Source organism: Pinus tabuliformis, chromosome 6 (assembly GCF_031772625.1).
Source record: "Pinus tabuliformis cultivar Carrire ecotype Pingquan chromosome 6, CPIR1, whole genome shotgun sequence".
Taxonomy (NCBI): Eukaryota; Viridiplantae; Streptophyta; class Pinopsida; order Pinales; family Pinaceae; genus Pinus; species Pinus tabuliformis.
In genome coordinates this window covers 844,363,331-844,651,688 of record NC_142292.1, presented here as the reverse complement: position 1 = coordinate 844,651,688, position 288,358 = coordinate 844,363,331, and the positions used below count along the sequence as shown (strand labels likewise).

Here is a 288,358-nt window from a genome sequence, read left to right as displayed (position 1 = left end):
CTGGTCACTTCAGAAATTGTTTATATCTTGAAATGTATTCCTTTTTATATCCCAAACAAATACTAGTTTTGCAAATCCAGCCTGGACAGTATCCCTTTTTGCAAGGTAAATAACCATGTGAATGGTTTGGTACTGAAGTTTGTTTCGAGTTCATTAAATGACAACAGATGGAATGCCTAGGTTAGTGGGTGCTTTTCCCCTTTTGCTGAAAATACTATTATGTTTTTTTAGTCTAGATATTGCTGGAGTGGATGAACTCTTGGTAGTGTGTTGCCAGGATGGTCTAGATATTGCTGGGTTGGATGGACCCTTAGTAAGGCGTTGCCGGGATATTAATCAATTGTGGGTTCAAGGTTCTTTTAGTTTTACTATTTTTTTTTGGGTGTCAATAATGGGGATTGGGAACTCATTGCCGAGATATGAAGCAACTGTCGGTTCAATGTTCTTGTAGGTTTTTTTTGAAATTTTTTGTGAAGGTTCTTTTAGGTTTTTTTTTCAATCATTTCAATGAGTTTTTTGTTTTGTTTTGTTTTGTTTTTTTTAATTTCCAAGGTTTTTTGATTTTTTTTTTCAATCATGGGAATTGGGAACTCGAAAAATCAGGTTTAGGATTAAATCCATCAATTATCATGATAATTTAAATATATATCAGACAACCACTTTCAAAATACAAATTGTCTATGAAACTTTTGCAAAGTTTGCAATCATAGCCTCTTGTTTTTATGGGTTTCTCATCATAGACACTTGTTTTTATGGGTTTTTGTCAATCATCTTGTATCAAAACAAACGCTATACAACGCAATGTTGTACTACTTGTACTCGTATAAGACTTGTCTGAACTTGAAAGATCAGGTTTAGGATTAAATGTATCAATTATCATGATAAATATATATACGGCAACCACTTTCAAATTACAAATTGTCATGTTAATTCAAAAGTATATCCAATTAATTTGTAAATTGGTGCATTGAATTTCTAGGAAACTTCACTTTTGGCAAAGTTTGCAATCATAGCCTCTTGTTTTTATGGGTTTCTCATCATAGACACTTGTTTTTATGGGTTTCTGTCAATCATATTGTATCAAAACAAACACTCTACAACGCAATGTTGCACTATTTGTATTCGTATAAGAATCGTCTGGCTATTGACTCAGCGATCCATATAAGACTCGGGAACAACCCTTCCCCGTGTAAGACTTGTCTCACTACTGACTCAATGATCCATATAAGATTCGAGAACAACCCGTATAAGACGGCAAAATACAAAAGAAAACATAGTAAGTTTTAAGTACATAAAGAAAAAAAATCGAATTTTGAGGGTCTCCACAGGGCTTATGCGGGTCATATGTGGGTCATATGCAGTTCTTCACGGGTTCAATGTAAGTAGCTAAGTTTTATGCAGGTACGGGTAGAAACTGCGGGGTCTATGTGAGTGACATGTCTCGCTATAAAAGTTGTCAAGACTCGCAGGGACTCGTGGGCTTATAATAGTTGTGCTACATTGCAACAACTAAGCACTACTACAACTAAGTATAGGGGAGATGTTTAGGTGTAATTTAAAAAAGAAAACATTTTTAAATATTGTTCAATTTGTAAGCATTTACATGTAGGCTCAATTAAAATAATAATAAAATGTTAAAAGTAATATAGAGCCATAATGATTCTGTAACCATATTTAAATTTAATTAATAACATAAAAACTTTAGTACTTACAATAAGCTTACAATACCATTAACTTGTAAATAGGATTTGCTACAATACTATTGCCCATCAAAACCCCCTATTTGATCAGAAAATGATCTAGGACTTCAATGGTAGTCAAGAACCAAGGTTAAAGACCAAAGGTAAAAGGAAAAAGGGTTAAAAATGTTCATTTGACCTTAAAGCGCAAAACCTTTGTTAAGCGCTAAAGCTTTGATAAAGCGCAAAACCTTTTATAAAGTGTTTTTTCATTAAATCCAAATAAAGCACGTGGGCTGTATTGGCCAAAGCGGTAAATGGTATATCGCGCGGGTGAAACATTGGGAGTAGTGTTTGATCCAAGGCACGCGATTCCATTCAGTAGGTGGCACGTAGTAGAGCAAAACTGCTCTTATCGCGTGCCCTCGGTCAGATATTGTTCGTGCAGGAAATCTGCATGATATGAGTGATGTCCGTTGTATTGAGTAGGGTCACATCAATGGCAGAGATTCTCCGGGCAAGTTGGCCATCGGACGACGCGATAGCGGTTAGATGATTGGGACAGATCGATGGTCCAAGATGAACCCGACCGCAAAAGCTCAATGGCTGAATGTCCCTAACTGCCGGGGTTATATCACACGTGCGCCCAATAGTGGTGGTAATGTTAAACGACTACCTCTGACAGTCAGCGTGGCAGAATGGCTAGAGTTTAGCGAATGTGCTAAGTTTAGTGGAAGTCAGGTGCGATAGCTAAATTTGGTTAAAGATATCAAATAAAAGCAGAGATAAAGTAGTTTACAAGGGATTCAAGATTCCAAAGGGAAACAGGGGATTACAAAGGAGTTTTGCAGAGAGTCCAGAGAGACAGAAGCAGAGCCCGAGAGTGAACCAAGAGGTTTGCTAGACTAAATAGAGCATTCTGAAGCTAATGGAATAATCCATAGAAGCTGAAGAGGTCATCTTCATGGAGAATTCCATCCAAGAAGATTGATTCTGGAGTTCAGAAGCCACCAGAGGTTGGAGGCAGTTGCAGGAGCTACCAGAGCTCATTCTCAGTGATCCAATAGTCAATTCTAACTGTAAAGGACCTTCTGAATCCATTGGAGGGGTTTTTAGAAGCATCTAAAAACTTCTAAGGGCCAAGATGCTACAGTGAAGTTTCAAAACAACAAAAGATCAAATGATCAAGTTTGTTGCGGGTGTCTGATGTTTGCTGAACACAGAAGGAGGAGTTCCAGAGAGTTGCAGAATTTTGAGGGAATTAGTGCCATCTAGAAGCTCAAGTCAGCTCAATGTACTAATTGAAGGAATCTAGTCCAGAGAAACCTAGATTTGTCTGCAGAGTAAGGACAACCAGGGATAAGATGGTATTCTAGGCCCATTGGTTCAGTTGTAAACCTTTGGAGTTGAGTGTGGAACTTGTAAAATAAGTTTTACCATAATCCCAAAGAGCCTAGTCAAGTTGACTAGAGCTCAAGGAGATGTAGCCCATGATATCAGGGTGAACTCCTATATTATATCGCTGTTATGTGTGATTGTCTATTTTGTCTTTAATATCAGCATAAGAAAATAAGCACTTAAACAGTATAAATAAGGACATACACCTAATTCAAGTCCTTAATTCCACATTTGTCAATCTAAGCTAGATCATAATTTTGTTAAGCTTTGGAGTGGGAGGTTCTTGTAAGTATGACAAGAAGTTAGACCCCCATTTTAGATTAGGTGGTATCAGAGCTAGATGCTTGATTGACAGAAGCATAGTTGCTTGATAGACAGAGCAATAAATTGCTTGTTTGACTTGAAAGGTGTTAAATAGTACAAGGGATTTGACTGTTTGATTGTTGTAAACTAACTATTGTTTGAGTTTGCAAAGGTGAAGGGAAAGCTACTGATAGCTAAGTCCAGGGGAGGACAAGAAGGAAGAAGGGCTGAAGGCATTCTCCTTACCCCAAGGACCTCAAGGCAATCCTTGAAGCACAAGAGGTTTGTTTGCTAAAGGTTGCTTGAATAAGCTCTTTGATTTTGTTGAAGTTCTTTTGTTCATTGTTATAATGACAACTTCTACAAGTGAGTTCTCAAAATCCTCCTCCTTCACAAGATTCTTTGATGAAGACTTGAAGCAAGACATGTTCATCACGGTGAGAGAAATGTATGAGGATGGAAGGAAGAGCATCATACTTCGAGAGCAGTTGAATTCCATGAAGGAAGAGAAGCAGTTGCTTTCTAACAGATTGCAGGAAGTGGAAAGCCAACTTCATATTGCAAATATGAACCTGGAAAGGATGCATGAGTTGGAGACATAACTCCTTATTGCCAAAGAAACCTTAGACAAGTATCAACTCGCAGAAGAGGTAAACAATTCCAGTATTTCTTCAATTTCCTCTGAGAATGTAAATGTTGGTTCATTTGAGAAACATACAAGAGGCATAGGGTCCCAGTTGATGTCACAGATGGGCTATGAAGGAAAAGGATTGGGCAAACATGCACAAGGCATTGTTGAGCCAATAAAGATTGAGGAAAGGCCTAAGAATTTGGGTCCTGGTTATGAACAAGCTTATGGAGAAAGTTCCAAAGCAGCCATGAAGGCAAATGAAATAGTGCCTGGAAGGAGTTTCATGTCAAGTCTTCTACCTCAAGAGTGTAAAGATTGTATTCTTGGGAAATGCAATAGCTTGAAACACACTTTGCAGGAAGGTGGTGTTCATAAGCAGGTACTTGAACCAGAGAGTTGTAAAAGCTCTGAAAGCATTGGAGAGATTGATGGTGTTCCAAAGGAAGCCAATTCTTCGTTTGATTCACCTCCTCATGAAGGTAATAAAGGTGAAAAAGAAAGGTATAAAGCTGATCTTAATCATATTCCTTTTGACTATGTAAAGCATGAAAAATTTCCAACTAAGCATGTGAAAAGAATTGCATGTTCCTTTTGTGGTTTGTATAACCATAGTGTTTCTAGATGTTGGAAGAGAATGGTCACATACAGGAAACTACTGAAGGAAAGGAGGCAAGAAGCCAAAGGTCCACTGGACAAGGCAAATCATGCTGTCAAAAAGATGCACATGCGTTGCACTTACTGCCATAAGCAAGGACACATTGCTGAAAGGTGTTGGACTCTGAATCCAACAATGCTTCCACAAAATCTGAAGAAGGTGGAAGGACAGAATGGCAAGAATGGAAAGGAAGTTTCCATAATTGATGTGCTGTAAGATGATTCACATGTTGATGTCATGTGTAGACAAAGGAAGCACCTTTGAAATGGATTGGTAAGAAATGGTTAGAGTTCTTATCCAATTAAGGTTGCATGTTTCTTTTGATTTAATGCATTTCTTTGCTAATGAGATGCAAGTTGCAGGGTTTACCAATAAGGTGACTGGAAAGGTTGAGTATGTAGACTCACTTTATTACTGCAAACATTATTTTCATTTCAGCTTTAGAAGTACAGTGTGTTTAAGAGAAAGTTGAAGGATGAAGAGCATGCATGAGAAAGATATGCATGAACATAGGGATGTTGATGATTTCCTTGTACCTGAACATGTATGTGTAATTAACTTGAAGGGTTGATTGCTTTGTTTTTAAACATGCATGTAATGTAATATTGACTTGGGAAAAGTTGATTTGGTCTCCAAGCTTGTAAAAGGGAGATAATGATGAAGTGTTTCATATTTGAAAAAGAATCCTTAAGTTATTTTTACATGCTTGACTTGAAGGGTCAATTGTTGTAAAGGCATGTTTTTGTTGACTTGTTATCTAGTCAATCATTTGTACAAAGATGTGAAGACATGATGGTGATTCACAAGAATGTGAAATCTGTTTCTGTTGAGAAGCAAGAATCTAGGCCATCCAGTTGTTTTCTGTATTTCTGTTGTTTTTGACAATATGTCAGAAAAACATACTGTAACTGGTACAAATGTACATTTCTGTTAAGAAGATGTAATCTTACAGTTGTTTGAAACACCTTGGATCAATGATCAAGGCAGAGAGGTTCAAACTACCTTTTGTAACCTTCTCAGCAGGAGTTCTGCATGAATTCAGGAAGGAAAACCATTTTTAACAGGAGGATAGTTCTTAACAGGAGAACAAGCGCATCCAGGAAGGAAAGCTTCAAAGTTTTGGTTCAGAGGCACTAGCCATGCAGGGCAAGTGTATGGAGGCTGAAAGAAGAGGGTGTTGTACTCTCATCTACTGTTCAGATCAGTGTATCAGTGTTTTGGGGTCCAAAAGATTCTCAATGGGGAGGAGTGATCAGAAAATGATCCAGGACTTCAACCGTAGTCAAGAACCAAGGTTAAAGACCAAAGGTAAAAGGTAAAAGGGTTAAAAAGGTTCATTTGACCTTAAAGCGCAAAACCTTGTTAAGCGCTAAAGCTTTGATAAAGTGCAAAACCTTTTATAAAGTGCCTTTTCATTAAATCCAAATAAAGCATGTGGCCTGTATTGGCCAAAGCGGTAAATGGTATATCGCGCGGGTGAAAGGTTGGAAACAATGTTCGACCCAAGGCACGCGATTCCATTCAGCAAGCGACACGTAGCAGAGAAAAACTGCTCTTATCGCGTGCCCTCGGTCAGATATTGTTCGTGCAGGAAATCTGCACGATATGAGCAATGTTCGTTGGATCGAGCAGGGTCACATCAATGACGGAGATTCCCGGGCAAGTTGGCCATCAGATGACGCGACAATTGTTAGATGAACGAGACAAATCAACGGTCCAGGATGAACCCGACCGCAAAAGCTCAATGGCTGAATGTCCCTAACCGTCGGGGTTATATCGCACATATGTGCGCCCAACAGTTGTGGTAATGCTAAACGACTACCTCTGACGGTCAGCCTGGCGGAATGGCTAGAGTTTAGCGAATGTGCTAAGTTTAGTGGAAGTCAGGTGCGATAGCTAAATTTGGTTAAAGATATCAAATAAAAGCAGAGACATAGTAGTTTACAAGGGATTCAAGCTTCCAAAGGGAAACAGGGGATTACAGAGAAGTTTTGTAGAAAGTCTAGAGAGACAGATGTAGAGTCTGAGAGTGAACCAAGAGGTTCGCTAAACTAAATAGAGCATTTTGAAGCTAATGGAATAATCCATAGAAGCTAAAGAGGTCATCTTCATGGAGAATTGCATCCAAGAAGATTGATTTTGGAGTTCATAAGCCACCAAAAGTTGGAGGCAGTTGTAGGAGCTACCAGAGCTCATTCTCAATGATCCAATAGTCAATTTTGACTGTAAAGGACCTTCTGAATCCATTGGAGGGATTTTTAGAAGCATCTGAAGACTTCTAAGGGCCAAGATGCTACAATGAAGTTTCAGAACAACAAAAGATCAAATGATCAAGTTTGTTGTTGGTGTCTGATGTGTGCTGAAGACAGAAGGAGTTCTAGAGACAGTTGCAGAATTCTGAGGGAGTTAGTGCCATCCAGAAGCTCAAGTTAGCTCAGTGTACTAATTGAAGGAATCTAGTCCAAAGAAGCCTAGATCTGTCTGCAGAGTAAGGACAACCAGGGATAAGATGGTATTCTAAGCCCATTGGTTCAGTTGTAAACCTTTGGAGTTGAGTGTGGAACTTGTAAAAGAAGTTTTACCATAATCCCAAAGAGCCTAGTCAAGTTGACTAGAGCTCAAGGAGACGTAGCCCATGATATCAGGGTGAACTCCTATATTATATTGTTGTTATGTGTGATTGTCTATTTGCTGCATTTTACTATTATTTGTCTTTAATATCAGCATAAGCAAATAAGCACTTAAACAATATAAACAAGGACATACACCTAATTCAAGTCCTTAATTCCGCATTTGTCAATCTAAGCTAGATCATAAATTTGTTAAGCTTTGGAGTGGGAGGTTCTTGTAAGTATGACAAGAAGTTAGACCCCCATTTCAGATCACTATCACATAAAAATATATAAGATATTAGTAACCATAAATTCTATTTTACCATATAAATTAAAATAATAATTTTGTAATCATATTTAAATTTCATTAATAAGGACATAGAAAGTTAATACTTACGATATAACAATATTTTTAACCATGAATATTCACTCCACTTTACCATAGATATTATTAAGTTGTGAATAAGCTTTGTTACAATACCATGGACCAATACCATGACTTATCAATACTACATGCCCAAAAACCATCTTTCATTACACAATCAAAAAGTTTTGTATACTAATTTTTTTTAATTACATTTTTGCATTGAGCACTCTCTAGCTCAAAATAGAAGAGCTGTTGTAATGTCATATTATGTAATGTTATCTAAATGTTATCTTTGTGCAAATCTTTCCTCAAGTTTTGCACTCAAAAAAAAGGTTTGCACTTTGAGAGATTTGATTTCTCTCAACAATTGTTGATCCAGAGTTAATATGGGTCTACATCGGTCATAACCATAGCTACTGTTGATTGGTTTTCTAAGTCTTCATAAACCATCTTGTTACTACACTTGTGTCGTTTCTCTAAAGGGAAACAACTTGAAGATTGATCTCAATCTCATTGTATTAGTTAACCACTGAAGCTATCAATTAAAACAAATCACAACTCCACATACATGTAACTCATTCCTATAATGCTCGAGGCTAATCAACTACAACTATAAAGATCTATACCAGTACTTAATTTCTATATATATATATATATATATTTATAATTATAAGAATCAATATTAATTCTATCTCTATTTTATTTTTATGCTTTTGAACAAATATTAGTTTTGTTCCATTTCCTTATTATACAATTTTGGGATATATATATATATATATATATATAATTCTTTTAAAACACCACCAAAGTGAAAAGTCATTATAATATTATTTGTTATTATATGATTTATGAAAATTAAATTTGGGTGGAGAGAATAAAAAATATTCCAACTATCACTTAAGATAAGATAAATTAATAACATTAATTTTAATTTATATATATTTTATTTTTGTTTTCATCCATTTAAATGCTTATTTTTAAATTTTATATTTGAAATGTTTAAAATTATATATATATATATAAAGAATGGGTAAGGGTTTTCATATTAATAAAAGCTGGATTATGGGTCAAAACCCTTACACAAAGCTTTTGATTTTTGATGAATGAGGAGATCATCATTCCATACAAAATGATTGCTAACTTTGAAGCTCTGAATCCTTCTTAATCCACACACACACACACACACATATATATATATAAGGAACATGTAAGGGTTTTCATATTAATAAAAGTTGGATTATGGATCAAAACCCTTACACAAAGCTTTTGATTTTTGATAAATGAGATCATCATTCCATATAAAATGATTGCCAACTTTAAAGTTGTGAATCCTTCCTATACTGAATATATATCTACTATAGACATGACAAAAGTACCTAAGCATTAATAGGAATTTACATGGTAGCATAGAGAATCATGGTTTTTTAAACCACAACAGACACCAAACAGGAACTCGGTCACCAACAATGACCACGACTAATGGCATCAAACCCCCATGAGCACCAAGGTCTTTTCCTTTCCGAAGTAGCACTGAAACTAGCTCCCCCCAAGTCAAGCTATCTTCCACTAGTCTTGGAGATCTCCAAGGAGAAACCTGGGCACTAAGAGAATTAACCTCCTCACACAGACAAACTCCATTTTGAAACGATGGTCAAGTTGGCCTCCAGAAAGAGTTGAAAGGATTTCCTTTGGCTTTCAACTATATCCTCCAACTGCTGGGTAGAAAGCAAGAGCGCTTTGTCCGCTTCTAATAACCTATCAAACAACATGTTAACATTGACATTCTCTAAATCGAACGTCTGTAGCCAACAAACTAAATCACAAATAAATATCTCCACGCTCCTAAACCAACATGACTTAATGACACTTGGATAGATTGGGAGGCCGAATGGTTCATTATATAAATAGAGCTTAAGCCCTGCCATAAGCCAAATTGCAACATGATTTTCAAAGCCATATCAGAGTCCTCATGAATACAGAGAATAGACAGATAATGAATGCCATGGAATGGCATGATTAAAGCCATACCACTGCTCAATGAGTGAATTTCCAAGGCGAAGGAATTATACAAGTCCCACCAGAAATGTATTAAATAGACTAGATGTCTAGTACTAGAGAGGATAATGAAACATGCCACATGTAAATGACAATATGACACTGGGAAGGAGCCTCGAAGATTTGTGGCTGGAAAAGGAAAGGTCGTTGGATCTCGAGGCTCTTCCTTTTTTGGAGTCAAGCCAAGGGACAGACTAAGTGGGAGGCAAATTAACCACCAACCAATTCGAAATAATTTTTCAACAATGACAAAATTAATAAGGCAATAATTGCATCTTGGAATTCCAATCACAGTTAAGGGACGAGGAAATTGGTAAAACTATGATCCATTTCCAGTCTTCCTTGACCCAAAGCAGATACTTTTTTGGCCAGAGCGCCTATCACCAAATTCAAATGCCTAGACACATGGAAGAGATCCAACTGCTTAAACTGAGAGGAAGTTACATTAATCTTTTGTAGCAAGGGAAAAATTCAGAGCATGTCGCCTTCTTAGGCTTGTTCATTTGACGAATAACAAGCATTGCATCACTGAAAACCATTAGGTTAGGTATTTTCTTTGCAATATCTATTTCCAGACCTTCCCATATTACACTGGGAAGGATCATTGAAGATTCGTGGCCGGAATTCCTTTTCTGGAGTCAAGCCAAGGGATGGACTAAGTGGGAGGCAAATTAACCACCAACCAATTCGAAATATTTTTTCAACAATGACAAAATTAATAAGGCAATAATTGCATCTTGGAATTCCAATCACAGTTAAGGGACGAGGAAATTGGTAAAAATATGATCCATTTCCAGTGTTCCTTGACCCAAAGCAGATACTTTTTTGGCCAGATCACCTGTCACCAAATTCAAATGCCTATACACATGGAAGAGATCCAACTGCTTAAACTGAGAGGAAGTTACATTAATCTTTTGTAGCAAGGGAAAAATTAAGAGCATGTCGCCTTCTTAGCCTTGTTCATTTGACGAATAACAAGCATTGAATCATTGAAAACCATTAGGTTAGGTATTTTCTTTGCAATATCTATTTCTAGACCTTCCCATAGGGAGAGATACTCAACTTGGTTGTTGGTTGCTAGGCCAAGTCCCCAAGCATATTGCAATACAATTTTTTCGTTGGGGCTAAATAAAGCTCATTGTGCCCTTACCTCCCCCTATATAATTATATATTACCATAAAAAATACCATTTAAAATTTTGTTAAGGATTTTTGCATTTCATTTTAACATTATTAACCTTTTTCTTAGATGTCTTAGCATTTATTTGAATCTCACGTGTTTATGTTGATTATAAACACTAAACTATAATTAAAGTTGACTCGATTTCAACTGCTACTACTATTAATCTTAGGCAAGCTACATACTCCCCTACACATGGTTCACGCGCTAATTAGGAGGATTTGAACCTTGGATCACATGATGTATATAATACTTTATAATGAACGTTATAACACGACCATCACCAATTTAGCTATACACTTGGGGGCTTTTTCAGATCGACCCGATCAACGAACCCCACCTGCTTCACCTTCACGACTTACCTTTGTACCAAACAGCCTTGTCCAGCGGCTTCCAATAGCAATCAAGAGATGGAAGAAAGAATACCTTTACCAACCCATTCATTCTGCCTTAACAAGGAAAGGGCTTGAGATAAGGGCTTTCATTATGAAAGGGCTTTCATGATGACATGCTAAAGGTGTTGTTTTTTTCAAAGGATTTTTAAACATATTTTTTTTGTGAATTAATTTTGTATTACCTCAAAATATCAATACAACTACTTAGATATCCATGGTTTAACTGAGTAGGCCATAAGCAATTTCAACCCACTGCAAGGGAAACCAGATATATTGACCACCTACGGGTGATAAATTCTAAGCAAAATATAACAACTGCAGGAAATAAAAAAGCCTATCTACTATTCATCTGTAGAAATAACTCGAAGTCTGCAGTTGCTAATGAATTTAGATTTAAATCAATAGACACAAATTTCTTCTACTAAATTCCGCATAAGGGAAAATTGACATTAGAAACACATGCAATCATTCAATCCAATGAACACCATTTGTTTTACTGGGGAACCCAATTGGTAAAAACCCCTCCTCTGTTCGTATTATATTAGATGAGAATAATGATCTATTACAATGATTGTTTCAATGCTTGAAACTTAATCTGATATGAAATATTGATCTCCTCCTGACTCTTCTCTGACCAATACTTAACCAAAATAGACCTCCTTCTTTCTCCAATTTCCTTGCGCAATTCCTGATCCTAAAGAATAGGAAAGCTCCTATTTCCTTGCGCAATTCCTAAGGAAATTAGCTCACCTGCTACATGCAAACACTGTACAGTCACTAGTATACAATAATGATTACATTATGCCTTTTCTCTCCAACTTCACTAGGAAATTCGAATTGCATGCGTGACTAGGGCCATTTTTAGTAAATTGACTAGTTAACTGAGAGTTAGTTGAGTTTACAATAGTTACAACTACCCATTTGAACTCATACTGACTCTATTCTAGACTAGAGCTCAGATAACCAACTTTCACTAAAGATAACACCTCTAGATAACTAGATCTTAGCCACCAACTTGCACACAACTCTACTTCTATCCCATAAACTCGAATTGGCTAACTTAACTGAGTGTATTGGCCATGTCACTCTTGCTAACTGCCTGCCAACTCATCTTGCTAAAGTGGAAATTAAAATTTCCTCATTCGACTAAGGCACAAGTCAAATGAAGCATTTTCTTGCTACACTTTGACATGATTTGCATATATAATTACTACTATAATACATAACATAAATCATGAATCTGAAGAAGTCACAAGGGTAGGATCTTTGGCACTGGAACCTGGAGGAGCTGGTGGTTTTTCATCACATTGAAGGTGACTCTCCAAGTGAGTTATCCTGGCATCTAAGCTCTCCAAGAACGAATGCTAATACCTCTAGACACACTTGATATCATTTAGGGAAACAAAGATGTTATATTGCTGCCCCTATTTAAATTATTTAAAACCCTCCCTAGGGGGGTTTTTAACTACCAATGAAGAGTGTGATAGAGTTGAGGTATTGTTTCCATCTTCCCCTGGTGTGACCAAGGTCAAGAACCTATTGAGAAACCTCATCAAGGATATCATAATAAGAAAATGCTTTTTGATATGCAACGGATAAGGACTCAAGGTGGTGGATTTCTGCATGAATGCCTAAGGGGTTTGCCAAATTTTATATGGACAAAACCTCCTCTTCCTGGGTTTGGGCACGAGTTTTTCCTTGAGGTCCATGGCAAACCCCTCCTCGACTATTGCAAATGTGTTGTTGAGGCATGCTGCTCATGAGAATATAGAAGCATATACATGGGACTAAAAAATGATTGCCAAAGAGGGATGAATTGTGATAACAAAGACTCAATAGCAGACTAGCCCAAGCTTTGGAGGGAGGCTTGAATAGAGAATGCCAATATAAAGAAGAAATGATAAGAGATAAGGAAGTAACAAGAGGCCCTCAAGCTTGTAGAAATTTTAGGTTTTGGCTTAGGGTCCATAGGTTATGAATCTAGGCACTAGATAGAGCTGCCACTCGACTAGGATTGCATCCATTGCAATTGAAACACAAAAGGTCAAAATTCACACAAGGAGTCTCAAAATTTACCCTAGAGAATGCATCCCAAGCTATCCAATGCTACAAAATTTGCCATCATGAAGGCAGAGAGGCATCCATTGCTAGTTTGAAGTCTAGGTCTGGAGGGAAATGTAGCATCCACTGTATCACACTGTCAAAATAAGCACCCAATTTTGTAATATGCTATCTCACTCTACCCCTAATCCCCTGACCATCTAGACACCATACACCATAACAACATGATCATATAACCAAAATTCCTCAACACCAAGATCAGAGGCTTATAAGTGCAATGTTGAAAGGATCAAAAGAAAGGTCCCCAAATTATAAGCAAGATTTCCATACGCAGAATCCTCGATGCAATAAGGCCCAAGAACTACCACTTGAGGTGGGGGCGGGGTAGAATAACAACATAAAAATCGCCGTTGAGCCGCTTTAGAAACATAGATGAATCTATACTGTGAACTTGCCATATTCATAAGTCCGCAATTGAAATTTCACATGCTTCTGCATGTGGGGGGATGGCATGGCCATGCCACCCCCCTCTTAAATGTTTTATGAGGTGGTGGGGTTGCAGGCTCACATCCTGAACGCATGATTTCCTTAGTTTCTCATCCCATCAGAGATGGATCTTAAACTTTTGAAATCATATATGTGTGTGTGTGTGAACTTGCCATATTCATAATTCCACAATTGAAATTTCACATTCTTCGACATGTGGGGGGATGGCCTCGCCACGCCACCCGCCTCTTAAATTTTTTATGAGGTGGTGGGGTGGCAGACTCACCCCATGAACACATGATTTCCTTAGTTCTCATCCCATCAGAGATGGATTTTAAACTTTTGAAATCATATATATATACTTTTTGAACCCAATAATGCTAATATATATAACAATTTTTAAAAAATGTAATAAAAAAATTAACACATTTTATCAAAGAATTTGGAATTCTTACAATCACATGTAGTAGCACAACATTATGTCTCAACCTCACACAAATGAGTGTTGAGTGCCTACACATATGTCAGCATGCATTGCTTAATAAAAGGTGTCAATTGATGGGCAATTTGGGGGTGAGGCGACGAACCCTAGCTGCCCTCACCCCTATTTTCGTGCCTCCCCTTTCCCTCTTGTTGCGACATATTTTTGCAAGTGACTTAGTGGTTCATTTTTTTGGTTCTTTCAATGATGGATGGTGTGTTTTTGGACGTCGAGGTTTTCTCTTTAGCTGGTCTATTTGGGGTTAGTCGTTGCCTAGTTCTCCCTATTGTCATTTGTACAGTCCCACTTGTTGGTGCTTCTAGTGTCAGTGGTGAAGAGGTGGTCATGGTTTTTCCTTGTGCCCAATGACCCTATTTTGATTGGTGGTTTCCTACTTTGCAGTTGTGGGTGTTGTTCTTGCCAGTCGATGCTTTAGGGATGATGTCGTTCTTTGTGGGCTGTGCGGCCGTCGGGGCCACTCCCCTACTATGTCGAGGGTTTCACCTTATAGTTTGTCCTTTCAGGGTTTCGATGGCAGGCCTTTGGGCCTTTTTCTTTATGCTTCTCAACTAGGGTTTTTTTAACTCACATTGTAATGTATGTTACCTATTATGGGCTTCGCCTGATGCCCCTTTTCCAGGTTTACATTCGGCAGGCCTGCGTGTCCATGTTTTTTTTTTAACAAATATCTAGCCTAGGGTTTTCAGCCTCTAAGGTTTCAGATTGATTGCATTTTTAATGATGTTTCTTTAGGGGTTTTTTTGCAAGCCTACGTGCCTAGTTTTTTTTCAAGCCTGTTCGAGCATCTCTAGGATTTTCTTGTCGGTCAGAGTATCTTCTGACGTTAATATGTTCTTGCTGGTTAGAGTATCTTCTAGAGTTGTTTATCTTGTCGGTCAGAGTATCTTTCGATGTGTGTTATCTTGTTGGTAAGAATATCTTCTGACATTGCTAGAATGGTGAATGGCTGCCCATTGTTGGGCTATATCTGGTGCTCCTTACAAAGTTTCTTTGAGGGGTCTGTGTGCCCTACATCTTGATATCAATCATGTGTAATATGGAGATAATACTAGCATATATGCTATATGTAAACATCTTTTTATTTAATAGAAAATTACTGGTTTTTTCTTTCCTGAAAAAATGTAATACACAACATTAACTTATTTCTCTATTTTATAATCATTAACTTGTTTTAGCACAAATACTTTAACATATCATTTATAAATAAATAATGATAAAATAATATTATGTGCAAATTAAATCTAATCACATGAAATACTTTGTAAGTGGTCTATAATAAGGTAGAGCTTCATTTTTGTCAAATGTTTTTGGGGTTTTCTAATGTCCAAGAGATTTAATTTAATTAGAATAAGAATTTTAAGTCACGCTTTAAAACCAAAAAACAATTTAAATTAAAATTGCATTTAGAAGTATTCCATAGGGTTCATCATTAAAGCTACTTTTGGTGGGATCATGCACTTCTAAGTAATATCTTGCCTTAAACCTATACATAAAATCAACCATAGCACTTATTCTCATTTAAAGTGATGTCAAAGATTTATATTAACATATTTTTAATAATTGTTTTTTTAATGTAACATTTTTGTTGTTGTTAATGTATCCTTTTAAAGGTGTTTTTATTTTAGAAATAAATTAAATGCATTTTAAAAATATAAAATATAATTTTTTAAAAATTAATTTAAATGGCATATATTTAATTTAATTTAAAATATATTATTTTTTTTAGAATAATTTTTAAATTGTATTTTAATGCTTTTAACAATAAGAGTGATATATACTGAAGCATGTAAATGGTTCTAGTCATGCAAATCTCTCTCTCTCTCTCTCTCTCTCTCTCTCTCTCTATATATATATATATATATATATATATATATATATATATATATAGTTTTATGGCTAGAACCATTTATATGCTTCAGTGATTTCTACTACGAGGCAAATCATCGACATCAAACTAAATATCGAATTCCATTTAAATCATGTCCTCGATCTTATCCATATGTCAAGACTACAATTACTAAGAAACATAGAGGGAAACATGGAGTATGCTTCAGTTCCATGCAAAAAAGGTCCGATGTTGTCTGTGACAAATGTTGGGGGCATCGAGTTCCATGTAACACTTACAATTCCTCTATTAACCAAGTTTCTCCTGCGAGTCAATGGGTGATCGAGATGATCTGCCTTTTCAAAATTAAACATTTGGAATTGAATCATGGAATTGGGTAAAAATTCCCTTGACCATAATTTAAATCTAGCATCCCTTGTCCAAGCTCAGACCCATGATTGGAAAGTTTGTTTGTCGCCGTTGATTTTACCACTTATGGAAATGATTTTGATGAAGCCCTCGATAATCTAGAGAAAAAATTAATAAGGTGTAAGGAAAATAATGTTTCCCTCAATAATGAAAATTCTAAGATAATGTTAACTGACAAATTTGTATTAGGACATCTTATATCAGCTAAATGCATCTGACAAAGATTAAAGCAATACTTAACCTTCCCATTCCACGATCACAAATAAAAGTATGAGGTTTCCTAGATCATGTTGGTTACTATCATCACTTTATTAAATATTTCTCATAAATATCTAATCCATTATTTTCTTTACTTAACAAAAGTGTTGAGTTTTTGTGGACAAGTAGCTTCCAACATGCATTTGAGGAACTAAACTCTATTTTGAGAGGGCCCAATTGGTCCCTCCCATTACACATATCTAATGGTGCATTAGATACTTCCATTGGAGATGTCCTAGGGAAAAATGAAGAGAACAATATGTATGCAATATACTTCATTAGAAAAAACCTCTTGCATGAATAAACCTCTTGCATGAATAATTGAACTACATAGTAACTTAAAAGAATTTCTTGCCATTATTCATGCCATATAATAATAATAATTTACATGAGATCCAACTTTTGGATAAGACATGTGTCTTCAAATTTATGGAATTAAAAATTAACCATTTTGCATGCAAAAAACAAGTGTCACACATCCTCACCTCAAAATCTATGTAAAGGGAATACATTCTTATGAAGGAGGGGAGCTTCTTTTGGTTTTCATATCTCTAATGTTGGATAGGTGTTATAATGACATTCATGTATTCTTGTAATAACTTATTATATTGTAACTTTTAATTGTGAAATTATGATGTTTAGTACTTGTTATGTAGTGCAGTGGACAAGAATTTATTGATTTGGGGAGATTAGGGTTGTGGCCCAATTTCTAATAGCTAGTATTGGTCTCTTCTCCTTTCTACAACTCACTGTAGCTCAAGGGGCTAGAGGGAAGAAGAGTACCTTGGAATTGGTAGGGTGGAAAATTGAGTTGGTCATCAACTTCAATCTAATGCACTAGGATTTGTGAAAGAATTGGTCATTGGAGCTACTTCAAGCTAGGAATGAGGATCATGACCAACCTACATTGAAGATTCTACACTCATTAGGGTGAACACTGCTTTAAAATAATTTGAATAGGTTACACTTGATACTGTCTTCGATGGGAATATTTTAAAATTTTGATGTTCATGTATAAATTCATAACATTATTATACATTATTTATGTTATAAATTCTTGGTCATATGTAAATGGATGGAAGATGATATATTAGAATTTGTTTACTATAAATTTATATTATTTTCAATGCTAGTCTATAATTTCTTGATTACATGTAATGAATGAATAGTGGTATATTGGAATTTGTTTACATAAAACAATTTAATATATTAAAAAAAATGTGGGATGGGGGTGAAAACTTGGGGCAAAAATTTACGAATGTTACACAAAGTTAGAGGCATGACATTGATTGGCATGTTGAGAATATAGATTCATTTGCAAATGCATTGTCATTTGGTTTCTTGTGTGTAGGTTACCTAGATGAAGGATCTATATAATAAATCCTAAGTAGAGGTTACATAAAAAACATAATCCTTGAAATTCATTCATGTATAGAGAACAAAGTTTAGAATTTATTTTTCACATGGTATCTGTGTTGGTGAAGCAAGTGGGCTATATGTACCTTGTTTATAGATCATATGCTCTTATCCCAATCTACCATAACTACAATGAGGGAGTTATGGTGTTCAAAAATTGATTCTTTAACAATGGTACCTAATGACTCTTTATGTGTCCTCATGTCCATGGATAAAATACCCTTTAAATGAACAAATAGGGAGATTTGGGTTAATGATAAGGCAAAAGGGCATGACCTTTCAATTCCCAACCCTCAAAATTTCCCTCCTATTATTATTTTCCCCTTTCATTTATTTCTTTTCATTATTTCCTCTCTTACATCTTATTTACTTTTACATTTACATTGTCTTCCATAGTTTATATAGCATCCATTAATCACAAAATTACTCTGGCAGGTACTAAATCTTACAACCATTCATTTTTTCTAATCCATCCTAGAGAAATTCCAAACATGTGTTGAGTATGTGTCCTAGTGTGTCATGTGCTGAACACATAGGATACAAACATAGGGATCTTAAAGGACATGCCATATTACTTAGTGCTTTTCCATATAGATAATACTTGGAAAATGTTGCAAAAAGTAACTTGTGAGTTCAATTTTTAGAAGAAGCAAGACCATTAGACAAAATAAAATTGAATACTAGTCTAAGTTTCTCCATAAAGTTAAAAATAAGGTTTCATGCATCTCCATATATCTTTTTGAATCTAATAGGTTATCTTGTTATGCTTGTGTCTACTTTGTCCCATGTTTTAACATTGAATTGTTCCATTGTTTTTGTGTTCATGGTTTGAAGATATTAATTAATATATTTTATAAATTTTGTAGCCCCAAAATAAGATAAGAGTATACAAACCAATGGTCTAGATGATATTTTATATTCCAAAATAAACTAAATGCCTAATGGTCACATACCCTATGTGGCTCTAAGCAGAAAATAAGGCAAGCCAATTCTAGGATATGTTTAGTTCCCTTGAAGAAGAACGACTACAAGAGAATCACTCCAGAGCCTCATGATGATGGCTTACTGAAGGCGATCCAAAGATGTTTCTTTAAGCTAAGTGAGAATTATAATGAACCATTTTTTTCAAAATTATATGAAGAGACACTTCTGCAAATCCTATGGACCATAGGAAATATCTAGAACACTAAGGAGATATTGAAGAACGATAGCATAATAGAAGTTGTTAAGAAACCAACTCACAAAAAGATAGAAAAGGTTGATCACCACCTTAGAAATAAGCCTCTTCGAGGGGGAAACCTCCTTTACATTACACAAATGAACAATTCTTGTATGATACAAATGAAAATACCTCCTTTCTATATATAGGAGTCTAAGGGGTCATAATATAATCAAAGCCGACATAACAATAATAGTGTAAGGGCAAAACAATAACAATAGTGGGCTTCTATGGGGCAGAGTAATAACAATTTGGAGACTACATGGGCACAACAATATAATAAAGGGGTTGCACTAATAACAATAGGGGTTACACTAGTAGTATAGGGACCTAACATGCCCCTTTCCTTAAAAAAGTGTTGTCCTCAACACTTGAGTAGTTATGGATGATTCTGTATAAAATTATCATCCACCCATGTGGAATCTTCAGCAGGTAAGTTCTTCCACTTGATGAGATACTCTGAAATTGATCTATTTTGTATTTGTTGACTTCTCGGTTCTATGATTGCTTCAGATTCCAATATGATTTTTCCTTCCTTGTCAAGTTCTGGAAATATTGTTTTAACTGGGATCTTTTGCAACTTTTGAATGATTTCCCACCCTGCTTCGTCATTCTTCCATTCATCCCTTGCTTTGTTTATCGAATTTGGTTGGATAATTATACCAACCTCTAGCATTTCTGCAACCATACGTTCAATTTCACTCCTTTGAGCATATGGATATCTGTAAGGCCTGATTTTTGGAGGAACACTTCCTGGAATCAAATCAATAGCATGTTCATGATCATGAATAGGTGGGAGGCCTTTGGGAGTCTCAAATACCTTGGAATGAGTGTCCAAGACTTTTTGGATATTTGGAGAAATAGATGATTTCACTGTGGGAACCTATAGCGAACATAATTGTGCCATTATGCCTCTTCGTTATTTCTTTAGAAGCTTTGTCATTCTGTTAGAGATGATTATCTTTCCCGGTTTCCCGGTGATAGCCCTTAATTCAACTTCCTTTCCTTTCGAAGAAAATTTCATGAAAAGTTCTTGAAAATTAAAAGATATTGTACCCAAGGATTGTAGCCATTACACTCCTAGTACAACATCAGCACCACCCATTGGAATGGAAAGCATTGGGCTATTCAATACATATTCTCCCATGGATAGCTTGATATTATGGCACTTTCCAGAGCAATTTATGGTTCCTCCACTTGCAACCATCACTTGACACTATGGTGCTAGATATAGGAAGCAATTCAATTCCTTGGCTATCTTACAATGAATAAAATTATGGGTACTGCCTTAATCAATCAACACTATTACCTTTTTCTTTTTGATATGTCATTATATCTTGATAGTTTGAGGAGTGGTAATTCCGGCCAATGCATTACAAGATATGGTCAGATTCATTTCTTCTTTCTCTAGGGTTTGTTCTTGGTGTATATCCTCTTCTTTTGACGTTTCTTGTTCATTTTCTTCCTCCTCTTCACAATCTATGTAAATTAATTTCTTCTCAACACACTTATGACCTTTAGTGTATTTTCTATCACAACTGTAACAAATCCCTTTTTCTCTTTTTCTTCCAATTGTTGTGGTGTCAACCTTGTAGGTTGTGGAAGGCTAGGGGCAACAACACTTCCATCTTTATAGTTGTGAGTGGTAGGCTTCTTTGTTGCCATAATTTTGCTTTCCATTTTTCTTGCCAACCTGAATGCCTTCTCCAATGAATCAGGTTCCCAAAGGCGAACCTCATGTTGGATGTTATCATTTAAAGTCCCTATGAACACTATGCTCCTCTTGAATATATTTTACCCTTATATTCAATTTTTGGAAGTCCTCAATGTGCTCCATCATTGAACCCTTTTGTTTGAGGTTTATCAATTGGCTAAAAAAAGTGTTGCTTTTTGTATCCTCATAATGTGCTATCATTTCTTCCGTAAAAATTTCCCAAGTGACAATTTGTTTATAAGAGCAAAGCCATTGATACCATACAAATGGATTTGGTTCCAAATATAAAGTTGCAATGTGTACCTTTTGTGTGTTTTGCACATTATGGAGATCGAAATATTGCTCCATCTGTAGTATCCATGTTACGGGATCCTTGCCATCAAAATTCCTCATATTGATCTTTGGAACATGGTGGGTCTTTGTTCCAATGTTAGAGTCTATGAAATCATGATTAACATTTCTTTTGTTCTCATCATGAGTTTCCTCTACTACCTTTTCGCCATTAAGAAGCATTTCTTGTAGCAACTTTGTCAAACCTTCCTTAAAAACTTCCATGTATTTATTCAAATATTCAATGTTGTCTTCGAATCATGATTAACATTTCTTTTGTTCTCATTATGAGTTTCCTCTACTACCTTTTCGCCATTAGGAAGCCTTTCTTGTAGCAACTTTGTCAAACCTTTCTTCAAATCTTCCATCTTAGCGTCCATGCCATTCATCTTAGCTTCCATGCCATCCATCTTAGCTTCCAAGCCATCCATCTTAACTTGTATTCCATTCATATTAGCTTTGACGCTCATCTTAGCTTCTGTTACCTTTTGTGAGAGTGAAATTTGTTGCATTTGGTCTCGTAATTTTGATATATCATGTTGCATTTCTTCCTCTTCTTCATGAGTCATGCTAGAGATTTTAGGTTGCTTACTAGGTGTTTCCATTTTATTTCTTCGGGGCATCAATTAATGATAATTATGCTTCACTATGCCCTTTGAACTTCAACCTAATTTTTCAACCCAAACTTATGCAAAATTTTAAAAAGACTACACACTTTTTTTTTTTGCTTTGTGGAAGCCCGATATTGAATTTGTTATATCCCTATAAATGTGGATCTACAAGGTCTGAAATTGCTTCCTTCAATAGCCCTCTAAGTCCTCTTTCCAATGCCACTAGTCTGATCAAAATTGGATTCTCCAAGAAAGAGTTATGCCCAATCTCCCAAGATGACCTAATTATATAGTTTTTCATTAGAGCGAAATTGTATGACGTGCCACGTGTCACTGTTTCAACCTTCGGATCTGAAAAAGATACACAGAAAACTGCAGTCTGTCCTCTTTCTATAAATTCTTACGAAATTTCAATCTGATGCTCAGAGAGAAAGTTATGATGCATTTCCCAAGGTCACTTGTTGGAATGTAATTCGGGAGTATGAAAAAACCCTAACTTCCGCAGATCATATCTCTGAATATATAGCGAGCCAAGATTTGAAATTAGGACCCGAGGTTCAAAATGATTTTGGCTCAAATGGGTTTTTGTTTTAGCTTCTTAAACGTCGCAAAAAAAAAGTTATAGCAAAAATTCCATGATGACCTGTTTGGAGCAACGAAACCCTAGAATCCAAAGCTATGATACCAAATGTTAAGAAACTCACAAAAAGATAGAAAAGATAGATCAACGCCTTAGAAATAAATCTCTTTGAGGAGGAAAATTCTTTTACATTACACAAATGAACAATTGTTGGGTGATACAAATAAAAATACCTCCTTTCTATATATAGGAGTCTAAGGGGTCATAATATAATCAGAGCCGACATAAAAATAATAATGTAAGGGCACAACAATAACAATAGTGGGTTTCCATGGGGCACAATAATAACAATATGGAGAATACATGGGCACAACAATATAATAAGGGGGTTTCACTAATAACAATAGGGGCTACACTAGTAGTATAGGGACCTAACATAAGTGCAAGGCTAATTCAACCTGAAGGAATCTAATTGGTGTGATACAAGGGAATTTCATGGATTACAAAGATAACCCATAACATATATATTGTCTATTATGAATCATTTATCTTCCAACAAGAGTTCAAGCAAGTTCTATTCTTAAAAGATGGAACACAATTTACCTTGACTAAAGGACTTAGGGCAAAGGAGAGATAAAGTTCACAACAAAAGGAATTTTATCCAGATCTCCATAAGGATATGTATACTATGCTTAGAAGACGGAATTTTTTTTTTCTAGATTCAAGGACTTGGGTTGAAGAAAAGACAAAGTTCACATAAAAAATAATTTTATCTAGATCTCCATGAGGATGTTTAGATTGAACAATTGAATTTTTATGTTTAGTGGAAAACCTGTAGTGAAGTTACAACCTACCAAATGAAAAAATACATTCTCACCAACAAATTAGTATACAACCACTTTTCAAACTAGATATAATTAGATGGAATAATTGGGGACCCTTCCTATTCCTAGTTTGTGGAACAATGAAGAATGAATTAGGTCACAACTTCTAGAATTTTCATTACAGAAATTCCAATTCATCTTCTCTCTTAGAGGATGATTTGGACATAGGAATAGATACAATTATATGGAATTATTAGGGGCCCTTCCTATGCCTAGTTTAGGCAACAATAAAGGATGACTTTGATCACAAATTCTAGAATTATCATTTGGAAAATTCCATTTCATCTTCTTTCTCAAAGGATGGTTTGGACACAGTAATGGTATATCTAAATAATAGAAGAATCTAAATAAGGAATTTTTAATTGAAAATATAAAATAATTCAAAATCTAATTTGAAATCAATGCCTAGATGTACTAATTTTTACTATTTATGGTTAAATCACTAGTTTTTATAAATTGGAAAGTAAGGAACACTTTATTTCTAGTACTTTTATCAAATCTCTTAGGATGAGAAAAAAATAGGAGGGAATGTAGCAGGGGTAATTAATTTGAAAAGAAAACCTATATATTTACTCATTGATTCTCTAAAACTTTCCCAATAAGATGCCTCCCAAACATAGCCTTGCCAGAATTAGTGGCAATTATCCAAGTAAGGACACCCCATTTAATTAGGAATGCTCCTAGTCAATGATATACTAGCTTGAGGCCACATTTGAAGGTACATAAGGGGAGAAATACAACTACATTCCTTAGTTGGGCCACCTTCAATAGTAGTAAATTTTAAAGACATCAATTGTGTTTCATCATTGTCAAATTATATTCAAATATTAATATGAAGGTTAGGTAAGGATTATATTTAATTATATAACTTAGCCTTATCTAGTCTTCTTCACATTAATAAGTAATGCTAAAAATTGGTACCCTTTAGCGTTTTCCCTCGAGAGAAGCAAGATGCTTTATACCCCAAGTGGGAAAGATTTCAATGGAAACTAATAAAATAAAATGAAAAAAATGACATTTGATGTTTCTTATTAAAAACTAAGGAACCAAAAACAAAAATAATTAAAAATTAAACTATCACAAATCCATCTTAACACTAGATCTTTAAAGCACTAAGAAGTATGCACATGGTTTTTTTTCAAATCCCTCTCAATTCTTATTGGACTTAGGGCTAATATGGATATATTTTGATGCCTTTTGGCAATGAAGACAAGATGTTCATTTTTCATTGAAATCCAAAGGAGTATGTGAGAAATTATCATTAAGCAAAGAGGGACACAAATCTCTAGTATAACTGTCTATAAGCTTAATGGTGGTGATTATCAAAGAAGAGGTTTGAGATGTGCTTAGACTACACTCAAAGCTCCCAACCCTCCTTTATTACATCACCAAGATGGAAATAAGGATCAAAATTTCCCTTTTCTTCAAAGTTCAAAGTTCTTGGAAAATCATTGGAAGATTACATAGCAAATGGTTGCATTGAGCCAACTACATATACATCACTTGACCCAATATGGGAATTAAGAAGCAAGTTCATTGCATAGGATTAGACAGTACACAATGGAAGATAAGATGACTAATGAAGGACTTAGGAATAATGGAGTTCTAACTCACAAAAGATTACATTGTGCTCAAGTGTAGGTATCATACACTTATCATTCTATTTGATTAATTCTAGGACCTATGAAATAGAATCAAATCCTAACGGAATTATACGAAGAGAGAGTAAAAACCCTTAACAACAAAGATGAAGACATTCATAAGATCATTACTTGTTAACAATATGTAAGATTTAATTTTCACTTTGAATATATGTTAGCTCTTGAAATTGTCCATAGTGATATAGTGAAGGATAAAAAAGGAAAACCTTAGATGAAAAAATTAGAAGGCCAATCCACTGTCACCTTAGTTGGACTTCTTGTGTCATGTTAGTGCATGCTAGTGTTCAGTATATGCTATATATTTTGCATGGTTATCATCATGTGTGACACATATGCATCAAGTGAGTGGGGGGATGGTGGTGATCACAATGGGGGCGAAAAACCCCACTATTTTCAAGGGTTTTAAGGGGGTCAATAGGCCCCCTTTACCTGGGTATTTGGAGGTGAATCCCCTAAAAAAATGGGTGATTTCTTGTGTTATTTTTTCATAGTTTTCAACACATGGTTTTGTGGCCCATGGTATTCTAATTCTACTTAAGGAATTAAGGTTTTAATCTTAAATGGGTCAATGAATTAGGGTTTTGGATGCCACTTGAACCTATACATTGTATTGTAAATGGTGAAGTTAATATAATGAGAGTTAGAGTTGTGGCTCTAAACATTTGTTGGTTTTCCCGATAAAGGGTTTCCAAGGTAAATATCTCGCTATTACATGTAATTGTTATTTTTTTACCTTTTTTTTATATATAAAGAATGTGTGTGTGCATTACTTTACTAAAAAGGTCTAAAGGTTACATTTGGTATTAGAGTGGTTATTGGCTTCAGGAAGATGCATTTGTTGCTAAAGGTTTTTTTTTTTTAATCTTGGCTCTATGATAAACCAAGTTTCAATGGGAGCTATGCAATGGTGATTCTTGTGCTTGAAGAGAATGGTGGGCACTTTGAAAATTGAGATAGATAAATTTAATGGGAAAATATTTTAGCTATGAAAACTCAAAATGGAAGGCCTTTTGGTAGAAAAAGAATTGTGGGTTGTAGTGGATCCTAGTATTGTTCCTATGGATATGTCAATAGAATATTGGACAAAATTGGATAGGAAGGAAAAGAGTACAATATGGTTGTAACTTTTAAATTCATTGTTACTCGATGTTTTTAGAGAAATTGTAGCCAAGGAATTATGATATAAGTTAGGGGCACTATATTTGTCTAAGTCCCTGGTAAATAAACTTTTCCTTTGAAATAAGTTGTGCCTATTAAGGATGAATGTTGGAGACTCAATGATAGAGCATATAAATTACTTCAATACTATGTTAATGCAATTTTTATTTATTAATACTAATTTTTTTGATGAAGATAAGTGCTTTAGTCTTTTGTGTTCATTGTTATATTCATGATATAATTGTAGATATTGGTAGTAAAGCAACCACATTAAAGTTTGATGATGTGGTTTCATCCTTATTATCATAAGAATTAAGGAGAAAAAATATGGATAGTTAGATTATGGATGCCTTATCCATAAGAGGGTGTTCCCTGAATAGTAATAAAACTATTTTCTCAAGTGGAAGATCTAAATCTAGTTGTGGATCTAAATCTCTAGGAAAATCCTTATGTAAATGCAATAAAGTTGCGCATTACAAGAAAGAATTTAGATAAAAAAGTGTTGATAAAAAAATGGACCTAATGATGCTCCTTCCATCGAAGGGAAAACCTCCTCAAGAGAAGGAGGGTGTGTGTAGTTGGATTATTCAAGCACACATGTATACCATGATGTATGGTTGATACGCTTAAATGATTATTTTCATGTGACTCCCCATACAAAGCAGTTTTGTGAATATGAAATGCATGATGGAGGTCATGTTTTCTTAGGATATTAATTGACAATCAAAACCATAGGATGTGGAAAATTCAAGTTGTTACTCAAATATGGAAGGATTATAATACTCCATGGGGTATTGCACATTCTAAATCTAGCTAGAATCTTGATATCCGTAAGGAAGATGAGATGATTTAGGTGTAAATACTATGCTTGAAAGGAAAAGGTGTAAATACTATGCTTGAAAGGAAAACGTGTAGGATGGTTTGAGGACTACCAATGTTGTTGAGGGGATTTCAAAATCGAACTCTTTACAATTTGTTATGAAGCACCATCAAAAATGGATTGAATAAGTATGTTATTCTCGAGGGTGGAAATGAAGAAGATATATCCCCTATTGTCTCTGGAGAAAATAAAATCAAATGGGGTCAAATATTAGGACATATTGAAGATAAATCATTACATGGTATATATATAGCATAAGGTATGTCTAATTTCACACTAGATTTTGATTTATATGAACAAATTGCATATATGGTAAACATAATCGGATAATATTATCATTTGGTGTTATAATAGAAAAGGGAATCTTAGAGTTAGTACCCATTATGTGTTTGGACCTATGATTATTACATCATTAGGTACATATGTGTACTATGTTTCATTTATAAATGATCTCTCTAGGAACACATGGATTTATTTTCTCCAAAATAAATTTGATACCTTTGTTAAACTTCAAGACTTTCAATCTCTTGTGGAGAATAAAATGGAGAAGAACATTAAGGTGATGAGGACATATAATGATGGAGAGTTATGTGGGAATGAATTTGAGTAATTCTAGAAGAAGTGAAATATATTAAGGAAAAATACTATTCCATACACACCTCAATAGGATGGGGTTGTAGAAAGGATGAACCACATGTTGTTGGAAAAATCAAGGAGCATGCTAAATGGTGTTAGGTTAGGACATGAATTATGGGTAGAGGCACTGGGTACTTCATGTTACTTGGTAAAGTGGTCATCCTCATGAACATTGGTTACTTTGCATGAGACATGGGCTAGTAAAAATCCCTCTCCTAAATGTGTAATTGTTTTTGGTTGTGACGCTTAAAAGGAGTAAGCTAGATAATAACTTTGAAAAGTGTATCTTTATTAGTTATAAGGATGGTCTGAAATGTTATAAAATTTGGAACTTGAAAACTAGAAAGTTTTTTATAGTTGAGATGTTTTTCTTAAAAGGGTTATAGATATTTCCAAATAGGAAGTGCTACCAATGGAAAAAGAACTAGATAAAATGGAGTTTAAGTTGAAGGATCACGAATTTGACTCACCATAATAATAGGAATAAAAAGAAGAATAACATCATACTCCAATATTGAAGATATTAGTACATGAAAGAAGGAAACGAGAAATGTATACTTGTGACCTGACTTTTTTTCTAGTTTTCCTTTCTCTGTAGCTAATAATGTCCCATAACTATTAGGGATGTAGTGGATTCAAAGGATGGTAAATTTTGGAAGAAGGACATGGTTGAAGAAATGGTAGCCTTGGATAGGTTGAGGCTTGGGATCCAGTTGAATTTTCAACTAGAAGAAAGCTTGTTGGTAGAAAATGGGTGTTTAAGAAGTTGAATGCAAGAATTAAAGTAGGGAAGTACAAATCTCAGTTAGTAGTGGAGAGATATTCCTAGGTAGAGGGAATTTATTTTGGTGAATTTTTTTCTCCTATTGTTAAATTAATTAATTAGAATTTTTTTGATTTTTGACGTTACTTATGATCTCGAAGTAGAGAAGATCGATGTAAAGACAACATTCCTACATGGGATATCAAAGAAGAAATATACATGAAATAGTCATAAGGTTTTGTGATGAAGGGAAAGAAATAAATGGTTGCAAGCTAAAAATGTCCATATATGGGTTAAAACAATCTCTCAGGACATGGAATCAAAAGTTTCAAACTTATATATTTGGACTTCATTTCACAAGGAGTAAAGTCGATCATAATACATATTGTAAATTAGTTGGTGATAATTTTATTTATATGGTATTATATGTGGATGATATTTTGTTGATTGGAAACAATAAGGAAATCATCAACGATGTCAAAAATAATTTTTCCACTAAATTTGACATGAAATATATTGGTGTTGCAAATTTTATTTTGGTCATGGAAATTAAGGAGACCACATAAATAAGAAACTCTAGTTGAATCAAAAGAAATATGTTGAGACAATATTATGGAGATTTAATATGTAGGAATGTAACCTAGTGAAGGTCCCTATTCTTGTAGGCGTAACGTTATCTACAAATTAGTGTTCAAAGACATAGGAAGAGGAAGAGGACATGTCCCATGTTCCCTACGCTAATATTGTTGGAAATTTTATGTTTTTAATGGTCTATAATAGACCATACATTACACATTCAATGGGAGTTTTGAGCAAGCATATTTCAAAATGAGGGAAAGAACATTGGCTAATTGTAATAAGGTTTTTTAGGTTTTTGTAAGGCATTGCAAATTATGGAATCTAATACCAAGTAAGATCTAGACTAAACAAATTGTTGGACATGCATCGATATTTTGATGAGTAGGCTATAGATATGGATCGCAAAAAATCTAAAAATGATTGTGTTTAACCTATTTAAGGAGCAATCAGTTGTTTGAGTAAGAGACAACTTGTAATTGTACTATCAACTATAAAATTTGAATACATGGAAACGACTCATGCAAATAATGAAGCTATATGTTTACAGATATTATGCTAACATATTTGGCTTGGACAAGAAGCTATAGGGTTAAATTGTTACAGTTGTATTGCAACAGATCTGACAAAGAACCTAACTTATCATTCAAAGCCAAAGCATATTGATGTTCAATATTATTTTGCGTGACACATGATTAAAAACAAGAAGGGTGTTGTTGGTGAAGGTGGACACTTTGAATAATGTTGTATATTCTTTGACAAAGTCTATTAACGGTATGAATTTTTCTTAGTGTGGAGAAATAGTGCACATTGCTACCTTGGATTGTTGAACATGCAATTTTGGGGTCCCTTCTGTATAATGAAATCAAGTAGGATAATGTAGGGTATGTGTTATATTATTTTCCCATGGATGAAGCATATGTATCGAGCAAAGTGGGGGTGGGTGGAGGGGGCTGAAGGGAGCGATAACCCTCCTGTCCAAAAATAAATAAAATGTTAGAAAATTATATATTACAGAGCAATGGAAAACATAAAATATATTTCAAAAATATAAACACATAAAACACATAAAACACATAAAACAAGAGAGGCACATATATATGTGGTTCACCCAGTTTGGGCTACGTCCATGGAGAAATAACCAGTCCTTCATTTTATATTATCCAACAAACTGAAGAGATACAACCTACAACATATCCTATGTAATTCCCTCTTCTCTCTCGCTCAATCTCCTCTCTCTTTCTCACACAGAATACATATCTACATAGACACAATACAATTCCCTCATATATAGCGAGGGGTTACCTTCTAGGGAAAAAAACCCTAAATTGAACATAACTTCTACCATCAGATCTCCGCTTAATGAATGACCCAGATTGACTACGAAATTACAACATTTTACAAGGCAATTTTACATCTATTTTTAGTTTCGGGGGCGTTGCCCCCGATCCCCCATCGAGGGGGGGATCCCAAAGATCGTAGCCACACCCCCTTGGACCCCCCCCTTGCAGCGTAAATATTATGGGCGGTGTTTCCACCACATTATGAACTAGGGTCCAATGCAGTGATACCTTTGAATAAAGAAGATAATCAGGCTCCACACCCAACAATCTCCAACTTGGAGACTGTTTATAGAAACTCCACCGCTGCTTCATTTGCTAGACAATGACTCCACTTTGGACCTGGTTGTTTCTCATCTTCTTCATCATACTTGAAGACCAATTGAAACCGAGAAAAATCTCAGTTTCTCCCTGGTTACAAATTTTATTAACATATCTGCAGGATTCTGACTAGTGTGTATCTTTTCCAGCTTCAACTATCCATCTTCCAACACTGACCGTATGAAATGATACTTGAGATGTATATGTGTTGTCTTGGAATGAAATGTAGAGTTCTTTTCAAGATGTATGACACTCTAGCTGTCACTGAATAACATTCCCAACTCCTGCTTCTTACCCAATTCATCCAGAAACCTTTGTAACCAAATCATTTCTTTACTAGCCTCTATAGCAGCAACATACTTTGCTTCCGTTGTTAAGATTGCAAAAACACTTTGCAGTTTTGAAACCCAACTGACAGTTGTTCCACCTACAGTAAACACATACCCTGTGGTTCTCCTCCTGTTATCTCTATCGCCCGCCATATCTGCATCAACATATCCCTGTAGATCAATGTTTGAACCACCAAAGCATAATGCTTGATTTGTGGTACCTCTCAAATACCTGAGAATCCACTTCACCACCATCCAATGTTCTTTTCCTGGATTGTTCATGTACCTACTTACAACTCCAACTGTGCAATATCAGGCCTTGTATAAACCATTGCATACATTAAGCTTCCAATTGCTAATGCATATGGAACTTTAGACATATAACCCATTTCTTCCTGAGTCTTGGGACACACCTCCTTACTTAGTTTGAAATGGCTAGCCAAAGGTATACTAATTTGTTTTGCATTCTTCATATTAAATCTTTTCAACACATTTTCTATGTACTCACTTTGAGACAATGTTAATTTTCGATTCTTCCTGTCTCTAGTTATTCTCATACCAAGGATTTTTTTTGCAGCACCCAAATCCTTCATTGAGTTTGCCAATTTTTTTTGAGCACATTTATTTATTGGATGTTAGAACATGCAACAAGCATGTCATCTACAAACAATAACAATATAATATAGCTTCCATCATTTTTCCTTTTGAGATAAACACAATGATCAGAGTGACATATAGTATAACCTTGTTCAGACATAAACCTGTCAAATTTTAGATACCTCTGCCTTGAAGCCTGTTTTAAGACATACAAGTCTTCTTCAACCTGCACACTAGTTTCTCCTTCCCTTTTACCTCATATCCTTGTGGCTGCTGCATATATATCTCTTCCTCCAAATCCCCATGGAGAAAGGTTGTCTTTACATCTAACTTCTGAAGATGCAAATCTTCAGCTGTTACTAGACTTAAAATAGTTCTGATTGAAGTCGTTTTAACAAGAGGAGAAAATATCTCATCAAAGTCTATACCCTTTTTCTATGCAAACCCCTTCACCACAAGTCTAGATTTATACCTTTTTCTACCTCCATCTTCTTCCTTCAACTTGTAAACACATTTATTCTACAATGTTGTTTTACCTGCAGGCAACCTGACCAAGTCCCAAGTCTGGTTATGTGCTAAGGAGTCCATTTCTTCTTTCATGGCTTGCTCCCACTTCTTCCTGGTTTCTACCTGCACTGCTTCTTCGTAACATTCTGGTTCACCAGAACTAGTCAGCAATACATAATATAATGAAGGAGAGTATCGTTCAGGGGGTCTACTTATCTTGGTAGATATTATAATACCACTTTCAGGTGTTTAAGGTGCTTGTTGCTATTGTGGTTGTTGTTGTTGTTCTGACTATTGATCATTATGATTTTCAGGTACCTTCACTTTTTCTGTGATGTCATCAAGAACTGTGTATTTTGTGTTTTCTTTTTCCTATTTCTTTTCTTGCCTCTGATCCTTATACAAAACCTTTTCATTGAATATGAAATCTCTGCTCCTAATTATATTGTGTTTTTCATAATCATAAAAGCGATAACCAAAATCATTAACACCATATCCAATAAAGGTACATTTCTTTGATTTTGCCTTAATATTTGTTCTATTTTATTTATTAATGTGGACAAAGGCTTCACAACTAAAAGTCTTTAAAAATGGGTAGTTTACCTTTTTACCTATCCATGCCTCCTCTGGAATACCACCATCCAAGGAACTTGAAAGCCCTCTGTTTATTAGATAAACATCAGTATCTACAACATCTGCCCAAAATTGTAAAGGCAATCTTGCATGTAATCTCATGCACCTTGCACGCTCCATGATTGTCCTGTTCATCCTTTCTGACACACCATTTTCTTGTGGTGTTCCTGGAACTGTCTTCTCTCTGTGAATTCCATTCTCTGAATAGTACCTATCAAACTCTTTGCTGCAATATTCACCACCATTTTCTAATATCAGACACTTCAACCTTTTTCCTGTCTCATTTTCAACCAAAGCTTTCCATTTATTGGAAGTATCAAATACATCAGATTTACTTCAAATACAATAAATCCAGGTTTTTCTAGTTGCATAATCAATAAAAGTAACATAATAACAAGAGATACCGAGAGATGATACCTGAGTAGGTCCCCATACATCTGTATGCACAAGCTCTAATTTTTCGCTCTTCTTTTCTTTCTTGACTCTGAGGAATCTGACTCTCTTCTGTTTTCCATAAACACAATTCTCATAGAATTTTAAATCAACATGCTTCAAACCTGGCAAAAAATTTCTTGAGTGAAGAATTTGCATCCCATTCTCACTCATGTGCCCGAGCCTATGATGCCACAATGTCATATCTTCTCCTGTATAGGTTGAATTAACAAAATTAGAAATACCATTGCATAAATACAATGTACCAACCTTTTCTCCTTTTTCTATTACCAGGGCTCCTTTAGTGACCTTCCAGGTTTTATCTGTGAAAGTAGTTACACAACCTTCACCTCCCAACTGCCCTGTTGAAATTTGATTTTTATTTAGATCTAGAACATGCCTTACCTCCTTCAATAGCCACTGATTTCCATTCTGTTGTTTTATGAAAACTATACCAATTCCAATGATTTTATAGGGTTTATCATCACCCAATTGAACCTGTCTAAAATCTCCTTGAACATAATCATGAAAATGTTTCCTATCAGGTGTGGCATGGAATGAGGCCCCTGAATCTACCACCCAGGCATCAATAATATTTTCTAACGAAAGAATCAAAGCATATTGCAACACATCACCTATCACATTCACTTCATCATTGTTTTCTTGCTGTGCGTCTCCTTCTTTTCCCTTCCGATCCTTGCAGTCTTTCTTTACGTGTCCTTTATTCCTGCATTTCCAACACACTATCCCTAATCTGGACTTGGATCTGCCTTTCCTTGACTTGCTGCGATATCCTGGGCTCTTTCCTCTTTCCATTTTTCTTCCCCTAGTCTCTACAGTCAAAGCATTACCTGATGTCTCACCGGAGCTTTTTCGTCGCATTTCCTCACTAAGGATTGCACTGACAACGTCATCAAACTTTAAAGTACTAGATCTAGAGACAGAGTTACTAATGGCCATAACTAAACTATTCCAACTTTCTGGCAATGAGCACAGAAATAACAGAGCCCTAAATTCATCATCAAAATTTACCCCTACAGAACTTAACTGACTAGTAACTGTATTAAATTCATTTAAATGATCAGCAACAGATCCACCTTCTGACATTTTCATATTAAATAAACGCTTCATAAGAAATACCTTATTTGTGGCCGAGGGTTTTTCATATAGTTTTCCCAATGCTGACATTAAACCCTTTGTTTTAGTTTCCTTTGAAATATTAAACGCTACCGACGCCATTAGGCACAACGTATTGTTCCAAGTGCCTTTCTATTGAGAATATCCCATTCCGTGTCTATCATACTCGTCGGCTTCTTTGCCTTTCTGCTCAATGGTTGGTACAGATCTTTCTGGTACAAATAATCTTCCATCTGTATCTTCCATAGCTGGTAGTTTTGGCCATTAAATTTTTCAACCCTAAACCTACCATCTTCCGCCATTGCTCCCACTTGAATCAGGAACCCTTCTCTCCTACGAGTTTATTAGCCAAATAGACCTTCGGCTCTGATACTAATTATTAGAAAATTATATATTATAGAGCAATGGAACACATAAGATATATTGTATAAATATAAACACATAAAACAAGAGAGACACAGATATACATGGTTCACCCAATTTGGGTTACGTCCACAGAGAAACAGCTAGTCCTTCCTTTTATATTATTCAACAAACTGAAGATATACAACCTACAATAGATTCGTTGTTATTCCCTCTTCTCTCTCACTCAATCTCCTCTCTCTTTCTCACTCAGAATACAGATCTACATAGATGCAATACAATTCCCTCATATATAGCAAGGGGTTGCCTTCTAGGGAAAAAAAAATCTAAATTAAACATAACTTCTCCCGTCAGATCTCCGCCTATTGAACGGCCCAGATTGACTACGAAATTACAACATTTTACAAGGCAATTTTACATCTATTTTTAGCTTCAGGGGTGCTGCCCTCGATCCCTCGTTGGGGGGGATCCCAAAGATCGCAGTCGCCCCCCTAGACCCCCTTTGCAACACAAATATTATGGGCTGCGTTGCCACCACATTACGAACTATGGTCCAATGCGGTGATACCTCTGAATAAAGAAGATAATCAGGCTCCACACCCAACAAAAAAAAATGGTTGATTTTTTGTGTCCATTTTTTGTAGTTTTCGACATGTGATTTTACAACCCATGGTTTATTAACTATAGTTAAGGAATTAACATTTAAATATAATCTAATTTAACGGATTAAGGTTTTGGATGCCATGGGATCATATATATTGTGTTGTAAATGCTTATTCAAGTTAATATAATGAAATTTAGAGGTATGGATTTAAACATTTTATTATTTTCTTGGTTAAGCATTTCAATCCTAAATATATGAGTATTATGTGTGATTGATATTGTTTAACTTTTATTTATAATTAATATGTATGTGCATTACTGTAATATAAAGGATTAAAAATTACAACTAGACACAATAGGTGTCCATAGAAATGCATCAAACAAAGTATAATAAAATAAAATAAATTTGATTGATGCCTTGATCTTTTGGGTGAATGGAGGAGAAAAATAAAATATTTGCAAGATAGTTTAGTTAAATCTTAATCCCAAAAAATAAGAAGATTATTGCAATGAAATTCAACAACTAGAAACCATTAGAGTGAAAAAAGTTTTGCATAAAAGAGTATTTAAATAGCCAAAAGAAGGATTTTTCCACCATCACTTGAAATTAATACAAATATTCTTCAATGTCACTACAAATGCATCATAATGAAAAGAATATAGGAAGGGGAGGAAGAAAGACAGAGGAGATGGGATAGGCCCAAGACCAATGATCAAATAAACTCTCCACCTACTCTAATAGAACAAGGAAAGAGGTTAAAATGCAAGTTCCTAAAGATGAAATGACGAAAGAAGGATATAAATAGACTAGGTGTCATGTACCTAACCTTCCTAGTTCACATTCGACAAGATGGGGTACCCCTCATATTTTTCTCTTAACTAATTATTACAATTAATTCCCTTCAAAGGAAACATACACATGCTATACATATATAAATACATTAGCCCGATTTAGATATTGGCCATTAAATCATCTTCAAAAAAAGTCCTCAATGGCAAAGGGAATGCCATCAATCCATTCAAAAGTATAACTCAATATTCATCACGACACTTTTGAAGATACAAATTAATCTCATTATGCCTATTCCAAAGAATTTGCATGATATTCGTCATGTATCTTTTGAATATATGGCTTGATTTCATTTATCCATTTTGAAATATATGGAACAATTTTAGGTCTCTTTCAAATATATGGCCCAATATTCATCAGGCCAATTTTGAAGAAATATTTTGAAAAGGAAAACTTAAGGTTATCGTTCTACTTCAAAGAAAATTTCAAAACCAAAAGAAAATGGTTTCAATGTCACCCTTTTGAAGAAGCATCTTGATAGTTGAAAATAGTTCATCAAGCTCATTCAAAAAACTGACCCAATCAAACATTAGGTCTCATTGAATTATCACCCTAGCTTCGCCCATTGAGAAAACTTTGAAGAACATATAAAGAAAATGCCATCAAAGAAAAATACAAGATGTCCCATTAGATATATTTCAAAGAATTACTTCTAAATTCATGAAGGGGATATGGCCTCACTTGAGGATAGACATCAACTTAACATAAGAAAAATTGTATTTTCCCACTTCAAAAATAACACCTTGAAGGAAAACAAAAGGCTAAAATCAATAGAAGAAGGTCCACAGGCCTTGAATAGGTTTCGAACTTAGGATATTATAATATTATTTGAAGGATATTGTTCCACATTGGTTTTTGGCCTACAACCATGCCAATATGCATAAAAAATTCAATTTTTTCTTATCCTCAACAATGTGAATTCAAAATAGGTCATAAATTCAAACTTAAAAAATACTGAGGAAATTCAAATCCATTTAAGCAGTTATGGAATGCAACACACCTAACATGAAATTTCATGTAATCATGAATTCCATTCTAGTATGTTCCTTAGCAAAACTTACTCAACTTTAAATTTAAAATAGGAGTTAAAATCAAGGATGGCACATTTATATTTTGAACAAGATGGTCTAAGGAAATTGGATACTTGAAAGAACTTTTCCACACCATAGTAGGCATTTATTTCACATGCCACCCCCAAGCTAGACTATGAGGACACCAGGGTGGAGGAAACTAATCAAGGACTATCAGTTCACTCAACCCAACCCAATTTTTCTCAAGCTCACATAATTATTCATCATAAAACTTTATAGGAAATCCTTTTGACTTTCCCAACCAGGGAAATGTATTCCACTACCCCACACCACACAAGGAACATTTTTCCCTTTACTAAAAAATCCCTTAGGAATATTATTCCGTCCAATGTTCTTGAATGTGTGTAGAAGGAGTCCAATCCATTTTATGGATTTAGGAGAAACTCAACAAATTTACATCTTGGATCTTGAAATGGATAGTAATCTATAAGGAAATATGAAATGGACAAAGTTTATTATCTAAAAACATCCAACATAAGATTGAAAACATGTTAATATCTATATAGGACAAGTACACCATAATTGAATAATGAATATATGAGAGATTGATATGTTGATATGATGTCATGTGACCATGTGTTGGACACCTAATTTGTGAGGGTTGAGTGTTGGCGTGGAAGAATTACAACAACCATAGAAGTCTAAGAGGCATATTGGAAGATGAAAACCAAGGGACAATGAAATTCATTAATTTGTATACTTTGTTAATGAAATGCATCTCATGTTTCATCTAATTGCTCCCATTTTCGTGAGTGAGTTTAACATGGTATCATAGTAGGTTCCTTCCTTGCCTATTCAATTGTGTGAGAGCCACAAGTTTTGACCATTTTTGGATCTCCTCAATTATGGCCTTCCCTCAACCCTTTTTCCCCATTCTCTATCGACCATCTCTACTGATTTTCTACACTCTCACCATGAGCAGATCTATACCCTATCTATTCTCTGTTTGAAATAAGTGTTGTTATTTACCCATCCAACTCAATTCCCACTCAAATATTTGTCATTTTTGCCTATCCCATCCACATAGTAGGTATTTCACCTAAACCTGTCACATTGGCAGTTATCTACCATCTTTGGAATGCCAAAAAACATTCCTTCCATGTGAGAATGCATCCCTGCAGGAGACACTATGTGCCTAGACAACCCTCTGATGCATGTCACAATTTAGGATCTTTTTGTTGTGCTGGCTACTTGTCTACGCTAATTGTTGTAGCCACTACCTAAGCCAAATTCTATGTTAGACTAATTATCACACTGAGAGGGGGGCTAAATTAGTGTAGCAACCAATTATACAAATTTAAATAATTTAACAATTTGTTCATAACTAAAAACATAACATAGCATCATTAAAAATCATCATCACATCAACACATGAAAATACCATATGTACGTGGAAACACTTGCAGGAGAAAACCATAAATATTTTTATCATTTTTATCTTTGGTTACACTAGTTTACAATCACCAACCTGTAGGAGGTGCCAACCCCCAAAATAGATTTGCAGGCACCGACGTGTTGGAGTCACCAACCCCCAAATATGAGCAAGCTCACACTTTTTGTAGGCTACAACATGATTTTGGCACCAACCTCGAAAATATGCAAGCACCGACTTGTTGTAGGCAATGACTTGATTGAGGCACCAACCTCTTAAATATGTAGGATCCAAATTGATAGAGGAATCAACCTCTGAAATATGTAGGCTCCAACTTTATTGAGGCACCCAAATCCTTCAACTGATTATAGTGGACCATATTTACAATATTTCATACTAGATCCACAAGCTCAAAACACAACAAATCCCACTAACAAATTTGATTATATCATTACAACTTCAACATGTTTTTCAATCATCAATCCGCAACCTCTTCTTCATACCAAGAAAAAAACTACTCATGAAATAAAAAACATAACAACAAGAAAAATATAGCTTCTTGACATCAAATTTTTTTCGCCATGACTCTTCATGTCATGTTGTTAGATCACAGAAAAATTCTTCCCATTTTTTAGAATCAATTTTGGCTTCAAAATCACCCAAAAAGCATAATGAACCTTAGTAAAAATTAAACAGTTGACAAAATTCCCTTTTCAAGGCGCATGCAATAGATTGTACTTTCTGGGCTCATTGAACTACACTTTCATTGTTCGACAAAATGGAATTTTCTAGTATGCTAATATCCCCACATAAAAAATTTCAGTGAGTCTGGCAAGAATCGACCTCGTGACCTCCATGATGCAAACAAAACTCAACACCAACTTGATTGTGTTATTATTTATTTATGCCAATAACATCAATGATATATCACTTGAACCATAAGCCAAATAATTGTGCGAACAATATCAACCACCGAAACCATACATCGAAATGATATCAACCAATGAAACCATACACCGAAATGATATCCACTAATGAATTCATACACCAAAACCATACAAAAAAACAATATCAATGAACGAAACCATACACTTTAACCATACACCAAAATGATATCAACCAATGAAACCATATGCCAAAATGATATCAACCAATGAAACCATATGCCGAAATGATATCAACCAATGAACCCATACACCAAAACCATATGCCGAAATGATATCAACCAATGAAACCATACACCAAAACAAAAATGTGCCAATGATATCAACCCATTGAAACCATACCACATGTCTAAACTTGACCATGAAACCACTGAACTAAGACCTCCATACTTAACCACTGTGCCACACACAATGCTTGTTGTATATCATGATGAGTGTTATATATGTTCTATTTCCATTCGATAATTCTCATATATATACATGTTGGTGTGGACCATTCTCTAGATGAGGCCGATATGAAATCAATTTGGGGCCAATTTTAAATGAATTTGGGGGCCAACGTAACTCTCCATATGACTGACTTTTGTGCCTAGCCATGACCTTGGGCTAGCCCTTATTTATCCATGTGACCTCATCATATGACCCGCTCCTTAGGCTTAATGATCACTCGCGAGAGAACATCAACATGACGTCATATGTTCCACATGGTGCCATCTGAGCAGTGCCACATGTCACCCAAATTTGGCCTGATTGGCCACCAAAAAGTGATTATTTTGCATGCTAGGCGATGCTCTGTGGTGTTTCCATGTCATCATTGTACTACCACGCCATTAATGATGTTTTATTCTATGTCATCACCATTAAGGAAATCTCATGTTTCCACGTATGATCGTGCTATCACATATCCATTCTGGCATCACCACTTGTGCATCCACGTCACAGGGCCACATCATTGATCACCTACGTTGAGGGGATCCACTTATCATCATGTTCAAATTCCATCTAACACTTTCCACATCATTTTTCATAGGACACATTAACTACCACATGTCATCTTGTCATTGTTCCACCTTCTAGCTAACATCATCGTCAGATCACCTGGTAGCTAACGCGACACACCTTCATTTGGACACCTATCAACTGACATGTCATCAGATCCACTTGGTTAGCTGACATGTCAATATTTCATTGGCTAGAGGATACCCACATGGAAAAATTATGGGGGTGCAACCTATGTTAAACTTTGTGCAAGTCTACACCTTATCCACTGTTCATCAATCTCAATATGCTTATAATTCTTGGATCCGCTTGGATTTGTGTGGACATTAACTCATTAACCTTCATGCAAGTCTGGGGGCACCAACTATCACATATTCTTATGGAAACAAAAATCTACTCTAGAATCTGCTTGATCTTTAACAATTTTGGGGTTTGTCTCGATTGCACCCATTTTCACCAATGTATATCTTAAAAATGGCATAAATTCTTATTTCAGAGGTGTTTTTCCAAGTTTAGCATAATGTTGGAAATCTCTTTGCGAGCCTTATCCAACAAGACCATCCTCATACTCATTTGATCATCATGGCTCCAAAAAATATTCAAAATTTTTCAATACAACAAGATTTCTTTGATACTAATGATAACACTATACTCAAAAAATTTCTTCCTTTGACATACCCTTTGACGTCAATGACACTATTTTTCTTCAATGTTAACACTATGTCCAACATTCTAGTCATAGTGGACCAAAGGAGGAGAGGTGCCCTCCTTCTGTTGTATCACCCTTGAAGCTACGAGGGTGGAGTAGGCCACAAAATAAGCAACATATTTCATGTTGTTCCTATCCAATTTGTTGTCCTCCATGAAGGCATAGGTATGAAGAATAGTGCAATCATTCTCATATGCCACAATCTGGTTAGCCAACAAATTGGTGTAGGATGCCACATGTGGATTGAAGAGGTGGTCCAAAGAGGTAGGTAATTAGGAAAATTCAAGTTGTTTCTACCTAGGAAAGAAAATTTACAACTTTTTGTTCAATTCTTAAAACAAATAAGTGCTCTTGAGGATTCTGAATAGCCTCTTAGAGGAATTAATTGACCAGGGTTTTACTTTTAAGGTTTCTTCCTTATTAGGTTCTAAAATTTAAGTGGTTTCTTCCTTGTGAAACTCTCAGAGCACCTTTCACATCCATCATGTTGTACATATCATTTTGGGTAAATAACTCTCAACAAAAAATGTATGTCAACATAGCCAAATACAACAAAACAATTTCTAAAGTCTACATTCTGAGTGGAAAGCTACAACGAGTCAAGATGGAACAATGTGGAAGGAATGGAAGGAGAATACAAAATGCTAGAGAATTATAATGTTAGAGGGTATAGTGGCGATTGATGTAATTATGCAGATTGACAAGGGAGTTCCATTGGCTTAACTCATATCCCCTATCAACAACTTCAACATCTAGGATCTCCATTCTGCCATAATGCCCAAAAATCATTACTTCAATTTCGGTGAATAGGAAGGGAATAACTCACTAGATATCGCTAGAAATTCTTGCAAAAAATTCTGTGCAGAGGCTAAATCATTTGACGATGGGTTCTTCAAACCTAAACATTGAAATTTGATTCGACCTAGTTAGCAGAGTTGTGCTTTGCTTGTACCTCCTCCTTGTACCTCAACTATGTGTTACTTAGTAGGGTGTTCCTAGCACATATAGTGAGGATGTTTTTGCTAAAGCCTATACAAATTGCAAAATGGTTCCTTATGAATAATTTGAAATTTCTTTTGAGGTTGTGGAATTTTTTTTAGTTTATAGGGAAATTTAGCTAATCGATAATTCACTAGGAGGAAGTATACATCAGAACTATATCTCGTTACTCTGGCATAAAATACATATTGTTGGAGAAGTGAGATTTATCATGCATCACTTCTTGTTAGGGTTTCGAGGGGTGAAAGAGGAGGAGATTCAATGAGTTCTCATCCATCCATAGACCCTTGCTTAGTGTGATCATAAATTATCAAATTTAGGTTTTATTAGGGAAGTTTTTGATGATATTACAGGTGCAACACAATTCGTTGATCTAAACAAACTCCACGATATAGGAGCTATAGCTAGTGCTAGACCTATAGAGATATATGACTTATAAATCCTTGCAAATGATATATAGAATGAGTGCAACAAAGTTTTTTTTTTTTTTTTTTTTTTTTTTTTTTTTTTTTTTAATGCAGGAACTCATAGTACCTAGAGTGGACATGCCTTTAAAGACAAGTATAGTTTTCACATTCGAATAGGGACCTGGGTTTTATTTAAAGGCACTTGTTGTATTTTCCATGTGAGATATCAAGCTCACTAAGAGATTTTATCATTATTAGATCAATCAATTCCAATAAGCTAGGGATGTTATAGTAGTGGGTTTATCTAGTGAATCCTATCTATTTTAACATTCCATTTGATTATTGAAAAAAAGAAATCTATTCCAAAAAAAAGAGAGGAGGAAATCTAGGAAGGTTGTGACCCTTGCTTCGATCCCATAGTGGAGATTTTTGTTGTCGGGTTCCTGAATTTTTACACCCGTCTCTTTCTTAGTAGTCTTGTCATCAACATTAGTTGGTACTTCCATAGGAGTTTTTAGAGGCACTACATATACAACCAATGCTAGAAAAGTTTATCGGATGCCACACTACCTTCACTACCCATGTAAATGGCCGCAGGCTTGATAGGGAATTGGTGTTATAGTTAGAGGGACCCTATGTTGGAATGTTGAGAAACATGGCCATTGATAAAATTGTTTCTTATATCTTTATTTGAGTGTTTTATATTCCCGTGGTTGTTGTAGTAACTGTACACATGAGTAGCTATAGTAGTTGGTAGTGTATGCTGACCTAAACATGTTTTCGTTTTTGAATTGTCCTTGGTATTTATTGCAAGGTAGTATAATAGGATTGATAACCCTTGCTCCTTGACTTTTATAATCTTGGTAAGAATCATCAATAGTGAAGCGTTTAAGTTCTTAAATCTCCTTCTTTCTCTGACTTGAGTTTTTTGATAAAATTGTCATAATTGATAATGTATTAGAGTTACTGAAAAATATGATACTCTCCATTATTTATGGTATGGTAAAAATAAACAAAGACTCTCTCACTGATATTCAAACTTTTTTATAAAATATAAAAGACAAGATTAAGTTTCTACAACTTGAACCTTATCTCCAGCGAGATGAACCACAACAAAGGAAGAAATCTTGATCTGGTTCTTGTTCAAAACAATTCTCTATTTGAGATTGATTCCCATCAACAGCTAGCACTTGATCATATCAGTGATGCCACTTCAAGAGAAAATTCACATGAAAATGTAGAGGTTCCACTTTCACTTGACAAGCTCATCATCAGACCTTGGGGAGATTATTAACAACAAGTACAAAACTAGTATCGAATATGAAAAGGAGGCGTTCCTTTCACATTTTGAACTACTCTAAAATAATCTAGTTTCAAAGTGTTGGGTTTATTCAGGATGATTCATCTTCACCTTCTCCAAAACCACTTTAGATTCGTAGATTCCAATATTGTGATTGGGTTAGCCACGTGAAAGATCAATGTTTTGATCTTCACCCTTTTGAGCATTGTGGAAAATAGTGACTCATCATTCAAATAAATATTCTAGACATAAGACTCCTATAAGAGAAAATATTCACCTCGTATGGATTTATTCTTAGCAATGGTATTCAACAAGAAGTAATATATATTTGTCACACCTAAAAGTTCATTATCAAGTATTTACTATTGACATGTCTTGCAGTGGAGATATCTTCATATTCTTACCTTGTATATTATAGGGGAGGAATTGATGGTAAACTACTAACTTCAAAGATATCTCAAGTGAGCCTGAGCCACAATCTAAAATTGAGCCATCTTCTAGAGCCTAGAACTAGAGTTAGTCAGTGCCAGAGTTAGAGTTGTATTCACAGAGAGACTCATGTTCCATGAGCATGATTTGGTTAATGTCTTGCCTTAAACCACCACCTATAGAAGGCTTCAAATTCTACTACCCATATCATCAGTTTTGGTCATCTTTAAACCATTATCAAGGAGCACTTTCACTTCACAAAAGACTTTAGATTCTATCTATATTTGGAATTGTTCTAGGCACTGCTTTGAGCCAGGCGCTAAAGTTGGTGGTCAGCCTTAAACCACCACTAGTAAAAGATTTTGGATTTTTTACCTCATTTGGTTTGTGGTCTTCCATAAACCACCAAATTCGAAATGTACATCCAACCATTGGTTGCAATACACTTTTGTATTTTAGCTCTCTTCTTGGACTCACATACACCCCTTCAGATTAGGGGGGTATTTTGGACACCTAATCCATTAGCATCGGTGTGGAGGAATTTCAACAGTCACAGAAGTCCAAAATACCTATTGGAAGATAAAAACCAAGGGTTAGTGAAATGTATTGATATGTATATTCTGTTAATGAAATGCGTCTCACATTTCATCTAATTGTTTCATCTTTTCATGAGTGATTTTAACACCATGTGCTTTTAGTATTGAATAATCATGATGGTTGATAGGCCATATATTATTTTTTATTATTGAAACTATAATTTTTATTATAAAAATATATGGTTGTATCACAACAAGTACATCAAATACACTTGTTCAAGTTGTTGGCTAACTAATATAAGAAACAAATAGTAACTTCCACCCAACAAGAGATTTCTTCCTACCAACTATAACTAACCTCTAAACTAAAATTTTAGAAATTTAACACTTTCCAATACACTCTTGAAAATTTTGAAACCTTATGCTCCATAAAGTTCAAATATAATAAGAGAGGATCAAATAATATTGGTAATTGCTCCATATCTGCTTCCTAGCCTATTTTCTAGCAAGTAACTTGATCTTTGCAAGGGACATTGGCATGTGACACAAACCAAATGTTATCAAATATGTTTGAAATAAAAAAATCATGAGTGCAGGTTATAGGATGGGGTAAAAAGTACCTTGTCCATTAATAACTATTTCTCCAAGTTTTAACAAGGTTACTTTATTGGCTATGGCATCTACATCTTGATTATTAGACCGAAGAATACAAATTTTTTTGAGTAGGAGAAATAGGCATGTAGACTTCTAATTCTCTTGATCACGTTGATTAGAATCAATATATTGGATGATAAAATCATAGTCTCCCAATACCAATATGGACACTATATGCGTTCTCATTAAGGAAAATATCTATAGGAGAGCATACACTTCTTCTAGATTATTAGACAACGAGCCTAGACCCTGCTACCCTATGGGAAAAAATAACCCCCTACCCTACTCCTGCCACTCCTAAGAGGCCATGTATTTTAGTTAGAATTTGTCACTTATTTTATTTGTTGTTATCATTATTATTATTATTTATTTTATGTATATATGTTTATCACATTTCCTATCCATTTAAAGATGCTTTATCCTCAAAGGATTCAATTGAAAAGGTTATGTATTTGTTTTGGCATATAATTCCTTCTCATCATTTTGTATTTTTAAATTTGCGATAGTTGATGGATTGAGATGATATGTATTACAAATAATTGGGGAAAATTCCATACTACAAAATGATCAAACCATCCCAATTCAATTTCTTGCAAATTGTGTAATGATAAAAATCCACATTTGAAATTCTCTTCAACATAATAGAATTTTCACATACCTTCTCATTTTGATTTTGTCTCTAGTTAATTTTTTGAATAATATAATGAATCTAATAATTAAGATGATGATAAGATTCCTTTATATCTTATATCTTTCCTTTGGAACATGTTGGGACGCATAATTGGCATTCTCTTTGTACCTATTTTCCCTATCTTTTCCTACCATTTTATCCTAATAAGCCATACCTTGTCACTTTAATAGTTATTGTTGGCCAAAGTACGTTTCCTTTGTATGCCACCTTTATTATTCATTTTTTTGTAATTTGATACAAAAGCTAACTACTTTAGGCTATTTTATTAAGTAATTGATGGATGCTTGTTTCAGGTGGTATGGAATGTTGAGATAGCTGAAAATGTAACTAGTGTCGGTCTTCATAATGTAATGCAAATGCATCATTACTGTATTTATTATATTCTTTATTGTATTTCATTTATTGGTAAAAGCATGTTCTTCATGCTTATTAGAGTAAAAAAGAGTCAAAAATAAATTATTTTGAGTCAAAGAAAATGTACTTCAGTCATGTCCCATTTGGACATTTGTAAGAAAAATAATTTGAATTTTATATTGAGTGAAAGTCCAACAAAATGGTCAAATTCATCCCTCCTTGGAACAAGTCGGCATGGGCCTCCAAAAGCCACCTATTCAACCCTAGAGGACAACTATATATGTGAGGAAGTTTGACTCATTTGGAAGATCATCTCATTGCACAACAATAAGCATATCTAAACCTAATGAAGGATAAGTGAAGGACGATTAAAAGGAAATTGAAATTCAAGGTACAAGACATGAATATCATTCTTTTTTATGACCAATTTTTTCGGTTGTGACATCTCACACATGTGAGGATGAAGTTCTGTAAAAAGGATGATTTTTTTTGTGCTATTACATGCCCCAAATTCCAGGGTCTTAAATTCCAGGGGTCTAAAATTTCATTGACTGAAATTTGAGGGAGTTGACAGTTAGACTTATGTTTACCTATGATTTTGGAGGTGACTTGGAGGAGAGATGAAGTTGGAGTTTTGGTGGCAATTTAGGTCTTGGTCTTAGTCTTAGATATCTCATTTTGATCTAATTCTATAAGAGAAGGATTGATGTTGGGTTTTTCCCTTGCCTGGAGCCTAATTTTTGGTGTCTCTTGTCTCTTTGTTTTGCCTGGTTGATTGAAAATTTATATAATTGCTTGATGAAGAAGACATAAAATATGATAAAATACTATATAAAATTCATAAGTAATTATCAAGAAGAAGAATCAAGTTCTTAATAGACACTATACTTGGTTTTCTCAACATGGTATCATAGTTATGGCGATGACAAGATCACTAATGAAAAAGCCCTAAGTAGGGCTAAATATGAAAGAAATAAGGAGAAAAAATATTGTATGCAAAGAGGTAAAATTCATTCTTATATCTTTGAACAAAAGGATCAATATATTCTAGGCAAACAAAGGTAGAAATAGAACACAATTCGATCACTTTGAGGGACATTCATTCATCATTCATCATATACATCTTCTGCACCCAATGAAGGAGACTCTTAGTTGACCGAAATACCTATGATACATAAGATATGAGGGCCAATTTTCCTCACTTTGTTGCATTGCAATTTTGATGAAGCATCTAATTTCAAATATTGGGAGAATTTTTTTATATGTACAATCTATTCTCCAATGTTTACAATGAAAAATAAAAGGAGTATACATGACAAATTTGAACTTGTGACAAACCTTTTGTGGTGGAATATGAACCTTCTATGGAACTATGATATATGAATTTTTTTGTGAAATGCGAGTTCTGTAATATCTTATCTCTATGACATGCAACATACTTCTACTTTTGAGGATCCAAGTTTTTGTGTGCGATTATATCTCTCTGGCATCTGAGATCTATGACAATTCTCTGAGGTTCATAACACAATTTACATATTTTAAGCACTCCATATTATATCCAAGATGAAGAAGGACTATTGAAGATTAAAAATATAAGTTACATTGATCTCTGCTAGCCCTCAAGAGGATAAGAAGACCAAAAATTTGCACTCAATATTCTCTGAAGTTAAATCGAATCTCCTATGGCACTATATGAGAAATCTCCTAGGCACTGTGGATTGTACTGTATCATATTCCCTTGAAAGAAGAACTATAATTCGAATTCTGTAGAAATTATAATCATATCAAGCCTTGTGAAATTCAAACTTAAAGAAAAAGATTCTAGTCTGAGCATGGAAGGAGACAAGCCTGCATATCTTTATGACAAATCAAAATTGACAAGGCTATATCTTAAGTCTATAATGACCAATTTACTGAAGTCTATGTGATATTTATCTGTAAAAAAAAAGAGTTGGATTACTGTTATACCTCATTGTGATAAGGACTACAATCCTAGACCGAAGATATGTGTAGTCTTTGGAAGATATAAGTTGTACCCTGATTATTTCTATGGGAACCTGTGCAAAGTAGTATGCGAATTCTATGACAATATCTTGGTCTATAACACATGCAAAGGACTAAATTTTGAAGACCTAAGAATATAGGGTGACTTTGTTACAATGATTTCCTAAGTTTATCTTGTTAAAAATAGAAGACATACATGTTATATTTTTGGCTCTCTAGAAAATCATTTAGTTGAACCTTAAGTTTGTGGTACAGTGGAAGGTACTAAGACTGTGTGATCATATTTGCAATTTTGTAAAAGAACTATGATTAAAAATGTGTATGAAGCTCTTCCCTGCGACACAAATATGAGAATAAACTATGCCACTGATATTTATACTTAAATGAAGGACAAATCACATCATCAAATTCTACCATTCTGATACAATATAGAAATGTGACAAGATATCTAAAGATTATGAAGAAACTAAAGCATTTTCCATAGAAGCAACCCGAAAGAACTATCTATGATTAACATCTTAGTTCAATGATAAAATATATAAGGTACATCCACTGAAGGAATTTGACACATGTCAACTAAAGAAACATGACCAGATCTCTGCAAGGATGGATAGGTAAGGTGGAAAAAGGTATGTATAAAAGTTGTTGATTTTCTATCAATAATAGTGCATATACTACTAAGATAATGATCCATTGAAAGATAGTAATGCACAATAAAAAGGGTCTATGTAGATATATTCTAGAGATAATTTACATGTTAACATTTGAAGTCTTTCCTTGCATACAAAAGACTAGGTTTAACATCAAGGAATGAAGTTTCATGTATGGTGCGCTTTGCCAATGACATTCTAGGGTTTGCAACGAAATAAATTATGTACTTGTAGAAATTGAAACTTCTAAATAAATACATACCTTGAAGATTTTGGAACTTGAAGCATATAGGGTTTGTAAACCCTAGAAAAAGTTTGAGTTAGAAAACCCTAGGAACAAAACCCTATCTAATCATTTCCGCTATAAAAGGAAAACCTAACTACTAAAAATGATAGGTATGACTTCTTGTTGGTGTGGAGACAAGGTTGATGAAAAGGTCTAATATTAAGAGGGAGTAGACTCTCCTCAAAGAGATAATTATTCTATACCTCCTTCCTTTGATTATTACTGTTGCTATATTGTCTATGCACTTTGCATTTTTGTTCTTTCATAGTATTCTAATAAAGGTTGCAGGTCAAGGCAAGATCTATCTAAGCTTGACTAAGAGATAGAAGAATTGGAAGAATGTAGCAAAGAATGAAGACAAGAATAAATTGTATTGAAGTACGCATCATAGAAGTCATATAGATGGTATCATAAAAGGGAAGAAGTTCCCTTACCTTAGCTAGATAGAGGGAGATGTAACATTTTGGATGGATACAATACTACATGAAGTTGATTGGTTCCCTGAACACATCGATTGGCTTGATGCTAGTAGAGATACTACTGATGATTGGGAGCTAAGATGATTTCTTGGAAGAGTGTGAAACAAAATTTTGTTACAATATAAAGAAAGAAGATGTGAAGGCTTGTGCTATAAACTATGAAGAAGTTTGGCTCCATAAGGTGTTTGATGAACTACTTGATGACATACTGGATTCAATTAATCAAAGTTGCGTGAAGATTGTCAGAGAACCAGGAAGGTTGAGGTGCTTTATGATTCAAGAGTATAATGAATATGGGAGTTGAAAAGATACTATGGATATCCATGGAAGAACATATAATTGATGTACTAATAAATTTTTTACCTAAAGGGAAAAGTTGAGTATTATGTAAAAAACTTAGGCTTGTGGATATCTCCTCTCAAATTGAGAGGGAGAGGGATTGATGATGGAAACTTTATTCTTCACGTGTCATGTACTATGGACAAGAATAAAAATTGTAAGCCTAGTAAATAACATTGGTAGGGAGAATGGTAGATTGGATAAAAATCAGGGACATACGTTCTTGAGTCATGTGACTAGGATTAACATTGTAAGTTGGATACATGGACTTGGTAAGAATGGCCTGGAGGACGAGATTTTCCTTGGGATGAGAAGGAAATGGTCCTATGAGGACATACCTTGGGAACACCTAAGTGGGGTATGTGCTTGAGAGGTGGTGGTGTCCATGCCTCCCAGAATTGTGCTTTGATATAATGGAGAGATAGAGCTTACTTGTCAAGGCCTTGGTATTTTGACAATGTTGGTTATGATGATGCAAATCATCATTGATGCTTATCAATCTAATCCTTTATTATATGAATATTTCAACTTGAGATTGTCCTGTCAAGACATTATCATTAATGTATTTATTGTATTCTTTATTATACTTTAATTATTGGTCAAAGCATGTTCTTCATGCTTATTAGAGTAAAAAAGAGTAAAAAAGAAATTATTTTGAGTCAAATAAAATTTTACTTGAGTCATGTACCATTTGGTTATTTGTAAGAAAAATATTTTGAATTTTATATTGAGTCAAAGTCCACCAAAATGGTCAAAGTCAACCCTCCTTGGAACAAGTCGACATGAGCCTCCAAAATCCACCTATTTGACCCTCCTGGACAACTATATACATGAGGCAGTTCGAATCATTTGGAAGATCATCTCATCACACGAAAAGAAGCATATTTGAACACAACGAAGGAGAAGTGAAGGATGAGTAAAAGGAAAGTGAAAATCAAGCTACAAGACAGGAAGATCATTCTTTTTTATGACCGACTTTTTTTAATGTGATAGCTTGAACATGTGATGACAAAGTTCTATAAAAGGGTTGATTTTTTTTGTGCTATTACAGGCCTGAAATTTTAGGGGTTCGAAATTTCAGAGAGTTGATAGTTTGACTTATGTTGACCTATGATTTTGGAGGTGACTTGGAGGAGAGATGAACTTGGAATTTTGGTGGCAGATTTGGTCTTGGATATCTCATTTTGATCTCATTATATAAGAGAAGGAGTGATGTTGCAGTTTCCTCCTTGTGGGGTTTTCCCTACCTTGGAGCCTAATTTTTTGTGTCTCTTGTCTCTTTGTTTTCCCTGTTTGATTGAACATTTGTATAATTGTTCGATAAGGAAGACATACATAATGAAAGGCTATCTAACATTCACAAGTAATTATCAAGAAGAGGAATAAAGTTCTTAGTCTACATTATACTTGGTTTTCTCAACAGAGATGTTGTTACAAGATGATATCTCCCCAATTTTGCTTTGATAAATATTGAATGAATACTTCATTGAAGCTGTTGCTACAACATCAAAGCCTATTTGGATACTCTATACTTCCACAAGTAGAAACAAATATCAACATGGAAAGAGACATGGTCAAAGTTAGTTTGATCTTTGATGTGAGACACTCATGGACAAAACATACAACTTAGTTGGAACAATTGAGATTTTCAAATGATAATCCATTGTAATTTAGAAATTTCTTACAACTCTGTTTCAATTAAGACAATTTGTTACAAGACAATTTTGTATAATCTTGATTTGAATCACATGAGAATCGAGAGATTATCATGATTATCCTACTTTTCAAAAAAGAATGTAATATGAAACTATAAGAGAGTGTACTCCCTACCCACAAGGCATGCATTGATAGAGATCACAGGGAGAGAATCATTATTGTAAACAATACTATATTGAAACTTTCATCAATGAAACCATTTACTATTTGCAGCTTCAAATCTCTTTCCTTATTAGCTTGTGTGTTATGTAAATCACTAGCCACTGCTAAGGAGGAAGGGCCCTCCTTCTTAGTAGGGATAGCTAGTTATAGAGGTATTGTAATCTCTATCATTGTGTGACAATGTAGGTCCTAGACTAATCCCTTTATTAGGTGTAATGGTTGTTTGATTATTGTTTCGGTTCTTTGGTATGTTTAACTAATTAAATGGGTGTTACAATTTTTATTTTATTGTTCAAGTGTTTAATGGTTTCCAGGAGTGTTGTTTCTTTCGAATAAAAGTGATTAAGTGACAGAGTGTGATTTATTTTGCAATGCATGTCTTTTATTTTTGAAGTGTGAGCAATATTTTGAGTGTAACAACAAATGTGTCTAGAGTGTTGAGAGTGATATTTATAATGATTCACTTTCAAATATTATCAGTGCTACTTGCCATTTTCTCTTGCATATATTTTCACAATAGCCTAAAAAAAGGCCTACCTATATTGACAATTTATGTGTGATTAGGATTGGTTGTTCTTAATTAAAAATAAAATTAATCCACCCAACATTTTGGCACCATTGTTGGGGAGGCTATTAAAGGTGCATATCTGTGAATAGCATTTTTTGCACGCATTGATTGAAAGTGTGTTAGATGTGAACCTGGCTCCGATATTTCAGGGTGGTAAGATAAGAGGTAAGAACCTGTGACACATAGGATTACATTGCATGAATAGTGAAGAAGAAAAATACGATGCCCCCAAAAAAACTAATTGTGAAGGTAGAAAAGGAAGTGGGAGAAAAAAGAGGAATCAATATTTGGGAAGAGTAACATACATACAAGATATCGTTCAAAAGTTGAAGTAGAAGCATTTGCTCGAGAAGAAACATATAAGAAGAAAGGATAAGGTAAAGCTGCTCTATAGAGGACAATAACTCATGATTTAGCTGTGTTGGGTGCACATATCAAGGAGGTGGAATTTTATGAACCCTTGATCTTAGAGATAATCCTAAGAGTCTCCAGTCCATCTATATCAGCAAAGGAAGGATATCAAGGATTGTTAGAAGGACAAGGGGACACAAATGAACATTATTTAGAACTAAGTTCATAAGAACAACCACTTGATCATTGCATCTTGGATTTAGGTAGTGATTTGAAACAACCTGTTGAGCACTATGTTGCAGAGGGTGTTGTAAAATCTTTAGGATCACCTACAAAAACTGGATATTTTGAACAACTTGAACAACTTGAATAGCCTTAGCAACCCTCACCATCAAAAAAGGAAAATCTCCTTCAATAGGGGGGACATATGTAATAGTTGTACAAAACCATCAATATTTTAGGCAAAACCAAATTGTAGGTAGCTTAGTTACTAAATTTGAGTTCCCCATTAGAAATATTTAGGGGCATGCCTCAATGAAAAACATCCCTTTGTATACACTTCCCACTTTTTAGGATACAATTACTATCTATATACATTTATCTTTTAATGTGATGTCTTCTACATGAGATATGATTACACTACCCATGAACATATATTAAAATTATACCTAGATACGTCAAAGGGAGCTGCACTAAGATGGTTTATGGGACCCAGTAGGGCATCCATTACTTCTGGGATGGGATGAATAATAACTTTTTAGAAATGTATCAGGACTAGTGTCATTCTAGAGATCAAAGGGAAGAACTATTTAGGATAAATTAGAAAGAAAATGAAAACTTGGAACAGCATGTTGAGCATCTTCAGTACAATCTGCAAAGGTCTCAACATAGTAATCTGCACAAGGAAATTGTTAAAACAATTATGATTAGAGGAATTCAAAATGACTACCTTGACATGCTAAATCTTTTGGGGAAAGGAGACATATCCAAGTAACCATATGATGAAATTGTTAAACTTTGTCTAAGAAGTTCTAAAGGATCAAAAAGAAACAACACTATGACACATTATGCTTCTACTGGGATCTTAAAATCAACAATATTGGGGCAACACGAGCATAAATTGGGAACCTGGTGGAGAATTTCAAAACTGAAATTATGAGCTCATAATCCTCTTATATTGATTTTTTGTAGGTGAAGCAGAAAAAAATTGAAGTAGAATTTTTTTTGGTTATATTCTACTCTTGGTGTAGGAAGAAACATCCTTTGAGAGAGTGCCCACTCAATAGCTGTAACATATGTGAGTGAGATCATTCTACATAATCATTACCATCATTGTACATATCAAAAGAAATTTATAAGGGAATAGGGGAAGACACTAAAGAAACATATTTCTTTGGCACCAAGAAGCCCTAACAACCTCACCCATCATGTATGGTGCAAGAACCCTTCTCTTATTTTAATTATTGGTCTATCATGTTTAGTCCTTAGCGAATTCCATAGAAAATGCAATACCCAATAGCCCCATGGAAACCTTCTAATCCCCCTCTGGTCCAATATCCCATGCCTTGGCCCTAATGGACTTCTCCCCCATGGCCTCAAACATGTTGAGGGATTATTCTCCCTAACCAAATTCATGTTTAGATTTCGATGCAAAAAAAACAATTACAAATTCCCTCCAATGTGCCTATAAGTGGTACTCCATTACATCCTCAGCTACTTGTACAACCTAACCCTAACCCCAATAATAAAGCAGTACAACAAGTTGAAACACTAATTCTCCATACTAAGTGTATCTCACCTGTAGAATGCAATGAAATACAATTATGATTAGGAAGGATAGTAAAGCCCAGTATTTCTCCTGTCATTATAGAAAATGAGGAAAATAATTTAGTAGAAGAATAAATTTAATTCAAGGGTTTGAGAGAAACAACAATTTGTAATAGGTGATGTTACTATTGGCGCTGGAACAATTGATGACACTCATGAAGCTGTAATAGTTGGTAATACTACTAATACCATTGTAATGACTAATGATATCTCTGTTGTCATTGTAATAGTTGATGTTACCATAACTGTGAGACCTGTAACAACTAATAGTAACGAGACTTATTTACATCCCCCTTATCTTAAAAGATGAATTGAAGTCAAAACTACTTAGCCTGAATCTAATTTCTAGAAGGACTTGAAAATTTTGCATGTATGAATTTCCTTATTTATGTGATACGAGATGTTCCAATTTATGCTAAAACAATTAGAGAATTATGTGTCAAAAATCCAGGTAGGAAACCCCGAGATCCACCTACTATACATGTAATTGGAAAATTATCAGAACTAATGTTAGGGGATAATACACCTACTAAATATGAAGATCTTGGGAACCCAACAATAGTTGTTCATATTGGAGGAACAACTCTTCCAAATACCCTAATTGATTTAGGAGCAACAATTAATATAATAACTAGGGAAACTGTTGAACTACTTGAACTTACTAACTTGATATGAACCCTTACTATTTTAGAATTGGAAGATAGGTCCAAGATTCAACCTAAAGGAATATTGGAGGATGTTATTATTTCAGTATATTCTTGGTAGTATCCAGTATATTTTGTAGTGTTGTAGTGTTATAGCCTAATACACACCTAGGGGGACACACTATGATTTTAGGTAGGTCATGGCTAGTCACTACAAATTCCTTTATTGGATGTAGATCTGGGTGTATGACCATATCTGATGGTAATACTACCAAGGATCTTGTTCTTTATCCTCCAGCTAAACTGAGTTTGGAATATGAGAATCCTTTATGGTTTGAGTTTGAACTAGAGGAAGTTGATACACGTCCACTGCTCACTATAGGAAAATATTTACATTTTAAAAATGAGACTGAGGACAATACTATCAATAAATTCATTAATGACCCTTCTGTTGTTACACGATCAACATCTCAACTATTAAGTTATATAATAGACAAATCCAGTGAGGAGGAGAATTTTGATGATCCTATCATAGAATAAATACCTACGACCCCTAGTCTTAAGGGTGTTTCAATGGAGATAGAGCCAAGAAATACCTTAAATATTAATCCTAATTTATCCCCTATGCAGAAATAAATGTTAGTGTATTCGTTAAGAAAGAATAAAGAAGCCTTTACATAGGATTATATGGAAAAAATGGTATCCATCCTACTTTGCGTACTCATCATATTTATTTAAAGGAGGGATCTCAACCTATTTGGCAACCTCAATGGAGAATGAACCCTACCTTGAAGAGTATGGTTAAGGAAGAACTTCAAAATCTCTTAAATGTAAACTTCACCTATCCAATTTTGGATAGTCAATGGGTATATTCACTTGTTGTTGTCCCCAAAAAGAATTGAAAGTGAATAGTCTATGTTCATTATAGAGAGATTAATAAAGTCTCTTAAAAGGACCATTTTCCACCGCCTTTCATTAATTAGGTCCTATATATTTTTTTTGGTATTTTTTTTCTCTTTTCTTGATGTACGTAGAGGGTATAATTAGATTTAGATCACTCCTGAGGACTAGGAAAACACTACCTTCACTTCCCTTGGGGTACATTTGCTTATAGAATCCTTCATTTTGAACTTTGTAATACGTGAAAAACCTTCCAAAAAGTAGTGTTAGGAATATTTTATATTCTAGTCAACGACTAGTTGGAAATATTTATGGATTACTTTACACACTATGGGTGTGATTTTGATGAAGCCTTGCACAACCTTGAAAAGGTACTTGAGCATTGTATACAAACCCACCTTTGTCTCAGTACTAAAAAATGTCATATGATGATGACTAAAGTATCATTTTAGAACATTATCTTTCTGCTGTAGGCATATAGGTTGATCCAACAAAGGTTGAGGTAATTCTAAGAATCCCCACTCCTAAGACATAGAAGGAGGTACGTAGATTTTTTGGCATGCTGTCTATTACAAAATATTTATAGAAAATTTTGCTAAGATTGCATTTCCATTGTTTTCCCTATTAATGAAAGATAAATATTTTATATGGATTGACAAGTGTAACAACACTTTTACAAAGCTAAAATATGTGTAACAACAACTCCCATTCTATGAGGACCAAACTGGAGTCTATCATTTCACATCTCCACTGATGCTTCTGATACAACCATCGGGGTTGTGCTGGGACAATAGGAGGAAAATAAACCTTATTCCATCTACTATATTAGCAAGAAATTTACCCCTGCAAAGGTAAATTATATGGTAATAGAAAAAGAGTTTATTTTTATTATTCACGACTATCAACAAATTTAGGAATTACCTTACTAGTTATCAAATGTTTGTGCAGACTGACGACTCTGCTATCTGATTTTTAATGAATAAATCAGTCACTATTTCCAGGGTTACTAAGTGGTTTCTTCTACTCCAAGAATTTGATATTACTATTGTAAATAAAATCGGGAAAGATTATGTTGTTGCATATTTTCTTTCTAGATTTACTAATGCTACTAATAATGTGCACATTGAGGACTCTTTCCTAGATGAATATCTCTTTGCAATATCTACTTATCCACCTTGGTATGCATACATTTCCAATTACCTTGTTATAGGAAATCTTCCCCATCACCTCTCTCCAAAAAAGAAAATAAAAAAATCAATAAGAAAATACTTGGTATTTTTGTTTGGGTGGATAACTCTTCCACACTGGTTTTGATCAGCGAGTTAGAAGGTGTGTGAGGGAGGACAACATCCATGATATTCTGAAAGCTTGTCATGATGAGCCATGTGGAGGAAATTTTACAGATAGGAGAATAGGTGCCTCAAATAGGCTATTTTTGGCCTAATGTATTTCAAGATGCAAGGAAATATGTATAGGGGTGTGACAACTGTCAGAGGATAGGCCAACAAACTCAATCAAATGAATTGTTGTTACAACCTCAACTGGTTATGGAGCCATTCATGAGATACGATTTAGATTATGTGGGGCCAATTAATCCCCCATCTCAGCATAAGGCTTATATTTTGGTATGCACATGCTATCTCACCAAGTGGGTCAAGGCAGGATCACTCATAAGGGATAATGATATTTCTATTTCAGACTTTTTATTTGAAGAATTTTTTCCTTTAGTTAGAGACGGAGGAGCACAAATTACTTCTCGACCGATACAGGCTCTTGTCAGGAAGTATAGGATTCATCATTGAGTCACTTCACCTTACCATCCATAGGAAAATGGGAAAGTGGAAAGTACCAATAAGGTGCTTGAAGTTATTCTCACGAAGACTATGGTAGGCCATTGAAGAGACTGGGTTGAGAGACTTCCAAAAGTGTTATGGGATTATAGAACTACTTGGAGGAATACTACAAGATTCTCTCCCTATGAGTTGGTATTTGGTAAGAGTCCTATCTTTCCCATTGAATTTGAGATAAAGACACTCTGAATTGCGTTGAAGGTAAATTTATATTTGAGTACAACTTAGAAACATCAATTGGAATAGCTAAACGAGTTAGATGAGAAGCACTTGGCTATTGTGCAATGAATAAATATTATTCAACAAAGGTATGCCAAGTGGCATGATAAATTTATTAAGAAGAAGGTGTTTCAAAAGGGTGATTGGGCTCTATTATATGACTCTAGATTTAAATATTTCAAAGGGAATTTGTGTACCAGGTGGCTAGGTATTAACAACCATTGATGGGTACCAAACATCCTTGATTTCCAATGGACACCATTTTTGGTTGTATCATAAGCCTAATTCTGAGGATTCATTTGTTTTACAAGTCATTTTTTTCGCATCCAATCAAATGGCCTTGAACTCAAATCACTCATCATTTATTCACGCTTTGCAATCATCCCCTACAGAGTCAAAAACATCTCCTTTCTAGAAGATTTGAGAATCCTGAATTACATTTGCTAAAAACCCTACTTTTGAGGATCAATGCACTTCCCTTTAGGGAAATATACAATGGCATAGTTTTCACACAAGCCAACTGTGTTGGCCAACGCAGGTTTCTTTCCCAAAAAGTGTGATGATAGCAAGAAATGAGTGAAAAATAAAAATTAATTTCGAAGTTTCTCTTTCTAGAAGCTTCATAAGTGGTTTAACCATTTACTATTGGATAAGATCTCGAACTCCTAATCTTGAGGCCTTATCTCTTATCCCCTAGAACTTACCTCCCCCTAATGTGGATCTAAGCCCTAGAATGGTAAATCCAAAACCACCTCATTTACCCTATGAATTCACTGCCTCCCATAGAGTCTGGGTTGGATTTTGGAGATTTTGATAATGCCTTTATGCTATCCATTTGGGACTATAGGTCCATAATCCATACATGTGTTTTAGGTATGATTTAAGGCTTACCATTGTGTCAAAGGAAGAACAAGATAACTGGGAGAGATCTACAAGGTCAAGGCCTATAAGGGTTGTAATTTTTTCCTACTTTTATTAATACAAAATATCCTTGTTTTCCTATACATTATGTCTCATTTATGCATATGTAGAACAATGAATCCTTGGATTCTTGTTTAGAGTTGTTTGTATATTTTATTTGTATGTTTTGGTTCTCTTGCTTGTTTTGGATGTTTTGCAGGTTCCACTTTTAGCAATTGGAGTTGGAGCTAAAGCTTGCAAGCAAGGAGAAGGAGGAAACTTGCATTGGATTCCAAGTAGGTATTCTTCCCATATTTCAAACTTCTCTAAGGAAAACATAACAATTTTGTCTTGGTTGTTTCTAGATCAAGCCACTAGGTCTAGGGAGATTGCTTTTGTCCATGAAAAGAATTTATCCACAAAATAATTTGTTAACATCATCTCAGATGAAAATTCAAACCTTAAAGTTGACATTTGGGCAAAGGAAATTTTTCCTATTCTTCCAACCACTTAGTTTTTTCCTATTATTAAAAGAAAGAGAATATAAAGAAAAAAATAATATATATATATATATATATATATATATATATAGATATATATATAGATATATATATATATGTCGACTAGTGAAAACCCCTTTGGGGTGTTATTGGAGAAATGTGATGGCCAACATATCTTTTTATTTCTATGTATTAGCATTTTGATATCTTTTTTTCTATGTTCGTAATTGGTTTATTGTTTAAATTTATTGTTGTTACAAGCTCAATACTTATCAATCATCACAAGCTACCACACTTATCATAGGCTTGATGCTATTGAGATATATTAAAGTATTCAAACAAGTTTTCCTAATACAACTCTGTAGAGTTCTTACTGATGCGGGTCTGTACACTTGCATGCCACTTTTATAGTTTTATATAGTTATCTTGATACGGATCATAGACACTTTCATTTTTTTACCACCACAAGCTAACACACTATGTGATCTTTCATTTTCATAGTTGGCATCTATAATTTTGTGCTGATACACTTAATTTTGCTAACAAATAAACTTGTCACTGCATTATTGTAGTGAAAGGCTTCACCAATAGACACATGCCATGAATCAATTGTTTCATAGTGTCGATCAAGTCAACATCACTTGTATATTTTCCTCATCAACATAATGATAAGTCAACGATTGGTATGTTTTTTTTCATTTACTTGCATTTGTTATTATGAGAAAATGACACACTCATTTGTACATAGTAGAAGACACTCAGATTTGATAAACAACATGTACATGGGTTACATTTTCAGTTGGGAACATCATGAAGAGAAAAAAGCAAAACATTTCCTAAAGGTTGAATTAAAAAATAAACGCTCGCGAGTGCACCAAAGTTCGAAATTCACTACATCATGGATTTTTCTTCAATATCCGTGAGGGTCGTGAGAAGTCCAGTTAGCACCTCGGGACACAAACTTACTTGAAAAACACTTCAATGTTGGGTGCAACCCAACTTGGCTAGATTTTGGACAAGACATCTGAGTTTTGTGGAGCACAGTAGAAAAGATGCCACAGAGTACGAAGTGGACCGAGCAGCAGAGCAACGGAGAGCAATGAAGACCACTCAACAATGTCACCACACAACATATGGGCTTCATGGTGAGGCCCCTCCCTTTTTGTAAAAAGCATAAAATATTGTAAAAGTTGATGGTTTTGGACCATAGTCCCTTGTATTTTGAAAACCATAGTATCGGGTCCATGGTAGTGTAGCGATGTAATCCATCATGTAATAGTATATGTAGGGATGCATAATAAAGAAGGAAGGCATCAAATTGATCCAGATCTGTGTTTTATGGTTGTATGTTCTTGATATGTACTGGGGAGAAAGGGGCAAGGCTCTATAACTGAGTGCACGGAGGCCTAGGTCTACAACTTAGTGTGCAGACCGTCTATAGCTTAGTGTATAGACAACCTACAGTTGTGTGCGTAGGGAAAGAACTGTTTGTTGTACCTAATTATCTATTATAAACAATAGTTCTTATGGACCTGTTTGTTGTACCTAATTATCTATTATAAACAATAGTTCTTGTGGACATAGTCCCACATTGGGATGAACCACAGTAAAATCGGTGTCTTCATGTGTTTTTCTTATTATCTGCAATTTATTTTAGTACTGTGAAGTTTATGGATGTTTATGATATGTTTAAGTGATGAATGTAATTTTGTGAAGTAATATATAAGTGCGAAGTAGTTCATAAATGTGAAGTAATTTATAAGTGTTAAAGCATAAAGAAAATACAAAAGTGCCACATCGCAACATTCCTCAAACTACAGAAACCTGGTTATGGAACCTCCCATAGTCACTTTGGGTGAAAATGCGACCTACTTGTAGGTCGTTGCTGAAAGGGCCATGATTGAGGGTTTTGTTGGTGTGCAGTAAAGTCTAAACCTGGGTTAGACCAACCTAACCCAACAAATGGTTCTGTTGTCGGGACCTGTTTGAGGGATGTTTATGTGGCATACGTCAAAGAAAGAAATTCAAGATTGGGTAGAATAGAAGGAATGAGAATTTGCAGAAAAATAAAATAGGAACTCTCGTCTGTCAATTAGGAGGTGGTTGGAGAAGTACATTTTCGAAGATCGATACGAAATCTTCTTCAACTCATTCCACGTGGAGCTATATGAATGGATATCAAGGTTGAATGAGAGAAAATATTGTTTTAAAGGAGATGAACCTAAGGAGTGGACTCCTGAACTGGTACATCTACTCAAGAACAATGACAACAAGATCTCAAGAGCTGTTGACTTTTGGATTGATAACATCTTGGGATGATTCATTACTGAGTTCGCAATACACTCGATTGTGTCCTATAATGAAGAATAACATAATTTTTTCAAAGGAATATGAGGTAAGTTCTTGAAATATCTAAAACTTTGGATTAATATGCTTTTGTGGTAAATGGAATTTTACGAATGTAGCCAGATTGTTAGTTACTTATGTTTGGGAGAAGATCCGAAGAAGAATATGGAACAACGCAAAGTGGAAAAAGATATAGAATAGACACTAGGAAGAGATCTCGTGGCCAATATTGGAAGAAATTTTTAGAAACTGACTATAGCCCTTTGTTAAGTGAGTCTGAAAGTGAAGAAAATTGCCCTGAGAACCCTGAAGGAAATCCACATTATTCACCCTTCCAGCCTGAAAGTTCACCGAAGCTAGAATCAAGTAGTAATCAGGGTGCTTTTGGTTTTCACCATTCTCCTACCCCCCATCCCCCTCCCCTTAAAAATCCCCCTCCCCCATCCCTTCCCCCTCCCCCTCCCCCTCCAAGAAAAATTATGGCCAATGATATTAAGCTACCTATCTTTAAAGGGACTGGATCAGAGGATCCAAAGCAGATATGGTTTTTATGTGAAGCAATATGGACACCGAAGCAGGTCCATGATGAAACTATAAAGAAAGCGCAGCTTGTCACAACATTTCGAGATAGAGCACTGACATGGTACATGAAGTATTCGAGCAATTAGATCAAATCATGTGTAGACATTAAAATAACACTGGTAAAAGAATTTAAGAAGTAAAGTTCTGAGTCAGAGTGCATCACAGAATTAAAAGAGATCAAACAAAATCCTACTGAGTCTATTTGGGAATTTGATCAAAGATTCAAGATATTATTGGATTAGGTGAGCTTTGAAATAACTCCAACAACATAAAGAATGGTTTATGGTTGTGCTATTGCCACATATAAGATTTCCTTTATCACAACAGAAGATAGAAACTCAAGCCAAAACTTTAGAACTTGCGATAAAATTAGAAGCTTCACCTATAGGGGATACCAATGCAGGTATGTAGCAGATCCATAATTAGCTAGAAAATTTGACTCTGCAGATACAAGATATGAAGAAAAGTAAGGAAGTTCACGAAGAAGTGTGGTGTACAAAGTCAAAATTAGAGGGCCACTCTAAGGAATAATTCACTCTCTTCAGAAACTGCATGGCTAGTGGAGCATCGAACCCTTTGAATGTCGGATCCAACTTATGGTGTGAGATATGTAAAACTAGAGGTGAACATTGCGCAGAAGATTGCTACCTATTGCAGAAGTATGTCCAGACTCCAAAAAAATTATATTGCAAATTCTGTTTATCAGTAGGACATGATGAGAACAATTGTCGAGCTTATGAATTGATGATAGAGCGCAGTATTGATGCCTATAGAATGCTAGATGAGGAACATGGGCAGGAAGGAATTGGACAACATGGTGGTTGAGGTGGCTATCAAGGAATAGGTTGAGGTGGTGGAGTTGGTCGAGGTCATGGAAAAATTATTTGTTACAATTGTGGCTAGGAAGATTACTTTGCAAGAGATTGCCAAAATCCTACTACAACATGTAAGTATTCCAAATCATTTGATCATGTAATTGAGGAGTGTCTGGTACTTATGGAAAAAATGCAAGAAAAGAAAAATCAACAGCCGACATAGAATATTCAGATGATGACTATGGAACCAAGGACCAATGAACCTCGCGTTAATATTGTAACAAGGAGTAGAGCTGCGACTGGAAATGATAAAGTAGACAGAAAAAAGGAAGTTGAAGCTACATGGTTTAGAAAGACTATTGAAAAATCCCTTGTGTTTGATATTTAAAAAGAAAAAGAAGTCTTTATGGAGGTGAAGTGAAGCTTTATGGATACAAGAGCTTTGAAAAATAACTACAATGTATCATCTTCAACACAAAGTCAAGGTCTGACAATACAGGAATAGGATGTGGCACATAAGGTAGATACTTTAAAAAAAATTCTTCAGACTTGTATGAAATTGTTGCGAGATCGAAGAGATGTAGAAGGACTTCAGGAATTGACAAATTTCTATGCATCTAAAGAAGTACTGCGGAGTGAGATGCGCGAAGTTATAGACAAAAGAGAACTGGAAAGGAAATATGGATTAGTGCACACATAGGATAATATGATATGGACCAAGTTATTTTAGATTTTTGATCTGAAGCTAATGTCGTGACAAAGAAAACATGGGAGTTAATGGGTAAATCAAAGTTGCAATGGTCACCTATTCAGCTAAGAATGGTGAATCAACAAAAGATTGTTCCTCTAGGAAGATTATCAGGCATTACAGTGGACATTGAAGGGGTGCACACTATTATTGATTTTGAATTAATAGAAATTGTGGATGATAGTAACCCCTATCCTGCATTACTTGGACTAGATTGGGCATTTTCCAACATGGCTATAATCAACTTAAAGAGTTGGGGTTTATTCTTATCGAGAGTGTACGAAAAGAAACCAATTAAGGTTGTGGATGAAAAAAAACCCTAACAGTAAAAATGGTTGTTAAACAGTGCAGATTTGCAACAAATGATAGAAAAAAAACCTTCCAAAGCCCTGATCTATGCAGCAGAACTAGTTAAACAACAAAATGGAATAAGCGCAAGTAACTCCAATAATCCAATGGAAACCAGATATATAAAGAATATATTTGATTAAACAACACCTATGAAGGGAAAAAATAATGTTACCCGCCCCCCTATATGGGATGGATTCTTGGCTATCCTCAATGTCTTCAGCTTTTATAGAGTCTCTCTCCTCTATAATGTGTAAAACCTAGCAAATAAAATGTTTAAGTTCAATGAGAACTCAAATGGAAAAGAAAATAGTGTGTGACAATGATAATAATCAGAGCTATAATAGCGAGTGAAACAATGAAAATGATCAAAAGTGAAGAATGAATGTAAAACCCTTCTATTTATAACAAAATATTAGGTTATTCTTGAATAATGGGAAATAATAAAATATTATTAACCAAATTCTAGAATTAACCATTTGGAATATTTTATTATATTTGGTTGGAGGGAAAAAGTATTTAAACTTTTATTTAGAAATAATAAATAAATAAATGATTTATTTATCATCTCAAGAAATATGGTTAAGGAATAATAAACAAATAATGATTTATTTAAGTATTCCTAGGGGATTTAGTCAAACTTGACAAGGAATAATAACTAATTAGTGATTAATTAATTATTCCTAGAGAAAAATAAGATAATTAATTATTTATCTATTTATTTCTCATAACTGGGTCAAATATGACAAGGAATATTAGTTAAACAATGGTTTAATTAATTATTCCTAGAAGATAATTAAATAAATAGTGATTTATTTAATTATTCTTCATGGGTTTAATTATAAATGACTTAACAAATGTGGTTTATTAAGTAATTTCTTATAATGAAAGCAATTTTACTATGGTAAAATTGGCCCTACATGGTGTACTTCGATCCATCTAGTAAATTATGGCTAGATGATCAATTTTTGGTGATAACAGATTGCCCCCCAACGTATGAGCGTTAGGAGAAAAATGTATGACCGAAGTATGTTGTAAGGACACAATCACTAGACAATGAAGTGGAGTCAGAGAGAGAGAGAGACCAATGGAGTTGAAGCGATAGAGTATAGTGACAGAGGGGGTGAGACCAATGTAAGTCTCCTTTTATGTTGTGGTACTGGATCTCAATGAGGCGGGGGAGGCATACCTATACCCACCGAGATAACTTAGTACAAAAATAATAATGCACCCAAGAAAATGAAGCTGAGCAATAAAGTACATGTTGAATGGTACATGACATGCTAGCATAAATGAGCCAGAAAATAATACAATGTGTCCCATATACATAATGCACCTGGAAAAACATGAGCCAGGACTGAATACAATAACATTTGAGTACATGATATATAATGGCCATTCCCTCAAAAAATGGGTGGGAGGGAGGGTATAACAACCAAAGAAACCTTGTTGAACAGGAAAGGGCTCTGCAAAACTGAATGGATCATCTAAAGGAGACATGCATGTCATGAGCATTAAATGTGGCAGGAACCTACCCATTAAATTTGTGGAACTGCATCTGAGGCTGTAGCATAATATGTAGGCATTCGGGCATGTGGGGGGCTACCTGAAGGGCCACCCCCTCATGAGGTCTGAAAAATTTCACACACACCCTGGAATCATTGGTACAATATGCTATATCACTAGACCATCATGTGTATGAATTAGGAGCATGAAACAACCAAGTCAAAGGGAAATGATGATTCCATTTGCTTGATCCGAGGCACTGAACAAGAGTGGAAGCTGGAACCAAGATACACCACCATATAGGCCATTCTTCTGGAATAGATGTGCTGATGTTGATAGAATAGGACCCACCATAGGTGAGGCAATGAGGATCCTCAACTAAGGCATAAGGGAAAATAGTAATGTGACTGATGGACTGACACCAGGGAAAATGGAGAAAATGGGACTGAGGGACAAACAGACGACTTCCCTTGTCAAAGAATAAAGTGCATGGTTGACTTGGCAGCAACTGCATTGACTCTGAAGGGGATGGTGGACAGTATGAATGAAGGCCAAAATGGGCAACACGGGATGAATGGTATGCAAATATGGATGGAATATTGTGACATGATATAATGGAACGCTAAACAAACTCCATGAATGCAAAGGTGACTCATCGCGGATGCTCTGAACAAGGGTGACTCGATGATGTTGCCACACATAATAGGCTTGGTGGTGACCATGAAAATATGAGATGATGCAACCTACCTAAATTCATGACAGAAATAAATACACGCAAGTCAATGGGATATGCTATGGGTAAAATTTCTTAAGGTAGAGTGCATTGCAAGGATTAGGAAGAAGTTAGCCTTCGAAATCATATAGAAGATATGACCCCATACCCAAGTCGTTACGAATGATGTAAGGTCCTAGCCATAATGATGAGTGAGACAATGACGAAGGATACAATCAACACCACGATGATAAAGATCATCATTGATGAGAAGGTAGTGAGGGGCTTGGCATCAGATAAGTCATCGATCATCACATGTAAGATGGGGGGAAAAATTATGGGTTCAAAAATATGTGATGAAGTATGCACGATGGTGCATATCATCCCAAGGGCGATCAGGGGTAATCATGGCTTCCATGATGTCCTCATTAGAATGGAACATGGGTGGATGGGAGGAAGATTGACTACATGATGTGGCAGTAGTACCTGGTGCATCATCTTGAGAAAGAAGGTTCACATACGCATCATCTGAAATGGTAGATGATGAGCTAGTAGATGGAAGATCTACTGATGTTGAGACCTGGATTTCCAACAAGGGAGGTTCGACAGAAGCACGCGCGGGAACCTCAGAGAGGTTTTCTTGCAAGGATCTCAAGGATGACGATAGGTAAAGGATATGGACCGTGGAGTTTGTCATCTCGACATCAGGGGGAGGGATCACGATGGTGGGACTAGAGTCCCCCTATTCTGGTGTACTAGTGGTACCAGAATCCATAGGTAGAGGAGTAGGTGATCCACTACGAGTGGCCTCGAAGTCACGAAGCACTTGGAGGCAATCATGAAATTCATCGAGATGAGGGAAACAATGGGAATAATGACCATAATGATTGCACAAGGCACAAGGGTGATTTGTGCGCAACATTTTAAGTCTTTTGGATGAATCTAGTAAGGTAACTTGGAGCTCAGGGATATTAGACTCAGGAAACGTTTCATGAACCAAAGGTTTGAGACGAGGAAGTTCAGGACAATTATTGGTGGCATGCCCAACAAACTCACACAAAGTGCATGGAGGTGTCAGATTTGGAGCTTTGGGGGCTGGAGGAGCTTGGGGAGCCTTGTCCTTAGGTTCTTTCCTCTTGGATTTACCCCCCTATCTAGATGCTTGCGTAATAGGAGTGGATTCTTGTTGAGGCTATGGTGGAATTGAAGCAATGACAGGGGTCGTAGGGACTGTTGAACCGGGGTCAAAGCATGATATGGTCTGAGTTGACCAGGCGAAGTGTTCGTTGGGGGATCAATGTACCAGACTGGGATCCCCAAAGTCATATTAGGGAGAGTCAATGAAGCCATGATAGGGACAAAAAATATTCCAAGAGGAGGAAACAAAAAAGGTATCTGTCCTATAGGGTAATGTCTCAGCAGAATAGCTCTTGGATGGTTAAGACCTAGAGGAATAGTTCCTGGTGGGAACAAAGGAGAGGCACCCACAAACGGAGGAGGTTCTGGGGGGGTGGATCCATATGGCTTGGATGAGATCATAATAGTAGGGTGCCGAGGAGCTAGCTATTGACCAGAGGTACCAGACTGATTTTGAGCATCTCGTGATGCTTGTAACATGCAAACACTTAAAGAGCTAGTCTAAGAGATGGGAGGGGGAGGACTAGGGAAAGAACCCAACAAGGTGGAATCTTTGTAGACTCAGGGTGAAACACTGGTGAGAGGTGTGGAAGATTGCTTGCCGGACATTGATGAGATAATGGACTCAGGGGAGGTTAAAGATGACGACTCATAATATGTCAACTGATCGATAGTGATGATCTTCCCTCATGGGGAAAGCACATCTTGTGAAAAACCATAGACGTGACAACTGACATGGCGTATGTGTAACTACGACCCAATAGAATATTGTAATCTAGAGGGGCATCAATAACCTCAATGTTTACATGAACAATCTTTCTCGCAAGAGTCACTGGAAAATTGCGATACATGTCGAGAGGCTAGGAGGAGTGACCATCCCAAGCATGCAAAGTGATGGTGGATGGGGAAAACTCAGGTGACTTGAGTTACTTCCAAATGGCAGCGGACATCACGCAGGTGGATGCACCTTTGTTAATAATACATCGGGAGATGATGGCATTACGGACTCAGACTGGTATCTGGAAAGCAACGGATGAAGGTAATGGAGGATGTTCTGACGCATCAATAGGAAAGACAATCAAACGATCGTCTGAAGGATCTATTGCGCCCAAAGAAGTTAGTAGAGATTTCTTTTGAGATGGGCATGACTGGAGCACCTCCAGCATTGACATGGCAACAGGTGATTGTGTCAAGTCATCTACTATACTATATGTATGGGAAGCTCAGTTAGAAGTCACGTTACGGCATAATGGTCCCTTGGGGATCTTAGGAATTGACTCAACTTTAGGTTGAGGGATCTGTAACAGACCATTTGGTGTCGTAAGAGGCTCAATAGATGCTTTGGTTTTGGTCTCAGTTGCGGATGAAGACGATGGCTTGTCATATTGACGCGACCAATTTTGAAAGTTGATATCAGAGGTATTGACCTCGTCAGAATTAATCATGAGGATCTGGTAGTCACCAGGACTAAAAGGTTGGGGAGGGTGGGTTACTTGACCTTTCTAAGGTTGAGTAGAAACAAATCCTTGCTGAGGGAAAGGATTTGTGATCACGACTGATTGATATGGCGCAAGATTCTGAGACGATTGCTGCATGGGCGATTGACCTCTAGAAGTTGCTTGGGCTTCCCACATTTGGCACATATGGGGTAAGAGGGGATACTCATGAGTATAATGTCCATGTACACCATAACATTCACAAGGCTTGTTCGTATAAATAGCCTTGTTCTTCTTGGGTTGGTTGCCCTGTTGATGGTTGTTGGTGTTAGGTTGGTTCCCCCGGGAGGCTTAACCCTGCCATGAAAGGTAGCATTGGAGCTGTCGGAATAGTTCCTGTAATGGTTCCACTAGATGTGACTATCGGGGTAGAACTAGATCCGACACTAGGTTGGTTTCTTGCACCTGTAGTGGGTCCTGACATGATGAAGGTATGCGGTGAAGGAGGCTCAGAATCGGATGAGGAATCAAATGAACCAAAAGAAGATTCGGTATGGGGAATTGGGGGACAATTAATTGGAACCCTGCGGGGAGGAGTAATACGTCCAAGCGGAAACTGGGGATGAAGACCTATGAGTCTTCGCGAAAAATGCCTTGGTTGCGCAATGGTTGTAGGACACAAGTGGCACGGAAATGATGAAGGGAGATAAATAAAATGTATTTGTCTATGTGTGGGGAGATAAAATTAATTAAGTTAAGTATTTTCTTGGGGGTGTAAACCAAGTTACCTTTGCTAAGGCATGCTTGTGTGTTTATTAATTAAGCCCAGATTGTGTTTGAAAAGAGAAAAAGATTGTTGAAATATACTGAAATTAAAAACAGAAAATGAACATCAAATCAACTATCTAAAACCCCACCCAAACTGGGTTTGCAAATACTCCGCTGGTTGGTGGCGAAATCGACTAAAAACACACCAAAAAAGCCAAGAGATCTAAGTGTCGGTGTGACTGGGATCAAATGACACTATGTTGCTGGAAAGTGGTGCGAAAACAACACAAAACCAGGGAGGAAAATCACTGCAAAAGATAGGGAGATGGGTGTGAAACCTAAGGAAAACAGTGGCACCCTAAGGCAAAGGACCAAACAAGGTTTAAGAGGGAACTTTGGAGGGAAACAACCTATATGCAAAGATCTTAAAATGGAAGGTAAAGATTTGGAAAATATGGTTGAAAGCTCTATAGAAACTCATACTTCTTACTCAGCTAAACTCCTCCTATAAAGGTGGAAGCGTACTAGAAGCCCTAAGGAGCTAAATTCCACTTCGGTGAGCAAAAAAGAGTAGATAAAGGCATAAGAGGGCTAAGATAGTGGTCAACCAACCCAACAGTCTGCTCTCGGAAAAACCATGAAAAAGATCAGAAAAATCCTAGAAACCCTAAAATCGCAGGTACTGACCCATTTAGGGGGACATCACACTTTTTGAGCCAGAAAGTGCACTCTAGACCTCCATATCATAGGTTTGGGGCAAAAAAGTGTGATTTTTTCTCCTCAGTTCTCGGGCGGCAAGTCTCAAAAAAATTTATCATCTTTGTCACGACTTGTTCCTGTGACCTGCGGAAATAACTAGAAAACTTGTGAAAGTTAGAAATTTGACTGATCTAGGGTTATAATGCTAGTAAAAAACATTAAGAGACTAAAAAACAAAAATCCTAAACTGAAAACTGAAGGTCACCCAGGTTTCTGAATCAAAATTAAAAACGCAATGGAGTCGCCAATTTGTTGGCGACAATCAGAAAATCCCTAGTGGAGTCGCCAATTTGTTGGGGTTTATTCTTATCGAGAGTGTACGAAAAGAAACCACTTAAGGTTGTGGATGAAAAACAACCCTAATAGTAAAAATGGCTATTAAACAGTGCGGATTTGCAACAAATGATAGAAACAAAACCTACCAAAGCCCTGATCTATGCAACAAAACTAGTTAAACAACAAAATGGAATAAGCGCAAATAACTCCAATAATCCAATGGAAACCAGATATATAAAGAATATATTTTATTAAACAACACCTGTGAAAGGAACAAATAATTTTACCAATCCCTCTCTATGGGATGGGTTCCTGGTTATCCTTGATGTCTTCAGCTTTTGTAGAGTCTCTCTCCTCTATAATGTGTAAAACCCAGCAAACAAAATGTTTGAGTTCAATGAGAACTCAAATAGAAAAGAAAATCGTGTGCGACAATGATAATAATAAGAGCTACAATAGTGAGTGCAATAATGAAAATGATTTAAAGTGAAAAATGAATGCAAAACCCTTCTATTTATAACAAAATATTAGGTTATTCTTGAATAATGGGAAAGAATAAAATATTATTAACCAAATTCTAGAATTAACCATTTAGAATATTTTGTTATATTTGGTTGGAGGGAAAAAATATTTAAACTTTTATTTAGAAATAATGAATAAATAAATGATTTATTTATCATCTCAATAAATATGGTTAAGGAATAATAAACAGATAATGATTTATTTAAGTATTCCTAGGGGATTTAGTCAAACTTGACAAGGAATAATAACTAATTGGTGATTAATTAATTATTCCTAGAGAAAAATAAGATAATTAATGATTTATCTATTTATTTCTCATAATTGGGTCAAATTTGATAATGAATATTAGTTCAACAATGGTTTAATTAATTATTCCTAGAAGATAATTAAATAAATAGTGATTTATTTAATTATTCTTCATTGGTTTAATTATAAATGACTTAACAAATGTGGTTTATTAAGTAATTTCTTACAATGAAAGAAATTTTACTATGGTAAAATTGGCCCTACATGGGGTACTTCGATCCATATAGTAAAGTATGGCTAGATGATCAATTTTTGGTGATAACATAAATAAGAGGCAAATGATATTTGAAAGCAACAATATGAGAGTGATCGTTCCCTTGGATCCAACAGAAGGAGCAAGGTATACCAAACTAGTTAAAGAGGAGTACATTGCAGTTGATATAGATAACATCTATTAGATGATAACAAAAGAACAAGACCGTGTTAACCCTACTGAAGGAAAGTTGAGTTGGGAGCATGATATTTTGTGTGCTTCAGATTCAGAAGAAGAATTGGAAAATTGGCAAAATAGGTTACATGAAGTGTCTACAAGGTGATGTGCAAGACTCACTAAAGAAGTTCATTATATGACAGTTGAGGTATGTGACTTACCTTTTTATGATGGTTTGGGTGATATAAATACTTTTCTTGAAGAATATGAAGAACAGGTACTAGAGTGTCAAATATTGTTAGCTCTGGATATAGCCCTAAGAGCTACTCTTGCTAGATGGTGGGGTACACATAAGAAGAATATAGGAACTTGGCAAGAATGTCGAAGGTTGATATGGATAAGGTTTGGTCAGGTAGAAACAGAGTTGGCAGATAAGTATGATGGTCAAACTGATCCTAGAGAGCACATCCATCTCTGCATGACAACATGGAGGGAGATTCCACGAGAAGAATGGGTGCATGGGTTCATCCATACATTAGAGACAATTCCTCAAAACTAGTACTTGGAAACATAACTTCGACATGGTACTGTGAACTAGGCATAGATGGTTGATGGGTTTATATTGAAATTTAACTTTGAAGATGATTTTCCATGTATAGATTCAGCCCTTCAGATAGTTAAAAAGAATATTTTTGAGAATGAAATTCCACTCACTTGGCAGCCTGATTGGGTTGCACAGCTACAGAATGTACTAGAATGCTACAACATCACTGCAGAAGAGGATGAAAACCCTCGCAATATTGACATAGAAAAATCTGAAGGCTACCACAAAGTGAATGGAACTGAGTTAGAGATGCCTGTATAACAAAGTCATTGAAGACAAAGAAGGTGAATATAGGATCAGAAGAGGAGTCGAAGTTTGCAACAATAGGAGATTATTGGGATGAAGAAACAATCAGCAAAGTGACAAATCTTCTGCATGAATACTAGGAGTTATTTCCCACTAATTTTTCAGATATGAAGGGCATAGTAGGAGATTTAGGAGTTATGAAGATTCCTCTAAAGCCTGATGCAAATCCAGTTAAGCAAAGGCCTTATAGACTGAATCCAAAGTACAAAGAAAAAGTGAAGAAAGAACTTGACAAAATGATAGTAGCTAGAATCATTGAACCTGTGGAAGAATCAGAGTGGGTAAGTCCTATGGTGGTACAAGAAAAGAAAACACAAGGAGAAATCAGGATTTGTGTTGATTTAAGGAAGTTAAATGATGCATGTCTACATGACCCATTCCCTACTCCTTTCACTGATGAAGTATTGGAAAATGTAGGAGGTCAGGAAGCCTATTCATTTACAGATGGATTTTTAGGATACCATTAGATTAGAATTGCACCAGAAGATCGACATAAGACCACCTTTGCTACAGAATGGGGTTCATATCAGTATACAGTGATTCCTTTTGGACTAAAGAATTCCCTTGCCATATTTTCAAGAGTGGTGGTTGCAAATTTCAAAGAATATATTCACAAGTTTCTAGAAGTATACTTCGATGATTGGATAATATTTGGGTTATTGAAGAAAATTGTTGTGAGCTTAAGATTGATGCTCGACACATGTAGGCAGTATCATATTTCTCTTAACATCAAAAAATGCATATTTTGTGTACCTTTTGGTATATTACTAGGACATATTGTTTGTAAGCAAGGATTGATGGTGGATCTTGCGAAGATTGCTATTATTGTGAATTTACCTCCACCAAAGACAGTAAGGCAACTTCACGCCACATTAGGACATATAGGTTATTACAGAAAATTTATCAAAGGATATGCGCAAATCACTACACCCATGGAAAAAAGGCTGAAGAAACATGTAACATTCCTATGGAATGAAGAATGTCAAAAGAGCCTCGACACACTAAAAGAAAAGATGGTAACTGCTCCTATACTTGTATTCCCAGATTGGGATAAGGAATTTCATGTTCATGTGGATGCTTCATGCATAGATTTAGGAGTGGTATTAGCACACCGTGGTGTAGGGGAAATCGATCACCCTAGAGCTTTTGCAAGCAAGAAGCTATCTAAGGCAGAGAAGAACTATACAACTATAGAGAGGGAAGGACCGGCTATGGTAAATGCTTTACAAAAGTTTAGACATTATTTGTTGGGATCACATTTCAAAATGTTGGCAGATCACTCTGCACTAAAGTGTTTCGTCAATAAGCCTATTTTAGGAGGAAATATTTGCAGATGGCTATTATTGTTTCAAGAGTATGACTTTGAAGTTGTTGTTATGCCAATAAGACTAAATGTTAGACCTGGTCATTTATCAAGGTTGGAAACAGGGGAAGAAACAACGAATATAAAGGATAATCTTCGTGATGCGTAGTTGTTTGCAATTAGGATTGCAAGTGATCACTTTGATGATATTATTCAGTTCTTAACCATAGGGATGGCTCCGTCAGAATACACTACGCAACAGAAAAAAGAATTGGTGGTTAAGGCAGCTGATTTTTTGTTGATTGCAGGACATTTGTATAAGATGGGATCATATGAAATACTGCGTAGGTATGTTATTGATCAAGAAAGACAGATAATTTTAACAGAAGATCATAGTGGCATAGCTAGTGGACATTACGCAGGAAAAGCCACTACCCAAATTTTTTTAAGAAAAAGATTGTGGTGGCCTATACTACTGTTGTAGTGGCTATAACCACCCTCCAAAATTTTTCCTTAGCCTATTTTGGAGCCTCCCTGCCAACCTTCACAACAGCTTTCCTTGCTTCGTCAAGTCCTCAAGCTTCAGTGTCTTTCTTGCTCAAAGGCAACCTATCGATCACATTTTGATCTTTTCCCTTCACGAGCTGCTCAACCGAACTTGGTTCAGCTACAGGTTGAGTAGCTTCCCAGTGAAATTTGCACATTTTTGGAGGGAAACTAGTGCTTCCCTCCAGGAATTGCGCAATTCCCTCTGACAGCTTGTTGGGCTCTAGGATTACGCAATCCTTCCTGCCAACCCTCCTAGCAGGAATTACACAAATTTTCCCATCAACAGGCAGTTCAGCCCAGGATTTGTGCAAATCTAGGCAACATTCAGCTGTTGGTCCCAAAAATTGTGCAATCCCCTTAGGTAGTCAACCCAACTTACAGTCAGAAATGCGCATTTTTCTCCAGCAGTCGCTTTCATGTGCAGCTGAGTTGACTGGTTCCCTCCGGGACCAAGCAAAAAAGACTTGCATGCATAGGTTATTTTTCCCAAGGCAACATGCAAAGGCATCCCTTGTTTTAGGGATTTATGTTTAGCAGTTGGAGGTTACATGCAAGGAGTAATTCCGAAACCTCCCTCCAAGTGTCGCTTCCTCCTAGATTTGTGGCATGAGTGTCATAACCTCGATGTTATAAAAAATCATCAACCGGACGTTGTAGAGCTCATTCCTCACATCAACCTTGTAGCTCTGACATCCCACATCACATCTAGGAGTAGTTGGCACGTTTAGCTCAACTGTTTTGGGGTAAGCTCGCTTCCCATGCCTTGTGTGGCATTTCTGTCGCTTTTTGTGTATTCGCTTGTGTGAGTGATGTTTACTTGATTTCTTTGAACACCTACTATCGTTTACATATATTCTACCTTTTCCTGGCTCTGTTTCAATTTTCGTTTCTATCTCACTGTTGTCGCATGCATGAAACTGTTTTGCACGGATGTTTTCCCAATCGGCGAATGGCCTCACCCACATGCATGCTGATTTGTTTGCTCAATCCTCCATTCATGTTTTTCATGCACTGTTTATCACTTCTGCTATCGCTTAGTGTTTCCATGCATTTCATCGAATTACTTGCTTTCAGTTTCCCATCGGCGAGTCGAGCCAACCTTGGCCCGGTCTCTGCCTTCACCAAGGCTACATTGCGTAATATGGAGAAGGAAGGCTCACCTTCATCTCCAGATTTGTGCAATCTAGCCCAGCACTGGCCTCTTGGACTGAATTGCACATTTCTGGAGGTTAGTGGCTGCTTGGCAAAAAAATTTGCGCAAATTTGTCCCTGGGCTAGCAGTCTTTCCGAGCTAGAAGATTGTGCATTTTGCAGTTACAACAGTTAGCTAGTCTCCCAGCATCCTGGACTGTGCCTTGTGCAGTCTTGGCAGTCGGTCTCCTGACCTCTCGGTTGAAATTGCGCAACCTTCATGATCATTCACCCAGGTATGTTGCAGGTCAGTTCTCATGTTCATTTTGGTTTTCAACTAATAGATTGCTTGTTATGAGTTTTTCCATGTCTCCAGGTACGACAGGTTTTCATCTACCTCTCAGCAGTACATGTACAATGGTTTCCAAGAGGGTAGAGACGAAGACACCATTCAGAGCACGCTTGGGGATGTAGTCAATCAAGTGTCCATGGGCTTACCTATTCATGAAGACATCAAGTTCTTCATGGACAAGGACATCAAGTAGCAGCATCACAGTGAGCAGCATCATGAACAATAGCTGAAGGTAGCATACCGAATGCAGTGAACCCAACGGATGCAAGAGGATGGTTGTTGAAAACATAGAGGTGGAGCAAAGTTGTAAGATCAAGTAGATCCACTGATAATGAAAGCAACTTTGGAGACTCAGGCTATGAAGTGATGATGTGACATGGAGATCGTGTGAAGGCAAAAGATAGAACAAAGAAGGATTTGCATGTGCCGAAGCAGCAACTCAGGAAGAACATGAAGCTGCAAAGATAGACCAATGAGTTGTAGTAGGAACAGGAATAGCAGTGGGCGCAACATGCACTCAAGGATATAACTGCACATACAAGTTAAGGATCCATCCTAGCAGTGGACACATAGCAAACATGGTTAGAAGTGTTGTTGATCGCATGCAAAGGATCTAGCAACATTCATGTCATTGAGCACACACATGAAATCCAGCCCATTCAACACACTCACCAAGGCGAAGACAAGAAACAAGTCCAACTGGGGCTGAACATGCACTTCAGCAAGTTGATGCGCATGACCACCAACACACACTTGAGGATCAACACAAAAACTATGCATCAGTGTGTTTCTGGTTCAATCGTCCCAAGAAGACCATGCACATGTTAGTAGACGAGTTGGATGTGTTATACTCCTATAGGAATAGGTGTCATATTTCATGATTGACTGATTGAGCTCTGTAATATGTTCATCCTTTCCTTGCTGCAAAGGTTTCCATATTATCAAAAAATCAAAAAATTAAAAAATGTAAAGAGGGTATACCCTAAAAGAAAAATCAAAGGGTAAAAAGAATAAAATGGTCAAAAGAAAAAATGAGAAGAAATGAACCCCAAATTAAAAAAAAGACCAAGAAAGTGTGCAAGTCCAAATGCCACTACTATTTCATTTTCTGTAAATAAATCATTGTGTGTAGCTTGTTGAACTTCATGCCACAATTGATGAATGGCCAAACATCTTAAACTTGGCCATTTCATGTTTGAATTTCCTGTTTTAGAGATAGAGAATAAAATCTGGCCAAACTGTTCAATCTTGGAAGATGAGTAGATAGGTAGAGAAGCAAAGGAGCTCGACTGCTTAATATGAGCCCTTGGAAGTAATAAGTGCAGACTTAGGTAGGCTTACAATGCAAAGAAAAGAAAAGTTGAAAAGGGTTTGCCAGTCTAAGTGCACCCAAGAAAGAAGAAAAAATGTTAGGCAAAGTAGGCTGGGTAGCTAGATGGTGTTGCAGAAGCATTCTTGTGATTGATTTTGTCTCTAAAAAATGTGTTAACTTACACTTCTATCACAAAGTGCTATGGCAAGCATATTTTGGAGCAGCTCAAGAGAGGTAGATTTCATAACTAATTTCCCTTCATGTCCTTTCCCTAAATCATTCACTAACTCCCCCCCAAAGGTATTAAGATCTGCTTAAATATGCTTGAACCACTCATTCCATTTCATAACATGTTTCCTGAGTAAAACTCTGTTGTACTTGGGAAAATGGCTATATTTCTCATTTAAACTCCTTTTTTCCCTTTAGCCTAAGTGTTTAGCCATATAACTTAGCACTTCCACTTCAAAGTCGTATTAACACTAATTTTTAATATGTAAATCCCTTATAAAAGCTCCCCTTCCTGTATTATGTTAATACATTAAAAATCCCCGCATTATTAGTATTCCCGCCCCGGTTAACTATAACCATATCACTGTTCTTTGGGAATTAATAAGTTTATCTGAAATCTATTAAGAACCCTTCCCGCGCCATTTGGGATTAATCACTATTTGGGTGGATTAATAACCAAACCCAGAAACAATACAGTTGCACCCGATACCATTTAAAAACACCGTATATTATATTGGGCCCACATACGTTACCCCACCACCATCTCCAGATTGTGCCCACCGTTCGATCACCACTCCACCATCCGACGGCTGATAATCAATATCGCGCCACCCTTTTGACCGATGTTTAAGTCACGGGGAACCGGTGGTATTGCCGCCCATACAAGTCCACGCGTCATGCTCTCGGCTTGCTCGCTCCATCCCCGCCCGAAACTGCCTAGCCCCAAAAGCGATGCAGGCAAAACAGCTGACCACCCTCCCGTTGACCCTTTGCTGACGTCATCTGCTGATGTCACCGTTCGCTGACGTCATCCAGCCACATCACCCTCTGCTGACAACACCACCATGTCACCTGCCACGACCTCCGCCATGTCGCCTGTCCCATACTCCTGCTGATGTCATGCTTACATCATCCTTCCTTCAAATCGGAAATTCCTGCCAAAATTCATTTTTGTTCAATAAAGAGGAAAAAAGGGTCATTTTGTTACGTTTTTTTGCATATAGCGCCACGCACGCTCCAAGCATAAGATCAACTGATGTTCATAGTTCCAGTTTTTCGACCGTCTCTAGAACCGAAATAGCTCCAGCAACAAGCTCGCAGCCTCTACCAAGTTGTCCTTTTACAATTTTCTTCCTTCAAACACAGTTGAAAGAAAACCGAGGGGCTTCCGAGCTTACAAAAGAAAGAAACAGAGATATACAGGGATATTTTGTTACCCTAGCCAGTCGACCTTCAAAAACATAAAAGGCCAAAGGAAAAGCGGTGAACAGGGGTCATCTCAGCATTTAAGTGTATCAGACGAGCATTGAAGATGTTAGAACAGAATTAAAGAAGGCAGATCAGAATTTAATGCACAGTAAAGACAAACAGTCGGCGCAGAGCTATATCAGAAGACAGCTGCAAGCCGAACCCTAAAGGCTTGCCTCCAGCGCAACATCAGTTATCTTTCTCGAGCCACTTCTATGTTGCTTGTAAATCACCTTAGGTTAAACTCTAGATATTATTTCACAGCTTTTATGAGATAGTTTGTACATATTTTGTTGTATAAATATACTCTTCATTAGAGTTTTGGAGAGGTGGGGTATGTGTAGATTTTCTAGACTCTACTGTAATGCTGAATATTTGGAATAAAAAGCTGTTGGAACCAACTGTTGTCTGGCCTACTGGATGAAGAATTGAAGCAGAGGACTTGTCACAGAATTCTTGAGTCAGACTCTGGATCAATAAGTCCCATATATCTTGTGTTTTACAATTTTCTGGTTTACTATATCATCTGTGTTTCATAATCTGAATGATAAAGCAAAAGGTTAATTCAGAATTTGCTTAACTGCACTTTGTTTTTAGTCTTTATTATTCTCTGTGTTTTCTTCAGAATTATTATAAACAGTGAATTCTTAATTGCTCCTGTTTCCTGATTCTTTCATGTTGTTTATTTGCTAAGGAATTCTTAACTGTTCCTTGTTAATAAACATTCATTTTCCCTCTTTCAATATGTTGAAGGATTCTTAACTGCCCTTCACCCATTTGAGCTCATTCCATCTGATTCCAGCCTTTATTTGTTCCCTGTTTGACTACCTTGCTCTGTGATGCCATCCTCTGTGAAGAAACCAAATTTAGAAAGCCTGTTTCTTTGACTCCATCATGCCCAATGGATTGAACTATTCTGTCTTACCTCACTGTTCTATTGAATCTCACCACCAAAACTCAAAACAAAACCCTTGAACTTCATAACTAGCCTAATACCTTCAACAACAAAGCTAAATCATAAAGAGAGAGCCCTCTCTAGATACATATTGGCTAGATTCTGTATATAAAAGATCGGTCTGTGGTTACCTCGGACGTATTCCCTTTCTTACAACTTTTTGGAACAACTTGAGTGATAACATCATTGGCGACTCCATTGGGGACCTGAATAATTGTTTGTTTCTACTGTTTTCTGTATAAGCTACAGATGGAGCCTAAATTTAGCCAGGTAGCCTTTGAAACTGTTGTTGCTTTGCAATTGCAGAAGTAAATAAATGCTACTTTAGTCTATCTTTGGTCTAGTTTATGTATTGAACATCTAGTTCCAAATACTTGATCAGTTCCTTCTTTAAAATAAATCTTCAGGAAAGTTTAAAACTCCCACATCTAAAACCTCCTAGAAAATACTGTTAAAGTTGTATTGCCAAACCTATTCCAAGAAAAACCAAAAACATACCTAGAAACTGGCTTCAGAAAAGATTCATTACACCAGATCAAATCCTGATCCTAATGCCCCACCTGTGTTTGAAAATCATAATCTGATTCCTAGGATTCTTAGCAGCCAAGAGAGTCAAGGAAATTCTGCTACTTTACAGCTTGACAAACATTTGCAGAACTGCATTAAGTCTGAGCTTAACTTTGAAAGAAAACCATAACTTTCTGTGATTACTACAGCTTCTCCAAGTTCACCATCAGCACCTCAAACCACCCTTTCCACTCCTCCATATACAACTCTCATTCCCATTGTTATCCATACTCCTCTAGTTGTCACATCTACTTCTGCAATCATGGAAAACCGATATACTCCTCTAAACTTACCTGCAAATCCAGGGGCTATGCCCCAAGATTATCAAAGTAAAATCGCCTATTTTGATGGTATTGGCACTTACATAGCTCAACAGCATACCAAGAAAATGACCGACTATTTTGAAAACTATGAGATTGATGACGATGATGTCAAAATGCAAGTATTTGTTCAAAGTATAACTGCAGATGTTAGAACCTAGTTTAGAGCCCTTCCTGCAAACAGTATTAATGACCCACAAGCTCTTTATCAAACCTTCTTGAACAGATGGGAAAAGAAAAAAGATCCTCTCCACATTTTATCAGAATATGAAAATCTAAGAAGAGGCACACAAGAAACTGTCCAAGATTACTGTACCAGATTCAATAATATCTACAATGCTATTCCTCAAAATCTCAGACCTCCTCCAGATTTGGCCTTGATCAAATTCCCTGATGCATTTGATTATGATATGGCATACAACCTTAGGGAAAGAGCTCCTCGAAACTTAGAAGAAATGCAGAGTATAGCTGTCAGTGTTGAGACCAACCTGATATCTAAACGATCTAGAGCCATAGCTGAAAGAAGGACACCTTTCAAAGAAGAACCTTCTGCCTTTGAACAGAAATTAGATGCCATTATTAAAGGAATGGACAGTCTTGGAGATAGAGTAGAAACGATCGAGAGAAAATCCCCTTGGGATGGTCAACCAAGAAATTCTGGGAGAAATCCAAATTTCAGGAAGAACCAAAATCCTAACATCGAAAAGACAGGGCTTGACCAAAATATTAGGCCCCCATTTCAAGAAAATTATGCTGAAGCCTCAACTTCTGATGAACCAACAGAAGACACTCAAATTAATCTGATGGGACTCAACAATGAACAACAAGTTTTCTTGACCCAAGAGGATCAAGAAGCTCACATTGTGAAACAATTCCAGACTCAGTCAGGTGAATCATTTGACTTTAGGAAGGGATACGACACAACCATTTATGAGGTCGACAAACAATACAATCTGAGGAGCAGAAGGATAGATGTCCCTGAAATAAGCAAACAGAAAGATACCAAGCAGCCCAACAAAGGTAAGGTCACTGCCCCCCTATACATATTCTTTCTAAAACAGATCCTAACCCTAACAACCCAATTGTTGAAGACATATCAGACAATTAGCCACCTAATAGAAAACCTTCCACTACTATTCCTACTAAAGGAAAAGAAGAAGAGCCTCTAGAACTTGATTTGGAAACAAACCCAGCCCTTAAATCCACTCCTGAAAAAGAGAAAAATACAGAAAATTCAGCTGTCCGAATTACAAAAACTTAGACCGAGAAACCTTTCAATTTTGAGACAGAAGTAGGCAAACTAAAGATAGTTGTTCCATTATCAGAATTAGCTAAACATGATGTCTACAAAAGTCAAATCAGCAGATCACTCAAAATTTATGTGAACGAAGATTCAGTAAATGTTTTAAATGACCAGCCTGAACTGATATTTGGCCCTGAAGTCAATGGAAAAACAACAGAAGGAGAAGTTCCTCCTTTCTATGTGGATTTCAACATACATGATAAAATACTCCATAATGCCATGTTTGACTTCGGTGCTTCTCATAACTTAATGCCTAAATCTGTAATGGAGAGACTTGACCTTGACATCACCAGACCATATAAAGACCTTTTCTTTTTTGATTCAAGTCAGGTCAAATGTTTGGGTTTAATCAAAGATTTATGTGTGTCACTAGTCCAATATCCTGCCAAAACCATCTTAATGGACATAGTAGTAGCTGATATTCCACCAAAGTATGGCATGTTATTATCTAGATCTTGGGGTGCAAAGCTTCAAGGATCTCTATAGTTGGACATGCCCTACGCTACTATTTCAGTGTTTGGTCAACCAAAGAGACTGTACAGAGAAACCTTAATGAAGTATGTAGTAAGTAGTCAAGAGAAACCTCAAAATTTCCCTATATACTCAGTACATTCAGATATGGATTATTTTATCCTTTACAATGCTGAAATTGATCCCCCACATGCAATAAAAGTTCTGGCAGTTGAAACAGAAAAAGTTGCAAACAAAAAGTCCAGTGTCTGAATCCAACAAATTTCTGAAAATCATGACACGTCAGATAAACCAGAAGGAACTGAAAAGCCAGATCTCCTTATTGAACAAATCCTTGACACTCCAGGTGCTAATTATAAACATGAAATACTTTGGTACTTAGAGTTTGATGGTTCTGTGAACAAATTAGGAGCAGGAGTAGGAGTTTGGGTGCACAATCTACAAAACAATCATGCTGAAGGCCATGCCTACAAGTTGAACTTTAGATGCACTAATAGTATGGTTGAATATGAAGCTCTGTTGCTAGGTCTTAAACTGGTCAAAAAATTGGGAGCAACTAGAGTGTCAGTCCTAGGAGATTCTGATCTGATCATTCAGCAGATAAAATGGAAGTTCTTGACAAATGATCCTAGATTGAGAGAGTACAGAGGGACAGCCATAGAGATCCTCAACACATTTTTGGAAACTCAGCTTGCCAAAATCCCAAGAAAACATAACTTGCAAGCTCATAGCCTAGCAATGTTTGCCAGCACCTGTAAATTGCCATTTGAACCAAATCATCAATTCACAGCAGAAATTAGACACAGGCCAGCCATACCTGATAATGTAAAGAACTGGCAAGTGTTTGACAGTGATAATTAGATCAACAGTTTTTTAACACTGGAAGAAGAATTTTTCAGCACTAACAAAGATGGAGATACAGTCAGCGACTTTGATCCAACAAATCAGATAGAAACAGAAATTTCAGCAGAAAATGCCATTCAAATGCTTCATCCAACAAAATTTACCAAAGAGGAAATACAAGATCTTAAAGAAACAGATGTTGATGAGATTATTGAAGGAGAATCTGAAATTATCAATTTAAAAGACAATCATTTGCCCAAAGGATTGACTCCTTTGGAAGATCTCTTTGATTTCAACGATATTCCAAAAAAACTCCAAATGAAACCTCCAAAAGTAGACATTGAAGACTACAACATAGGAAATGAACAGAACCCAAAAATAGTAAAATTGTCCAAATCTTTGCCCCCTGATCAAAAGCTTAAATATGTTGAACTGATCAAAGAATTCCAAGATGTTTTTGCCTGGAGCTATGAAGACCTAAAATTTTATGACACCTCTGTGATTCAGCATACAATACCCCTCAAGGAAAATCAAAACCATTTAAACAAAAGCTCAGAAGAATCAACCCTGTACTGCGTCCTTTAATTAAAAAAGAAATCAGACGAATGCATGATGCAAGGATAATTGCACCAATCATATTTTCAGAGTGGGTATCTAATTTAGTGCCTACAAGGAAGAAAACAGGAGAAATCAGATTATGTGTTGACTTAAGAAATTTAAACAAGGTATCTTTGAAGGACAACTACCCTTTACCCAAGATGGATCATATTTTACAAAGGGTAGTAGGTGCTTCTAGGATTTCACTTTTGGATGGGTTTTCAGGTTTTAATCAGATTCTAGTTCATCCTAATGATGAAGAAAAGACTGTGTTTACAACACCATGGGGTATATTCAAATATGTTAAAATGCCATTCGGACTTAAGAATGCAGGGGCAACCTTTCAACGAGCAATGGACATAGCTTTTGCAAAAGAGATTCATGATTTCTTGGTTGTATATCTAGATGACCTCACTGCATTTTCTAAATCAGACCAACAACATTTAGATCATTTGAGACAAGTGTTTTTAAAATGCAGAGAATATGGTATTTCATTAAATCCCAAAATTTTTTTGTTTGGTCTAGAAGAAGGCAAACTGTTAGGCCATATCATCTCCAAAGATGGCATCAGAATTGATCCTGCTAGAATAGAACCCATTCTGCAAATATCCCACCCCAGAAATGTCAAAGAACTTCAAGCTTTCTTAGGGAAGATTAACTTTTTGAGAAGATTCATATCTAATCTGGCTGAATTAATTAGATTGCTGAACAATATGTTAAAAAAGAATTCAAAGGTTAAATGGATAGAAGAAGCCAAACAAGCATTTGAAGAAATCAAAATGGCATTGACCAGAACCCTAGTCCTTACAAGTCCAAAGTTCGACAAAAACTTCATAATTTTCTCATTTGCATCAGAACACACTATAGCAGCAGTTTTACTGCAAAAAGATGATCAAGGATGTGAAAAACCCATAGCCTTTTTTAGTATAGCACTTAGAGATGCTCCTCTGAATTACAAAATCATGGAAAAACAAGCCTATGCACTTGTGAAAGCTATTCAAGACTTTAGAGTCTATATACTATACCCACATGTAATAGCTTATGTGCCAAATGTTGTTGTCAAAAACATCTTGACTGAGGATGGAATTGAAGGCAAACAAGGTAAATGGATTGCTAAAATATTGGAATATGACATTGAAATAAAACCTACAAAGCTCATAAAAGGATAGGGATTAGCTAAACTCATGACTGAAACAAACTTTCAAGCCCTAGACATCAATGAACTGGATAACGAACAGGAGATGGCGACTCCACAAATCAGCCATGCCTTCTTAGAATCACCTTGGTATACTGATATAATTCATGTATTATTAAACCTGCAGGCTCCTATAGGGTTATCCAAAACAAAGAAAATATTTTTAAAGATGAAAGCTTCAAAATTCTGTATTTTAGATGGTGTTATCTTTTGGAAAATCATGAATGTATTTTATTGAATTGTTTAATAAAGGAAGAAGTTGACAAAGTTCTCAAAGAATTTCATGCAGGGGACTGTGATGGACACCTTTACTAGAAATCAACTGCAGACAAAATCCTAAGGGCTGGATTTTACTGGCCAACCTTGTTTGCTGATGTAAAGAAGTTTGTCACTGCTTGCCACAAATGCCAAATTTTTGAAGGCAAAAGGAAACTATTACCCTTACCCTTGAGACCAATTTCCACTTAAAAACCTTTTCAACAATGGGGTTTGGACTTCATTAGAGAAATACATCCTTCCTCTTCTGTACAACATAAATGGATTCTTACTGCCACAGACTATTTCACCAAATGGATAGAAGCCATTCCCTCTAGACAAGCCAATGATACAGTGATTATAGGATTCTTAGAAACCAACATACTGTCTAGATTTGGCTGTCCTGAAAAGATCATAACCGACAATGCTGCTACTTTCAAGTACAAGAAAATGATGAATTTTTGTAACAAATACCATATCACTTTAGGCCATTCCAAAGCCTATTACCCTCAAGGTAATGGTATGGATGAGTCCTCCAATAAAATCCTAATCAATATTATTAAGAAATTGTTGGAAGCGAACAAGAAAAAATGGCACAATAAACTCACAAATGCACTATGGGCAGACAAACTTACTACAAAAAGATCTATTGGAACTAGCCCTTATGAGTTGGTTTATGGCATGGAGGTTGTGTTTCCCTCATCTCTAGGAATCCCTGTGATGAAATTACTTCAAGAAGCTCAGGTGGAACCAAATGACATTCAAAGAAAAATAAATCAGACCATCCATTTGCAGCAGACAAGAGAAGAAGTGCACCAAATATCTAAAGTGGTACAAGAAAAACTCAAGAAGATATTTGATAAAAGGACCAAAGCAGAAGATTTCTACATTGGAGACAAAGTTCTGAAGTGGGATTCCAAGAGAGAAGACAAAGGAAAGCATGGGAAGTTTGACTTCCTGTGGAAAAGGCCATTCATCATTCAGGCATTGCAAGGGAACAATACTTACTTTCTGAAGAGCCTGGATGGTACAGAAACAGAAGAAGGACCAGTAAATGGTCAAATGCTGAAACACTACTTTGATCCAATTTTTTGATATATTCTGACTCTAACATTTACATAAGAAAATTCAGGGTCAACAGCTCGAAAGAAGTAATCAGCTTTTTCATTGCAGCCATAAGAATGAGGAGGAAAGTGAAGAAAATTTTGAAATCATTTCTTGGCAGGCAGACTATCCAGAATAGATGTGCAGTTGTTTGAATTAGCTCAAGAATAGTGTATATATTTTACATAATCCTTTTTGTACAGTTTTTAGATTCAACAAAGGAAGATTTCAGAGCACAACAAAAATTACTTATAAGGCCATCTGACCTGTTGTTCTTGACTTTCCACCAGGGAAAGCCATCCCCAAGTGGAGCCATTATTATACTCCTATAGGAATAGGTGTCATATTTCATGATTGACTGATTGAGCTCTGTAATATGTTCATCCTTTCCTTGCTGCAAAGGTTTCCATAATATCAAAAAATCAAAAAATGTAAAGAGGGTATACCCTAAAATAAAAATCAAAGGGTAAAAAGAATAAAATGGTCAAAAGAAAAAATGAGAAAAAATGAACCCCAAATTAAAAAAAAAAAAGACCAAAAAAGTGTGCAAGTCCAAATGCCACTACTATTTCATTTTTTGTAAATAAAGCATTGTGTGCAGCTTGTTGAACTTCATGCCACAATTGATGAATGGCCAAACAGCTTAAACTTGGCCATTTCATGTTTGAATTTCCTGTTTTAGAGATAGAGAATAAAATCTGGCCAAACTGTTCAATCTTGGCAGATGAGTAGATAGGTAGAGAAGCAAAGGAGCTTGACTGCTTAATCTGAGCCCTTGGAAGTAATAAGTGCAAACTTAGGTAAGCTTACAATGCAAAGAAAAGAAAAGTTGAAAAGGGTTTGCCAGTCTAAGTGCACCCAAGAAAGAAGAAAAAATGTTAGGCAAAGTAGGCTGGGTAGCTAGATGGTGTTGCAGAAGCATTCTTGTGATTGATTTTGTCTCTAAAAAATGTGTTAACTTACACTTCTATCACAAAGTGTTATGGCACGCATATTTTGGAGGAGCTCAAGAGAGGCAGATTTCATAACTAATTTCCCTTCATGTCCTTTCCCCAAATCATTCACTAACTCCCCCCCAAAGGTATTAAGATCTGCTTAATATCCTTGAACCACTCATTCCATTTCATAACATGTTGCCTGAGTAAAACTCTGTTGTACTTGGGAAAATGGCTATATTTCTCATATAAACTCCTTTTTTCCCTTTAGCCTAAGTGTTTAGCTATATAACTTAGCGCTTCCACTTCAAAGTCATATTAACACTAATTTTTAATATGTAAATCCCTTATAAATGCTCCCCTTCCCGTATTATGTTAATACATTAAAAATCTCCGCATTATTAGTATTCCCGCCCGGTTAACTATAACCATATCACTGTTCTTTGGGAATTAATAAGTTTATCTGAAATCTATTAAGAACCCTTCCCGCGCCATTTGGGATTAATCACTATTTGGGTGGATTAATAACCAAACCCCGAAACAATATAGTTGCGCCCGATACCATTTAAAAACACCATATATTATATTGGGCCCGCATACGTTACTCCCCCGCCATCTCCAGATTGCACCCACCATTCGATCACTGCTCCACCATCTGACGGCCGATAATCAATATTGCGCCACCCTTTGGACCGATGTTTAAGTCATGGGGAACCAGCAATATTGCCGCCCGTACAAGTCCACGCGTCATGCTCTCGGCCTGCTCGCTCCCTCCCCGCCTGAAACCGCCCAGCCCCAAAAGCGGTGCGGGCAAAACAGCTGACCACCCTCCCGCTGACCCTTTGTTGACATCATCTGCTGACGTCATCCACTGACGTCACCCTCCACTGACGTCATCCAGCCACATCAACCTCTGCTGATGTCACCACCATGTCACCTACCATGACCTCCGCCACGTCACCTGTCCCGTACTCCCATTGACGTCATGCTTATGTCATCCGTCCTTCAAATTGGAAATTCCCGCCAAAATTCATTTTTGTTCAATAAAAAGGAAAAAAGGGTCATTTTGTTATGTTTTTTTGCATATAGCGCCACGCACGCTCCAAGCATAAGATCGACTGATATTCATAGTTCCAGTTTTTCGATCGCCTCCAGAACCGAAATAGCTCCAGCAATGAGCTCGTAGCCTCTACCAAGTTGTCCTTTTACAATTTTCTTCCTTCAAACACAGTTGAAAGCAAACCGAGGGGCTTTTGAGCTTACAGAAGAAAGAAACAGAGATATACTGGGATATTTTGTTACCCTAGCTAGCCGACTTTCAGAAACATAAAAGGCCAAAGGAAAAGCGGTGAACAGGGGTCATCTCAGCATTAAAGTGTATCAGACGAGCATTAAAGATGTCAGAACAGAATTAAAGAAGGCAGATTATAATTTAATGCACAGTAAAGACAAACAGTCGGCGTAGAGCTATATCGGAAGACAGCTACAAGCCGAACCCTAAAGGCCTGCCTCCAGCGCAGCATCAGTTATCTTTCTCGAGCCGCTTCTATGTTGCTTGTAAATCACCTTAGGTTAAACTCTAGATATTATATCACAGCTTTTATGAGATAGTTTGTACATATTTTGTTGTATAAATACCCTCTTCATTAGAGTTTTGGAGAGGTGGGGTATGTGTAGATTTTCTAGACTCTGCTGTAATGTTGAATATTTGGAATAAAAAGCTGTTGGAACCAACTGTTGTCTAGCCTACTAGATGAAGAATTGAAACAAAGGACTTGTCACAAAATTATTGAGTTAGACTTCGGATCAATAAGTCCCCTATATCTTGTGTTTTATAGTTTTCTGGTTTACTATATCATCTGTGTTTCATAATCTGAATGATAAAGCAAAAGATTAATTCAGAATTTGCTTAAATGCACTCTGTTTTCAGTGTTTATTATTCTCTGTGTTTTCTTTAGAATTATTATAAACAGTGAATTCTTAATTGTTCCCATTTCCTGATTTTTTCATGTTGTTTATTTGCTAAGGAATTCTTAACTGCTCCTTGTCAATAAACATTCATTTTCCCTCTTTCAATATGTTGAAGGATTCTTAACTGCCCTTCACCCATTTGAGCTCATTCCATCTGATTCCAGCCTTTATTTGTTCCCTGTTTGACTACCTTGCTCTGTGATTCCATCCTCTGTGAAGAAACCAAATTTAGAAAGCCTGTTTCTTTGACTCCATCATGCCCAATGGACTGAACTATTCTGTCTTACCTCACTGTTCTATTGAATCTCACCACCAAAACTCAAAACAAAACCCTTGAACTTCATAACTAGCCTAATACCTTCAACAACAAAGCTAAATCATAAAGAGAGAGCCCTCTCTGGATACAAATTGGCTATATTCTGTATCTAAAAGATCGGTCTATGGTTACCTCGGCCGTATTCCCTTTCTTACAACTTTTGGGAACAACCTGAGTGATAACGGGATAAAGGAGCCGAACCAATGCACTGGTTGCAATGGAGGTAAGAGTTCGCTTCAGCAAGATGTCACCATGAGGTGCATGCACACCATCACAGACGACCAAGCTTGGCATCAGCTCACTAGCTTCACCATCACAAGCATGTCAAAGAGTTGGTCTCACCACAACGGACTGAGTGTTAGTGATGTCTTGCAAGGCTTGCTCAAGCCATGTTGTCTCACATGAGTAAATGTGCATTTTAATGTTGACTCATGTCAAGTGTAAGTCAAGTGTCAATAGTTGGATGTAACAGTTATAGAGTAGGTGAAGAATCATGAGGGTAGTTGAACTAACACAAGGGGAATGTCAAGGGTCACCCCATCCTTTGCTATAAATAGTCCCTCATAACTCATTGTAGGGGCTTTTTCTCAGCCAACCTTCTACTAAGACTATCTTGAAGAAGGCTTGGATAGTATTGTAGCACGCCTTGGCTTCTCCACTACACGGAGCTAGTACATCTCTTTGGAGGACCAGGCGCATGTGGATGTAACATTCTACTGATAGGGCTAGCAGTTTTACATGGTGTATTGTATGATTGTGACTTACACTTCTTTATATAATAAAATCCATCACATTTTCATGCATATGTTGTTATTGTAGTTGGACTACTCCGGTTGCCTTAATGATATATGTTGTTTAACTTACGTACTTGTATATGAAATGATTCACATGCAATTATATGAATCTTGTTGTTAATGTGTTACATATGTTGTTAATGTTGTCACCGTCCATGTCGATTGCTCTGCCGGACATGAGATAGACCTTTCTCTGAACATTGTTTTGTCAACCGTCACACACATCTGGGACTGATCTGTGAGTTTTTTTCATGTTACCTTACCTTTTATGTTAGGACTGCCACATCCGTGTCGACTGCTCTACAAGAAGATATGCATGTCCTTTGTGTTGTGTGTTCCTAGACGAGTTGGGATTGATCCCTTTCAACCTGGAACTCTGTTGTGGGGAAAAATGCCTATGCAGGACGATCCTATCCACCTAAGGTGTGACAGTGCCTTAGCAACAAACAGAGACAGCTATTCTGGTTTCTCCCTTTATGAAATGGGAAAGAAGAGAGATCAATGGACTTACCGGTGTCTTCCGTTTGTCCCTCGATCTAGATCCTCTTCTCTTTGGGTGTTCACAGCTACTTGCCTCCTCGCAAAACCACAAGAGAACAGCTACTTGCCTTCCTGCAAGATCACAAGAGAACAGCTACTTGCGACAAGAGAACAGCTACTTGTGACAAGAGAAGAACACAACACAAAGGCAGATATTCATATTCATAAATGATTCAGGATTAGAAGTAAATCAAATACACTAATGCAATCATACATCAAAGATACATCAGTATATAGGAGAAAACCAAGATAGCTTTATTGATAAATAACAAGGTTCAGGAAGAGATACAACCCAGAGGGCTCCAATCCAACATCTCCTTCCCAGCAGAATGGAATTCCTATCTTCACCTCCCTTTAAAGCATCAAGCACCCAATGATTCCAGTCTCAAACCAACAGCAATTCTTTGCAATAACAAAATTCCAGCCTCTGGATCTCATGGAGGAGAGATCCATATATAGATGTTTGGAGAGAGGATGAGTCAGCTTGAGATCTGACTAGTGTCCTCTCCCTCTGTTAGTTCTTGAGTCCACTTGGAGGTTCTTGCTTCCACTTGGAGATTTGGAACCTCTTACTCATCACCAGTCGAATTCCCTGAGGCAAGTGTCATTCTGGAAGCTTCTTGGGCTCTGACACCTTGAGGAATGAGTCTGCCACATGTCCAAACTCGCTCAGCGTAGGTAGCTAGTGTTGGAGTTGACATTCAACGCAGGTAGACAGTGGAGCCACTGACATTCAGCGCAGATGGTCAGTGGAGCAGTTGACATGATCCTGAATTGACTTGTTTTTGAGCAGTTTCAGGTGGAGAACTTCTGTGAATTGCTGTGGTTTGTTAGCCTTGTTCCTCTAGGGGTAGGAACAACATGTTTAGGGACTTTGGATCCCTTAGATTATTGACATTTCATGCTTAGTGTTGCAAGGCACAAAAATGTCTATAACAGTTGCCCCCTAAAGTATGAGGCCGTTTATCGGGTGAAATGCTTTATCCAGGAGGGTCCGAAGTTCATCCATTTGCTGGGAGGAGACCTGTAATAAGATACAATACAATACATTATTTTTCATACTGCTTTCATGATCTAGCTGAGGCGGGCATCCCCATGCTCAGCTTTATAAATTCATTTTTTGTACATGGAACAGACGATCGTCTGATGGTAGACTGATAATTTTGGTGAAATTATCATCCTTTGAGTAGGATGATCATCTGCTGCAATGATGTACATGTCAAATGTCTTTATATTTCCTAAATATATATCGCAGCCCGGATGGATGAAACTAGATCCGGGGTCTTCAATCTCGTTCGATCTTCACTCTAAGTACAAGTCGATCCATGTGAGAATTGTTCTGAAGTCGAACATGGAAAGACATCGCTTGATTACCGGTCAATGATGTAAACCGTTAACAAGCGCGAGAGGAATCACCGATAATGATAATGACCCTCAAGGTACTGCAGTACAATTCACGTGGTGTGAATAAAGGACTTGGCGTCGAACACCACGCAAAATCTTCTGGTCGAAGGTCATTGATGTGTACCTGTCGCCAGAAGTGAGAAACTTGCCATTGAGGCATGCAAGCTTCAAAGTACTGAAGGGGTTGTTCCTAGATCAACTTCTTGGATAATGAGCTGATGTCGACAAGAAGCGATCCGTCAAAGGAGGGCCTTAATGAATCCCACATCAGTGACATGGAACGGAGCTAATGATTTTGATGGAGGTGAAAACGATCTGTGACATATGATTCAGGGTGGCGGTCATGAATGGATGAAGGATAATGTATGGCAGTGGATGGGACCCGGTTGACTCTTTCTGAACGACTTCTCTTGAACATATGGCGACACTGATGCGATGGATCGGTAGCATTACCCCAATTATGGATGGTATGGCGAGACCATGGATGTGACCGGTGAATGAAACAACCCAACCCGATTGTGGTACGGAGGAAAAGTGTCATGTTCAAGAGCGACTTGCTACCATCAAAGTTTTCTTTAGTTTCTCCCAATTTTTCCCCAGTCATTGCTGACCAGTACCTCTTTATTTTTGTCAAGCTTGAGGAGGATAACATATGCTTGTTTTATAACCTGCCCTTCGGGCAAGCCCATCGCTATGTTTTAACGAGCCTAGCGATAGTGAAACTCGTTCTCGTCTAAAGACAAGTTTGTCGCTATTTAATGATTTTAACGAGTCTAACGACAAAGACGACTCGGTCCCTTTTCATTTTTAGAGAGTCTGAAAAGGTACGTAAAGTTAACTCCAAAATTCCTTTTTCGTCATCTAATCCCTTAAGTCCGAAAAAGTATAAAACAATACAGAAGGGATGAGTTTTCGATTGTTTTAACGAGCCGAACAAAACAAGCGCTCGATCTTTTTGTGCAATAATCCCTCAGGTCCAAAAAGATTAAAATCTAGAGGAGGGATAGCACTTCCGGTCGCTTTAACGAGCTGGAAGGCCAAAACTCGACAATCTTTTCATATTTTACGAGTCAGTTGAAAAGAGCTTAAAGAAGACTCGTCTTTTGAGGAACGAGTGATAAGCAGGGTTGGCAGCTGATTCCAGGTACAGGTTGGAATTTTCCAATCACGGCAGTGTCACAAGGATGGCTAGGTGAAATCACTCTTCGCAGCTGTTCCTCAAAATGGGTAAACAATCATATGGAGGTGAATGATCGGCCAAATGAAAAGTGGAGGTGACGGTGCAAACACGACCAAGGCTTTAATGGCTGATGATATTACATTCACAGTAGTTATTTACCAGGTGGTGCTTATGTTTATTTTTTAACGAGCATGAATTCCGCGTTAAAACTGCTCAAACTTATGTTTATTTTTTAACGAGCATGAACTATGTGCTAAAACTGCTCAGATCTTGCGTTTATTTTTTAACGAGCATGAACTTTGTGCTAAAACTGCTCGAATCTTGCGTTTATTTTTTAACGAGCATGAACTTTATGCTAAAACTGCTCGTTTATACCAGTCATATGATAAGAGTGTCTCATTGAGATTCTATTTTTTATGGAGCTTCATCTCACGAAGTTTTGCCTCGGATCCTTTCGTTATGCAAGTTCGGAAACGACTAATCCTACGAGTTTAGAGGGTTAGAGGTCCTAAAAATTTAAAAAATAAATAGTCGCCCCTTGCTTGCACTCTAAAAGGTTTGCATGCCCCCAGGCATAAGACAGAGTTTCAAGGTTACCTCTACTTCTTTTCCGTCAAAACATTTGTTTTAACGAGAGAGGCTTACCTCTTTCAGGTTACCCAAAGATTGTCTCGTTCGCGGCTACAAACAAAACACTTCTTCGGCGATGTCTACCAACGGTGAGCGACGACGACCGCCGACTCACATAACTTTGACAAAAGAATCTTATTCTAGAAAAACCCCTCTTCCTCTACGGACGGGGTATGGACTAGTCATATTCTCCCGCGGAAACCTACCCTATACCCAAATTTCTCTGCCGAAGCAGACCAGGACGCATGCTCCCTGGGTTCTAGTCATATCCTCCCGGATTACTCGCACTCATCAGGAGGATGGACCGTGGGTTGAGACACTTCTTGCGTGAATAGACCATTTAGGGATGGTTCATGACTATTTGCGATGCGTGATCCGGGGAATGAAAGTTGGTCCATGAGCTTGACCATTCTTCCTTCATGCAGAAAACACATTACTCTAAAGAGTGATGAGACGATGGCTCCCATGCAATATATATAGTCTCGCCCAAGGAGTAGGTTATAATCCAAGGGTCCTTGAACGACCATCACGTTCATTTGAACGGTCTTCCCTTTCAATGTTATGGGCACATTGGGGAGGATCCTTAAAGGTCGACTGGTTCCTTTATCAAAGCCTGATAGATTTCTCATTTCAGGCAAAAGCGCTGGCGAACCAAGCGCTTTCCAAGTAATAGAGGAAAGGATACTCACAGATGCCCCCTCATCAATAATTGTGCCAACCATTACCATTCTGTATATTTGAACGATAATTCTGAATGGTATGCTAGCTGGCAAGCGGGGTCTGCCTAGTTGGTTCCAGTCGAACGAGACAACTAGGTTGCTTGGTGGTGGGACCGAATAGACGGCCGGATATCGCTCTGACGAACTTCCTTCCTGCGATAAAGGAATGGTGGCATTGCCCCCTTGATCATCAGAGTCAGTGTTGATGAAGAGAATTTGGACGGTGTCGTCTTTATTCTCCTCTGTGATGGTGTCATTCGAAGATAGAGCCTCTGAAGGCAAAACCGGGTCAACTGCCGTTTCAACCTTTAGACTTTCGTCAGGTATGGATTCAGACGGTTCATCTTCAATGACTGGCGCTTCGGCTGACCACTTGAGCGGGCCAGCCGGGTTCTCAACTAGCGAAGGACTTGGCAGGAGTTTTTGATATCCAGGAGGAAGTTGCGCTCGTAAAATCGGGCGATCTTCCAGAACTCTTTTTGCCTCGTCTAAGAAGGGACAACGGTGGATGGCGTGATCGCCTTCACACAGTTTGCAGGGAAATCTAGCGTTCCCTCTTTGTCCTGTGGCTTCACTTCCACTAGTTGACGGTGAGCAGTCAACATGGCTATCAGAGGTCGACGCTACCGAATTGTGCAAACGGGGAGACCAGTCCCTTAGTATCCGAGGGATACAGGGACAATCCCTGTGGAAGTGGTCTCCCTTGCATATGACGCATGGCGATTTAGGCCTTGCCAGTGCTGTGTGTGGATTTTTGTCAGACGACACTTGTTTGCCCCCAGTCGCCTTTGGCTCCTTCTTCTTCTTTTCTTTCTTCTTCTTCTCCTTCTTCTCCTTAGGAACTCGGTTTTTGCTTTACCAGTTCCGTCAAGCAAAGAGGAAGGAGGAGAGGAAGATGAAGTAGAAGGCTGGTGGGAAACTCTGGTCTGGTCTAACTGTTGACTCGACTGTTCAGGAATGGTGGTGTTCTAAACGACATTGGTTGAAAAGAGCCAGACTGGTAGGCCAATTGTCAGTCCTGGAAGCGACAATGTGGCCATGTGGGGCGCACCAACATCTCCCCAAGAGGAGAAGGGACTAGGATTTCCACCAAGGAGAATTCCTTGGTTGGTGTGCTCCATCTTTTCAACCCAAAGATCAACGCAGGAATAAAGGGTGATTGTTCCGTTTAAAATAAATTGTTAACGACGCTTTAGACACAACTTGCTTTTTCACTTTTAAAGAGTCGAGAAAAAGCTAAAGATGACTCTAGTCTCCTTCGATGTTTTAACGAGCCCGAAGTGACAAATGCCCGGATGGACTTTTTCTGTTATAGAGTCTGAAAAAGGCCAAAAGGAACTACTCTGGAGTTCTAGGCAGAGGGTGTGCCAAACTTTTCGCAAAACCGCAGAATACTTTTTAGGGTACGGGCGGTCGATCTTCGTGAATGCTGTGTTCACTGCATTGCGATCAGTAGGGTGGCCAACACGGCTTCCTAAGGATAAAGGATATATGCCTATAGGGGTCTCCCAATATATACGTGACAGTACGTGGGAGCACAATCCGTACTAGCGTTATCGTCCCTTAGGAGGAATCACCCACCTTCCACGAGATCGACAGTCACTAGGCTTAACGACGCCGGAACACGTCTCTAGCCTAGACCTCTATGTTGTGCGTTATGTTGCAAAGCGTTGTTAGGTTCATTCAGTTTATTTTAAGTTGATCTTTTTAGAATTTTGCCTTTCAAGGTTCACCACGAGATGTATGATACAAATTCCTAAATGCAGTCTAAAGATGATAAGCAAGCTTTATATCTTTTCAACTTTGAAAATCCTAGCTACTAAGGGAAAAGAAAGACACCATCTTTTCTCAAAGAGAAATCAGCACACTCTAATGCACTGTTCCTAAATCAAGCATGCAAACTTATCAAAATGCAAATGCACAATGCAGGTGTTTGTTTTCCGCTTTCTTAGTATTGATGCCTACAAAGAAAGCTTTTTGTACAACTTTGAATTTGCTTTTAAATGACAGATACAAACAAGTTTACTTTTTCGAAATCAACAAGGGTAGAAGAGATTACAACACTTTGCGACTTTCGAAATGAACACTTGTTTCGACACTTAAAAGAGACAAACTCAAACCAATAAGCAAAAGTAAATGTATAATCAACTGTAAACAGCCAATGAACTCTCTCCTAAGATCACAATCAACAGATCTGAATCAAGGGCTACAGGATGATTATTTCACTCATGCAAAGGAAAACTGTAAATGATGCCACAAACACATAAAAACACTCACAGTCTTTTTGTACAAAAGGAGGCGGAATTTAAGCAAAGAAAAGGAGTTATCAGACTGGTACCTATGCTGGTTAAAGGCTGCAAAAAACAGAGATCAAAACAGGGCAACAGAGAGCAGAGAACCCCAACTACACAAGGCAAGACTGGTTCAGCGCAACCTCAACACTGTGGTTTTGACATTCAACGCAGGTAGCCTTCACAGGAACTGTGTTGAAATGCAGAATGCCTTCACAGCAGTTGCGCTGAAGGAGAAACTCTCGTTTCCCACAGGTTCTGGGTCACAGATTGCTCAATAATCAACAGTTTCAGGCCAAATCAGAAACACAAGCAAGGTATAATCAAAGGGATGCTTTGAGAGGGTACTAAGATCTATCACAAAGGATCATCAAATCATTTGTGAGTCCATTGTTTAGATCATAGACAAAATCCAGTGAAGGATCAAGGCAGCAACTATCTACTTTGCAGAAGCAGTTCGATCGTTGCTGTTGAGTCTATGAAACAAACAATGATGTAAACACAAATAAAATGACTAAAACAGTTCTCCCCAGTGGAGTCGCCAATTTGTTGTGGGGAAAAATGCTTATGCAGGACGATCCTATCCACCTAAGGTGTGACAGTGCCTTAGCAACAAACAGAGACAGCTATTCTGGTTTCTTCCTTTATGAAATGGGAAAGAAGAGAGATCAATGGACTTACCGGTGTCTTCCATTTGTCCCTCGATCTAGATCCTCTTCTCTTTGGGTGTTCATAGCTACTTGCCTCCTTGGAAAACCACAAGAGAACAGCTACTTGCCTTCCTACAAGATCACAAGAGAACAGCTACTTGCGACAAGAGAACAGCTACTTGTGACAAGAGAAGAACACAACACAAAGGCAGATATTCATATTCATAAATGATTCAGGATTAGAAGTAAATCAAATACACTAATGCAATCATACATCAAAGATACATCAGTATATAGGAGAAAACCAAGATAGCTTTATTGATAAATAACAAGGTTCAGGAAGAGATACAACCCAGAGGGCTCCAATCCAGCATCTCCTTCCCAGCAGAATGGAATTCCTATCTTCACCTCCCTTCAAAGCATCAAGCACCCAATGATTCCAGTCTCAAACCAACAGCAATTCTTTGCAATAACAAAATTCCAGCCTCTGGATCTCATGGAGGAGAGATCCATATATAGATGTTTGGAGAGAGGATGAGTCAGCTTGAGATCTGACTAGTGTCCTCTCCCTCTATTAGTTCTTGAGTCCACTTGGAGGTTCTTGCTTCCACTTGGAGATTTGGAACCTCTTACTCATCACCAGTCGAATTCCCTGAGGCAAGTGTCATTCTGGAAGCTTCCTGGGCTCTGACACCTTGAGGAATGAGTCTGCCACATGTCCAAACTCGCTCAGCGCAGGTAGCTAGTGTTGGAGTTGACATTCAACGCAGGTAGACAGTGGAGCCACTGACATTCAGTGCAGATGGTCAGTGGAGCAGTTGACATGATCTTGAATTGACTTGTTTTTGAGCAGTTTCAGGTGGAGAACTTCTGTGAATTGCTATGGTTTGTTAGCCTTGTTCCTCTAGGGGTAGGAACAACATGTTTAGGGACTTTGGATCCCTTAGATTATTGACATTTCATGCTTAGTGTTGCAAGGCACAAAAATGTCTATAACAAACTCACCTTCACCTTCCTCTCCCTTTGAAGTGTTGGAACCTCTCATACTCATTCCTTAACTCATTGCATCAGTCACACCCTTGCTACTGAAAAAGTTATCTTACATTCTCTGTGTGACATTGCGGTCAAGGCATTACCTTATGACCCACTGCTAGGACTTCTACACCAAATGGTTTGAGGTCTAATTGGAACTTCTTACCGGGGAGATCCCCTTGACATGTTGGAGGTTCCAACACTGTCAACATTTCTGGTGCTAGAATGAGGGCCTAATGACAAGCAGTGTCCTCTCATCCAATTTTGAACCTTTTCATATTCTTCATGAAGCCTTACATTCTTCTTCCCTCGAGGTGCTTTTCGAATCATGAAGATGTCTCCATCTCGGGGAAGCTTTTCAATCTCTTGTCCACTCACATGTACGATGGTGAAGGCGAAGTGGCCTGGCCGGAGCACTTACATAACTTCCTTTCCATGATTTATGAGGAAGATGAGTTTACTGACGAACATGCCAGTGTGTAGCTTGCATTCACACTTCGCGAATCCCCATTTCATTAGGTCCTCAGCCTACCGGCTGACACCGTGCACTCATGTGAGCACTTCTGTGATCTTATTGAAGACACATTCCATCATTTTGATCCAAACCATCTTGAACGAAACTGTTACAACAACGAAAGGCCCCGCATGAATCTATTATTGATTTTTGGCAGCGCTTCCATGACTTACAGTTTCAAGCTCCAAAGAGCCATATGAAGTTCTCTTATCTCTGGGACCGGTTCAAGTACTGCCTTATGAAATCTTCCTGTCCGAAGAGAAATCTTAATGTCAAACCTCACTCAATCTTCTTCGTTGATGGAACTGCACAATCCCATGTGGGAGCAGGCACTGTCTCAATGGACAGTCCACCTCCCTCTCATTCAATAGTTCCACCATTGCACAGTGATGTTGAGGATCATGTTCACACATCTGTTCATCCCTCACACCCTCCCAACATCACTCCACTTAATGTTTGCACAGAGTTGGTTGTTAGTCCTTCAAGTTCCCATATGCATTATTTTCTTTGACCTCCATCTTCGCACCCAGGTGTTCCTTTGGATGATGTTGTCTTATGTTCGTCCATTCCAGACTCTTCACTTTTTGTGAACGAGGAACAACCCACTGATGGAGCTGGTGTTGCACAACCAACACGTGTTGTCATTCATGAAGAGTATGAGTGGGAGTTTGAACATCAACACTCAGCGAAGAATGACTCCCTTCCATCTGAGCCCCCTCTATCCCTTCCTAGCTTCTTTGTTGAACCTGGCATCCATTATTTTGTATGTGTGTCTTCATCTACGGATGCACCCATTGTTGATCACTCGCAAGATTCACCGAATGCTAGTCCATCATTCGACAATGAAGAGGATAAGTTATTCATTGAAGATCCACTTGATCCTTCATCTGTCTTTTCCGGAAACACATAGGATGATTTCATTTGCTTTTCATCTACCCCTCTGTTTGATTCATCTGATCATGAGGATGTCAAAGAATTCATTGATTTTTTTGATTGTAGCGGTCATGATTCATTTGCTTCCATTTTTTATCACTATCATGAATCTATCACAGTTGATCTTTTGAAGCCATCGGTTTATGATGATCTACCTGATGATGAAGTTGAGACACCCAAGACTGTCGAGGCACTTCAGCCCGAGCTGATGGTTATGTCAGGTCCTCGCTCTCTTGGGGTTAGTCTCACTTCCGATCATGAAAATGTTCAATCATCCAAGGCTCCTCATCACTCATCCATATACGTTGAAGATCCATCTCACACACAGATCACACTTCGTCCACTTGAACTGCACAATCCCATTGCTCATGTATTAGAGGATTCTTACATTGCAAGCACTCATGCGCGACACAAGTTATATTTTTTTCTTTCGTTTGCTTGCATGTCTCAGTCAAGAGTGTGCTTTTGCTTCAAAGTTGCACGTAGTGTCACACATCACCATGATAAGTCCACGGACTGTCTGTCATGCACATGCACTCACCTATGTCCCGTGGGCACTTTGAAACAGAAAGTTTGGCTGTCTTCACTGTCATATCTTTCTTGTATATTGGTCTGCACAACTGGGTTACTCACAGACCAAGCCTTCACCCACATGGGTCTACCAATACGCCGATGGTTGCATTGGAAGTATCACTTCACGTGATTAGGCCCATGCAATGTTAGTATAGGAGTAGGAGTAGTATTTGCTTTCAATGATTTTCTTGCATGCTTGTTTGCTTACATGCTTTGCTTGCTTGTTTGTGTGCTTTCTTGTTTTCTTACTTATTTTTCTTTCAATTTTACTTCTGTCTTGCTTTGATTTGTTGTTTTTTTCGTTCACTCATCGGTTAGTTTGCATGAAACCATGTGTGACTCATGAAATGAGCTGGGTAAAGTACAAGAGGGTTTGTACAACTATCACTACTTGGTTATCTTTCATCTTGCCTCTATATGATGAACTTGTTACTCTTAGTCCATGATATGTCGAAGGAAAATACATATTGTTCAAAGTGAACCTTGGTGTAAACACAACACTTTCATTCTAACTAGTGTCACCTTCTCTAGTCGATTGTTTTTGGGTTAACCCTTGTCAGCTCAGTTAAGTAGAGTAAGGTGAGGGGGAAAACCTTAACATGGACATTAGAGATATAATAAACTACTTCTCTACTGGAAATACCTCCTCTTCTCTCAATAAGTCGGGATCCCTCTTCCGCCTCTGAAATGAATAAGTGATATGCACAATATAAATGAAAAAATGAAAAGTCAAAAAATTCAAAATGAAAAATTAATAAGGCGAAAGAAGAGAAAGGCTTCCTGTGCAGGGAGGTGATACAAGTAACTCTATCAGGGTACTGATCAAGCTCACTGGTAGCGAAGCCATGCTTGTGTTCCTATGTGACTCCATCAGGGTACTGTCCAGGCCTGCTGGCAGTGGAGCAACACCAGAGATGAAACTAAGACTCTGACGACTATATTTCTTGTGCACCTATATACCCCTCAACCCCAATTGAAACAACTGTGTTGCCTTGGCTTGGAATGTGTCTCAATCGACCAAGAGTCTAGTAGATGCTACATCTTACAATCAAGTTAGTGTAAAACCAAGATGAGCTAAGAACTGAGCAAGACTTCTGGAGGTGTTAGACTTGCTTTTCACGAACAAGGTCCATTCAGAGAGTTGGAGTTCTACTAGTGTGTCGCCAAGTGTTGTAGCGGCTACAACCACCCTCCAAAATTTTACCTTTTCCTGTTTTAGAGCCTCCCTACCAACCTTCACAGTAGCTTGGCTTACTTCGTCAAGTCCTCAAGCTCCAGAGTCTTTCTTGCTCAAAGGCAGCTTGTCAATCACAGTTTGATCTTTTCCCTTCATAGGCTTCTCACCCGGACTTGATCCAGTTGTAGGTTAAGTAGCTTCCCAGTAAAATCTATGCATTTCTAGAGGGAAACTAGCCTTTCTCTCCAGGAATTGTGCAATTCCCTCTAACAGCCTATTGGGCTCCAGGATTGCGCAATCCTACCAGCCAACCCTCCCAGCAGGAATTGTGAAATTTTTCCCATAAACAGGAAGTTCGGCCCGTGATTTCTGCAAATCTGCGTAGTAGTAAGCTGCTGGGCCCAGAAATTGCCCCTTGGGTATTCAGCCCAGCTTACAATCAGAAATGCACATTTTTCTCTAGCAGTCGAGTAGTCGCTTGCATGTGCAGTTGTGTTGACCGGTTCGCTCTAGGACCGAGCAAAATAGACTTGCATGCATAGGTTGTTGCTCCCAAGGCAGCATGCAAAGGCATCGCTTGTTTCAGGGATCTATGTTTAGCAGTTGGAGGTTACATGCAAGGAGTAATTCTGAAACCTCCCTCCAAGTGTCGCTTCCTCCTAGATTTGTGGCATGAGCATCATAACCTCGATGTTACCAAAACTCATCAACCGAAGACTACAGAGCTCATTCCTCATATCAACCTTGTATCTCTTACATCCCACATCACATCTAGGAGCAGTTGGCACATTCAGCTCAACTATTTTTGTGTAATCTTGCTTCCCATGCCTTGTGTTGGAAATCTTTCCCTTTTTGTGTATTCGCTTGTATGAGTGTTGTTTTCTTGATTTCTTTGTACGCCTGTTGTCGTTTACATATATTCTAGCTTTTCCTAGCTCTGTTTCAATTTTTGTTGCTATCTCACTGTTTTCGCATGCATGAAACTGTTTTGCACGAACGTTTGTCTAATCAGTGAACAACCTCACCCACATGCATGTTGATCTGTTTTCTCAATCCTCCATTCATTTTTTTCATGCACTATTTATCACTTCTGCTATCACTTAGTGTCGCCATGCATTTCATTGACTTACTTGCTTTAAGTTGCCCATCAGCGAGTCAAGCCAACCGTGGCCCGATCTCTCCCTTCACCAAGGTTTCATTGCACAATTTGGATAAGGAAGGCTCACCTTCCTCTCCAAATTTGCGCAATGTAGCCCAGCACTGGCCTCCTGGACCAAATTGCACATTTATGGAGGTCAGTGGCTACTTGGCCCAAAAATTTGCTCAAATTTGTCCTTGGGCCAGCAGTCTTTCCCAGCTAGAATCGCACATTCCGCAATCCCAGCAGCCAACTGCCCAACTGGATTTCGCATTTTGCAGTTCCAATAGTCAGTTAGTCTTCCAGTAGCCCGGACTGTGCCTTGTGCAGTCTTGGCAGTCGGTCTCCCGACCTCCCGGCCAAAATTGCGCAACCTTCATGATCATTCACCTAGGTATGTTGCAGGTCAGTTCTCATGTTCATTTTGGTTTTTGACTGACAAATTTATTGCTATGAGTGTTTCCATGTCTCCAGGTATCACCGGTGTTCATTTTCCTCTCAGCAATATAGGTACAATGGTTTCCAAGAAGGCTGAGATGAAGATACCATTCATAGAATGCTTGGGAATGCAGTCGATCAAGTGTCCATGGGCTTACCTACTCACAAAGAAATCAAGTTGTTCATGGACAAGGACATAGACTAACAACATCACAGCGAGCAGCATCATGAACAACAACTGAAGGTAGTATACCAAATGCAGTGAATGCAATGAACGTAGCGGATGCAAGAGGATGGTTGTTGACAACATAGAGGCGGAGCAAAGTTGCAAGATCAAACAGATCCACTGATAATGAAAGCAACTTTGGAGACTCAGGCTATGAAGTGATGGTGCAACATGAAGATCGCACGAAGGCAGAAGATGGAACAAAGAAGGAGTTGCATGTGCCGAAGCAGCAACTCAGGAAGAACATGAAGCTACACAGATAAACCAATGATTTGTAGTAGGAACATGAACAATAGTGGGCACAACATGCACTCATGGATGAAACTACACCAGTACAAGTTAAGGATCCATCCCAGTAGTGGACACAGAGCAAACATGCTGAGTAGTTTTGTTGATCGCATGCAAAGGATCTAGCAACACGCATGTCGTTAAGCACACGCATGCAATCAAACCCATTCAACACACTCACCAAGGGGAAGACAAGAAACAAGTCCAACTGGGGCTGAACATGCACTTTGGCAAGTTGATGTGCATGACCACCAACACACACTTGAAGATCAACATGAACACTGTGCATCAGTGTGTTACCAGTTCAACCGCCCCAAGAAGACCGTGCACATGTTAGCAGACGAGTTGGATGAAGGGGCCAAATCAATGCACCAGTTGCAATGAAGTTAAGAGTTCACTTTAGCAGGATGTCACCATGAGGTGCATGCACACCATCATGGACGACCATGCTTGGCATCATCTCACCAGCTTCACCATCATAAACATGTTAAAGAGGTGGTCTCACCATAGCAAACTGAGTGTCAGTGATGTATTGTAAGGCTTGCTCAAACCATGTTGTCTCACATGAGTACATGTGCATTGTAATGTTGAGTCATCTAAAGTGTAAGTCAAGTGTCAACAGTTAGATGTAACAATCATAGAGTAGGTGAAGAGTCATGAGGGTAGTTGAACTGACACAAAGGGGAATGTCAAGGGTCACCCCATCCTTTGCTATAAATAGTCCCTCATAATTCATTGTAGAGGCTTTTGGTCAGCTAACCTTCTACTAAGACTATCTTGAAGAAGGCTTGGACAATATTGTAATGTGCCTTGGCTTCTCCACTTCATAAAGCTAGTACATCTCTTTGGAGGAGTAGGCGAATGTGGCTGTAACGTTCTACTGATAGGGCTAGCAGGTTTACATGATGTATTGTATGATTGTAACTTACACTTCTTTATATAATAAAAACCAACACATTTTCATGCATATGTTGTTATTGTAGTTCGACTGCTCTAGTTTCCTTAATTATATATGTTGTTTAACTTACGTACATGTATATGAATTGATTCATATGAAATTATATGAATCTTGTTGTTAATGTGTTGCATATGTTGTTAATGCTTTCACCGTCCGTGACGACTGCTTTGCCGGGCACCAGATAGACCTTTCTCTGAACATTGTTATAACAACCACCACACTCGTCTCGGACTGATCCGTGAGTTCTGTTCGTGTTACCTTACCTTTTATGTTGGGACTGCCACATCCGTGTCGACTACTCTGCCAGAAGTTGTGCATGTCCTTTGTGTTGTGTGTTCCTAGCTGAGTTGGGACTGATCCCTTTCAACCTGGAACTCACCTTCACCTTCCTCTCCCTTTGAAGTGTTGGAACCTCTCATACTCATTCCTTGACTCACTGCATCAGTCACACCCTTGCTACTGACAGAGTTATCTTACTTGCCTCTGTGTGACATCGCGGTCAAGGCATTACCTTACGACCCACTGCTGGGACTCCTACACCAAACAGTCTGAGGTCTAATTGGGACTTCTTACTGGGGAGATCCCCTTGACATGTTGGCGGGTCCAACACCATCAACAACTACACAAAGATAAAAAGGAGTATTGTCGAGCTTGTGATGTCTGCCAAAGAATAGGAAAACCTTCAAGTAGAGATGAAATGACACTAGTGCCACAAGTAACATTGCAGGTTTTTGATAAATGGGCTATTGATTTTGTTGGACATTTCAATCCACCAAGAAAAAGAATTGGTCCGAGATATATAATCACAGTGACTGATTATTTGACAAGGTGGGCCGAAGCATAGCCAGTGAAGGATTGCAGTGCATAAACTGTTGCAAAGTTCATCTTTGAATACATATTGTCCAGTTTTGGGTGTCCAAAGATATTGATGAATGATCAAGGATCACATTTCTTGAATAATACCATTGAGGAATTAACTAAAGAATTTCAAGTTTACCACCAAAAGAGAACTCCCTATCATCCTCAAGCAAATGGATCTGTGGAAGCATTCAATAAAATTTTGTAGAATACACTGACCAAGGTATGCAATGTAAATAGGAATGATTTGGATCTTAGGATTCCAGCAGTATTATGGGCTTATAGGACTACATGAAAAAAGTTGATAGGTCAGACACCCTTTAGGTTGGTTTATGGGCAAGAAGTTGTGATGCCCATGGAATACATTGTCCCTAGCCTAAGAATTGCAACTTTTACAAATATGGCAGACCCTGACATAATGGAAGAGAGGATGTCACAGTTACTTTCTCTGGAAGAAGACAAGTTTATAGCAGGATTTCATCAACAAGTACAAAAAGAAAGAGAAAAGGCTTAACATGACAAGCACATTAAGCAAAAGAAGTTCCAGATATGAGACCTTGTTCTCCTCTACAACAGTAATTTTGTGAAATTCCAGGGAAATTCAAAACATAATGGTTAGATCCATATGTTATTAAGTATATTATTGATGGAGGCACAGTGCAGTTAGCAAAGTTAAATAGATAATTAATTCAGGGAAAAGTAAATGGCAGTAGGTTGAAGTTGTACACAGATAACCCTACCCTACAACATCGCTCTAAAGAACAAAGAAGGAAAGTCTTAGTGTCACATGGAGTTGAAAGTGGCTATTGGACTATAAACTATGCTGCAGAAAGAGCTTCGATGAAGAAAGTACTTCGTTATAGTTGGAAATATGTCGAAGTTCATAGGAAGCCACAATGTAAGACAGAAGTGCACTACAATAGGAACGTGTCAATGTTCACTAGAAAGGAAGACATATGACCGTTGAAAGGGAAAAGATGGGCCCAAAGTTGCATTTAAGATGACATGTTGACAGACTTTAAGGATAGGAAAAACTCAAATCTAATGATGAGGTTCGAAGGCTGGAATTATTATAAACAATTGACTCCCAATCAGATTAATAACTTTGTTGAATCGAGAGATTGAGTGATTAACAGTGTAAATAAGTTGCAGCAGACTTCGTTGTGTATGTCGATTGAACGATATTGGGAGGAGATTGTGCAAAATTTTTGTGAGAAAGGATTGTCTGGAGTCATGGAAGCCACAGATATTTTCACACCAGCAGTTGAAACACCCATAGTAGCATCAACCATAATAGCCACACCGTCACCACAAAAGCTGCAGACATCACCAAGACCAAAGTAAACCAAGGAAGAAAGAACCAATAAAAAGCAGGACAAGAAGCTTGCCAAACGTGTGAAACCTCAGCGGGTTGATATTGAACAAGAAGTAGAGGAAATATAGATGGCGGAAGGTGGCACAATGTTCATCTCACATCTGCCCTCATACATCTCGTCGAGGAAGCCAAATTCAAAACTAGTAAGGGATTCCAAGGATGCAAAGTATGGGACATTCACACAATTACTACCGAAAGCTGTGTCATTTTTTAGGAGATATTTTAAGGAAAATACCGTAGCTAAAATTTATAGACTATGACTTTAATGACCAAAAGAAGTACCCTCAGTTCGCACCAGACCAGTACTTGCAGCAGGTTCACTACCTAGATAGTGGAGTGACAAGATTAGAACCATAATGATGGGTGAATGGGTTGGCGCAGTCAGGACTGCTAAACATGTTGAATGTGCCACACTTTGGTAGAAGTTCAGAAAACACAACATGTGTGCGACAATTATTGGTATTAATACATGATGGACACATGTGGATGGGGAATAAGATCCCCATAGACCAAATGTTGATCTAGAGGATCACTAGATTACCTTACCAAGGGCGGAATCTCGTGGAGGAGTTCGTGGGAAAGGATCAAGACCGCATTGTGGCAAAGAATATGAAGAAGAAGTATGGGCTGGTCAAAGGCAATAAGGGCTACGACATAAACTCGATCAGTGACCAAGTAGTCCGCTTAACCGCACATATTTTGGTCGGAAGATCATGAGGAAGTTCCACGCAAATGAAGTTCATGCGTTAGTGGGGTCTTTAGCTGCACAGTGCGAAAATGGAGTCCAGTATAACTGGGATGGATATTTATGTAAGGAATTCATGGATGATTGCCGCGAGGTCCAAGAAAAAGGTACATCTTTCCACTATGCCTGGTTAATATTGATCATTGCTATGGCTGAATGGAAGGAGCCAAAGGATAAGTAGTTTCCTCTTATAGAAGAAGATGTATGTGAGGTCGCAAAGTATGCTTCGTTGTGGCATACCACTCAACCATCGCGAGCACAGGAGAATAGGATATTTTTTATATTATATCAAATGGATCTACACATGTTAGTAAACCAGAATCTGCACCTTTTGCCGAGTATGCACAAATAGTACAGCCCTATGGCGAGGTTCAAGGTGGATTTCCATAAATTGTACATACATATTCATAGAGACATGAAGAAGGAATGGCGTGCATTGCCATATATATTTAAAGAATATGATCTGGTAGAAGTAATATAGACATGGCCTACAAAATGGATGACTCCGCTTAAGGAAGTAGGATACAACACAATAGAAGAAGAAGGGTTGGACACTTCAACATGGCGAAGGCAGTGGAAAAGATAAAGAGTAGGAAGAAGAGGAAGAGGAAGAGGAAGAAGAACACCACAAAGAATAACACCATGAAGAAGAACACCATGACGAATAACATGAGGAGGACCCTCAAGGAGCCAAGGATACGACTAAGGAGAAAGAAAAGGCAGAAACAAAGAAAACTATCGCAGAGAAGAGAAAGAACCAAGGCGAAGCTGCCATTAAGAGAAGAAATAAGCATAAGGCAGATAAATCAAAACAAATCAAACCTATGGTTATAACTAAAGGTGACCTGGATAAAATTGGAGACAAGGTTCAAGAGATAACAATGGAATCTTGGAATAGGGTGGAAGATCGCTATGGTGAGCTTATCACAGGTGTGCAACAGAGTATTGCAGAGCTGAAGATCTTGGTACAAGAATCCAAACAAATAAAGCAGATAGGCCAAGAACTTCACCCATAAATGATGATAGAGACAACATTCGGGATGAGGATCATGTAGATACCAACCAAAGTTGTGGAGTTCAACTCCGTCGAAGTAAAGCAACAGATAAAAGGTTTGGATCATGTCAACTTGAACATGCCAGTGTTGCCCATTCCGATATTGCATGACTTACAACAGGGAATCACAAATGAGCTAAAGGAGTGAGAAAAATGCACAACACAGTTGAACATTCATGTAGAGAAAGAGCATGTTGCACTGAAGAAACAGTTGGACTAGGCCATCAAGGACAAAGAGCAGGCAGACCTACATCAGCATAGGTTGAAAAAAGTGGTCAAAGCCACTTGTAGGAAAGTGTCAGACATGGATGTCTGCAAGAAGGAACCCGTGGAAGATAAGGTCACGAAGCTCGGTCTTGTAGTCAAGGAATTCAAGAAGAAGATTACAGATGTGAAATTTGAGTATGAGGTAAAGATCAGTGAGTTGTAGTTAAAGTTACAGCCAGCTACACCACCAAAAGTATGCGAACAAAGAGAAATTAACTTAAAGAGTTGGATGGCCATCATCTCCGAAGCATTAGAAGACTATGGAAAGTTGGTGGATGAGAGCATGAAAATTTGGACTTCATTGCAGGAAGATCCAAATGTTCATAAACTGCAGGAGGAAATACAGAAAAAGTAGCACCAATTGGAGGAAAGTTGGGCAACTATGAATACCTTGTCAATCTTATAGAGACTCGCAAAAATTAACAAGTCAAAGGATCTACAAAAGAAAATTGAAGAGCTGAAGAAGGAGGAGTATATTTTGATACAAAGGAGTTTTCCTTGGCAGGATGAGGCCCTACATCTATCACAGGCAGTGGATGAAAAGCTTCAATAGCTTCGACATAGGGACATAGAACTAGCAAAGAAGGCTACAGAGCATGTCACAGAGGCACTATTAGAAGAAGTGCTCAATGAGGAAAAGAAACCGGCAGATATTTTGCAACAATTCAACAAGGCATACAACAACATTGTAGACAAGATTAGAGGCAAAGTAGCCAAGTGACTCGGGATGAGTCAATTGTGAGTGTTGGGGGCTTGTTGGGCACAACCCAACTTGGCCATCTTTTGGGCAAGAAATCCGAGTTTTGTGGAGCACAAAGTAGAAAAGATGCCATGGAGTATGAAGTAGGCCATGCAGCAAAGCATCAGAGCACAACGAAGACTACGTAGCATAGGGGCTTCGTAGCGAAGCCCCTCCCTTTTCGTAAAAGGCATAAAATATTGTAAAATTTGATGGTTTTGGACCATAGTCCCTTGTATTTTGGAAACCATGGTATCAGGTCCATGGTAATGTAGCGATGTAATGCCTCATGTAATAGTATATATAGGGATGAATAATAAAGAAGGAAGGCATCAAATTGATCAAGATCTATGTTTTATGGTTGTATCTTTTTTATTTGTACTGGGGAGAAAGGGGCGAGGCTCCACAACTGAGTGTGTGGAGGCTTGAGTTTGCAGCTTAGTGTTCAGAACGTCTGCAACTTAGTGCGCAGACAACCTCCAGCTATGTGCTCAGGGAAATAATTGTTTGTTGTACCAAATTCTCAATTATAAACAACATTTCTTGTGGACATAGTCTCACATTAGGATGAACCACGGTAAAATCGATGTCTTCATCTGTTTTGCTTATTATCTACACTTTGTTTTAGTACTGTGAAGTTTATGGATGTTTAAGTGATGAATGTAATTCTACAAAGTAATATATAAGTGAGAATTAGTTCATGAATGAGAATTAATTTATAAGTTATAAAGAATAAGAAAATATAGAATTGCCACATCGTAGTATACCTCAAGGCTGTAGAAACCTGGTTCTGCAACCTCACATAGTCACTTTGAGTGAGACTGGGACTTGCTTGCAAGTCATTGTCGAAAGGGCTAGTGATTGAGGGTTTTGTTGGTGCGCAGTAAAATCTGAACCTGGGTCAGCCCAACCTAAGCCAACATTCACCTCTTGACATGATGGGATGACCATTCAAGCCTTGAGCCCCAAGAAGCCTTAATGGCATGGGGTGGTAACTCTCATACCATTTATGAAGAAAACAACCACATTGATGAGCCAAAGGAGGGAAGGAGTGTTAAAAAATTCTATAAATACAAGTTCATGGAGAGCTAGAAACATGAAGAATTTATGCATTTTTATGCTATCAAAATTGCTCCCAATAAATCTGGCATACTGTTGTGAGGAGAATTCCACCATTGTAGAGAGTTTTCTATGCTTCTTTGAGAGAGAAAGAGCTTGCAAAAAGATATTGAAAAAGGGAAATTCTTGTTGACAACTCTTGAGCACCATTGCTCAAGCAAATCTCTTCAAGTTTCTTTGATACTTTTATTGTAACTCTTCCACCACTAGCAATCAATAAAGAGGATCATTTTCCTATTCCTTTGTTGATTTTTTTTGCTTCACAAGCTTGTTTTGTGTTATTTAGTTTAGTTTTATTCATGCATTGTTTCCATTATATTCAATGCTTTGTTAGTCCATCTTCACTTACTAACATCACTCATTTTTTGTATGATCCTTGTAGGAAGCAATCAGGTGCAAGGAAGGTTTTTTTGGGACTCATAGACAACTAAACACACCATACAAAATGGTGACTCCACTTGATTTCCTTTTTTAATCTAATTAGTTGTTTTGCAAGTCTTTCTTCTCTGTAACTTCACCTTTTTTTATCCCTTCATTAGGGGAATTTTGAGGTCTAAAATGGGCCTCCTAAGAAAAATGTACAACTAAAATAAAATTTATAAGAACCAATGGGATTTAAGATGATTATGTCAACCATGGGGGGCGATTCACCATTTTTGGAGTAAAAAGGTAAAAATATTAAAAAATAATAAAATAATAAAACTACTTTTTCAACTCGTATTTTCAACTTATCTCCCTAAGGTTTTACTCAAATTTCAAGTGGGAGTACTCATTGGATGAAAAATTTAATTCTTCCTTGAAGGAGTACCCATGGTGCATACTTTTGATGGAATCTGCTACATGAAAAATGAGAAATACATGAAAAAGTGTGATTGCAATCACATTTTTCATGTATTTTTCATTTTTCCTATAGTAAGGTCTATCGAAAGTATGCAACATGGGTACTCCTTGGATGAGGAATTAAATTCTGCATCCAACGAGTGTTACCACTCAAAATTTGAGTAAACCCATAGGGAGATAAGTTGAAATACGAGTTTAAAAAATAGTTTTTTCCTTTTTCCCTCTAAAATAGTATGATGTAATCTAATATTGTTTAATTATTTTCACTATTATTTTATAATTTACTTAGGAGGCCCATTTTAGACCTCAAAATTCCCCTAATGAACCTTTCTGGAATTGTGCAAACCTCCCTTGGACCTGCGTGCAATTGGAAAAGACCTCTATTTATTTTTTCAAGCTGACATCATAATTTTTTGCAGAGATATTCATGAGGGTCTCGCGACTGTGTAGAACATAACCTGCAAGACACAAAAAGAGCTTAAAATTTCATTCTAGTTCTTGTTTCTAGAGTGTTTTGGCAACCTTTAGTGACTTGCCTACACTCCTGCAAACTTTTATAGGTCACATAAGCATTCAATTTTCTTTGCTAACCATTATTAGTAGGAAAATTTCTTATATTTTACATTGAAAATTTTGCATCAAAACATAGCTTAACTAGGAGGAAAGTAAGTGGCTCTAATTAACATATCTTTTCAATTTTTTAATTTTTTTTTCTCATTTCACAACTCACATCACATTTAGTTTAATTATGAGGAAACTAAGTGGCCTTAAATCCACACATATTTCTTGCTAACCAAAGCTTTTATTTCATTTCAATTATTATCAGGATTAGGACTCAGGGTTAGTAAATATAGAGAGTAGCCCCTGCTTCCCTTGTGTCCTTGTCGAAAATCTATGGTGGCATCTGAAATATTGCTCCAAGTACTAGGCTTCCATGTCCCTATGTTGGCTTGTTGGGGCCTAACCCAAGTTTGGAGTTAATTAGCCAAACAAATCCCTATACTATTGGCCCTTTGGGCAACAGTCTGTTGAGCGCGGACTGAGGTCTCACCCGAAGTAGTATGGCGGAGGGGGGGTTTTTCTAGAACTAGGTTTTCTCACCCTTGAGATGTCTGAGGGGTTGATTTGGTCCAACTGTTAGTCCCTACGTGCAAGTTACTTCACTCCCTTCCTTGTCCTTCGCCCCTGATATATTCACCTTCGCGCCGTCCTAACCGGGGTTGTGGGGCTTCCGCGTTGCTGGAGCAGTGCTCTGCACTATTTCCATAAGTCACACCTGTGATCTTACTTATCTTCTTACACCAATTAGTTATCTTTGTGTAAATGGATGCCTTATGTTATATTCATTTATACAACACATTCATATGATTTCGGGCAACAAATAAACAATACACTTGCAAATTATACCCAATAATACATAAAATAGGAAAATATACACAGAGTTAGGATAAAACTTCTCTTTATTAATTCTTTCCATGGTTACAGACTCGACTTGCCCTGCGCACTTAGCTGCAGGGGTCCGCGCACTCAGCTGCGGACTACTAGGCCTCAACGCACTCAATTGTAGAGCCTTCTCCTACTTTACAACACAAAGACACACTTTACACTTCGACTCAATATCTTAGACTCATCATGCTTCTATCTCCTTGCTTGTCTATTCTTTTCTACACTAAGAGCCTCGCTCTATTTATACAATCTCATGGTTCGCGGAGCATGGGTGGATCTTTCTAGCCGATATTACATTACAGAAACAAGGGCAGACAACCCTGTGACTCTATTATGACTTCGCATTCCACACCCACAAATCGCGGAGCCTTTACAATGGACTTGGTTAAAACCTGGGCTTTAAGCCCCAAAACATGCCTTGGGGGGATTCCACGCCCAACAGGCCCCCAACAAAAACATCGTGACTCACCCTTGAGTCACTCCATCGGTGTGGAGATCTTTGCGCACAGTCCCTCCAACTCTGCTCGAACCGCTGCAAGGTCAGAAGCGCACTAAGAAGCGGCCTGTTGAATCTCCTGTACCCACTGTTCGAAGACCGCAGTGTCAGAACTGCTTCCCTGCATCTATTCCTGCGTCCCCTGCATTTGTGTGAGCTTGCCTTCAATTGTTGCGGTAATGGTGAAGTCCTCTTCAATCCAAGGCTGAATGTGCACCTTCAGAACTTCTTCTCGGTGTCATACGACATCCACTTGTTTTTTTAGCGCTTTGGCCTGTTGCATTCACGCGAGCCTCTAAGTGAGGGACACCATCTGCGTGGTCTCTTTGACGTTGTCATATTGCTACTAGAGCTCACACTCCTCTATCTCTAAGCGCTGGATGTTGGGCTCCTCCTGCAGATTCGTGAGGACCTCAAATTACTCCTCCAACATTTTGGTGCAGTCCCTTATTGCACTGCTGATCTCTTCCATCCCTGATGTAATAGCGCTGGCACATTGTTCTCTTAATTCTGGAGGGGTGGACGGTTGCGCTTTCAACCGCAGCTCTGTTATTTGAAGGTTCAGCTCTAGCTGAACCTTAGTCATCTCTTCCTGCACCTTGCACACCCCTGCTGCTAGTCTGTGGATGCGCGCCTCTGCTGGAGTGTCGGATGGGATGGCCAGTTCAAAGACCATTTGACAGGCTTCTTCCAGTACCTGTACCATCTGCCTGTTCTATGACACCACTTCGTCGCACTGCAAGCTCAACTGCTCCATGTTGATCTTTTGCTCGCTCAACACTTGCAGTGCGTGGCTCTCCCTAGCTTGCAGTTCTACAGTAATTCCATCCTGTAAAACATATAACGTCTCCCGTGGGAGTGCAGCCATGTTGATGTTGATACCTTTTAGTGCACTAATCGTAGGCCTGTCGGCCTCATTTGTTGTCACCAGTGCCCCTTCTGGCAGCACTATTGTGTTTGTTGTCTGAGCGCGCAACATTTGCTCTGCTGCAGTTTTCCCTACTGCGAGGCTGGTCGAAAGGGTACCAGCCTGAGGAGTGTGCACCTACAACTCCTGTAACTGCGCTCTGAGGGCCCCTAATGCAATCTGATTCTCTTGCATGAAGTTCTAGAGGGCCTCAGAGGTGACATCACGCACCGTCTCACTGATGTCGTGCATATCACCCTCAGTAAGGGTGATCGAGTTGATAGACAACTTTTATGCCTTGACCTTCTTACGCGGCGTCGTCCACTCACCCGGACATTGGCACTTTAGTTGTGTTGACGTGGTTTGTGGGTCCGCGCCGCCCTCCTCTTCCTCTGTTTCCTGCCCATGGAAAGGCGACTTCTGGCCCTCGCGCGCCTTCTCGGCTACCTCCTGTGCTGCTACTGCTGCTACCTTTTTCTATTATGTTGTCATTTGCACATCGTCTCTGCTTCTTGCCTTCTCTTCTCTGCCAACTGCGCCATGCATAGTTTGGCCTCCTCTTTCTTCTTCTGCGCTGCAGACTTCTCCATTGCCGCGATGTCTGGGGCACACCACTCCGGTGGCCATGTCTCCAGTACATCAAAGATTACGTCATCCATGGCTACAAAGGGTAGCTCTCTCCATTTCTTGGCTGGGTCCTTGCACACTCTGATATAGATGTTGTGGAGGTCTGCTTTAAATTCTGCAAAACTTTGTAGGCTATTGTAGACAGTGGGTGATAATCGCAGCTTGTGGTTAATCCCCATTTTGATGTTCATTTCCATGAACACCCAGAATATCTTATTGTCGCAGATCTGGTTTGTGTCCTTCATGGCCCAGAGCGAAGCGTACTTTGCGGCCTCTAGTAGATCCCTATCAATTATGGGGAACTGACTGTCCTCCAGCAATTCCCATACCATGAGCACTATGGACAGCAGAAGCCATGCATAGTGGAACATTTTGCCTTGTTCCTGGGCCTCATAGAAATTTTCCAAGAACTCCTTGCATAGGAACTTGGACCAGTTGAACTGGATCCCCTCTGCATACTGCTCAGCAAGTGCCACCATTGGCACGAGTACCTCATCCGTGCGGCACTTGTGCATAACCTTAATTGCTAGTATCTGGGTCGCCACTTTAACTACTCTATTGTTGATGCTAGATATGGCATAGCCCCTTTTCTTCTTCTCCAGCCTGTATTTCTTCTTCATGGCCTCCGCAATGGCCAAGTCACTGCTCTTCCCCTCTAAGATGTCTGCGGGGTCCTCTCCTTTGCATGGGAGCCGGGTAATGCGGTGGATCAAGTGGTCTGTGATGGGGATGGGCTCCTCCATCCACAAACATCCACCATGCACTATGTAGAGTAGCTTCCTGATGATTAATATTGTTATTGGGGCACGGTCAAAATGCGGTACCCAGAGCAGGTTTAATAACCCTGCCTTTTCCACTCCGCATAACCACTTTCACGGCTCCAATTCGATAACCCCCGCCGCGGTGTTCTGCTTGGGCTTCATGAGCTACGCGGTCTCTAGATGAGGGAACTTCTCATGGTTAGCAAGATCCCAATCTTCAAATTTCAAGTTAGGCACCCACCCCAGGTGCATGCCCTCAAAGATGATGTCGTCCGGGAGGAGTGGAGTCTGGAGAGAGCTCTTTCTCTCGTCAAGATCCTTGGGCACTTTGGCCTTCCCCTTTCGCGGGGGATATAGGTGGGCAGCTTTGTTGGAGGGTGCACAGGCTCAGTTTCTTCCTCCATGCCTTCATCCTCATCTTCTTTAATTATAAGGTCCTCTAGGTCTTCTTCAATCGTTCCCCCTAAATCCGTTCATTAATGCTCCCTTGGCGGCAAATTTTCCCAAATATTGCCCATAAAGCGCATCTTAAATGCCTGTCGCCCACTCCATTTGGTCTCAAGTCGAGCATCACATTGTGAATAGTGACTCCAATGGTCACTTTCCAGCCAACCCGCGCGGCAGCGCAACCCCCCGTGCGCGGTCGCGGACCTTGTGACACTTTGCTTCTGCGCGCAACTCTCGGGCAGAGTAGTTTAGAGTCCCGTGCCTCCTTTCAACTGCCTAGAGTGCTAAGACTATACTTTCTTCAGCTAGTCAGGTGGTCGCGCCACCTGTATAGGGTTTCATCCAATCATCCATCACTTTTCCTAGAAAATACCCACCTTTTACTGTTACTGTCTACGTCGCGCATCTTATCATCTGCAGCACGCCACCATGGTTGATCTGTTTATTAATATGTGGTCCAATCCAAGGCATTAGGCTGATCAATTCGCGGTGATAGTCCCCAAATTTGTCAACGTGATCATGCGCACCCTGTTTTATCACCCTGGTCTTCTTATCGAGAAAATATTCCTTTATCTCATCCTCAAGCTTCTTGGCTTCCGCTTCCAGCAGAGCACTTTTCTCCCTTAATCACACCCTATCTTTCATAAGTTCTTGGAGCCTAAGGTCACCTTGTCAGATTTCCTCATCAGGTCCCAAGTGTTCTACTTCGTTCAGCTATGCTACCCCTTCTTCCCAGGTTCTGCAAACTGTTGTATCTTCCGGTTTTTGCCATGCGCGAACTAGGTATTTTATGCTCTATGGGGATTACAGTGTTCGCTCCATACTCCAGCCTCGGAGGCACCTGCGCCGTCAATTTCTTGCACATGGTCCTATAAGCCCATAGAACCGCTGGTATGCACAGGTCCCAATCAGTCTGCTATGCACTGTGTACCTTGTTTAGTGCTTCGCATACTTCGTTAAAGGCTTCTACGTGGATAACCTTCTACGCACTTGATGTTTCCATACTCTGTGGTTCCAACCAGAGGGGTCATTCATGCCATTGCCTCACCCACACATGCTTGCTAATCATGTCTCCTAATGCAAAGACTGTGTGCATCTGTGCAGGTTTCATACTATATGCTTGTATCCATCTGGACAAGTGGGTGCGCAGACCGTTTCGCCCAGCAATCTTGTCTGTTACTCATATCTGATGCTTCCCAAATCATGTGCGCATTGTTCCCCTGCATTCACGCCAGTCCCCAAATCTTCCTTGGTGCGTACCCCACCATCTCACGGGCGTAGTGCGTAGTACCCATTTCAAAGCTTTGAAGCGTTGCACTTCCCACACCTCTCTTTCAAACCTGTTCAGGAAGTCATCTACCTCACTTAACCCATCATACGTAGGCAGATCCCTTACCTCCATTGATACGCAGCGCAGTGATCTCGTCATCATGTTACAGTTCAACGTGGTTACCTCGTGTAACCGGTTCTGCCATCGTTCTATCTCCTCGTCGGAATCTGATGTGCAAGAGCTTTCGCGCTCCCATGAGATTCATCCATCCGCAGTTGGATTTACCTAGTCTTGCTCTCACGCAGTTATCTTGTAGATGCAGTCCAAGTTGTCGTCGCTTTCATAGTCGCGCACTGGCTCCATGTAGCATAATCCTTCTGCAAGGTCCAAAGGTACAACTACACGCAGATACTTTTTCTCAAAAATCATCTTGCACTTCTTCAGATTTATCACCCCATTCATGTCAGTGGCCTAATCTATTCCTAGTAGCGCAGGGTAGGGATTGCTCTCATCAACAATCTCTATCACTTCGAAATCTGCTAAATAGGGGACCATTGCAGCGTACGCATTCCCATGCGCTCCCATGTTTTCTTCGGCAGAACATTCACATCTGATCCTAGGTCTAGAATCACTTGGTCCATCTCATATTCTCCAATCTGCGTGGTCAATCTCATTTCCCTTCCCATTTGCGTTGTGTGCTTTCCGAGCTTCCAGACTACGTGTAGTTCTCCTGGCACAGTCCCAGCGCATATATTTATGAGTTCCTGCAGCCCCTTTATAGCCTTGTTGTCGCGCAATAGCTTCATGCATGTTTCCAGGAATGTGGTGAGCATTGATGGGTCCATTTCTGACTTCGGTCTGTCTTTGCTTCTTGAAGTGGAGGCATCAGCGAAGCTCTTCTTGGCTTCCATGAAGGTTTCCTTAGCGCGCTCCAAATAAAACTTTGGTTCTTTCGTCAGAGCCTTGTGAACCCAAGTACTCTCTTCAGGCTGCTTGCCTTTGTCATCCCTTGTCGTAATTCCACTTCGGAGCACAATATTCACATTAGGGTCTTCCTCGTGTGGCTTAGACCTCATCATTTGTAGGTTTGAGTCGGGGGAGGTTGGAGCACTCCTTTATCGTGCAACCATGCTATTAGCGTGGAACAATCCTCCATCTCATGATCAAACAATGTAAAATACAAGCATGATGGACGCGTTAGATTCATACAATCACAGGAATAATGTCCTAGCCCCCCGTAATTGTAGCAAATCAACTGTCCGCGATCTCTTCCAGGTCCTCCTCCACCTCGGCCTTGTCCGCACCCCTGAAATTTGGTTCGCGCCATCCTTGTGTTCTGTTCAAGGGGTCGCGTTTTGGCCTGAACTCTGTAGGTAGGAGTCTAATCCATCATCAGCTCATAACTTCTACAGGTGTGCTCATCATGTCCCACTGATCTACAAAAATTACAGAACAACTGTTGTGAATTTTGCATGTACTTCTGCAATAAATGGTAGTTATCTGTAGCATGCTTTCCTCCTATTTGACAAATTGCGCACCACAACGCAGGTGCTGCGCTAGGTCCTGCTTGTGCCTCTGGTCTCAATGGCATTGGTCCTCCTCCTGCGAGGTAATTTGCGAACACCATACCCTTGCACTTTATGCACCATACCTCGTCGCACACTTCTGGACGAGTTGCCCTGTCTTGCTTCAGACTCTGCATCTCAAGGCACAAGTTTTTCAACTGCACGTGAATCTACTGAACTCCTAGGTTGGGATCCTGTATCGAGGTCTTGTGCAGTCTCATCATGATCTCCAAGGCCTTGGCTTGAGTTTTTAGCCTCTGTTGTGACAACGTGTTGCTTAGATGTGGCTTTAATGATGATACAAACCATTCACGATGTTGTCCATCCGTTAACGTCATGTTAGTTTCAAGAATTGTGCACTTCAGTCTCTAATCCAACTCCCAAGGGGTCTCGCCTGGTAGCATTGTGATTTCCTTCAACCCAATGATTGACTGTGCCTCTGACTTCAGCCTACTAAAGTCTTTGTTTAGCGCAACTTGGATATCCGCGATCCCCGCATTCAGATTATTATTGGAATGCTTAATGTACCAGGTCAGCGCGTGATCCTGCAGAGCACTAACCAACATTGATTTCTTTATATTTTCATTCATGACTCCCTGCGCTTCCCATATAGCCTTTATCATGAACCAAAACTGGTCTGGATCTTCATTTCCTACTCCCTTGAACACTGGCAACTTTATCCCGCTTGCCATATTGACTCGCTGTGGTGGCGGAGGTGGTATAAGCGAAGATGGTGAAACTGGCAGTGGTGTGGGTGGGGGTGGTATGCGCGGAATCCTCTGCCTTATCAAATTGATCACACTTCTTAGTGAGACCTTCGCGAGGTCTTCCCGTCCCCTCACGGAGGTGAAATCAAGGGACTGGTTTCTAGTTCTACACTACCTTCATTTCTATAGATTCTCCCACTTCGCATAGCCCCAAACATCAATTTATTCGCATAACCCACTTTTCACACAATAGCATTTTAATCCAAGTGTTCAAAGACTTAACGTACTTACCTCGCAGTCCTTTGAGGAAGCGTCGCTCTGCCTCGCTATAGATAACTGAAGTATCTACTGTGAACTTAGTGATGAATCATCCTATAATTCGATTGAACCAGTGATCAACAACATGTGCGATCTTATCCTTTGATGCTTCCAATCTGCGCACCAACTCTAGAGTCCACACAATAGGTCTATCAAGCTTGCACCTTCCTTGGCTATCTGCTAGCTTCGTGATCCACTCGTACAGCTCAGTAGGGAAAGATGCGAAGAAAAATTCATGGATCTCTGTGTACAGGTAGCAGTCTAACCACTCTTCTTTTGATATTTGCGGATTCCTATTCTCCTGCGCCATGAACTCGTGAATCTTCCTATCCAACCAATATTCAATTCCCTTCTTTGTTGGATTCCAGTGATACGACATTAGACATCCCTATGCAGATCCCGGTCCCGGCAATGGAACCATTTGTTGGCTTGTTGGGGCCTGACCCAGGTTCGAAGTTAATTATCCAAACAAATCCCTATACTACTGACCCTTTCGGCAATAGTTCACGGAGCACGGATTGAGGTCTCACCCGTAGTAGTATGGGGGGTGCTAGAACCAGGTTTCCGCACCCTTGAGATGTTTGAGGGGTTGATTCGGTCCAACTGTTAGTCCCTGCACGTAGGTTACTTTGCGCCCTTCCCTGTCCTTCGCGCCCTGATATATTTTCCTTCGCACAGTCCTAACCGAGGCTATGGGGCTTCCGCGCTACTGGAGCAGTGCTCTGCACTATTTCCCTAAGTCACAACTGCGATCTTACTTATATTCTTACACCAGTTTGTTATATTTGTATAAATGGATGCCTTATGTTATATTTATTTATACAACATATTCATATGAGTTTGCGCAGCAAATAAACTGTACACTTGCAAATTATACCCAATAATACATAAAACATGAAAAGATACACAGAGATAGGATAAAAATTCTCTTTATTAATTCTTTCCACGATTACAGACTTGACCTGCCCTACACACTCAGCTGTAGGGGTCTGCGCACTCAGCTGTGGACTACTAGGCCTCTACGCATTCAACTGCAGAGCCTTCTCCTACTCTACGACCCAAAGACACACTTTACACTTCAACTCAATCTCTTAGACTCATCAAACTTCTATCTCCTTTCTTGTCTATTCTTTTTTACACTTAGAGCCTCGCTCTATTTATACTATCTGTTGGGTCCCTATAATACTAGTGATTACCCCATTACTATTGTAGTTATACCCCCTATTTATATTGTTGTGCCCCTATTACCCCCATATTGTTATTTCTGTGCCCCATAGAATCCCTCTATTGTTATTTTTGTGGCTTTATATTATTATTGTTAGGTCGGCTGGATTATATTGTGACTCCTTAGACTCCTATATATAGAAAGGAGGTTTTGTCATTTGTATCATCCAAGAATTGTTCATTTATGTAATGTAAAGGAGGTTGCCCCCTCGAAGAGGCTGAATTCTAAGGCGTGGATCTATCTTTTCTATCTTTTCTTGAGCTGGTTTCATAACATTTGGTATCAGAGCTTTGGATTCTAGGGTTTCGCTGCTCCAAACAGGTCATCGTGGCATTTTCGCTATAACTTTTTTTTCTGTGATGTTTCAGAAGTCGCAAAAAAAACCCATTTGAGAAAAATTGGCGCTGAACCTTGGGTCCAAATTTCAGAGCTTTTCGCGTGATATATTCGGAGATATGATCTGAGGAAGTTGGCCTTTTTGCAGACTCCTGAATTACATTCAAAACAGGTGACCTGGGGAAAATCGTCATAACTCTCTCTCTGAGGATCGGATTGAAATTTCGTAAAAAGGTACAGAAAGAGGACGGACTGTAGTTTCTTTTATGTGTGTTTCAGATTCAAAGGTTGAAACAGTGACTCGTGGCACGTCGTACAAGTTCGCTCTACTGAACCAGTCTAAAAGCAAGTCACTGTGGGAGATTTCACATAACTCTTCCTTGGAGAATCCAATTTGGCTCAGACTTGTGGCATTGGAAAGAGGACATAGAAGGCTACTACAGGTAGCAATTTCAGAATTGGATGATTCGAAATTACAGAGATACATCAGATTCAATATCAGGCTTCTATAAAGTGAAAAAAGGTGTGTAGTTTTTTTTTAATTTTTGTGTAAGCTTGGTTTAACGGAATTCAAAGGGCATAGTAAAGCATTATTATCGGTAACTGATGCCCCGAGGAAAGAAAATGCAAACACCTAGTAAGGAACCTGAAAGCTCTAGCATGACTCATGAAGAAGAGGAAGAAATGCTACATGATATATCAAAATTACAAGAACAAGTGCAACAAATGTCACGCTCACAAAAGCTAACAGAAGCTAAGATAAGTGGCATGGAATCTAAGGTAAATGGCGTGGAATCTAAGATAAAGGGCATGGAAGCTAAGATGGATGGCATGGAAGCTAAGGTGAATGGCATGGACGCTAAAATTGATGGCATGGATGATAAGATGGATGAATTGAAGAAGTTGCTACAAGAAAGGGTCACTAATGGTGAAAAGGTAGTAAAGGAAACTCATGATGAGAACAAAAGAAATGTTAATCATGATTCCATAGACTCTAATGTTGGATCGAAGACTCACCATGTTCCAAAAATCGATATGAGGAAGTTTGATGGCAAGGATCCCGCCACATGGATATTACAGATGGAGCAATTCTTCGATCTCAATAATGTGCAAAACACACAAAAGGTACGTATGGCAACTTTATATTTGGAACCAAATCAGTTTGTATGGTATCAATGGCTTTGTTCTCGTAAACAATTTATCACTTGGGCAATTTTTACGGAAGAATTGATAGCACATTATGAGGATACAAAAAGCAACACTTTTTTTAGCCAATTGATAAGTCTCAAACAAAAGGGTTCAATAATGGAGCACATTGAGGAGTTCCAAAAATTGAACATAAGGGTAAAAGATATTCCAGAGGAGCATAGGATTGATGTGTTCATAGGGTCTTTAAAGGATAATATCCAACATGATGTGCGCCTTTGGGAACCTGATTCATTAGAGAAGGCATTCAGGTTAGCAAGAAAAATGGAAAGCAAAATTATGGCAACTAGGAAGCATACCATTCACAACTATAAAGACGGAAGTGTTGTTGCCCATAGTCTTCCACAACCTACAAGGTTGACACCACAACAATTGGAAGAAAAAAGAGCAAAAGGGCTTTGTTACAATTGTGATAGCAAATACACAAAAGGTCATAAGTGTGCTGAGAAGAAATTATTCTACATAGATTGTGAAGAGGAAGAAGAAAAGGAGCAAGAAAGGTCAAAAGAAGAGGATATATTCCAGGAACAAAGCCTAGATGAAGAACAAATAAATCCGACCATATCTTGTAATGCATTGGCGGGAATTACCACTCCTCAAACCATCAAGATAGAAGGACAAATCAAGAAGAAAAAGGTAATAGTGTTGATTGATTCAGGAAGCACCCACAATTTTATTCATTGTAGGGTAGCAAAAGAATTGAATTGCTTCCTATATCCAGCACCAGAGTGTCAAGTGATGATTGCAAATGGAGGAACAATAAATTGTTCTGGAAAGTGCCATAATATCAAGCTATCCATGGGAGAATATGTATTGACTAGCCCAATGCTTTCCATTCCAATGGGAGGTGCTGATGTTGTACTAGGAGTCCAATGGCTACAATCCTTGGGTACAATAGCTTTTAATTTTCAAGAACTTTTCATGAAATTTTCTATGGAAGGAAAGGAAGTTGAATTAAGGGGTATTGCAGGGAAACCAGGAAAGATAATCAGCTCTAATGGCATGACAAAGCTTCTAAAAAAGGAGCAAAGAGGTGTAATTGCACAATTATGTTCGCTAGATGTTTCCACATTGGAATCATCTATTTCTCCAGATCTCCAAAAAGTCCTGGACAATCATTCCAAGGTATTTGAGACTCCCAAAGGTCTCCCACCTATGCGTGATCATGATCATGCTATTCATCTGATTCCAGGAAGTGTTCCTCCAAACATCAGGCCGTACAGATATCCCTATGTCCAAAAAAGTGAAATTGAACGTATGGTTGCAGAAATGCTAGAGGCTGGTATAATTCAACCGAGTCAAAGTTCTTTCTCAGCTCCAGTAGTATTGGTGCACAAGAAGGATGGATCATGGCGCATGTGTCCAGATTATAGGGAGCTCAACAAGCTCACTATTAAAGATAAGTTCCCCATTCCTGTCATTGATGAATTACTGGATGAATTGCATGGATCAATTTACTTCACCAAGTTGGATCTTCGTTCGGGATATCATCAAATCAGAATGAAGATTGAAGACATTCCGAAAACAACATTTAGAACTCATGAGGGTCATTATGAATTTTTGGTCATGCCTTTTGGCCTTACCAATGCACCTTCAACATTTCAAGGTTTGATGAATTCAATTTTCAAACCATTCCTTAGAAAATTTGTGTTAGTATTTTTTGATGATATACTAATCTACAGCAAGTCTTGGAAGGATCATGTTGAACATGTTGACAGGGTGCTACAACTATTGGAGGAGAAACAATTATATGCAAAAAGATCCAAATGTTTCTTTGGAGTCCAGGAGGTGGAATATTTGGGTCATATTGTATCTCATGAAGGAGTTAAGGTAGACCCTAGCAAAATTAAAGCCATTAAGGAATGGAAAATCCCCACATCCATAAAGCATCTGCGAGGATTTCTTGGGTTGACAGGGTATTATCGCAAGTTTGTTAAGAATTATGGGAGAATAGCAGCACCTCTAACAACATTATTGAAGAAAGATTCATTTTCATGGACTCCGGAAGCAACAAAGGCCTTTGAACATCTTAAAGAGGCAATGTGCCAAGCACCGGTCTTAGCTACACCGGACTTCACAAAAACCTTTATTGTGGAATGTGATGCTTCAGGAAATGGAATTGGTGCTGTTCTAATGCAAGATGAAAGACCCATTGCTTTTGAAAGTCGTCCAATCAAGGGAAAGTTTTTAAGCAAAGCTATTTATGAGAAGGAAATGTTGGCAATACTCCATGCACTTAAGAAATGGCGACCCTACCTAATGGGAAGACACTTCAAGGTAAAAACGGATCATGATAGCCTTAAATACTTTTTAGAACAAAGATTATCCTCTGAAGAGCAACAAAAGTGGGTCACAAAGATGTTGGGTTATGACTTTGAAATCATCTACAAAAAAGGGAAGCAAAATGTGGTGGCAGATGCACTCTCAAGAAAGGATGAGGATGTGGAAGCATTGTTGTGTGCCATTTCTATTATCCAACCAGATTGGATAAACGAAGCAAGGGAGGAATGGAAGAATGACGAAGAAGTGTGGGCACTTATTCGAAAGCTACAACAAGATTCCAGTACTTCTGATACATTTAGCTGGCAAAATGATTCGTTATGGTACAAAGATCGCTTATACCTCTGTAAGAATTCCCAGCTAAAACAAAAGATTCTTATGGAATTGCACACTTCTCCCTTAGGAGGGCACTCAGGATTTTTAAAAACTTACCACAGGGTTAAGAAGGAATTTTTTTGGGATGGCCTTAAATCAGATATTCAAAAGTTTGTGGCGGAATGTTTGGTTTGCCAACAAAATAAAGTTGAAACAATTAAGACACCGGGTCTATTACAACCTTTATCCATTCCAAGCCAACGTTGGGAGGAGGTTTCAATGGATTTTATCACAGGTTTACCCAAGTCTGAGGGAAAGAGTGTCATCATGGTGGTAGTTGACAGACTTACCAAGTATGCACACTTTTGTGCATTATCACATCCATTTAAAGCCAGTACAGTTTCTACTGCATTTATGGAAACAGTTCAAAAGCTACATGGAAACCCAAAGATTATTGTAAGTGACAGAGATCCCATTTTCACTGGAAATTTTTGGACAGAATTATTTTCTTGTCTTGGTACTCAGTTAGCTCATAGCTCATCTTATCATCCTCAATCTGATGGGCAAACTGAGATAGTAAACAAATGTTTGGAAGGATATCTTCGTTGCTTTGTATCTGATAAACAGACACAATGGGTCAAATGGTTGCCTCTGGCTGAATGGTGGTATAACACTTCCTTCCATACAGCAACAAAAATGACCCCATTTATGGCACTTTATGGGTATCAACCACCATCCATCACATCATATTTAAGAGAAAATTCTAAGGTTCAGGCAGTGGAACATCACATCGAACATCAACAACAAGTCCTCCAACTCTTAAAGGATAACCTCGTGTTGGCACAAAATAGAATGAAACAACAGGCAGATCAACATCGCAGTGAAAGAAGTTTTGATGTAGGTGATTGGGTATTCCTACGGCTACAACCATATAAGCAAATGTCCCTAAAGCAAGCTAAGAAGGATAATAAATTATCACCAAAGTATTATGGTCCGTACAAGGTGTTGGAAAAGATTGGTACTATGGCATACAAATTGGAGCTTCCTGCAGCTTCTCGATTGCACCCAGTTTTCCATGTTTCATGTTTAAAGAAGGTTATAGGTGACAAGCTCCCAATTCAAACAATATTGCCAGAACTTGACGAGGAAGGAAAAATTATATTGGAACCGGAAGCAGTCACAGAAACAAGAACTCGACAGCTACGAAATCGATCAATTTCAGAGTATCTTATCAAGTGGAAGAACTTATCCGCTGAAGATTCCACATGGGAGGATGAGAATTTTATGCAGAAGTATCCAGAACTACTCAAGCGTTGAGGACAACACTTTTTTGAAGGAGAGGGGCATGTTGGGTCCCTATAATACTAGTGATTACCCCATTACTATTGTAGTTATACCCCCTATTTATATTGTTGTGCCCCTATTACCCCCATATTGTTATTTCTGTGCCCCATAGAATCCCTCTATTGTTATTTTTGTGGCTTTATATTATTATTGTTAGGTCGGCTGGATTATATTGTGACTCCTTAGACTCCTATATATAGAAAGGAGGTTTTGTCATTTGTATCATCCAAGAATTGTTCATTTATGTAATGTAAAGGAGGTTGCCCCCTCAAAGAGGCTGAATTCTAAGGCGTGGATTTATCTTTTCTATCTTTTCTTGAGCTGGTTTCATAACACTATCCCATGGTCCGCAGACTATGGGTGGATCTTTCCAGCCGACATTACATTACAAAAACAAGAGTGGAAAACCCTGTGACTCTATTATGACTCCGCGCCCAAAAATCATGGAGCCTTTACAATGGACTTGGTTAAAACTTGGGCTTTAAGCCCCAAAACATGCCTTGGGGGGGATTTCACACCCAACACCTTATATGCTCACATAGTGTAATTAGGAAGGAAGTAAGTGGCCCATCATCCACACATTCTTTCTTTTCTTGCAAGGAACAAGCATAACATAGTGTAATTAGGGGAGTTGTAAAGGATCACTACATATCCACATCACTTCACACTTTGTATGCTCACAATTTCACTTGCACACACTTTCACTCCACACACTAAGCTAACTTAAACTTTGTATAAAGGGTATCCTCCTTTTGGAAACTTTGTACTTAGTTTCTTTTAAATTACATTTTTCACACCCTAAGTGAAGAAAAGACTCTCTAAAGATAGCCTTAACATGAACACACTAAATTCTCAATAGGGGCCACATGATAATTTATAGTTTAGGTAAAGACCGAACGGGTAGGGAGCACAAAAATCACCATGGCAGTTTTACATTTTGAAACATAGAAGTTGTCTTCTAGGGAGATTAAAATCTTGCATCATCCAGTGACAAATTCAGTGTATTATAAGAAACATGTGAAGGGGGTAAGGCCTAGGTGGCAGATTATCACATACTTCATGTTGTCTCCTGACATGTGGCATGGGTATTGGGTCCAAAACTAATAACCAAATGATGAGATACACTCATTTCCACCGGACGTAAGTAATTTAGTGATAAAAAATTAGGACAACTATCCCTATAGGTTAAGGTGTAGGAGCACTGAGACCTGAGGTTATTTTGGTAAGGATGCTAGAAGCGTCACTAGTTCTTTTAGGTCATAGCCCTAGGACCCCCCATTATAACCCTTCCTTACCTTGGTTGGTTCTTGGTTGTTAGAAACATCGCCAGTACTTTTGGGACTGTTGAAATATGTAACTAGGTTCGGACTTCATAATGACATATGTAATCATGATTTTATGTATTTGATATAAAGGGAAAAACAAATTTATTATTGTCGTTCTTGATGCATTGGTTTCATGCTCAAGGTTATACGTTAAGCACCCATTGTGTGCTTCTAGGACTTGTCATTAAGTCAAAAATTCAATTGATTCATTGTCATGTATGGAATACCCTTTTACGAATGTTGTATAATGTAAAGAAAAAATTATTTGAGTCAAAATTAGAGTTAAAGAACCTTCAATATCTTATCAACGTGCAAGCAACAAGTTAGCCTATAAAACATTGAAGTTAGCCTCCTAGAGATGGCATGTTGGCCTAATGAGGCTCTCTAGAAGCCTATATATAAGAGGTAAGTAGACCACATTTTAGATCATCCAAGAATCTCATAAGAAGCTCGATCAAGTGAATATAAGGATACTAAAACCAATGAAGAAGAAGAATTCGAGTTTTTGGAACAATTTTTGGGCCATCATTCTCACACGTGCGAAGGAGAACTAGGGTACTTTGGAGTTGCAACAAGTTTAGATTGTAGTCATCATTAAGAGCTGAATTTTGGGTTAAAAGAAGTGTCCTTTGCAATTTTAATTTCCAAGAAGAAAAATTCATCTCAAGCGAAGGAGAGAGGAGGGAAAATTTACCATAAATATCTCACACGTACCATCTAGGGTTTCTACAATAGGGGATGAGAATTGCAGGTCTAAGTTACAGTCCAAGGTTGTAAGTATGAAGTCTAGGTCGAAGGAGAAATTGAAGTTGCTATAAGACAAGGTTGAATTGGTTTTACTTTGAGGAGAAGTTTGACTTGGTCTTTGAGGAGTCTTGGTCAAGGGTCATAGGTCTTGGAATTCGTCATTTGAAGTTCTATAAGAAGAGAAGAGTTCTTGTGGGTTTTCCTCTCAGGAAGAGAGGTTTTGGCCCTGTCTTATCACCTATATCTTGTGTCCTCTTGTCTCATTATTCTTCATCGTTTGGTATTTGTTTGATGATTAATAACACTAATAATATTCAAGTGAAAGAAGAATATAATCAAGTTAATTAAAATACATCATAAGCATTTATCAAAGAAAGAAAAATCACCCTAATCTAGCTGCCCCTATATTTCTCAACAGGGACATGGACCCAACATCCTACAACAAAACCTTTTCAAGGCCCGGTTACTATTTGAGTGGAAAGGACATTTAGGTCTTCATAGTATTGTTAGATTTTAAGCTTCTGTGGTAGTTTTTTGCAGTGGCATGATTCGGATTATCCACAGTTTCGTGTTCATTCTGTCGACGTTTCAAACCCCAAAGGGGGTCCATCATCAAGACTAAATTAGATAGAATATGAATGAAAGCTTATTGAGAGAAGAGTCTTTTGACCTGGGTATAAATAAACCTAGATCCCTAATTTTTATAAAGAAGCCGACATTTATATATATGATTTCTTATTTAATTTTATTTAATATTAATTAATTATTTAGCTTTAATTATTCCCATTGTTTTACCTAGAACCTAAAAATATTTTAATTGATATACTTAATTCATAAATAAGTTTGATTTATTTATTTTATAATTCTTTTAATTGTTTTAATTTAAATTTAATTGATTAATTAATTAATTTAATTTTAATTAATTCTATCCATAATTCTTTTATTTATTTATTTTATTTATTGTTATTTACCATTTTTCATTGTTAATCCTATTTAGCCCTAATTTTCTGATTAATCAATCAATTAATTAATTAATTAATTAATTTAATTTATTTATTTATTTATTTAATTAATTAATTTATAATCTTTATTTTATTTATTTATTTATTAATCAAATGCTAATCTTTGGTTATTATTAATTGTTTTAGTTTATTAAGGAATTTAGACTTCTGTGATCCATAACTTGTTTAGATACTCTTCGGCAAAATCACATAATCAATCGTTTTAGTTTAATAAATTGACTAATTTTATTTTATTTTTATTTTTATTTAGAATTAATTAAAATTAATATAATTAAATAATTAAATTAATTAATTTAATTAATTAATTTATAATCTTTATTTTATTCATTTATTTATTAATCAAATGTTAATCTTTGGTTATTATTAATTGTTTTAGTTTAATAAATTGACTAATTTTATTTTATTTTTATTTTTATTTAGAATTAATTAAAATTAATATAATCAAATAATTAAATTAATTAATTTTGATTTAATTAATCTAATTAAATTTAATTAAAATTAATTAAGTAATTAAGTAATTAATTTATAATTCTTTTTATTGTTTTTATTTTTGAAAGAATAACTTCGGCGTAAATCACATGTAGACAGACATTTGTCGACGTGTTTCGAACCAACTAGTGTGGTTCATCGTCAGGACAAGTTGAAGAAACAAATCCAGCTTAGCATGTTAAATAGTCTGAGCAGAGTCTCCAACGGCTAAATTGACTAATGGCTAATTTTGACCTTAGGACCCAGGTCAAATTATTATTTATTAATTTAATATTATCCTCTGTCATTAAGTTCACCATTGAAAAAGAGGTCAATGGTTGCCTCCCTTTCCTGGATATTCGTATATCTCGGAATAAGGATGGCTTTCTCTCCCACTCTGTGTTCCGAAAGAAAACGCATACTGAGCAGTATCTTCATGCCGATTCCCATCATTTCCCTGCTCAGAAGTTGGGTGTTCTTAACACCCTCGCTACTCATGCCCTTAGGATCTATGATTGTGAGAGCTTTGATAAGGAGAGATCCCATCTCCTTAATGTCTTTGTGGAGAATGGATATAGTAGACGCTTGGGTCAGAAGGCTTTTCGTAAAGCCTCTAAAAATGCGTTAATTAAGAAAGAGCCAAAAGAGCGTCGTCTAGGTGTCCATCTTCCCTATGTTCAAGGAACCACGGACAAGATTGCTCGGATCCTTAAAAGGTATGATATTCCCTCAACCTTTAGGCCCCTCAACACCATTCGCAATTCCCTCCGATCGACGAAAGATCCCGTTAACCCTAAGGACATGAAGGGTGTCTACTTGATCCCTTGTTCTTGTGGGACCCCCTATATTGGGGAAACAGGGCGCTCCATCCATCAAAGGATCTGCGAACATGCGGTCGACCTAAGACATGGGAGATCCAAGTCTTCAGCATTAGCTGAGCATGTGGAAAAGACCAAGCATCAGGTGTGTATTGAGGAGGCCAAGGTTGTTGCCAAAGTTGCTCAGTTCCATCATCGTAAATTGAGGGAAGCTATTGAGATTGAAAAGAGGCTGAGCAATCTCAATAGAGATGATGGCTGGAAAATCAGTAGGTGCTGGATTCCAGCACTCTCTTCTTAGTCGGTTTTTCTGCCCCCTCCTCGTTTTTGAGCTCTTTTTATATATATTATTATTATTATTGGTTTATTTATTTATTTATCTATAATTTATTTATTTTTATTTTTTTAACTTAACAACCTAATATTATAATTTTAGTTAGAATATATATGTATATATATAATATTAACAATATTTAATAAATAATTTAATTAAATAAATAAATTACCTTTTTAAACTAATTATTAAATTATTTTATTTATTTATATAGTATTTTATCTTAATTTTATAATTTTAATTATCATATATATATATATATATATATATATATATATATATATATATATATATATATATATATAATTATTAATAAATAAATTATTAAATTACTTTTTTTAAACTAACCATTAAAAATTATTATTAAATTAATAAATGAAAATTCTCGACCTAATATTATGATTTTAATTAATATATATATATATATATATATATATATATATATATATAATAATTATTAAATAATTTAAATATATAAATAAATTATCTTTTTAATCTAACCATTAAAATTATTTTATTTATTAATCCTAACTTTTATCTTAATAACCTAATATTATAACTTTAATTAATATATATATATATATATATATATATATATATATATATAACCTAACTTTTATCTTAATAACCTAATATTATAACTTTATTTAATATATATATATATATATAATTATTAATAAATAAATAAATTACTTCTTTAATCAACCATTAAAATTATTTTTTTTTAATATATTTTTACCTAATTTAATTTATTTCCATAAATAATAATAATAAAAATAAACTAACCATTAAAATTATTATTGAATGAAAATACTCGTCACTTAACAACCTAATATTATGATATATATATATAATATTAATAATAATTATTAAATAATTTAAATAAATAAATAAATTATCTTTTTAAACTAACCATTGAAATTATTTTATTTATTAATCTTAACTTTTATCTTAATAACCTAATATTATAACTTTAATTAATATATATATATAGATATAGATATATATAATTAATTTAAATAAATAAATAAATTCCTTTTTTAAACCAACCATTAAAATTATTTTATTTATTTATGCATTTTTACCTAATTTAACTTATTTCCATAAATAATAATAAGAAAAATAATAATAATAATAATAATAATATTAAATTAATAAATAATAATTTGACCTGGGTCCTAAGGTCAAAATTAGCCGCTAGTCAATTTAGCCACTGGAGACTATGCTCAGACTATTTAACATGCTAAGCTGGATCTGTTTCTTCAACTTGTCCTGACGATGAACCACACTAGTTGGTTCGAAACGCGTCAACAAATGTCTGTCTACATGTGATTTACGCCGAAGTTATTCTTTCAACTATTATAGATCACAAAAGCCTCAATTCAACTGTTTTTATTTTTATTTAATTAATTAATTTAAATTTAATTGATTAATTAATTAATTTTTATTTAATTTTATCCATAATTCTTTTTTATTTATTTTATTATTGTTATTTACCACTTTTCATTGTTTAACATATTATGCCCTAATTGTCTAATTAATCAATTAATTTATTTATAATCTTTATTTTATTTATTAATTTTCTTGGTTATTATTAATTATTTGAGTAATTTTATTTAATTTCTATTTTTATTTAGAATTAACTAAAATTAATTTAATTAATTAAATTAAATTAATTTGATTTAATTAATCTAATTAAAATTAATTAATTAAATTTATTAATATGAAAACCCCTGATACTATGCTTCCAAAGGCCTGGAGGGGTTTATTTGTCTGATCAGGGGAAGCCAATTTTCACTAATTTCACTCCCATTGTCCCTGTTGAGGTTCTGAGGAAATTTCATAATTTCGATGGCCTCTCTGATTTTTCTCTTATGATAACTATCCTCTCTTGCAATTATCTTAGCGTCTTCCGAACGCACATGATGTTTGGTTTTGGACGAGTGTTCTGCAAGGGCTGATGTACGGGATCTCTCATTCTTTATATCAGTTGCGTGCTCTTTTAGTCTTATTTTCAGAGACCGACCTGTTTCCCCAATATAACTCTTGCCACAAGAGCAATCAATCTTGTACACACCCTTGAGTTGTTGACAATCAATGTTATCCTTAACTGACCTCATCATTTGCCTTATAGTTCCACATGTTGTAAATTGAGTGTTTATGTTGTTCTTCCTTAAAATTTTTGCAATCTTATCTGTAATCCCTTGGATGAATGGAAGGTAAACTTTCCCATAATTTTCTTTCTTGTCTTCAGGAGGACGCTTAGAGAGGACCTTATCCTGAGCTCTTCTTATAGCTTTCCTGATACTCCACTCCTTGTATCCAAGGTTTTTGAAGACAGAGGTTAAGTGTTCAATCTCTTCATTTAGGTGATGAGGGTTAGAAATCCTGAAAGCCCTAATAGCTAGAGTGTTTAAGACGCCATATTTTTGGGAAGGATGATGGTAAGAGTCAGCATGAAGATAGCTATCAGTATGAGTTTTCTTTCTATAGACCTGGTGTCCCAAAGTACCATCCTCTTTTCTACTGATCAGAACATCTAGAAAGGGGATCTTACCGTTCTCTTCAAGCTCCATAGTAAATTTGATTTCGGAAGATATAGAGTTAAGATGATTGAAAAACTTCTCCAGTTCCGCCTTACCATGAGTCCAATTCAGGTTAGTGTCATCAACAAATATTTTCCACCAAGCTGGCTTCAAAGGGAATGAGTCAAGGGCTTTTCTTTCAAAGTACTCCATGTATAAGTTGGTGACAATAGGTGAGAGTGGGGAACCCATGGCGACTCCAGATATTTGTTCATAATAGTGATCTTGAAAACTGAAAAAAGTGGACCGTAAACAAATTTCTGCAAGCTTTGCTGTTTCAGGATCGGTGGCCATCTTTATAACATGAACAACTTCATCTAGAGGAATCTTTGTAAACAAAGAAACCACATCAAAACTTACTAGAATATCATCTTTATCCACCCTTTTATTCTTAATAAGCTTTACAAAATCATTTGAGTCTTTTATAAAAGAGTCCGTGTTACCAACCAGAGGTTTTAGGATCTTAGCTACATACTTAGCTAATTCATAGGTAGGGGAACCAATGGTGTTAACAATTGGTCTAAGAGGGACCCCTTCCTTATGGATTTTTGGTAATCCATAGATTCTAGGAATAACCTCACAGGAGGGAATCAACTTCTTTTTTATTTTATCTTCCAGGTTAGTTTCCATGATGGCTTTCTTGACTTGTTTTATCACCTTGGGAATAGGGTTGGAGTTGACTCTTCTATAACTCCCACAATTTAAATGCTCATTCATTTTATGAATGTAGTCTTCTTTATTTAACACAACAGTGGCCCCTCCTTTATCAGCTTTAAGAACAACTATCTTATCATTATTTCGGAGAGATCTAAGAGCCTCTCGCCCCTCTTTATTCAGGTTAATCTTTGGGCATTTAGACTTCAACATAGCTAGGGAACATTCCTATCTTAATATCTCTTTATTGTTTGATGAAAGGCCTTGAGTCCCATTCTCAATGTTGCAGATGATGCTTTCAAATGGAATGTTCTTAGGAGAGACCGCAAATCCCAATCCTTTGCTAAGGATATTGATTTCTTCAGAAGTGAGAATTATGGATGAGAGATTAATGACTCCCTTATCATGTTTATTTGGATGAGAGATTAGCGACTCTCTTATCTAGTATTTTTATCATACACAAAAACCTCACAAAAACTTTTATGTTGATTGTTTAACATATTGGTTAGATAAAGGTAAAATTAACCATTTATTTTTCACTTTATTTTATGTATGTGATTCATTTGGTTTACTAGAAAACCATCCCTCACCATATATTAGTAACGCACACTTTCTAGGGCATTGTAGGGGACCCAAGAGTCACTTGTCACTATGGAAACATCCAAAACTTCCCCCCGTTACCTGGAGGTGTGCCAGGTCTCTGCTATTTCGAAGCACAATGCAACATAAATCCACCTTGATTGGCTGAGCATTTCTTGGTGCCACCTTGATCGGGACTCCTCCCCCTCAAGGTACCCATTTTACTACCCATTAGGGTAGTCCACATAGTACCCCTCTAGGTATTCCCACTCATACTTCCCCTCAAGGGACTCCATTACACACTACATTCCAAAGTCATTTTATGATGGAGAGTACCAACTAAATCCAATTTTTAGCTTCCTTAAGTCTTCCAGATCTAACCAAGCTTACAAATGATCCCATTTCTCACAATTAGCAATGACCCCCTAAGCCAACCAAATTTCCTTCATACATCCTTAAGTTTAAATAAAAATAGGGGGAGGATCCTGCCAACCACATTATGACTTTTCATTTATGGCACTCATCCAATAGAATCATAGAGGACTCAGTTCACTTGAGATTGTTTTAATGCACCCTCATTGGCCCTGTAGGGAAATGGTTTGTAAGCGAGGCTTCTCATTCCCATGCAACGTTTGAATCCTTAGCTATATCATTTCTTGATTTATTTTATCTCCCCATTCTTCATGACAAAGGGTTGGCATTGTTAGCATAATTTCGACAAACGATCTCCACACACATTTTGTACCATGCACATGAGTGGTGAAAGCATCATAGCCTTTGTAAATCAAACGTAATAGAGGACTTCTACCTCAACTTCTTAATTTTGAATTATCTTTTCTAGTAAATGTAAAAGATGTGGCCACAACTATTCCATAATTCGAGGAAGAGACCATTAGTAAATCTCAATAGTTTGAGCTTATATACACATAGTCTGGGTATCTTTACTATATACTCCTCGATGCTCCTCGTTTATAATCTTTTGGATAGGATAAACCCAGAGCGTAAAATGCCACAAACGATTTTATTGGGAACATTACCCAAATTCAAACTAGAAGTACCTGCTAACATCCTGTAAATGTGTACTATTATCAGCCTCACTGCCAATTATTTGGTGGGCCATCCATAACAATAGTCCCATCCAACACTGGGTATTACCCCAATCAACCTGCACCTTCTTAGAACCCTCCCATGTAGGGTAAGTAGTACCCTTCATGTAACGTAGATATATTTTCAACCTACAAAACTAGCTATACCAATCCTAGTCAAGGAAATATCTTCTATCCTTTCCCAACACCTCAATAAACTAGCCCCCCATCTCAACCAAACTCAAGGGTTAATTTTGTGCAACCTTCCTTACATCAATAATAGTAGTCATTTGAAAAAATCAACACTGTAAACTCTCCACATGCTAAAAAAAATAAAGGGAAGAATAAACAAAAAGGGGAACAAGGATAGGGGGAACAACTAACAACAACCTTTGTGGGCGCCGACTGGGGGAAATCCCACTAATTGAAACCCAAACTAGAATCAGGGTACAAATAACCCACAAAAGAAAAACAAGAACACCAGTCTTAGCACCAACCATGTTTGTGCTATTTTTGGAGAGTATGGACATTACACCCATCATTTCCCTCAACTCCCCAAGTTGAAGCATATGAGAGAGGCCATTTGGTAGGGGGAATTGAACCAAAAAACTCCAGTAATGCATAATCCTTTCCCTCACCAAGGAGTCGTAGCCACGTAGCATGAGGCCGCACCTCCACCACATCAAAACCAAACTTGGGACAATTCTAATGATGCGACAAATCGTGACATTTACATGGCAGGGACAAATTTTCTCTAACAAACACAAAACCATGATTATAGAACCCTTCCATAAACAAATCCTTCAACATCTACCAATACTATAGTTACGCCACCTTTGATTTTACCACAACCCCCTATTGAACCCATATGAATGATGGTCAAATGGCCATTAAATCGTGTCGCTCATAATCAGGAAAGTTATAGCTATAGCATTGTTGATGAACTAGCATAGTAACCATCAATGATGTCAACATTACAGGTATTGCAAACCTATCCAACTTGGTGGAAGACCCTACTTTCTATGTTAAGTGTAATCAACCTATTTGATTCATGATTGATAATGTTTGATTTTGATAACTCAAAATCAAAACTACCATCAATAATCGCCTTTCAGATTTCGGTCACCATTCAAAATATCACCATCCATAGGTGCATTGTTGAAGAGGGGGCATCCACTTCTATCATGTCCAAGATAGTTTGGTAGTATCTGGGATCCCTTAAGCTCACTACTTCCCATATCACGTTGAGGTAATATGACAGATGACCCTCGACACCAGTAGGACTTTTTAAAAATCTTCTACTAGAGCTTGATGGTAAAACTATTCTTATCAATATCGAGGTCCTCGATGCTCAACTAGATGCCAACATATTATTGGGACACAATAATATGTATGTCATGAAATAAATAGCCTCATCATTATTTCACACCATGATGTTCCCACACAATGGGAAAATTATCATCATCGACCAATTAATGCATTACAAGCATCTCCATCCCTTGATGGTGTGTTACCCTTTGTTGGGTCTTAGAACGAATTGGTCCCATATTTGAGAGAAGCTGGTCCAGGTGTTGGGATAGGGTCCCCTAAGGTCAATTTTGGGGCAAAAGCCCAAGTTTTGGGGCAAAAATCCCAAGTTTTGTTGTAAAGAATGTAAAGTCTCCGCAAAATGTGGTTGTCAAGAGCGTGGATGGTAAAGTGCCATAAAGGGTTTTACCCTTCTATTATGTAAGTTGTGTCGGCTTGTATAGACCTACCTATGGTCCGTGGACCATGGGATTGTATAAAAAGGAGAGTCTTAGAGAGTCTAAGGCAGAGATAGTAATGAAAAATGAAGATGTAATGGGTCATTATAAGTAAGAGCAAAGAAGTCTTAGAGTAAAAGAAAGGCTCTGTAGTTGTGTGTGCATAGGCCTAAAGTAGAGTCTGCAGCTGAGTGCGTGAACCCTTGTAGCTGAGTGTGCAAGGAAGTCTTGAGTATGTAAGAAGAACTGAAGTATCAATAAAGAGATTATTCTGGAAATATCTGTGTTTTGTCTATCTATTTCTGCTATGAATGAATGTGCTTTTACGTTATGATGAATGATGGGTTTATGAATTAACACTGTATTGATGCATGATTTTACATGGTTTTCATTGTCATATGAACGCAAGTAATAATAATTGTTTACGCGAAGAATATCTTATTGCATGTTAATATTATCAAACACTTAAGCCGATCTAGGCAAATACAGACTTAAGGGTAGTTACAGAGGTGCGTAAAGGGTTGATTCACCTGTTTAGGGTCCGCAAAAGACAGTCGTAGACCTTCGTGGAGGTATAGAATCTGATTAAGAGAAGTTATATCGATAAGCCCTTGGGGCTTATCGATCTATGCGAAGGCAGGTTTAGGGCATAAAACGACATTACACTAATATCTGGGTGTGGAAACTTGGTTCCAACATCCCCCCATACTGCTTCGGGTGAGACTTCAGTCCACGCTCTGTGGGTTGATGCCGAAAGGGCCAGTAGTGTAGGGATTTGTTTGGAAAACTTAACTTTGAACCTGGGTCAAGACCCACTAAGCCAACAAATGGTTCTGTTGCCGGGACTGGGATCTGCATAAAGATATGTGTGATGTCGTATCACTGGAATCTAGCAAAGAAAGAAATTGAGGAGTGGCTGGATAGAAATATCTACGAATTCACAATGCAAGAAAACATAAATCCACGATTAACGAAAGAACAGTGGTTGGACATGTAAATGTTTCACAGAGATACATGAAATTTTCTTTTGTTCCTTCTTGATTGAGTTATATGAGTGGATCGCTAAATTAGCAGATGGACGGGGAAGGTGGAGGCTTGACGGTACAATAATGTGGACCCCGGAGTTAGTGCGGAGATTGGAAGTCTCTGAAGATAATATCGCACGCGCTGTCGATCACTGGCTTGATCGTGTCATTAGAGGGTTTATGATAGATTTCACGGTCGATACCTTGGTCAGCTACAACGAAGCAGAGCGACGCTTCTTCAAGGGACCGTGAGGTAAGTATTTAAGATCTTTGAATACTTGGATTAAAATGCTCTTGTGTGAAAAGCGGGTTATGCAATTACCTTGATGTTTGGAGCTACACGAAGTGGAAAGTTATTCAGGGATAGAAGGAGAATAGGTCCTGAATATAGCCCGTTGATTGAGCCTCCTCTGAGTGACAATGAAGGAGAAGCACAGGCTTCTCTGCAAAGCATTGTCTAGTTAATAAGGAAAGGGTTCCCGTGAATACCCCATCTTCCCACACCACCTCCATCTTCACCTTCACTGCATACCTCTTCGCCCACACCACCACCACCTCTGCCACCGTTCAATATGGTGAATGTAGTGAAGTTGCCCGTTTTCAAGGGCTTGGAAAATGACGATCTGAACCAGTTTTGGTTCATTACAAAGGCCCTATGGATAACCCAAAACATTACAAATGATCAAATGAAGAAAGAAATGTTGGTTACTTCTTTACAGGATCGCGCGCTAACATGGTACATTAAGTACTACACCAATAACCTGACAGCTGCGTTGGAAGACATTCAGACTGCGCTGAATAAGGAATTCAGTAGACCCAAGTCTGAAGCGCAATCAATCGTGGGATTCAAGGAAATCATGATGAAGCTTGGTGAGACACCCTAGGAGATGGATCAAAGATTGAAATGAAAGATCCGTGAAGCTAACATGAATCTTACATATGGGTAGCACCGTGAATGGTTTGTGACTTCGCTCTTGCCTCATTTAATGGTTTCTTTATCACAGCAAAAGATTGGGACCCTGGCGAATCCCTGGAGATAACGATGAGGTTGCATGAGACACCAATTCAAGATGTTGCTTTGGAGTTCAACAGATTCACATGGAGTTGCAGAATCTTTGCCTAGAATTCCAAAGTCTGAAGAAGGATAGAGCAGCTTGGCCAGAGGTGCGCAAAGAAGTTTGGTGTCTGAAATGTAAGAGCCAGGGACATGATAAAGATCACTGCCTTGTCTTCGAAAATTACATTGCAGGAGGAGGGTCGATGTCTCTGAGGCCAGAAGCTCAAGAAAGGCCAAGTACGGGTCTCGCATTGTGGTGTGCTATATGTCAGGTAGCTAGAAAACATGTGACAGATAATTCTCACTTGCTGCAGAAATTTGTACAAACACCGCAACAGCTCTCCTGAAACTTTTTCAAATCAGTGGGTCATAATGAGCGTAACTATCATAGCCATGAGCTGATGATGGAAAGAATGCCCGTATATCAGATGCAGACAGAGACTCGGCCTCCAGATCAAGGCACTAGGGGAGCACGAGGAGGACATCAGGGGCACAGATGAGGCCGAGGTAGAGGAGGACCTACGAGAGGTCGGGGACAAGTTATTTTCTACAATTGTGGAGGTCTAGGACACTATGCACTAGAGTGTGCAAATCCAATGCGCTTGTCATGCCTATACTGTACTCAATTTGACCACGCGACAAAAGACTGGCTTGTATTAATAGCTAAGATGCGGGAAAAGTGGACGCATCCATAGCAGCCTACCCGGAACTTGCAGATGATGAGGGCTAAACCCCGCGAAGAGGATCCTAAACTGAATATCATGCTACGAAGTGGAATGACAACTGGAAAAAATAAGGGAAAGGAACTTGAAGAAATTTAATGGGTCCACAAAGCTCCAGAAAAGGAGGTTGGATTTGATCTAGAGCATGCGAAATAAACCTTCATGGAAGTGAAGAAAAGCTTCTACCTCAGGAAGTCAGAATAAGTAGTCCGAATAAATGGACCCATCCATGCTTACTACCTTTTTGGAGACATGTATGAAGCTTCTACGCGATAGCAAGGCAGTGAAAGGATTACAGGATTTGAGTAATAAATATGCTAGTAAAGAAAATGCTCTTAAGGGACCTTGCGTGGTCAGGAAAATTAGTAAGCATAAGGTAAGAACAGGGCGTGAGATGAGGCTCACTGCGCATATAGGCGAATATGTAATGGACCAATTTATTTTGGATCTTGGATCCAATGCAATTTTTTTTCCTAAACAAACATGGGAGAGAATGGGAAGACCTGCACTGCAATGGTCTCAGATCCAATTGAGGATGGCAAATTAGCAAAAGATTATTCCCATGGAAATATTGCAGGGACTGAAAACAGATATTGAAGGCATGAGCGCGTTGACTAATTTCGAAGTGATAGAGATTTTCGATGATAGCAATCCCTACCCCATGCTCCTTGGGATCGATTAGGCTATTGACATGAATGGGGTTATCAATTTGAAGAAGAGGACAATGTCATTTGAGAGGAAATTGCTCCACGTAGTAGTACCTCTGGACCCTGCAGAAGGACCGGGCTATATTGAACCGGTCCGTGATTATGAAAATGACGATGATTTTTACCAAACCTACAAAATAACAGTGCGAGACCAAGATTGGGTGAATTCGACAGCAGATGGATGCATTACATGGGACAGCAAAAGTTCTTGTACATTGGATTCGGATGAAGAGTTGGAACACTAGTAGAATAGGTTGCACGAAGTATCTATGCTGCGTTGTAACATGATGACTAAATCGTTGCGTTGTGTACCATCGGAGGTAAGGAGTTTGCCTTATTATGATGGTCTAACTGACATAGATAAATTTTTGGATGCATTTGAAAAGGAAGTGCCCGAGAAGCTGTTGGGTCCCTATAATACTAGTGATTACCCCATTACTATTGTAGTTGCATCCCTTATTAATATTGTTGTGCCCCTATTATCCCCATATTGGTATTACTGTGCCCCATAGAATCCCTCTATTGTTATTTTTGTGGCTTTATATTATTATTGTTAGGTCGGCTAGGTTATGTTGTGACTCCTTAGACTACTATATATAGAAAGGAGGTTTTGTCATTTGAATCATCCAAGAATTGTTCATTTATGTAATGTAAAGGAGCTTACCCCCTTGAAGAGGCTAAATTCTAAGGCGTTGATCTATCTTTTCTATCTTTTCTTGAGTTGGTTTCATAACATTTGGTATCAGAGCTTTGGATTCTAGGGTTTCGCTGCTCCAAATAGGTAATCGTAGAATTTTCGCTATAACTTTTTTCTGCGACATTTTAGAAGCTAAAAAAAAACCCATTTGAGAAGAAATCATGCTGAACCTTGGATCCGAATTTCAGAGCTTTTCGCACTATTTTTGCGGAGATATGATCTGAGGAAGTTTTTCTTTTTGCATACTCCTGAATTACATTCCAAACAGGTGACCTGGGGAAAATCGTCATAACTTTCTCTCTAAGCATTGGATTGAAATTTCATAAGGTATAGAAAGAGGAGGGACTGTAGTTTCTTTTGTATATTTTTCAGAGCCAAAGGTCGAAACAGTGACTCGTGGCATGTCGTACAAGTTCGCTCTACTGAACTAGTCTATAATCAGGTCACTGTGGGAGATTTCGCATAACTCTTCCTTGGAGAATCCAATTTGGATCAGACTGGTGGCATTGGAAAGAGGACATAGAGGGCTACTGTAGATCACAATTTCAGAACTGGATGATCCAAAAGTACAGAGATACATCAGAGGTAATATCGAGCTCCTACAAAGTTTAAAAAGGTGTGTAGATTCTTTTAAATTTTTGCTTAAGATTGGTTTGAAAATTTATTTTGAAGGAATTCAAAGGGCATAGTAGAGCATTATTATCGGTAACTGATGCCCTGAGGAAAGAAAATGCAAACACCTAGTAAGCAACCTGAAAGCTCTAGCATGACTCATGAAGAAGAGGAAGAAATGCTACATGATATATCAAAATTACAAGAACAAGTGCAACAAATGTCACTCTCACAAAAGCTAACAGAAGCTAAGATAAATGGCATGGAATCTAAGATAAAGAGCTTGGAAGCTAAGATGGATGATTTGAAGATAGATTTGAAGACAGATTTGAAGAGGGACATGGCAGATTTGAAGACAGATTTGAAGACAGACATGGCAGATTTCAAGACAGATTTGACAAATTTTCTACAAGAAATACTTACTAATGGTGAAAAGGTAGTAAAGGAAACTCATGATGCGAACAAAAGAAATGTTAATCATGATTTCATAGACTCTAAAGTGGGATCGAAGACCCACCATATTCCAAAAATCGATATGAGGAAGTTTGATGGCAAGGATCCCACAACATGGATATTACAAATGGAGCAATTTTTCGATCTCAATAATGTGCAAAACACACAAAAGGTACGTATTGCAACTCTATATTTGGAACCAAATCAGTTTGTATGGTATCAATGGCACTGCTCTCGTAAACAAATTATCACTTGGGCAATTTTTACGGAAGAATTGACAACACATTATGAGGATACAAAAAGCAACACTTTTTTTAGCCAATTGATAAGTCTCAAACAAAAGGGTTCAATAATGGAGCACATTGAAGAGTTCCAAAAATTGAACATAAGGGTAAAAAATATTCCAGAGGAGCATAGGATTGATGTGTTCATAGGGACTTTAAAGGATAATATCCAACATGATGTTCGCCTTTGGGAACCTGATTCATTAGGGAAGGCATTCAAGTTAGCAAGAAAAATGGAAAGAAAAATTATGGCAACCAGGAAGCATACCACTGACAACTATAAAGATGGAAGTGTTGTTGCCCCTAGTCTTCCACAACCTATAAGGTTGACACCACAACAATTGGAAGAAAAAACAGCAAAAGGGCTTTGTTACAGTTGTGATAGCAAATACACTAAAGGTCATAAGTGTGCTGAGAAGAAACTATTCGACATAGATTGCGAAGAGGAAGAAGAAAAGGAGCAAGAAAGGTCAAAAGAAGAGGATATACTCCAGGAACAAAGCCTAGATATAGAATAAATGAATCTGACCATATCTTGTAATGCATTGGCGGGAATTACCACTCCTCAAACCATCAAGATAAAAGGACAAATCAAGAAGAGAAAGGTAATAGTGTTGATTGATTCAGGAAGTACCCACAATTTTGTTCATTGTAAGGTAGCAAAAGAATTGAATTGCTTCTTATATCCAACACCAAAGTGTCAAGTGATGGTTGCAAATGGAGGAACAATAAATTGCTTTGGAAAGTGCCATAATATCAAGCTATCGATGGGAGAATATGTATTGACTAGCCCAATGCTTTCCATTCTAATGGGAGGTGTTGATGTTGTACTAGGAGTCCAATGGCTACAATCCTTGGGTATAATAGCTTTTAATTTTCATGAAATTTTCTGTGGAAGGAAAGGAATTTGAATTAAGGGGTATTGCAGGGAAACCGGGAAAGATAATCAGCTCTAACGGTATGACAAAGCTTCTAAAAAAGGAACAAAGGGGGGTAATTGCAGAATTATGTTCGCTAGATGTTTCCACACTGGAATCGTCTATTTCTCCAAATCTACAAAAAGTATTGGACAATCATTCCAAGGTATTTGAGACTCCCAAAGGTCTCCCACCTATTCGTGATCATGATCATGCTATTCATCTGATTCTAGGAAGTGTTCCTCCAAAAATCAGGCCGTATAGATACCCCTATGCCCAAAAGAGTGAAATTGAACATATGGTTGCAGAAATGCTAGAGGTTGGTATAATTCAACCGAGTCAAAGTTCTTTCTCTGCTCCAGTAGTATTAGTGCACAATAAGGATGGATCATGGTGCATGTGTCTGGATTATAGGGATCTCAACAAGCTCACTATTAAAGATAAGTTTCCCATTCCTATCATTGATGAATTACTAGATGAATTGCATGGATCAATTTACTTCACCAAGTTGGATCTTCATTCAGGATATCATCAAATCAGAATGAAGACTGAAGACATTCCAAAAACAGCATTTAGAACTCATGAGGGTCATTATGAATTTTTGGTCATGCCTTTTGGCCTTACCAATGCACCTTCAACATTTCAAGGTTTGATGAATTCCATTTTCAAACCATTCCTTAGAAAATTTGTGTTAGTATTTTTTGATGATATACTAATCTACAACAAGTCTTGGAAGGATCATGTTGAACATGTTGACAGGGTGCTACAACTATTGGAGGAGAAACAATTATATGCAAAAAGATCCAAATGTTTCTTTGGAGTACAAGAGGTGGCATATCTGGGTCATATTGTATCTCATGAAGGAGTTAAGGTAGACCCTAGCAAAATTAAAGCCATTAAGGAATGGAAACTCCCCACATCCATAAAGCATCTGCGAGGATTTCTCAGGTTGACAAGGTATTATCGCAAGTTTGTTAAGAATTATGGGAGAATAGCAGCACCTCTAACAACATTATTGAAGAAAGATGCATTTTCATGGACTCCGGAAGCAACAAAGGCCTTCGAACATCTTAAAGAGGCAATGTGCCAAACACCGGTCTTAGCTACACCAGACTTCACAAAAACCTTTATTGTGGAATGTGATGCTTCAAGAAAGGGAGTTGGTGCTATTTTAATGCAAGATGAAAGACCCATTTCTTTTGAAAGTCATCCAATCAAGGGAAAGTTTTTACACAAAGCTATTTATGAGAAGGAAATGTTGGTAATACTCCACCCACTTAAGAAATGGCGACCCTACCTAATGGGAAGACACTTCAAGGTAAAAACAGATCATGATAGCCTTAAATACTTTTTAGAACAAAGATTATCCTCTGAAGAGCAACAAAAGTGGGTCACAAAGATGTTGGGTTATGAAATCATCTACAAAAAGGGGAAGCAAAATGTGGTGGTAGATGCACTCTCAAGAAAGGATGAAGATGTGGAAGCATTGTTGTGCGCCATTTCTATTATCCAACCAGATCGGATAAACGAAGCAAGGGAGGAATGGAAGAATGACGAAGAAGTGTGGGCACTTATTCGAAAGTTACAACAAGATTCCAGTACGTCTGATACATTTAGCTGGCAAAATGATTCTTTATGGTACAAAGATCACTTATACCTCTGTAAGAATTCCCAACTAAAACAAAAGATTCTTATGGAATTGCATACTTCTCCCTTAGGAGGGCACTCAGGATTTTTAAAAACTTACCACAGGGTTAAGAAGGAATTTTTTTGGGATGGCCTTACCAATGCACCTTCAACATTTCAAGGTTTGATGAATTCCATTTTCAAACCATTCCTTAGAAAATTTGTGTTAGTATTTTTTGATGATATACTAATCTACAACAAGTCTTGGAAGGGTCATGTTGAACATGTTGATAGGGTGCTACAACTATTGGAGGAGAAACAATTATATGCAAAAAGATCCAAATGTTTCTTTGGAGTACAAGAGATGGAATATCTGGGTCATATTGTATCTCATGAAGGAGTTAAGGTAGACCCTAGCAAAATTAAAGCCATTAAGGAATGGAAACTTCCCACATCCATAAAGCATCTGCGAGGATTTCTCGGGTTGATAGGGTATTATCGCAAGTTTGTTAAGAATTATGGGAGAATAGCAGCACCTCTAACAACATTATTGAAGAAAGATGCATTTTCATGGACTCCAGAAGCAACAAAGGCCTTCGAACATCTTAAAGAGGCAATGTGCCAAACACCGGTCTTAGCTACACCGGACTTCACAAAAACCTTTATTGTGGAATGTGATGCTTCAAGAAAGGGAGTTGGTGCTATTTTAATGCAAGATGAAAGACCCATTTCTTTTGAAAGTCATCCAATCAAGGGAAATTTTTTACACAAAGCTATTTATGAGAAGGAAATGTTGGTAATACTCCACCCACTTAAGAAATGGCGACCCTACCTAATGGGAAGACACTTCAAGGTAAAAACAGATCATGATAGCCTTAAATACTTTTTAGAACAAAGATTATCCTCTGAAGAGCAACAAAAGTGGGTCACAAAGATGTTGGGTTATGAAATCATCTACAAAAAGGGGAAGCAAAATGTGGTGGTAGATGCACTCTCAAGAAAGGATGAAGATGTGGAAGCATTGTTGTGCGCCATTTCTATTATCGAACCAGATCGGATAAACGAAGCAAGGGAGGAATGGAAGAACGACGAAGAAGTGTGGGCACTTATTCGAAAGTTACAACAAGATTCCAGTACGTCTGATACATTTAGCTGGCAAAATGATTCTTTATGGTACAAAGATCGCTTATACCTCTGTAAGAATTCCCAACTAAAACAAAAGATTCTTATGGAATTGCATACTTCTCCCTTAGGAGGGAACTCAGGATTTTTAAAAACTTACCACAGGGTTAAGAAGGAATTTTTTTGGGATGGCCTTAAATCAGATATTCAAAAATTTGTGGCGGAATGTTTGGTTTTCCAACAAAATAAAGTTGAAACAATTAAGACACCGGATCTATTACAACCTTTATCCATTCCAAGCCAATGTTGGGAGGAGGTTTCAATGGATTTTATCACAAGTTTACCCAAGTCTGAGGGAAAGAGTGTCATCATGGTGGTAGTTGACAGAATTACCAAGTATGCACACTTTTGTGCATTATCACATCCATTTAAAGCCAGTACAGTTTCTACTGCATTTATGGAAACAATTCAAAAGCTACGTGGAAACCCAAAGATTATTGTAAGTGACAGAGATCCCATTTTCACTGGAAATTTTTGGACAAAATTATTTTCTTGTCTTGGTACTCAGTTAGCTCATAGCTCATCTTATCATCCTCAATTTGATGGGCAAACTGAGATAGTAAACAAATGTTTGGAAGGATATCTTCATTGCTTTGTATCTGATAAATAGACACAATGGGTCAAATGGTTGCCTCTGGCTGAATGGTGGTATAACAATTCCTTCCATATAGCAACAAAAATGACCCCATTTATGGCACTTTATGGATATCATCCACCATCCATCACATCATATTTAAGAGAAAATTCTAAGGTTTAAGCAGTGGAACATCACATCGAACATCAACAACAAGTCCTCCAACTCTTAAAGGATAACATCGTGTTGGCACAGAATAGAATGAAACAACAGGCAGATCAACGTCGCAGCAAAAGAGGTTTTGATGTAGATGATTGGGTATTCCTACGGCTACAACCATATAAGCAAATGTCCCTCAAGCAAGCTAAGAAGGATAATAAATTATCACCAAAGTACTATGGTCCGTACAAGGTGTTGCAAAAGATTGGTACTATGGCATACAAATTGGAGCTTCCTGCAGCTTCTCGATTACACCCAGTTTTCCATGTTTCATGTTTAAAGAAGGTTATAGGCGACAAGCTCCCAGTTCAAACAATATTGCCAGAACTTGACAAGGAAGGAAAAGTTATATTGGAACCGGAAGCAGTCACAGAAACAAGAACTCGACAGCTACGAAATCGATCAATTTCAGAGTATCTTATCAAATGGAAGAACTTATCCCCTGAAGATTCCACATGGGAGGATGAGAATTTTATACAGAAGCATCCAGAACTACTCGAGCGTTGAGGACAACACTTTTTTGAAGGAGAGGGGCATGTTGGGTTCCTATAATACTAGTGATTACCCCATTACTATTGTAGTTTCATCCCTTATTAATATTGTTGTGCCCCTATTATCCCCATATTGTTATTACTGTGCCACATAGAATCCCTCTATTGTTATTTTTGTGGATTTATATTATTATTGTTAGGTCGGCTGGGTTATATTGTGACTCCTTAGACTCCTATATATAGAAAGGAGGTTTTTTCATTTGAATCATCCAAGAATTGTTCATTTATGTAATGTAAAGGAGGTTGCCCCCTCGAAGAGGCTGAATTCTAAGGCGTTGATCTATCTTTTCTATCTTTTCTTGAGCTGGTTTCATAACAAAAGCATCACTTGCAAGCACTGGATTTGGCGCTGCATGCTATTGCCGCAAGATGGTGGGGTATGCATAAAGACAATTTTGATGGATGGTGCGAACATAAAAGAATGATGAGGGTGTGGTTTGGTCGCCCAAAAGTATGATTGACATAGAAATATGATGGGAGGAGTGATCCACGCGATCACTTAGCAAAATGGAATGACGCTTATGGAGTAGAGCTGCAATCGGAGTGGGTGCATTTGTTCTGTCACACTTTGGATGTAATATCAATGAATTGGTACCTCGAAACAGAGCTCTGCCACGGCACTGATGAATTGGATACTCTGAGACATGGATTCCTAATGACATTCATTTTTGAAGATGGATTCTAATTCATTGATGAAGTGTTACAGGAGGTCAAGGAAGCAATCTTTAATATCCACAGGATCCCTTGGATTTGATTCAACTAGATTGGACCACCTAGCTGTGCCATGCGCTGGAGTGCTACAATGTGACTACTGAAGAAGAAGAGGAGGATTCAAGGGACAATAATATCCCAAAGGTAGAAGGTCATCGCGAAGTTGAGGGGCCACAGATAGAGAATCCAGATATCACCGCGTTGCTGAAAACTAGACAAGTGAACATTGGAACAGAGGCAAAGCCGAAGTTTGTGAAGATAGGGGACTATTGGGATGATGCTATGGTGGATAAGGTCGTTGAGTTGCTCCGCAAGTACCAGGATTTGTTCCCTACAATTTTTTCAAACTTGAAGGGGATAATAGGTGATTTAGGAGTGATGAAAATAACATTGAAACCAGATGTGAAGCCTGTGAAGTAGAGGCCATATCGCCTTAATCCTAAGTACAAGGAAAAGGTCCACTTGGAGTTGGACAAGATGTTGGCAGCAAGTATTATTGAACCAGTGGAGGATTCCGATTGGGTAAGTCCTATGGTAGTTTAGGAAAAGAAGCAGAAGGATGAGATAAGGATTTGTGTAGATCTCAGGAATTTGAACAATGCTTGCGTTCATGATCCTTTCCCAACTCCATTCACATATGAAGTGCTGGATAATGTTGGCGGGCAGGAGGCCTATTCATTCACTGATGAGTTCTCTGGATACCATCAAATAAAGATCACGCCAAAAGACAGGAGTAAGACTACCTTTGTGATCGAGTGGGGATGCTTTCAGTATACGGTAATGCCTTTTGGACTTAAGAATGCACCGGCAATATTTTCACGCATAGTCATTGCGGCGTTCAAAGAGTTCATTCACAAGTTTTTGGAGGTATACTTTGACAATTAGACAATGTTTGGGCTAGTAAAGCGCCATGTAGCTAGTTTTCACTTGATGTTGGATACGTGCCGGAGGTATCAGATCACGCTAAACTTGAAGAAGTGTTTATTTTGCGTCCCTTTCGGAATCTTGCTGGGTCATGTAGTGTGCAGACAAGGCTTAATGGTGGACCCTACTAAGATCACAGTCATAATTAACTTGGAGGCACCAAGGAGTGTTAAACAGTTGCGCGCAACACTGGGTCATACTGGATACTATCGAAAGTTCATCAAGAGTTATGCCCAGATTACCGCGCCGATGGAAAAGCTATTGAAAAAGGACACTACATTCTGTTGGAATGAGGAATGTCAGCAGAGTCTGGATGTATTAAAAGAGAAAATGGTCACCGTGTTGATCCTAGTCTTTTTGGATTGGAAGAGGGAATTTCATGTGCATGTGGATGCATCATGTATTGCATTGGGCGTAGTACTGACATAAGCCGGTGAAGGAGAACTGGATCACCCGATAGCATTTGTGAGCAGGAAGTTGTCTAAGGTTGAAAAGAACTATTCGACAACGGAGCACAAAGGGTTGGCTATGGTGTACGCGCTCCAGAAGTTCATGCATTACTTGCTAGCCGGACACTTTAATATGTATACAGCTGGTGGAGTAGATCAAGCAGGCTGCCACATAGAGCGCGGCTAAGGTAGCAGTGGCACAGATCGAATTGGGAGGTCTCTGCAGTAAGATCTTCTCGCTAGCTGAGTGACTCAGGGTGAGTCACGATATTTTTGTCGGGGGCTTGTTGGGACAAGGTCCCCTAGGGTCAATTTTGGGGCAAAATCCCAAGTTTTGGGGCAAAAAGCCCAAGTTTTGTTGTAAAGAATGTAAAGTCTCTGCAAAATGTGGTCGCAGAGCGCGTAGATGGTAAAGTGTCATAAAGGGTTTTACCCTTCTGTTATGTAAGTTGTGTCGGCTTGTATAGACCTACCCATGGTCTGCGGACCATGGGATTGTATAAAAAGGAGAGTCTTAGAGAGTCTAAGGCAGAGATAGTAATGAAGAATGAAGATGTAATGGGTCATTAGAAGTAAGAGCGAAGAAGTCTTAGAGTAAAAGAGAGGCTTTGTAGCTGTGTGCACAGAGGCCTAGAGTAGAGTCCGCAACTGAGTGTGCAGGGAATTCTTAAGTCTGTAAGAAGAACTGAAGTATTAATAAAGAGATTATTCTAGAAGTATTTATGTTTTGTCTATCTATTTCTGCTATGAATGAATGCACTTTTACGTTATGATGAATGATGGGTTTATGAATTAAAACTGTACTGATGCACGATTTTACATGGTTTTCATTGTCATATGAATGCAAGTAATAATAATTGTTTACGCGAAGAATATCTTATTACATGTTAATATTGTTAAACAATTAAGCCGATCTGGGAAAATATAGACTTAAGGGTAGTTACAGAGGCGTGTAAAGGGTTGATTCACCTGTTTAGGGTCCATGAAAGACAGTCATAGACCTTTGCGGTGATATAGAATCTAATTAAGAGAAGTTATATCGATAATCCCTTGGGTCTTATCGATCTACACGAAGGCAGGTTTAGGGCATAAAACAACATTACACTAATCTCTGGGTGTGGAAACTTGGTTCTAGCATCCCCCCATACTTCTTTGCGTGAGACTTCAGTCCGTGCTCCACAGGTTGATGCTAAAAGGGCCAGTAGTGTAGGGATTTGTTTGGCAAAATTAAATCTGAACCTAGGTTAGGACCCACGAAGCCAACACCAGGTATGTTCAAAGCTTCGTCACTCCTTGGCACATATCTAGGAGATCCACCAATAGTTACCCCAGTTTCTCCAACATCATTATGCATGATGATTTTAAAAAATTCTACCCATTTCCAGGACCCACAACCACATTTAGAAACCCCCAACATCGTGACTAGTGAACCACCCTTCTTACCTTACGCGATCACCTTAACACCTTTCTTATACCCTCCACCATGTTTCATCTCACACCAAGTCATGGAAACACTTACATTTCCTAATATGGCTCTCGTGATACTTGTTTGGTGTTTGGATCCATAGGCCATGTCCACAAGCTCGAGTATTACTTCGACATGCATGATTCCCTTGAGAACACCTCAATAAACCACACCATAAGGAGTCATACTTGCATCGACACTAGCAGGTGTTGTCAAGACGGATAAATATATTGGTAAGAAGATTTACATCGTAGCTAAATCTTCTCCTAGGGTGCCTCTCCCATGTGCATTATGTAATGTAACGGGACACCCTACCAACCAATTCCCAACATTAGAAGAATTGAAAGCTCTCCTTCATGCTCCAAAGGCACCAGTGGACCCCTCTCCAACTTTGGGTGATAAGACCACCCCATCATGTAGTAAGGGATTACACAATAACCATCCATGTGCTATTTTCACGTAAAAAATTCATTACACACATCATTTCCCCGATCTCCCTCAATATCAAGAGGTATTGGTGGCCCTCCATCACACTAGTATTGTGACACCATCTCTTCCTATTACTCATGTTGCAGATGATGTGTTTCAAACCATTTATGTGTCTCCCAGGAAGAAGCTCCACACACAATTCATCCTTGTTCTCATAGCCATTTAACCACTCACCCTGCATCAACCTCCCTTAGGATGGAAAAATAGCCAAAATCAGCTTCACTACAATTGAACCACATATGCGCCATATGCGACGAACCTAGACATTTCATCAACCACGGTCCAGATTTAAAAGAAATTAGAGGTTTTTTCCTCTTAGTAGTCCATATCCCTTAACGTGTTCGCACAAACAAGTCTAGGCACAAGCGCAATAATTTTCACTTTTTCTCGCAAGTCCACCATACATGGCATTTCCCATACCTCCCCCATTTTTGAGAGGCATGGACAACATTGCAACAAAATGATGTCAGGCCCTTGGTCCCTCTTCCTATTGTTTCTCAAGCTAAGATCGATAAGTGACACGTTCCCTCAATAATCACTCCAAATAGAGCTACGAGAGATGTTTCCACGCAAGCCATATACTACATAAGGAGAGGCCTTGAATTACATCCATTTCATCCTTATGAAATGTTCACCAACACTTTTCATCCCTCAACAACATGTCCACTTCTTCAGATAATTGGACAACTTAGTATAGCACGAAACCCCTCCATACAATTATTGAAGTACTTCCTCCCAACGAGGAAGACTCCTTGCCCCTAGGACACTAACACCTTCCCAGGAAAATTCTCCCATTCACCATCAATTGACCATCCAAGAGATACTCCCACCTTGTGGTGTGGATGATACCCAACACCATATTCGATTGATTTATTCTTCTATAGAAACCTTGATTCATGTCATTTTCTCATCATCCTTTGGTGTCGAGATTGCTTCACCCATTGTAAAGGCTATGCCACCCATGATTGTACATACCCATTTAGTTTGTACACATTCAACATCATTGGGTTTTATAGGATCCACCACTGAATTGTTTCCATGTTTATCAACCAACACTTCAAGGTGTCAATCCTAGCTGCATGTCCTCTCACTACCTCTATCACCATAGTAAAATCTCTTCCAACTTTATGAGGATATTTTAAAGGCTATGCTGGAACCAGAATTACCTTGGGATTCCATGCACCACCACTCTTTCTTTTTACTAGAACAAGCATTTTCACCTCTTGATGCACCAAGCCATAACATTTGCGTAGTAGAGACCAAATAGTTCAAGAACCCCATCCCACGGCCAGATGCATGTGAGGAAGGGAACAAGTCATATAGATCACCTATAGTCAAGGTAGATATCTCCACCAAACATGGTATAGTCGAAGAAATCTCACTTGGGGTAGCTTGTTCTCCCAAAGAAGTTGCTTCTTATAAAGACCTATTTCAAGAATATAAGGATGTTTTCACACAGTTGTATTGTTAAATGTCAGGTATCCATCCTACAATTATGGAGCATCACATTGAAATGTGGCCTGATGCCTACCTAGTTAAGAAAAAGAAGTGACAACTCCACCCTTCCAAGGAGGAAGCGATTATACAAGAAATAGGAAAACCCTGTAAAGACGATTTCATCTACCCCATCTCCTACACATCGTGGTTTCTAACCCTATACAAATCATGAAAAAACATGACACCATTCATGTTTTTACTGACTTTATACATTTAAACAGGGCATGTCTCAAAGACAACTATCCTAGACCATTCATCGACCAAGTTGTCAATGCTTTCACTAGGCACGAAGCCCTGTCCTTTATGGAAAACTTCTCAGGATACAACCAGATCCAAATCCGCCACATGGATCAGCATAAAATGGAATTCACTTCTCCATGGGGTACTTTAACCTACCACGTCATTCCCTTCAGACTTAAAAATGTTGGCACCACCTTCCAATGGGCCATGAATTATATCTTTCACAACCTAGCTCATATAATCTTAGCCTATTTGGACAACCTTACAGTTCGTTCCAAAAAGCGCTCATACCATTTGGAGGATCTTTGTCTGGTTTTTCATAGGTGACGACAATACAGCCTTCACTTAAACCCCCTCAAGTGTGTCTTATGTTTCAATGCAGGAATACTATTGTGATTCATAGTTTCCCAACAAGGCATTATAGTCGAACCCTTGAAGGAATTTTTAGGCCTAGTTCATGTTTCAGAGAACCCTTCAGGTCCACCTTTCTATGTTTTTGATACATCTTTTTTAGTACATTCCACTTTTAATATTGTTATATACAAATTTTTTCACATGGGTAATTGGCTTTTGAAGTTGCAGGTTATCAACATCTTCATCGCAAACTCATTCCTCCGGTGATAATAGATAGTTAACTTATCATTCTTCACTCAGTATTATAGGTTTCCTCAAAAACCATGCATATCATAACATCATTTCTCTAAAATAAACCATAAGTTCCACCATTTCAACCATATTTACCATTACCTTCCACCTACACATGGTAAATGTCTACATCGGTTGATAGAGCTTCACCCACATGGATTACCCCAGTTTATAGTCCCCTTGGCGCTATTGGTATCCATGATCACTTTCTCATGCCTGACAACCATTTCATTCACATGAATTGAATATCAACCTCATTTCTCTCTTATTTTCTTCCTCCTTGGAACCCTACTCCCGGGAAACTATTATTATTTTTATATCATAATGAATGCACTACCATGTTCTAAACTTGGCCTACCTTTCATCCATATTGTAGTAGACCATCTGCATCATCACATCCATTTCATACACCTCACACTGAGACCATCTATTGGAGATCCCAGCCTCTAGAAAAAACCTACCTGCATCATCATGTAGCCCACCATTTTCTTGGGGCAATTGTCTTAGTGTTTGTACATATGAAACCACTTTTAAACTCTTTTCGCAAGTGTACACATATTTTTTTTAGGAAAAATATCCTCACCCTTAGTTTTTGTGTCAGTTACCCGATGGAAGTCATTAGTCACCCTTGGTTGGAGCTTACTCCTTTACCCACTTCATACCCATACCATTGATCACCATTTTCTCATACCATACCACGACAGTTAGAACATACATATACCTCCCCTGGATTTCCCATCGACTCCAAGAGCATATACCTCAACACTATTGTTTTGATTGCCGCCACTCGCATTAACGCTCAAACCTTGGGTAAGTTTTTTTTATCCCTCCCATGCTATCAGTTTTTTTTGTCATGTCTATGGACCCATCCTATTACAACATTTGCCTCGGTTTCACATGATTTCCCAAAATCATATTTTGGGTAGTTAACACTGATTTTCTATTGACATCGACACTCATCTTCTAGAATCAAAGCAATACCTTTGTTGCTCCATGATTTTAGGAAAATATTAGGCGGCATGATGGGAGTCATTATTTCCCATTGATACCATTGGTCTCCTTGACATATGACATCAGCATAAGTTTTCATGTTAGGGTAGTATCGTAATTCATGACCATTGTAGTTCCCTCATTTTGTCGAATACCCATGCATCCCATCACACCTCATTTAACAATGCTTTATATTGGATGTATGGGGGCAACCAGTTCAACGTATTTGTGAGAGATGCCCTTGAGGAAAAAAGCAGTTATCTTCTCAGCCATCAACATGTCAGCCACATCAACACTGACTTGACAGGTCCTTTCCTGTATGATTGTAATACTTATTCATAGTCACCATAATGAGCATGGGACAATGTCTGCCTCGTATAAACACCTTTGTATATGTATTTCTTTAGAGAATGGTTTTATTTTAGTTCTCAGTGAAGGATCTTTCCCTAATCATATTCGCATCAATTTTATATATCTTTCAAGAAGTTAGCATGACTCATCATCATAACAACAAACATGATGTATTTCATCTATACGCTTACTCCTAAATTCACACATCGGGGGGGGATTTTATTATCAGAAAATGGTACACTCATTTGTACGCAGTAGAATACATTTAGATTTAGTAAAAAACATGTACATGGGTTACATTTTTAGTTGGAAACATCATGAAGAGAAAAATTCAAAAGCTTTCCTAAAGATTGAATTAAAAAATCAACCCTCATAGGTGCACCAAAGCTAGAAATTCACTACATAGCAGCTTTTTCTTCGATAGCCATGAGGTTCACAAGAAGTCTAGCCAACACCTTAGGACATGAACTTGCTTGAAAAACAATAACCTCTTGACATGATGGGATAACCATTTGAGCCTTGAGCCCCAAGAAGCCTTAATGGCAAGAGGATGGTAGCTCTCATCTCATTTATGAGGCAAACAACCACATTGATGAGCCAAAGGAGGGAAGGAGTGTTCAAAAATTCTATAAATACAAGTTCATGGAGAGCCAAAAATAAGAAGAAGTTGTGCATTGTTATGCTTCCAAAATTTCTCCCAAGCAATCTAGCATACCATTGTGAGGAGAATTCCACCATTGTAGAGAGTTTTCTATGCTTCTTTGAGAGAGAAAGAGATTACAAAAAGAGATTGAAAAGAGGAATCCTTGTTGAGAGCTATTGAGCACCATTGCTCAAGAAAATCTCTTCAAGTGTCTTTGATACTTTTATTATAACTCTTCCACCACCATAAAGCAATAAAGAGGATCATTTTCCTATTCCTGATCTGAATGGAAAATGGCATCAACCCATGGTATTCATCCACCCATGGAATTTACCCATGGTATTGTAAGTGGCATCCACCCATGGTATTTATCAACCCATGGTATTGTAAGTGACATCCACCCATGGTATTTTGCCATGGTATTGTGACATCCACCCATGGTATTCATTCACCCATGGAATTGACCCATGGCATTGTGACATCCACCCATGGTATTCATTCACCCATGGAATTGACCCGCGGTATTGTAACTGAAAAATACTATAAGTAACAAGTCACATTTTGTAAAAGGACAGATTGTCCACCACAATGTAGTCTTTACAGTTATTATCTATTTTAATAAAAAAAATCTTTGTGGTTTTGATTATTGGGCATTCTAATCTTTTTCTTCTCGCAATTTCAATTTTTCAGATCTTGGGGGCCTCCCCCCCAAGGTCCATTTCAATCTTTTAGATCTTGAGGGCCTCCCCCCAAGATCTAGATCAGTGGTATTAGAGCAGATTACGATTCCATGGGAATTAGGGTTTCATGCATATTTCAGTTTCAAATTTTTGCAGCAATATTCAAAAAAATTCAAGCATGCGTTGCGACCTCCACAAAGCACTTTCTTGGGCGAAGCAGGAAGAATTTTTCTTTTTTCATTTTTTTTGCAGGATTTTTTTTTGGTAGGCGAGTTTGCAGATCAGATATGAAACATTTGGTACAATATTTACAAAAACAAATAAAGGATTCAGATTCCTTGCGAAAAAGTACCAAAATTCATAAAAAAAAAAATTGGTCGAATTGTAGTTTGGATGAGGGAGATATTGCTGATTTAAAATCAGCTATGATGTAGAATTTTTTATTTTTTTTGACGACAACTTGTGGACGACGACTCTCCTATAATTTTTTGAAGTTTTTTGTGCATAATTTTGGAAAACGGATTGTATATCTGAGTTCCTCTTGAAAAATCACCCAATTTAAAAAAAAAGGGTCAAATCGGACTTCGGATGTGGGAGACATCGCTGATTTAAAATAAACTATTTTTTCAGAACTTTTGTGACAGCTTAAACATTGTAGCGTGAACCTGAGATTCTAGAGTGTCCAGATAAGGATTTCCAACACATGAAAAGATGAAAAATGGTCCTTATGCTTCCAAAAGTAGGTTATAATAAATATTCTGAGTTATATTGACCGAGTTATGTCCATTTTAATTCTGGAGTAGCATTCGGAGCGGGTTCCTGTTGGAGACGTGCCCTCCCACCCCACTTTAGTAGGCACCTGCTTCACATTCATCAGTTTCAGCATAGCAGCATTCGGCTTGGGTTATTTGGAGACGTGCCCTCCCACCCCAGGCTATGTAGGCACCTGCTACTTCATCAACAACCAACATCATGGTTATGGGTCAACCGCACAAAATCCTTGTCATCGAAGTCCATTTGCTAGGCCGCACACTGTTAGTATCACAGTTGGTCACAAGCATTATAGGGTATCTCTATCCTCAGATCTTCATTTATCATGGTAATGGGTCATCCACAAACCCACAGTTCATCAAAGTCCATTTGCTAGGCCGCACACTGTTAGTATCACGATTGGTCACAAGCATTATAGGGTATCTCTATCCTTGGATCTTCGTTCATCATGGTTATGGGTCATCCACAAACCCACAGTTCATTGAAGTCTATATGCTAGGCCGCACATTGTTAGTATCACAGTTGGTCACAAGCATTATAGGGTATCTCTATCCACGGATCTTCGTTCATCATGGTTATGGGTTAACCACATAAAACCCTTCTCTTTAGTGGCTCTTCATATTCAACAAATGCTTCGCAAGAGGGAACTTCACGCAATGGGGACCATTTCTTCTTAAGGAGGGAGGAATGATCTGAATGGAAAATGGCATCAACCCATGGTATTCATCCACCCATGTTATTCATCCACCCATGGAATTTACCTATGGTATTGTAAGTGGCATCCACCCATGGTATTCATGCACTCATGGAATTGACCCATGGTATTGTGACATCCGCCCATGGTATTCATTCACCCATGGAATTGACCTGTGGTAATGTAACTGAAAAATAATATAAGTAACAAGTCGCATTTTGTAAAAGGACAAATTGTCCACCACAATGTAGTCCTTACAATTATTATATGTTTTAATAAAAAAATTCTTTGTGGTTTTGTTTATTGGGCATTCTACTCTTTTTCTTCTGGCAATTTCAAATTTTCAGATCTTGGGGGCTTCTCCCCCAAGATCCATTTCAATATTTTAGATCTTGAGGGCCTCCCCCAAGATCTGGATCAGTGGTATCAGAGCAGGTTACGATTCCACGGGAATGAGGGTTTTATGCATATTTCAGTTTCAAATTTTTGCAGCAATATTCAACAAACTTCAGGCACGCGCTGCAACCTCCACAAAGCACTTTCTTGGGCCAAGCAGGAAGAATTTTTCTTTTCTCATTTTTTTTGGAGGAATTTTTTTTTTGGTGGTGAGTTTGTAGATCATATTTGAAACATTGGGTGCAATATTTACAAAAAAATAACAAATCTGGATTCCTTACGAAAAAATTACAAAATTAAAACAAAATAAATTGCCCAAATTGTAGTCTGGATGAGGGAGATATCGCCGATTTAAAATCAGCTATGTTGTAGAATTGTTTTTTCTGACGACAACTGGTGGACAGCGACTCTCTTATAATTTTTTTAAGTTTTTGTGCATAATTTCAGAAAAAGGATTGTATATATGAGTTCCTCTTGAAAAATCACCCAATTTCAAAACAAAAATGGGTCGAATCGGAGTTCGAATGTGGGAGATATCACTGATTTAAAATCAACTATTTTTTTAGAACTTTTGTGACGATGTAAACATTGTAGCGCAAACCTGAAATTCTATAGTGTCCAGATAAGGATTTTCAACACATGAGAAGATGCAAAATGGTCCTTATGCTTCCAAAAACAGGTTATAATAAATATTCTGAGTTATATTGACAAAGTTATGTACATTTTAATTCTGGAGTAGCATTCGGAGCGGGTTCCCGTTGGAGATGTGCCCTCCCACCCCACTTTAGTAGGAACCTGCTTCACATTCATCAGTTTCAACATAGAAGCATTCAACTTGGGTTATTTGGAGACGTTTCCTCCCACCGCAGGCTATGTAGGCACCTACTACTTCATCAACAACCAACATCACGGTTATAGGTCAACTACAAAAAATCCTTATCATCGAAGACCATTTGCTACACCGCACACTATTAGTATCACAGTTGGTCACAAGCAGTATAGGGTATCTCTATCCTCAGATCTTTGTTTGTCATGGTTATGGGTCATCCAAAAACCCACACTTCATCGAAGTCCATTTGTTAGGTCACACACTGTCAGTATCACAGTTGGTCACAAGAATTACAGGGTATCTCTATTCTCGGATCTTCGTTCATCATGGTTATGGGTCATCCACAAACCCACACTTCATTGAAGTCCATTTGCTAGGCTGCACACTGTTAGTATCACAGTTGGTCACAAGCATTACAGGGTATCTCTATCCACAGATTGTTGTTCATCATGGTTATGGGTTAACCACATAAAACCATTCTCTTAAGTGGCTCTTCATATTCAACAAAGGCTTCGTAGGAGGGAACTTCACGCAATGGGGACCATTGCTTCTTAATGAGGGAGGAATGCTATGAATAGAAAATGGCATCAACCCATGGTATTCATCCACCCATGGAATTTACCCATGGTATTGTAAGTGGCATCCACCCATGGTATTTATCCACCCATGGTATTGTAAGTGACATCCACCCGTAGTATTCATTCTCCCATGGTATTTTCCCATGGTATTGTGACATCTACCCATGGAATTGACCCGTGGTATTGTGACATCCACCTATGGTATTCATTCACCCATGGAATTGACCCATGGTATTGTGACATCTGCCCATGGTATTCATTCACCCATGGATTTGACCCGTGGTATTGTAACTAAAAAATACTATAAGTAACAAGTTGCATTTTGTAAAAGGACAGATTGTCCACCACAATGTAGTCCTTACAGTTATTATATGTTTTAATAAAAAAATTATCTGTGGTTTTGTTTATTGGGCATTCTACTCTCTTTTTTTCTCGCAATTTCAATTTTTCAGACCTTGGGGGCCTCCCCCCCAAGATCCATTTCAATCTTTTAGATCTTGAGGGCCTCCCCCAAAGATCCAGATCAATTCCTTTTTTGATTTGTTTTTCTTCACAAGCTTTTTTGCATTATTTAGTTTAGTTTTAGTTTGGTTTTTTTCATGCATAGTTTCCATTATATTCAATACTTTGTTAGTCCATATTCATTCACTAATATCAATAATATTGATATCTATGCTCCTTGTAGGAAGAAACTAGCTACAAGGAAGGTGTTTTTGGGACTCATAGGTAGCCAAACACACCATACAACATTTCTAGATTTAAGGTTGACATGACCCTCTATCATACCTGTTGAGGATGGCTATTATTATCGAGTTTGGGGGTCAGGGGGTCAGGGTAGGTGAATCATATCTGTTGTACGATGCACCAACACCACCATCCCAAATTAGTAATTATTGACTAGACTTTGTATTAATAAAAACTAGTTGTAGTTACTCCTGAAAACCCAATGTGACCATTCCCATTACTTGCCAATAATGGCCTAAACCCATTGAAAGGGTAAAATTTCCAATTCTAACAGATCAACATTCCCCTCTTTAATGAACATTTGTATGAACAAGTGATAACCTTGTAACAATCTTCTAAGCAGACATGGGAGGAGCAATAGTCTTCCATGAACCTGACTTTATTGATGCTTTATTACACCATCTTGAGGACCTGGAAGCATTTCAGAATGCAGGTTGGCTAGAATATTTCAAGAAGTTGCAAGGATTCAATGAGAAAATTACCCTATAATTTTCATAGACATAGAATGAACAATTCTAAGTAGTCGGAGCAATAAGGGTTGTTATTACAGAGGAAGTAATTGCTAGGGTAATGGGTCTACCACCAACATGTATGCACTAGTTTTTCTAGAAAATAGTAGTCCTAATGGCCAAAGACACATTTTTTCAGGAAGGTGATGAGGTAAGGTGTAAGTGATGATGGGTTGACAGGACCTCCCTTCCTCATCCTTGGCTTATTTTATTCAAAAAATTATAACTTGCTAAGGGAATTTTGGGATTGTCTTCCACTATCTCTTTCAACTATTAGCACACTTGTGCAATGGGAAGATAATTAATATGCCTTATTACTTGTTGAATCCATTACAACATATTCCAAATGTTGTACACATGGAAAAGCACCTAAAGCCTTCATAACTAATCACAGGTTGATTAATTCGATTATAATTGAATAATTGCAACAACAAGGGAGCACATGGACTAGAATGCTAGTAGAATTTTGAGTACCAACCCCAGAGGAGGAAAGGAGTGAAAATGAGGAACATGAAGAATGTGAAAAAAATGGCCAAAAGAAAAAGAAATTATATCTCCTATACATTCTCATAAAAATATCCAAAGCAAGAGTTTTGTAAAAACCATTGCTGATACACTGGTGAAAGTAAAAAGGGCATGTGTTGAAGAACTAGTGGATATTTCTATCGGTCAGTTTGAAAGTGTTGGGTATGGGTGCTCAATGGAGGAAGAAGCGCTTCTACAAAAAAAAATAAGAAAGAGGTCACTAAAAAAGTCACTAGGGTGTAAAAGCCTTAAGAAGGGAGTAAGAGTGAGTGTTACACCATCATCTGCTCAATGCCTTGAGTTCATGCTGCTACAACATAATAAAAGGAGCTATAGGAAGTATTGAGTGAAGAAAAGAAATAATAACCCAAGAAAGCAAAGGAAATAATTACTCCACTGGTTAAGATTGAAATTGACCCTCTAACCCATAAAATTAACTATTTGAAAGAATAAAATGAGAATATGAAGAGACAACTTGCCACACTCAAAGAGAAATCTCAATTTAAGAAACAAATAGGGTTAGAAACCCTACTAGAGGTAATAGGAATGGTGTCAACTATTAAGACAAATGAAAGGTTATGCATGTGCTACAAAAAAATTCTTAAGGAAGCTAGTTATGAAGGGCAAAAAATTGTCTCTACTGGAATACAAGTAGAGGAGCAGGATGTGGAGTTCCATATCGCTAACCCACAAGATCCTGCTAACAATGTTGCTTTACACAAGAACCAATAGTTGAAGCAGAGTGGAATGGGGAAGATAAGAATGATAATTTATAAGAACCGCTAATGATGTTGTTGCTACATAAGAAACAACAACTAAAGTAGAGAAAACTGATAAAAATAAAACTGTTAATCGATAATAATTTTCTGATGATGTTGTTCCCACACAAGAACCAACAACTGAAGTAGTGCAGACTAGAGAAATTCAAATTATTGATCCAAAAGAACCTATCGATGACGTTGTTGTTACATAAGAACCAAAAATCAATATAACACAATAGGAGAAGAAGAAATATGAAGAAGTATTGTAGGGAGATATTGAACTTGCTATTGTAACAATAACAAATACAACACAATCAAGACATAAAGGACTGTCAAAATCAATGATTTTTCATGATGAATTAAATAGATGGAAAAGGTTAGCAATCTCATTGGAAGGTCAAGTCACCCCTCTAAGAAAACATAAGGATATTGTTAACAATACTACGAGATCTTGAGCTAAAACTTTGTTGATTCAGAATTTGGAAAGGATTAAAGAAGAAAGAAAGCCAGCGATACTATAGGTAGAATAATTGCTAAAAAAGGTAAAGTTGTTACAAGAAGAGAAGAAGAAAATGTATGACCTAGCAGAAAATGTGTTGAGTTATAGAACCCCTTCTCCTTATTACCCTCTATATTTATAAGAAAATATTTTTATTTTCCAACTGAAAACGATAAAAGAGTAGCAATCGCATGTGGTAAGGGATATTCAAGTTTGTCTAAAGACTTTCCACAATGATAAATTTTCATAACAACATTTACTATGTGAACTATATTTGCATGATCATGATCGTTTTGGAGCAAAGACTTTTTATATTACACCCTACGTGGGAGATGTTCAACTAAGGTCCTTCACGTCATTTATTCAAAATCAGGTCAACTAGAAGGTCACTTTCAATAGTGTAACAACAAATGAAGAGGTTGTGAAATTTCTCATTCGAGATGAACCAGGGCATGCCCAAACAATATTTGTGGCATATAATAGGATGTAGCAGCATCCAAAACTAAGAATTTGTTGATGGAATTTAGAAACAGGGTCCTAGAGCATTGTTCTAGGAGTATCAACGTGCTAAAATAAGATGCATTGGAAGGAAGCAAGCTTAGATGGGAAGCTTGTAGAGAAGAATTGAGGAATGAGGATCCCTACTATTTTTCAAACTTCATACATGCACTTTATAGGGTACCTCAGTATGTGGAATGTATAAGGAAATGTGGGCCAGTTGGCATGGACTCAAGTTCAAGTTTCCACTCATTTGGCTTCTTGTCTATAAGTACCAACACCCATATCAACTAGATGACATACCGTGGGAAGTGGAATTACTTGCCTCCCAAGGATATAGAGCACCCACAAAAGATACAACAAGAGCATATAATTTTTCAAAGTTTCATTCATACCACATTAGAAATTGGTTACAAAGGTCTACACGAGGACATGAACATGCTTAAGTTGGGGATAGACGTTGGGACGTAGAATTGGAATTCTCTTTGTACCTATTTTTCCTATCTTTTCCTACCATTTTTATCCTAAAGATCCATACCTTGTCACTTTGTTAGTCATTATTGGAAAAAGTATGTTTCCTTTGCATGTCACCTTTATTATTCAGTTTTGCTTGTAATTTGATACAAAAGCTAACTTCTTTTGGCTATTTTATTAGTGAATTGATGAAGGGTTGTTTCAGGTGGTATGAATTGTTGAGTTGATGTTATAGAATGATATCTCTCCATTTTTGCTTTTCTAAAGATGGAATGAAGACTCCATAGACACTGCTTCTACAACATGAAAGCCTATTTTGATACTCTGTTCTTCCATGACTAGTAAGAAAGACCGTCGTGGACAAACATACAGTCAAATTCAATTTCACTGTTGAAGAAAGACATTTATGAACAACATAGCCAACTTAGTTGGAACAATTGATATTTTCAAATGATAATCCACTATAATTTAGAAAATTATTACAACTCTATTTCAATTAAGGCAATTCGTTACAAGAAAAAAATGTATAATCTATATTTGGATCACATCAGAATCAAGAGATTATCGTGATCATATTTCTTTTCAAAAAAGAATGTAATATGAAACTATAAAAGAGTGTACTCCCTGCCAGTGGGGCATGCATAAATAGAGATAAGAGGGAGAGCACCCTCATCATAAACACTATTTCATTGCAACTTTCATCAATGAAACTTTTTACTATTCATGGCCTCATATCTCTTTCATGATTAGCTTGTGTGTTGTGTAAATAACCAACCCCTACTAAGGAGGAAGGGCCCTCATTCTTAGCAGGGATCATTGGTTATAGAAGTATCTTAGAAGTACACTTATTTCCTCTCAGTTGCAAGTTATGTGTGATAAATTGTTATTGTTACAGATCTTGTTCATGTAATGAACAGTTGCAGGATTGTAACCTATATCATTGTGTGATGGCATAGGTCTTGGACCTGTCCCTTTATTAGGTGTGATGGTTGTTTGATTATTGTTACAATTCTTTGATATGTTTAACTGATTGAATGGATGTTGCAATAATTGTTATTTTATTGTTCGAGTGTTTAATTGTTTCCATGAGTGTTATTTCTTTCGAATAAGAGTGATTATGTGACATAGTATGATCTATGTGTCTTTTCTTTCTCAAGTGTGAGCAAGATTTGGATTGTAATATCAAGTGTGTCTAGAGTGCTAAGAGTGATATTTATAACGATTTGTTTTGAGATTTTATTGTCGGCACTGTTGTGTTGGCATGGATGTCAACAAGGTCATGGTATTGGTGGTCCTATTGGCTGGATTTGATGTAATTATAGTGAGATGGTTGTGTTGGAATTGATGTCAACTCTTGAGGTCATGCACTTATGTTAACCTCATGATGATGCATATTGATGGACCATGGTGTGTGTCGGTATGTGTTCGAATTGATGGAGCTTGATGGTAGCATGATGGTCTTGGAGGAGTTGGAACATGTTGGCATGTGCATTGATGGACATGTCATGATGGTTTGTTGATGCTTCTATAGGTAGAGGAGGCTACTACAAGTGATGCTCAGATCTACATGTGATGGATATCATTCATGGCACGCTAGTTGAGTTGTCAACTAGGTCTTCATTAGGTATTCATGTCTATGCCTATGAGGAGACTTGTTTTAGTGATGTGATGGCTTCATGATGGTGCTACATAGGTTGCAGGGGTTATTCATATGTGTTTCATCTTATTCAGAGGTCTGATGGAGAATGGATGACTTGTTGGCACACTTGCCAACCTTGTTTGTTGGCATTTCTAGGTCAACTTGGAAGTGACACTTGGGAGGAATGTTTGATCTACTTGAAGATGTGTCATAGGCCATTTCATAGGTCTAGAGGCTAGTACAGATGTAGGGGAAGGTGATCCAATAGGTGGCAGAGGTTATGGACTAAAGAACTGATGTTTTTTATTGAGCCTAAGACCTAGTCGCATGCACAGAGGCCTATGGGAGTGATTGTAATGCTCCAGTCACATCTAGGCCAACTTATGGGAGTAGTTATATCCCCATTCAATTTCAGATAGTTTCAAGCATGCAACTGAGGATTTTCATGACATTTCCTCTGCATTCCTTGCGCTGTTCGGAAGGAAATTAGTTTGGAAATTCCCAAAGGCTTCCAGAATTGGTTGAAAAAATCAAGAATGGTTTGAAAAGGTCCTCTCATTATGTGAATGATTTTATTGCACTAGTAGTGACCTTATTGGATTGATTTGATCCACTTTTTGCACCCTTGATCCTAGTTCCAAGCTCAATTTCTCCCTACATGTTTTATGTACTTGATATTGGAGCTATGTGATGGTTGATTGTGAGTTGATTAAGTTGAGGATGTTAGAGAGTGTGTTGGAGAAGGTTGAATTGAGTGTTGATGCTTCAAATCTTGTGTAGAGCTTAGATGCTTCATTCCAAGAGTGTTAATGGCTAAATAATGAGCAGATATGAAACATACTACAGAATAGATCAGAATTGGAGTTGTTGGTGTAGAGATTGATTGGAGAGTTGTGTATGTTGTTGGATAGAATTTTTTTGGAGACTCTCACACTTTTTTTTGTAGGAGATGTTATTACTTTTGGTGCATAGCCTTAGTGTTGTATGTTTCTAATTGTAGTATGTAGTAGTTACACTCTGATGTGAGGTTTTAATATCAGATTTATTGTGGCCACATATTTTCTATTGAGAGAACATGTTTTGTGCATTTGTTTTCTTTGATTTGATGATGATATCTTGTTTATGAGAGAATGTATGCAAAGTTGATTTCTAGTTGAGCATTGTGTCTTGGGATCCAATTTGAAAAGACATGAAAGGAGGTCCGCAAAGTGGTAGAGGAGAAGTGACTTCATGATATAGGAGTAGGGATAGCGAAAGGAAAAAAATTCTCAATCCAATGGTGGTTGGATAGTCCAACGGTAGTTGGGAAAGGATCAAATGATCATGGTGGCCTTCAGCGGATGGTAATCTGTAGAGATCAGTAGAGAATAGAGTCTTCTGAGCTGATCAGTAGTATCGAGTCTCCTAACCGATCAGTGTTGGCATTTTATATATGAGTTCGAGTTTCCATGCTGATGGTAGTCAACCAACTATGTAAAATATAAATTGCTTGACATAATAGAAATTTAGAGCAGAGTAATAGCAACAAGGGTGGTTTTTCTCCTGGAAGGGTTTGCGCCAAAAATATTTTTTCTATTTTTTGGATGTGCTTTTTGGTGTGTCGATTATTGTTGCTCATGGTTATCTTGTTTTAGTTGCTTATATGTTTTATATGCATGGATATATAATGTGTTGTTGGTGCATATATGTGTGATTCAGTAAGAATTTAATAAAAGGAAAAAATGTTAAAGAAGTCACACCATTGATTCACCCCCCCTCTCATTAGTGCTGAAAGGTTTCCAACAATTTGTATTAGAGAATATTTCCAACATTTATTAACACTAGTTTCCATTTGATCCTACATATATTTTGCACAATAGCCTTGAAACAAAAAGGCCTACATGGATTGACAATTTATGTGTGGGTAAGATTGGTTGTTCTTAATTGAAAAGACAATTAATATGCTCAACAAAACCTTTTTATTTTGTTACTTTTGGAAATATATTGATTGATAAGGTTCCAACTCGAACATATTTATTTTTTATGTCAATTGGATCTATATTAATTCCTTTCTCCACCATTTGGGTTTTTATGTCTAATGACTTCATTATTTCAATTATATCAACAATTATTTCTTTACTAATCATTGGTTCTTTGTTGGTAAATCGTTTTCACTTTTTTGTCCATTCTTAAACTTAATTTTTGTAAGCTTTGATTATGATCCCTTAGGTGTGAAATATCTTCATTATTTTCTCAATTATAAAATTTGTTTGTATGAAATTTCTATTTTATGATTTCTCATCTTTTAACCTCTTGATTTGTTTAAGAAGCCTCCAATTAAGATTCCTTAGGGAGAATTTGTCTATTTCAAAAATCTTCTTCTCAAGATCTCAATTATCCTATTCTAAGTTTTCACTACATTGGTTTCTTTTCATCTCAGCCTCTATCTTCCTTTGTATCCTTCCATCTCTCTTCTTAGGTTCTCAATGTTCACTTACTCTACTCTCTCTGATATATTTGAACTCAATCCCAAACAAGAGAATGTGGCTCCAAAAATTCAAAGGTGCAAGAGCATCAAGAATGGTTTGAATTGGAATAACATGAAATATGTCAGACTATGAATGAGAGAGGATTGGATGAACGAAGGAGCCCATTCAAATTTTCAAGAGGAAGAAGAGTGCATGGGATTAGATATATTTCAAATTTTCATGAAATTAAAATTCCTATGTGGATGATATGGATGGATATTGGTGGCCACCACCTACTCCACTAGCTCAAAGCACAATTCTCCATCTTCATAGATTTTCTATATTTTTTTGGAATTGAACTTTTGAGGCCATTTTGAGGCCCTAAATGATGTTTTTTGATGTGGTGGGGCCCAAACAATGGTCATAGGCTATACAATCTCTAGCATAGGCCCAATTGGAATGTGTACTGATTAGATAGACATTTTCAACAAGTTACCAAGTGCATCAAACAAATATTGTATACAAAATTTATGACCACAAGAATTTGACGTACCAACTGACCCCATCAGGGCCCACAAACCTTTTGGAATTTCATCTCCTAGGGTTAGGTTCTTGGATGTTTATGGTTTCCTCATTGTTTCGTTATGTTATTGTAATGCATTCTGGTGAATGTGCATACTCATAGATAAACTACCACCATTCTATTGAGTTTGTATCATTCCACATTTTTTTCAATTTCAACAAATTCCATTAATTAATAGAATCTAATTTTCATCGTATATATGTGTTTTTGTTACAAATATGTATTTCATTTCATTCTCTTCATAAATTATGTGGTATCAAAGTGCTATGTTATTTATCTATTTTTTTTCTTTATTGAGGTTAGGGTATAAGGAGTTGGGACTCAAAATACTTGAGCCTGTACATGACCATCCTCACGGACCCTAATGGCCTCCCATGGCAAAAGAAAACAAATACCAAGGACCAATATATCATATTAAATTGTTGCTTGAGGAAGCTCGTGCATGACAAAGAACGAGATGATGAATAATTTTTCCTAGATCCTTCAACAATTCCCAATAGCTAATGCATCTTCATCAAGCGACCAGTTTTGGGTCACCACCCACTTCAAGGTATAAGTTAGTTATCTCCCCTATTGTCGATGTATGGATGGGTCTAATCCTTACCAGAAATGTTAAGTGTGTATCTCCCCTACTATCAAGTCTGATATTTGACCGAGTATACCCTAGTATGCATTCAAACCACAAGATGGGCTTGTTGGGATTGCCACTCGTCTGGCCAATGGGTGAGGAGACTTGGGAAGTTTATGATCCTTACCACTTGTGGTAAGTGTGTATCTCCCCCAAGTGATTGGATGTAGGTGTTCTACCACTTTATCCTTGAGTATCAAGGTGGAAAAATTAACGGACAATAGGATGTGTCTGGTCCTTACCTCTAATGGTGGGTGTGTATCTCCCCTATTATCATTGTAGGCCATGTGTGATCCTTGCCACTTGTGACAAGTGTGTATCTCCCCGTATTGTCAAGTCTGGGACTTGACTGAGTGGATCAATCTTCTTCTTCTTTATATATAGGCATCATTGTTCAGTTAAGATGAAGGTCATGGAACTTGACCTGGAGACCAGTAGGGTTTGGAAGATATTTACCCTTGTCGTAAATCGATCTCCCCTGTTGTCAGAAGTGGATTTTTCTTCTTCTATGAGACAAGCTGAGATGATAGGAGAAGAGATGAGACATGATGTAGTGATGATGATACATCTAAGATGAGGCTGATGATGCAGATGGAAATTCCTCCCTAGATGAGAGGGAGTGTTTGAAAATTGGGGCCGCTATGGGATGGATTTCCCTTTAGAAACCCATCTACCCCAAGGAAATACCATATTTCCCAAAGGAAGAAGTTGAATTGGTTAAATAAAAATATTTTTATTAATGTGTTATTGGCACTCCTCCTTGATGTAACACAAGTTTACTTGGGAAAAAAATCTCTAAGGCATGTGAAGAAATGTATTTAATAGTATGAAGGTCAAATTAAAGTGGAAAAAATGGTGAAAATATCAAGTCGACCTCACTTTATGAAGGGTCACATTAACTATCATGACACCCCTTGCCTCCTCCACCAAATTGTATAAATTAGAAGTGTTGAAGATCATTATTACATAATTAGAATCACATCTTTGGAGAGATGACTTCTGAGGTAGACGCAGGCCTTGGATGCCCTAGCCAAATTGGAAGAGGAGGTTTTTGGTGTCTCTTATCTACAAATTAATTGGTCTAATTCAATAGGAGGCTAGTCGAGCTTGCAAGATGATTTCTAGATAGTGTTTTGAAGCATATTTCCTTGTGATTCTTAACCACAAAAGTATGGTCACTTAAGAGGAGGGTCAAGCCCTGTTGAAGCTATTTGGATCGGGTTGTAAGGTCTATTATGAGGGGTCAAAATGTCCAAGCTGAAGGATGGAGTATGGTTGCATTACTTGAGAAGCCATCATAAAGGTTTAACGAAAAATAGTTGTAATGTCTTCTCCCACATTTACCCACTTTTACAAACTATCCAGGGTAAACATGAGCTGAGTGTCACTATGAGATGACCCGACCTCCAAGTTCCAATTATGTAAGTGGGGCCTACAAACTAGAACACATATTAGCATCCCTCAAAGACTACAAACCACTCAGGAGCCTAACATCCATCCTAAGTGGTAAATCCCTAAGCTGGAACTCATTTTCACTAGGTTTACACCCCAACCACAGCCTTAACACATTATATCTGTGGTTATGAGGCTCCAATTGCACCCATAAGTTTACCTTCATGCAGCTATGACCCAATTTCCTTTGTTTAGTTCATGCGGTCGTGAGATCTATGCCATTTTTTCAGGATAGCCTCTAGACCAATGCCCAGAACTACCTGTAACTTTCCAAAATCATGACATTGATGACAATAATGCTAAACAATTAAGGCTTGAACAAGATCTTGACCAATACATGCCTAATGCAAGATAGACATTTCATCAAAAATATAGTTAATATATAAGCTATAGGTCATGAATGCATATCTAATCATAAACTTTTGAACTTCATATGGAAATCACCAAGAAGGCTCAATGCCCTCTCAATCTAGTTGCAACAACAATTCTTAGCCCATGCACTCATCAACCAGCTGGTAACTTGTCAAATCATGAATAATAACCAAAGCTAGATAACATCATAAAACCATGCATATAACCAACATATAAATAGAATATAAATTATGACAAATCAGCCATAAGATCACCATAATAACCAGTACAAGCGCTCATAGATCACAATAGGAAAATAGCTCTGTTGTAGCGGCCGCAACACCCTCCAAAAATTTTGGCCTATGCTTATTTTCAGAGCCTTTCTTGGTCTTGTAAAATGTGGTCACAAACACTAAGACTCATTTCATGCATCTTTTGGAGTGTTTTGGTCTCGTTTGCTACTTCGGAAAAATGTCATCTTTTCGCATGTAGCCTATCACATCGAATGAAAAAGCTTATTATGGTGGTTTCAAGGGTCCATCTTTGTGTTTATCAGTTTTTCTAACCATGTAAACACTTTTCACACGCATTCACAAAGTTATGAGCATTATCTCACAAGTGTCGTCACGGTCATTGCAAAGTGTACCTTAAGTGTCGCACTTGTCGTAACCAGTCATAGAGTGGTCACACACAGGAAAATGTATTTTTTTTATATGTTGTGGGTGATCTATATTGTTAGGTTGTCAAGTATTCTAAGTTCTAGGACATAGTCGAAGCCTTGCCACTTCGCGCATCATTCTCACTGGTCTAGCACTTAACCTTTTCCAGAAAGACTTCCCAACCCATCAACTTTACCTCACTCGGCCTACCTATATTGTGCATTTCACAATTCTAGTCCTCAAGAAGTTACCTTGACCCTTGAAACTGTACAGTGGGCAGTTCCTGCCTCCTAGAACTATTGCACTACGTAATTCCTGAACCTAAGACCCAGCCTTCCCTCCCATAATTGAGCAATCCTCTCAGACAACCTCGCCTTAATTGTGCACTACACAATCATAAGGAACAAGCTCTCTCCATGAGATCTTAAATTGTGCAGTCCCGCAGTGGCCTAGTCTCCATTCTCTCTCAAAACTGCGCATAAATCTCCCGCAGTGGGCATCCCTTCAACCTGACCCACTGGCTGTCAAAACTGCGCAGACATTGTCCCTAAGCCTAGCTTGAACTGCACACTGCGCAATCACAAGAATCAAGCTCTCTCCATGAGCCTCTAAACTGTGCAGCTGCGTAGTTTCCCAATCCCGCTTGCCTCCTAAAGCTACGCTTTTTGTCCTCCCAGGGCCCCATCTCGTAGCCTCCAATGCCTACTTGAACTATGAAATATTTTCCTCAGTGGGGATTGCATAAATTTTTCCCTCAGTGGGGATTACACTAATTTTTCCCTCAGTAGGCATTGCGCTAATTTTTCCCTCAGTCTAGCCTAAGCTGCACATTGCATAGTTTCAGTGATCAAGCCTGACCCTTGGTTGCTTGAACTACGCAATTGCGCAGTCACTTGACCTTCTCTCCTGATCTATCACCCAGTCTTAGCCCAGTTCATGAATCCATGAGCTCTCTCTTAGGCTAGGGGCTTTCAGACTAATGTCGTCTCATCATGAGTGAGTTGAAAATGTAGGTACTCTCTTACACCATGATAGGATGATGAAGAAGGAGATGCAGAAGGGGAGCATGCAGAAAGACATCTTTATAGCTGGAACATGCAAGCTCATCTTTCAAAGTAAAGCAAAAGGACACTAACTAGCAACCACAACTCAAGACTTAAGATCATCAAGGACTCCCATCATCAAGCCATGAGGAGATGGAAGAAAAAGTTTTCTCAAGAAGACATCAAAGCCACAACAACAATGGCTTAACATTGCCACATCATCAAGCAGTCCATGTTAGCAGTGTCATGTCAAGTTGTGTCATGAGTTGTCATATGCCACATCATCATTGTGGATCATATGTATTGTATTCAAAATGTATTGTAAAGTGGAATTCCAAGGGACACACATGAATATGAAGAGTCATGTAAGTTGAAAAGTCATAGGAAGTTGAACAGTCATGAGGGTAGTCAAAGAGTCACAAGGGGGAAGCATCACCCCTTGGTTATATATACACCCTCATTGTATGAGTAGGAGGCTTTTCACATTGGCTCCTCTTACAAGGCACTAGAGAGATGGACTAGTTCTTTTGAGAAGCAAGGAGTGGCTCAAACACTCCACTACTTGAGCTAGTGGTATTCATTGTATCGATGTGTCTAAAAACTTCTACTTAATATCATAAACCCTCTGGGCCAGTGCATTCTTCATGCATGGATTATGGATATTTGTAAGACTATTCTGTGAATGTTTGTAATTCATGTTTTCTTTCACACGTGTTAAAGTAGTTGAACTATTTTGCTTATTTTGGCACTCATATTATTGAGAATTTGTTGTAATCATTGTTAACATTGTCGCATCCTTGTGGACTACTCTACTGGATATTGGATAGATCCTCCTTTACACATTGGTTTAATAACCGTCTCATTTATGTGGAATATTCTACTTGATGTTGTACAAGTACTTCCTGCTTAAGTGTGTCTCTACTAGGGTGGTACTACTACCTCTCCCTTATAGGCTCACCTCTCCTTCCTACCGCAGTGAAAAAACTAAGACATATATGTGATTGACCACTCACCAGGCACACCCCCCTTGTTGTTCAAAGGCACATTTTCTTCCCTCTTTTGATGACAATTAGAGCCAAGGCATATATTTAAGATATATGGAAATCAAGCCATTGTACCAGTGGGGCTCCTATCCTAAACGATGTGAGGTCTAATTGGAACTTCATATCGGGGAGACCCACTAGGTTGAAAGATTTCCAGCACCCTCAATAAATGGCACTAGAAGGAGAGCCAGATGACAAGATGAGCCCATTGTATTTGGTTTGAATCTCTTATTTAAAATGGATCATACATAAATCTTACACCCAGGGTGGTTTTCTAATTTTTCCCTTTATCAATTTTCAATCCCCGATGAGCCTCTCGATCACTTGTCCTAGTTAAAGTTTGATGGTGAGGATGGAACATCCATAACCGAGCACATTTTTTATTTTCTTAAATTTTGTGAATCTTACGAAATTGATGATGAAGACTTTGCTTGTGTGCTTTTCTTCCTCACCCTTGAAGGTTGTGCTAATTGGTGGTGCCATACTTTGCCACCTGCTTCCATCCATTCCCTTCATCATTTCCTCAAGGAGCTTCATCAAGCCTTTGACAGGTATAATTACCGAAATGTTTGTAAAATAATCAATTTCTTAAGAATGAAGCCTAATGAATCGGTTGAGTATTTTTCTAATCGATTCCTTCACCTTTGTTGCGAAATTTCTGAAGAAGACATGAATCAGGATTTCTTGAAACAAGAGTTTGAGCGCTTGGTTCTTATCTCTTTACACGGTGAGCTTAAACCCCTTGGTTTTCCTACTTCCCCAACTCCTGTGAATCATTAGACACCTCTAATTTCAGAGGAGGAATTCACTGTTCCTTTTGTTCTATGTCCTCCTCCTTTTTAGTTCTGATAGGGGTGCCTCTCTGCGATGGTAACAAAGTTGAGAAATCCGCAAATCAAATTCCTAATCCATCTTCTCATTCTTCTTTTGTTTCTCATGACTTAGATTCAACAGAGGAAATCCCAGAATGGCTCATGAAGCCCACAGGGAAGACTAACTTCCCCATTCTGCAACACGATGTTATCATTCATAACTCTAGCCTCCAATTTGATCTAGATTTATGCAATCATCTATCATCTACATGACATGACTCTTTGTATTGTGATCCACTCAATCAATCTGCTCCACCAGCTAGTCTTTCACATTGTCTTGATTTTCACGTCATTGGTACAAACTGCGATAAGGTACAAGGCAGTCACTTTACACATGTAGGGAAGCAGGAAGGTGAAGATGCTCTCAATCTTTCTTATTTTCGTCAAGATCCTCCGTGTCAAGATGATGCACTTCCATTCTTGGATGATTGTCAATCTGCTAATCTCGGTAGTGAATCAAATGCAATTAACTCTTTTGATCAATATGTAGCCTTGGAAACAATCATTCCCATGATAATGATTGTGATCACGAATGCCCAGGTACATTATCTAATTTTTTAGATCCCCTAGAACATGTTGATCTAACCAAATTAGATTTGGAATTTGATCTAGCCAAAGAAAATGTATGTATCAAAAATTCCTCTTCATCTCACAATCCCTTGTGCTCTACCATTTGTATTGCACTGCTTGCGACAGAGATACTCCATGCTCTTCAAGTTCTTCATCCGATGAGTTAACTTCTCAATTAACACAAGGTGGTGAGATGATCCATGATGAAAATGAACACAATAAAATCATTGAGTACTCTTCCCATCCCTCATTATCTTTTCTCTTGCATGAAGACAACTCTCCAAACCAGATTTCTCATGACATTTTCCCATTTCATACATCTTCAGATTTGTGATCATATGAATCTTTTAACTTGAGTAATCTAGTTGTTGAAGTTGAAAAATCTGATCAAGTCAGTGACAGAGATGGTTGCCACCGGTTAATAGTGATCTCATCAAGATCAGTGAAAGTTGTTATCCTCACATTGTGCGCGATCTAGTTCAATCTTCAGGATGCGATTTTATAATTTTGGAAAGTTTCGGGACTTGTCAAGGAGTCAGGGCACTTCAACTTCCGTTGATGGTTATGTCAGGATCTCATGGATTTGGTAAGACCCTTGATTTAAGTTAGATCTGGTTTTCTTCGTAAAACTCTTCTTTCCGCATGGTTTCACTCAATGTAAATTCTTTCTTGAAATATATTTTCCATTGCGGATATGATCTCTCGAATTTTCAAGTTTTCAAGATCCAATTTCTAATTGGATCCGAGATGTTTTATCTTCATGCAAGTGGCTTGTATCAAAATCGGGTTCAAAATGTGTATCTCTCATAGAATCATTGAATTTCCAAGTTTATTATCCTAAAGATTATCTTTGGCCAAATGAGTCACACCTGTCACACTCTTTTGAAAAAAATCATCTCCTTATCCTTCTTGCAAATATTCTTATGCTAATATTTTTTTTCATCGCACTTGAAATCTTCTTGAGTGTCAGTGAATGCATGGATTATTAGATGAATCAAATTCTTCTTCACTAGTTTTACCCCGACTGGTTTCGTGTGTATTTTACACTAGCAAACATGCTCACTTCTCTTGGTGATTACAATGTTAGTGCAATGTGCAACCAATCATAAGAAAATGGTTTTTACACCCGTCACGTGAGGAAGAAGACTTTACTATGCGAAGAATTTATGAAACTGTTCCAGTTGGTTTATCTTCGTTTATTACAAACTAGGAATGTGATGCTTCAATCATCCTATCTGATCATTATTATGTCCTTAATGACTATCATTTTTTTTATCATTCCCCCCAGTACATCTAATGATAGTTGTTTCACATCCTTCAGTATTCATCATGTGACATTTCGCTATTCGGATTTTTGCCAAATGGTTGAGACACTTCAACCTTCATTGATGGTTATGTTAGGTCCTCACCAACTTGGCATGCATGTTGAATATGATCATATCTATTTTCCCTCACAAGATTCTTATCTTAATCCCGTGCTTTTGATGGAAAATTCATCTTGTCAAAGATTTCAAGGTTTTCAAGAGGACCATCATGAATTTTACGCTCCAATCGCTGAATGGTTGGAACGGTCTTACCTGGAAAGCTTTGTCATAAATAACAAGTTGCAATCTTTCCTCATTCTTGCTAAGAAGTTCAATTCAGATGGAGACACATCCGCGAGGAGCTTCCAAGTTTTGTTGAAGGATGGTATTCATCAAAAAGGTAAGCATGTGAATTGGATGAAAGTAGTGGTTATGACACACCTCTCTGCCCACAGGAAAGACCTTCAAAATTTTGTGCAAGTTATTCAAGTTTTTATCTTTTATGTTGCACATTGCTTTATATCTGTTTTAATTATTCATATCTATGTGGATGCAGGTCGAGAACAATTATGCTGGATTCACTGGAAATTTCATTACACATGACCTGACCTACTAGCTGTTAGGTTAGGAGTAGCATTAGTTGCATCGTTAGTTTTCATTCTCTCGCACGCATCTTGTTTTGTTCCCTTTAGTCTCTCTTGTCTTTTATCCCTTTTCTCTTGCATTATGCTATAGTTTAGTATTTTTTTCTTGATTTCTGGTTTTGATTCTTTCTGGTGTGTTTTATTTCCTTTCGTTTTGTTTCTTTTGTCTTTTTTTCTTATTGATTATTTCCTTTTGTTTGCATCATGTGAATAAGTGTTGTGCTTGGACCTATTTTGGCTTCCTAGTATGTGTGTGGTTGAAGTCTAAAGAGTCTTGTGATACTTCAACATTTGGCCGAACCTCTAGTCTGTCTTCTTTGTGTTGGCTTTTTCATTTGGTCAATGAAGTTCTTATGAAAAATATGATCCATTTGTAAGGAGAGTTTTGGTCCGATCATGAACTTGTGTCTACCCAAGAAACCTTATACCTACAATTGGTTCTTATGTTTTGGTTTTTCGTGCTTGTCCAATTAGTAGAAGAGGAGAAGGGGAAAAATCTAAATGAGAAAACTTGAATTAGAGATATTTATATTCTTCTATGAAAAAAAACCTATTTTGTTCTCAATAAGTCGGCATCCCTCCCCGCCCAAAAATGAATAAGTGTCGATGCACAATCCTCTTCAAAATAAATAAATAAATAAATGTGAAAGAAGAGAAAGGCTTCTTGTGCAGAGAGGTGAAGCAAGAAACTCCGTCAGGGTATTATCTAGGTTGATTGGCAACGGATCAATGTTTGTGTTCCTGTGTGACTCTGTCAGGGTACTGTCCAAGCCTGCTGGCAATGGATCAAAACCAGAGATGGAAAATTATACTCTGAAAATTTTAAGCTCGCGAGCTACACTACCCTTCCTAACTCGAAACATTGTGATACTACTAAATCTTATGTTGTGTTCAACCAACAGGGTATAGAGAGGATCATTTTTAGTCATGGGGTAAGTGGAAAGGCTAGAGTAATTTGCATAATGAATCAATACTCTCTGAAGAACTAAGACCCTACACAGAAGAGTTAACCAAAAGAAAGAAGTTGGAATCTACCAGTGTGTCGCCAAGTGTTGTAGCGGTTGCAACACCCTCCAAAAATTTTCACCTATGCTTATTTTCGGAGTCTTCCTTGGTCTTGTACAGTGTGGTCACAAACACTAAGACTCATTTCATGCATCTTTTGGAGTGTTTTGGTTCATTTTCTACTTAGGAAAAATGTCATATTTTTGCATGTAGGTTGTCACATCGAGTGCAAAAACTTATTCTCATGGTTTCAAGGGTCCATTTTTGTGTTTATGAGTTGTTTTAACCATGTAAACACTTGCCGCACTCATTCGCAAAGTTATGAGCATTGTCGCACAAGTGTTGTCATGGTCATCGCAAAGTGTACCTTAAGTGTCGCACTTGTCGTAATCGGTCATAGAGTGGTCACGCACATGCAAATGTATTTTTTATGTGTCATGGGTGACCTATGTTGTTAGGTTGTCATGTATTCTAAGTGTTAGGACACAGTCGGAGCCTTACCACTTCACACATTAGTCTCACTGGTCTAGCACTTAAGCTTTTATGGAAAGACTTCCTGACCCATCAACTTGACCTCACCCGGCCTACCTAGAATGCACATTGTGCAGTTCCATTCTGTTACAGGGAAAAGTGTCTATGCAGAATTGCTAATCCCACTAAGGTGTGGTAGCTACCTTAGAAACAAACAAAGTAAAACTACTTTCGTTTTCCTTTATGAAAGATAGACGAGAGAAGAATAAAGGAGACCAACCTCTGTCTTGCGCTTGGCTCCTAGTTCAATTCCTCTCTCTTCTGATAGTCCTTTGCTACTTGCTCCGTTGTACACCCAGCTTCACAGAGTACCTGTAGATCAAAGTAGCATAACACTATACAAGAACATGGATCTATTATCATAAACAATCTAGGATCAGATGTAAATTGACCATACAAATGCATAAAACATAAACGACACAAGAGTATGGAAGAAAACTTGAATAGCTTTTATTGATAATCAAGAAAGATCCAAGAGAGTTACAACCAGTTGTTCTGACCCAGCATCATCCTCTCAGCAAGTAAGCCCTTCTTCACCTCATGCAAAGCTTAGAACACCCAACACTATGATGTTGCCTCAAGAAACCAACAGCAATTCCTTACAAGATGCAAAATTCCAGCCTCTGGATCTCTGGGATGAGGGATCCATATATAGATATCTGTAAGGGAGATGAGTTAGCTTATGATTTGATTAGTGTCTTCCCTCTGATAGTTCTTGCTTCCACTTGGAGATTGATGATCTCTTACTCATCCTTGGTCGAATTCAGAGAGGCAAGTGTCACAGGAGAAGTTTCTGGAAGATTCCATGCCTCTCCACCTCGCGGATTGACACTGCCATTTGTCACTTCTCACCCATCGCACCCCATAGAAGGGCTTTTTGAAATGCAACGCACCCACATAGTGTATTTAGGTGAGATGCAACGCACTTTGCCTATGGAGCAGGTGAAATGATCCTGTTTTGACCAGTTCTGAGTAGTTTTTCATGGAGAACTTCTGGGAGAAGCTGTAATCAGTTGACCTTGTTCCTTTAGGGGTTAGAACAACACTTTTAGGGACTTAGAAGCCCTTGTTTTATGGACATTTTATGCTTGGGGTTGCAGTGCCCAAAAATGTCTATAACAGTTGCCCCCTAAAGCATGAGGTCGTTAATCTTTTTTGATGTCGGGTGAAATGCTTTATCATGAGGATCCGAAGTTCTTTCAAGCTGGGAGGAGACCTGTAATAAGATACAATACAATACATTATCTTCATAATATTTTCATGATCTAGCTGAGGCGGGCATTCCCATGCTCAGCTTTATAAATTCATTTTCATGTACATAGGACAGACAATCGTCTGAGTGTAGACTGATGATTCTGGTAGAGCCATCATCCCTTTGATTGGATGATTATCTGTGCAGCAATGATGTACATTTGATGTCTTTATTTCCTTGAATATATATCGCAGCCCGGATGGATGAAACTAGATCCGGGGTCTTCAATCTCGTTCGATATTCACTCGAAGTACAAGTCGATCCATGTGAGAGATGTTCTAGAGTCGAACGGAAGACATCGCCTGATTACCAGCCAATGATGTAAGTTGTTAACAGGGACGAGAGGAATCACCGATAATGATAATGACCCTCAAGGTACTGTAGTACAATTCACGTGGTGTGAATAAAGGACTTGGTGTCGAACACCAGGCAAAATCTTTTGGTCGAAGGCCATTGATGTAAACCTGTCGCCGGAAGTGAGAAACTTGCCATTGAGGCATGCAAGCTTCAAAGTACTGGAAGGGGTGTTCCTAGATCGACTTCTTGGATAATGAGCTGATGTCGAAAAGAAGCGATCCGTCATAGGAGGGCCTTAATGAATCCCACATCAATGACACGGAATAGAGCAAATGATTTTAATGGAGGTGAAAATGATCTGGTGATATAAGGTTCAAGGTGGCGGTCATGAAAGAATGGAGCGTAAATGTATTGCAGCAGGTGAGACATAGGTGAATTCTCTGAGCGACTTCTCTTGAACATATCGGCGACACTGACGTGATGGATTGGTAGCATTAACCCCAAATGTGGATGGTGTGATGGGACCATGGTGATGTGATCGGTGAATGAAACAACCCAACCCGACTTGGATGCGGAATGAAAGTGTCATGTTCAAGAGCGACTTGCTACCAACAAAGTTTCTTCAAGTTTTCTTCCCATATTTTCCCCAGTCATTGCTGACCAATACCTCTTTATTTTTGTTAAGCTTGAGGAGGATAACATATGCTTGTTCTATAATTTTCCCTTCGGGCAAACCCATCGCTATGTTTTAACGAGCCTAGCGATAGTGAAACTCGTTCTTGTCTGCCATGGACAAGTTTGTCGCTATTAGGTTTTAACGAGTTTAACGACAAAGATAACTCGGTCCTTTTCAATTTTAGAGAGTCTGAAAAGGGACGTAAAGGAAACTCCAAAATTCCTTTTTCGTCATCTAATCCCTTAAGTCCGAAAAAGTATAAAACAATACAGAAGGGATGAATTTTCGATACTTTTAACGAGCCGAACAAAACAAGCGCTCGATCTTTTTGTGTAAAAATCCCTCAGGTCCAAAAAAATTAAAATCTAAAGGAGGGATAGCACTTCCGGTCCCTTTAACGAGCTGGAGAGGCCAATGGCTCGGCAATCTTTTCATATTTTATGAGTCAGTTGAAAAGAGCTTAAAGGAGACTCGTCTTTTGAGGAACGAGTGATAAAATTGGGTAGCAGCTGATTCCAGGTAAGGTTTGGAATTTTCCAATCACGGCAGTGTTACAAGGATGGCTAGCGGGATCACTCTTCACAGCTGTTCCTCAAAAGGGGAAAACAATCAAATGGAGGTGAATGATCGGCCAATAGAGTGTGGAGGTGATGATGGGAACACGACCAAGGCTTTAAAGGCTAAAGTACTACATTCACGATGATTATTTACCGGGAATTGGTTCATTTTTTATTGAGCTTAAACGCTGGGGGAAACATTTTCTCATTGCTTATGTTTATTTTTTAACGAGCATGAAGTCTGCGTTAAAAATACTTGATTAATCCAGTCGTATAATAAGAATGTTTCATATATGAAAACGACAATTTTTCAAATCTTTGCCCCACATCCTTTCTTTATGCAAGTTAGGAAATGACCAATCCTACGAGTTTAAAGGGTTAGAGGACCTACAAATTTAAAAAAATAAATGATCGCTCTTCGCTTGCATGCCAAAAGGTTTGCATGCCCCCAGGTATAAAATAAAGCTTCAAGGTCACCTTTTATTCTACCGACAAAACATTCGTCTTATCAGGAAAGGTTTACCTCTTTCAGGTTACCAAAGATTGTTTTATCTGGACCTCAAACGAAACACTTCTTCGGCGATGCCTACCGAAATAGACAAAGATGAGCCAATCCACTCACATAACTTTGACGAGGGAATCTTATTCCAGTCTAACCCCCTTTTCCAATCACGGACGGGAGTACAGACTAGTCATATATCTCTCGCGGAAACCTACCCTATACCCGAAGTTTTCTTGCCGAAGCAGACCAGGGTGCATGCCCCCTGGGTTTCAGTCATGTCCCCCGAATCACTCGCGCTCATCAGGTGGACGAACTGGAGATTGATGAGACATTCCTTGTGTGAAAAGACCATTCAGGGATGGTATATGACTATTTGCTATGTGTGATCCGGGAAATGAAAGCTGGTCTACGAGCTTGACCACTCTTCCTTCGTGCGGAAAACACATTACTCTAAAGAGTGATGAGACAATGGCTCCCATGCAATAAATATAGTCTTGTCCAAGGAGTAGATTATAATCCAGGGGTCCTTGGACTACCATTACGTTCATATGAACGGTTTTCCCTCTCAATGTTATGGGCACATTGGGAAGGATCCCTAACGGTCGACTGGTTCCTTTGTCAAAGCCTGTTAGATTTCTCATCTCAGGCAAAAGCGATGGCGAACCAAGCGCTTTCCAAGCAGTCGAGGAAAGGATACTCACAGAAGCCCCTTCATCTATGATGGTACCGGCCATAACCATTCTATATATTTGAGCAATGATTCGGAATGGTACACTAGCCGGTAAACGGGGTCTGCCTAGTTGATTCCAGTCAAAGGAAACAACTAGGTTGCTTGGAGGTGGGACCGAATAGACGGTCGGGTACGACTCTGACGAACTTCCTTCCTGCGGTAAAGGAATGGGTAAATTGCCCCCATGTTCATCGGAGTCTGTGCTTACGAAAAGAATTTGGACGATGTCATCCTTATTCTCTTCTGTGACTGTATCATCTGAAGATGGAACCTCTGAAGGCAAGACCGGGTCAACTGTTGTCTCGACCTTTTGACTTTCGTCTGGTATGGGTTCAGATGGTTCGTCTTCAATGATAGATGCTTCGGCCGACCACCTGGGCGGGTCAGCCGGATTTTCAACTAGTGACGGACTCGGCAAGAGTTTTTTATATCCAGGAGGAAGTCGTAACGGTGAAACCGAACGATCGTCCAAAACTCTTTTAGCCTCGTCTAAGAAGGGACAATGGTGGATGGCATGATCGCCTTCGCACAGTTTACAAGGAAATCTATATTTTCCTTTTTGTCCTGGGGCTTCACTTTCACTAGTCGACGGTGTGTTTTCAACATGATCATCAGAGGTTGACGACACCGGGTTGTGCAAACGAGGAGACCAGTCCCTTAAGATCCGAGGGATGCAGGGACAATCTCTATGATAGTGGTCTCCTTTGCAAATGACACATGGCGATTTAGGCCTGGTCGGTGCAGTGTGTGGATTTTTGCTAGACGACGCTTGGTTGCCCCCTTTTGCTTTTGGCTCCTTCTTCTTCTTCTCTTTCTTCTTCTTTTCCTTCTTCTTCTCAGGTACTTGATTTTTGGCTTTACCAGCCCCATCAAGCGAAGAGGAAGGAGGAGAGGAAGAATTGGAGGAAGTAGAAGGTTGGTGGGTAACTCTGGAATCGTCTAGTTGCTGACTCGATTGTTCAGGAATTGCGGTGTTCTGAACGACAGAGGTTGAGAAGAGCCATACGGGCAAGCCAATTGTCAATCCTGGAAGTGACAATGTGGCCATATGGGGTGCACCAACATCTCCCCAAGAGGAGAAGGGACTAGGATTTCCTCCAAGGGGAATTCCTTGGTTGGTGGACTCCATTCTCTCAACCTAAGACCAACATAGGAAAGGTGATGATTATTCCGTTTAAAATAAATTTTAGATGCTTTGACACAACTTGTTTTTTCAATTTTAAAGAGTCGAGAAAAAACAAAAGATGACTCTAGTCGCCTTCGATTTTTAATGAGCCTGAAGTGACAAGTGCTCAGATGGACCTTTTCCATTAAGGAGTCTGAAAAGGAACGAAAGGGACTGCTCTGGAAATCTAGGCAGATGGATTACCAAACCAATCGCAAAACTGCAGAATACTTTTTACGATACGGCAGTCAATCTTCCCGAATGTTGTGTTCAGTGCATTGTGATCGATAGGGCGGCAGACATGGCTTCCCATGGATAAAGGATTAAGCCTATTGTGGTCTCCCAAAATATACTCGACGGTACGTGGGAGCACAAGTCCGTACTGGCACTTATCGTCTCAAAGTGGAAGAATCACCCAACCAACAATGAGAACAACAGTTACCAGGCTTTACGACGCCGGAATACGTCTCTAGCCTAGACTTCTAGATGTTGTGCGTTAGGTTCCAAAGCGTTGTTAGATTCATTAAATTTATTTTATAGTTGATCTTGCTTAAGAAATTTGCCTTTCAGGTTCACCGCGTGATGTAGATGTACAATTCCTAAAATGCAATCTAAGATGATAAACAGTCATTAATCTTCTTTGTGCAATGAAAATCCTAGCTACTAAGGAAAGAGAGACAGTATTCTTTCACAAAGAGCAAAGAGCACACACTATATGCACTGTCCTAAATCAAACCAATCAAACAGTCTAAATGCAAATGCACATGCATGTATTTGTTTTCAACCTTCTTAATATGTGAATGATAAAAAGAAAGCTAATGCGCAAATCTGAATTACTTTCAAGCGACAATTACTAACAAGTTTATTTTCAAATTCAAAATGAAGACTTGCTTTCGACACTAGAAAGACTACTAATTCAGATCAAATACAATAGTAACAGAGTAATCGACTATCAAGAGCAATCAGACTCTCTTCTATGACTGAAAACGACACTTGCGACACTTTCAAATCAAGAAACAACAGTACAATTACGTTACTTTTTTGCAAAAGAGAACTGAAAATGACTCAACAAATACACAAACATTTACAGTTCTTTGCACAATGGAGGCGGAATATCAGCAAGGAAAGGGGTTTCAAACAGAGGTATACTGACTATAGGCAGCAAAACTCATAAATAGAACTGAAAAGAATGAACACAGAAACCAAAATTGAGGAACAATGCCTAGTCTGATCAGCGCACCTGTAACACAGTGAACTTGAAATGCAGCGCACCTACTACACTCGGGAAGTGTGTTGCATTTCAGATTCACAGAACAGAGACTGCGCTGGGCCAGAGACGAGACTTTGCTTGGGTTCCGGGTCACAGTTTGCAGTTCAGTTCAAGGATTTTGGCCGAACAAGTGGTAATCATTAAATCAACAACAGGGGTAGATCTAAAGAGGTTACTAGAGCCACCACAAGGGCAATTAGAGAGTTTGTAAATCAGTTATTTAATTCATAAACAAAACTTGGAGATTGACTGAAGCGGCATTTATCTACTTTGCATTTGCATAGCAAATGCAGTTTGAAAGCTACCTGGCTCGACTTCAGGCTCCGTCTATAAGTTTATAAAGTAAACAAAAATGTAGATAAACAAACAACCTAGTCGCTCCCCAGTGGAGTCGCCATTTTGTTACAGGGAAAAGTGTCTATGCAGAACTGCTAATCCCACTAAGGTGTGGTAGCTACCTTAGAAACAAACAAAGTAAAACTACTTTCGTTTTCCTTTATGAAAGATAGATGAGAGAAGAATAAAGGAGACCAACCTTTGTCTTGCGCTTGGCTCCTAGTTCGATTCCTCTCTCTTCTGATAGTCCTTTGCTACTTGCTCCCTTGTACACCCAGCTTCACAAAGTACCTGTAGATCAAAGTAGCATAACACTATACAAGAACATGGATCTATTATCATAAACAATCTAGGATCAGATGTAAATTAACCATACAAATGCATAAAACATAAATGACACAAGAGTATGGAGGAAAACTTGAATAACTTTTATTGATAATCAAGAAAGAGCCAAGAGAGTTACAACCAGTTGTTCTGACCCAGCATCATCCTCTCAGCAAGTAAGCCCTTCTTCACCTCATGCAAAGCTTAGATCACCCAACACTATGATGTTGCCTCAAGAAACCAACAACAATTCCTTACAAGATGCAAAATTCCAGCCTCCGGATCTCTGGGATGAGGGATCCATATATAGATATCTGTAAGGGAGATGAGTCAACTTGTGATTTGATTAGTGTCCTCCCTCTGATAGTTCTTGCTTCCACTTGGAGATTGATGATCTCTTACTCATCCTTAGTCGAATTCAGAGAGGCAAGTGTCACAGGAGAAGTTTCTGGAAGATTCCATGCCTCTCCACCTCATGGATTGACACTGCCATTTGTCACTTCTCGCCCATCGCACCCCATAGAAGGGCTTTTTGAAATGCAACGCACCCACAGAGTGTACTTAGGTGAGATGCAACGCACTTTGCCTATGGAGCAGGTGAAATGATCCTGTTTTGACCAGTTCTGAGTAGTTTTTCATGGAGAACTTCTAGGAGAAGCTGTAATCAGTTGACCTCGTTCCTTTAGGGGTTAGAACAACACTTTTAGGAACTTAGGAGCCCTTGGTTTATGTACATTTTATGCTTGGGGTTGCAGTGCCCAAAAAATGTCTATAACACATTCCTCAAGCAGTGACCTTGACCCTTGAAACTGTGGAGTGCGCAGTTCATGCCTCCCAAGACTGCTGCACTGTGCAATCCCTGAAACTAAGACCCAACCTTCCCTCCCAAAATTGTGCAATCCTCTTAGACAACCATGCCCTGACTGCACACTGCGTAATCACAAGAATTAATCTCTCTCCCTGAGCTCTTGAAATTCGCAGTCCCATAGTGGCCTAGCCTCCCTTCTCTCTTAGAAATGTGCATAAATCTCCCACAGTGATCATCCCTTCAGGCTGACCCATAGGCTGTCAAAATTGCATAGACATTGTCCCTCAGCGTGGCTTGAACTGCGCACTGTACAATCAAAAGCATCAAGCTCTCTCCCTGAGCCTCTGAACTACGCAACTGCGTAGTTTCCCAGTCCCCCTTGCCTCTTGAAACTGCAAAATTTAACCTCCTAGGGCCCCATCCCGCAGCCTCCACAACCTACTTGAACTGCACAAATTTTTCCCTCATTAGGGACTGTGAAATTTTTCCCTCAGTGGGCACTACGCAAATTTTTCCCTTAGTGGGCACTGCACAATTTTTTCCCTTAGTGGGAACTGCGCAAATTCTTCCCTCAATCTGGGCCTCAGCTGCACACTACGCAGTTTCAGTGATAAAGCCTGATCCTTGGCTGCTTGAACTGCACAATTATGCAGTAACTGGGCCCTTTCTCCTTATCTGTCACCCGGTCCTGACCCAATTCATGAATCCAAATTCTCTATCTTAGGCTAGGGGTTTTTAGACTGATGTCATCTCACCATGAGTGATTTGTAGATGCAAATACTTTCTTACACCATGATGGAATGATGAAGAAGGATATGTAGAATGGGAGCATGCAAAAAGACATCTTTGCAGCTGGAATATGCAAGCTCATTTTTCAAACTAAAGCAAAGGGACACTAACTAGCGACCACAACTCAAGACTTGAGATCATCAAGGACTCCCATCATCAAGCCATGAGGATATGGAAGACGGAGTGTTCTCAAGAAGACATTAAATACACAACAGTAGTAGTGGCTTGACATTGCCGCATCATCAAGCAATCCATGTCAGCAGTGTCATGTCAAGTTGTGTCATGAGTTTTCATGTCACATCATCATTATGGATCATATGTATTGTATTCAAAATGTATTGTAAAGTGGAAGTCCAAGGGACACACATGAATATGAAGAGTCATGTAAGTTGAAAAGTCATAGGAATTTAAACAGTCATGAGGGTAGTCAAAGAGTCACAAGGGGAAAGAATCACCCTTTGGTTATATATACACCCTTATTGTATGAGCAGGAGGCTTTTCACCTTGGCTCCTCCCGCAAGGCACTAGAGAGATAGGCTAGTTATTTTGAGGAGCAAGGAGTGGCTCAAACACTCCATTATTGGAGCTAGTGGTGTTCATTGTATCAATGTGTCTCAGAACTTTTACTTAATATCATAAATCCTCTAGGTCAGCACATTATTTATGCATGGATTATGGATATTTGTAAGACTATTCTGTGAATGTTTGTAATTCATGTTTGCTTTCACATGTGTTAAAGTAGTTGAACTATTTCAGTTATTTTGGCACTCATCTTATTGAGAATGTATTGTAATCGTTGTTAATTTTGTTACATCCTTGTGGACTACTCTGCTAGATATTGGACAGATCCTCCTTTATACATTGGTTTCATGATCGTCTCATTTATGTGGAATATTTTGCTTGATGTTGTACGGGTACTTACTTCTTATGTGTTTATCTACTAGGGTGGTACTACTACCTCTCTCTTAGAGGCTCGCCTCTCCTTCCTCTCGCAGTGAAAGAACTAAAACATATATGTGATTTATCGCTCACCAGGCACACCCCCCTTGTTGTTTGAAGACACACTTGTATCCCTCTCTTTTGCTGACAATTAAAGCTAAGGTATATCTTTAAGATAGATGGCAACTGTGCCATTGTATCGGATGGGGCTCCTATCCCAAATGGTGTGAGGTCTAATTGGGACTTCATATCAGGGAGACCCCCTTGGTTGACGTATTTCCAACACCGTCAACAAGCTCATATTAACATATGAAAATGTCAACCAAGTCGAGGACTTCCACGTACCACCCAACCATAGATTGGGTTGAACCAAATCTCTCTTTCAACGAATCACCTCTGTGCCATATTCCAAACATGAATGTGGGATCACAATGGTTAAATCAAAATAGAACCAACCATAGCTTCCAGAAGCAAACCACCTCAACCCTCAATCACAATGATCTCATATATACGGTCCAGAAATCACTAACATCAACTAGATCGGTCTCTACCCAAGTTGTCCAGGGCTCCAGGAACTAGTAAATAAACCCACATCCTCTAGGGAACCTGAGTTGTTCAGGACTTCAGATAATTTGTCCCAACCCACAGGCTCCAGGGACTAGTAACTCAACCCATAGCCTTCAGGAAACCCAAACTATTTCAAGGCTCCAAAAAATTTGTTCCAACCCACAACCATAGGAAGCCTGAGAACCAATCAGAAAATCAAATAGGAAAACCCACTACATCATGGTTATCTAGGAAATGGAAAGGCAAGGCGAGAACCATTGTCAATCTAGGTAAATCTCCATGCCAATGAAAGCACATAACCAAGGAACCACATGCATATACCATGAATCCAAAAACCAGTAAGGAAATCACACATACAACCTATTACCTACAAAGTAAGTTTGTTTTAGTTGTTGATCCCACTGTCTCCTTGCTCTCCCTTGCTTTCATTTGCTTTCCCTTTAATTTCTTGCTTGCCTTCTTCCAAATCCAAGTGATTGCTAGAGTGGTCTAAGAATACTCTAAGTATGCAAGAGTATGAGAGAATGAAAGTGTGGAAGGAGAAAACCAAAGTTGAACTGACAAAAGCTAGCAATTGGTTCTTTGATGCCTTTTTATCATTGATGTCTCATTTTTCTTTTATTTTTCGTTTAATTTCCCTTGCATGCAAATGTGTCTCTTCACCTTCATTTTCTCCTATTTTCCTTTATTTTCATAATTAAATGTCATTTATTCTCTTTGTCTTTGTCAATGCCTTTGCCAATTTCCATAGCCATTATTAAACCACAAGTGATGCCCACTATAATGTTTTTTCACCATTCAAATTGGAATATGTGTCCCATGACCTTGATCTTATTTATTTACATGGAAAATCAAGCAGGGGTTGTTATAAACCCTTCCCCCTTGGGAAAACGTTGTCCTCGATGTTCTATTATGATTATGACCACCAAAACATACTCCTTATCGAGCTTTATAACACAACTCACTACAGAATTTACAATGACAATTGTTGAAACATGGCAAACATACCACTTATGGAGCTTTGTAAACCCAGCTCAATGGAGTATTTACAATGATATACACATACATACCTATGCATATTTGGTTCAACCAGAAAATAAATATATTGTTTATGGATCTTTATAAATACATCTTGATACACTATTTACAATAATATACACATATATACACATGCACATTTTCTCTAATCAACAAATAAAATGATATGATGCTTGCATCAGCAACAAAAGAATCCAAAGGCTCACACCTCCACCCTCAAGGTAGTACTAGGATTCACCTCCTTCCCATGAAGTCTAGAATACACTATCAAAATCATATCTTGTCTGCAATGTTCAGTGCTACAATCCTTGCACTACTTGTTCTCTCAGTGAACAATTACTGGCTCATTATTCCAGGGAACACTCCCAATGTGTTTTTGATTCCATCTGGCAATGCTAATGACCAAAACAAATTTATTCCCCGACCTTCCCTTCTCTATTTCTTATTCCCTCAGGTAATCCGGTCACCCCCTTCCGTGCAGTCACTCACTTTCCTAGTTCCCCGACATCTCCTTCTCGGGAGATCCATCCCTTGGCAAGGTTTCCTCGCATCGGAAGGTCAAAAAACCAAGGCATATCCTTGCTCAAAATCATCATACTAGTCATAGCATGTTCACGGAAATCATTGGACACTATTGGGTACCAGTGTCCCACAATGGCCCTACTCCTGAATGTTTTACCAACATACTGTTGCATGTTCCAATTCATTTTGATGTTGCTGCAAACTCTCTTGCAGCTAGTTCCAACCACCCAAACCAAGCATTTCCATGTTTTCCTGTATCAAGCACATAATTTCCATTAGACTCAAAAGTAATTGTAATAACTCAAATCATACCTCATTGGTAGCTCATCAATAAGGTACATTTGCAATTTTGTTTACTTCCTGTCACAGTAAGTCAAATTATCTCTTTGATCAAATCACCATATATAACATATCACATCCGGTTAGCTCAACACTCAACCGTCATAAATCAAAATCATAGATTATGTGCATAATTAAAACTGAAATAAAATATTGATACTTAGTTTTAAACTGTTTTTTTCTTATGTCTTTGTTCTTTGTCATATTAGTGCACACACTAAATTGGTTGCCAAACCTAGTAAGCACCTAGTGTCTTCTATTCTCTTGACCATGTACACACGCTGGATCGGTTTCCAAACCCGGGAAAGACCTAGTGTATTTTCTTCCATATGCAGTATCAACAACAAGGACATCCAGAGACTAAGACACCTCTACCCTCTATATCTGCAACTCAAGATTGGTCTCATCCCAAGATGTTCAAGGCTCCCAGGACTACTATCTCAACCCATAGCCTCCAGGGAACCCAAGTTGTTATAGGGCTCCAGTCCATAGCCTCCAGGGAACCCAAGTTGTTACAGAGCTTTAGTCCACAGCCTCTAGGGAACCCAAGTTGTTACAAGGCTCCAACCCACATCTTCCAAGGAACCCAAGTTGTTACAAAGTTTCAGCCTACAGCCTCCATGGATCCTGAGAACCAATCCTCAACACGTACACATGCATACAGTATACATCACAACACATACACCCATGTACGATGTACAAAACAACACTTACACCTACACATGGTGTAAAATACAACACACACATGTCACGATACAATGACTACACAATACACATGACACAGTACCATATGTACACAACAAAACATGTACATCATGAACACAACACAACATGTACATAGCAGTAGTACTGCACATCCAGAGACCACGTCGTCTTTATTAAGAAACCTTGCCTTTAGTTTCTTTCTCATGCCTTACTGAGTGCATCCACAACCTAAGTCCCAAGTTTGTGGCTCTTTCCACTATCCATGCTTGTCCCAGCATACTGCAGATCACACTACTTTCATTTTGCTAATGTATCTTTCAACATTGCCTGCCCATAACATAAACATAGACATAGTTATAAGCACATAATATCAAAATTATGTCCACATGATCCTAACCTCATAGCTCTTACAGGGCTAATCTTCCCACTTGATTCCTCATAAACAAGAACATTTTCGTGCCATTCACCTATATAAAGCAATCATTCTTCCACAAGAATGATCCCTGACGACCATGTTAGACAATAACACACACACACACACACATAGATATAAACATTAGCATAATCATAGTCACAACACAATTACTAGTGTTCATAAGGTCACAGTTAAGAGAACTAACTTTATCCGTGCACAACATGCACAACATTGAGAACAACAATTCCCAACATAGCCAAAGCATCTGATGCCTCAAATCTGTTTACTTTACCTTTCATGATTACCTTTCTTATGACTATCCTTCCACCGTTCATTTACCCTAATGGACCCAACCAACCAAACTGTTTGTCATATTCTTGCCTTTAGCTGCCTTTTATTTATGCATTGGCCTTCATCTGAGTCTCACATTACTTGTTGGGTTACACTCAACTCTCCTCGAGCTCCATTAACTTTCCTCTTTCCCCAACCAATTCCCAAGACCCTCAAAACATAAAAGACAAGAACAAGAAGAAAACAAGAAGAAAACCATGGAAAACCAAACAACAATACAACACCACAAACAAAGTGGCATGGCCATGCACCAATCATAGTCAAAACCACAAATAAATCACAAAACACAAAAAGCACAAAACTCTCAACAGACACCATGACTCGACCCCCATGGTTCCCAGTGCTTCCAAAGGAAAGTTCAACCCAAGCCTTCCTCAAGATCTATGGCAGTGTCTTTATCCTTGCAATTCCCTGCATCATACTGCCATAAACACACAATTGTCAATGCATAAATAAATATAACAATACACCAGTTACCTTGCCCTGTTGTACCTAGCCCGTTATCCTGCAACTGAAACCCTGCACATATCATCTCTCAATGGATTCCAATTCCTTTGACGAATCCATCCATAATTGGAAACCAGATGTTATGCATGTATCTGATCAATCATCTTCCATGTAGCTTCCTCGACCCCAAAGTGCTTCCACGCACTTTAACTTGCTCTATTACTCGATCTTGGAGCATGATCTCCTTTTGCTACAAGATGCATTGAGACTTTGCATGAAAATCTCCCTCTAGTTCCATTTCCACCTCAATGATGGATGTATAGTGACCTGTCTACCTGTTATCCACTATTGCATAGATCTGGGGAATGCTCTGACATACATCCTCAACTATCCTAGCCTCCTGCGCATTGTAGATCTAAGGCATATCATGCATCCCGTTGCACCACTCTGATACAAAGGGAAATCCTTCCTGTGATGATCTCCATCACAAGTTCAACACCGCAATGGTTCTTGACCATTGCCTTTGCTTTGCTGCTCCATAAGTTGAGACCCATGTCCTCTCTTAGTTGCATTGAATTTCTTATGAGTTCCCACGTTTCCTTGTCACTTATATTCTGAGATCGTAGAATTATTTGGCCTTTCTATCATGATATTTCTCAAATGGGTACTTCTTCCTTAAGGGTCTTTCACACTCATCTCATGCAACCATGCTTCTGCATCTTCTGACTTAGTCAACTCACCATCAAAATTTGAAGGCTTGGGTTTCTTGAACTCATCCTATAAGGATGCTAGCAATAATGGCGATGACGTCTCTTAGAACTGGAGCTAGAATAAAATCCATGAGTGTTAGCTCTTCTGTCAGGTGTATCCAAGGATCTCCCACCTCTAACTGTATCATCTCTATCCATCTTGTACCCCTTTTGAGACTTGTTTTCCTCTACACCATTTGTATTTTCTTCTTGTCCACAACTAATCCCTAGTTGTCCTTGCTTTTGCAAATTTGAAAGACTTTGAAGAATCACTACATTGACTTCTGCTTGCTCTTACTGATCCTTTGCAAGTCTTTCTTGTGCCTCAATCAACCTGTTATTATCTATCTTGCAACTTCTGATCTCTACCTTCAAACTTCTCAATGTGTCTGTCAAACCAGGAGAATGTCCCTCTCTCTGTTGCTTAACTGAGCTCTCCCATCCTACCAAGGTCTCTTTCGGCTTGTATGAAGAGTCGTATGAACTATACTCAACTATTATGCTCTTCATCCTTATTCTTTTATATTCTTGCAACATGCCATGTTAAATAAACCAAATAGATGCATAAACAAAATCATACCTCAGTTTATTTAAGGAGAGGTTATTTCATTTGCAAAATCAATCCAGATTAGCACGGTATAGATACATAATGGCATCAACATATTAGCATCATGCATGATAACACAAAACTGTAATAATGACTATATGCATAATAACCATAACCATCATAATGCATGCATAGTAGACACATACAATTAACATGGATGCATAACAAAATGCATTTAGCCCATACAATCCAAGTGTTTAAACCTTAAAGTTCTGATACCACCTTGTAACGCATCTTCCCACATTTACCCACTTTTATAAACTCTTCAGGGTAAACATGAGTTGAGTGTAACTATGAGATGACCCAACCTCCAAGTTCTATTTATGGAAGTGGGGGCTACAAACTAGAACACATATTGACATCCCTCAGAGACTACAGACCACTAAAGAGCCTGACAGCCACCCCAGGTGGTCAATCCCTAAGTTGGAACTCATTTTCACTAGGTCTACACCCTAACTGCACCCTTGACACACTATGCATACGATTATGAGGCTCCAACTACACCCATAAGTCTATCTGCCTGTAGTTATGACTCAATTTCCTTTGTTCTGTGCATGCAATCACAAGATCTATGCCATTTTTTTAGGCTAGCCTCCAGACCACTACACAAAACTACCTGTGACTTTCTAGGATCATAACAATGATGATAACAACACTAAACAATCAAAGCTTGAACAAGATTTTGACCAATACATGCCTAACGCAAGATAGACATTTCGTCAAACATATAGTAAATATATAAGCTACAGGTCATGAATGCATATATGATCATAAACTTCTGAACTTCATCTGGAAATCACCAAAAAAGCTCAATGTCCTCTCAAGCTAGCTGCAACAACACTTGTTAGCCCATGCACTCATCAATCAACCAGTAATTTATCAAATCATGAATAAGAGTCATAGTTAGAGCACATCATAAAACCATGCAAATAACCAACATATAACTAGAATAGAAATAATGACAAATCAACCATAAGATCACCATAATAATTAGTACGCGTGCTCATAGACCACAATAAAAAAATAACTCATATTAACATATGAAAATGTTAACCAAGTCAGGGACTTCCACGTACCACCCAACCATAGATTGGGCTAAACCAAATCTCTCTTTCAGGCAATCACCCCCGCACCATAATTCAAGTATGACTGTGGGATCATAAAGGTTAAACTAAAATAGAACCAACCAAGGCTTCCAGAGGCCAGACCACCTCAACCCTCAAGCACAGTGATCTCACCTATATGGTCCAGAAATCACTAACATCAACTAGATTGGTCTTTACCCAAGTTGTCTAAGGCTCCAGGAACTAGTAACTCAACCCACAGCTTCCAAGGAACCCGAGTTGTTTCAAAGCTCCAGAGAATTTGTCCCAACCCACAGGCTCCAAGGACTAGTAACTCAACCCACAACCTCCAAAAAACCCAAGTTGTTTCAGGGTTTCAATGAATTTGTTCCAACCCACAAACATAGTAAACCTGAGAACCAGTCAAAAAACCAAATGGGAAAACCCACTACATCATGGTTATCCAAGAAATGACAAAGCAAGATTGAAACCACTATCAATACAGACAAATCTCCATGTCAATGACAACACAGAACCAAAGAACCACATGCATATACTATGCATCCAAAAACTAGCAAAGAGATCACACATGATCACACATGCAACCTGTTACCTGCGAAGTAAGTTTGTTGTAGTTGTTGATCCAACTGTCTCCTTGCACTCCTTTGTTTTCTTTTGCTTGCCCTTTAATTGCTAGAGTGCTCCAAGAATACTCAAAGTATGCAAGAGTATGAGAGAATGAGAGTGTGGAGGGAGAGAACCAAAACTGAACTAACAAAAGCTAGCAACTAATTCTCTGATGTCTTTTTATCATTGATGTCTCATTTTTTTTTCATTTTTTCTCTAATTTCCCTTGCATGCAAATTTATGTCTCTTCACCCCCATTTTCTCATATTTTTCTTTATTTTCATAATTAAATGTCATTTATTGTCTCTTTGCCTTTACCAATTTCCATAGCCGTTATTAAACCACAAGTGATGCCCACTATAATGTTTGCCCACCATTTAGCTTGGAATACGTGTCTTATGACCTTGGTCTTATTTATTTACATGGAAAATCAACCAGGGGTTGTTACAATAGCACTAAAATTAATGTTTGCTTAGGTTCCCTAACTAGGGTTGTGTAATCTCATAGAGAATCATATGATTTGTGTCCAAGAAAGGCTGGAAGTACTTGTTGTTGGAGGTCGTATTATCCTAGTACATTTGTGCAAAGATTGAACTAGTTTGGAGGCCAAACTAATGAGTTGATATACAGTGGTATGGTTTCCTTAACTGGGGTTGAAACCTCTGAAACAAGGTATGCGCAAAGACATGTTTTATATGCAAAAGTTGATAGCCTCAAAGGTATTATATTGCACCTTTATGTTGATGACTTATATGGCACTTTAGAGCTTGTAATAAATTGTGTTGAAAGAGACATAGTACAGTAAACACTTGGGCAAAGATGTCACTGTATGGGGAGTCTTATATTTGATCTTAGAAGGAGCACATGGGCATCTATCCTCACTAATGGATAACAAAGTTTATATGACCTAGATGTTTGGTATCTTGGTGATATAGAATAGTATGACAATAAGTCATTCCTCATGACAATGTTGTATGACAACTTTCTTAATAGTAATGTATGGTAGAATCTTCATGACAATATGGCATGACCCTATGGTAGCATCCGCAGCACAGAGATATGTGAAAGTGACATGATGACTATGAATTATGGCATTGTGCTTATGACATTAATGGTGATAGTAACTCTATAACAACGATATGTAAAATTGTTTCTATGACGGACATGATAATGCCTCTATGACTGTGATGTATGACAGTGATGTCTATCACAATGATATATACCGTCTCCTCTATGACAGATGTGACAATGTATATGACAATGATATTTATGACTATGTTGACACTGCTACTTGAGGTTGAGATCTATGCTATCTATAGTGATTTGGAGGCAGCCGCTTCAGAATTCTTGAGAATGTCTCTTTGATTGATTAATGAAGATCATCTATGATCTCAGGTTGGCCTTGTGAAGCCTAATGTGTTTGATGATGTAAGACTTATGTCTCATGATATTTGTACTTTGTATCTCAGCTAAACATTTGATTAATATATAATAGAAAAAGAAGAATAGATTATGGGGTTTTCCTTGGTCTTCGACCAAAATCTTGGTGTCTCTATTGCGTATGTTTTTCTTTTGTTGTTCCTTATTGTTCTACTGCATTGTTGATGTTATTGTTCTCTCTACATAATTGTTAATGATGATATGATGTTATGGGGTGAATGTAATGTGAAAATGTGGAAAAAGTTTAAAAATGCAATTATCTACAACGGAGAACAATCTAGCCCTAAAATTTAACAGTGAAACAATCTTGAGGATGTGTGTAGGTTGGAAAATGCATTGTATGGACTAAAGAAAGCACCAATGGCATGGTAATCCAGATTAGACAAACATCTATAGAAGCAAGGCTTCAAAATAAGGACAAATGATAATAATTTCTATATCAAATATGAAAATGAAAATCTTTTAGTCATTGTTGTTTATGTTGATGACATAATCTTTGGTAGTAATGCAAATTTACTAAGCCAAAAGTTTGCAATTGAAATGCAAGCTGAATTTGAGATGTCTATGCTTAGGGAACTCTCATTTTTCTTTGGTTTACAAATTACACAATCAACCAAAAGCGTGTTCATTTTCGAAGGCAAGTATCTCAAATAAATGTTGAATACGTTTGTAATGGAAGAGTGTTCACTTATTAGCGCTCCTATGGTCACTGTATGTAAGTTAAGCAAAGATGCTGAGTCACAAGAGGTAAATCAAAATATGTTCATATCAATGATTGGCAGCGTGTTATACCTAACAGCTTCAAGGCCAGACATAATGGAAACTGTTGGTTTGGTAGAAAAATACCAATCAACCCAAGCAGAGCCATTTGTTAGCTGCAAAGAAAATTTTCAAGTATCTGAAAGGCACAATGGATTATGGATTGTGGTATCCAAACAATGAGAACTTCTCATTGACTACATATACAGATGATGATTGGACCAGCAATGTAGATGATAGGAAGAGCACAAGTGGCAGTGCTTTCTTCCTAGAAAATTTTTTGGTGGCTTGGCTGAACAAAAAGAAAACTTTTATCTCACTTTTGTTGGGGTCACCTCTACTGATCTTTGTTCATTTTGTATTGGAACCTGTGCCTTTTATGACTCATAATTCCTAAAATCATCACCCACAAAATGCTATAACTAACATCATTAAAGGATGGCATGAACTTTTGGAAATACTGAGGGGGTGAATCAGTATTTCCTTCATTTTACACAATTGGTTAGATTCTTTTAAATTTTCAGAGCATCAAATCAAAACATGAAATATCATCACATCACAAAAATAGTACACAGAATATTTCTGTCAACAAAGCTTCATTATGTATGGCTACATACACGTTTACTAGCTGAAATGGAAGGAAGTACAAACCTCCTTAAGGGTTTTACCAGCAAGAGCTGGAAGGAAGCTAGTGCTCCCTAAGGCCTGAGAGTTTACAGATATAATCTGAAGGGGTCTTCAGTCCCCTTGTACAACTCAACTTCTCTACTCCACACTTCAACTTTTGCTACCTCTATCCACTACCACCCTTGCTGCTACACTCATTGCTACCACTGTCCATTACCAATCCTGCTGCCATTGCTGCTACTGTCCACTGTCATTCCTGCTGCCACTGCTGCTACACTTCACCACTTGTCCACTGCAACTCTTGTTGCCCCTTCTATTGCACTTCGCCACTTGTCCACTGCCACTCCTGGTGCCTCTGCTGTTGCACTTCACCGCTTGTCCACTGCCACTAATGTTTCCTCTGCTGTTGTACTTTACTCAATCACTCTACCCCTCAATACTTTGTTGCACATTGACTTAGTCACTCTACCCCACAACATTCTGTTACCCCATACACTGATCAAGACCGATCTTGGGCTCCCTTACAAGAGATAATGTCCCAGTTTACAAGGCTAAACAAAATCAGACTTCTCCAGACTTCTTCTAAGTGATACTGAAACCCTATTGCTAAACAAATCAGATATGGAGTGATATAACCAGTAAATTGAGCAAGATTCCTGTACCTTAGATTTGTTGTTTCAATGATACCTCTGATGTGCCTTTTCTGCCTTCTTCTTTGTTGTCTTGATCTGTAAATTAGGTCTTAACATTAATGCCTTCAAGATGTCATTCCTATATCAGATGAATAGATCCTCTGCAGCCTTGAAGCAAGTTAAAGACTCGGAATACTTCAATGCTAGCTGCTCCAGTTCAGACATCAAGGATTGAGACCAGATCAGTCAACTTCAAACTCAGCCACAGTAAGTCAAGCTCAACTTCTACAAACTTCTTCAACACAACTCAGTGCTGATGAAGAGAATCATTAATATGTCTGCAAAGTGATGCTTCTATCCCTTAACTGATGGTCACTGTCAATTAATGGTCTATAATGTGATGCCTTTGTCCCTGCCCTTTAATTCTTGTTAATTCACTACATCTGCAATTTTGTCCACCAACAGTAATCACAAGACAACATATGAATGACTATTACCAGCAATTAGTTTCTTAATTCTTGGATAACAATCAATCATGAAATGAATTAAGGCCACAACCACCTTAACACTGTTGTAAGGGACAAGTGAACTCCAAAATTATAGCTCAAAATTTGAATCCATGCACAACTGCCACTATAGGTCTGGAAGCTTCGAATTACAACAATCAATCCCCTAAGCTGTCAATGCCATGAAATAAGGATCAACTTTACTTCTGGAATCATCTTATACTCAGATCTGTAACATTTTATGTACCCTTACACCTGTAAACGTCTTAGGTATGCAACAGGTGCAAGACCAAAGATTAGGCTACAACAGTCTCAAGACTTTGCACAGCGAAATATCAAGCCTCCAATGTCTCAGGGATTACCAGCGAATACCCAAGGACTCTAGTTGTCCACAAGATAGTTGTCCACAATTTGCATTGTATCCCAAAATATGTAAACTTCAGAAACCCTTACAGTTCATCATGCATCAAAGAATCATTTGGTCACAGCAAACAACAAACTGTCTTAGAAAATAAGAAGGCAAGGACTCAAGTATCAAAATTAATGTTTAGTTAGGGCACACTGCTCAAGAGAACACCAAAGAGGCAAGTGATTTCGGATCAATGTTATAGGCCTTTGAAACCTTGACAATCAGGTCTTTTGCTCTTGGAACTATATACGAACAAGGGTTGATATCTTTAGTTTGAATGTGATGCCATGTCAAGATTTTTGAACTTGGTCTGCAATACTTATTAGGGCACTGAACCTGTTGCTCTTACCCACTGAGATATGCCGTAGATTTAAGCCACAGGTACCAACACCAAAATTTATGTTAAAAGGAGTTGTACCAGAAATAGATCCGCCTTATATGTATGCTTCTTCAAGAACGAAAAATTCTCTCTGCATTACACACTCAAGCAGACTTCAAATTGCCTCAATTCTGCCTCAGAGAATTAGATTCGAATTTTGGCATGGAAACCCTTTTGCAATAAACTTTGAACAATCCAAAAAATAGTTCATAGAGATCAAGCCCGAATCTGCCTCAAGCAATTACATAGATCTGCCACTGCTGGATGAAGATGGGCCTCAGGAAACCCTAGGGCCAAATTTAGTCTTAGAAATAGTGCAGATCAGGCCAATGAACAGGCTGAAAATTACATATGAAAACTTAGAAATAATTGCCTTACAAACCAGAACTTCTAGCTCGGGAATTAGGGCTCCCACAGAGTAGACGTGATTGCTTAATGACTGTTGAAGATATACTTGAATTTGTTCAGGGCTGAGACATGATGAGGATGCTTCAGAATCCAAACCCTATCCTGCAGAAGAACCCAGAGAAACCCTACCAAGACAACCATAGCCCAACAAAGGCCTTATGCCAAACAATTCAAAGGCTACAATCTTACTTGCTCCTTTGCTGGTCCTACAGAAGCCATAGAGATTTATACAACAGAAAAAGCCTTATCCCAAGATACTAAGGAACCAAAACCCAGAAATCGGTCAGATCTCCAATCTCCATAGGGCTGCAGATGATTTCAAGGGAATCAACGAGTTATTTGCATGTCTTGATGAAGATCATATGAGTCTTTATATAGTTTTTGATGAAGGTCTAGGAGGGTCAGCCAACTTAAGGTTTTGGAGGGAAGAACCTTTTAAAAGTTTAAATTTCAAATAAATCAAAAACTCCCAACAAATTTTGGACCAATAAAATTTGAATAAATTGACCTCCAAGTTTTGAACCACGATAATTTAATAGCCTTTTCTTTTACCCTCCATGGTCAAATGGACTTTTAATCTCTTTAGAAAATTATTTGATTTAACCCTTAAGCCATGGCCAGGCCAATTATAAACTGCCACAACATCACTCTTTTAGGGCTTCTGACCGCAAGGTGGGGGCTTTTAGCTTTGACTAGCCATATCTCCCTAACCATGAAGAATCTCATGATGTGCCTTACACTGTCGGAATCAGCATGACAAAGATAAGCCAATGATGATGGCCTCCAAAGCAAATTCATTGGTCTACTTCAAAATCTTCAACAAGTGTGGGGTATGATCATCTTCCAGGAGATCCAAACCCTAGAGCTAGGGTTTCATCAATGCATCATTTCATCCATGCATACCAGCATACTGGGGACATCAATGACGATATCCTGCACCCACTTTGACATCAATAACAACATACTCAACATGAACACCCTCTAGTGCTGCCCAGAAAATGCATAAAACAAGCCTCAGAAGAATGCCCTTACACCGGCCCTAATAGATGTGACTATTGTAGTTGCCCTTTGAAAAGTGTGCCAATCTGCTGAAGAATATGTTGCGACAAAATCTGTTGCTGCGGAATCTGCTCCTGCAGAAAAAAAAGAACAGTGACAGAGGCATTGGGTAAAACTAGCACAACAGTGTACTCAATATGCCATGCTGATAGCAAATGTTGCTGATAACAGATTTGAAAACAGCAGTAAGAACGGATCAAAAACAGCAGATCATCTTTTCTCATGGCAGCATTCAGCAGGTAAGAATCTTTGTTCAGGAGTGTGCCCATAACGCTTTTATGAAAATACTCTTTTCTGTGCAGGTACAAGCTGCAAAGTGTCACTAAAATTTGATCTGAGATTGTCTTTTGTTAATGTGCAGGTTTAGGCGTTAAAAATCTTGAGTTGAACATTCAGATTTTGCTGAAATTTGGTGTTAACAGTGTCAAGTCATTTAGTATCGTGGCATTTATTTTTGTGTAAACTAGTTGTATAGGTATCTTATGTCTAAATTCAGTCTTTCGGAGAAACAGTGAGTGATCAGTAATAATGGTAGAAACTCTGCCTCTTGCAGAATAGTGATAGTAGAAATTTCGATATCTATGCCCAGAACAATTATTTGGATCTTAAGCGTTGTAAATTTTTATTTCAATTTTAATACAAAGAACTTTCAGCGAAAATTGAGAATAGGGGAGACAACATGATTAAATGAGAGAGAAGTTAGTCTTATCCATGGTTGCCTTTGTCAGCCCTGGCCCTGCCCAGACGATCTCGTCTCTTCCATGGTTAGCTCAGTGAAACTGCCTTGGTTGGTCAAACCCATCTTGTCCAAGTTTTGCCAGGCTGTGCTATCCATCTAATTAACTCATTGCTTCGTCTATCTACACCTTGGGTTCGCCAACATCACGTTAGCCATCCCTAGATGCGCTGCACCCTAGGTGGGCACTGCCTAGACCGGATGGTGTTGGGCTCGAAAACCTTGCATGCATAATATTTCAAAGGTGCTTTTCATAACTAACTGTCAAATCGAAAGTCCTCATAAATTCAGCAAAAGTCTATGCAAATTAAATACAGATCCATCTGATTAATTATTAATCTCAAAGAAGAAAAATTGTGCATTAATTCTCAAGAAGGTGCAACGGTCAGAGCTCCAATCGGTAATGAACGTAATGTATAGAGAGTTAACTAAGAGCGTCCAAATATCTCATGTGACCCACAAGGCCAAAGAATAAAATTATAAATCCTCCAGAAAATGTATTGCAAATTGACTCTTACCTGCAGGCAACATTTGAATCTCCAAGCAATGATGATGAGTTTTTAGTTAATGAACAAATAAGTAATTGCATTAGGTCAGTATATGCAAATCATAACTAGCCTAGTGGGATAGCTTGAGTGGTTGAGACTCTGAGTTTCATGCAAGAGGTCTCAGAGTTGATTACCCAGGCTGGCTGCCTCTATTGCTTGCCTCACTCGACGTCCCTGCAGTCCAGGTGCTGTAATCAGCACCAACAGGTTTCGACTGGGTACCATGAAATGCAGGGAAGTGCCTGAGGATTTCCCCATAAGGTATTCCTTAGAAAAATATGTGTAAAGCATATCGCTCTTCTCCAGTCTAACTGAATGGTCTAACTTAATGCCCATAATTTTTGGGCTAGTTAGAATGTTGTAATTCTAAAATTAATTATTAGAACTGTACATGGAGATTGGAAGTAACCTCATCAAGATAAATGAGCGGCAATAATCTCTTGACTCTTCAGAGTTTTTTGTTTACATTGTCCTACATACTGCAATCATGCCCGATATTTGTGCCTGATCATTCAAGACAATGGAAAAAGAATATGGTCAACCCATCTTGCAAGTCTCTCCCACTAAACACATCCCATTAAGTCCCTCAATGGTTCATCTTATTCGACGCAAAAAAATAGAAAATCCCTAACATGTATGTCAACTACCACGTTTATCTCTCTGTATGTCATACAAACACAACATGCTCCAACTGCAGATCTATAAAGTCAGTCTAGCATATAAGGTGTTCTGCATATTGTTTCTTCCAATCAAATTTGTAAATTCACTCTCCAAATCCTACTTCAGAGGCTGAAATAGCACCTTGTCCCTTGCACCTGATATAACATTGAGAATATACGTAATGCTTACCTAATACAAGCCAATGTTTATAGCTTGTTTTGCCTATCATCACCTCCCCACAGGAATGCCTTCCATCCTTGAAATGATTGCAATGGTTGGCATCTCTCACAACAGTTTCTGATGCAAGAATCTTGGAAATGAACTCTTTTGACAGGCACTACACACTTCAATGTCCTTCATAACTCATGCAGCTCATATTTACAGGTTACTTCAAATTTCATCAAGGATTAACCCTGTGAGAACTCATTCTGTCCTTCAAGCGATGGCCATGGGGATGGTTGGCATCTCTTACTACAGGTTTTTCCGCTATAATCTTGGAAATAAACTTGGTTGTACAGTGCCAACTGCCACAAACTTGTAGGTTTTTCATAACTAGGATAGTCATTCCAGGGTACAGGTCTAACTGTCCATACCTTATGCCAGCATCTTGGTATGGCATCAAAGAATTTGATCTTTCAACTACTTGTCCACATAGTTAAATAATCTTTTATTTGAACGATACTCTGCAACGGTAATCTTTTATTGGAAAGATACCCTGCAATCTTTATTTCCCTGGATAACCTCTCCAAAAGGATGTAAATTTTCTGATTCTGAGTATGGCCTGTTTCCTACAAGGAAAGCATGTACCTGCCTATTGATCTCAATCCAACTGCATCCAGGTGTCTTTTGCACCCCTCTGTCTCTCATCATTTTCCTCACCCTATCAATGTCATCCCACCTCCCAGCTGCCGAGTAAATGTTTGAAAGAAGTACATAGGGTGCATCAATTTTTGGATCCAACTCAAAAAGGTATTTTGCCGCACGTTCTCCTAGCTCTATATTATTATGAAGTCGACAGGCACCAAGCAAACACTCCCAGACAGTAGCATCGGGTTTTATTGGAATTTTGCTGATAAAGTCTTCTGCTTCATCTAGCCGCCCGGCACGACCAAGAAGATCAACCATGCAGGTATAGTGCTTCATTGTAGGTCTGATACGATAATATTCACTCATGCATTTGAAATGATAATAGCCCTCATCCACCAGACCTGCATGGCAGCATGCAGACAGAACACAAACAAATGTAACATGGTTTGGGTTAATGCCGGACTGTTTCATTTGCTGAAAGAGTACGAGGGCCTCGTTACCACATCCGTTCAGGGCATACCCTGCAATCATTGCAGTCCACGAAACAACATCACGTTGAAGCATTCCATCAAATAACTGTCGCGCCTTTTCTATGATCCCACATTTTGCATACATGTTTATAAGGGCATTTGTCACAACTACATCAGACTGAAATCCACTCACAGTTAGTTCTTCGTCGATCTCCATACCTTTTTCTAGGTCTGCCAAATTAGCACATGCAGGAATGACACTGGCAAAAGTTTTTGAGTTGGGCTTCACGCCTGCCAGCTTCATTTTCTGGAAAAGCTTCAAGGCTGCCTCGCTATACCCATGCTGTGCATAACCTGCAATCATGGATGTCCAGGACACCACGTCTCTTTGACGCATTCTGTCAAACACGTCACGTGCCTTCTCTATGCTTCCACATTTAGCATACATGTCTACGAGGGCATTAGCGACAAATGCATCACACTGAATTCCGCTTCTAATTATTCCTCCATGGATCTCCATACCCTGGGCCAGAGCCGTCAAGTCGGCACAAGCCGGGAGAACACTGGCAAAAGTAAATTCACTAGGGCGCATACCTGTTCGCTGCATCTGGTAAAACAACTCCAGTGCCTCCTCGTATGGCCCTTCTCTGGCATAAGCTGCAATCATGGCATTCCATGAGACCACGTCTCGTTGAGGCATTTTCTCAAACACACCTCGTGCATCCTTTAAACTTCCGCGCTTTGCATACATGTCCATCAGGGCACTCCCCACAAAAACATCAAACTGGAATCCATTGCTTATTATTTCTTCATGAACATCCTTAAGTTCGTCTAGGGTTGAACACGCTGGGATTACACTGGCAAATATGAACTCATCGGGTTGAATACCCGCTCGTTGAATTTGGCGAAACAACGCCAATGCCTCCTCTGTGGGGCCTTGCCTGGCATAAGCTGCGATCATGAGAGACCACGAGAAAGCGTCCCGCACAGGCATTTGATCGAAAACTCTGCGAGCGTCCACCAGTCTTTGGCACTTGGCATACATGTTCATGAGCGTGTGCAGTAAATACCTGTCTGGCACAAACCCCGTCTGAATGATGCGTGCATGGATCAATATAGCTTCGGCAAAGGCCTTTTTCTTGATGCAGACCTGCAAGAGCAAAACGTAAGCAGAAGAGTTGAATGGGCTGTGGACAAGATGTAAAGTATCGATTGCCTCTCTCAGTCGGCCCTCCTCACACAAAGATCTGAGATTTGTTGGGGAAATGTTGCTGACAATCGAATGCGTTCTATTCTGGAGGACAAGAATTGGGTTCACAAAGCATAGAGTCGTCAGCATTGCCTTCTTCTTCTGATGGGATAATGGTAGCAAGATTGCCATAGCTAGTGTTGCTCTGCTGTGTAATATTTTCCATTCTGAACAACCCTGTGGCATAGGCGGAGATATGAAGTGAGTTGAACCAGTTGTTCCTGTTGCTAGCGGAGGAATGCTCAAGTTTTCTCGGATGTGAATAGAAACGTATCGAAGAGGAAGCACAAAATTTAGCTATGGCCCGGACAAAGTTTGGCGTCTCCAAACATTTCCCTAGCACTTGATATCGAAACGGAGAGAGCATTTTCATATGTTAGTACAGAAAGGTTAGGATTACGTCAATGTTGCAGCAAAAGGATCATTCCACAAATTAGATTTCATTACCAAATATAAATTCGACAAGAACTTGATGGAAAGAGTTAACATGTTACGGATTCTGCATGGTAGATAGGACTTTTTGGCCTTATTGGTAAAGCTTTAATGTGAATGATTAAAAAAATCCGGAAATTATTGTAAAAAAATTTATTTTAAGTTAATTTAAATTAGTTTAGATCCATCTTAATCTCGGTTTATTAAGTTTAGAAGGATCAAATCTTTCTACCTAGAGATATTTGATCCATCTGCACTCGATCCCGGTTAGGATGGATTTACGCTGGTTATATAATACTATATAATATCTATATTTGTATTTATGTGTCTTTCTTATTCCCTCTATATGTGTATCTATGTGTCTCTTTCTTATTCCCTCTCTCTATCTCACCCCCCAAACGCACCCACTCTCTCCCTATCTATCTATCTCTCTCCCTTTCTCTTCCTCTCTACCTCTCTCTCTCACTCTCTCTCCATGGCTCCCTTGTCACTCCCCCCCTCTCTCTCTACCTTTCTTCCTCTATTTCTTTCTTCTTCCTTCCCTCTCTCTCTTGAGTCCTCACTATGGAAAGAGCTAACCAGCCATATATTGGGTATTTAATGCCGAAATATATGCGCGCAAGTTAGCCCGATAACACGGGAGCGGGCAAATATTATTTAATGCCGAAATTAAACGCTCCCGTGTTATCGCGTTAACTTGCGCGCATATATTTCGGCATTAAATACCCAATATATGGCTGGTTAGCTCTTTCCCCTCACTATTCCTTTCTCTCCCACCTCCCTCATCCCACTATGCCTCCGCCCCCCCCCGCCCCCCCCCAACCTCTCTCTCTCTCTCTCTCTCTCTCTCTTTCCCCTCCATCTATGTGCCTCCCTCTCTCTCTCTCCACCTTTATCTCCATATGTCTTTGTTCTTTCCTCCCTCTCACTGCCCCTCCAACTCCGTCTCTCTCTCTCCCCCCTCTCTTCTTCTCTCTCTCCCCTCCTCTCTCTCTCTCCCGCCTCCCTCTCTGTGTCTCACCCATCATACTCTCTCTCTCTCTCTCCTCCGCCCTCCAGCTTTGTCACTATCTGCCTCCCTCCCCCTCTCTTCCATTCATTTTGCTTGTTGTCATCGCTTGGATCCTTAATTAAGATGGATCTATGTTCGTTTTTACTAATACTATTTGTATTATATAAATTTCACATCTTTAATATAAAAGTATTCTCATTTTTAATTTAATTTTTATGGGAATATTTTTAGTAGTGGTGAGGATAGAGGGTTTAGATATATCTCAAAACTAATTATAACCATTTTCCAATTAGATTCAATTAAAAAATGTTTGAATTTAGGCTTATGTGATCCACATCATGAAAAGTAAGAAATTTTTGGTTAAAACAATGTTATAAAATTAAATTAAAATAAAATATTTTTTATTTCCATAAAACAATGTTATAAAATTAAATTAAAATAAAATATTTTTTTATTGTGAACTAAGTTATGGTTTTTGGGCATGTGGTATTGATAAGTCATGGTATTGTAACAAAGACTATTTACAAGTTAATAATATTCATGGTAAAGTGAGGGTAAACATCGATGGTTAAGAATCTTGTCATATTGCTATAAAATATTTTGATTGTGAAATAGGCAATCATTTTTTGGGATGTGGTATTGATAAGCCATGGTATTAGCCCATATTATTGTAACAAAACCTATTCACAAGTTCAGAATATCAATGAGAAAGTGGGGGTGAATATCCATGATTAAGAATCTTGTCATATTGTTATAAAATATTTTGATTGTAAAATAAGTTATGTTTTTTTGGCATGTGGTATTGATAAACCATGGTACTGGCTCATGGTATTGTGGCAAATTCTATTTACAAGTTAATAATATCCATGGTAAAGTGGGGATGAATATCCATAGTTAGGAATATTTTCGTATTGTTATAAAATATTTTGATTGTAAAATAAGTTATGTTTTTTGGGCATATGGTATTGATAAACCATGTTATTGGCCCACAGTATTGTAACAAATCCAATTTTTTACAAGTTAATAATATCCACTGTAAAGTGGGGTTGAATATCCATGGTTAAGAATATTGCCATATTGTTATAAAATATTTTGTTTGTCAAATAAGTTGTGATTTTTGGGCTTGGAGTATTGATAAGTCATGGTATTGGCTCATGGTATTGTAACAAAACCTATTCACAAGTTAATAGCAAAATCAAAATATAACAAATTGCATTTACTTTAATTTTTTTATTATTAATTGAGCCAACATTTAGGTGTATGCACTCATCGTGTACCACTTTTGACTTTTTATTATTATTATTATTTTTAATTAAGCTGACATTTATAATCGTTTACATACATACATTACACCTACACATCTACTCTATACTGGGTTGTAGAGCGCCCATAATTATCCAAAATTTGATCAATGTTTTATATTAACTTTGATTTCAATAAGAAGAAACTGTTATTAAACTAGATTGTTTTTTGTTATTGGGAGGTGTTGTCACTCACTGCTCACTCACTGCTTTGCAAATGATCAGTTGTCTAGGATGCATAAGAATAGTGAAGTTGAAGCCATTTCCTGAGCCACTGAAGCTATCAGAGCTTGATTATACCCTCTCCATTACATAGTGCTCAGAAAGAGCTTTCCAATGGTATATAGAAGTCCAAAAAATGACTCCTGGATCAGAAGTTAGAGCATGTTGAAGATTACCCTTAGAAGACCAAGAAAACAAAGAAAAAAACACTAAGGGATGAAGACAAATTGCAATCGAAGGTCTGAGACAAATCGCAATCGTGGATCGGGCTTTCTGGTAGGCAAGGGATACTGGCACGGTGCAAAAATAGTGATCCATTGATCATCGATATCGCATATCGGCAATCAGCGGGTCCGAGCAGAGCATTTATTGGGAGTCAGAGGCCCCAGGCACAAAACATCCTGTAATATCGGCAATTGGCGCATCGGCATATCAGCAAAGCAAAGGGCTACCACTCTAAAAAACTTGCAGGGGGTCGATTATGCAATGTAGTGTTACATCGTCGGGGGTGGCCGAGAATCATTTACAAAGGAAATGTGGAACAAAACCAAGACCAGGTCGCCACCTTCTCTCTCCTCCACATGGCATCGGCTTTTCAGTGAAGTCCGAGAAATCGGTGATTGGCGGGGTTTTCATTCCAAGACAGTGCGAGGGCCGATTCTGCGATACAGTGTAAAAGCTCCAGGAAAGGCCAAAAACCAAATACGAAGGAATTATCTGGAAAAAAAAGGTTGGGCCGCCCCCTTCTTTCTCCTCCACGTGGCAGAATACGGTAAATCCCACAGCCTACAGTCCTGCAGTATTGCGATCCCGCAGGTCCCACATACCGCATCCCACAATATTGTTATATCGCAGTCCCACGATCTCACATCCTGTAACATCGCAGTCCTGCACACTCCAAAACCTTGTGTTATCACCAATTTGTGATATAGTGTTACATCGCCGGGAGAGGCCAAAAACCATTTACAAAGGAATTTCATTGAAAAACCAGGGCCAGGCGGACCCTTTCTCTCTCGTCCATATGCCAGTACGACGAGTGACGTGGCAGTATGGAGGGTGATGTGGTCGTACGTGGGACACGTGTCATTCCGTTTTGATGTTCTCAGGGGTCTTATGGGGCCATTTCCAGGTGACATGTGTCACCACTCATAGGGTGACACATGGCAATGATGACGTCACCCCGCAGATCAATGATTGCAGGTGTCTTGGGGAAAAGCTAAAGGTAAGGTGCATTCAGTGTCGGGATGCGGGATTCTGAATAACAAAGGAAAAGGCCCCCCGCACAATAGTGGAAAGCCTTAGCGCCCGAAGGGCTAAGCCCCTGGTTCCAGCCCCCGGTCATATGAGGAAAATTACAAAAGGGGCTATAATAAAGGGGGCTAAGGGGGAAATCAAAAAAGCGCTCATTTCGCCTATTTCAAAGATAAAAATCCTGCGCCTGAGAGTCTTCTCTGTTACACTGTAATACACAACCCCAGGCCAAATTAGGGCGTCGATTGTGTTCAACAGGACTTTAAAAGCATAAATGACAAGGTTGGCGCCGAAAACAACTGTAACACTACATACAAAAGATCGAGCATTCAAAACCAGGCAGATTCGGGCACCGATTGTATTCAACAGGACTTTAAAGGCAAAAATGACAGGGTCGACGCCAAAAGCAGCTGTAGCAGTAAATCAAGAAGAGGGAGCATTCAAAACCAAGTATGGGCAGACTCAGAAATGGCTCTTTGTGACCCGCTTCCAAGGTTGGTGTCGAAGGCACTAAAGGTAGAAATGAAAAGAGTTAGCTGAGCAGCACAAGAGACCATACCGTGAACTAGATGCAGCCTGAAGCCAAAGTAATTATAGGGAGGGGTGCAGAGATATTGCATTAATGTTTCATTTGTTTTGTGATCTTGTGATGTGCTTTCCTTTATGAGGCAATTACTGTTTTTGTGATGTTTTTTGGACACAGAGCCTTCCCTGGCCGAGACAGCAAGCTGATTTGACAGTTGAGACTCGACCCAAGGATATTTTGTACTGTATCATGATTGATAACGCACCCCCTCTTCTTATAAATAGGGGGTAGCAACATTGAATAAAGGTTCTGAAATCTGCAAAGAAAGGCTGATATTTTTGTGAGACTGTATCACTTAGTTACATAGATCTTGCAGAATATCATAGTAGTGTTGATTCCCCCTTTTAAGTATTACAGTGTGTTATTTCCTGTTTTCATCCATTTCGTCTATTTTCTTCTCTAAATTCATGCAACAATAGATGCCAGAATATTTCATACTTTCGTATAGATTCATTTACATTGCGTTGTTAATGCACGTGCCTGTTTTATGGGTTGAAATTATATCTTTAAACTACACTACATGAATCATAGCATATAGCTTCTTTTCTATCCATTATATCTATCGATAACTCAAATAATTGTAGCAAATCTCATGGTTTTAGGCTCTATGTTTTTTAATATATAATTCTTGGTGCTTTGAGCTCTACATTTTGAGTCATCCCTTCTCTTTGTATTCTCTCATTTATTCCATAATGCTGATTAAACTATAAGCCTTTGAAGTGCTCGACCTCCACTGTTTTCTGTTATATTTCTGGGAACTTTGTATGTGTAGAAATACTGAAATACCTGACTTGTATCTTTGGATGAAAGAACCAACTCATGCCTCTTATATATGTGTATAGAACATGGGTGATGTCTCCTCCTGCTTGAGAATCATTTGAGACACATTGATCTAGATGTACCCAGGCACTAGTCTTGTAAGCAATCTAAGGTTGTCTCTGGGAGCTACAACATCTTTTGGCACCATTTCTGTGGAACGTATTTGTTGGGTTGTGTTATATTCTTTCCACGTAGTTAACAGGGGGTTTGAGGGGCACCCGTAATCCCACTTTATGGGGTCCGGGGCAGCGCCTCGGAAAATTTTGGTTTTGGACCCTATGTTAGGTTGGGCAGACCCACCTATGGTTTTGTGCATGATTTTCGCACACGTTTTTTGGACGCGATGGTTTTCGGTCCATGGTATTGGATGCGATGGTTTTCGATCCATAGTATTGGATGCTTCGGCATGTATAAATATGTATTATAACATTGAAAGGAACATAATGAAAAATCAAGCTGGTAGTCCCGGTTTTGGGATCTAGGGGAAAATCTCTGTGTATATGTGTTTTATGTGTTATACTCTCGCATTGTTTATGTTCTGTGTTTTAGAATTCGTATGCAAGTAATTTTTGTACAGGGTTAAAACCGACATTTGGTATCAAAGCTGTTTTGGCCTCAAGGGGATGCCTTTGTTACTGAGGGGTTTCGCTTAGGCCTGTGGTAGACCCTGTTCAGTGGGAGATCTGCAAGATCGATTCTGGTGGTGAAAGAAGATGGCGAGCAGTGGAAATATAGAGATCGAGAAATTTAATGGTCAGAGTTTTGAGTTGTGGAAACTCAAGATGGAGGATCTGTTGGTGGATAAAGACCAGTGGATCGCGGTAGATCCGGGTACTAAACCAACGAGAGTGTCCGATGAAGAATGGAAGAAGTTGGATCGGAAGGCAAAGAGCACAATACGATTATGTGTCTCAGATTCAGTATTGCTGAATGTATTAGGGGAAGCTACGGCGAAGGCTTTGTGGGACAAGTTAGGGACTTTGTACCAATCTAAGTCTTTGGTGAATAAATTGTTCCTGCGGAAAAAGCTGTATAACCTGAGGATGAAAGATGGAGACTCAGTGACAGAGCATCTGAATGCATTTAATACTGTGGTAAGTCAGTTAGCATCTATTGATATTAAAATTTCAGATGAAGATAAGTGCATCAGTTTGTTGTGTTCTCTACTAGATTCGTGGGATAGTCTGGTTATTGCAATAGGTAGCAATGCAACTGCCTTGCAGTTTGATGAAATAGTCTCAGCCTTGTTGACGAAGGAGATGAGACGAAAAAATATGGAGAGCCAGAATGGTGATGCCTTGTTTGTATGAGGACGATCCCAGAACAGAAACAAAAATAAGTCATCGAGTGGGAGATCTAAATCTAGAGGGAGATCTAAATCTCCAGGAAAACCTATAAAGGTGGTGTGTTGGAAATGCGGAAAGGAAGGCCACCTTAAAAGGGACTGTAAATCTAAAGCTCTTGATAAAGGAAAGGGATCTGATGAGGCTCCTTCTGCAGAGGCGAAAACCACCTCAGATGAAGGTGGGGATGTGTACTTGGCTTCTTCAAGTACACATGTAGATCATGAGGCATGGTTGATTGACTCAGGTGCATCCTTTCACTTCACTCCCCATAGAGAGTGGTTCTGCGAGTATGAGAAATATGATGGTGGTGATGTCTTCTTGGGGGATGACAGGAAGGCTAGAATCATTGGTCACGGAAAAGTAAAGTTGAAGTTGCAAGGTGTAAGGGTTAGAACGCTTCCAGGTGTTCTACATATTCCTGCATTAGCCAGAAATCTAATTTCTATAAGCAAGTTAGATGATGCAGGTGTAAAAACAGTGTTCGAGAAGGATACCTGCAAAATGGTACAGGGAGCACTGGTATTGATGAGGGGAGTTCAGATTGGAACTCTGTACAAGCTGCAAGGTATCACTATTATTGATGGGTGCAATAAGACCATGTTGTGGCATCAAAGGCTTGGACATATTGGAGAGAAGGGCCTTCGAATACTTCATGGTAAAGGTATGGTAGAAGGTATGAGTAATAACTCTCTGGATTTTGATTTCTGTGAAAATTGTGTATATGGGAAGCAGAATTGGGTGAGTTTTCCCTCTGGTGGTAAGAGGGCGACACAGATATTAGAGCTTATGCACAGTGATGTGTTTGGACCTGTGAAGGTTCCATCACTGGGTAAGTCTGTGTGTTATGGATCATTTATAGATGACTTCTCAAGGAATACATGGATATATTTCCTTAAGAATAACTTTGAAGTCTTTGACAAGTTTAAAGAATTTAAGGCTCTGGTGGAAAACCAGACAGAGAAGAAGATAAAGGTGCTGAGGATGGATAATGGTGGAGAGTTTTGCAACAAGGAATTTGAAGAATTCTGTAAGAATTATGGTATATCACGACAGAAGACTACTCCATATACACCTCAGCAAAATGGAGTTGCGGAAAGAATGAACAAGACATTGATGGAAAAGGCAAGAAGCATGCTCAGTGTTGTCAGGTTAGGACAAGAATTCTGGGCAGAGGCGGTGGATATTGCATGTTACCTGGTCAACAGGTCACTTTCATCAGCGTTGGAGGATAAGACTCCACAAGAGGTATGGACTGGTAAGAAACCCTCTCTTTCACATCTAAGGGTATTTGGATGTGATGCATATGTACATGTTCCAAAGGAGAAAAGAAACAAGTTGGATAGTAAATCTGAAAAGTGCATCTTTATTGGGTATAAGGATGGTTTAAAGTGTTATAAGCTTTGGAACCCAGTAACAAGGAAGGTTGTGTACATCTGAGATGTGGTGTTTAGAGAGGTGAAAGATGTTATTAAACATGAAGTCCAACCAAAGGAACCTGAGAAGATAGAGTTTGAACTAAAGAAGTAAGAATCAGACTCTACAACAAAGGAGGAATCAGAAAATGAAGAGCCACAAACTCCGGCTGTGAGAAGATTAGTTCGAGAAAGAAGGCAGCTAGAAAGGTATAGTCCATCTACTTTCTGTTCAAATTTTGCTTTGTCCGTTACTGATGATGATCCCAGAACTGTGAAGGAAGCAGTGGATTCAGAGGATGGAAAACTCTGGAAAGAGGCCATGGTTGATGAAATGGCATCTTTGCACAAAAATGAGGCTTGGGATCTGGTGGAGTTGCCGGCTGGAAGGAAACCCATTGGCAGCAAATGGGTGTTCAAAAGGAAGACAAATGCAGAAGGAAAAGTGGAGAACTACAAAGCTCGGTTGGTAGCAAAAGGTTATTCCTAGGTGTCGGGAATTGATTTTGGTGATATTTTTTCTCCTGTTGCCAAGGTAACTTCTACTAGATTACTTTTATCTGTTGTTGTTGCTTTTGATTTTGAGGTAGAACAGATGGATGTGAAGATAGCATTTCTTCACGGGGATATGGAAGAGGAGATATACATGAAACAACCTGAAGGCTTTGCGGTGAAGGGTAAGAAAGAACTGGTATGTAAGTTAAAGAAGTCTCTATATGGGTTAAAACAGTGACCAAGGATGTGGTATCAGAAATTTGATACATTTATACGAGGACTTGGCTTCACGAGAAGCAAAGCAGATCACTGTGTGTATTTTAAATTAATTGGTGGCCAGGTTATTTATTTGGTCTTGTATGTGGATGATATGTTGTTGGTTGGAAATGACAAAGAAGTTATCCAGGATTTGAAGACCCAATTGTCCTCCAAATTCGACATGAAAGATCTTGGTGCTGCAAACTATATTTTGGGCATGGAAATTAAAAGAGATCGGGCAAAGAGGAAGCTCTGGTTAAACTAGAAGAAGTATGTTGAGACAATATTGTAGAGGTTTAATATGCAGGATAGTAAAATGGTGAAGGTTCCTATTCCTATAGGTGTGAGGTTATCTGTTGAACAGTGTCCGAAGACACAAGAAGAGGAAGAGGACATGTCCCGTGTTCCATATGCAAGTGCAGTCGGTAGCTTGATGTATGCAATGGTCTGCATTAGACCAAACATTGCACATGCAGTGGGAGTATTGAACAGGTTTATGTCAAAACCAGGGAAGGAGCACTGGACAACAGTGAAGTGGGTTTTCAGGTATTTGCATGGCACTAGTGATTATGGTTTGTGCTACCAAGGAAGACTAGGATTGGACAGAGTGTTGGATATTCATGGCTTTGTTGATGCAGACTGGGCTGGAGATCTGGATCAGAGAAGATCTACAAGTGGGTATGTGTTTAACCTATTTGGAGGTGCAGCCAGTTGGATGAGTAAGAAACAATCTGTAGTGGCATTGTCAACTACAAAGGCGGAATACATGGCAGCCACTCATCCAAGCAAGGAAGCAGTTTGGTTGTAGAGATTGTGTTCAAGTATGGGGTTAGTACAGGAAGCTATAAGGATAAACTGTGACATCCAAAGTGCAATTTTCTTGGCAAAGAACCCCGCATATCATTCAAAGACAAAGCACATTGATGTTTAGTATCACTTTGTGAGGGATATGATAGAAGACAAAAAGGTGTTACTGGTAAAGGTGGACACTTTGAAGAATACTGCAGATGCATTGACAAAATTTGTGAGCTCTGAGAAGTTCTCTTGGTGTAGAGAGACAATGGGCATTTCAAGGCTGGAAAAATGACTAAGCTCTCTTGTGGCCCCCTGTGGAAAGAAAACAACAAGTGGGAGAATGTTGGGTTGTGTTATATTCTTTCCACGTAGTTAACAGGGGGTTTGAGGGGCACCCGTAACCCCACTTTATGTTAGGTTGGGCAGACCCACCTATGGTTTTGTGCATGATTTTCGCACATGTTTTTTGGATGCGATGGTTTTCGATCCATGGTATTGGACGCGATGATTTTCGGTCCATGGTATTGGATGCTTCGGCATGTATAAATATGTATTATAACATTGAAAGGAACATAATGAAAAATCAAGCTGGTAGTCCCGGTTTTGGGATCCAGGGGAAATCTATGTGTATATGTGTTTTATGTGTTATACTCTCGCATTGTTTATTTTCTGTGTTTTAGAATTCGTATGCAAGTAATTTCTTTACAAGGTTAAAACCTACAGTATTGAAGTATTTTTCCCCCTGGGATATGACAAATTGAGCACCCTTCGTGTAGGTGAGCGAAGTTTGTTCTGATTGCATTCACATCACCTTGGCGACTCCACACCCCCCTCATTATCATTCATCACCCTGGCTTTTAAAAGGCCTCATACTCGCTCAGACACCTCTCAGCAGAAAGCCCCATTTGTATCTGACCTTGAAAAATTAATTTTCAGGAAAGTTTGGAAAGAGAAAACTCCCCCTGCCTGTGCTACCATCTCACCAGCCTTTGCAACTTCCTCCTCTAGTTCTCAGCCCACTGTTGCTCACTATTCAGGATTGGCTCCTAAGATCCTAACATACCCTGCTTCCAGTCTAGCCACTCAAAACCCTATGGTTTCAACCCAAGTTCCTCAACTAAATCTTCATCCCCCTCCTTTAATTCAAATGGCTCTTCCAGGATTTTTGCTAAATAAGTATGCACCTCTTGATTTACCTTAGCCCCTAAGTGCTATGCCCCAAGACTACTTAAAGCTTCTGCCTAGGTTTAATGGGGAAGATGAAAATTCTGCTCAGAAACACATTCAGGCCTTTTGTGCTTTTGTTGAGAACCTAAATGTAGAACAACTGGATGTGGTCCTGAGACTTTTTGTACAGTCCCTTGATGGAGAAGCCAGAAAATGGTTTAAAGCCCTACCAAATGCCTCCATCACCACTTGGGAGGAACTTGAAACCTCTTTCACACAAAAGTGGGGTGAGAAGAGAAATCATGAGTACCTCCTCACAGAGTTCAATGCCATCAGGAAGAAGCCAAAGGAGGATATCTCAAAATTTAATAAGAGGTTCAATAAGCAGTATAACAACTTGCCTGCTGAGATAAAGCCTCCTCCAGCTGCTGCTTGTGTAGCTTACTTGGGAGCCTTTGAATTTGACTTTGGTTTTACCTTAAGAGAAAGGAAGTCTCCCACTTTAGATCAACTCCAAGTCGATGCTCTTGAAGTAGAAGCAAATTTTGCCTCAATAGGGAAGTCAAGTGGAAAGCAGGAAACCACTGGGAATAGAAGAGGTAAAGAAGAAGCTTCCTCCTCTAGTCAAACAAGAGAATCACCAGACCTGAAGTTGGAGGAGTTGGATAAACTCATCAGGAGTTTGTCACATAAGGTTGGAAAGCTCGAAATTGAGAACAAGAGTCTCTCCAAACAAAATGCTCAAGGCAACAACTGGGGATATAACCCACAGTATAGAAGGCCTCCATTACAGATACTGCCAAGGGAAAGAAAGGAATAGTCGGATCAGATCCCTCATCCTCTATATTTAGAATATGATCCCGATGAACAATGGTCAGATACACAGGAGATGCAGGGAAACTTATATTCTGCTTTCTCTGAAGAAGAACATGGAAATATGGCTCACCAGGAGGCCAATCATGATAGAGAAACAACAACAAAGGAGGAAGATATAGATTATTATTGTAAACAATTTGCAGATTTCATGCAAGCACAACTACACCAAAGGTACGATCTAAGATCTTCAAGAAAGAGGTCAAGGGAGCCAAAAAAACAAGAAGCAACTGCCCCCCAAACTATTCCCTCAGTACCAGATAAAGGGAAAGGTAAGCTGAATCCTAACCCTGCCAGGGTAAAAGTCCCCTTGAATAAGGAAAGAAATAGCTCAGAGGGGCACACAGCAAAGGAGGCACCTGTTCTACAGAAAAATACCGGTGGTAGTGAAGGAGAAGCAGAGCCAGGAGGTATAGAAAAGACCCAATCTACATTCAACCTTCAAAAGGAGCTTGAAAAGGTAAAGATTTATGTTCCACTAACTAAGATTCTGAAGCAGCCTACCTATAAAGCTCAGGTATCTCAATTCATGCATCCATCAATCTCATCACCCACCCATGATTCTCTAAATATTTAGGAAGAGAGGCCAATGGTGGTCTTTGGGCCGCATGTGGAAGAACTTGATCCTTCTACTGCACCTTTCTATGTGACTCTGGGAATCCATGACCTTCTTTTGCATAATTGCATGTTGGACTCCGGAGCCTCCCACAACCTCATGCCATTGGAAGTAATGGAATAGCTTGGCTTGTAGATCACTAGGCCCTACAAGGACCTATACTCCTTTGACTCCAAGAGGGTCAAATGTTTGGGAATGATAAAGTATCTGGTGGTGAACCTAGCTCAGATCTCAGTGAAGAGTGTAGTAATGGACATAGTAGTGTCAGATATACCCCCTCGTTTTGGCATGCTATTATCTAAATCTTGGGGTTCCAAGGTGGGGGGCTCTATCAAGTTAGATCTTACTTATGCCACCATTCCCACCTTTGGAGGAGAAAAAAGGAGGCAATATAGAGAATTTGGGTTTGTAAAAACTGTGACCTCAGCTAAAGGCTCAAAAAAATCCCTAGTGTATGGAAAAGAAAGTGACTTCCCCTGTCTACTCATAGAAGAAGATGAGTCTATCTTAGAAGAAACATCAGCATGCAAGTGAAAGCAAAGTATGGAAATTATATTTTGATGGAGCTAATTCAAAAGAGGGAAATGGGGCAGGAGTATTGTTGGTATCTCCTGAGGGCTGCTTGACACCCCTATCATTCAAGCTGGAGTTTGAAGCAACTAACAACATGGTAGGGTATGAATCACTGCTCCTTGGGTTACAGACTGCAAAAAATATGAATATTGAATGCCTAACATTTTATGGAGACTCTGATTTGTTCATAAGACAAATCAGAAATCAATGCCAGGCCAAACACCCTAGACTGAGGACCTACCACAATGAAGTGTGGGATTTAATTGAAAACTTCTTCCTAGCTTTTAATATCCAATTTCTGCCCAGAGAAGGAAACATAATGGCTGACTCCCTTGTTGTAGCTGCAAGCACTTTCAGGCCCCCTCAAAATCCTCTCCTTAGATATGAGGTGGAAGTCAGGTGTAGACCCTCCATACCTGATAACATCAAGCACTGGCAGGTGTTCAAAGATGACGAGCAAGTGAAACGATTCATAGAAGTCGTTGGGGAGTTTTCTAACTCCACCATCGATCAAGAAGAAGAAGAAGAAGCAGATCAAGAAGCCACTTCATGGAAAGACGTAGTGGCTGGGCACAAAATTTTGCAACTGAAAGGGAATACTATCCCTCGCGGACTCATCCCACTAGAAAGGCTTTTTAATAAAGATGACATAGCCACCAAACAAATGGCTCCTGAGATGGACGATCAAGTACAAGATTGCAACATTGGTTCAGAGGAGGAGCCCCAGATGATCAAGCTATCAAAAGGAATCCCCTTGCATTACAAATAGAGGTATTTAGATCTTTTCAAAACCTACAAAGATGTTTTTGCTTGGTCTTATGATTATTTGAAAATGTTTGATAATAACATCATACATCATAAGATTCCTTTGAAAAGCGGAATGAAACCCTGCAAGTAGAAACTTAGAGAGATAAATCCACTCTTACTCCCCTCCATTGAAAGGGAGGTAAGGAAGTTGCTCCAGGCAAAGATCATAGTACCTTTAAGATACTTTGAGTGGGTAGCGAATTTGGTCCTGGTCCAGAAAAAGAACAGAGAGATAAGGCTATGTGTAGACTTCCGGAATCTAAACATGGCGTCTTTGAAAGACAACTACTTGTTGCCCAAGATGGATAATATGTTGCAGAAGGTGGTTGGTTCAGCTAAAATGTTCATGATGGACGGGTTCTCTAGATACAATCAAGTGGCAGTTCATCCCAAGGATTAGGAAAAGACCGCTTTCACCACCCTGTGGGGAACATTCATGTATGCTCGCATGCCTTTTGGGCTGATAAATGTAGGGGCCACATTTCAGAGAGCCATGGACATAGCTTTTGTGGGGGAGCAAGAAAAATTTGTGGTGGTCTACTTGGATGACATCACAGTCTTTTCCAAGACTGAGGAGGAACACATCCTCCACTTAAAACTCACCTTTGAGAAGTGTAGGAGATATGGTCTCTCCCTAAATCCTAAGAAATCTCAGTTCGCCCTAAGTGAGGGGAAGCTGCTAGGACATATAGTAGTGCAGGAGGGTGTGAAGATCGATCCTAAACGAGTTGAAGCCATCAGCCACATTCCTCTACCCAGGAATAAGAAAGAAGTCCAAGCCTTCTTGGGGAGAATAAATTTCTTAAGGTGGTTTATACCCAACTATGCAGAGATAGTCAAGGGTATTACAGACATGCTCAAGAAGGGAAATGAAGTCAAGTGGAGCCTTGTCCCCCATGATTCTTTTAGTAGAATCAAAGAAGCTTTGGCTAAAGCCCCAGTGTTAGCTAGCCCTGACTATTCAGTGCCTTTCTACATCTTTTCTTTCACCTCTCCACATACCATCGCCGCAGTGTTGCTACAAAAAAATAAAGCGGGTTATGAGCAGCCCATCGCCTTCTTCAGCCAAGTCCTAAGGGACACTGAGCTAAAATATAATATATTGGAGAAACAATCCTATGCATTGGTCAAGGCTCTAAAGGCATTTCACATGTATGTGCTGCAATCGAAAATCACAGCGTTTGTCCCAATGATAGTAGTCAAGGACATCTTGGTGCAAGGAGACAACGAAGGAAAGAGGGGCAGGTGGATAGCGAAAATACAAGAATACAAGCTATAAATAAAGCCTACCAATCTCATTAAAGGCTAGGGGTTGGCCAAGGTTTTATCTAAATCCAACTGCCAAGCACTAGGGATAAACCTGATTAGAGAGGAAGGCAAACCAGAGGATCACCAGAGCAATATTAAAACATATGAGTAGAAAATCTATGCCAATACAAGGGATCACATTAGTATAAGAACATCATTCATTACCTCTTATTCCTAAGGTACCTGTTGGGGCTGGATACGTCCAAATACCGAAGCCTGAGATTGCAAGCGCAGAAATATATCATATCCAATGACCTACTCTACTGGAAGGACCTTGTGGGGGTATTGTTCTATGTTTGGTGGAAGGAGAAACCCATAAAGAGATTGGGGAGTTTCATGAAGGATTCTGTGGAGGACATTACAACTAGAAGACCACGGCACACAAAATCCTCAAGGTTGGATTCTACTGGCCTACGTTGTTTGGGGATGTTCATTCCAGAGTCAGAATGTGCCAGAAATGCCAAGTGTTTGCTGAAAGACATAAGTTTTCTCCTCTCCCGCTTATTCCTGTGCATGTGGAGGAGCCTTTTAGATAGTGGGGACTAGACTTCATAAGGGAGATCAATCCACCATCTAATGGCCAACACAAATGGATATTAACAGCCACTTACTATTTCAGCAAGTGGGTAGAGACCATCCCAGCTAGAAATGCTACAAACTCAATGGTGATAAAATTCATGGAGGAGAACATACTATCCTACTTTGGTTGTCCTTTCAAAATCATCACTGATAATTCTCAGGTCTTCAAATCTACCAAGTTCACCAGTTTCTGTCATAAATATAATATCACCATTGGGCACTCCACTACATACTACCCTCAAGGCAATGGCTCGAGTCCTCAAACAAAGCTATGGTGAGGGTGTTGAAGAAGACCATCATTGAAAAACAAAGGAACTGGGACTCCCAACTGCAGTTTTCTTTATGGGCCAACCGAGTAATGCCTAAACTATCCATTGGGAAATCACCTTTTGAGCTGGTGTATGACAAGGTTGTTGCCTTCTCGATCCAACTAGCAATGCCAGTAGCAAGGTTGCTACAAGAAGTTGAGGAAGAGCCAAGCACCTTGATGAGAAGGATAAAGCAACTGGTTGAGCTTTAGGAAAATAGAGAATAGGTGGAGGAAAAACTATCCAATTACCAATAAAAGATGAAATTTATGTTTGACAAGAAGGCCAAGGACAGACCTCTTCAGCCATGAGATTTAGTTCTCAGGTGGGATGTCCGATGGGAGGACAAAGGAAAACATGGAAAATTCAATCCACTATGGTTTGGCCTCTATAGGATTGTAGAAGGGAGAGGGAACAACACATATCTGCTTGAAAACTTGGATGGTGAATTGTTGGAACTGCCAGTAAATGGTCAGTTCCTCAAATTTTATTTTCAAAATTAGAAGTTCCTATCTTACACTCATTGTAAATATCTGGTGTGTGTATTGCAATTGTTATTTCAATTTTCATTTTATGTAAAAATTTATACCTTCATGAAAGTTATCTTTTGATTAGAAGTGACTCCATGCCGAATGGAGTAGTTCGCAGTGTGTAAGTTCTCATCACCTTGCTGGCAAGGCACCGTACCCAAGTGGAGCCAATGTTGTCACTCACTACTCACTCATTGCTTTGCAAATGATCAGTTGTATAGGATGCATAAGAACAGTGAATTTGAAGCCATTTCCCGAGCCATAGAAGCTATTAGAGCTTGATTAGACCCTCTCCATTGCATAAAACTCGGAAAGAGATTTCCAATGGTATATAGAAGTCCAAAAAATGACTCCTGGATCAGAAGTTAGAGCATGTTGAAGATTACCTTTAGAAGACCCAGAAAATAAAGAAAAAAACACTAAGGAATGAAGACAAATTGCAATCGGAGGTTTGAGACAAATCGCAATCGCGGATCAGGCTTTCTGGAAGGTAAGAGATATTGTCAGGGTGCAAAAACAACGATCCATCGATCTCCAATATCGCATATCGGCTATTGGTGGATCTGAGCGGAGCGTTTTTCGGCGTATCGGCAATTGGGCGCCTCAGGCACAGAACATCTTGCAATATCGACAATTGGTGCATCGGCATATCAGTGGAGCAAAGGGCTACCACTCTAAAAAACTTGCGGGGGGTTGATTGTGTGATGTAGTGTTACATCACCACAGGAGGCCAACAATCATTTACATAGGAAATGTGGAACAAAACCAAGATCGGGTCGTCGCCTTCTCTCTCCTCCACCTGGCATCGGCACATCGGCATATTGGCGAAGTCTAAGAAATCAGCGATCGACGGGGTTTTCATTCCAAGACCATGCGAGGGACGATTCTGTGATACAGTGTAAAAGCTCTGAGAAAGGCCGAAAACCAAATACAAAGGAATTATCTGGAAAAACAAAGGTCGAGCCACCCCCTTCTCTCTCCTCCACATGGTAGAATATAGTAAATCTCGCAGTCTCACAGTCCCGCATCCCACAGGTCCTGCATACCGCATCTTGCAATATCTCTATATCGCAGTCCTACGATCCTGCATCCCGTAACATCATAGTCTTGCACACTCCAAAACCTTGCGTTATCGTCGATTTGCAATATAGTGTTACATCGTCGGGGGAGGTCGAAAACTATTTACAAAGGAATTTCATTGAAAAACCAGGGTCGGGTGAACCCTTTCTCTCTCCTCCACATGGCAGTACAACGAGTGATGTGGCAACACGAAGGGTGATGTGGCCTTTCGGGGGACATGTGTTATTCAGTTTCGGTGTTTTCAAGGGTCCTATGGGGCCATTTCGGGGTGACACATGGCAGTGATGATGTCACCCTGTAGATCAACAATTGTAGGTATCTTGGGGAAAAACTAAAGCTAAGGTGCATTCAATGCCGGGATGCGGGATTCTGAATAACAAAGGAAAAGGCCCCCCGCATAGTAGTGGAAAGCCTTAGCGCCCGAAGGGCTAAGCCCCTAGTTCTAGCCCCAGTCATATGAGGAAAATTACAAAAGGGGCTATAATAAAGGGGGCTAAGGGGGAAATAAAAAAAGCGCCCATTTTGCCTGCCTCAAAGATAAAAATCCCACGCTTGAGAGTCTTCTCTTGTTACATTGTAATATGCAACCCCAGGCTAGATTAGGGTGCTGATTGTGTTCAGCAAGACTTTAAAGGCATAAATGACAGGGTCGGCACCGAAAGCAGCTATAACACTACATACAGAATATCGAGCATTCAAAACCAAGCAGATCTGGGCACCGATTGTATCCAACAGGACTTTAAAGGCAGAAATGACACGGTTGGCGCCAAAAGCAGCTGTAGTAGTAAATCAAGAAGAGGGGGCATTCAAAACTAAGTATGGGCAGAATCAGAAATGGTTCTTTGTGACCTGCTTCCAAGGTCAATGTCGAAGGCACTAAAGGCAGAAATGACAAGAGTTAGCTGAGCAGCACAGGAGACCATACCGTGAACTAGATGCAGCCTAAAGCCAAAGTAATTATAGGGAGGGGTGCGGAGATATTGCATTAATGTTTCATTTGTTTTGTGATCTTGTGATGTGCTTTCCTTTATGAGGCAATTACTATTTTTGTGATGCTTTTTGGACACAAAGCCTTCCCTGGCCGAGACAACAAGCTGATCTGACAGCTGAGACTCGGCCCAAGGATATTTTGTACTGTATCATGATTGATAACGCACCCCCTCTTCTTATAAATAGGGGGTAGCAACACTAAATAAAGGTTCTGAAATCTGCAAAGAAACACTGATATTTTTGTGAGACTGTATCACTTAGTTACATAGATCTTGCAAAATATCATAGTAGTGGTGGATCCCCCTTTTAAGTATCACAGTGTGTTATTTCCTATTTTCATCCATTTTGTCTATTTTCTTCTCTAAATTCATGCAACAATAGATGCCAAAATATTTCATACTTGCCTACAGATTCATTTGCATTGAGCTGTTAATGCACATGCTTGTTTGATGGGTTGAAATTATATCTTTAAACTGCACTACATGAATCATAACATATAGCTTCTTTTATGTCCATTATATCTACCGGTAACTTAGATAATTGTAGCAAATCTCATGGTTTCAGGCTCTATGTTTTTTAATATAGAATTATTGGTGCTTTGAGCTCTACATTTTGAGTCATCCCTTCTCTTTGTCTTCTCTCATTTATTCCACAATGCTAATTAAACTGTAAGCCTTTGAAGTGCTCGACCTCCATTATTTTCTGTTATATTTCTGGGAACTGTGTATGTGTAGAAATACTGAAATACCTGACTTGTATCTTTGGATGAAAGAACCAACTCATGCCTCTTATATATGTGTATAGAACATGGGTGATGTCTCCTCCTGCTTGAGAATCATTTGAGACACACCAAGAATCATTTGAGAAAATCACCAAACATCTATTATCGAGATGGATGGTAAGATTTGTGATCAAGTTGTTTCTATTTTGATTAACCCTAATCTAACTATATTTATGTTAATCCTGAGCTGGTGGATAAGTGTGGTTTGAATAAAGAAGTGCACGTCGAGTCTTGGTTAGTGTAATTGGCTATAGCTACTAAGAAGAGAGTGCATCACCGGGTAAGAGCTTGTGCATTTGAGTTGAATAGTATTCCTACATTAACACATTTTAATGTGCTTCCATTGGGATCATATAGTATGTTTTTGGGTATGGAATGGTTGTATCTTCATAGGACCAAGGTGGATTTTTATGAAAAGGAAATTAAGTGCCTGGATGACAATGGAGAACAAAGAATCTTGCATGGTAAGAAGAAGGTAACATTAGTTAGAATGGTGACAACTATGCAATCCAAGCGTAGTCATAGAAAAGGATGTGTATTGTTTGTAGTACATATATCTATTGATAAAGGTAAGGATGTTGAGGATGCAGAGGTATTGAGAAGGTACTCAATTTTACAGTAGTTTCAGGATGTATTTCTGATAGAGATTTCAAAGTTGTCGCCTCACAGGGAAGTGGAATTTTCTATTGAGTTGATACCAGGGGCAACACCAACATCAAAGGAACCATATAGGATGAGCACACCACAGTTAATAGAGTTGAAGTTGCAGTTGAAGGAAATGTTTGACAAAGGATACATTAGGCTAGGTGTATCACCTTGGGGTGTACTAGTGTTGTTTGTGAAGAAGAAGGATGGTACTCTTAGGTTATGCATTGATTACAGGTTATTACATAGTATTTTGTCATGCTCCTTATTCACTTCCTGTTCCACATCCCGAAGTGCCACAATTTTGACAATTGTGAAGTGTACTCATTATGAAACATATACTGCAACATCCCTAAAGAATGGAAGAAAAACTTCCCTGAGTCAATTCTGGAGAAGGTTGATTGAAACCCTAAATTTCAAGGCCAACACTCTTTGCTCCACTGCTTGCCTGTGCTGATGGTAGGTTGAAGTTCTTTGACCTAGCACTGCTAGTGCGGGTTTTGATATGAAATCCCGTGCTGAACCTCTTTTGGTAGGTTTTCTCAAAATGGAGGAGAAGTTTCATATGCTAGAAACTTTGAGAAACAACAAGCTAGATGTTGTTGGGTAGAGATATGGTCAAGCTCTCCCATTTGGAGCTATTGATCCTACCTTTAAGGGCCTTCCCCTTGAGATGTGGACCTTCCTCCCTCTTTTGTGGATCCCTAAATCCCTCTCCCTTCATATAAATCAAATCCCCTCCATCCCCAAATGGTTAGTCATTGATTGCATGCATTCCTATGCTGAGATTATGCATAAAAGTTTCCCATCTAACTTGGAGAACGAGTGCTTGAAGAGTCTTGGCTTGGACTTGGACATCCACCAAAAGGAGGTCTCAAACATCAACACAATGGTTGTATGCTTTCCTTTTTGATTCATTAATATATACATTTGATGTTCACTTTCCATAAATGTATAAATATTTATGCATTTAGCTTGATACTCCTTGATCTATCGAGTAGTTTATGTTTGATATATACTATGTATGCTCTTGTATCTTGTATTGTCCTTTGATCTCTCCTGTGGGTACTCGGACGTAAGGAACAATCAAGGAGCGAGCCTGGAAGCTAAGAGATCAAGGTCATCATCAAATGATTGAGAAATTAGCATCAGAGCAAGGTAGGTTTCTCTCTCTCTCTGCATTTTTAAACATAAGATAGGAAAGCCTGCATTAGTTTGTTCAATTTGTTTGTAGACTCACTCACTAGGCTAGAGAGATCACCTTTGTCCGCAGAGGGGATTTATCTTCACAACAAAATGGCGACTCCGTTAGGGAAGCTATAGCCTCTTCAATCTCTTTTCTCGATTTGGGCTTTTGTTCAATTTGACTGACCATTGAATTATCAGTTAGTTTGAGCCAGTATAGGTTTGCACATTGAATGATCACTGCTTTAGAGTGTTAGATCTGGACTGTTTATTGAAATGACTTTCATTTTTTCCCAATTTTCTCACCCAATGCGTTTATGACCTGAATAGTCACGCTGCAAGTGCATTTTTCCTTAAAATAGTCATGCTGAAACCACTTTCAGCACGGGTTTGGCTATGACAATCACGTTGATCTCAGATATTTGAGAAAAAATAGGGTTTCTACCCTAGAATCTAGTGTGTCCTGGCCTCTGAAGGTCTTTTCCTGTCCTCTGTGTCTGGATTTGCCAGTGTTTTGTCTAGTTGTCTTGTTTAATTAGCAAATTATTCTCTTTGGCTTTGAAGTGCTTGACGTGAAAATTTGATTGAATTCTAGGGATTTTAGGTTAATTGGTTATCATTTGTTGCTCGTTGTGTCACTGAGATATTGGTTTACTGATTAATTGAGTCTTGTTTTATGTGGGAATCATTGAAAACACTAGCTTGCATTTGTTTTAGCTTGTCTTTTACAAAGTTTCTTTTCAAGTTGCTTTAGGTCATTTGCATTTGGAAATCATCTTTGTTTTTAATCAAGCATAGATTACATTGTTTGATTTTCAAGCTGAAATAATGCATCGTTTATTGGTTCAAAAAAATAAAAGTGAAAGATATTTTCATTTAGGTGTTTTTGAATGGGTTTGGTGTTGCTTTGGTTGATGCATTAGTTGCTTTAGATCATTTGCTTTAGTTGCATTAGAGCATTCAAATATCAAAGAAAAAACATCATTTATATAAGTGCATCTTAGTAAAAGTGAAAATCATTTTGCTTTCAAAAAGTTGAACTTAGGATAGTGAAAAGTGAAGATCATTTTTACTTTTGAGCATTGTATTTGGAAATCGAAAGTGAAATTTAGTGGAAGGCATGTTGTTTGATGCATTATTGATTGAAATTTATTCCCTTGATTAGTCTAGCTTTCATCGAAGTGGAAAGTTTTCCTTTTCTCATATAGTTGCATATTAGGGATTCAGGTGACATCGTTTTGAGCCCAAAATCGAAAAATAATTCAAGATAAATGTTAAATTTTACTCAATTAACCTAAGGAGCATTTGGAACTTAACACAAACATTTATAGGTCTAGGCTAGAGATGTGTTTCGGTGTCTATAAACCTAGAAGCTGTCATTATTTTCTAGCATTGTATCCCGAGGGTGAAATCTTGTTCCACGTATAGAAGTATATAGGATCATTCTCCAGTACTTTTGGGTATATCAGAGGCGCTCCATGTATGACAAGTATATGGGAACACTCTCATCGAACGATTACGCATTAGAGAGCACTAACACGAACTTGTCCTCCTCGTACCATGGCGTATATATTGGGAGACCCCACTAGGTTTCTATCCTTTAGCCACAGGTAACCGAGTCAGCCGCCTTGTAAACATGATACACCAAACACAACATTCGGGGAGATTGGCCGTCATACGTTAAGTCCTTGGTTTCAGCTAAGTTGTATATTGCAGTTCACGGATACTTGGTAAACCCTCTTGCCTAAATTACCCTTTTTGATTTATTTTTTGTTTTTAAGTTCTAAAATTTACTTCCAGTGATAACATGTCCTACCCATGCAATTCTCCTTTGCCTCATTATGCCTTATTAATGGTAAATTTTAATTGAAGCTCAAATAAATCACTTCCTCTCCTTTTATTTTTGAGAATAGGTCATCATGGCAGAACTGTCGAGTTCACCTTACATATCCACTTCATGGTCTGACACTAAAAGGTCACCACAAGGAGTCCACCCTGAGATTCTAGAGTCACTTGAAGATCAAGGTTTTGAACTTGGAATTGTCCCAAGTATTCAACCCCTTGCTTCTCATCCTCCACCTCGAGAGTCATTGTCATCATCTAAGGAGTCTGACCCAGAAAGTCCTAAGGTTCCTCAACAATTTTTGTTGTTTCCCCCGAATCCGCTTTACAATCCTTTGATAATATCTCCTCAATGCCCATATAGTTCATTTGATAATCCCAACGTACCTTTGGAACTTTCTCCTCGTTCATCGTAGATTCCTCCTCACCAACTATTTCCACCCATGGCATCAGAAGGTGAGATTCCAACCTCTCCTCGAGATCCTCCTTTGGAAGTCTCAGCCACCCATACTCCGGGTCTTGGTGATGAATCTGAATATCACTTTCCGCCTGAAGGATTTCCATATGTGTCCTCTCCTCATATGGGGAGTGGGCCAACTCCACCACCTGAAAGTAGTGAACCTTTATTCCTGCTAGGTTATACCTCTCTTGGTCATTTAGTTTCAGGTACTCCAAGTGCATCTTCACTTTATCATCATCCGATATGGTCATCTGGAGTTACGCCTACCTTTGACCTATTCGTTTCGAACATGGCTTCCCAAATTCCTGTTCAAATTGCGGTTTCTTCGGTTCCTGTTCAACCTACAATCACGGTTGGGATAGTTAATGTCCCTATAGGTTCTTCAACTCCTCTTTTGACCTCTACAGTGGTTACACCTCCTCCATTGAGTGGGCAATATGTACCACCCCCTATCCCACCGCATGGGGGGCAACCACCTCCTCCATATGTACCTCCTGTTTCTGGTGGAACCTATGTGAGTGGATCCCAAACTCACGTTATGGGAGCAAGTCAAACTATTGGTAGTATTCCTTCTGGATCTGGTCAAATACCTTACCAACAACCATACCCTCCTTATGGTTCACAACAACCTCAAAATCCACCTTTCAATCAACAGACAAGATCCCAAATGTAGTCTGGTCCTAATCCCTCATTTGGGTCATCTGGTCAATTTCAGTCTACTTTTGAAACCTATCCTTTAGGAGATGGTAATCCTTTGTAGCAAGGACCATTGCAGCAGTAAGGAACCTATTAATATTAGCAAGGAACCTATCAAATTCCATAAGGAACCTATCAACAACAAGGACCTTTTGTACAACAAGGACCTTACATGCAGCAAGGGTCTTATCAACAACCATTGCAGCAGCAAGGGCAACCATTGCAGCAACAAGGTCAACCATTGCAACAATAAGGTCAACCCTTGTATCAACAGGGTCAACCATTGTAGCAGCAGGATCAACCATTGCAACAACAAGGTCAACCATTATATCAGCAAGGTCAACCGTTGCATCAACAACCCTATACTCAATACTCCTCACAAGTTTTCTATCCCCCTTATGGTTCTCAACGGCCTGTGTCGGGTCAATATCAAACTTTTCTGGGTCAGAACCCACCTCTGTGGGGACAAACTCAACCTTTGTATGGTCAAAATTCCTCCCAGTGGGGGCAGTATCAAAATCCTTATGGTCAAAATCTGCCACTATGGGGGCAAAATCAGTACCAACAAGGTTGGAATCCTCAATTTGCACCTTATCAAAGGCCTTTCATTCTTTTAATCCTCAACTTCCATTTTTAGCCACATTGGAGTTACTAGATGTGTCGAGGCTCACAAACGACCCAATACTTCATTCAACGTATTAGCCTCTGGTTCCTACCAAAATTCCTGGTGATTGTCCAAAATTTGAAGGGAAGTCTAGAGAAGACCCCCAAACTCATGTCATGACCTACTATTTATGGTGTTTTTCCAACTCTTGGGTCAGCAATTCCATTCAATTACGTCTTTTACAATGAACCCTAATGGGTGTTGCCACCAAATGGTACATCGAGTTACCTCGAGGTGCCTTTCAAGATTTCAACAATTTGGCTATGACTTTTCTTACTCACTTCCAGCTACCAGTTTGGTATGAAAATGGTACCCATCTCCTAACGTCTTTGAAACATAATAATACTACCCACATCTCTGATCACATCCATGAATGGAGACGTCGATGTCATCTTATTAAGTTCGAAATCCCTGATGAGCTTTTAACTGAATGGTTTACTAAGTCATTCGTTAATCAAATCGCCAAAGACATAGCTATGGGTGGTTGTGTGACTGAAGAACAAGCCATCACCCATGCTCAATATCTAGATTTGGTATATTCACAATCTGGCACACTTTATGATCTCTTACCTGATGCTCCATGACCTTCAATTGATCTGACATCTTATAAACCTGTGGAGACACCACCCATTGATGGTATTATTGGGTCAGTATCTCAAACTTATAGTAATGCTTCTTCTGCTTCTATGAAGCAAAAATCTATTCTAGCTACTGCACCTTCTCCTCCTTTGAATACTCCCAAAAATCCTGGTAAAACTTCCGAGGTGAATGTTGTCCAATCTACCATAGCAGACAAAGCCTCGAAAGGAAAAAAAAGGGTAAAGGTAAGGCTAAATTTGATACCCCTAAACAAGATTCTCCTAAACCATATGCTAATGATACATCCAAACACAAGACAAAATATCCTTGTCTTATATGTGATGAAGATCATTATACCAAGGATTGTCCTCGTCATGTTGAGGTTAGTCGTCTATTAAAAGGCACCCTAGGGACATTGGTTATGTTGAAAGAACCCTTTCCATCACAACAAACTTCATTGGTAGATCAACCTCAATCCTCTACATCTTCAGGCTCTCAAGTTTTTATGAGTGGTACGACACCTATCTTTGTTGCTACTCGATCAAAATATTATCAGACTCCTACCAAACCGGTTGTGGAAAATGATGCCACTAATACACCTTCTACTTCCACTTTGTCCAATTCTGGTCCTCTTCATATTAAACGACCTAGTAATGATTCCATTATCTGACTGCCTCCCAAAGGTGTTCTTCAGAAGTAATCATATAATCCAAATACGTGAGCTGCTCAACATTATAATATTGTGGAAGATTTAGCTCAAGCGCCTTCGGTGATGTCAACATTGGAAGTCCTCCAGAATTGTCCATCACAAAGGAAATAATCACTATCTTCCATAGGAGGGATTGATCCTACAGATTTGAATCTGATTACTTTTGATCTTGAAAACCATGTTCCTTGTCTCCCGCATCAACTTGCCTTTTTGATACAAGTTATTATCAAAGGGAAGACTATTCATATGACTATTATTGATGAGGGTTCTTCTACTTGCATCATGTCCCTTTCGTGTTGGAAAGTTATTGCCTCTCCACCTCTCAACTAGTCCCCTAATACATTGGAAGCTTTCGATGGTAGAGGTTCTCGTCCATATGGTATTCTCAATGACTTTCCAATTCAATTGGAAGGAAAACTCATTAACCTGGAAGTAGAAGTTGTCAATGCCAATCTGAATTACAATCTTCTACTTGGTTGTAGCTAGACCCATGCAATTTTTTGTGTGGTTTCTACCCTATTTCGTGTGCTCCATTTTCCTCATCAAGGGAAAATAGTCACTGTCGATCAGCTCGCCTTTTTCTCTTCCAAATCCTCAAATGGAAATGTGCCATATGTTGGGAATACCAATATCCCTTACGAGAGTGTTGGGGCGGGTCTTTTCAAAGACTCTTCCCTTATGGGAACTTTTTCCCTTCCACCTCCGAACGTCGCTTCAATTAACATGGTCTCGACTTGTCACGATCCTTGGGTCATTCCCCGTCCTGATTAGATTGACATTTTTGGCGATGTTATGCTGCTTAGCCCTGTAGAGAAAGTGTATCAAGCGGTTGTTTCGGCTTCTGCGGTAACTTCTTAAATTCATGATCATTTCAGTATGAGTCTAAATGCATATTTTCAATCTCCCTAGCTTGATTCTTGGGATTCTCTAGATCCTTTGAATGAGACATTTCCAATTGATGAGAGTATCACAAAAGTTATGTCTCTCAAGGAAACTCCATGGAATGATTCCCATCATCGTTCCTTGTTTCTCCCAAGCCTCAGTGAGATTTCTTCTTATCTAGAAACCCTTGTTTCAAATGTACCGACTCATCCACTTTAGACAACTATTTTGGTTCATGAAATGTTGTCTGAAGGAAACATGGGAAACATTTTGGCAATCATACCTAGTGGCATCTCAGACCAATTTGGGATTGTCCACAACTTTCACTTGGAGGCATATTTTTCTTGTGATGAGCTTAAGATTTTTGCATCCTCCTTCATGAAATTTTCTCATCGAGTCTTTACTATTCACCCTTTTTCACAATGGGGAATTGATATTCTGACTTGTAACTCTCACTCACCTGGGGGGCATGGGGGCATTATAATTTTTGTGTATCATTCCACTAATTGGCCAAGTCGTTGCTTACATGTCAGGCCAACAGTAAAACTACAGTTTTACTTTCTCTTGATCAACTACCCGAGTCCCTAAATGGGCTCCATTTGAAAGTATTATGCGTGATTTCATGTAAGTAGTTTGTACATTGGTGTGATTCATTAGTGTGTAGTTAGTTTTGGTGTGTTTGTTTTCTTTTGCAAACATTTTTTTCTCTGCTTACCGCGTGTTCTACTTGGTTTGTAAATTTCATCAAACCTTTATGTCAGTTTCAATGATGGTGCTTTTCGTAGTACACATAATCTATCTTCCGCCGCATGGGAAATCTATGACCCTAATGGTGATTTGGTGAATTTACAAGGCATATGTTTAGGTCATACCACTAATAAGATTTCCAAATATAGTGCGGTTATCAAGATTTTGTCAGAAGTCATTGCTCTTGGCATTAGAGAGTTAGTCGTTAATCTTGATTCATAGCTCATTGTACTACAACTTAACAAAAAATATTCAGTTAGAAACCCTCAGATTTTGAGAATGTATTTGCGAGTTCGTCTCTTGGAACGAGACTTTGATTATATCACTTATCAACATATTTCGAGACGTTTGAACACATTAATAGATACATTGACTAATTATGTATTAGATAGACATATGCAACATATGTAAAACAAAAAACCATCACATAATGAACATAATTGGAAAAAATGTACATATAGTGTTTGCAAAATTCTTATTACATCAAAATGTCAAAAACTGTGTTCCGAGACACATGGCTTCTCAAGCCTACATAAGTGCAAAAAATAAAGACTAGAGACAAATATTTACCCACATGGTGCTCATGGTAGCATGACACAACTCTAATGACTCGGTTCAAAAATTGACGCAGTCTGGAGGGAACCCCTACAATATGCCTCTGATATCGCAGTGGCACCTCATCAATCGATGCATATTCTGGAATGCCCCTTGTCAAGGTTTCCAGGTTGCGTTCAACCTCTACGATCGAGTCTTCTCCCTCCTCATAAGGAGCATCCTCTATCTGTCATGCCACTCACCTGGCTATCAGAGAAACCCCTAGAGGTCTCTCTGGTCCAACATCTGCAAAAATCACAAGTGTCAAATCTCAGTACACATAAAAAAATAAAAAACTTCAAAAAAATTTAAAATATTTTTTACCTGCATCGGTCCAGTGTGTACTAGGTGGAAGTGGAAGGTCGGGATCTCCCTGGAAATTCGTGCTTGAGTATGCCCAATCATCTACCATGATTAGCTATTGTCGCAACCATCCAAAAAATGCTAGGGGAAATGACATTCGTTGACCACCTCCCTGTCGAGGCATCAACTCACCCCACCTCAACAACCATGGATCTCTGGGTGCTGGTGCATCCACTTCTATCCACTAATATCAAAACAATGGTACACATTCCAAGAAGAATGTCACCAGGATGGATCCATAGCTGAACTATTTCAGCTTTCCTGACTTGCATTTCGTGAGTTGGCTCTTCATGTTGGCCAACAATCCCTCACACCAATTAAAAACTGTGGGACTTAGACAATTGATGGCGTACTGGAAATGAGACTTTGTTGCTTCATGCAAAGCCAAAGCCCCAACTATTGGGGCCATAGTATGAATAATTATTCTTAGTAGGAGATTGGCGATAGTCTTTATATCTATCTTCCCACTCTATGTTTTTCGAGTGCCTGGGCAATGTCTTGCAATCAACATATCCATGCTCTCCCCTCCAGTACGAGAACCAGACAGCTGAATCTGTTGTCCCTTTTTGGACAAACCCGTAATGAAATAGATGTCTGTGACATCTATCTCAAGTTCTTAGTCCCCAATCATAAATAGTTGGTGATCCAAATTCCACCAGCCAATCAAATTTTGTAGTAACTCAACCTGCCTCCTAATCCTAGGAATCCAAAATAATTTCAGCAACCCACATTCTCGAAGGACAACAATGAAATTTGGGTCCTGGGCTACTTGATGGTCTTTAGCTTCGTGTCCTCTTTCTTTCCATTTGATCGCCATTTTTGGTTGATTAACGTGTGGAACATCCATAAAACATCATTTCATGAGTTTTTATGGAAACAAATAATTAAACATGGAGGATTTTCCACAAATTTTGTAACTCTGCGCCAGCTCATCTGTCTGTATATTTTTTCACGCTTCTAGTGTGCTTCCACAGTTGGCCACAGGGTGAGCAGCATGGGCTCGATGGGTAAAACCCGCGCTGATCGCCCTCAACAATTTTTTTTGTTAAGCCTCCTTACAGCCTAATATATGGATGAAAATGCATGAAATTACAACCAAATTGAAGGGAAGGGACATATCTCTTACCTGCAGCAAACAACTTGATGAATGGTGTCTAGGATTGATCGTACTCCTCACTTGAAGATCGAGGTAAAATAGGGTAAAAATGCTCTCTGATTTGTAAAATGGTAAAAATGATTTACTTTTTTGAGCTTTTATAAGTTTTTAAATGACATTTTTACCAAATTAGGGCATATTTCACTTATATTTTAATATTTTCCCTTGAAATGGGTAATGTGTGTTTCACTTGTGCAGTGATAGGTCATGGAACATGGTGACGGTGATTAATTATGACTAATTCAACAAGTTTTATTTTATCACTTTTTTGGACTCGTAAAAATAAACGAAAAAGCGACCCCCTGGAGTCATCTTTAAGCTCTTTTCTGACTCTCGAAACATGAAAAGGTCATTGAGTAATCGTCGTTTCGAACTCGTTAAAGTAAATGAAATGATGTCTACTCAGTATAAGTTTAACCCTTTTCTGGAATGAGATAGATTATTGTACGAAAAAGGAATACCTTAGTCGAACATGGCTAAGAGGTTCTCTTGGATATTGTTTTCTACCTTTTTGGGTTCAAGAGACGATTTACAAAAAGGGACCTTTGGAGTTTTATTTTTCGCATCTTTTTCAAACTCTCTAAAAGTAAAAAATATGTCAAGTTACACCTCCGTCATAATTGTAAAACCTAAACGATGCCAGACTTGTCGCCATGACGAGACAGAGTTTATCCTTCCTATGACTCGTTAAACTTACTATAATGGATTCATCCAAAGGATTAACTTATATGGCAAGCATATGCTATCCCCTTCAAGCTTGCGATTAAAAATAATGGGGTACTCACTAGAAATAGTGGGGGGAAAATGAAAGTGAACATCTCTTGTATTTTGTGTAAAGGCAGCATGTCACTCTTGAACATGACACTTATCTGTTGCTCGTGTCAGGTTTGGGTTATCCTCACTTCATCACTTTCCTTCCTGGGTTTGGGAAATCCATTTTGCCTCTCATTTGATTATACCGCTTTTTCATCATGACCTATGATCCTATGCTGCGTCAAATGTTGCCAAACTCCGGAGTCGTGTCCCCGATATGTTCAAGTGAAGTCCCATATGCAGTTTTTTTATCGCTTATAGATTGTCTGAATTTTCTGCCACAGTCCTGAATCAAAATTACCTACTCTACTACATCTCTTGTTTCATGTCGATGATGTGGGACAAATTATGGCCCTCCTTTGATGGATCACTTCCTATCGACTTCAACTCATTATCTAGGAAGATGATCTAGAAACTCCCTTCCAGTACCTTGGAGCTTACATGCCTCAATGGCAAGTTCTTCGCATTCGATGATAGGTTTACATCATTGGCCTTCAATCAAATGATTCTACAGGTGTTTGACTTCAACTTCATTATTCACACTCGTGGATTGTGTTGATTGTACCTTGAGAGTCATTGTCATTATTGGTGGTTTCTCTCGTGCCTGTTAACGATTTACATCATCGACCAATAATCAGGTGGTTTTCTATCATGTTCGACTTCGACACATATATTCACATGCTAGAATTCATACATTGATCAGATCATGACAAAGCTCAAGACCTTGGATTCCATCTGATAAAATCTAGGTTGTGTGGATTTGTGAGTTATTCATGATTGTACACATGATTATACGGATGGTTGCGACCATACCATGGGTCCATATATATGATCCTTTCTATTTGGATGGTTGCGTCCATACCATGGATCCATGCACATGATTCCTTCTATTCGGATGACAACACCCATGTCGTGAATTAATGTATTATTAGATGCATATTCATGTATCATTAGGCATGTTTATATCAGAGATGTCCTATATGTATATGTATATGCTTGATTTTCAGGTCGCCTGACGGTGTTTTTCCGGTCCTTGCCTTGACTTGTAAATCATTTCACCCATCTCTCCCTGTTCTGCCTTCATGCTTTAGGGGGCATCTGTCACACAACATTTTGTCACACTCCCTGTTCACTTCCTGTTCCACATACCAAAGTGCCACAATGTTGACAACTGTGAAGTGTACTTATTATGAAACACATACTAAAACATCCATGAAGAATGGAAGAAAAGTTGCCCTGAGTCAATTCTAGAGAAGGTTGACTAAAACCCTAAATTTCAGGACCAATGCTCTTTGCTCCATTGCTTGCCCATGCTAATGGAAGGTTGTAGTTCTTTGACCTAGCACTTCCAGCTTGGATTTTGATATGAAATCTCACACTGAACCTCTTCTGGCAGGTTTTCTCAAAATGGAGGAGAAGCTTCGTATGTTAGAAACTTCAAGAAATAATGAACTAGATGTCAATGGGTAGAGATATGGTCAAGCTCTCCCATTTGGATCTCTTGATCCTACCTTTAAGGGCTTTCCCCTTGAGATGTGTACCTTCCTCTGTCTTTTGTGGATCCATAACTCCCTCTCCCTTCCTATAAATCAAATCCCCTCCATCCCCAAATGGTTGGTCATTGATTTCCTACATTCCTATGCTGAGATTATGCCTAAATGCTGCCCATCTAACTTGGAGAAGGAGTGCTTGAAGAGTCTTGGATTGGACTTGGACATCCACCAAAAGGAGGTCTCCAACATCAAGGCAATGGTTGTATGCTTCCCTTTTTGATTCATTAATATATACATCTCATGTTCAATTTCCATAAATTTCTAAATATTTATGCATTTAGCTTGATACTCCTTGATATATCAAGTAATTTATGTTTGATATATACTATGTATTCTCTTGTATCTTGTATTGTCCTTTGATCTCTCCTACAAGTACTCAGACATAAGGAACAAGAAAGGAGCGAGCCTAGAAGATAAGAGATCAAAGTCATCATCAAAGGATTGAGCAATTAGCATCAGAGCGAGGTAGGTTTCTCTCTCTCTCTCTACATTTTTAAACATAAGCTAGGAAAGTCTGCATTAGTTTGTTCAGTTTGTTGCTAGACCCACTCATTGGGCTAGAGAGATCACCTTTGTCTACAGAGAGGATTTATCTTCACAACATAGGTAGTTGAACAAGGTGACCATAAAAAACAGGTATCCATTGTCGAGGATTGATGATTTGTTTGACCAATTGAAGGGAGCAGCAATGTTCTCGAAGATTGATCTGAGATCAGGATACCATCAGGTACGCATTAAGGAAGAAGACATCTACAAGACTGCTTTCTGGACCAGGTATGGGAATTATGAGTTTGTTGTAGTTCCATTTTGTTTGACTAATGCTCCAACTAATTTTATGTGCTTGATGAATAGTGTGTTGCATCCTTATCTGGACAAGTTTGTTATTGTATTCATTGATGATATATTGGTATATTCTAAGAATGAGGAAGAGCATGCCGAACACTTAGCAGCAGTGTTGAGATTTCTAAGAGAGCATCAGTTGTATGCTAAGTTCAATAAATGTAGTTTCTTTCAGACAGAGGTACATTACTTGGGACATGTTATTTCCAAGGAAGGAATGGTAGTGGATTTAGAAAAGATAAGAGCTATCATGGAATGGGAAATTCCTATAAATGTGGATGAGGTAAGATCATTCATGGGGTTAGTAGGTTATTATAGGAGGTTCATCAGGAATGTCTCTTAGATTGCCAATCCCATTACATCATTGTAGAGGAAAGGTAAAAAATTTGAATGGATAAAGGAATGTGCAGCCAGTTTTGAGTAGTTGAAGCAACTGCTGACAAATGATCTAGTATTAAAGATTGTAGATCCAGAAAAATAGTTTGTGTTATGTACAAATGCTTGCAAGAGAGGACTTGGTGGAGTCCTGATTCAGGAAGGACATGTAGTATGCTATGAATCAAGGAAACTGAATGAGCATGAGAAGAATTATCCAACACATGATCTTGAGTTGGTAATGATCGTTCATGCATTGAAGATGTGGAGACACTATCTTCTTGGCAGGAGGTTTGTATTGATGAGCGATTACAGTGGATTGAGGTAACTATTTTGACTAACCGAACTTGAATTCCATACAAGCTAGATCATTGGCCACGATCAGTGAGTTTGATTTCGAGATCAGGTACATTAAAGGTAAAGAGAATAGGGTTGCAGATGCTCTTAGCATGAGAGTACATGTAAATCACATAGCATCTATGAGTTCATATGAGACATATCTACAGGATCGGATTAGGACAATAGGATGACATGTATAGGGAGCTTATGTAAAGGTTATAATAGGGTACATGTGGTCAGGATGTGGACTATCATCTCACAGCAGATGGTTTGGTCAGATTTAGGGATAGGATATATGTATTGGACAACAGTGAGCTCAATAAGCTTATCTTAAGGGAATTTCATGCTAAGCCACATTCAGGTCACCCAAGATATCAGAAGACATTGACAACGGTGAAGAATTTTTATTATTGGATGAATATGAAGAAGGAAGTGGTAGAGTTTGTGGCTAAATGCTTATATTGTCAACATATAAAAGAAAAATGTAAGTATCCAGGTGGATTACTACACCTAATTCCGATTCCAAAGTGGAAATGGGATGACATTTCCATGGATTTCATCACAAGTTTGCCGAGGACATCTAAACAATATGATTATATCATGGTTTTGGTTGACATGTTAACCAAGGTAACAAACTTCATTCTAGTAAAGTATGCATATTTAGCTAATGATGTAGCGCACATCTTCATCAGAGATATAGTGAGGTTGCTTGGTGTACCAAAGAAGATCGTATCAGAAAAAGATGCCAAGTTCACTTATGAGTTCTAGAAAGAGTTATTTGCGGGATTGGGTATAGAGTTGGCCTTCAACACAACTTATCATCTGTAGACATATTAACAGACAAAGAGGGTCAACAGGATTTTGGAGGACATGTTGAGGATGTATGTTATGCATCAATAGCGAAAACGTGAAGAGTATCTTCCACTGGTAGAGTTTTCTTACAACAATTGGTATTAGGAGTCACTGAGGATGAGTCTGTTCGAGGCACTATATGGGCGGAGTTGTAATACTCCCATCAGTTGGAGTGATCCAGTGAATAGGGTGTTGATAGGACCAGACATGTTGGCAGAGATGGAATAGGAAATGCAGTAATCAAGAAGAATATGAAGGAACCACAGGACAGATAGATAAGTTATCAAGATCAGAAAAAGATATTTAAGGAGTTTCAAGTTGGGGAACAGGTGTACTTGCGCATCAATCCCAAGAAGAGCTCCTTGAGGATTGGATCATGTGCCAAGTTGGCACCTCGGTTTTGTGGACCTTTCAAGATTATTGAGAGGATTGGACCATTAGCCTATCGACTTGAATTGCCTTCGACAATGAAATTCCATGATGTTTTCCAAGTGTCATTTCTTAAGAAGTATGTTAAAGATATTGATCATGTGATTGACTAGTCTGTATTGCAGGTGGAGCTAGAAGGAAAATTCCAGCCAGAACCTCAGTGCATTTTGTAGAGAAATATGATCATGCTCCAGAACTGAGCAATCAAGCAGGTTAAAGTGCAATGGAAGGACTTTGGGCCCAATGAAGCTACATGGGAGATGGCTGGTTAGATGCAGGTTATGTATCCTTCTCTATTCACTGGTTGAGCGGATGTCTTTTGGTATATGTTTTGGTGTGGTGTTTTGGTATAAGTATATATGTATGTGCACGTAAACACAACCATGAGTTGTTTTATAAAGCTCCAATAAGTGGTGTGGTTGTCACATCGTTATGGTTGTCATGTTGGTTATGTTGGTTTTCTTCTTAGTAGGTTGATCATTGTAAACACTGCAACGAGGTAAGTTATAAAGCTCCATGGGAAGTATGTTTTTGCTTTTCGATAGTATTGTTGGTTGTAGGTGTTGTTGAACATCGAGGATGGTGTCCCCCCAAGGGGGAGGGTCCTGTAACAACCCTGGTCAAAAATCCATGTAATAAAGTTACAAAGGCAAATAATAACTGAGGTCATGGGACACGTATTCCAAGATGAATGTTGGGAAAAAACATAGTGATGGGGATCACTAGTGATTAATTTATGGCTATGGAAATTGGCAAAAGCAATGACAAAGGTTTTGGAAAGACATAAGGCATTTATTGGTATTTTATTTATGAAAATAATGGAAAATGAAGAAAATAGAGACATCATTGATAAAAAGGTGTTTGAGGATCAGTTCATGGGTTTTTCTTAGTTTTAGCTTGGAGCTCTCTTTTCTATTCCCTCTATTTCATACTCTTGGACACTTAGAGTTTTCTAGGAGCAATCTTGGAGGAGTGTGGCATACTTGGGATTTGGCGCAAGGAGGCAAAGGAAAAGAAGGAAAGCACAGGAGGATAATGGGATCAACAGTGACAACGGGTTTTTCTTGCAGGTACCGAGTTTCATGTATGATATCCTTGCTAGTTTTGGCATGCATGGCACATGCATGTGGTTTCTTGGTCATGATCTGTCATTGGCATGAAGGATTTCCTAGGTTGATAGTGGTTTTTCCTAGCCTTTCCATTTCCTGTATAGCCATGGTGATGTGGGTTTTATCTTCTTCTTTTTCTCTGGTTGGTGCTCATGTTCCTTTGGCTGTGGGCTATGTTAGTAGTTCCTAAAGCCTTGATCGGACAAACATTTTGGAAGCCCTGCAACAACTTGGGTTGAGTTACTAGTACTGGAAGTCTTGGTTGGAAAAATGCTTTAGATCCCTTGGTGGGTTGAGTTACTAGCCCTGGAAGCCTTGGTTGGACAAATGCTTTGGATCCCAGTAGTAGTTGTGGATTGAGTTACTAGTCCTGTAAGCCTTGGTTGGAATAAATGCTCTGGAGCCCTGGGCAACTCGGGTAGAGACCGATTTGGTGATGGTTAGTGATGTCCGACCGTAAGGTAGAATCATTGGTTGAGGTTTAAGGTGGTTTGGCCTATGGAAGCCCTGGTTTGGTTTTGTTTGATTTGTTTCATGAGATCCCACATTCATGTTTGGAATATGGTGCGAGTGTGATTGGATCAAGGAGAGATTTGGTTCAGTCCAATCTATGGTCAGGTGGTACATGGAAGTCCCTGAATGGGTTGGATTTGCATATGTTAATAAGAGCTTCGTTTCCTTTGGTATTTTCATGAGTAAATGTGTTTGTCATTATGTGGCTTTAATAGTTGTTTTATCATTGATGTATCTCTAGTTTGTGTGGTTCTCTCTTCCGGATTCATCGCATTTTACTTGTTTTATGTATCGAAGTTTCGAACCATCCTCCGTGGTTCATCATCAAGATTAGATATGTGAAGAAGTCAGAGAATGATCTGTAATAAATAAAGGATATGGTAGGGATGGTAGTGTAAAGAGCCGACAATGAAAATGGTGTGGTTTTAATTTATTTATAATTACTTTAATTTAATTTAATTTAATTTTACTTTTAATTGAGCATTACCACCATAGAAAATTTAGAGAAGCTATCGAAATAGGGAAACACCCCAATAACTTAAACCGAGATGACGGTTGGAAAATTAGTGATAAATGGATTCCTACGCTAACAAGTGATTCTACCATCACCTAGACAACCCGACCCCATTGCTTCTTGGTCCTCCTCTTTCAACTCCTTAAAAAACTTTAGTTAAAATAAAACTCAAGTTAACCTAACTCTAGTATCAAAATTAAATTAAATTAAAAATTAAATCAAATTGAATTAAAATTAAAACTAAATTAAAAATTAAATCAAATTGAATTAAAATAAAAATTAAATTGAATTAAATTAAATCATAATTAAAATTAAAATTAGAATAATTAAATTAAATTAAATTAAATCAAATCAAAATAAATTAAATTAAATTAAAATTAAATTAAATCGAATTAAATCAAATTAAATTTAAATTAAATTAAATTAAATTAATTAAAATTAAATTGAATTGAATTAAATCAAAATAAAATAAAATAATTTTAATTTAATTTTAATTAAAATAAATTAAAAATTAAATCAAATTAAATTAAAATTAAAATTAAATCAAATTAAATTAAACTAAATTGAATTATAATTAAAATTAAAGTAAAATTAGATTAAATTAAATTAAATCAAATCAAATCAAATTAAATTAAAATCAAATTAAATTGAATTAAATCAAAATTAAATTAAATTAAATTAAATTAAATTAATTATAAATAAATTAAAACCACGCCATTTTCACTGTTGGCTCTTTACACTACCATCCCTACCATATCCTTTATTTATTACACATCATTCTCTGACTTCTTCACATATCTAACCCTGATGACGAACCACAGAGGATGGTTCGAAACGTCGATACATAAAGCAAGTAAAATGCGATAAATCCGGAAGAGAGAACCACACAAAACGCACATCACAGAAGTCTCAAATCTATTAGTATCTCTAGTTATTCGCTGGTTATAGGCATGTTTTATGATAATCTTGATGTATCACTCTCATCATGTTTTGGTTAGTATATGAAATTTTAGTGAATGAATGATCTAATAGATGACAATGCAGCTATTGGGAGGAGATATCAATCCTCCTTGATGATTCTCAGATAAGTATGAGATCCCTATGTTCAAATCTAATGTTATGACCTATAGATTTCATGTTTAAGATATGTTTGACGAAAGGCTCGTCATGGCTAGTAGGGGTTAGATCAAGTACTTGTTCTAGTTTTTGCATTAGTAGCCTTATTTCATTGTTATTTATCAATTCTAGAAGTTTCATGAAGTTCTGGGTAGTTGCCTAAGTCCTGTATGTGAAAAGGTGATACATAATCTGGGGTCCCTGGCACACAAGTGCCTGAAAAATTGAGCATTACCACCATAGAAAATTTAGAGAAGCTATCGAAATAGGGAAACACCCCAATAACTTAAACTGGGATGACGGTTGGAAAATTAGTGATAATTGGAATCCTATGCTAACAAGTAATTCTACCATCGCCTAGACAACCCCGACCCCATTGCTTCTTGGTCCTCCTCTTTCAACTCAAAAAACTGTAGTTAAAATAAAACTCAAGTTAACCTAACTCTAGTATCAAAATTAAATTAAATTAAAAATTAAATCAAATTGAATTAAAATTAAAATTAAATTGAATTAAATTAAATCATAATTAAATTAAAATTAGACTAAATTAAATTAAATTAAATTAAATCAAAATAAATTAAATTAAATTAAAATTAAATTAAATTAAATTGAATTAAATCAAAATTAAATTAAATTAAATTAATTGAAATTAAATTGAATTGAATTAAATCAAAATAAAATAAAATAAATTTAATTTAATTTAATTTTAATTAAAATAAATTAAATTAAATTAAAAATTAAATCAAATCAACTTAAAATTAAAATTAAAATTAAATCAAATTAAATTAAACTGAATTATAATTAAAAGTAAAATTAAATTAAATTAGATTAGATTAAATCAAATCAAATTAAATTAAATTAAAATTAAATTGAATTAAATCAAAATTAAATTAAATTAAATCAATTATAAATAAATTAAAACCACACCATTTTCACTATCGGCACTTTACACTACCATCCCTACCATATCCTTTATTTATTACACATCATTTTCTGACTTCTTCACATATCTAATCCTGATGATGAACCACAGAGGATGGTTCGAAACGTCGATACATAAAGCAAGTAAAATGTGATGAATCGGGAAGAGAGAACCACACAAAATGCATATCGCAGAAGTCTCAAATATATTAGTATCTCTAGTTATTTGTTGGTTATGAGCATGTTTAATGATAATCTTGATGTATCGCTCTCATCATGTTTTGGTTAGTATATGAAATTTTAGTGAATGAATGATCTAATAGATGACAATGCAGCTATTGGGAGGAGATATCAATCCTCCTTGACGATTCTTAGATAAGTATGAGATCCCTATGTTCAGATCTATTGTTATGACCTGTAGATTTCATGTTTAAGATCTGTTTGACGAAAGGTTCGTCATGGCTAGTAGGGGTTAGATCAAGTACTTGTTCTGGTTTTTGCATTAGTAATCTTATTTCATTGTTATTTATCAATTCTAGAAGTTTCATGAAGTTTTGGGCAGTTGCCTAAGTCCTGTATGTGAAAAGGTGATGCATAATCTGGGGTCCTTAGCACACAAGTGCCTGAAAAATTGAGCATTAACACCATAGAAAATTTAGAGAAGCTATCGAAATAGGGAAACACCCCAATAACTTAAACCGGGATGACGGTTGGAAAATTAGTGATAATTGGATTCGTATGCTAACAAGTGATTCTACCATCGCCTAGACAACCCCGATCCCATTGCTTCTTGGTCCTCCTCTTTCAACTCCTTAAAAAACTTTAGTTAAAATAAAACTCAAGTTAACCTAACTCTAGTATCAACATTAAATTAAATTAAATTAAAAATTAAATCAAATTGAATTAAAATTAAAACTAAATTAAAAATTAAATCAAATTGAATTAAAATTAAAATTAAATTGAATTAAATTAAATCATAATTAAAATTAAAATTAAAATTAGACTAAATTAAATTAAATTAAATTAAAATAAAATAAAATAAAATAAAATAAAATAAAATAAAATAAATTAAATTAAATTAAATTAAATCAAAATAAATTAAATTAAATTAAATTGAATTAAATCAAAATTAAATTAAATTAATTAAAATTAAATTGAATTGAATTAAATCAAAATAAAATAAAATAAAATATATTTAATTTAATTATTTTTAATTAAATTAAATTAAATTAAATTAAAAATTAAATCAAATTAAATTAAACTGAATTATAATTAAAAGTAAAATTAGATTAAATTAAATTAAAATCAAATTAAATTGAATTAAATCAAAATTAAATTAAATTAAATTAATTATAAATAAATTAAAACCACACCATTTTCACTGTCGGCTCTTTACACTACCATCCCTACCATATCCTTTATTTATTACACATCATTCTCTGACTTCTTCACATATCTAATCTTGATGATGAACCACGGAGGATGGTTCGAAACGTCGATACATAAAGCAAGTAAAATGCGATGAATCCGGAAGAGAGAACCACACAAAATGCAGATTGCAGAAGTCTCAAATCTATTAGTATCTCTAGTTATTTGCTGGTTATGAGCATGTTTTATGATAATCTTGATGTATCGCTCTCATCATGTTTTGGTTAGTATATGAAATTTTAGTGAATGAATGATCTAATAGATGTCAATGCAGCTATTGGGAGGAGATATCAATCCTCCTTGATGATTCTCTGATAAGTATGAGATCCCTATGTTCAGATCTATTGTTATGACCTATAGATTTCTTGTTTAAGATATGTTTGATGAAAGGCTCGTCATGGCTAGTAGGGGTTAGATCAAGTACTTGTTATGGTTTTTGCATTAGTAGCCTTATTTCATTGTTATTTATCAATTCTAGAAGTTTCATGAAGTTCTGGGCAGTTGCCTAAGTCCTGTATGTGAAAAGGTGATACATAATCTGGGGTCCCTAGCACACAAGTGCCTAAAAAAGGCTATAGTTGCATGCATTCCTTATTGTGGGACTGACTAGAGGGTCTCAGTTGCATGTATGGGTTGTCTTGGGAGCAACTAGGGGTCTAGATAAGAAAAACATCAAGCTGTCTCACGGGATGGGCACATGGAAGGGTTGGTTGTCTCTTGAGGGTTCTGTAGCTCTTGTGGAAAGTTAGATTGGTCTTATCTTGTCGGTTCCACTTCCTTAACTGTACATGGGGAGTTAAATCATATCATAGTAACTTTTCGTCACATGTTTACCTTGGTCAACTAGTTATTTTGGGTAAATGTGGGAGGAGGGTGTTATAGAGTGGTATCAGAGCATGGTTCCGTTCTCCTTGGGCGATGTCTAGTTTCTGTTCTCCTTGGATGAAGGCGTTGTGATATGTACATGTCAGTTGCATATGTGTCCTTATGCTTGTGGTCTATGTTCTTGTTGTGTATGCATGGTGATGGTCATAGTTGCAGTTGTGATGTCATGTAGAAGATGATGTTGTTGTTTTTAAGATGTGTTGTCAGGAATGTATGTCGATTGTGTATGTATTGCTATAAAGGGGTGTCATCTATATGTTGGTTATGCATGCATGGTACCTAGTTGGTGTTGTAGTTGTGACATCATGCATGGTAACTGGATGATGATTAATATGATGTCTATATATTGTGATGATTATGATTATACATGTATTGTGCTAATCTGGTTGATCTTGTAGACGAGAGATCCTCCCCTGAACTACATTGAGGTATGTTGGTTTGTTTATAATTTGGTTTAGCTAACATGATATACCTTGCAGGAAGAGAGGATCAAAGATGACTAGCAAGATAGTAGACTACAATTCATGAGATTCTCCCTATTGATCATATGAGTAGCATGGTGAGGGATATTCCCCTCACATAACAAACACTATGAGAAGTTTGAAGGTTCAATAAATAAGGAGTTTCAAAGAAGATAATGACTAAATAATTCAATCACAAGAGAGACTTGCTAGGGCATAGGAGAAACAAGCAGAAGTCAATGCAGTTATTCTTCAAAGCTTGTGAGACTTGCAAAGACAAGGACCACTTAGAATTAGTCATGGGCAGGAGGATATGACTAATGGAGCATATGGTAGTAGGTCAGATGGTGGGCATAGGTTGGATAGAGAAGACACAGTTAGAGATGGTAGATTATTGGATACACTTGATAGGCGAGGCTGTGGACATGGAATTTACTCTAGTTTTGGTTTAGACAAGTATCATGGTCATCATCGTTATCATCTTGATAGGTGGAGTGACATGGTATATTCTCTGGATGAGTTCAAGAAATAAAAGCCACCTACATTTGATGGGGAAATGAAGAAGTCACAGGATGAAAAAGCACAGTTTCTTGGGATAAATAAGTTCTTCATATTGCTCAATTACTTAGAGAACATGAAGGCCATAATAACTACATTTAGTCTTAAAGGTAAAACACACATATGGTGGGTAGATGTAAAGAAAGTCATAGGTATTCATGAAGAGGATTTGACTTGGTGTGAGTTCAAAAGACTTTTTCGGAAGAAGTATCTATCAGAGAGATACTATGATGACAGGGAAAAATAATTCTATGAGATGAAGTTGGGATCCATGACTGATGAGGAGTAAACTAGAAGATTCTTAGAGTTGTTGAGGTATGTGCCTTATCTAAGGGAGGTGTAAGTTAAGATTCATAGATTCATCAGTGGGCTACCAATAGCATTCAAAGACAAGATTGAGTTGGATGAGCTTAGATCATTGGAGGAAGCCATCAGGAAGCTAAATCAATTTTATTTGCAATCAATGTGCAAATCTGAGACTAAGCAAGTTTGGAAGTGTAATGAGAAGAATAAAGGAAAATGGGATAAGAAGAGAAAAAAACCTCAGGACATAGGTAACAAAGAGAATGCAACACCACCTAAGAAGTTTAATGCATCTAGAAAAGGAGAGGGATTTCGGTCTGAGGAGTAGAACAAGGATGATGATATGAATCCCTTGCAATGTTTAACTTGTGGTGGAGAGCATCACAGGAGAGATTATCCACAACATCAAGGTGGTAGACCGTAGATCTATAGTGCTTAGGAGGCACAGATGGTGGGGGATGTTGGACATAGTATTCCTTGGATTTATGCAACGTTGGATAACTGGCAGGCATATCATGAGGCATCTATTATCGATCTGGATAGTAAGCTTTGTGATCAAGTTGTTTCTATTTTGATTGAACCTAGATATAATTATAGTTATGGTAATCCTAACTTGGTGGATAAGTGTGGTTTGAATAAATAAGTGCTTGCAGAGTCTTGGTTAGTGTAGTTGGCTACAGGTACTAAGAAGAGAGTGTATCACTGGGTAAGAGCTTGTGTATTTGAGTTGAATGGTATGCCTGCATCAATACATTTGAATGTGCTTCCATTCGTATCATACAGTTTGTTGTTGTGTATGGATTGGTTGTATCTTCATATCACCAGGGTGGATTGTTATGAAAAGGAAATTGAGTGCTTGGATGAAAATGGAGAACAAAGAATCTTGGAGGGTATGAAGAAGGCAACATCACTTAGAATGGTGACAACTATGCAGGCCAAGCATAGTCATAGAAAAGGATGTGTATTGTTTGCAGTTCATATTTCTAGTGATAAAGGTAAGGATGTTGAGGATGTGGAGATATTGTATAGGTACCCGGTTTTACAGTAGTTTCAGGATGTATTTCCAGCTAAGATTTTAGATTTGTCACCTCACAGGGAAGTGGACTTTTATATTGAGTTGTTACTAGGGGCAACACCAACATCAAAGGCACCATACAAGATGAGCACAACCATGTTAGTAGAGTTGAAGTTGCAGTTGAAGGAAATGCTTGACAAAGGATACATCAGGCCAAGTGCATCACCTTGGGGTGCTCCAGTGTTGTTTGTGAAGAAGAAGGATGGTACTCTTAGTTTATGCATTGATCACAGACAGTTGAATAAGGTGACTATCAAAAACAAGTCTTTGTTGTCGAGGATTGATGATTTTTTTGACCGGTTGAATGGAGAAACAATGTTCTTGAAGATTTATCCGAGATCAGGATACCATTAGGTACACATTAAGGAAGAAGACATGTACACGACTACTTTTCGGACTAGGTATGGGCATTATGAGTTTGTTGTAGTTCCACTTGGTTTGACTAATGCTCCAGCTACTTTTATGTGCATAGTGAATAGTGTGTTGCATCCTTATCTGGACAAGTTTGTTATTGTATTCATTGATGATATATTGGTATATTCTAAGAATGAGGAAGACATGCTGAATATTTAGCAGCGGTGTTGAAATTGGTGAGTTAGAATTAGTTGTATGCTAAGCTTAGTAAATGTAGTTTCTTTCAGACATAGGTACATTAATTGGGACATGTTGTTTCCAAGGAAGGCATAGCAATGGATCTGGAAAAGATAAGAGCTATAATGAAATGGGAAACTCCTAGAAATGTGGATGAGGTAAGATCATTCATGGGGTTAGCAGGTTATTATAGGAGGTTCATCAGGAACTTCTCTCAGATTTCCTATCCCATTACATCATTGCAGAGGAAAGGTAAGAAATTTGAATGGACAGAGGAATGTGAAGATGATTTTGAGTAGTTGAAGAAGTTGTTGACAAATGCTCCAGTATTAAAGATTGCAGATCCAGACAAAGAGTTTGTGGTTTGTACAGATGCTTGCAAGAGAGGACTTGGTGGAGTCCTGATGCAGGAAGGACAGGTAGTATGCTATGAATCAAGGAAACTGAATGAGCACGAGTAGAATTATTCGACACATGATCTTGAGTTGGTAGCGATCGTCCATGCATTGAAGATGTAGAGACACTATATTCTTGGCAGGAGGTTTGTATTGATGAGCTATCATAGTGGATTGAGTTATCTATTTGACCAACCGAACTTGAATTTCAGATAGGCTAGATGGTTGGCCATGATTAGTGAGTTTGATTTCAAGATCAGGTACATTAAAGGTAAAGAGAACAAGGTTGCAGATGCTCTTAGCAGGAAAGTACATGTAAATCACATAACAACTATGAGTTCATATGGGACAGATCTACATGATCAGATATTGTAGGTAGGACATGAGGATGATAGGTATAGGGAGCTTATGCATAGGTTACAAAAAGGTACAGGTGATCAGGATGTGGACTATCATCTCTCAACAGATGGTTTGGTCAGATTTAGAGACAAGATATATGTACCAGAAAATAGTGAGCTCGAGAAGCTTATCTTAAGGGAATTTCATCCTAAGCCATATTCAGGTCACCTAGGATATAAAATTACATTGAAAGAGGTGAAGAAGGTTTATTACTGGCTGAATCTGACGAATAAAGTGACAAAGTTTGTGGCTAGATGCTTAGATTGTCAACAGGTAAAACCAAAATGTAAGAATCCATGTGGATAACTACAACCGATTCTAATTCCAGAGTGGAAATGGGAGGTCATTTCCATGGATTTCATCACAGGTTTACCGAGGACATCTAGACAACATGATTCTATCATGGTTATGGTTGACAGGTTGACCAAGGTAGCACACTTCATTGTAGTAAAGTATACATATCCAGATAATGGTGTAGCACAGGTCTTCATTAGAGATACATTGAGGTTGCGTGGTCTACCAAAGAATACTGTATTAGACAAAGATGCCAGGTTCACTTCCAATTTATGGAAAGAGGTATTTGCAGGTTTGGGTACAGAGTTGGATTTTAGCACAACTTATCATCCCCAAACAAATGGACAGACAGAGAGGGTCAACAGTATTTTGGAGGACATGTTGAGGATCTATGTTATGCATCAACATCAAAAGTGGGAAGAGTATCTTCCACTGGTAGAGTTTTCTTACAAAAATGGGTACTAGGAGTCACTAAGGATGAGTCTATTTGAGGCACTGTATGGGCAGAGTTTTAATACTCCCATCATTTGGAGTGGTCCACTAAATAGGGTGTTGATAGGACCAAACATGTTGGCAGAGATGGAATAAGAAATGTATGTAATCAAGAAGAATCTGAAGGCAACACAAGATAGACAGAAAATTTATGCAGATAAGAACAAGATGTTTAAGGAGTTTCAGGTTGGGGAAAAGGTGTACTTGTGCATCAAGCCCAAGAAGAGATCCTTGAGGATTGGATCATGTGCCCAGTTGGAACCTCAGTTTTGTGGACCTTTAAATATTATTGAGAGGATTGGACCAGTAGCCTATCAACTTGAACTACCTCTAACAGTGAAAGTACATGATGTTTTCCATGTGTTATCACTTAAGAAGTATGTTAAAGATGTTGATCATGTGCTTGACTAGTATGTATTGCAGATGGAACCAGAAGGAGAATTCTAGACAGAACCTCGGTGTATTTTGCAGAGAAAAATGCCCATGCTTCGGAATCAAGTAGGTTAAAGTCTAATGGAAGCACTTTGGGCCTGATGAAGCTACATTGGAGAGCAGATGTCTTTTGGTATATGTATATATTTATATGGATGTAAATATCATCATAAGTTGTGTTATTAAACTCCAATAAGTGGTATGGTTGTCATGTCATTATGATTGTCATGTTGGTTATGTTGGTTTGCTTCTCAGTAGGTTGATCATTTTAAATACTGCAACAAGTGAAGTTATAAAGCTCCATGGGCAGTATGTTTTTGCTTTTCAATAGCCTTGTTGGTTGTAGGTGTAGTTGAAAACTAAGGACGATGTTCCCCAAGGGAGAGGGTTTTGTAACAACCCTATTAAAAAATCCATGTAATAAAGTTAATAAAGGAAAATAATAACGAAGGTCATGGGACACGTATTACAAGTTGAATGTTGGCCAAACACATAGTGATGGGGATCACTGATGATTAAGTTATGGCTCTGGAAATTGGCAAAGGAAATGGAAAAGGTTTTGGAAAGGCATGAGGCATTTACTGGCATTTTATTTAGGAAAATAATGGAAAATGAAGAAAATAGGGACCTCATTGATAAAAAGGCTTATGAGGATCAATTCATGGTTTTTTGTCAGTTTTAGCTTGGAGCTCTCTCTTCTATTCTCTCTCTCTCTCATACTCTTGGACACTTAGAGTTTTCTTGGAGCACTCTTATAAGAGTGTGGCATACTTGGGATTGGATTTGTTGACGGTGTTGGACCCACCAACATGTCAAGGGGATATCCCCGGTAAGAAGTCCCAATTAGACCTTAGACTGTTTGGTGTAGGAGTCCCAGCAGTGGGTCGTAAGGTAATGCCTTGACTGCGATGTCGCACAGAGGCAAGTAAGATAACTCTATCAGTAGCAAGGGTGTGACTGTTGTAGTGAGTCAAGGAAGGTGCATGAGAGGTTCTAACACAAAGGGGGTGGGATGAGTGCGCCCCTTGACAACCTGTATCAGTACTCAGCTAGGAAGGGAACACACGAGCGAAGATGCATCACAAGCTGGAAAGCAAAGCAGTCGACAATCCAAAGTGATGGTTAAACCAACAACACATTTGCAACAAGATTCTTATAATTGCATACGAATCAGTTCATACACAAATACGTAAGTTAAACAACATATATCATTAAGGCAACCGGAACAGTCCAACTACAATAACAACATATGCATGAAAATGTGTTGGCTCTTATTATATAAAGAAGTGTAAGTTCCAATCATACAATACATCCATGTAAACCTGTTAGCCCCATCAGTGAAACATTACAGCCACATCCGCCTGCTCCTCCAAAGAGATGTACTAGCTCTGTGCAGTGGAGAAGCCAAGGCGCGTTACAATACTGTCCAAGCTTTCTTCAAGGTAGTCTTAATAGAAGCTTGGTTGACCAAAATCCCTTACAATGAGTTATGAGGGACTATTTATAGCAGAGGGTGGGGTGACCCTTGACATTCCCCTTTGTGACAATTAAACTACCCTCATGACTCTTCACCTACTCTATGACTGTTACATCCAACTATTGACACTTGACTTACACTTGACATGACTCAACATTATAATGAACATGTACTCATGTGAGACAACATGGCTTGAACAAGCCGTGCAAGACATCACTGACACTCGGTCCGCTGTGATGAGACCAACTCTTTCACATGCTTGTGATGGTGAAGGTGATGAGCTGATGCCAAGCTTTATCATCCATGATGGTGGGCATGCACCTCATGGTGATATCTTGCTGAAGTGAACTCTTGCCTCCGTTGCAATCGGTGCATTGGTTCGACCCCTTCATCCAACCCATCTGCTAACATGCGCATGGGCTTCTTGGGTGCGGTTGAACCGTCAACACACTAATGCATAGTGTCTGTGCTAATCTTCAAGTGTGTGTTGGTGGTAATGCACATCAACTTGCCTAAGTACATGTTCAGCTTCAGTTGGACTTGCTTCTTGTCTTCGCCTTGGTGAGTGTGCTGAATGGGTTGGATCGCATGCATGTGCACAATGACATGCATGCTACTGAGTCCCTTGCATGTGATCAACAACACTTCTCACCATGTCTGCTCCGTGTCAGCTACTGGGATGGATTTTTAACCTGTACAGGTGCAATTTCATCCGTGAGTGCATGTTGCGCCCGCTGCTATTCATGTTCCTGCTATAACTCATTCGCTCGTCTGTGCAGTTTCATGTTCTTCCTTGAGTTGTTGCTTTAGCACATGCAACTCCTTCTTTGTTCCATTCTATGTCTCCATGCGATCTTCATGTTGTGTCGTCACCTCCTAGCCTAAGTCTCCAAAGTTGCTTTCATCATCAATAGATCTACTTAAGCTTGCAACTTTGTTCTGCCTCCATGTTGTCAACAACCCTCCTCTTATATTTGTTGCATCTGGTATAATGCCTTCAACTGCTATTCATGATGCTACTCACTATGATGCTTCTGCTATCATATCTTGATGCTCTTGTCTACGAAAAACTTGATGTCTTTGTGAGTAGGCAAGCTCATAGACACTTGATCGACTACATCCCCAAGTGTGCTCTGAACGGTGTCTTCGACTCTGCTCTCCTGGAACCATTGTACCTGTGCTGCTAAGAGGCAGATGAAAACCTATGATACCTGGAGACATGGCAACACTCATGGCAAGCAACCTATCAGTCGAAAACTAAAATGAACTTGAGCATTGACTTGCAACATACCTACGTGACTGATCATGAAGGTTGCGCAATTTCAGTCGGGAGGTTGGGAGACTGACTGCCAAGATTGCACAAGGCACATTCGGGTTGTCATGAGGCTGATTGGCTACTGGAACTGCGTAATGCACAGTCTAGCTTGACTGCTGACTGCTGGAATTGCGCAATGCGCAATTTCAGCTGGCAATGACTGCAGGCTCAGTGACTGCATTGTGCAATTTTTTGGGCCAATAGTCACTATGCCTCAGGATTGTGCAAGGTAGACCTGGGGAATAGATGCTAGATAGAAATGCACATTTCTGGAGAGGAAGGTAGAGACTTCCCCCTTAGGATTGCACAATTCTATCTTGGTGAGGCAGAGTCTGGGCCAGGGCTGGCCAGACTCGCCGACAGGCAACTAAACACGAATGTGAATGTGAATGCATGTTGATACTGAGTGTAAGCATAAGTGAATGATCATGCATGCAAATGGTGAATGACAAATTCAGAAAATGGAACAACATGCATGTGGGTGAGGCAAGTCGCCGAATCGGCGACCATTCGTGAAAAACAGTTTCATGCATGCGACAACAGTGAGATAGCAACAAAAACTGAAATGGTTCTAGGAAAAGCTAGTATACATGTAAACGACAACAAGCATTCAAAGAAATCAAGCAAATAATACTCATACAAGTGAAAACACAAAAAGCGACAGAAACACAACACAAAGCATGGGAAGCAGGCTTACCCCCAAACAACTGAGTTGAATGTGCCGACTGCTCCTAGATGTGATGTGGGATGTCAGAGCTGCAAGGTTGATGTGAGGAATGAGCTCTGCAGTGTCTGGTTGATGAGTTTTGATAATATTGAGGTTGTGACGTGCATGCCACAAATCTAGGGAAAGCGAGACCTAGTGGGAGGTTTCTGAAATGATCCTTGTATGTAACCTCCAACTATTAAAAATAGATCCCTGCAACAAGGGATACCTTTGCATACTGCCTTGGGAGAAGCAACCCATGCATGCAAGTTTGTTTTGCTCGGTCCCGGAGGGAACCGGTCAACTCAGCTGCACATGCAAGAGGCTGTTCGACTGCTTGAAGGAAATGCGCATTTTTGACTGGTAGCTAGGCTGACTTCCCAGGATATTTGCACAATTTCTGGGCAGAGAAGCTGACTACTGCCTAGATTTGCACAAATTTTGAACTCAGCTGCTCTGCTGGGGAAATTTGCACAATTTCTGTTGGGAGTGTTGGCTAGCAGAATTGCACATTTCTGGAGCCCAGCAGGCTACTAGACAAAATTGCACAATTTCTAGAGGGAAGATTGGTTTCCCTCCAGAAATGCGTAATTTTCTAGGGGGAGTTGCTTAGCCTGTAGCTCGACCAAGTCCAGGTGAACAACTTGTGAGGGAAATGCATCAAGCTATGATCGATAGGCTACCTTTGTGCATGAAAAACACCGAAGCTTGTGAACTTGACGAAGCAAGGCAATCTGTTGTGAAAGGTTGGTAGGGAGGCTCCAAAACAGGTTAAGGCAAAATTTTGGAGGGTGGTTGTAGTTGCTACAACACTTGGCGACACATTGGTATAACTTCAGCTCTCTGAATGGACCTTGTTCGTGAAAAGCAAGTCTAACACCTTCGGAAGTATTGTTCAGTTCTCAGCTCATCTTGGTTTCATGCTAGCTTGATTGTAAGATGTAGCATCTGCCAAGCTCTTGGTCGATTAACACACATTCCAAGCCAAGGCAACACAGTTGTTTCGATTGGGGTTGAGGGGTATATTGATGCACAAGCAGTATAGTCATCAAATTCTTAGTTTCATCTCTGGTGTTGCTCCACTGACAGCAAGCCTGGACAGTACCCCTTGGAGTCACATAGGAACACAAGCATGGATCCGCTACCAGTAAGCCTGGTCAGTACCCTAGCAGAGTTACTTGCATCACCTCCCTGCACAGGAAGCCTTTCTCTTCTTTTGCCTTATTCATTTTCCATTTTGAATTTTTTGACTTTTCATTTTTTCATTTTCATTTTCACTGTGCATAGCACTTATTCATTTTAGAGGCAGAAGAGGGATCTCGACTTATTGAGAATAGAAGAGGTTGTTCTAGGAGATAATTAGTTTATTGTATCTCTGACATGCCTGTTAAAGTTTTCCCCCTCACCTTACTCTACTTGACTGAGCTGACAAAGGTTAACCCAAAAACAATTGACTAGAGAAGGTGACACTAGTTAGCGCGCAAGCGTTGTGTTTTCACCAATGTTCACTTCAAACTGTACGTATTTTCCTTAGATGTATCATGGACTAAAAGTAACAAACTCATAACACAAAGGCAAGATGACAGATAACCAAGTAGTGATAGCTGTACAGGCCCTCTTGTACTTTACCCAACTTGCTTCAAGAGTCATAAATGGTTTCATGCAAAACCATCCTATGAATGAAACAAGCAAACTGACAAACAACAAAGCAAAGTAAGAGCAGAAGAAAAAGTAAAAGTGAAGTAAGTAAACAAGCAAGCAAGCAAACAAACAAGCAAACAAAGCATGTAAGCAAACAAGCATGCAAGCAAAAAATTGAAAACAAACACTACTCCTACTCCTACACTAACGGTGCATGGGCCTGATCACGTGAAGTGATACTTCCAATGCAGTCACCGGTGCATTGGTAGACCCATGTTGGTGAAGGCTTGGTCCACGAGCAACCCAGCTGTGCGACCCAGTAAACAAGAAAGATATAACAATGAAGACAACCACACTTCATGTCTGATAGTGCCCACAGGACCTAAGCGAGTGCAAGTGCATGAAGAGCAATCCATGGACTTATCATGGTGCTGTGTGACACTGCACGCACCTTTGAAGCATAAGCACACTCTTGACTGTGACATGAAAGAAAATGAAAGAAACAAAGATAACTTGCATCGCGAACGAGTGCTTGCGATGTAAGACTCCTCCAATGCATGAGAAATGGGATTGTGCAGTTCGAGTGGAGGAGCTGTGATCTGTGTGTGAGATGGATCTTCAATGCATACAAATGAGTGATGAGGAGCCTTCGGTGATTGAACAGTTTCATGATCGGAAGTGAGACTAACCCAAAGAGAGCGAGGGCTTGACATAACCATCAGCTTGGGCTGAAGTGCCTCGATGGTCTTGGGTGTTTCAACTTCATCGTTAGGTAGATCATCATAAATTGGTGGCTTCGAAATATCAACTGCAATAGAGCCATGATCGTGATCAAATATGGAAGTAAATGGATCACGACCGCCACGATTAGAAAAATCAATGAATTCTTAGGCATCCTCATGATCAGATGAATGAAATAGAGGGGTATATGAAAAGCGAACAAACTCATCCTTTGTATCTCCGGTAAAGAAAGATGAAGGATCAAGTGGATTTTCAACGAATAACTTATCCTCTCCATTGTTGAATGATGGACCAACATTCGGTGAGTCCTATGAGTGATCAACAATGGGTGCGTCCGTGGATGAAGACACACATGCAAAATCATGGATGGCAGGTTACCAAAGAGGTTAGGAAATAATGGAGGGGGCTCAGACGGAAGGGAGTCATCATTCGCCGAGTGTTGATGCTCAAGCTCCCACTCATACTCTTCATGAATGACATCACATGTTGGTTGTGAAACACCAACTCCGTCAATGGGTTGCTCCTCATTCACAACAAGTGAAGAGTCTGGAATAGACGAACACAAGACAACATCATTCGGAGGAACACCCGTGTGTGAAGATGGAGGTCGTTGAAAATAATGCATATGAGAACTTGAAGGACTCACAAACAAATCTGCACGAAAATTGAGTGAAGTGATGTTGGGAGAATGTGAAAGATGAACAAGCATGTGAGCATGCTCTTCAGCATCACTTGGTAGTTGTGGAGCTGTTGAATGAGAGGAAGGCGAAGAGTTAGTTGAGACGGTGTCCGCATCCACATGAGATTGTGCAGCTCCATCAACGAAGAATGTTGAGCTAGGCTTGATTTCAAGCTTTCTCTTGGGACGGGCAGATTTCTTAAGGCAATACTCGAACCGGTTCCAAAGATAAGAAAATTTCATCTAGATCCTCGGAGCTTGAAACTGCAAGTCATAGAAGCGCTGCCAAAAATCAATAACTGATTCATGCAAAGCCCTCCATTGTTGTAACAGTTTCCGGTCAAGATGGTCTGGATCAAAATGATAGAACGTGTCTTCAATGAGATCACATAAGTGTTCAAAAGATTGCACGCCTTTAGCCGGTAGGCTAAGAACCCAACGAAATAGAGATTCGCGAAGTGTGTATAAAAGCAGCAAATCAGCCTGTTCATCAGAAAACTCATCTTCCTCATGAAGCATGGAAAGAAACTCATGTAAGTGCTTAGGCCATGCCACTTCGCCTTCACCATCATACGTGAAAGTAGACAAGAGATTGAAAAACTTCCCTGTGATGGTGACATATTCACGATTCGAAAAACACTGCAGGGGAAGAAGAGTGCAAGGCTCCATGAAAGATGTGCAAAGGTTCAAAACTGGATGAGAGGACACATTTGGTCATCAGGCCCTCCTTCTAGTGCCAAAAATGTTGACGGTGTTGGACCCACCAACATGTCAAGGGTATCTCCCCGGTAAGAAGTCCCAATTAGACCTTAGACTGTTTGGTGTAGGAGTCCCAGCAGTGGTTCGTAAGGTAATGTCTTGATCGTGATGTCGCACAGAGTCAATAGCAAGGGTGTGACCATTGTAGTGAGTCAAGGAAGGTGCATGAGAGGTTCTAACACAAGGGGGTGGGATGAGTGCACCCCTTGAGAACTTGTATCAGTACTTAGCTCAGAAGGGAACACATGAATGAAGATGCATCACAAGATGGAAAGCAGAGCAGTTGACAATCCAAAGTGATGGTTAAACCAACAACACATTTGCAACAAGATTCTTATAATTTCATGTGAATCAGTTCATACACAAATACATAAGTTAAACAACATATATCATTAAGGAAACTGGAAAAATCCAACTACAATAAAAACATATGCATGAAAATGTGTTGGCTCTTATTATATAAAGAAGTGTAAGTTCCAATCATACAATACATCCATGTAAACCTGCTAGCCCCATCACTGAAACATTACAGCCACATCCACCTGCTCCTCCAAAGAGATGTACTAGCTCCATGCAATGGAGAAGCCAAGGTGCATTACAATATTGTCCAAGCTTTCTTCAAGGTAGTCTTAATAGAAGCTTGGCTTACAAAAAGCCCTGACAATGAGTTATGAGGGACTATTTATAGCAAAGGGTGGGATGACCTTAACATTCCCCTTTATGACAGTTCAACTACCCTCACGAATCTTCACCTACTCTATGATTGTTACATCCAACTATTGACACTTGACTTACACTTGACATGACTCAACATTACAATGCAAATGTACTCATGTGAGATAACATGGCTTGAACAAGCCGTGCAAGACATCACTGATACTCAATCTGCTGTGATGAGTCCAACTCTTTGACATGCTTGTGATGGTGAAGGTGATGAGCTGATGCAAATCTTGGTCATCCGTGATGGTGTGCATGCACCTCATGGTGGCATCTTGCTGAAGCGAACTCTTGCCTTCGTTGCAACTGGTGCATTGGTTCGACCCCTTCATCCAACCCATCTGCTAACATGTGCATGGTCTTCTTGGGTTCATCTAAACTGGCAACACACTTATGCATAGCATCCGTGCTGATCTTCAAGTGTGTGTTGGTGGTCATGCGCATCAACTTGCCGAAGTACATGTTTAGCTCCAATTGGACTTGCTTCTTATCTTCGCCTTGGTGAGTGTGCTGAATGGGTTGGATTGCATGCATGCACACAATGAACTGCATGCTGTTGAATCCCTTGCATGCGATCAAAAACACTACTCACCATGTCTGCTCCGTGTCAGCTACTGGGATGGATCTTTAACTTGTACGGGCACAGTTTCATCCGTGAGTGCATGTTGCACTTGCTGTTGTTCCTGTTCCTACTGCAAATCATTCTCTTGTTTGTGTAGCTTCATGTTCTTCCTTGAGTTGTTGCTTCAGCACATGCAACTCCTTTTTTGTTCCATTCTCTATCTCCTTGTGATCTTCATGTCATACTGTCACCTCATAGCCTGATTCTCCAAAGTTTCTTTCATCATGAATGGATCTACTTGTGCTTGCAACTTTGTTCCGCCTCCATGTTGTCAACAACCCTCCTCTTGCATTCGTTGCATCTGGTATGCTGCCTTCAGCTTCTGTGCATGGTGCTGCTCGCTATGATGCTGCTGATGTCATATCTTGATGCCCTTGTCTACAGACAAATTGATGTCTTCGTGAGTAGGCAAGCTCACAGACACTTGATTGAATGCATCCCCAAGTGTGCTTTGAACGGTGTCTTCGACTCTGCTCTCCTAGAACCATTGTAAATCTGTTGCTGAGAGGCAAATAAAAACCTGTGATACCTGGAGACATGGCAACACTCATGGCAAGCAACATGTCAGTCAAAAACCAAAATGAACTTGAGCATTGACTTGCAACATACCTACATGACTGATCATGAAGGTTGTGCAATTTTAGCTGGGAGGTCAAGAGACTGACTTCGAAGACCATGCAAAGCATAGTCCGGGTTGGCATGAGGCTGACTAGCTACTGGACTACATAATGCATAGTCCAACTTGACTTGTGACTGCTGGAATTTCGCAATGTGCAATTTTAGCTAGAAATGACTGCAGGCTTAGTAATTGCATTACGCAATTTTCTGGGCTAGCAGTCACTGTCCCTCAGGATTGTGCAAGGCAGGCCTGGGGAACAACTACTGGGTAGAAATTCACATTTCTAGAGAGGAAGGTAGAGCCTTCCCTCTTAGGATTGCGTAATGTTGTCTTGGTGAGGCTCTTAGTGAGGCAAAGTCTGGGCCAGGGCTAGCCAGACTCGCCGACGGGCAACTGAACACGAATGTGAATGCAAATGCATGCTGATAATGAGTGTAAGCATAAGTGAATGATCATGCATGAAAACGGTGAATGACAAATTCAGAAAATGGAACAACATGCATGTGGGTGAGGCAAGTTGCTTAATCGACGACCAGTCATGAAAAATAGTTTCATGCATGCGACAACAGTGAGGTATCAACGAAAACTGAAACGATGCGAGGAAAAGCTAGTATACATGTAAATGACAATAAGCGTTCAAATAAATCAAGAAAACAATACTCATACAAGCAAAAACACAAAAAGCGACAGAAATGCAACACAAGGCATGGGGAGCGGGCTTACCCCAAAACAACTGAGTTGAATGTGCCAACTGCTCCTAGATGTGATGTGGGATGTCAGAGCTGCAAGGTTGATGTGAGGAATGAGCTCTGCGGCGTCTGGTTTATGAGTTTTTATAATATCGAGCTTGTGATGCGTATGCCACAAATCTAGTGAAATCGACACCTGGTGGGAGATTTTTGAAATGATCCTTGCATGTAACCTCCAACTGCTAAAAATAGATCCCTGTAACAAGGGATGCCTTTGTATGCTACCTTGGGAGAAGTAGTCCATGCATGCAAGTTTGTTTTTCTCGGTCCCGGAGGGAACCGGTCAACTCAGCTACACATGCAAGAGGTTGTTTGACTACTAGAAGGAAATGTGCATTTCTGGTTGGGAGCTGAGCTGACTGCCCAAGATATTTGCACAATGTCTGGGCAGAGTAGATGACTGCTGCCTAGATTTTCAAAAATTTTGGGTTGAGTAGCCTTGCTAGGGAAATTTGCGCAATTTATTCTAGAAGTGTTGGCTGGAAGAATTGCGCAATTCTGGAGCCCAGCAGGCTGGCAGACAAAATTGCACGATTTCTGGAGGGAAGGCTGGTTTCCCTCCAAAAATGAACAATTTTCTAGGGGAAGCTACTTAGCCTGTAGCTGGACCAAGTTCGAGTGAACAGCTTGTGAGGGAAATGCATCAAGCTATGATCGACAGGCTGCATTTGTGCATGAAAAACACCGAAGCTTGTAAACTTGACGAAGCAAGGCAAGATGCTGTGAAAGCTTGGTAGGGAGGCTCCAAAACAGGCTAAGGAAAAATTTTGGAGGGTGGTTGTAGCCACTACAACAGGATCAAGGAGGCAAAGGAAAAGTATTAAAGTGCAAGAGGACAGTGGGATCAACAATGACAACAGGGTTTGCTTGCAGGTACTGAGTTGCATGTATGATTTCCTTGCTAGTTTTAGCATGCATGGCATATGCATTGGTTTCTTGGTCATGATATGTCATTGACATGGAGGATTTCCTAGGTTGACAGTGGCTTTGCATAGCCTTTCCATTTCCTGGATAGCCATGGTGTTGTGGGTTTTATCTTTGTTTTCTGGTTGGTATTCATGTTCCTTCGGATATGGGTTGAGTTACTAGTTCCTGGAGCCTTGGTTGGTCAAACACTCTGGAAGCCCTGTAACAACTTGGGTTGAGTTACTAGCCCTGGAAGCCTTAGTTGGAAAAATGCTCTAGAGCCCTTGGTGGGTTGAGTTACTAGTCTTGGAAGCCCTGGTTGGAAAAATGCTCTGGAGCCCAACAACAATTGTGGGTTGAGTTACTAGTCTTGGAAGCCTTGGTTGGAAAAAATGCTTTGGAGCCCTGGATAGCTTGGGTAGAGACCGATCTGGTGATGGTTAGTGATGTCCAATTGTGATATGGAATCACTAGTTTAGGGTTGATGTGGTTTGGCCTCTGGAAGCCTTGGTTTGGTTTTGTTTGATTTGTTTCATGAGATCCCACATTCATGCTTGGAATATGGCACTGGGTTGATTGACTGAAAGAGAGATTTGGTTCAACCTAATCTATTGTCAAGTGGTACGTGGAAGTCCTTGACTTGGTTGGATTTGCATATGATAATAAGAGTTCCTTTTCCTTTGGTATTTTCATGAGTAAATATTCTTTTCATTATGTGGATTTAATAGTTTTTTATAATTGATGTATCTCTGGTTATTTGTTGGTTATGAGCATGTTTTATAATAATCTTGATGTATGGATCTCATAATGTTTTGGTTAGTATATGAAATGTTAGTGAATGAATGATCTAATAGATGACAATGCAGCTATTGGGAGGATATATCGATCCTCCTTGACGATTCTCAGATAAGTATGAGATCCCTATGTTCAGATATGTTGTTATGACCTATAGATTTCATGTTTACAATGTGTTTAATAAAATGTTTGTCATGGATAGTAGGGGTTAGATCTAGTCCTTGTTCAAGTTTTTGCATTAGTATCCTTATTTTATTGTTATTTATCAATTATTAAAGTTTCATGAAGTTCTGGCCAGTAGTTTGAGTCCTGGCCCTAAAAAAGTGGTACAGAATTCGAGGTCATTGGCACAAAACTGTTGAAAAAGGCCATAGTCACATGTGTTCCTTGTTGTGGGAGTGATTGGAGGATCTCATTCGCATGCATGGCTTGTCATGGGAGTGACTGGGGGTCTAGATAAATAAAACATCAAGTTCTATCATGTGTTGGGCGCCTGGAAGGGTTGGTTTTCCTGAAGGTTTTGTAGCTCTTATGGAAAGTCAGATTGGTATTGTCTTGTCGGTTCCACTTCCTTAACTGTACATGGGGAGTTGAATCACATCATTGTAACTCTTTGTCACATGTTTACCCCTATCAGATGGTTAGCTTGGGTAAATGTGGAAGGAGGGTGTTACATATGTGGAGCATGAGATCCAACTATTGTATGAATCCCCATTACCAAACATTGGGATGTACAGACAATCTGTTATAGAATAAAGTGAGGTGAAGAAACAATTGCAACAATTATTGGAATAGGGTGTCATTCAACTAAGTACATCACCATGTGGGGAAATGTTCATCATTATTCCAAAGAAGGATGGGGCTTGGTGAGTGTGTATAGATTACAATGCATTGAACAACATCATGCTCAAGAACAGGTATCCCCTGCATAAGATAGATGATCTGCTAGATCAATTGCAACAAGTGAAATACTTGACCAAGTTGGACTTAAAGAGTGGATATCACTAGGTTCAAGTTAGAGAATAAGATATCTGGAAGAATGCCTTCAAAACTAGGAAAGGTTTGTATGAGTGGTTAGTCACGCCATTTGGCCTATGCAATACACCAACTACATTTATGAGGTTAATGAATGATATTTCACCCTTTTATCGATTCATTTGTTATTGTCTATTTGGATGATATATCGGTATACAATACTAATTGGGAGGAGAACATCCCACATTTGACGTAGGAGCTGGAGACATTAAAGAAGCATCAACTGCTAGCAAATATAAATAAGTGGAATTTTGCATAATAGTCTTTGGTGTATCTGGGGTATGTGATAGTTGGACGAGAGATGAAAATAGATCTTGCCAAGATGGATGCCATCATGAAATGGTTGGTTTCTACTAATGTTTATGGGTTTAGGAGTTTCATTTGGGCATCATAGTACCTAATGAAATTCATAGCCTTGTTTTTTGGAGTAGAAACAACACTCCATGCCATAAAATCAAGTGGAAAGAGTTTCCTATGGGGAAAGGATCAGCAAAGGACCATTGAGGAGCTAAAGAAGAAGATTAGTCAAACACCAGTTCTGGAATTACCGAACTTGTAGTAGCCCTTTGAAGTGGAGACAAATGCAAGTGGGTATGCTATGGGAGTAGTCTTGATGCAAGGAGGAAGGCCTATATGCTACCATTTTGAAGCCTTTCATGTGGCAATTATTAACTACCCTTCCTACAACAAGGCACTCTATGCCCTAGTGCAAGCTATGAAGAAGTGGAAGAACTATCTGATGGGAAATGACACAATAATCCACATAGATTATTGACCACTATAAGTTGCAACATACATGGCATTACAAGTGAATGGGGTTTCTACAACAATTTCATTTAGAGATCGAGTATAAGAAGGGAAACACAAACAAGTTGGTTGAAATGCTTTGAAGGCCACCCACATCAAATATCACAACTTTGGGATTTTGATGCACATGGAGCCATTCACCCATGATCCATGTAGAGAGGCATATTCAAAAGACAAGGACTTCAAGGAGGTGTTTCGAAAGTTGGAGAGTCAAATTCATGTGCACGATGGCAACAACATCATTGACTACCACCTCTAGGATGGGTTACTCTATAAGCTAGATAAGTTATGTGTTTGTAACAACCCCGGGTTAAAGTTTCATGTAATAAAGGACAATAAAGGAAAAATAAGACAAAGTTCATGGGATACATATTCCAAGCTAAATGGTGGGAAAACATTGTAGTGGGAATCACTTGTGGTTTAATAATGGCTATTGAAAGTGGAAAAGTCATTGACAAAGAGGAAAAAAATGGCATTTAATTATGAGAAATAAATGAAAATAAGAGAAAAGGAAGATGAAGAGACACAAATATGCATGCAAAGGAAATTAGAGGAAAATTGAAGGAAAATGAAATAGAATTGGAAACCAATGATAAAAAGGCATCAAAGAAACAGTGCATAGATTTATTTATTTAATTTTTAATTTTAAATTTTTTTAATTAATTAATTAATATTATTATTATTATTATTTTTTAATTAATTAATTTATATTTTATTATTATTATTATTATTATTATTATTTTTAGTTGTTGGCTCTCTTACACTCTTGCACACTTAGAGCATTCTTGGAACACTTTAGCATTCACTTGGATTTGGAGAAAGGAAAGAAAGGGAAGGAAAAGGACAAGCAAATGAAAGTGAAAGAAAGCAAGGAGAAGGTTGGATGAATAGGTTCAACAGGAAGATTTTGTAGGTAACAGGTTGCATGTGTGATTTCCTTGTTGGCTTGTGAATGCATGGTATATGCATTTATTTATTTGGTTCACTTGTTATCATTGGCATGATTTTTTCCTGGTTTGACGGTGGTTCCTGGATAATTGTGGTGCTATGGGGTTCATTCTTGGTTGAGATTTAGATTGTCGGAAGATTTTGGATCTGAGTGAGGTGGTCTCAGGAAAATCCCAGGGGTTGGGGGTGGAGATGGATTTTCTATGGGAATCCCTCAGTAGGTGGGTGGAGACAAGAAAATTCCTCTGGGTATGGTGAAGGAAATCTAAGGCATCCAAGCTTGTTTTGGTTTTGTTATCTCGGGACCAGTTTAGGTGAGGTCACGATAGCTTGAGGGTGGAGGTGGTTTAACCTCTAGATTCCCTGTTTGGTTATGCCTTGGTTTATCCCATGATATGTCACATTCATGCTTGGAATATGGCATTGGGGTGATTGGCTAAAATAGATATTTTTTTAAGCCCAATCTATGGTCGGGTAGTATGTGGAAGTCCTTGACTTGGTTGGATTTTGCATATGTTAATACAAGTTATTTTCCTCATTATGTTTTATGAGCACATGTATTGGTTATTAAGCGATATTATGGTTGATTTTTCATGGTTCCTAGTCTAGTTATATGTTGGTTATGATGAGCACCCGTATTGCAGCAAGAATGCTACAACTCCTAGGGCTACCAACTTTACTTTACCAACCCGGGGTTCGTACAAACTTAGAGGTGACAGTGATGTATACACAAGAAAATGTGATGGGTCCACTCTTTGTCACCACTGAGCTGGCAATAGACCACTATGGTTTCTCAATCCAACCTTCTATTGATTCAGAAGAAGTTTGATTACCAATGAAGAAAGGGGAATCTTGCACTAATTGGGAGAATTGGAATATTGTCTACTGCGGTAAGGAAAGACTGAAATCAATTCTTTAAACACACAACTCATCTAACTAATTTCTAAGAGATATTTATTTGGAAGAATTCTTAGCTAATAGGTGTGTAATCCTAACTGTCCTAGGCATGCAATTTGAAATAACCAAACATTCTACTATTGTGCATATGAATGAACATAATAACTCTTTTTCCTTTTTGTCCCTTTTTGTGAAAATGTGAATGCTAAATATTATTGGTGATGTGGTAGGTGGGTTAGAGATGGTGATGGAAGGTCATGGCTTGGGAGGAAAGTAGGGGTCTTCTCCTATCTTCCTGGATGCTTTTTTCACAAATCGGCCTCAAAACAGGCCACTACAGGTCGTCCTACAAGATGTCCTAATGCTTCCTACATGATGTCCTAATGCTCCTACAGGATCCCCTGTATTCCTACAAGATCCGACCGAGAGAAATAGGAGTGATTTAGAAGGTGGTATAGGGCTTAGGGAAGGTGAATGATGGAAGAAATAAGGCAAGGGAGTGGCTAGGACTTCTTCAGAGCTCAAAATAGAGTTTGTAAGATGGTTGGATTTTCTCAACAAGCCTAGAAAGTTGTTCTTATGGAATGATGAATTGGTTGAGGGACTTGGTGGCTTTTGGTGATCATGGATGGATGAGGTTAGGCTGGGGTTGCTAGCATGAGATCTTCTTGTATTATTGAAACTCCTGCAATACATACATTACTGACATTTATCCATGAATCATATCAAATAAGGAAGATTTCCAATCAACTTAAGAAAAAATAATTTCATTATTTGGTTGCCTAGTTCATGGATGGAAATACTTGCAGAATATTGTGAAACACCATGAGATCTAATACAAAGATGAAGATCAGAAATGACAATTGAAACCTAAAATTGAAAAGACGCTGGCCTAAGTAGCAAAAAACCCTAACTTCCATAAGAAATCATAATTCTGTCTTTTTGGGGCTGAATATGAGTTTTTCCTCAAACCATGGTCCTTGAAGGGAGGAGTGAGGCCAAATCCACCTACTATCAGTCTTTTTGGTATTCCTTTACCTCATTAAAATACTGCCGAAGCTATGCACAAATGGAAGAAAACTAATCAAATTTACCACTACTTGCAATGAAAGAATGCTAAAATCAATTCAACACTTAATCTTATGAAATAACCTAAACCTACAAGTACAAGAAGATGGGCCTTTGCTGCTAGGGTTGGGCCCTAAACCAAGATCTTCAGCCCTCTGAGTCAACTTAGTGCTGGATCAAGGAAATTCTTATTCTCATTATAATATTAGAAAAATTACATAACAATGTTTTGCCGCAAATCTTGAACTCGAAAATGCTTAGTGCTCTTACATAAAAAATTCAAATCCTAATGAGGTTGTAGGCCTCCTTATTTATACAACTGAAGTCTCCAAAAAATTTCTTAAATATAGGGAGGTTTGTCTCCCAAACTCAAGATGAACTGGCTCTTAACTGTCACTGGCTCGACTGTCCATGATCTCCATGACTCGACTGCTTGCAACTCCGAGCTAGTGTGATTTGATTGAGGAATATTTGAATGAGTGAGGATTTAATGAGGAGGATCTATCTCCTATAATCTCTCCTCCTTGTCTCATTTGAGTTTATACCCTTAATTAGCCAAAATTTCCATGATTTTCTCTCAAAAACCTACAATCAATGCACATTAGACCACTAGACATACATCTTACTTTTACTCATCTCATTAAGCAAAATATAATTAAAACATGTAAGGAATTATGAGAAGAGTTGATTTTAATAAGCTTGGAGGTGTATTAAGGTCCATATAGTTACCCAATGATGAGGCTCATCATCACCCCCCTACTGAAAGTGTTTCTCATCCTCTGAGCAACTTAATCTATATCCATGTCCTTCATTGCTCTGGTGGCCTCCCTGACATCCCATGCTTCTATTGTAGTTTCTTCTTCTTGTGAATAAAATCCTGCCTTGCTCTCTATCTCTTCCCACTACTTTCTTTCTTCTTCTTCTTTCCTTCCTTCCAACATTCCTAAAAGCAGTGGTGGATTGAGTCTCAAGCCAATCCAATTGACTTTGAGTCTTTGTAGATCTTGCTTGTACATGGGTGTTTTGTTTAGTGCCTCTCTCATTCTCTGAGGAGAATGGTATTCTTTGATTTTCAAGATGTAAGGCAAGGTGTTCCATCTCCTTTGGAAAGCTTGCATGTTGTCATCTCCTAGCAACCTAAACATGTCTTCAAAGTGTGTGACTGCTTTCTCTTGTGCAATAAGGTACCTAGGTGCAAGCTTAGGATCATTTGCAATTAGGTTGTGGGTGCTGATGACAACCATTGGATTGGATTGTTCAGCTCTGATCATAAGTGGTTTTGTCTCTTCTCTTGCCATTACCTTTTTCATCTCTGTAGCTCTCGCCTCCTCATGATTCATCCATGATGCTAAAGCCATCAATTTCAAGTCTCCTAGCTTTGAATTTGGGTCCCACACATTCAAATTTGTCAAGGCCAAGCTATGTAGGTAAAAATTAGACATCTTTTCTCTATCTTCCAAGGTGATTTGATCACAGAGATCAATGAATTGTCTATAGTCTTGGAAGGGCATAGTGCCTCTATGTGCTAAAGTATTAATTTGGAATTGTAGCCATTGTTCCTTGAGATACAAGGCATAAGACTTGGCTGGCATCCTGCACTAGATTACCTCTAAGGATAAACTAGCCATAGCTGCCAATTGGCTTTCCCTTTCTTGTAACTGTCCCCTTAGCCATGCATTCTCTGCTTCTAACTAAGATTTCATCATTGCCTGTTTGTCCCTTATGCTACTTAGTTCTCTGCCCATCTCCTTCAATTTCTCCTCCATGTGGCCTACATCCTCCACTCCTTTTGATTTGGAAATTTACATCCACCTATGTGTACTTTCCCTTTCTTTCTCAAGTTCAAAGAATAAAGGGATGGCAAATGTGGGATAACCCTACCCCCTTTAGTGAACCTGTAGTAAGAGTTGAGGTTGGGTTGTGGACTAGGTTCTCTAAGTTGTGGGTCTTCCTTCCTTGTTTCTTGCTGAGTGATACCTTCTTGGTCCATTTTTTGAGTTTCTTGTAGGTTTAATAGAGTTTCCTATAGGATGGCCTCTGCTTCCTGTAGGTCTTTCTGTGTCTCCTGTAGGAGACCTTTTCCCTTTGATGAGGAAGACCTTGTGACAGGCCTCCTAACATATGTGATGGGAGATTTGGGAGAGGCTTGTCCTGATGATCCTTCTCCTTGATTTTTCTCAAGAGGAGCTATCTTTTCTTGCTACTTTGGTGAGTCTTCAATGACAATAGGAGTTTTGGTGGGTGTTTGAGGTCTTCCTTGCCTAATCCTTGTGCTCTTTCTTGTCCTAAAGTATAGTGGGGTTTGTCTTTGTCTTTTTCCTTTTGACTTGATAGGTGTACTTAGGGAAGTAAGAGCAGTTGTTGCCTCCTTCTCTGTGGGTTCTGGAGATACCCTTGGTGATTCTTCCCCTTCTTTGCCTTGAACTGTAGACCTTTGTTCTTCCTTTTGTTTTGTCTCCTCTTTTCCATTCTCCTCCTCATCCTTGTCTTTCTCTTTCTCTTCTTCCTCTAGTTCCTCACTCTGCTCATCTATCTCTTCTTTTGTTTCTTCTTCTGTCTCTTCTTCATTTTCCTCTTCCTTTTCTTCATATTTTTCCTCCTCTATTTCCTCTTCATTTTCTCCCTCTGTTTCTTCATCCCTCTCACTAGCAGTGGGGATTTTGTCATATTCAAGAGCTTGAATTGCTCCCTCTGCTTGCATGTCTCTGAAAGTTGTCCATGTAATAGGGAGTCTTAGGTTTTGTAGAACATCTTGTAGGATAAGTTTGATCAACCCATGATGGGCTAGTTGCTGATGTTTTCCTGCACTTTGATGCTCATATCTATCATTGATTGAAGAAGAAAGTAGGGTATACTTAATCTGTTTTGAGGAGGTGTGTCTTCTCCAAATCTCAGTTCTTGGAGGAGTCTGAAATGGTATCCATACACCACACTGTATCTCCCTTCACATGATATATATTTAATGAGGTGGTAACTAAACTCATTCCAAGGGTATGGAATGCTTTCTCTTTTGACCCATTTTTGTCCTCCATTACCTCCTCCCCTTCCAAACAGAATTTCTTCTTTGCAAGGGTGTTGTTACCCTTATCTTCTTTTCTCCAAGGTAACCCTAAAGGAAGTGTGGTGATTCTGCTTATAACTTCAGGGGTGATTTCTACTGCTATGCCTTTCACCAAAATAGTGACATGGGTCCTAGTGAGGGGTATGAGTGAGATAGCAAAGCCTCTGGCCACCACATCATCGTATCCTCTCATTTTTTCAAAGAAACCCATCCAATTATGCCTTGTGAAAATTTCTACTATAGGAGGGTGCTGATGAATTCTTACTGTGTTTGTGGGTTCCCTCTTATTAAAACCCTTGTCATATTTCTGTGGTAATTGTGGGGGCTTGTATGGACATAATTTAAGAAATCTAGTGGATGAGAGATTTAAATGATAACTTTGCAATATAATTCCCCTAGATTGCAACTTCCTCAACCAAATGGAGGATTTTTCTTATTATTTTTAACTATAAAATATGGGAAGGTATAGCTCCTACCTCACTGGTTACTGTTTGATGAGGACAACCTTTGATCTCTCCTCCCTTAATGCCCACTGATAATCCTGTAGATGACTGCTCTGTATCCTGTAGGTCTTCCTGTAGGATCCTGTAGGTGCTTCTGTGTTGCAAAATGCTCACTGTCTCCTGTAGGTGCTGCTTCAAGAAGGCCGAGGCAATCCTCTTTTCGATGAATTCTCGAGATTGCTAATGCTCTTTTAGTGTGGGAATCAGTGTTTTATTTCCTTATATGGATGATCATGTGGGATGGTGTGCTGGCTGTCTAAGTACGAGCACCTCCTTTTGGACCATTGGTCCCACTATCAGTCCATCATTTCACTCACCTCGTAATCATCTCCCACTTCGTTCCTTCGTAACTTAACCATTTTTGGCATTATCTCCTTTTTCTTCTAATTTGACTGCTACCACATGTGGATTGGTCTAAATGTTTCTCCTCGTCGACTGGCCAGAGGTGGCCAAGTTAACTGGCCACCTTTTCTTATAAAACCAACTCTTACATAATCCTACATTTTTTATCATATCGTGCTAATGAGAGAGCATGAGTAAGATGACATACCTATGGGTAAGATGCCTTGATGATGATGCTTGTTGGAGAATGATGTCCCTGTGTTGTGTATTTTCTGCATATGTTTTTATTATTGGCCTCTTTTGATGCTTGTTTCCTTGGATGTGCAGGTACTGGAGAGTGATGCTAATGATCTTGCTACTACTGTTGAGCTCTGGAAGAGATTCCTTAACCTTGTAATCTTTATGCTGAAGATGGCTGCAACCCTATGAAATTTCCTTTGTGGGATAGGCTACTACAAGATTTCCTACAGGAAACCTACATGATGTCCTGTAGCTGCCTCTCCCCTAAAATTTCATACTTTTTTTCACTTATGGAGCATGAGGATTGTTGACATGAGTAGAGAAGGGTTCCTGTGAATGGTAGGTGAGAGGTATAGCCCTCAGGTATTGTCTCTCTGTCCTCTGTTCTCACCCTCTTCTATTTGTTTTTTCTTCTTTGAAAACTATATATTTTTTGAATTGACTTATTTGATGGATGCAGGGGTAATATGGTGTTGAAAGGCATGGGGATGATGTGGTGGAGTGAATATTTTATTTTTTGACACAAGCTTGTCATTCCCTTGCTCTAGGGTCACTTATATTGGGATTTCAAAGCCACTGTAATTCCTACAGGAAAATCTTGTAGGTTTTCAGGGAATCCTGTAGAAAACACAGAGCCTGTGTAAACTGAGTTGGAGGAGTTCATAAATGGAAGGATTGATGGAATAATGAAGAATATGAGATGGAGGAATGAAAATATGGATTGTGTAGGTCCTTTTGTTCCTCTCAAATTGCATTGACCCTCCTCCTGCTGACCTGTAAAGAACATTTTCAAACTTTTTTCTTATTTTTTAATATTTTTTTTTGAAAACAACTAGTCTGCCTCCAAGGAGGTTTTCATCCTAGCTACTTGCTTTGGGTGCCTCACAAGAGGTTTTCACCCAGAGATATTTTTATTTTTTCTTTTTTCAACACCATTGGGCCGCCTCAAGAGGTTTTCAACCCAACAGTGGGACTCAGGTGCCTCTTGGAGGTTTTCACCTGAGTCTCTTTATTTTTTCTTCTTTTTTTTTTTCTCATTTTTTGTTCTTTTTTTTCTTTTTTTTCAGGGGCTTAATGGGGTAGAAGTCGAGACTTGCTCCACCAACATCACTGTCTTGCTGATGCCATTGATGAATTCTTTCTTTGACAAGGGCTTCTTGTAGACCTTCAATCTATACCCATTGACAAGTAAAGGGATAGCCTCTGCATCAATGGTTCTTATCTGTACTGAACCATTATCATGACATTTTTCTATGACATAAGGCCCTAACCATCTAGTCCTTAATTTTCCTTTAAAATCCTTGTATCTGGAATCATACAACAAAGCCAAATCACCTTCTTGAAACTGTTTTTCCTTTATGTTCTTGTCATGCCAAATATTCCTTTGAACTTGAGTCACCTTTGTGTGTAGGAGGGCCTGTATCGCAATTTCATCTAACCCATTTAGCTTTGTGCCTTGGTGAGATCTAGATCCAGTTGTGCTGCCATTCTTAAGGTGTTGTATTCAAATTCAATTGACAACAGGGCTTTCTTCCCATAGACCAGCTCATAAGGAGTGAATCTAGTGGTGGTCTTCCAGGTGGTATTGTAGGCCCAAGTGGCCTCAACTAATCTATCTGCCCAATCCTTTTTGCTGCTGCTAATCACTTTGGTCAGAATGCCTTCCAGTGCTCTGTTGGTTACCTCCACTTTCCCATTAGCTTGTGGGTGGTAAGGAGTGGATGTTCTATTCTTGATATTGTGCTAGCTCAAAAATTTTTCAATCATGTGAGATGTAAATTGACTACCTTGATCAATGACTAGTTCTCTAGGGTACCCAAACTTATAAAATACATTTTCCCTTAAGAACTCAACCACTTTCTCTTCTGTTGCTTCTTTGATGGCCTTGGCTTCAGCCCACTTGGTTAAATAGTCAGTGCACACAATGATGTACTACTTTTTCCTGGATGGAGGGTCAATGGGTCCAATGAAATCCATGCCCCACTTGTCAAATGGCTCGAAAGTCACTTGAGGTTGTAGAGGAATTTCATCCCTTTGGGTAGGTTTCCCCATCCTTTGGCATTGATCACACTGACTAGTATACCTCCTCACATCTTGGTGAAGAGTGGGCCAGTAATAACCAGCTTGTAGCACCTTGAATGTTGTCCTTTTGGCTGCAAAGTGACCTCCATAAGGCCCATCATGACAGGTCAGAAGGATGTCAAAGACTTCCTCCTCCCTGACACATCTTCTCAGAATTTGATCCGAGCCTAGTTTGAAGTGGTTGTCCTCAATCCAAGTGAATGGGGTGCTCTTCCTCACAATCTTGGAAAAATTTGGTGGAAACTGTGCAGACACCAAGAATTTTTCTATGTCAGCAAACCATGGAGAGAGAACTGAAATGGCGAATAAGTGTTCATCTGGTAACTGATCATCAACAATTCCTTCCTCCCCTGAAGGAAAAGTCAATTTGGATAAAAAATCTGCAACAACATTCTCTTTACCAGGCTTATCAATAGTAGTTAAATCAAACTGTTGCAATAAAAGTAACCATCTAATAATCCAGGCATTTAAATCAGGTTTATTCATCAAGTATTTAATTGCAGCATGGTCAATATGTACAAATGTTTGGTAACCTGTAATGTAATTCCTGAATTTGTTCAATGAATGCACAATAGATAGGAGCTCATTTTCAGTCACTGTGTAGTTTAGTTCGACTTTTGACAAATTCTTACTGATGAAGTAAATGGCATAAGGTAGCTTGTCATATATCTGGCCTAGGGCTACTCCTATGGATTTGTGAGAGGCATCAACATGTATATGGAAAGGAAGAGCCCAATTTGGGCCTCAGAGAATAGGTGCAGTATTCAACTTGTCCTTTAGGGTGTTTAAGGCCTTTTGACAGATTTCTGACCATAAAAATTCAGAGTCTTTATCCAATAACCCAAATAAAGGAGAAGATAACTTGCTAAAGTCTTTTATAAATCTCCTATAGTATCCAACTAAGCCTAGAAAACTTCTGACATCCCTCTGTTTTTGCGGAGGTGGGACCCTTTGGATGATGGTTATCTTATTTGGGTCCACCTGCAGTCCTTTCTGGGATATTGCATGACCTAGAACAGTCCCTGCAGTCATCAAGAACTCACATTTTTCGGGGCTAAGGAACAAGTTCATTTCAATACATTTGTTCAGCACCTTACCCAAGTTGGAGAGAGCCTCCTGGAAATCACAACCACAGGGTGTAAAATCATCCAGATAAATTTCCACTGCATCATGGTTTAGCTCGGAAAAGATACTCAAGATTGTCCTTTGGAACGTGGCAGGGGCATTGCATAGGCCAAAAGGAAGGACCCTATAAAAGAAGGTACCCCAAGGGCAGGTGAAGGTGGTTTTATCCTGGTCCTCTGAGCTAATCTGTATTTGATTGTACCCACTAAACCCATCTAAGAAAGAGAAAAACTTTTTCCCTGCCAGACCATCCAACACTTGGTTAATGAAAGGTAGAGGGAAATGGTCCTTCTTTATTTCTTTATTTAACTCTTTGTATTCAACAAAAATCCTCTACTTCCCATTTTTCTTTGGAACCAACACCAAAGGAGAGACCCACTCACTATCCGAGATAGGGTAAATGAATCCCGCATCCAGCAGCTTTTGCAGTTCTTCTTTGACTATATCCTTGAGAGTTGGATTCATTCTCCTTTGGGGTTGTCCTTCTTTGATATAAATGTGGTGTGTACACACCGAGGGGTGCACTCCTTTCATTTCCTTGTAACTCCAAGTAAAGGCATCCAGATGTTCCCTTAGCATGTTGCACAACTTTTCTTCTTGGTGTACAGAAAGAAAGGGGTTGATTTTAAAGTTCTCTCAGGGCTGAATTCTATGGTTTTGACACGAGTAGGGTTTGAATTAGCTAAGCATAGGTCAATCTGATGTTTTCTCTTGTTTTCCTTTACTACTTCCTCTAAGGACAAGGTGTTGGGAGTTAGATTTTGGATTATGTGTTCAATCAAATCATCTTCATTCGGTTATCCTCTTCCCATGGAAGTTTCTAGGGTATAGAGTTGGGCTAAGTAGACTTCATCTTCTTCCTCCTCTTCTAGCCATAAAGGTAAATCATGTTCTAAAGATGGCTAAGTAGGAGGGTACAAGACCAACTGCTTGGACATATGCCCATTTTTTAAAGTCATATTTCCAGCCTTGCAACTGATGTAGGCATCGGTAGTGGCTAACAAAGGCCTCCCAAGTATGAGAGGATAACCATTAAGCTTGGCCTTATGCTGGAGAACTAGGAAGTCTGTAGGGTACTATGGAGACCATCACATCCTCAACAATCCCCTCAGGGGCTACTGTGGAACGGTTTGCAAGCTGCAAGACTGTTGTGGTATTTCTTAATGAACCCTAGAGATTTAGCTTGAGCATGGTGTCCTTAGCCATTACATTAATGGAAGCCCCAAGATAAATCAAAGTGTGTGGGATAATGGTGCCATTGATGGGCACATTTACTATAGGTCTTCTAGGGTCTAAATACTTTAGCGAAATTACCTGCCCCAACATTAAGCTGGACAGCTGTCCAATGAAATTAATGGTAGGGGCGTCTCTTTCTCGCCTCCCTGGACGTTTGAAACACTTCTATTTAATCAATTTTTTGTAGATAGGTACATCCTTAATGGCTTGGAGAAGTGGAATTTTGACACATAGATTTTCAATTCACCTAGAAGTTCATTCTCTTTTGGGGTAGGCTGGACTGGATGAGTTAATATTTCAGGAAAGGGTGGTGGATTCACTCTAGGCATACTTTCCTTTCCTTCCTTCCCACTCTCCCTAGTTGGAGATGGAGGTTGGTTGTCCGAGAGTACTCTCCCAGACTTTAGGTTGATTTCCTAAATTTACCCAACATAACTAGGGTAGGATGTCTCTCCACTGTATACTTGTTGTGCCTGTCTATTGTTCGGTTTCGGATTTGGTTGGGCATGCATATGAGGTTGTTTAGGTGGAGTAGGGTGTAAAATCTGTGGTTGAGTAGGAGGTGAAGGCAATACAGCTGGAGCATTGTTCCATGGGGGCATCCACCCCTGGGGTGTTGCATTCTATTGAGGCTGTGGAGGAGTATATGGCCGAAATTTTCCTAAGTTATCACTATTCCTACTGTTATCACTTAGGTTTACCCAAAAGTTGTAAGAAAGGGAAGGATGCTGAGGTAACCACAGACCAATCTTTTAGATATAGAATCTAGCCAATCTGTATCTAGAGAGGGCTCTCTCTTTATGATTTAGCTTTATTTTTAAAGGTATTAGGCTAGTTATGAAGTTCAAGGGTTTTGTTTGAGTTTGGGTGGTGAGATTCGATAGAATAGAGAGGTAAAACTGAGTAGTTCAGTCCATTGGGCTAATGGAGTCAAAGAAGATGGCTTTCTGGAATTGGTTTCTTAACAGAGGATGGCTTCATAGGGTAAGGTAGTCAAACAGGGGACAAATAGAGACTTGAAATAGATGGAATGGGCTCAAATTGGGTGAAGGGTAGTTAAGAATCCTTCAACCTATTTAAAGAGGGAAAATGGATGATTACTGGTAAGGAGCAGTTAAGTATTCTTTAGCAAATAATCAGCATGAAAGAATCAGGAAACAGGAGCAATTAAGATTTCACTGCTTATTCTAATTCTGAAGAAAACACAGAGAACAATAAAGACTGAAAACAAAGTGCAATCAAGCATATTCTGAAATTAACCTTTTCTTTATCATTCAGATTATGAAACATAGATGATATAATAAACAAGAAAACTGTAAAACACAGGATATAGAGGACTTATTGGTCCAGAGGTTGATTCAAGAAATCTGTGACAAGTCCTCTGCTTCAATTCTTCATCCAGTAGGCCAAACAACAGTTGATTCCAACAGCTCTTTATTCCAGAATTTCAATATTACAGCAGAGTCTAGGAATCCACACACCACCCCTCAATACTCTAATGGAGGGGGTATTTATACAACAAAATATGTACAACAAATATCTCATAACAACGGTGAGATAATATCTAGGTTTTAACTAATAAGAGTTTAGAAAAATAGAAACAGCTAGTCTCTATGATAGAAAAAGGGTAAACTGGTGTTGTGCTGGAGGCAGGCTCTTTAATTCGGCTAGCAGCTGTCTTCTGTAGTAACTCTGCGCCGATTGCCTGTCTTAACTGTGCTCTTTAATTCTGATCTGCTTTCTTTAATTCTGCTCTGACATCTTTATCACTGATTTGATACACTTTAATGCTGAACTGATACTCTTTAATTGTGTTTTGACTCCTGCTCATCGCTGTCCATCGTGTTCTGGTAAAACAAAACTGCGAACATGTCTTCTCACCGCTTTTCTCTAGAAATTCATGTCTCTAAAGGTCCACTGGTTAGGGTAGCAAGTATCCTTGTATATCCTTTTATTTCTTTTTTGTGCGAGCTTGGAAGTCCCTCGGTGTTGGTTCGAACTGTATTAAAGAGGAAGACTGCAGTATGCAGGTTAAATGGCAGGCTACAGAGCTCGCGTTTATAGCTTTTCTGGTCAGGCGATAGTTGAAAACTGGAATTGTGAACTCGGAAGTTTTAAATGCCTGGAGCGCTGTATGCAGAAAAATGTAGCAAAAATGATGATTTTACCCTTTTTATTCAACAAAAATGAAGTTTTGGCGGGAATTTTTTATTTGAAGGACGGATGACGTAAGTAGTACGGATGACATCAGCGGGAGTATGGGGGCAGGTGACATGGCGGGTGACATCATTAAAGGGACAGATGACGTCAGCGAAGGGTTATGTGGCAGGTGACGTCAGTAGAAGGATGGTGTTAAGCAGTTTTGCCCGCATCGCTTTTGGGGATGGGCGGTTTTGGGCAGAGGGCAAGCGAGCAGGTTGAGAGTGGGACGTGTGGCGGAGGTACGACGGAAAACTGCTGAGCGATCGCACGTTAAAAGGTGGAGGTTAGGGGGGTTGGAAAATGGTTATCAACCGTCGGATGAGAACGGGTTGATCGGACGGCTGTCGATTGTTGAAGGTGGTGGGAGTTTAAGCAGCGGGGCCGACATAATAAACTGTGTTTTTTTATGTATCGGGGCTGTTTTCATTGGTTGGGGGGTTTGGTTATTAATTAACCCAGGTGGTCAACTAACTCCATTATGTGCGACAGGAAGGTTATTAACAGGTTTCAAATAAACCATTAATCCCTGTTTAAACTATGTTTTACTGTCGTATTCGACCGGGGCAGGGTTAAATAATATTGGGGTTTTTAACATATATTTACATAATACGGGATGGGTAAAATTATAGGGATTTATATATAATACATGTTAATCGTTAATATGGCTTATGAAATGATAATAAGCACTAAGTTAAAAACAATTGACTTTTGTAGTTAAACTTAGGCTTTGAAGTGGAAAAGGGGTTTATGTGATATTTGTGCATTTTCCTAAGTAAAATGGGGTCTTTACTTAGGCAAACATTTATGAAATGAGATGAATGATTTTAGGAGTGATATTAAGAACAAATCTTAATACTTTGGAGAAATTAGTGAATGATTAAGGAAAAATATGAAGGGGAGTTAGTCATGCAACCTTGCCTCGCTTGAGCTGCTCCAAGTCTAATGTCCGCCATTGGACTGGTGATAGAAGTGAAAGTTAACACATTTTTTAGAAACATAATCCATCACAAGTATCATTCTGCAACACCAATCTACCTACCTTGCCTACTTGGTCTAGCATTTTTTCTTCTTTCTTTGGGTGCACTTGGATTGGCAAACCCTCATCAACTTTTCTTTTCTTTGCATGGCAAGCCTACCTAAGTCTGCACTTATTACATCCAAGGGCTTAGATTTAACTGTTGAGCTCCTTTGCTTCTCTACCTATCTACTTATTTGCCAATATTAAACAGTATGGTTAGATTTTTATTCTCTATCTCTAAAACATGAAATTCAAACATGAACTAGCCAAGATTAAGCTATTTGGCCATTCATCAATTGTGGCATAAATTAACAAGCTGCACACATTGCTTATTACAAAAAAAAAATGGAAAAGTAGTGGCATTTTGGACTTGCACACTTTCCTGGTCTTTCTTTATTTGGGGTTCATTTATTCTCATTTTTTTGACCATTTTATTCTTTTTACCCTTTGATTTTTCTTTTAGGGCATACCCTCTTTACATTTTTTACATTTTTTGATTTTTTGATAATATGGAAAATCTTTGCAACAAGGAAAGGGATGAACATATTATGGAGCTCATCAAGTCAATCATGAAATATGACACCTATTGGTATAGGAGTATAACACCTACGAGGCATGGAAGAAGTGTTTTTGTTTTATTTTGTGGTTTTTCAAGCTTTGAGACTAATTGCAGAATTGCAATAACAAAATGAATGGATATTAATTGTTGAATGAAATATCATTTGCAGAATGGAAAAGAAAGCAAACCAACTTACAATTACTCTTGCAGAAATAAATATAATAACAGAATGAAAGAGATAATAAATGGAAGAAAGAAAGCATAAATCACATCTTACTTAGAAACCTCCCCGACAATGGTGCCAAAAAGTGATGAGCACCACTATTGCAGCAAGAATGTTGCAACTCCTAGGGCTACCATATTTACTTTATCAACCCGGGGTTTGTACAAACTTGGAGGTGACATTGCTGTATACACAAGTAGATGTGATGGGTCCACCCTTTGTCACTGCTGAGCTGGCGATATACCACTATGGTTTCTCAAACCAACCTTCTATTGATCCAGAAGAAGTTTGATTACAAATGAAGAAAGGGGAATCTTTCACTAATTGGGAGAATTGGAATATTGTCTACTGTAGTAAGGAAAGACTGAAATCAATGCTTTAAACACACCACTCATCTAACTAATTGCTAAGAGATCTTGCTTCGAAAGAATTCTAAGCTAACATGTGTGTAATCCTAACTGTCCTAGGCATGCAATCTAAAATGACCAAACATTCTACTACTGTGCATATGAATGAACACAATAACTCTTTTTCCTTTTTGTCTTTGTTTTTGTGAAAATGTGAATGCTAAATATTCTTGGTGATGTGGTAGGTGGGATAGAGATGGTGATGGAAGGCCAGATGGCTTGGGAGGCAAGTAGGGGTCTTATCCTATCTTCCTAGATTCTTTTTTCACAAATCAGCCTCAAAACAGGCCACTATAGGCTGTCCTACAGGATGTCCTAATGCTTCCTATAGGATGTCCTAATGCTCTTATAGGATCCCCTGTATTCCTACAGGATTCGACCGAGAGAAATAAGAGTGATTTGGAAGGTGGTATAGGGCTTAGGGAAGGTGAATGATGGAAGAAATAAGGGAAGGGAGTGGCTAGGACTTCTTCAGAGCTCAAAATAGAGTTTGTAAGATGGTTGTATTTGCTCAACAAACCTAGAAAGTTGTTCTTATGGAATGATGAATTGGTTGAGGGACTTGGTGGCTTTTGGTGATCATGGATGGATGAGGTTAGGCTAGGGTTACTGGCATGAGATCTTCATGTACTATTGAAACTCCTGCAATACATACATTACTGGCATTTATCCATGAATCATATCAAAAAAGGAAGATTTCCAGTCAACTTAAGAAAGCAAAATTTCATTATTTGGTTGCCTAGTTCATGCATGGAAATACTTGCAGAATATTGTGAAACACCATGAGATCTAATACAAATATGAAGATATCAGAAATGAAAATTGAAACCTATTCTTGAAAACTGAAAAGATGCTTGCCTAAGTAGCAGAAAACCCTAAATTCCATAAGAAATCAGAATTCTGTCTTTTTGGAGTTGAATAGGAGTTTTTCCTCAAACCATGGTCCCTAAAGGGAGGAGTGAGGCAAAATCCACACGCTATCAGTCTTTTTGGTATTCCTTGACCTCTCTAAACTACTTCTGAAGCTATGCACAAATGGAAGCAAACTAATAAAATTTACCACTACTTGCAATGAAACAATGCTAAAATCAATTCAACGCTTAATCTATGAAATAACCTAAACATACAAGTACAAGAAGAGGAGCCTTTGCTGCTAGGGTTGGGCCCTTACCCAAGAGCTTTAGCCCTCTGTTATGTGGAATTTTCCATCTACGGATAAATACAATTTCCCTACGTGGGTAGCTACACATAGAACAACAGATTTAAAGTGTTTATCCTTTTTCTATAGAAGATAAATAAGACAAGGAGCATACTTGTTATCTTTCGCTTTCCCTTTGTCTCCTTTGTGTTAACACCCAGGTTGTTCCCTATGACTCCCAAGGGAATACGGCCGGGGTAACCACTAACCAATCTTTTAATCACTGTTTCTAGCCAAACTGTGATCAGAGAGGGCTCTCTCTTTATGATTTTGTATCTACAATGATAGTGTTTTAGGCTAGGTATTGAGCATAGGTTTTGTTCATGTTTTGGTTGATGAAACTCCTTTTAGATTCCAGTGATGTAGTTTTCAGAGAGGTTGAGTACCATTGGGCAATGGAGTCTGTGGCTATATGTGTTTGAAAGCTTTGAGATGAAAGATGGAACTTACAAGGCCATTTGAGTGCTTAATAGAACAGATTTTTGATTAAATGACTGGAAACAGGTAACACAAACAGTGAAAGCATTTAAGAATTTTCACTTATTGTTTATATATTCCCAACAGACAGGTTTAAGAGGAAAAGACAGAGGTCTCAGGGGCAAAAATTGAATCCCTGAGAATGCCTATCACAGTAAAAGACACAGTTTTGAAATGCAGCAATTAAGAATTACAATTCTGTCACTGTATCTGAGGAAAACATGTATAATAGCTCAGTTTGAGTCCAGGGTAATCATGGGTTAAATCCTGGAACTATCCTTTCACCTTGCTATCAAGTGTAAAACATTTAAACAACAAAAGAGAACAAAAGACTCGAAAACATATAACGAAGAGATTTGAGAATACTTATTGTTTTATGCAACACCCTGGAATCCTGTAACATTCATCTTTCACCACAATACATCAAAGCACACCAAGCCCTGGAAATTCCATTCTTCCCTTGTATTACTTCTCTGAAAATATTACAGTAAGAGAGAGTTCTCAAAAGAAAATTACAACAACCCTTTCAACTGCTGTGAAGGGTGAATATATACTTGCGGTGATTTACAAAATATCTGAGTTCTGAGTTATCCCAGATTTTACATTCTTACCAACTACTTAAGATATTATGACCAAAATTTAATACAGCATTGATTACAGAGTACAGGCATTTTAATGCTCTGTCAGAAGATATTTTAGCCTTTGGAAACAGCTAAGTCGGTCGAGATATTCTGAATAAATGCTGGAAGACCTGTCTTTAAGGCTTGTACGCTGTATCCTGGACTTGTCACCTGTGATTGTGACTGCTGCTTGTGGTGAGTCAATGGTCCTGCTGAGTTGGCTCAGCCTCTGCCTCTTCCTTGTAGATATCTTTCTTCAAAATTGTGCCTGCGCATGTATGCTCATTTGCCTGGAGAATTAGCGCTACTGATTCTGGCCTGACAAAATTGTCTGTGACAAATTTCTCCAGACATCCTGTGTGGGCAGTTGGTGTGCTAAGATTGCCCCTAGAGTTTCATCTGCTTCTGTGAATTTGAAGAAGTTAGGTGGTGTATCAAACAGATGCTCAACTTCATTCATGAGGA

At 38.5% G+C, this 288,358-nt stretch overlaps 1 pseudogene; it reads right to left on the bottom strand.

The window, feature by feature from the left end:
* Positions 1 to 201,756: 201,756 nt before the first annotated feature.
* LOC149261516 (pentatricopeptide repeat-containing protein At2g13600 pseudogene) lies at positions 201,757 to 209,806 on the bottom strand (annotated as a pseudogene).
* Positions 209,807 to 288,358: the final 78,552 nt, after the last annotated feature.